Raw genomic sequence first — 201,956 nt, 5'->3', positions numbered from 1 at the left:
TGTCTGTCCCAAAACATTTACCTTGGTTTAAGTTTTGATTAATTGTCATTACTTTTCAAAATTGAAGATAGCAACTTGATATTTGGCATTCATTTGTATCTCATGGAGCTGCACAGTTTTAGTTGTGAAAGGTCAAGGTCATCCTTCAAGGTCAAAGGTCAAATATATGGACTTTTGCAATAGTGAAGATAGCAACCTGATATTTAGCATGCCTGTGTATCTCATGGAGCTGCACGTTTTGAGTGGTGAAAGGTCAAGGTCATTCTTCAAGGTCAAAGATCAAATACCTACTGGGGGCATAGTGTTTCACAAACACACCTTGTTCTAGTTAGAGTTGATGTAGTCCCCACTATGATGGAACTCTTTCTCTCACTCTCCAGTTAGTGGGGACATCTATGTAGTGGTGACAAGTTGTCAATGTCTTTCGGCTCAAGCAAACACTAGTTTGATTAAATGTAGATTTTTTGTAGATTTGTATGAACATCAAAAAATGGAATTTCAGTTAATGGGCAAAATCATGCACTACTTATCGGTTGGGCCTGTTTGTATTGAGCTTGGCATAGTCACTACAAAGGCAGTTTGCTGTGTGTGAGTGTGTCTGTTTTTATACTACTCCTCTTGACCATTACTCTGGCATATGTCGGGGATTTTATAAAAAAAATTGGCACAAATGTTCATATAATGAGACAGTACGTCTCATACAAGAATCATCATGTAAACTAATGTTCACAAAGATGACACTGTGTGTTGTGTGTACTATCTATTTGTTGGGATCAAAGATCAAGGTCACAGATGTCAAATGTTAGAATTGTGTCTATATCAGCTCAACTTTCTGGACCCTCTGTCACAGGTAAGGGTATTTTGAATATTCACCATGATAAGATGTAATGTCATCAACAAGTAACATGTGATCAGTTAACAGGTTAAGGTCACACTTATATCAGATATATAATTGGTATAAATATCTTGTCCGGACCATGACTCTATATAGTTTAATAGGAACAAATGCATATAAGAACTGAATGCAAAGCTCAATGGTCACACAAAATATTCACAATGGTGAGACAATTTGTTGCCTACAGGTCAGTGACACACATTGGAGTTACAGCTTTGACATGTTGCCCGTTGGCATCCAATAATAACTACATTATTGCAGTTGGTTAATCACATGTCGCTCCAGTATAGTTTATATATTTTTCTAGTGTGCAATTTTGTTGACCTGTAACTCATTAATCTTCAGTATTGTTCAACTGTTCTAGTGTTATCAGTTTAGAAAAGTTACAATTTTCGTATTTATATAACAAATTATCTGCGTCATGAGGTTTCGGAACAGTTGCTCAGGATTTTTTTTTCACCATTCGTATGATCTATTTATTTGAACGACTTAGATGACCATTATATGTTAAATGGTTTTAAAAGAATAGATATTGGTATGCTAAAAGTATGTGTGTTGTTATATGCAGATGGCATTGTTATTATGGCAGAAACTGAGGAAGAACTAATAAAAGGTTTGTCTTTGTTAGAGGAATATTGCGATAGGTGGAAATTATGTGTTAACACTAATAAAACAAAGTTTATGTTTTTCAAAAAAGGGGGAAACTTATGCGGTTGTGTATTATGCGTGTGTGCGGATGCGCGTGTGTGTGTGTCTGCGGTTGAGTGCGCGCATATGTGTGTTCGTATGCGTGTTTGTGAGTGCATGTGTATATACATGCATGTGTTTCAAACTTCTCACTGTCTTATTATTTTACACTGGGTGTAACTGTATCTCGTAAGAAAACGTTGTAATAATTAATAAGCTTAGGTTACAATAACGACTATAATATGACTTTTGCAACGACAAAATAGTTATCATGATACACACATTGTTGTGCTATTATTTGTCAAGAGGTTCACGACAGTAAACAAAAACCTATGCAACTACTGTATTTGAAAATCATCTTTTGAATATATCTTTATATCTTCATTTATTTTTAAACACAATTGATGCAATCAGTACACGTTATAACTGTTATCTAGAAAACGTTTAGCACGAAATGTTTACACGAGTACATTTGTTTGTCCGTCGCATTGTCGATCTGAAATATACAAATCGAAATCTACTTAGATCGTCTGACGGATCTTCACACGTTTTCGTTTGATAAGGAAAAGTTTTTCAAGCATTTTGTACCTATGAAATGTAACACTAGTGTTTTCATTTTGACTGTATCTGGCCTGCTGTTAATCTAGTTCCGAAAAAGCGATGAACTAGAATTACCACCAGATGTGTTTATGCTCATATAACAAAATTATGAGCGTCTTACTCTCAATAAATATTTTAATTTGTATAAACAAAAAAGATTACCAAAATATGTCACCCCGTTTGGGAAGAAGTTAATTGACAACATAAGTGAAGTGGATTTGTAGAGTAAAAACAATATATTGATTACACATACTTAAATGTATAACACGTTTTCTGTATTTTCTGTAACACGAATATTTTAAGCACCGCACGCTACATCTATACATATAGATATAGATAAATATCTTCAAACCTATCACAGTTCATGAGAGACATAAAAGCGCACTTCAGTATAATGGAAATACACACAGTATATATATATACATATATATATATATATATATATATATATATATATATATATATATATATATATATATATATATACCACCGTAGATTGTATGGTAACTTATAATAATAACAATAATATGACAATAACAACTACAAAATTGTGTGGGGGGATAGTTCGGAGTGTGTGTGTTTGTGCATGCGGGTGTGTGTGCGCCTGTTGCGCGCGAGTGTAATGCGCGTGTGTTATGTTTGTATGTGTCAAGGAGTATGCGCGCGGATTCTAGTGTGTGTGTGTATGTGCGTGTGTGTGAATGTGTGTCCGTGTGCGTGTATTCGTGCGCGCGTGTGTGTATGTGTGCTTGTTTGTGTACAGTTTGTGTGTGTGCGAGCGCGCGTTCGTACGTGTGCGCGAGCTCGCTAGCGTGTGTGTGCGTGCTCGTATGTGTGTGTGCGCGCGTGTGTGTGTGTGCATGCGCGAGCGTATCTGTGCGTGTGCGTGTGCTGGTTGTGTACACGCATGTTTGCGTGTGTGTGCGTGCGAAATATTTTAATTTTTATTAACAAAAGGATTACACAAATATGTTGCCCTGTTTAGAAAGAAGTTAATTGACAACTAACTTGAAATGGAATTGTATAGCAAATACAATATACTGACTACACATACTTGTATGTATAGCACATATTTTCTGTATTTTGTAACACATACGTTCTAAGCACCGCACGCTTCATATATCAATATACATAAATTTTCTTACGTGCGCAATTGTTACAATGCAGGTGTTAAATGTCTAGGATAACAAATAAGTACACCTAAATGTACAAAAAAATAATCCTCAACACAGGATAAAAATACGTAAATATGTACAGCTAAATTGACAAAATAATTATCCTCACTACATAATGGTTGGTTTACTCTTAATTTGATTGACTTGAACGTTGAAGTTATGCAATTTAACATGAGTAGGTGTCTGGAAAGTTGGTTATGAGCTATATAAACAAATGTAATCAAAGAAGTGCAGAAAATTACCGGGGATATATGCACACAAATTACAGTAAACCCATTTACTGTTATTTGTGCATTTGTAAATTAATAAGAACGCAGTTCTTTTGATCAAAAATTCAGATTCTGAAAAAAACAAGCTATGAGAAACACAGTGAAAAGGGTTGCTAGATATAATTACATAGTTTATATTTGCTATATAGTTTCAAATATTTCATCGGATAAGGAAGGTATCTCGGATACACGGTTTACTTAACCAAGGTTTTTTTGGCCCGATTTTATAGCCAAAATTCGGCTATGTTCCAAATCCCAAAAAGTATATTTTTTCCCAAAATGTGGCAAAAAATTCCCAATTTCAAAAAAAATAAATATATTTTTTTTTTAGAAAGAAGTGTCTAAATGCATATTTTATCTCAATTGTAATTCAGTTACATCTAGCAAAGTGTTATATGATTTGAATGATTATAAAGAGTTATATCAAATTTAGTATTTTCCTAATCTGTGGAATTTTCGTTTGGAATAAAAAGACTAATGAATTTATTTTCCCAATTTTATGAAAATGCCGATAAAATTCCCAATTCCAATGCCATGGGCTATCTTCGCAAAAAGTGGAAAAAACCTGCTTAACACTTTTTTTCTGTTTTGTATGAACAAACACTTATCACCATCTCAAAAAAAAACTCATATAGACAAGCTGGACACTACAGTTGTCAAAAAAATATATATATTATGATTATTTACGAAATAAAATATTTTGTTCAGTTGCGTTCTATACAAATACAATATACAACTTTACTTGACGTTTTGGTCCGGAAGCATGTTACCAAGGCATATTTGTATTTATTATATACCTGTTTAATGCTTTTAACAAAATACAGGTTGTATCAATCGTTGAAATAAAAAATCCCGTATTACGCTACTCGCTGTTCCCAATTCCGTATAACCATACTAGCCGGACTTCTTCGACCCATTTAATGACGTCACATTACACGCACCGAAAACAGAAATATTTTATATTACGAAATATATTACGTAGTACATCGTGTGACGTCATTTCTGTGACAAATCACAATAGTTTTATCTAAACTCTGTAAGGACATGTCGGACGTGGTGTTTTTTAACAGTAAACTATGTGTTAAAAACGAATTTTGGAGCGTGTGTTTATCGTGCATAAATGTATATTTCGATAGGAATACAATAAAATAGTGTGGTTTAAACTAAGTTTCGATAAAGACATGGAATATAGAAGTGGAAGTGCATATCGTTTAAACGTTTGTGTTATAAGCATCGGATTAAAGTTGTCAACTTAATTGTTATAAAAATTGGATAAACGATGGCATTAAGGTAAGCGTGTCGGAAACCTGTGTTTTCCCGGTTCGAATGTTTACACGTTAATTTACATAAACTGTATTCATACGCGTCTTTAATAAACTATTGCGTACCGTTTTAGTCATTGTTTTGTCAGTTTTGTTAAAGTAAAAAATACATTTGTTTACTGTTTTCGTTAGTTGTTGTATAAAAGGAATATTACGCTAGTCAATTGTTCCAAGAGTTTGTATCACTCTCGTGGCTTGTGCTATTTTGCATCACACTCGAGGCTCCGCCTCTCGTGTGATACGTCATCACACAAGCCACTCGAGTGATACAAACTCTTCGAACAATTGACTAGCGTAATATTCCGTATATATTTTTGAATTAATATTGTTTGTTGATTAATGTTACTATTTTGTGTCTTTTACCTAATTATAGTATAATAAGTTATGTATAAAGTTTTGTGTTCTTTTACCTAAGTTTGCTACGATAGGTTATGTTTACAATTGTGTGTTTTTATACCTAAGTTTATTACAATAGGTTATGTATATTATTGCGTTTTCTCATACCTACGTTTATTACAAAAGGTTATGTATAAATAAACACATATGTATTTGTGTCTTTTTTAATAAGATGTAGATGGATATCTCAGTCTTATTTGAGCACCATCGATGTTACTTATGCGTAGAAGAAGGGAGGTTTCTGTCGCTTGATGACACTTTCTCGGCGTACGAGGTGTTGTCCTTTCCTGGCCATGGCTTGCTAAGCCAAGTCTGATATTGGTTAAATGTTTCTCGACCGTAAGGTTCCAGGTCGTTAAGACTGGCCTCATGCGCTTTTTCTGAGGATTGTTCTTTTTGTTTTAACAAGTCGATTTCCAGTTTTTTGCCTCGATTTGTTGTTTTAGCGACTCGCCCACTTTTGCTTGTTCGAACATATTCCCTTCGATTATTTCGATTCGTTTTATCACTGAGCCCAGAAGTTTCTCTTTAAGTTCTTCGAGCGTTTCCCGTATGCTATTTTTTATGATTAAGCTGTCATCTTTTGTAAGTACATTTGAAAAGTTTGAGCGGATCTCTTTCTTTTAAGCGCTTTACGATCGATGGTTGCGATTGATCTGCTGGCATTTCCGTTTCTTTACTTGTCATGAAATCTGTCAGGATTTTCTGGTTCGATAAAGCTTTGTCGGTCTTTTTCTTTTTATAATGTCTCTTAGTTTGCTTTGATGTTACGGGTGTTTCAAAAACTGGTGGTTCTAAACGGCTATCGTCTGTTAAAGCACTTTCACTTGTTTTTGATGAATGCCATTGTTTGTAGTCATAACTGCGTGATTTTACTTTTACTTTTATCACAACAATCACGATCAAAGAAAACAACGCTCTGACTCGGTCACCCTCGACTGATCTTCTGTCGTATTGTACCTATTGTCTGGATTTCAATAGCTTGTCACACTGTTGTTTAGTAGGTAATTCGACAATTAAACTGTTAAGTCATGCGTGACGAACTAACAGAAAACTGTTAGGTAGGTACTAAACCAGTTTTCCAATCTATTTTTTTCCAATAAATTCAATATCCCACCTGCCGCATGATGCCGGTAGAGGAAACAATTTCAAACAAACTGCTAATGTCTTTATGATGTAGTTTTCTAAATTGTCATACTTGCGTTTTGCTCTTTATCCTACACATTTATCCATTCAATTTCACCATAAAATATCACTCAGATCACAAAAATAACATTTTTACTTCATCTTATTTTGTGTTAAGATACCCCGGAAGCGGAAGTCAGGTCAGTGAAATGAGTGAAATTGAAAATCAGCTGTGTAAATGGAACAAGGAAATACAATGTATCAACAAGAGTTACCTCGAAATGAATGACAGGGTTACTTAAATTAAAAGACTTCTCGAAGAGCAAAGGCTGAACTCCAAAAGTGCCCACATACAAATCAATAGATGCAGAGTCTAGAAGCATGAGGAACAACATAGTGATATACGAACTCACTGAGATACTGAAAGGTAACTGTACGCAACTTGTTTTGAATCTTTTTAGCGAAGAGCTAGATATTGACACAAGTGATATGCATATTGAAAGAGCACATAGAATGGGCCGTTTCGACCGTAAGTGTAGAGATGCTAAAAGACACATGGTAGTGCGTTTTAGGGATAACGTTGATACCGAGACAATCATGGAAAATGCTTACAAACTAAAAAGGAGCCCATTTGGACTTGATAGGCAGTACCCTAAAGAGATATCTAAAGCACGATCAAGCCTGTTTAAATCTCAAGAAGCAAGAAATGCTGCAATGAAAAGGCACAAGGTGCAAATTAAATACCCAGCAAGACTCTGTATAAATGGCAGAACAATGATAGACATGTTTCCTGAATGGTTTCAAGTTCTAGGTCATGACAGATTAGTAGCATGAAACACGGACAAAAATAAATATAAAATACCTCAATACACAGGCAAAGAAAAAAGAGTGTACTCGGCAGATACAGTGATAGATGATGCGGTAAGCACGGCTATCAGCGAAAGTGAAAGTGAGAGCGAAATGTTTGAAGACAAAGTTTGTCCGGGAACAACATCCGAATAACAATACACCGATAATGTAAACAAAATAATAACACATGACATTGAACAAACTGAGCTGAAAAAAAACGTGAAAACATTCCTCGGTTGTACACGAACGTAAACTCTAACAGGAACAGTCGAACGCAGAAGCTGTCACTATCAATCACACCGATAAAATCACCAAACAAAACATGATTTCAAACTCCAGAAATGTAAACACGACAAGCGATGTAAATCCCCCAATCAAAAGTTCCGTAGCAGCCAATCCTAAAAATAGATCTACTGTAAAAGCAATCGTGTGATCCCATAAAATTGACAGCTCAAAGGCAACGAGGCAGAACACGGCTCGAAAGTAGGACAGCGATGAGGCGTTACGAGAGGTCAAGTTTTGTGTTTTTAACATTCAAGGACTGTTATGGAAATCCTACAATAAATTAGATACATCTGAAATTCAACAGTTATTTAGTACACACGATAATTTGTTATTTACTGAAACTTGGGGAAATGACAGTTTGTTAAATGATGTCGCCAGTTTTAATTATTTTGTGTTAAACAGTAGAAACAAAACATTAAACGCAAGGAGGGACAGCGGTGGGGTAATAGCATATGTACATGAATGTTTATTTAATTATGTTGAATGTGTAAAATGAACTGATGATGGTATAACGTGGCTTAAATTGAAGGGTAACTTATTTGGTTTGCAGAATGAAGTTTTTCTCTGTTTGATATACAATGTGCCTCAAGGTAGTAGTCGAGAAATCCTAAATGATGATACTATCTTTGATATATTATCAAATGATATGATTTATTTTGAACAAGAGTATATTAATGATTGTAACTTTATACTGTGTGGGGATTTAAATGCACGGGTGGAGATTAAGCCAGATTATGCAGTATATGAAAATAAACATATTTTAGACATGTGGCCACATGATTATGTAATGGATGATGCAATCGAAAGAAACAGTCAACATAAAACAGTAAATGATTATGGCAAATTGCCATAATTACTAGATTTTTGTATATCGGCAGGTTTAAGGATAGTAAACGGCCACTGTGGTACAGATAAAGGCATTGGTAAATTCACATGCGTAAACTAACAAGGGTGTAGCGCTGTCGATATATGTTTTGTCCAAAATATTCTTAAACTGTTTTAAACATTTGACATTTACGATTCTTAAATTGTGTCCGATCACTGTGTTATTTCGTTTAGTTTAAATATGTACACATCGGCTTATTCTGATGATGTCAAAAATAAAGAGGATCCTGTTAAATTGCTATACACATATAAATGGGATAATAGTAAAAAAAGATTTGTATATGAATGTATTAAGCTCGTTAGAAAATACTATACATTTTGAATCTCTTTGTGGAAACATTCTTTTGTCAAACTCACATGAGGATTTATATTTAAATGTTCCAGCTTTTATCGATATATTAGATGGGGTATGTAAGCCTATATTTAAACAAAATTTACATAGGAATTTGTGTAACCAAAACCACAATAAGGATGGTGTATACTTTGACCATGTGCGTACAAATTTAAAGAATTATTATTATACTTCTCTTAATTATAACAGAAATAATCCTTGCGATGAAACAAGAAGGGACCTGGTGGCAGCTAGATCAAATTTGAAAAAATGTGTTAGAAATATAAAAAAATGATTATGATAAACTGCAAACACATAAATCGGAATTAGCTAGAAAAATAATTCAAAGTTATATTGGAACATGTTAAAAGGAAAGGTTGTTGGCAATTCTAGTTCTTTGTCATCAGATGATTTTTTAAATTATTTTAAATCGGTAAATGATCCCGATTCTGTGTTTTTTCAATCAGATTAAGACATTTTATATTTTAACGACAGGTATATAGGGGGAGAATTAAACATAATGTTCGAAGAATTGAATAATATCATTACCACGCATGAAATAAAAAAAATGTTGTAAAAAACTAAGAAAAAAGGTAAATCGGGTGGTCCAGATAATTTCCTTAACGAATTTTTTAAGTTTAGTTGTGAAATAGACATGTTCGCGACAGTTCTTTGCACATTTTTTTTTATTCGGGTTACTTTCCAGAAACATGGTCAGAGGGTCCCACTGCATAAGAAAGGTGGTGTTAATAATTCCAATAACTACAGTGGTATTACTTTACTCAGTGCACTAGGAAAATTATTTACGAAAGTTTTAAATGGCCGGCTAACAATTTGGGCGGAAAAGTATAATGTTAACATTGAGGCTCAGGCAGGATTTAGACAAAACATGGACTCAATAGATAATAGTTTTGTATTGCATAATGTAATACAGCATTTATTTAAAAAGAAAAAGGAACTATTTGTAGCATTTATAGATTTTACAAAAGCATTTGATTACGTTGTAAGAGATATTCTGTGGTATAAACTGATAAAGCTAGGTATGAGAGGGAAAATATTAAACATTATCTGTTCAATGTATAGTATTGTTAAGTCAAGGGTAAAATATGACAATGAGGTTAGCGAAAGTTTGACATGCCTGTTAGGGGTACGTCAGGGTGTATCATTGTCTCCATTTTTATTTGCGATTTATTTGAATAACATTGAGGAATATTTGCTGACAAATAGTTATGATGAAATAAATTTAGACACCTTAAAATTATTCATAATGTTATATGCCGGCGATAGTGTTTTGATTTCAGAAAATGAAACTGGTTTACAGAAAGGATTAGATTTGTTAAAACAATACTGTGATCGATGGAAGTTAACGGTTAATGCACAAAAAACTTAAGTCATGGTCTTTAAAAAAGGAGGAAGACTTAAACAAAATATGAGATTTATATATAATAACAACGTATTAGAAATTGTTGATAACTTTACATATTTGGGTTTGGTCTTTTTCTCAGGGGGCACTTTTTTAAAACGTTTGAAAGTCTGTGTGGATAATCTTTGAAAGCTATTTTTAAATTCAGACAATATATGTCGAAATTTTATAACATTACACTACAACACAGATTAGAAATATTTGATAAAATAATGTATCCGGTTTTAAGTTATGGGTCCGAAAAATGGGGTTTACAGAGCAATATAAGAAAGAATGAATACATTTTAATTATTGAAAATTATTATAAGGAGTCCGAAGGCAAACACAGAATAACTTTATATATGGAGAACTATGAAGAACGTCTTTATCCGTCAGAGCATTAATATAATAAGATATTGGTTAAAGATAGTAAACACACATGCTATTAAATATATATAACTTGTTTATGATATTATGTTCCGAGAATAAGAAACATTCCCCCAATAACAGATCTTGGGCCTACATGGTAAACAACTATTAGGTAATTGTGGTTTTAACGATGTATGGCTGAACCAAGGGGTACGGGATGTAGAAATATTTTTGAATTTTTTTAGAGTAAGAGTTACAGACATGTTTATACAAAATTCGAAAACCGAAATGAGTGAATAAACTTGAGCAAAAACATGCATATTAATACCCGATTTTAAATTTAAATCCTATTTACGTGATGTAAATATTTCAAAGTACAGAATGGCTCTCTCTAGATTAAGAGTCTCTGCATATAAGCTTAAAGTAGAAACGGGTAAATGGTAAAAACCAATAGCTATTCCTTATGAAGAAAGAAGATATACTTTATGCAATGTCTGAGAGGATGAACACCACTTTGTTGTGGAGTTTACATTATACACTTATAAACCATGTTATTACGTAAGACCAAATATGTAAAAGTTTGTATATTTATTGACCTCTCAAAATAGCAATATTGTTAAAAATGTTTATTTTTAAAGCATGGGAAATAAGAAATACTTATAATACATATTATGATTACGGTAGGACTTTTGTATATATTTATGCACAGCCTCTCGCTGTATATTGTCTTATAAAATATCCAATACTTTGCTTTACAATGTACCGATATATTTTTGATGTCTATGATTCGAATGACCTGTGACTTTGTTTTTTTTAAATATTGTTTGTGACAGTTCATGTATACTCATGGGCATATTGCCTACTGTATTATCAAATAAACTATGGCAATATTTCTATATTTCTGCTTGACGATCATGTTACTTGATAAAAAGGCATTTCACAATAGGTAACTGGACACGATTACCGTTCCTTTATTTGATTATTTTTCCAATAATATGGCTTCTTTGCATGACTTGTTTGACTGAAAACATATTATGAAAGCAATTCAAAGGGGTTTCATTTATATCGCCTGACACGACAATTAAACAAAGAGTTCTACATGACCGTTATTGGAAAATATATTATATTGATCATTCCTCTATAATGCCAGTTAGAAAAGGTATGCTCGTAAAACAACTGTTCTAAAATATGCTATCAATATATGTTAAGTAAAGTGTAGATATTGACCAAAGTTTAATACCAAAATCATTAGAATATTTGGTAGGGACGGTTTGACGAAAATGAATTGATGGGGAGGGAAAATATTTTTACTAAAGTACGCGTATTTGTGGGTTTTGTTTTTCGCTAACAAATACTTGAAAATTGACAGGCAGTCAAAAAGACAGTATTTTATTAACTTATGTTTAAACTGTGAAGCTGGAACGGGAAAAAACATTTTGCATTTTATAACAAATCAATATATTTTAGGAGCATTCCATTAGGCAATTGCGGCAGTCTTTCGGGCTAAATAACTATTGTGTGACATTAGGAATGAGGCCAAAAATTTAACCGAAAAAAGGTGTTCCAGTTTTCAAGTCAACCAGCGAATCGTTCGTATTTTTTGTTCAGTCGATGCGTTAAAATATAGATACCGATAATCATAATACAATAATAATAATTATTATTATGGTAGTTTAGATAATAACAATGACAAAACTAAAGTATCGCAATTGTTGGTTTATTACATTTAATAATAAAGTACAATCCACAATATAATTTAATTACTAATATACAAAAAAGGTAACACATACGCTAAATTGGGAATGGTATATATGAAAACGGATTGCTTTAATTCTGGCATCGCTAAAAAACACGAATTAGTAGTTTTTAACTCATCTATTTTTTGAAAAAAATTATGAGCTATTGTCATCACCTTGGCGTCGGCGTCTGCGTCGGCGTTGGCGTCCGGTTAAGTCTTGCGTTTAGGTCCACTTTTCTCAGAAAGTATCAATGCTATTGCATTCAAACTTGGTACGCTTACTTACTATCATGAGAGAACTGGGCAGGTAAAGTTAGATAACTCTGGCGTGCATTTTGACAGAATTTTGTGCCCTTTTTATACTTAGAAAATTGAAAATTTTGGTTAAGTTTTGCGTTTAGGTCCACTTTTCTCAGAAAGTATCAATGCTATTGCATTCAAACTTGGTACACTTACTTACTATCATGAGGGGACTGGGCAGGCAAAGTAATGTAACTCTGACTGGCATTTTGACAGAATTATGTGCCCTTTTTATACTTAGAAAATTGAAAATTTGGTAAAGTTTTGTGTTTAGGGCCACTTTTTTCCTAACGTATCAAAGCTATTGCTTTCATACTTGCAACACTTACAAACTATCGTAAGGGAACTGTGCCGGCAAAGTAATGTAACTCTGACTGGCATTTGGACGGAATTATGAGCCCTTTATACTTGAAAATTTGGTAAAGTTTTGTGTTTTGGTCCACTTTACCCCTAAAGTATCATATATATTGCTTTCATACTTGGAACACTCGCAAACTATCATACGGGGACAGTAAAGAACCAGTTGCATAACTATGGTTGTCATTTTTACGGAATTATGGCCTTTTTTTGACTTAGTAACTTCGAATATATGGTTACATTTTGCGTTTCGATCCACTTTACTTCTTAAGTATTAAGGATATTGCTTTCAAACTTCAAATACTTGCATGCCATCATGAGGGTACTGTTCCTTGCAAGTTGAATTTTACCTTGACCTTTGAATGACTTTGAGTCTCAAGGTCAAATTATTAAATTTTGCTAAAATTGCCACAACTTCTTTATTTATGATTAGATTTGATTGATACTTTGACAAAACAACTCTTACCTGTCATACCACAATAGACTCCACCCAAACCATCCCCCACGCCCCCCCCCCCCCCAGCCGAATCCCCCCTCAATCCCCCAATTTTATTTTTAAGATCATCTAATAAATGACCACCACACCCTCACACCTTACCCCCCCCCCCACCACCCACCCCCAAATATTTTTTTTATTACCCCGGTAGGGTGGCATGTAGCAGTTGAACTGTCCGTCAGTATGTCAGTGTGTCAGTACCTCAGTCAGTCTGTCCGTCCGTCAGAAAAAACTTTAACATTGGCCATAGTTTTTTCGCTATTGAAGATAGCAACTTAATATTTGGCATGCATGTGTATCTCATGGAGCTGCACATTTTGAGTGGTGAAAGGTCAAGGTCATCCTTCAAGGTCAAATGCCAAATTTATGGCGTCTGTCAGTCAAAAAACTTTAACATTGGCCATAACTTTTTCAATATTGAAGATAGCAACTTGATATTTGGCATGCATGTGCATCTCAGAAAGCTGCACATTTTGAGTGGTGGAAGCTCAAGTTCAATGTCATCCTTCAAGGTGAAAAAAAAATTATAAAAAAATTCAAAGCAGCATTCTCATAACGCTGCACATTTTTAGTGGTGGAAGTTCAAGATCAATGTCAGCCTTCAAGGTCAATGTCATCCTTCAAGGTCAAAGGTAAAAAAATGAAAAAAAAATCAAAGCGGCGTTCTCATGAAGCTGCACATTTTGAGTGGTGGAAGTTCAAGGTCAAGGTCATTCTTCAAAGTGATGGTCATCCGTCAAGGTCAAAGTTCAAAATAAATAATTTCAAAGCGGCGTTATCATGACGCTGCACTTTTGAGTGGTGGAAGGTCAAGGTCATCCTTCAAGGTAAAAAAAATCAGAGTGGCGTTTTCATGCAGCTGCACATTTTGAGTGGTGAAAGTTCAAGGTGAAGGTCATCCTTCAAGGTCAAGGTCATCCTTAAAGGTCGAAGGTAAAAAATATACAAAATTTCAAAGCGGCGTCCTCATGAAGCAGCACATTTTTAGTGGTGGAAGTTCAAGGTAAAGGTCATTCTTCAAGTTCATGGTCATCTATCAATTTAAAGGTAAAAAAATCCAAAGCGGCGTTATCATGAAGCTGCACATTTTGAGTGGTGGAAATTCAAGGTCAAGGTCATTCTTCAAGGTCTAGGTCATCCTTCATGGTCAAAGGTAAAAAAAAATTGAAAGCGGCGTTCTCATAAAGCTGCGCATTTTGAGTGGTGGAAGTTCAAGGTCAAGGTCATCCTTCAAGGTCAAAGGTAAAAAAAAATGTTCAAAGCGGCGCAATATGGGGCATTGTGTTTCTGACAAACACATCTCCTGTTTTTTTCATACATGATTAAAAACACAAATATTTATTTTTATTATTTTATTTTCGAAATACCGTCCAACCATCCCACCAAAGAATCCCCCCCCCCATTTATTTTTGCATTTTTTTGCATTTTTGGAAGATAATGTAATAAATGACCAGGCCCCCACACTTTACACCCCTCTCCACGCCACCCCTCCCTCCTTTGTGATTGAAATTGAGATAGGTCCTACACCTTTAAAAAGAAAAATAGATGAGCGGTCTGCACCCGCAAGGCGGTGCTCTTGTAACTGTTGATTTTCACGGTTTGAAACAGTGAAATTATCAGTTTTAATTCACAGATATATAAACCACCGGAAAGCATCAAATAAATATGTATTATCAAATGTCATTCAGAATATAAGAACATGGAAATTAGATACAGCCCAAAAAGTATGAGGACATTTTGGGTTGCACCGAGCGTCAGTAGACCCACCACACCCAACACAACCCATCTGCCAATAGAGACGGTTGCATGATGTATTTTATAACTTAGGATGTATTATGTGTTTATGTCTTTATGTAATGTAAAATCAATCTTATAAAAGTCCACACACTTTGATAAGAATTTTACTCCGTTAGAATATCGTTCACAATAGTTCGTACGCAAATAGCAGTACTTAATGTATAATTCACCTCAAACAATAATTTTACTACTGTTTATTTATTTACGAAACAATGTCAGCATAAATTAGTTTATATAAAATAAAGATAATATAAATGAGAGTTTATTCAAAAAGAAAACGACGAGACATTTCATTTCAGCAATGCTACCTTTGTCGAGTTCCTTTCAACACCACGAACATCGAACTTAAACGTTCTTATCGATTATCTACATGTTGATATTGTAGCCAAAGCAGTGTTTAAAAATCTACATCGAATGTAGGTTAGCAGTTTCAATAGATTTTAATGAAGAACGATTATGTGCCAGTCACAGGTATTCAAATATACATGTAAAGGCTGTCTTAAATTACTGAAATTATTAAACCGCTGAAGTATTTCTTTTGTTAAATGAAGGTAAAAATGGAAAACCATTTTTAAAAATGACAATTTTATAGATAAGTTTCGATATCTTCTTAATGTATACCTTGTGAAAATATTGAAGTTTATTCAAATGATAAAAATTAAACTTGATTGCATTCCTTTTAGGTAGCGAAGCACTGGTTAAGTAGACAACGCACCAAATAAACGTATTATGTAATTAATATGAGAACATCCGTTCTATATTATTCGTGAAGATAACATGTTGCTTGAATAGTCGAATTTACGAAATGTTGTATACATATCTGTTTGTCATTTTATCTTAATACGTCATTCTTACTCTGGAGAAACATACACCGAATAGTAAGCAAGTTTAATGTACATAAATTATAATTTTATGGTACGTGGCATTTCGTTTGGTAACGATTACTCTTAATACATAGTTTTGATTTGTCATTATTTGCATTATTTACTAATCACTTACCTTTTGTGCAATACCAGGATTTGTACAATTTGTGTCATAACCTTGTAAAATTTATTTAAATAAGCAGGGTCAAAATTTCTTAAAATATCAGTATTTGTACAATATATGCTGTAACCATGTCAAATATGTGTTAAATAACCGAGTCATAACGGTAATCAGCTCACACATTTCGGCACTTTAATTTGTTGAACTAGCGTATGCAAGTAAATGACGTATCATGAGTACGATTGTTGAAGACGTTTGTGGACATAGGCGGATCTCTAAAATCGCCATAGTAAAGTCAATTCATTTGATGTTTCACACGTAACTAGATCTAAATCACCTAGAAGTAGTTATCAAAGCATTCAACATCACTAAAATCGTGGAGCTTCCGGGGGGCCTCGTCCCTTGGACCCCCTAACAGGAACGTATGTTCATGTGTTCAACTAGCGAAATATGATCTATAAAGTTTAAGGTAAGTCATATAAATGGTTGGGTGAAAATGCTTTTAAAATTCGGTCCATAAAAAGGCTTAGTACAAACATATACGAATGTGGGATTTTGGTTTCAAACATACTTGTATTGACATAAAAAAATTATATACAAAAGCAAGGTCAATACAAGATTGTGATGTAAATGAGTCTGAATTAAAGCCCCTCCCCCTCCCATAAATTACAGCAGAACGTTTTGTCGCGACGTCAGAGAAGAAATTGAAAAAAAAAAAGATTATCGCAATGAGTAGTGGAGCCATTTGTTGAATAATAAGTTTACAGTAACATTTAAATAATATAGAAATATTGGATTGATTTCTATTAATATTGAAAGGAGACATGAAGGATGAAGGGAATAGATAGAGGAGATCGGTAAGTAGCATAACTATGTTTGTACTTAAGATGTGCCAGGTTTGCTAAATCTGTTAAGAGTTCAATGACATTATTAAAAAAAAACACTCCCTGGCATAACTAATATCTCACAAGATTAGTTTGCAGTAAAACATACTGCATCAGCTTAGATTTATGGCATTTTTTCCTAAGTTGATTAGACATTCTTAACATTTTTGTGTCTAATGTAAGGTTGAGTTGGAACGAGCCTTTAGAATAAACGTTAAATTACCAAAGTTGGAAGATTTATATAATGTCACCATGCTCGGCGATAGATCACATTTAAGTAAATTTATAAATTGCATACTAGTATCTTCACTTACTGAAAGCACTATGTTAAATGAATATAATTATATTGAATATTCATTTGTAAATTGTTTGCGTTTGACACAACGACTACTCTCAGATGTGTTTATTGGATGAAATCATTGTATCAGATAGTACATGTATATTAAGTTAACGAAATGTACTACCAGTCTTAACTTTGTCAATGTCGTGTTTTGTATTTTGTCATTCAACAGAATTGATTGATATAATCGCCACCATTATCACACATTTGTATGTACTGTGAATGGACGATTGCGTTTAAATATTTCAATCGAACACCTTGAAACTGAAATTATAAGTAAGTGCCTATTACTTGTGTTAATAAACGATAGCGTTTCAAACCTTGATCATGTAGCATTTTAATAGGCAATCCAAGGATAAACTGATTTCTAACAAAACTTGAAATGTGAAGATTTTCGTTTCGCTTGAAGTTTTAAACAACCAATTTAACGTATTTTGATTTTCTAACTTTCAAATGGATACATCATGACTTATAATATGTGGTTATTTCTTTTAAAAATATGATAACAAGAGAGCTTTGACAAAAGAAATCGTATGTTAACATTTGTTATAAGTAGTCGTTAGATGATTGCTTAGCGCAGTACTTTCATGTAAAAAACTGTGTTTGCTGTCGTTTGTTTACCTTATTACGTAATTTTAATTCAGGATGTTTAGTGCTTAAAACATAATATGTTCATGGGAAGTAACATGTAAACACAGTGGAAAGAAATGGAAAACGAATATAACAAGCCCAACATGCCTAAAGTGTATACAAGCATAGTAGAACGAATTGTTAAAGGGATCTTTTCACGCTTTGGTAAATTGACAAAATTGAAAAAAGTTGTTTCAGATTCGTAATTTTTCGTTTTAGTTATGATATTTGTGAGGAAACAGTAATACTGAACATTAACCATGCTCCAATATAGCCATTATATGCATCTTTTGACGATTTTAAAACCTAAAAATTATAAAGCGTTGCAACGCGAACCGATTGAATAATTTGGAGAGTTCTGTTTTTGTCGTTAAATTTTGTGAAACTACGAAGATTGCTTATATAAGGTATATAATACGTCTAGAATGTGTACTCGGCGGAATAGCTCAGTAGGCTAGAGCGTTTTTACTTCAGGACTTTGGCAGGACTCCAGGGATCACTGGTTCGAAACCTGCTCCGGGCAATGTTATTTTCCTTTTTTTAATTTTTTTCTTTATTTTTTACTGGAGCTTTTACGATCTAATGTTTACATTTATCAATATAAAGCATTTAATGAATAAGTTAAAAAAATGCCAAAATCTGTGAAAAGGCCCCTTTAATGGCATGGTCAGTTTTATAAGTGGTTTCATGTTACATACCAATTAAGCAGATCAAATATAAATGTTTGAAATGCGCGTCAGAAGAGTTGTTTTTTAATTAAAGACTAACTTCACAAACAATCTATAAACCATTAAAAGGTTATGGTTAATGCGTCTGCACTGCTGCAATAAATTATCGAATTATTCCGCAAACTAGCATATAGTGTTTAACTTGAATATCAATGTGTGACCTTTTGACCTTAGGGGTACGAAGACGAGGGCGACTCATTATCTTATAAAGGTGAAAATGTAAGCTTGCAACTTATTATTCTTTCCATGTTGTATATTATTCGCACAATATATGCATGACAATTAGTGTGCAAACAGTATTTGGGATATACAGTTTGTTAAGTAATACAGCAACCTACGGCATATTAGACAAACTGAGTTAACTAAACATTGAAAGAAGGGTAAACATACAAAACAATATTGATGATACATCCGAATCTTAATAAAACAATAAGGACAGCCAAATATGAATGTAAACATATTCAATGGAAATCATACACAGAAAATTGGAAAGTTATAGTGATTACATCCCATTTTAACGTCATTATAATATGTTCTCTGTTTTTGAAGGTAAGGTAATATGCATATGAACGAGGAATTTAAATAAAACAAGAGATGTTAGCCCACGACTTGCAGGAAATTCGTACCTTGACCTTGATCTGACCCTGATCTCTTGATTTAAAGATCATTACTGGTTCACCGTCGTTGAGACTAACCATTATATTAATATATATCATCCTAAAAATTATCTAGATATCGTGTGGACGCAGTTTGCAAGCACTTTCGACCTTGATATTTGACCTTATAACCTCAATATCAATATACATCTTTCTTTCATCCCAAGCAGCCAGAATAGTTTAGATGAGCATATTCTTATATATATATATATATATATATATATATATATATATATACATGTTCTTTTGATGTTGTGCGGGGACAAATTGCATGATACAAAAACATTTGATCTGATGATCTCAAGCTGATTACGTAGACACAATCTGTGTTTGTTATTATTAACCCTTGGCATGCTGGGAAATTTGTCGTCTGCTTAAATGTCGTCTGCTGAATTTCTAAAATAAGCATTTTCTTCGATTTTTTTCAAAGAATACTATCAGAATAGCAAACAGTTTGGATCCTGATGAGACGCCACGTTCTGTGGCGTCTCATCTGGATTCAAACTGTTTGCAAAGGCCTTTAAAATTCGGTTCCCGCACTGAAAGGGTTAAATGCAAAATAAACGCGTGAGTCTAATATTCCACTGCAAAAAAAGAAAATGATAAGAGTAGTGATATTGTTTCTGATATGTTTTATTTTCTACTAAACAATATATCCAGAAGGCAAATCCCAAGTGGACAAAGTAAGCAGACGGTGCTTAAAGTATAAAACAACTTAATAATACGTTCTATGGCAGCAATACATATGTGTGTTAATAAATATTGGACTAATACATTATTAATGATCGATAGTATGTACATGATATATCAAATTGTAATACAGCTAGTTAAATACAGCAATCTATCAAAAATACTGTATTTGACATATATTAGGTTTTCTAATATCAATTTGATAATAATAATACGTTGTACTAACCCGAAGTAACACATTTCGTTTCACGAGGCGCATGCTTATGATTCTAATATGTATACAGCATTTTGTACATGCTTGAGAGTACCAGAACAATACATGATAGTAATAGAATTTTTTCGGATAATATGCTAATTAAGAGTTAGCTCAAATAAAATGCATGTCAATTACGACTCATGCATGTAACAATAGCATTAGCATAAGTATTTGCTTGATTTCTATACGAAACTAAATATAGGCAGCCCAAAGGCTCTTGTAACATTACAATATTTACTTTAAATGATTTTATTAAACGGTTCCTGTATCTTTACAAACGTACACACTAAAATGTATTTAATCACGACGTTTGATATTTATAAACAAGCATTTCATAAACCTTATACAAACCACCTACGAAATCAAAATATAGATGATCCAAAGTACATGTTATATGCTATATATATGTATAGTTGTTTTGAGGACTTTGGTTCAACATGGCATAATAGCTGTATTACAATGCATGCCAATTTATTATTACAGCCCTGTTGTCGTAAAAGATCTTTAGGAACCTGCACGATGACTGCATTGAAATGATAATATTGGCAATTGATAAAAGTAGTCAAATACAGTATTTGCAGTACCGTTTAAACGACCATTTAACACATGCATGTGTCATCTCGGTACAAATGTATTACTATCCCTTACTTAAAATGAATTATACACGTAAAAGCATACTTTGTTGAGCAATGTATTATTTTCAGTTGTTGATAATTTGATTATTTGATATAAACATAGCTTTTTAAAGTCCAGTGCTTCATAGATACAATTAAGGTTGAAACCAGATGTATGCGGTACAAAACACATAAGAATACATTTAATGGATGCGTCAAAAGGTATATTGCAAATATACCTGACAGAAGAGATCAATATAACATCTCAACATTTCAATTAATAGTTAATTATTTTATGTTATCAACTCGATGCAGTTGGAATGTCTTTTTCTGTAAATTAATGAAATATATGTTAATCTTTGTTTTATATATAATGTCATATTTTATAATATTCCTTTCGGTTGAATATATTATTATCCAAGTGAAAATATCGATTTCATCGAAATATACACTTTTGTATTTGTTGAACCTGGTAAAATATCGAAAAACGTGTTAAGCGTTTATTTTCACTAATGACAACGCAATAATGAACATTAACTTCTTCTCAAACAATAAATGAAATGAAATAATATAACATACTACAGAAACCACAATTATAGTATATTTATTCTTAAAAAACAACACCAAAGTAATTTTTTAATCGTGCTCCTAATATCCTACCAGGCTGATGAATTAGAGAACATACCCCATAACACAAAAGAAGGATGTCAAAGATAAAACCTCAAAAAAGTTGCAATACACAAATATTACTTAGAAGTTTGGTACTAGTTCACACTTAATCACACTCACTATATGTCTTAAACGTTAACGTTAATATGCAAATATACATACAATTTAAGTTATCTGTTAATGAGACAATTACAAAATTACAGTTCAAAAGCTATATTTTAGACATGTATACGTAATGCATGGAATAAAAACATGCTATAGCGTACTGTGTATTTCGATGTTTTTGCTATAACTTGCTGTACATGAATATAAGACCTGATGGAATAGGCTTCAGCCCCACACAATACCGTGGTTGCAAGTCACATAAGTTGTAGCATATCAGCATTGATAAATGTCAAAGACCATTTAAAGTGTTCAAGTATAATATATTTTTTCTCCAAAAATACAATCTTTTACTTTGGCTGATTTATTGATTTGAAGTAACTTGATATCAAATATATAAATACTCCCATTTTAAATACTACACAAATCACTCATATTCAAATCTGGTCAGGAGTTTTGCCCTTTGGACATTTGACTCCTTAACAATGTATGTGTCAGTTCGTGGTTATCGACTGCAAAGCCCACACTAATTTTGACAGCGAAGACAGGTTACGAATTTTCAACATATCATTTGTACATCTGTAAAAGAAATCTGGCGACTCTGTCATCATCTTCAGCAGCAATGCTATGTCATCTCTGTTGATATTGGATGGTAGTACACTGAGAGGGAAATAATCAATATCTGTTTTTGCAAGACAACATGAAAACAGCAAATTATTAATTTGAATTAATTACAATAATTGTTCCTGCATTGTGTTTATTCTATGTGCAAAAGCAAAATAACAAAAATACACTCACACAGCTAAAATTGTTAACGTATGTTTATACATATTAAACAGCCATTTAATACCTTTTCAAACCATTCGTATCGATCCATGTTTTAAGTGCAGAGTCTGTCCATTTCCTCACAGAGCCAATGATTTCCATGGAAACTAATACTCTGTTCGAGGAACTCGGCGCGGATGCAGAATCTGCGTGGTCAAATGCTACAACAGGCTGTGTATGAATCTGAATAAGATCAATAAAGCTTATCACATTTATTATTTAGACGTTACAGAGTGCGTCGTTATATCCTATAAAAGGAGGCGCATACATCTGAATTTATAACATAAACATATAAGTTTTTCATTTTTAATTTAGATGGCTTTTTGTTGCACATACATACTGTATTTGAAGTATAAACAATGTTAAAGCGAGATTATAAGATTTTCATATGTGTTAAATTGTAATATATTGATAAAAATATGTTACAATAACACAATAAATATATAATGAAGACGAATTTCATAAAATGCAGCAAAGACAAATTAGCGTCCCGAGCCAATTGTGACGAAGATATTTCGTGCATATTTTCCTACAATAACCGAAGCATTCGTCTTCTTAGTTAGTGTGTATGTCTTATGAATAGATATCGTTGCAGGAATTTAAAATGAACCGTTAAACTAAATTTAGATTCACATCGTACATGCATGATTTACATGCTGGCGAATTCGACTGTACAAACAATTTCTGTTTAAGAATTAAATATCAGGCTAATTTTGCAATTTTCGACACATTTTCTTCTTAACTTTTATTTTAATTTATATTAAAATATATGTATAATGATTGTTTTACACATTTTACATAAATTCATAAATATTTGACAAAATCGTATAATCTCGCTTTAACGATATCACTTTGAAATAATGCTTTTCAACATAAAAAAGTATGTAAAGTGAAGTTCATAATTTCAGTCTCCCTACAATATTCAAGTGTATGCAGATTGAAAAGTTATCATACGCATCAATTCACAGATGACAGAAACGTGGTACAATAGTTCAACCCAAATAAACATTAACTGCAAACTTACGACAGAGCATGATGTACGAGATTGAGATTTTGATATATACCATAAACATACCTTTGTAACAACTTCTGGTTGTATGCTTAGTTCTGACTGTAGACCTTTACTAGTCCAGTGCTTTGCTAATTCCCGTATGAGGGCATTCAATTTATCATCAAAAGAATATTTTCCGCTGAAATCGTAGAACAACTTAGCCCCACATATGAAACCTAGCCATCCATCCGGGTCGTAACCCCTGTCCATCTTCAAAGGTATTATATTCTTCTTCTTTTGGAATGCATACTCGGCCTCTAACATAAATAATTATTTGTGTCATGTGTGATTGTTTATCTTTTTACTCTACACACATATCAATTGCGATTTGTAAATGATTATTTCGTATAACTTGAATATAAACAATTAACTCACTTTTAATCAACATATGTCGAATACGAAGAATCATATAAAAAATCAAACGATTGTTTAAATAATAATTATACGTTTACTACTAGTGCTACAACAAGAACAGCTAATACCACTACTACTTATACTTCTACTATTACTACTACTTCTACTACTACTACTACTACTACTACTACTACAACTACTATTTTTTATTCTACTATTACTACTTCTACTACTACTACTACTACTTCTACTACTACTACTACTACTACTACTACTACGACGACGACGACGACGACGACTACTACTACTACTACTTCTACTACTACTACTACTTCTACTACTACTACTACTATTACTACTACTACTACTACTACTACTACTACTACTACTACTTCTACTACTACTACTAATACTACTTCTACTACTACTACTACTTCTACTACTTCTACTACTACTTCTACTACTACAACTGCTACTGCTACTGCTACTACTTCTACCTCTACTTCTACTATTACTAGTAGTAGTACTACTAATACTTCTTCTACTACTACTACTACTACTACTACGACTACTACTACTACTACTTCTACTACTACTACTACTACTACCTCTACTACTACTACTGCTACTACTACTACTACTTCTTCTACTACTACTACTACTACTACTACTACTACTACTACTACTACTACTACTACTACTACTACTACTACTACTACTACTTCTACTACTACTACTACTACTACTACTTCTACTACTGGACTGCTACCGCTTCTACTACTTCTTCTACTGCTACTGCTGCTGCTGCTGCTGTTACTACTACTACTACTACTACTTCTACTACTACTACTACTACTACTACTACTACCACTACTACTACTACTACTATTACTACTACTACTACTACTACTACTACTACTACTACTACTACTACTACTACTACTACTACTACTACTACTACTACTACAATTACTACTGCTACTACTACTACTACTACTACTACTACTTTTACTACTACTATTACTACTTCTACTTATACTTCTACTACTACTACAATAATAATAATAATAAAAATAGTGATATTAACGTTTATCTGAATTGTTACTAGTCAAATATTATTAAACGCCAACCTGCTCTGCAGTTAGGGCTGTTCTTGTATTTCTGTGACACGCACATCAGTACTAGTTCTGCATTCTCCACTGCACTGGCCATTGCTTGAACTGTTGACCCTCCCATCTCGTCAATATCCATCCAAACCTGGTAAAATTCAGCTGGTAGAATTTAGCTAACATTCAAACATTCACATAAAAGTTTAAACCTATTTATTTTAGCTCGATTGCCTCGAAAGCCTTATACTCTCGAGTACGTTGCCAGGGACTAACAACCCTTACATGGTGTCTTTGAGGGAGATCAAAAGAACGCTCCAACATTGAGGATCGAACCAAAGACCTCCCGGTCGCCAGGCGGACACCATATCCACTACACCACGGCGACAACACATATCAGCATTCTCAACGGCTTTGGGTAAGAACAATTATTTCTGCAAATTATGAATGTAGTATATTTTAAACACAATATTATATATTGTTAAAAAAGGAATCATCAATACATAACTAAATATTCAATGTAAAACTGATATAAGGTATAAACAATGTATACCTTAAACTTGTTTTCTTTCAGTTTGTCTCTGATGGCTTTCAGTAATTGTTGATTATCCCACTGGTACGAAATCATTATGTGACCTCGGGGAGCGTCTGTTTCTGTTAACAAAATCAATAAACATTGGACGTTTACAGATAATCAAAGAAACACAATAATTTGAAAATAGGATACGGCAAGTAGACAACCCTGATTACATTAGCATCATTTTTTCCGAGAGTATCAATATAAATGAATCATATACAACGCTAATATTTATTTTAATTTTAAAATTAACATAAATGTTACAAATCAATTGATGATAGGATCATACAAAGTAAACAATCATTTCAATAAAAAAAGCTCGTCAAAACCAATGACCACAACATAGAGAACAAAATAACAGTCAACTCAAGAAATTACACATTTTACCTAAAATTGAATGTTTTTAACGGAAAAACGTGATTAAAATAGACACGTGTTCTATCTATGTACGCTATAGTTTTGTTTAGGGAAAATCACATCTGAAATAAATTTATATATATCGATGCGTGACTGCAATATAAATATATTGTGCGAGCCTTAGTTTTAGAACAACAGAACATCTGAAACCTATAACCACCTTTAGTTTCTGCTCCTTTGTTTTCTTCGCGCTCTACTTTTTGAGAAATGTCCGCGTCCAGTCTTAGTGCTATACAAAATATATTTATATATTGCTGTATGTGTACTTTAAATACACAAAACAAGACATGTAAAGGTAACAGGAGAATGACATTTTGAAAAAGTATTTGCAAAATTTCATTTACGTAAACAAAAGTACGATTCAACGCGACTAATGTTGCAAGACATTCACATATTTTTCTATACACCAAGATAACGATATAATTGCTAAAACCACTCTAAAACCAATGCAATCTTAGTCGAGATTTCGACTTTTGTAGGCTTTAAATGATCAATCTGACGTGAACATGTTTTTGTCTATCAGAAGTAAAAGCAAGCGCCCAATATCGAGGCCCAGAACGGTTTTAATGTTGAAAGTTTAGCGGAGCATTTAATGTAGTTATATTTAAAAATGTAAAAATATATTTGAGATCAGGCTATCATTAAAATAATCCAAGACTATCGTTTAAAATCACTCGTGAAAAGTTTAGAATAATGGTTGTTAATGACTACGCAAGGGAATCGTGTTTATTTACAGATAAACAATGATAAAACAGCATATATTTATTAAGCGTAAATAATAACTTAAAATTAATAAAGTTTAGTTTAAGAGGCGTTTGTCTTTACAACATATATAAGATTAAAGATATAAGATTTTTCGATTTAAGACCTTATTGTGAAATTTTATGGCATTACCTCCCCTACCCCCACATATTAATTAAAGTTGCCTAGAACGCGGGGTTGTATACAGACCACATTTTTTATATTGACCGCGTAAGTATAGTCTAAAAACTACCAAGACCGCGTAACTGGCACTATGTATTAGTATATATATATATATATATATATATATATATATATATCGAACGAAACCAATACCAAATATCCTAAACTTCTGGATTTCCGACGATGCCAACACATCTCTGAGCGTCCACAAGGCACCGTTGCATGCCTTCCGTATCCGGGCATCTTCAGACGTTTTTAGTTCAAATAACAACTCCACCAACCCTAGATTTTCGTTCTTTGCCACCTTCTGTTGGTTGGTCTTGTCAAAACACAGTGCCCACAGGGCGCTTACACTCTCTGAAATATACATTCGCATCATGTATAAAGTGGTAGAGGTTAAAACATTAATTTTCTTACTTTAAACTGTAACCCGCGTTTTATAAAGAGAGGTAGGGCATTTTATTGAACTTTCGTCCGTCCCTTCTCTATTTCGCCCAACGGGCATTTTTGTTGACACTTTCACATTGTTTGTTTTCAAAAACAACTAGTTATGATGAGAAGAGACATATTACCACACCGTTCCTCCTCGTCGTTTCCTGTGAGGCCCATTTTCACGAGCAATTCCAGAGCCCCGATTTGAACTAGCAATTGCTTGTTTGCGTCATTCTGTGCCAGCATTCTTACAACTGTCGAAAGAACAAGACCTTAACGTGAATTTTGCAAAGCATTTTAGTTCAAAAGAGTGCTCAAAGAAAAACACATAAATCACTAAAGCAAAGTCAACGTGACCTTGTTTGTTTACCTAACCATACGACAATAATTATAATAGAACGCTAATATTACGTTTATAACTGATCCTGAATAAGACATGCGTCATACTCATACAAAAGCGTTAAGTGTTCATACTATAGGCGCATTCTTTGCACGACCATCCATCGGAGGAACGTCGCTGTTTTGAATTAAGACCATTCTCAAGCACTTTCAAGAGATATTGGACCTTATCATGGGCTGCATTAATGATATCGCATTCAGCCTCGTTGATGATCGCTGAAAAGTAGGCAAACTTTATACAGCGTTATCATCTTTACAATAACATCTTAAAACCATTGTCGACAAATTGGATGGAAAATATATTTCACATGATTATTTAAAAGATTACATAACAGGCTCTTAGACAAGGTTGTGAAAAATATTTGGACGAGTACATAGCTGGCAAACTATTTCAGATAAGCTTAAAGGTGAGTCCAATATGAGCATGCCCTGTATGTACAGGTAAATACGCAATGTATGTACAGGTACATACAATTCAATGTTTTGTACATTTGACTTTTAAAGACTATTTTTATTTTATAAATAATACTTTCTTTTAATTAAATTGAACTATTCACACTAAATATACATAACAATGTCAAGTCCGAGGAGGACAAGAAGACCAGCACTTACGTCATTTCATTTTAATTATTAAATACAAGTAAACGTATCCAAAATATATGCAGTAAACACATACGATCGCACACTACGTTCTTGTTACTCATCATTGGAATTTATATTACTTGTTTTAAATTGTGTTTGACTTTTAAATAATGTTTAATTTTATAAATAATATTTCTTTAAGCTTATTGAGCTATCCACGCAAAATATCCATTATAATTTCAAGTCCGCAAAAGAGTGCCGGCGCTTACGTCATGTCATTTAAATTATTTTATACAAGTAAAGATGTAATGTCGCTGTGGGGCGTGAGTTGTTCACATCGTTTTTCTTGGATAATAAACCCATGACGATTATTAAGAAGCTTTTTTAAGCATTTGCGACTTATTATTTAACCGCTTTTTGCGGATCTGCAATATTTGTTTACGTTCTCGCGGTATGAACGGTGACACCAGGGTGGATGGTATAAATGGAAATATTATATTATATGGTTATTCAACAGCGTTGTGTTCAATAAATGTGATATATGTGTACGAGTTGGCAGCGCACAACTACATGGGAGGAGCCGATAGACGAGTCAAATCTGATAAGGAAAGCCGTTAACGAGTGCAAATATATCACAGTAGTGTACACAAGGCTTTTATATACGGTTTTAATTATATGACTTTATCTATTATTTGATTTGTTTGCATTAGTCATGTCTATTATTTATAACAACGCCAATTCCGCAAAATAGCGCGAGCCTTTATGCAGTTTAATGACGCTCTATCCTGTAAGTTGTAAATGTATCGTTTTTCAAGAAAAGTTGCTGAACATTAAATAAGACATATTGTTTATCAGTTTTTCGTGACGGATTTTCTCGATCCGTCCTAATCGGAATATATTGGACGCACCCGTGTCGAATATGGTAGAATATTAGACGGCAACGTCTTACGAATGACGGCAGCAGATTGAATTGAAAATAATGCCGTAAATGGATAATAACATAACTACGAACCAGCTAGTACTGCTAGGGCAAGAAGGCTACATGTTTCATCCCAGGAGGTAAGGTACGGCTTTATAACGTCAGTGAAATTGAGGCTCCGGAGACGATGTATATTCGACCTCATCGCGATATTGTGTGCAACACCCAATAAAGTTGCAATAAGTTCCAAATCATATTGCTGCAAAGAAGACAAGTGAAGTCATATGTGTTTTTTATATTTGCTTATCATTAGTATTATTATTTCAACAATCTCCTTGCGGTATATCAATTAATATTTATTACGTTATAACGTGATCAGCCACCACTTGCTTGTAAAATTAGTTTGCTACAAATGCTAAACATAATATTCAGAATGCCAATGTTGTGAATATTGTACATAAATGTTGGATATATAGACATTGAGCTAATAAAGAGGTCGATTAAAAACCTTGAGTTCCATGATTATGTGGTTCATTTGGCAAGTATAGTATATTATCAGAACAGATTATATATTATCTGTCTGTTCTGTTCAGTATATTATCGAAATAAGCAACGAAAGTTTGGTCGTCTGACAAGCATGCAGGTGCAAATATTCCGAAGAGTCTATAAGCAATATTACGAAAAAAAAAATATAAATGCAAATACATTACCGATAACTTCGATTTATCATTTTTAAGATGCCTTTCAGTTCTTTCTTCTAGCATCTTTTTGATTGTTTCAAGGTATTTTTCATAGTTGATCAGTGAGGTTACAACGTCATCAGACTCATCGGAATAATTCAACGCAATTATTAATGCCAATTTTGTTATGGTATAACCGGGCATGTCAACAATCCCGTCCGAACTCACTAAACCACGAATATGCATCGACATTACGCACTCACATAAAATGTTTATAAATTTTGTTTGTAGCAAAATATTCGCTACTTCTTGTTGGAATTTTATAATGTGTTCTAATGACGCTAGTTTAAGCATAGTGCACGCTTCGTAAAATAATTCAAGTGTAGCTTTTATTTTCTCAACATAAAGTCCATCATCGTTCAACTTTTGCTTTATGGCCATTGCCTCTAAAGCACTTGTCCTTAACATCATGTGTGTTTTGGTTGTAAACTCGTTCAATTCATCTTCGGACATGTAAGTGACTATGCTCTTGCCAGCCTCATCCTCATCCGCCATTGAAGAATTATCGCCATTTGAATGTTCAGATAATGACAAACTAGTAGTATCTGAATCTGACATTTTAGATTTAGTTGAAATGATGTTTGAAACTTTAATAGAAAGGGTGCCCTGACTTATTGGAGCGCTGGGTGTTGGCGGTAGATGGATTTCTCTATTGGCCTCATTTGATGGAGCTGATCCCATTGTGTATATCTACTTGTGTCAAGTTTCCCTGTAGTACCTACAAAGCCATATACAGTTTGTTACAGAAGATACAAAAGAATAAACATGATATTATACTTTGTTATCATAAACAGGTACAAAAGAACCTCAAATGGTATGACATTTAACCAATTCAAAATAGGAAACAAAAAACAACCTACAAAACCTGATTATGCTACTGTAACTTTTTTTGTGTTATTTAAGTATAATGTCGATCTCAACTTCTTTCAATATTTATTAATAATTAATGAAAAAGTAATCAGTAACTGTTCAAGACAATGATTGTTCTAACTTGTTTTTTTTATTTTACGACTGCAACAATTAAATAACAACACATTGTTTAGTTAACTGGTTTAATAATACTATGTCAACATATTTTGCTTTCCAATACCGATTACGTGAATATAAAACAACATATTATAAAGTATACAACAACATATCTATTTAGTATAAAAAGTAATTAAAGTGTGGAATTGAATAGCCGCAGCGGTACAGAAAAAACAGCCAGTGGTAACCACGGTACCAAGGTTGGCTGTCATACGTGACCCGGATTGTCTTGAAAAATTATGTCTACCGGAGGTGGATGAGCACCCGTTAAATTACCAATGTGAAGTTACGCCATTAGCAGCAACACCGATTCCCAATTAAAAAATGTTTCAGGAGCGATGAACTAGGAAAACCATACACTTGACTGGGCTAAACCTAGTTCTACCAATCGCTCGACAGACACTATAACACACGATACCACTTATCGCTCCACCAGCGATTTTACACTTTTTTGGAGTCCGACATTTACACACTTCATAACTCGGACAGCGATTAGACACTTTAAATTCGGACAATTATACCACTAATCGCTTCACCAGCGATTTCACACTATTACACACTTTATATTCGGACAATTTAACCACTAATCGCTCCACCAGCGATTTCACACTTTTTAGGTCCGACATTTACACACTTTTAAACTCGGTCCATAATACTATTTATCGCTACACCAGCGATTTCACACTTTTACACACTATAACTCGGACCAACGGTTACACACTTTTAAAAACGGACCTTCAAACAAAGTTTTTGAACTACGGTATTGCTACTATGTTATAAACTTAAGGCTATAATTTCTTTGACATACCCGAAAGGACCCGCTGATGGTACACAGTAGCGCAGAGTCCATTCGTGCAACTGTGTTAAGTCATTGTCTTTAAGGTTAGCCTTAAGAGATATATTTTTTAGAATAAGTAGGCATTTACCCGAAAGAAAACGCTAATGTAACAAGTAACGCAGAATCCATCCGAGCAAATGTGTTAAGTCAATGTCGTTAAGGTTAGCTTTAAGAGATATATGTTTTAAAATAAGTCGGCATGCCCATCCGACCCCGGCAAACAGAATTTTCCGCCACAATAAATTTTACAAATTTATCCACCATAAATTCTGGATTAGCTCATTATGAATACTTCAAGATGACGTCGCGAATACAATCGAGGTATAGTTCCAGACCAACGTCCGATAGATGGACGCCATCACTGCGGAAGAAACCTGGCGTATCGGAATCGACCGGTACCGACACCAATTCAAATTTCGCAAATTTTGCCGCATGCAAACGGCCCCAACGATTGATGCTCTTTCTTTTCCGGTCAATCCACCGCTCTGACTCGCCGGCGCCGCTCAAATTCAATCGAGGGAGAATGTCAATCCAAACCAAGAGGGAATAGGGAAGAGCAACCCGAATGTAATTAAGTTCACGTTTAAATATGTTTCGTAATTTTGCGGAGGACATATTGCGAAGGTCATTGCTCCCTAAATTGATGAAAATAATGTCCGGTGTTTTATTCAAAAGCACGTTAGATTCTACTGAAGTCCGGAACTGGGCCCATGACATCCCGCGCATGCCCCACCAACCGATTTGTTTCGCTGCAGGGGTGCGAAGGGTACGTGTGCCTGTCTGAATGGCGCACATGCCGGCCCAGTACGGGATCGAATCCCCGATAACCCAAATATCTGAAAAAAATATATTAAAAAACTTGCTTTGGAATAATGCTCTTGAAATCTATCGAATATACGCGGTATACGCCCACGACGACCATTGCCCCATCAGCTTGATGGCGACTGGCGGGATACCCTCGGAGGCTAAGTCCGTGGCTCTACCTATCCTGAAACTGTGAGTTTTAATATGATGATTATTTAACTTGCCGGACAACAGACACTTTGATAAAACAGATACAAATTGGTTCCTAGTGACTGGGCGACCATCGAGGTGGCAAAAACACGGACCGATGCTTTTGGGTCGAACTGCGAGATAGTTAATGAGCGACCGGACGGGACACAATGCGGACTCGGGCTCCTGTGGAATTCCTGAGTGTAACCGGAGTACCGCGTTGATTTGTTTTATATTTTCCAATTGTGATAATTACGGCGTGTTTATCCCCCTGTCATACTTATATCGGCGAATTGTAACTGACAACTGCTTGTTGCGGTTGAGACCAGTTCACTGACCCGGAATAGACCGAAATATGCCAGCATAAACATGGCATTGAATAGAGCGTGTTCAAAGTCATTATAACACACCTTAGCTAACTGCGAGACAATAACCGCCAGCAGTTTTCGTGTGATAGGCGCCCGCGTATCGACCGTGGTTCGCGACCGAGTACAGCCTTCAAGCATTTTCTTTACTACAAAAATGTTACTGATATCGTACCATCCCTTATTTTTATGAATATAGGACAAGCCTGAAATGTAGCTCTTGATAGATTTAGCAGATAAACCCTTTTCGAAACAATATGCTACGAAGAGAACTACATGTTGTTGATCCGCGGGCCAGTTGCTGCTGAGACTATATGCAGATCGAAAATTGTTGAACACGCTACAAGCGGTATGATACGAACGCCACTAATTTACCGACATACTATTGAACATTAACGCCTTTGCTGTACGTTCAAGACGTTGCACAGATGGTCTGAAAACGGTGTCGGCATGGGATCTGCTTCCGGAGCCAGCTCTCGAAATTTGTTTACCTGAAACCGAGATAATGCATCGCACAGTACGTTCCGAGATCCTGGTACGTGGCTGGCTCGAACAATAACATTTATTTCCAAGGATCTTAAAGTGAGGGTTCGAACAAGATCCATGACCATATCGGTCTTGGACGTCAACTTGTTTAAGATATAAACCACCGCTTCATTGTCGCAATGAAACAATATCTTTTTATTTATTAAATCCTCGCCCCAGACAAACAGTGCAACTACAATTGGGAATAATGCGAGAACAGTTATGTCATTAGTTACGCCCTTTTTTCGCCATAAATCCGGCCAGCTAGCGTTACACCAGTGACCTTTAAAATAAATCCAAAAACCAAAACCAGACCCACCAGCGCTATCTGTAAACAATTCAGTGTCAACATTGGATATCCAGTATCGGTCGTGGAAAACCGAAACGCCGTTGTAATTGCGCAAAAATGTCAGCCACATTTCGAGGTCTTGCCTAACAGCACGTGTTATACGTATGCGGTGGTATGCTTTTGATATGCCACAGGTGGTGTTAATTAATCTCCTACAAAACGGGCGGCCGACTGGGATCGCCCTGAACACGAAGTTAAGGGACCCTATTAACGATTGCATTTGCTTCAGATTATTTTTTTGTTTCTGCACAATGGATGAAATTTTTTCTTGTAACTCAACAATTTTTAATTTAGGAATGCGGACCACTAATTCCGCCGAATCTAATTCTAAGCCTAAAAACACTATTATTTCCGTGGGCCCCTCTGTTTTCTCTGTGGCTAACGGCACGTTTAGCTCGTGCATGCAATTGATAAACGAATCCATCAATTTGCGGCAACCTAGATCAGATTTATCGCCTCCGAGAAAATCGCCTAAATAGTGTATAAGCCTGCCCGATGACATTTTACTCTTAACACAGAATTCAAGGAATGATGAAAACTGTTCAAATGTTTTGCAATTGACTGAAGCTCCGAATGGTAATGCTTTTTCTACATAATACATGCCATTAAACTGTATGCCAAGAATTTCGAAATCTTCTCGCCGAACTGGAAGAAGGCGAAATGAATTCTTAAGACCCATTTTGATAAGTTTACAGTGTCGCTCTAAATCTTGAACCATGTGAACCGCCTCATCGAAATTTGTGTACTGAGCTGAGGAGTATTTGTTATCAATGAAGTCATTAACCGAGTAACCCTCTGGAAAAGAGAGGTGGTGAATCATCCTAAAATCGCCTGGTGTCTTTTTTGGCACCAAGCCAATCGGGGAAACCATGAAATTAGGAAAAGGTTGATCGCTGAAAGGCTCAGCCATCCTTCCCGCCCAAGCCATCCTTCCCGCCCAAATCTCCTTATTTAGCTTATCTTGAATTATGTCTGCATTCGCGATTGCAGACTTTAAGTTTTTACTAAATCTATCGACTCTGGGGCGGTTATAATGTATTGAAAACCCATTGGTTAAACCATTTAAAAGGTCATTTCGATCTTTAGAATTGTACGATGCTAAATATTCACGTAGTATTTTGATATTCACCGGCGATGTTGCAAGATTAAGTAGGTCATGGTTACAAGGAAAAATAGCGTCGGGTTTTGAATCTATTTGGGGTGCCACGATTGCTATTGGGGCCGTGACCGAAATCAATGCAATCCCCGTCACCTTTGAAAACGGGGCGCCCCCGTGACGCTCATAGGGCGGGGTCGCAAAGGACAGTTAATGACCGGATGTTGAGATCCGCATTCTGAACATGCGTGTGTAAACCGACAGTAGGGCCACGTGCAGTGTCCCTCGTTATAAAAGTGACACGAGTAATTAGCTTTTGGCGTCCCCTGTCGCTCAGGGGCCCTTGTTTGCACGCATCGCCACCAAAGATCATTATTGATCGACGCCCAAGACGTAGGTTGCAAGGACTGGCGCAGACGAAACTGCTCGTCATACTCTCGCCATGCAACCCTCTCCCTGACGTGACGCACACTCGCGAATAGTCCACATGTAATGCAAAATCTCTTGCACTTTCTCGGGTCGCGTGATAAGGTAGATAGACGCACAAATCAAGAAGGCGTCTGACCAACGTTCGATGTTTTGGATTTTATCCTTGCATTCCTTTGGGCGCTGTTCAAGTGTGCCCTGGGCCGAATGTTGCAAAACACTGCCGTTGCAAAAAGCGGATAATTCGAAGGCACCTTTTAACAGGCCAAATTGACAAATTCGCCTCTCGCTATTTGTTGCTTTAATGAGGATGGCACGTGCGCAGCCAAGTTATCCGTTGATAAGTGGGTTAACTCCTGACAACTGTACGTGGTTTGACCCTGATTGATAGACGAAGCAAGAGATTGAACTTGCGCATTTTCGATTACCGGGCAACTTAAAATTGACGCGGATTCCCCGCTAACACCGCCCCCCTCAACGTTACGCGCATTGTTATTAGGAACCTTTTGAGATGCCCGTATTAACCTTTCAAAATCTATAAAGCTTCTACCTGGGTCCGGTTGCAAGAACCGGGAATCGTCCTCTTGAGGCTCCTCCACAGTTTCCGTGTATGTCCTTTTTCTTCCACGACCACGAGGCTTTTTTAAGATGATTTGTGATTTAACTTAAACTTTGTTTTTTGTCGATGTGAACGTTCACACTGATAGTTTGCAAAAGTAGATGACGTGTAATCACGTGATACGGCAATTGCGTAAGCTTATATTTATAGCTAATTCATTCGATCCGTACATAACGAAAACGACTGAAGTATTCCGTTATCGTATCCATAGGAACTATAAACAACAACAACAACGCTCGTTTCCGCGAAAATAAATATTAATAATTCATAGTCATAAATTAATAAGTCTTATTATACATTCAATTCAAAACTGACAATTTAACGAATGTATTTGGGGTTTTTTCTACGCACATACCAATCCAACCGTTCTTTTTTCACGATTCACTGCATGTTTATATTGTTACCCAAGAAGTTTTTACAAATTAACAGCCAATTAAGAATAAGTTTCAATGACTGTTTATGAAGAATGCTAATTTGCTAATCACAGGTATGCAAATATAAAGGTTCTTTATTTACACTGAAATTATCAAGCAAATTAAGTACTTCTTATGTTACATGAAGACGATATGTGCGGATCGACTTTACACACGACATATTATAGATTCATCTCGTTTTCTTCATTAACTTATATCTTGTTTTATTATTCAAGTTTATTCAAAGTAAATACAAAAAAATCTTAATCAAGACTCTGTTGCTAAACAATAACTCAGAACGTGTTTATTCTGTACAAATTTACCTTTAACTTCACTTAACAAAATGTCAATGATCACGAAAGTCAACACATATATCCTTTAATAAATAATGGTCCCGTTTTATGAGAAATCGTTTTAAAACGTAACCTGAAAAGAATGCTGAGACGTATGCGTTGAGTAATTAACTCTTTAAGTACAGTAAAATTGTGCGATATCCGGAGTAGGTTTTCCTGCAGTCACGATTCTGTTCATAAGGAAATGGTAGGTCAATGTAAATTGTTCTATCAAATGGTGTTTTTGCATTTGTATTTGTTGTATTATCGTATGGGAGCCCATGAAGTATCATATGCACACTTGAATGTGCATATGTACACCAATATTAGGCTATTATGGGAACATTCCGCAGACCTTGAAACTGCAATATTAAGCCAGTGCTTATTATCTGTAAATGAAAGATTTCGTTTCAAAGCCTGATTGCTAAGCAATAAACGGATATGATTTCTAAACAAGCTTTGGAACGTGACAATTAGCGTCAAAAATAGATTTCAGCCACAATATTAAAGTGTTTTGCATCTACTGTATTTCAAATGAATAAATAATTACTAAATATTTATGTTTATCAGTATGAAATACATGACAGAAAATTAAGCATCAACGAAAGACATCGATTTTTCCGTTTTATATAATATGATTATATAAGTATATATGCCCTAAAATAAATATGTTCACTGCAACAATCGTTATGCTTTATTATTAAATTCTACATTTGTAATTTTACTTTAGGAAGACTTCTCGCTTGAAACCCGAAATTGACGAGTTGTCAGATGATGCCTCCTTGCGACACATGCACCTTTAAAACTACAAATTCGATTTGAAATATTTATTACGTGCAACCAACACATCGATACCATCACGATGACTTTGACAACATTTTAACTTATATGAGCTCTATCTCCTGGTTAATTTTATGATACAAAAATATATAATATATAAATATATTGAATAATTGTCACATTACATGCTTATTTTACATTTTGAAAAACACATCGTTTAAGAACGTTGTTCTGGTATTATTCAAAATTACATATTTTAACAGTTTACATAAGCGAATTGTAAGGTAACAGCTTTAGAAAAACTATTGCGATAAACTAAAATGTATTCGAAACCGTCTAAATCAATGTCAAATCCATACCTCTTTTCAGATTTTGATAATTAAATTTACACACTGTCAATCGAGTTTACTATCCGCAAATGTCTATACTTCAAATATAATCGGATTTAAAGCTACCGATTAAGACAGGTACTTTAAGATTGAGAATTATAATATATATCACCGGTAAATTACAGACTGATTATTGAACAGTATTGAGGACATACTGACTGGCAGACCGAATGAGGACACTCTATCCTATAAAGTAAACCAATTAGAGTGCATACAAATATTAAGGAAGTGCAATACTACATGTCGTATATGAAATCGTGGTGCATTACTTAATCACACACGGTAAATAAGTGAATATGAATCCATGCTGGCTTTTTAAAATAGAGGTTTGTTATTTTTCATGAGCAAGATCATAACTTTTTCTATTCTGTGACGACTTAATGATGTATCACTTCGTCATGGAAACACTGACGTGTGTTTTGGCATTAATATCTGTTTGATATCTAAAGACCGAACAGAACATACAAGAATATAAGTGAAATTTACATTTAAAGCAGAGTTAACATTAAAAAATCTTTAATGATGATATAGAAGACTGCTATTAAAAGAGCAATGTCAGCAAACAAACATGTTGTTTTTTTAAATCGATTATCAATAATCAAAGAACACGGGAACCGAGTATATACGATATTAACGTCAACATGTTATTTCCGCTATTGTGTAAGCAATGACATGGGCATTTAATTGGCATTTAAGTAAAACAAGTCGAGATGTTTGTGAAGTATTTATTCCCCAAACTAGCAACAAAGTCGGCTCGTGCCCTTGGCCTTTTATCTCTTGGTTTGAACATATTTAAGGGGACTTTTACTGCGTGACGAATAAACATCATTTACATTTGTATGATCATAAGAATGTAATATATATTGTGCGAAAGCAATTTTCAAGCACATTTGACCTTGGGATTTTACATGTTTACCTCAACATCAATATGATTCGTTTTATCCTCAAAAGATACAGGATTAGAAATAAAGATTATCATATCTCAAAGTCCTTTGATATTGTGCGGAAACAAATTTCATGAAACAAGCATATAACTAACATCTTTTACGTAATGTTATCAATATGCGTCTTTCCTTCTTCCCAAGAAGTCAATATCCAATTTGCATGATCGTGTGTAAATGTGTTCTTACGACTTTTGGCGGAAATAAAATGTCATATAAAAAGTCCATATTACCTTAACATTTGACCTGTTGACCTAAATACCTATTAATAACATACTTGTTACACGAGCATAACCCTTGGTATTGCATGTTTCTGTACCGGCTTTGATATATAAAAAAATGGCCACAGGCCATTGCTTGTGGGCATAGTTACATTGATTATTATATATGTTTTTCAGCAATTTTACATTGTATTCCCGTCAAAATTATGAACATTTCCAAGTATTATATTTTGAAAAATGTATCCGATCTACTGTAACTTTATATTTTAAACAATAACAACGATGGTTCGTATTTGCTTTGTCCCATTTGACATGAAAACCAATACCGCATTATAATTGTTAAGGCTTTATACGCTTATTTTAGACCAAATATTGGTCCAATATACAATTCGTTTAAACGAATGGTAAGCGTGTGTCGAATGTAAAGCAGCAACCATCCTACTAGATTCCATAATGGTACAAGCTAAAACGTTTGTTCTTGTTGACTCGTTGAAAACTTTGAGTCATGTTTAATTTATGTTTACATATTTTTCTCGCCACGAAGAAGAGAGCAGTGTTGGTTGTTATTTTATGCGAATCAATGTGTTTTCCTTTTGTATCAAAGCACAAAGGCTTAAGATACAAATATTGATACTTTTTCAGGTATACATATACCAATTGTGTAGTGTTTGGTTTTCCTCAAGTACACAACTTTTACTTATACTCCGTAGTGTAACTATTAGGTTGTTGTTTTCTGATTTTATGTATGCAAACTGCCACGAAAAGTAAAGTCATGCGAATAAACTATAATACTCGATTGAAGTAGTATTATTCAGTCTCAAATGTATCAAACGTTATTTCTTGTATTATAAATACTCATTTTTGTAATATAGCTATCTGTTGTTTTTTTTATAATCGAGAACTAGATTTAAACTGAAAGCCAGATAGGCCATCCAAGTATAAAATATTACGTTATTTGAAATGTTGTTAATTAGTTAGTTTTACACATAGAAATAATAAACCGCCACTCATTGTTACCTAAAAGATATGTTTATATGTGCTCATAAATATATAGTTTTTATCTAGAACTGATTTTTCGGCGTATGCTGTATTAAGCCAGCTTTTCACCCTGACTTGACCTTTGTAAGTGTCCAATAATACTCAAATAAAATTTCCCGCGGCTAGGTACGAATGAATACACTTCATTTATTCCATTGGCTGATTTGAGTATAACACCAGAACATTGGAAACATATCCGCGTCTTTGTAACACTGTTTTACTGCATGAAACAATTTTATCTCTAATGAAAAGGCTCAATAGATAGAACAGTTTTACAATCAATTTTCCAAATAAATACAGTTTGTGCGTTCACCTTTTATTTTCAGAGAATTACCAGCGCAAAAGCGGCCATTTGTGAAAGTCAGAGTTTATATACAGTTCATCACCGGAGTTCGCAGAAGGGGTTGCGATCATTGTGTTACACCGGTCTTACTGACAATAACGTAGTGACTGTAATGCATTGCATTCAATCCGCAAGGTATCAAGGTCAGTTTGCGGTCAGTTGCAGAAATCTTTATATAAACGCCGTCTCGTAAACTTTGTGCACTTGAAGTCTGTTTTGATCAGAAAGATACTAAATAAAGATATTCGGCGATATTATTGGTGTATGTCAATCATCGATTTTTAATATGGTTTCAACATTTGCATGATAAGGACCAATTTTGATAAAATTAATTAGAATTTTTTATCCATTTAGACCAGTTTATTAAGCATGAGCACAATAATTCACTATACTATAATTATTCAATTAAATAAGATTCGAGTATTGCCGGCTGACCTATATGCACTCGTTTATTTTCATGTTGTGTTTTTCTATTCTGTAAATATAGATATCTGAGCAATAATATCACATAAAGCAAAATAAGCCACGAAATCTGGCGCAACACCCCGTAATTGATTTGCTTATGATGTAGCTAAGAACTGGGCAGAAAAAAGGCATCCGCTACTTTTTATCTCATGGAGATAACTTTTGATCGTTCATAAACATCGACCACAATCAACGCCGTATATCTTTTTTAAAGAAATTTCTTGTTTACTATTATATATAAGTCTGTATGCATTAAACTAAATAAGTTCACTGCAACAATTGGTATACGTTAGTATTAAATTCCTGCATCTGCAATCTTACTTAATGAAAGCAAGGCATTTACGAAATTACGGTTGCTGCCTCCATGCGAAACATGCACCTGGGTTAACATCTTATTTGTGTAAGCATTTAAAACTCCGTTAAAATTCATTTGGATATATGTATTACGTGAAACACAATCAGCGATTCTATTGCAATTACTATGACAGCCATTTGACTTAAATGAGTTGTGTTTACTAGTTAAGTACGTGATAAAAAATATCATATATATTAATCTATTTAACAATTGTCACATGTTTCATTTATATTTTGGCAGACATATCCCTGTAGTACGTCGTTCTGATATCTTTCAAAAGTACATATTTTAACAGTTTATATAAGCAAATTATATGGTAACGGACGGTATATAACAACCTCTGTGATTCGCTTAAAATGTATTTAGAAGCGCTTAAATCAATGTCAATTACATACCTTTTCTCAAAGTCCGACAATTAGATTTATGCACAGTCAACTGTGTACACTATCCGCAAATGTCTATACTTTTAATATTATCGGATTTAAAGCTACTCATTTAGACAGGTACTTTAAAGTTGAGAAATATGATATAAAGCACTGGTAGATCGCAGACTGGTTATTGAACATTGACAACTTAAACAATACAGATTTACCGGTGATTCATTGTCGATCAAACGGACGATACGGCTCTGTTTAACTTTTGACTGCGGCACACACAAATACTTATATTTGATTCGGGACTACCTGCTACAAACTATTTTATCAACTGTTTCACTATCTGCTATAACTTTATCTCGAATAAAGTGGTTCATAATTGTTAAAATAATTAGTGATAATATATTAGTTTTTGCGCGCATTTTTAAGACTTTTACTTACTTTTAATAAGACTGAATATTTTTGTATACGTTTAATAAACAATATTTTAGGAATGAGATTATTTGATTCAAGTGAGTACCCAATGATGTATGATATATGCAATATAATGAACAATGCTCCTCATACAAAATATTTAAGTTTAAATATTGATGATTGAAGTACATTTTCTATCAAATCCAATTGAGTTGGTTTTGATTCCACTAACTATAACCAACATGTAAATTTAGCACCGTCTCAAACAATTTGTTTGATCGGATATTCCAATCACACTGCGATTCCAATCATATCCCAGTGATATTCACATGATTTATCAAACGGGTATATAAATACAATTAACGAGTGATAAACAATGAAATTAGGATGGGTATAAGACATGAAAAGAATTCACTTTATGGCATCACGTGCACCTATGTGTTTACCCCAGAAACACGGCAAACGCTTGTGTATTTGAAAATCTTTAAAACATAAATGTTAAATATAATTTTCACAAACGTTTTGATTTTGTCTGAAGTATTAAAGGAATAGGCATTTGTATAAAAAAGATAAAACAAACGTCAAATCGGGCCAGGGGTTACCCACCGATAATGGGTAAATTAACTTCGCGTTGCTGACTGCTCGTATTCTTTTATTAAGACCGATCGAAAGCTGAAATTACATTTAGATTGTATGAAACAAGTCTTCTTTTGAAAGTTGTGACCACAGAAAATATTTTTTTAAAGAAAAAACTGAAATTCGTTATGTATTTATATCGTCTAGAGAACATGTCACTTCACTGTTTCTTTTCATGATTTTAACATGCTGCTGAATACCAAATATCTAAGCCCGCACCACAGGTGTAGGTTCATTTTTCAATAATATTATTATATAATAATAATAATTATAATATAATAATAAGACTACGCCCGTGTTAAAATGTGTGGTTTTGTGATCAAACATCGACTGGACGGCAGCCGTTTTTTCAATACATAATAATTATTTCCTAATATATTCAAAACAAAATTAGAAATATTAGTACTCGTTTTCTTATAACGTTTCACGTTGATCGGGCAATTAAATTAGTGTGCTGAACATTTTCACATTAGCAATATAATTAAGAAGAACTGCCATGACAGCCACGTTTTTTACGCACCGGAACAATTTTTGAAGTCACCTGAGAAATAAATTCTGAATGCAAGTTTTATTTCGATTTGCAAAATGGCTTTAAGGGTATTCAACATAATTAACTCATTTTGTAAATCGACATATACAATGACGTCAGCATGATCAACATGGCGACGTCATATAGATGATGCGTGTGTGTGCGTGCATTTGTGTGCTTGCATTATCCCAAACAGATGAAATAATGATTTGGAGTCAATGTTACAAATGCGTATTTAGTAATAAATCGCACGAAGAGATAATGAATACGCTAGATTCTATAAATAAACCAACAATTTATTCTATAATATCAAATGGTATTAGCATAGGAAATTAATAAATAAGAAAATAAGTGACAAAATTAAATGTAAACAAGAGCACCGCATAGAGGTTGTCAACGCTCGGCTGTGGGTGCAGTTTTGAATAAATGAAAGCTTGTCAGAAGAAAAGGAAGAAAGGTAAGTGTATATATTTTTTTACAGGTCACAGTAACCTTGACCTTTGACCTAGTGACCAAAAAATGGGTGTGGCGTGTAGAACTCATCAAGGTGCAACTACATACAAGTTGTAGGTGGAAGCACTTATATTTTAGAGCCAATGTTAAGGTTTTAGCACGACGCAGACGCCGGACGGCAGACGCCGGTCGGCGGACGACGAACTTGCTATGACAAAACCTCGGATTTTCTCCGAAAACAGACGAGCTAAAAATCATTTCAACGGTTTTTAGATAGAAAAATGTTAAAAGCTAAAATATATGTATATTTATGTTTTAACAAAATAAATTAATAACAAACATCCTGAGAAAATTGCTAACCACAAACAATTCAATATTCCACTTGACCAATCATGTATTACATTCAAAATGTTAATAACTACACTTGCATCTTTTTGTTAAATTATAATTCATCTTCAAAATTTTACACAATACATTATCACATGTTGCTCACAAATTATGTGTTCATACACTGGTTAATGTTTCTCGATATCTTGCAAGGCCCAAACAAGTTTTGACATCGACAAAAGATCCGAAAGCTTCATCATCTCATGTAGACATTTGTAGAAGAAATCTGGAGACTTCTTCATCTGAAGAAGTAGTGCAACTTCACCGGCAGTGATTCGTCCCGGCAAAACACTTAGGTCAAGACAAAGAGACGATATGTTATATTTACATCTATGCATTTCTTAGAGTATAGCACTAACATGTTCAAGCAGCAATGAAGCAATGTCTGATATTGTCCGTTATGTCTATATTCACAAAACGACACATTCTTAATAGTATAAGTGGACATATCAAGACGTAGCTTAAATACGCTCAAGCGATTTTGGCAACAAACAAATTTTACTTTTGTTGTACTTGTTTCAGTTCAGAGACATAAAGTACAATAACAATTTATTTCTTGCATCGCGTAAACAGGCAAAAAGAATAGTTGTCAGCTCTAAAAGTGTATTGACCATTACAAATAAGCAAGAGGGCAGTAATGGATCTTGAGCACTCATCTGTGAGCTGTTCTTGAGAGCAGAGATGTTTTATGCTTATAAAGTCGATTAACCGTTGGATTCCCGGTTCGTAGCCATTATAATCTCAGTGACATAATTAGAACAAAAACTTCGTAAAATACCACTGTACGATATTACGTACCAAACATTACACAGTTTTATTTGTGGTTTAAGCTTCTAAATTTTTAACGTCTAAAGTAACAATAATACCCCTGGGGCGACGCAAGTTTTAACCCCAGGACGATACAAATTTCGACCCCGGGGAAATGATATTAATCCTCAAGGATAGAGAAGATTTTATAGATATTGTGTAATATAAGTCCATATAAAGCAATCAACACACTAACTGTGGCCAGTTTTGTCCCCATGGCATGATTTTTAAAAACTCTGTAGAAAAGTACGATACAATGTTACATACCGAATATTACACCCCTGTTTTTTACTAACAGAGAAGCAAATGCGGTAATTTGCTAATCAGGTATGTATTAACCAAGTGACCCACTGAGTGCGAAAAGTTTTTACCTTAGGGACTTGATTTGATCAAACTATTGAATACCAAATATCTAAGCCCATAGCGCTTTAGTCAAAAGGTGGGACCATTTTTTATCCCAATGGCATGCTGCTTGCCACAATAAGCCTATGACGTTTCAAACCACACATAAGAGCTATGTGTTTAGTTGTTTTGCGTCTACGTAAACTATGTGAATCCTGGAGTTTTATTAATATGTACCCACGGGACATAATTTTAACAAACTTTGTACATAACCGCTTCATGATTCTAAATACCAAATAATCAGGCTGTCAGCTCTATCAATTGTCGTTTCAGAGATTTTTTTAATAATTTTAGTTTACATGTATATCTTTAAAGATCTTGTGGATCCCTGTCCGTCTCAGATTTGACCAAATGGGCAATATTAAAAACATTGTAGGGGACGACTGCACAATGTCATATACAATTTAAGTGTAGACTATCTATTAAGTTGTCATGTTTAAAGTGATAGTATGCGCATTTTTCACTGTTGAATTGGGCTGAAAAGAATACACATGTCAAAAGAGTTAGCTAAAATGTGGTAACTGACCAATTATCTGCAACTCATCTTGCTACCAGTGATTATGAAAAATATAGAGAATACTAGGTTAGCGTTGAATACAGAGAAGTTTATGTTGCGAGGCTTAGAACGCCGGAAGCGCGAGCCTTGGCGAGCGCTTTCGGTGTTCGAGCCGAGCAACATAAACTTCTCTGTATTCAACGCTAATCCTAGTATTCTATTTATCCCATTTGATTTTTTTTCAACGTGACATTTAACATAAATAGATCTAATAACCTTAACAATAATTTTAATTTAGTCATAAAAGCGCTTAAAATCTAACAAATGTAACCATGCGTAGTGATATACATGTATTTGTTCTGGTACGCAAAATAGTCTTTAAAAAATTCACACACAAACTGTAAAACAAGTTAAAATATCACCATATGCCTACATTCAATTTTACGCAGTATGCGAATTTTAACACATTACGACCGCGAAAAGAAGATTTTACTTTACTATAATTCATTTTATTTTCGAAAGAAAATGAACAAAATCCAATATGGCGGCGATTGCTCCTGACAAAATGCTGTCGATGTCAACATACATGTACACCATCGACGACCTAGTTCTGGCTACCATAACTTTAAATGTCGCTTTTTATGATTTTTGACTGGCGCGACTTTGTACAGGTCTGTCAATACTAAATAAACTGTACGCTGAAGTTTCTTTAGCTATCGAAGACCTTGACAATTTTGACGAGTAAACAATCAATTGCAGCGACTGACACTTTATTTGACGAAATATACAGGGCAATACGTTTTCCGACTTTGAACGACGAATTTAAGGACGCGCAGAACGTGTTTTTATAGAATGTTGTGGGTATGCCGTGTGTGATCCGATGCATCAATGGCGCCCATGTTAAAATCATTTCCCCGAGAACAGAAAACGACAAAAGTACAAACAAAAATCAAAACACGTAAGAACTAGTATCTTACCTTTAATTATCCTTTAAAATCCATCTAATAATTCATTTAACTCAATAATTGACGATTTTGCATCTAGGGTCTTTAATAATTATTTAAGCATAGTTAAATAAAGACCCTTATGCCATTCTACCACTTTATTCAAATGAGTTTATGAACGCGATAAACTTTCTTCTTCGTCACACGCTACGTCATGTACTCTACATTTCTGCTGTTCCAATGAACCGGAGCAGTTTATCTAATAATAGCCGTTGGTAAACTCGGTTGCATTTGCAGATTTCTGCATACAAACATAATTATGTTTAAACTTGCACAATGTTTTATATATCTATGGTAAATGCCCTTATATTGTACGAGAAAATAATTTAATATATAAATACACAAAGAATGGAAAACATTCCAGTACACAACAGATAAATGAGTACAAAATACCCGTGTACAAAATGGGACGTTCCCAATTCCAGTGTGGTGCTATTTTTACCATCTTATACTTTACACAGCTCTATGCCTAACGTGAATTAAATAGGAAAGCAAACATAGCAGATTATTCATGAACTGTGCGATATGTGTATGGCTTGTTGTACATTCTTAATATTTAAGTTAAATGTCAAAAGTATATGCTTTGGTTATAAACAATGCACATTACACGAAATAAGGAAAATGTGATCAATTGACAATTCAGATATGTCGACATACAGTACATGTAGAAAACATGTGAAATAAGTCGCGTTTATAATAAATCGTCAAAAAAATGGGGAAAATGACGCAATAAGTATGTCATTTTATGACGCCATCAATCAGCTGATTCATTATACGGATGGCGAAAAATTATGTCATATGACTAGATTAAAAGGTTGAAAGTCGTATAATTTTGAAGCTTAAGTTTTGTCGACTGTGTTTCTTATGAAAAATCATTCAGTGGTAAAGTAAATATAAATTAAAAAAATACAAAACAAAAATCGTGTAATTTAATATTTTATTTCAACATTTCTTTTGGTGAATATGTCATATATATTTTTCTGCAAAATATGCACATTTTCTTCTAATGGGTGACCTTACAATTCGATCAATGAACCAAACAATATCGACCTAATTTTAGCGCATATCGCATGACGTCATTTAAAAAGTAGTCCGTGCACGCGACAGGTATATTCCACAGTGTTGAATACAAGCAAGTATATTCCACAACGTGTTATACCGTCAATGTCGCGATGAAAATGGGATAAATATATTATTTTCGATATTTTACATGCATCAACAGTCCTCTAAGCCGAGCGGAACTGTATTTGTATTAGGATCGGAGTTAGTGTTCGTGTGTCGTATGAACGAATCTGCACTAAAACTAAATTTAGAATCACATCGTACATGCATGATCAGTTGTCAAACGATAGTACGGTTGATATTCAAATGCATTATTTATTGTTCTCTTTGCGGGATATTGTTTTAGAATGTTGATGCTGCATTAGCAAATATAAGTGTATATGAAGTGAAAACACCAAACACAAAAAACGGTTGCGATAGACACCTATAATCATAGCATATACTATTAGATGCGCATAATATCACTTTAAATCAATGTTTAGCTTCGTTGCCTTAGTATGGACATACAATGATTTAAATAACATTGAAAGTCGGTAACCAATGGATCATTCATGTCAAGTGTCTTGAAAATTATCCACGCAATATAAGACGAAGCACAAAGAAAAAAAGGCGATACCAAATGCTCATATTGTGCACACTGTAAACAGGTGACCTAGCCATTAACACAAACAAACATATTTCTAAAACTTTAAATGTGTATTACCTGTTCAGTTCGTTTTTGTCTTTCCATCTTTTAAGATCAGAATCTGTCCATTTTCTCACAGATTCGACGGTTCTGTTGAAAACCGATACCCTAGCCACTGTACTACCGGAGTCTACATGGTCCACTGTTCGGACAGGTTCTGAGTTGACCTGCATGTAACAAAATGAACATACCAACATATCAATTTTGATAGTTATTTAGACCCAGTAAAACGAGCATTAAATTATGTCATTTTATTAGATTCGCAAGGTAATTAATTTCAATTGTATTTTATGAAATACAATAAACGAAATGAGTCCGTTATTAGTATATCTAATATATTCAATGGAACTGTATTGAAAAAATGATTTTTTCTATACACAACACTTCTAAATCATATTATATATACGCTTAGAATACACTTAGAGTAACTGATATTTCTAGCACAGGTTTTACACATTTTTCAGAATGATTACATGCATAACGTTACACATAAACAAAGAATGGTACCACACATGCAACACGACGTTCCAAAAAATAGCCTATCCCTGTGAGACACGTACCGGTTTTGCAATTTCAGGTTTAATGACAGGCTCCTTTTGCTCCTGGTCTCGGTTCCATTGTTTTCCTATCTCCTTCAACAGGCCGGCCATTTTATCCTCAAGGGTATACTTCCCGCTAAACTCGTAGAACAATTTAGCGCCACAGATGAATCCCAGCCAACCGTCTGGCACGTAGCCGCGTTCCATTTTCAGCGGAATAATCTTCTTACTCTTCTGGAACGCATACTCAGCCTCTGAAGTACAAGGGAAACGATAACGTTATAAAACATTAGGGCAAACTATTTTTGCAATACAGTTGGTCATAGTATTTGTTAAACACAGTGGGACATGTCTTGCAAGACAGTGGGGCATGGGTTTTTTGCAAGACAGTGTGACATAGTATTTTTGTAAGACAGTAGGGCATAGTTTTTTGCATTTGTTTTTCTACCGAAAATGAGACATTAGAACAGAACAGAACAGAACAGAACAGAACAGAACAGAACAGAACAGAACTTTATTCGTTTTCACAGGTTACAAAACAATGACATTTTGTAATAACATGTGAGCATATGTATAAGATAATTACACAGATATCAAACAAACAGTATTATATACGATAAATCATAGTAGATCAATTGGGAAACTGGTTGTTATGTGAAAATTCTCCAGTAGAGGGTCAGTAACATAATGGTTATTTAAACAATATATTGTCTACTATCAAAAGAAAATATGGGTTTCGAACCCGTAGGTGTTGGATAATTAATAATTAAGTACGTATGTGAATTAGTTCTAATTATAAAATAATGATCTCCAACAACCACATTTGTTATAATAGTACTTCTAGCAAAAGTAACACCAACAACAACATTAAATAGTTAACAGTTAGTGGTGAAATATTTATGTGGATACACTCAATATTAAAAAGTAGGATTAATGATTTACAACAACAGCGTTAGTTATAATAATACTTCTAATAATAGTAACAACAACAACAACGATGCTAATAATGATAGTAATACTGATGATGATGAAACTAGTAATCATGATGATGATCGAGATGATGACAATGGTGATGATCATAATGATCATGATAGTGGTGATTATAAAGCTAGGCAGAGCAAATATTACGATTACACTTAACATAAGACAGGGTACATAGTTCTATCATTTTTTTTTCTTTTTTTTTTACGTGTCATTTCCTATGTTTAATACATACAAAAACATGCATTCGAGTAGTGAGTTTTAACTTTTGCAATATCCATTTCCTAAAGTGATTTTATGGTTGAACGAAGGTAGGTCTTCCTAGTATAAATAGAGTACTCTCCCGCCTAATAAAATGAGGGAGGGTAACCGTAGGGGAACTATTAAGCGATTAAATAGTTCGGTTAAACGTTTATCAGGAATTTCAGTTCATAAAATGTAAACGGTAATAAGAGTACAACCCTTTAAGGTGCCCATGTGTTGTGTGGATTGTCGTTAAAAGCGATAACTGGCATTTCCTTGACGGGAGTGTTATATATACGTGATGAGGCAGTGTAGCGTAAAATTTCATTGATGGATGAGTTGGACTGTTTGTAAACGTAATAGAGTGGACCTTTTAACAATGGCAATTGGATTATTTCGTGCGCCATAGCGAGGTAGGTTATTATGTGGGTCATTAATTCTAGAGTGTTAGAGGTATACTTCTCAAAAGGAAATACTGTGTCTTTAGGTACATGTATGCAACTATTATATTACGAGCGCCGAAAGGCATTGATTAAGTGTTTCATAAATAAAGCTGTGTTTTTAAGTGTGACAGGATTGTTAGTGCACATTAAAGCATGGAATTTAATGACGTTTTGACGGAGCGTATAATTAGAAGGGATTAATTTTGTTCTTTTTTCTTTGAAGTGAGGACATAATAAAAGGTAATGCATTTCGTCCCCAATATCGTTTGTATTACAGAGGTTACACTTTCGATTCTCATGGGGTATGAAGTTTTGAGAAAAGCGGCCAGATTCGACTGGGAATAGATGGTTGCCGGTGCGGAAATGCAGCATACTTAATCGTAGTGATTGAGGTAAGGCTGTAAGATAATGTTCAAAGTTGGTATTATTTTTAAATAATCCATACATTTTGCCTTTAGATGAACATTGTATCTGCGCATTCCAACACTGGATAAACTGATCAGTTAAAGTTGTCTTGACTTGCTTATGTATGTTATTCGTCGAAATGTTCTCTTGCTGTAGCCATAAAAATGAAAGGCCAGTAGAGTTTAAGATGCTGGAAATAAAGTTAGTCCATTAATTGTTTATATGTGAGTTTATCATAAATTTATACATCAAAAAGGAAAATTTAGTGTGTTTACTTGTTATTATCTTGTTCCAAAACCTTATCATTCTTGTTTTTATAATTATATCGAGCGGGTATCTTCCAAGTTCTGCATATAAGCAATATCGTGGCGTAGATTTTTAAAATTTAGTGATCCTTCGTAGGAAAGAACAATGGACATTCTCGATTATGTCTAGATTCTCATATCCCCAGACTTCACAACCATATGTAAAAATAGGGACTATAGTTTGGTCAAATAGTTTGATTTGCAGGTCAATTGGTAAATTAAGATTATTTAATTTTGTGAACACGTGGAACAGTGCCTTGTTGGCTTGTTCTACGAGATATTTTCTACAATTTAGAAAACTTCCAGATGAAGAGAAAAAGACACCTAGATATTTGTATTCTTTGACTGTTTCGAGCAATTGGTTATTTATGTAGAATTTATATTTGGAGGTTTCAGTTGTCCCAAAAACCATAACTTTAGTTTTGGAATAATTGGCATTTAATTTCCAAGTCGTACAGTAGTTATAGAAGCAATTCAGTTTATTTTGGAATTCTTCTTCATTTTCACCGAGGATTATGATGTCATCTGCATATAGTAATATAAGTAATTTTAGGAAGTGGATGGCATCATTTATATTGACTTCAAGACTTATTCCATTACACGTTTGTTGTAAGAAAGCATCAACATCATTCATGTACATAGAGAAAAGTATAGGAGATAGGTTTTCTCCTTGTCTCACTCCTAAAGTACTTAAAAACATTTGGGATAGTTCACTATTGAGAGAAACACAGGATTTAATATTAGAATACAAATTTGTGATAATGGTGAATATTTTACCTTGAATTCCAAGTTTAAGTATTTTATGCCACAGACCTGTTCTCCAGATAGAATCGAATGCAGCCTAAAAATCTATGAATGAACAGAATAATTTTCTTTTAGCGGCCCTTAATTTTTGAATAAGCATATTTAATGTAAATATATGGTCGCATGTCGAATAACCTGAGCGAAATCCAGCTTGGTTCTCATGAAGTAAGTTATTGTCTTCTAGAAAAGTGTTTATTCGTTTGTTAATTACAGCTGTAAATAGCTTGCCTAAACAACTTAAAATTGTAATCGGTCTGTAATTGTTAGGATCAAGCTTAGATCCTTTATTTTTAAATATGGGTTTTATTGCACCGATTAACCACGCTTCAGGTAAGATTCCGGTGTCTAAAATTGTGTTGAAAAGATTGCAATATATTGGGAGCATTTTGAAAGAAGTGTTCTTAATGAATTCATTTAAAACATTGTCAATTTGTGATGGCGCTTTGCCATTCTTCAATTTTATAATCACTTTATTTATTTCGTTGCAGGTGATAGGTGTATTCAAGGCTTCGACATTGTATTATCCGGTGTACCATGTTCATCCGGGTCTGGTGGCAATATATCTGGGTGTATAGTTGTGTTAGTATCTTTAAAGAATTAAAAAAAATGTTCGATATTAGGGCTTTCACTTTCCTTTTTACATTTATTTATATTGTTTAAAAGTTTCCAATATTCTTTGGGGTTTGAGGCGTTCATTGACCGTAACTTATTTTCTACAGTATATTTATGTTAGTTTATATACGTATTGAGCACGTGTTTATAGTGGCGGCTAGGTTACGTTTATTTAGTGTGGATTTGTGTAATTGGTAAGCTTTACGAGCGTGATTGTATTTTTCGTGCTTTGTGACATTGAGGCCCAAACCATGGTTTTGGTGTAGCTTTTAAATGAGAAGTTTTACTTCTTTGTTTGTAAATTTGGTGAGGGAACGATTTTCGCGCAGACTGTAGGAAGACATTTGAGATTTTATTGGTTATTTTATTTAAGAATGTTTGTATGTCATTATTTGGACGATTATTCAGCAATTCCTGTATTTCATTTATTTATGTATTGTCTATATTAGAAACAAAGTCGTTTTGTTTATTAGGATTCCATTTAGGGAGGCGGGGTGTGTTTTTAGTGTTTATTTCTTGGATCGGGGTTAGGGTTACATCAAAGGGTAAATTAACTGTGATGGATAACAGGCTATGACCATCTGATAAAAGTCCGTCAACGTCAGTTATCTCGAACTCGTTTAATTTATAAAGTACATTGATGGACGATAGTGCATAATCAATCACTGAGGTATTTCTAAAAGTATGTTTCCCAATATTTGAGTCCTTACCAAAGCGACCATTCATAAGAATTAAGTTATTAAACTTGCATATTTTTAGTAGTTTATGTCCCGTTTTATTGGTTTTATTACATTGTGAATTACGTTGGAGTGGGATTCCTAGTTGGGTCAATATTTGTGATGGGCTACACGCGTTCATCGTACCTCCATCAATTTGAAAGTGTTGAGATAAGACGTTATCGAGGTCGGTGTAGTCTGGTAAATTTGATGTGTAGCCATTAAAGTCGCCAGTTAAAAGAATATTATCGAATTGAGTGCACGTACATTAATATAACTCATTATTCTGTTATTATACACAGTTGGCGGGTAAGTATTTTCTATAATCTAATGATGTTGAAATATTAACTTTTAAATATTGATCAGCTTCTCCTCTTTACCAAGTATTGTTCGAATCATCTACTAATTTTAAAAGGCTTTGCAAAATTATTTCGTGTTAAGGTGTTTTTGTTTCAAAATGTCCTTTAACATTATTGAACATTTTGTTGTATGAAATACACACCTGCTCAGCACTTTGGAACAAAATACGCAAAACAACAAATTGTATTCTTTGTTTTTCTTTGTATTGAATCAAATTGCTAAAACAAACTTCATTTCAAGCAGCCATCAAAGCTTTATATTTGTTAATTAAGCTGCATGTAAACCTGATAGCTCAGTATAATATTTTACAAACCGGCTCTGCAGTTTGGGCTGTTCTTGTACTTCTGCGACATGCACATCAGTACTAGTTCTGCATTTTCCACCGCGCTGGCCATGGCTTGTAGAGTAGATCCACCCATTTCATCAATATCCATCCACACCTGGCAATTAAAAGACGGTCAAAGTACTGATTGAAAATGTATATCAATGTGGAACACAAAATGAAGTTTAATGCATCAGTTTATCAAAATATGTTAAACAAAGTCTGCGCAAAAATTGATTCTGATAAGTCATATAAGCAATAAAGATACAAACAAACAAATTCGAATACCTACTTTGAGTATTTATTTACAATTGCAATTAACTGAAGTTCAAAGACTTAAAAGATTTCAAAAGAATAACACAAGTTATCATTTACAATTAAATGGACATCTTACATTCATCAACAGGGAAAAAACTATGGTATGCTTTATTATGTTAAAATAAAGCGCATTAGATATTTTATTATCTCAATTTATGCAAAAGTAACACTTAAAGCATCTTCTTAATTAATTGGTTAGGACAATTAGTTCGCACTCTAAAACCATTAAATTTGAGTTGATCTCTGATTCGCTTCATCATCTCTTGATCGGCCCACTGATAGGAGATCATCACGTGCCCTCGGGCGTCCTTTTCGTCGTCTGAAAAACATAGTTAAGATTATTCATTTAAGGAACTATACACTAGATTACTTCACGGCATTAAAAGCATATTTATGCATACATCTTCATCTGGCAAAGTTGTTAACATGCTTTGAAGGTCTCAAATTTTAAGAAATAATATCGACACGTTTATTTTCTGGAAAGAATACATGATTTTTTAAGCCCTTATGCTCCAGGCTGTTTTAAGAACATTGTCAACAATAAAAAACTGTGAATAAATAATGTATTGGAAAAATACAGGTAACACCAAATGTAAGTTTCTTATAATATGATATTTGTAAGCAAAAAAGTGTGTTTTTTCTTGGTAATGTCTTCAAGTTTTAAAATTATTGCAATTATGATTATTAAAAGGTATGCTATTACATGAATGGAATGACCCTTCTATATTACTTGATGACAATACATTGTCTGTAACTGTATAATCGAACACATCCTAGCATTTAATCTCATAATTGAAAACTGACAGACTTCCTGCTTTTCTTTCAGAAGAATTAATTCGATCAAAGCAATATTTACAATAAATATATAGCTGATAAGCAAAACTAAAATGTTCAATCAACAAAAATTTCTTTAGCACTTTGTTTTTCACTGGAACGTTTATTAACTTCCTCTGACTTTGCTCTGACTGCTGTATCTTCTTCCAGTTTCAAAGCTAAAAATACCATGTAACGATACATTGTTAACACCAATATAATTTGATAAGTATACTTGAGAGCAGACTGGTCAAATATAAGATAATACAATTCAACTGTATTTTTATACTTTATATAATTATATACATATACCATAATATATTGAAAATAAATATTCAATATAAAATGTAAACATTTGTTTACTGTGTATATGCTAAAATATAATCATATATAAAACAAAATTAATTAATTAATAACATAATCATACCAAAATCTCTGTATTTTTGGAGCTCACAGTTTTTTAGCATGTTTCGATGATTCCACAATGCACCATTGCAAGCTTTCTTGATGTTGACATTTTGCGATTTCTTTAGTTCGAACAACAGCTCCAGTACGCCTAGGCCCTCAGTACTTACCACCTTCTGCTGATTATCTTTGTCAAAGCTCAGAGCCCATATTGCATGCACACTTTCGAAAAAAATAGAACCAATCAATAATACTGCATTAAAGCTAAAGGCATTAACAAATATTAATTTGTTGTTTTTTCTCTTATACTCCAATCACCGACTTGAAAATATAAATCATTAGTTAGTGTACAAAGCAGTGTGTTTAATTGATAACATGGAACAAATTATAAGATTTGCATCGGTTGGCCACTAAGTATTTGCAAGAGAATGCAAAGATCCAAAGTTGGATTTAAGAAAGTATGTGAATCTTCTTGGTAGACAACAAGTAAAAAATAATGCCACAGAAAATGTATATTTAACATAAACATTCAACATTTTCTGTACATCCTTTAAAACTCGTAACAATTTGAAATGGCGAATTTTCTCTACATGCACCTGAAGTTATTAATGCACCATATGACAATACTTGACTTTCTATATTCATACAACGTGCAGCTTCAAAAATAGCAGCTTTGACGATCTGAGTTAAACATACATGTGTTGATGTTAACAATTGTGGAAAATATTAGAGAAAAATCTGACGTATGTACTTTTATTGAACATGTCTTTCAGCACTTTTTAGCACGCGGTGCAATATAACTTTTGCCTTATGTGCAATAAACGGAACTATGTAAATCGACACTAAAATGTGCCGTACAATGTAGTTTTAATTTATAAGAACATCAATGGATGTCGAAAAATACATTTTTACCCAATTGCTCTTCTTCATTGCCGGTTTGACCCAATTTCACAAGTAACTCCAGGGCACCAAGCTCAACCAGCAATTTCTTGTTGGCATCATTTTGAGCAATCATTCGGATAGCTGAATAAGTTGAAAGCGATGTAAATAAATCGATTGCTTTTAATAATACATTCGTTATCTGCATTAGTAAACGAAAAGCTTTAAAATTACAACGAAAAACACAAGTACCCTTACAGGTTTTGACAAAATGCTGACAATAAGGCAAGCCGATCGAAATTCTGACTTCACTAAATTAACAATTACTTATAAAAAAAGGACTTTGCTTTTCGAGACAATTGGACAATTTCTGTATAACTTATGTAATAACACGTTAACGCAAGGAAAAGTTAAGGTGACTTACCTTTTTTTTTAAAGCGGGTATATACGATTTTTTATATGTGTTTAATTGTAATATATTGATAAAATATGTTACAATTAAACAAAATAGACAAGAAAATTTATACATTTAAGCCGAATTTCATAAAATGCAGCAAAGACAAATTAGCGGCCCGAGCCGATTGTGACGAACATATTTTCCTACAATAACCGAAGCATTCGTCTTTGTATTGGGATTGGAGTTAGTGTTCGTGTGTCGTATGAATAGATATCGTTGCAGGAATTCAAATAAACCGTTAAACTAAGTTTAGATTCACATCGTACAGACAGACAGACAGAAAGTTTATTTGAGTCTCACTTTTATACATTCATGGTATATAAAACATGTAGCAAATTAAACAAGTTCATGTATAAAACCACTCTAAAAGAGTTACGAGAGACTATAGAATGTATGAACCTATGTCATATAAGATGATATTGCTAAACAATACAACGATAGGTAAAATAATAAATAAAATATTTATCTACGTTTGTATGTACAACATATACACAAATATATCTATGAATATATAATATTTACAATATCATAATAACAAAATTCAATATTAATTATTTATACATGTAATTACGTCTTAATCTTAGTATTTCATGACAGGTTTTTGGCACTATATTTTACCATATTTTCATCGGATAGTAGGAATGAAATCTTATCAGGCACTGAAAATGAACTGAAATCATTATTGATGGATGTCGCTTTTAAAACAATTTCATTTCTCAAGGTATTGTACAATGGACATTGGAGTAAAACATGGGTTTCGTCTTCCACCATAGTTTTACAGTAAAAACAAGTTCGTTGTTCTAAAACAATTCCCTGGTAACGGCCAGTTTCAATTTTTAAGGGTGCTACACCGCACCTGAACTTGGCTAAAGCACTTCTTTCATTTCTTGTTATAATTCTATTCTTAACATAAGGTTCCGCTTTAAATGTACTTTTAAAAGTCTTATAAAGGCGTAATTTATTTCCACCTTTACTGTGACCGTTACCAGTAACTGAATTAATTTGATTTAGCCATGTCAGATTTAACTCATTTGAAATATTTGATTGGAACAGATCAATTATTCGTGTTAATTGCGATTTACTGACATAGGTATTTATGTTTAAATCATGTTCAGTAAACGATTTAACGGTCTTTTTAACAAAATGTGGTCAGCATTTATTGTGATAAGAAATAGCTCTAAACATTAAATTGTTGAGTCTATTTGTGTCCATATTTGAGAGTCTAATCCAATGAGTGATAAAGGCTTTCCACTGTTTTACTATTGGTGGCGTCCATCCAATGTCCCCGTTCACAGCGGCATTTGGCGTGTACTTCCCGACTCCCAGGAAGAAACGGGCAGCTCTATGTTGGACTGCATTAATGCAAGAGAACTCTCTGGTCCCCCATATTGCGGCTCCGTAGCTAATGGTAGGCCAGACACATGCCTCGTAGAGTTTTGAGAATACTTCGTATGGCATCCCGCCCAATGCTTTAAACTTTGCGATGATGAGACCAAGGGCTCGTGTAGCTGACTGCGCTACATGTTTTGCCGTCACGTTATAGTCCAAAGTGTCAGTTAGCATTAAGCCAAGATAACGGTAGCTTTCCACGCATTCCATAACGTCATCATTGCACTTGAAATTAAAGTTCGTTTTTTGTTTGGATGGGGGTCGAAAATGCATTATCTTCGATTTATCAGTATTAATTTTCATATTATTTATATCGCACCACTTTGATAATAAAGTTAATAGGTGTTGGAGATCTTCCTCGTTCTCTGCGATTAAAACTAAATCGTCGGCGTAAAACAGGTGACTTATGATTTTACCGTTTATTTTCACGCCCATGTTTGATTGCTCGAATAGCTCGCTTATGTCGTTGAGAAAGAGGTTAAACAAAGTCGTTGAGACCAAACAGCCTTGTTTTAATCCCGATTTTACGTCAAACCATTCCGAAGTGTAATCATTTACCCGTACAGCACATTTAACGGATACGTAAAGGGAACTCAGAGCATTTAAGAATTTACCGGTTAAACCGTAATTATTTTCTAGCTTGGACCATAATTTATGTCGATTGATTCGGTCATAGGCTTTAGAAAAGTCCACGTATGCCACAAAAGTATCTTTCTTGCTTTTCTTTCGTGCATCAACAATATTTGTAAGAGTGGATAGCTGATCGATGGTACTTCTTTGTGGGCGAAATCCGTTTTGAGTGTCGGATAGAATATTGTTAGTTTCTACCCATTTTGTAAGTCTATTGTTAAGCACAGAACAATACGCTTTGTATATAGCTGATGTTACCGTTATTCCTCTGTAATTACTTGGATCTCTTTTGTCGAAATTACTACATTTAAGAATTGGGGTAATAAGTCCGTATTGCCATGTTGAAGGTACACTGCCGGTGTCGAAACAAACATTGAACAGGCTGTGTAAAAAGTATATCGTGAGCTTATTATTTAAAGTCTCCGCTGGTATTCCATCATATCCGGGGGCTTTGTTTTTATTTAGTGATTTAACTGCTTTTTCGATCTCTAATATGTATATACCGTTATTTAGTGTATGTTGTCCAACATACAGTGGTGATCTAGCTTCGAATGTGCTATACGTTTCCGTCGTCGGTATGTTATAAAGTGTTTCAAACGACTTTTTCCATTTATCAAGCACCTGTTGTGGTAAGGTTTATATTGTACCGTCCTCAAGAATAACTTCCATTGGAATTAATTTGTTTCGCTCTTTTCCTATGCCGATATTTCCTATTTCTTTCCAGTAAAGTATGATAAATCCAACATTTTTATCAACGTTTCGGCTTACGCCTTCATCAGGATAATACAAATAATAACAGAAAGCGGATGTTACGTCATTGACTTAACGTACATTAAAATGCGGGAAAATGTACGTCAATAAAATGAACGTTAATTAAATTAAGCTTAACTTTCGGATTCAAGAATACACAATTTCCTATAAAATTATATATAAAAATACTAATAGGAAAAAAACAAAAGTAAGCTTAATTAAATTGAAGAGCTAGTCTTTTATGTTAAAAAGAACTTTGTTATTCATACCATTAGGGTGTAATGTTTTAAGTCTATGTATATAGTAAGTTTCTTTACATAGACGATCTATGTTGTTATTAACAAATTGGCATAAAGGAAAAGTCATTTGCGCTGTGGTGATCTTCATTAAAATGTGATGCGACCAAAGTTGAAAATTCAGGGTTAGAAAAGTTTCTTATGTCAATCGATGACTGTTCATTCTTTTTGACACCGGTTGCATGGTTTTTCCAACGTACTGTTTCTTAAACTGTTTACATGTAATGAGGTATATTACATCTTTAGATGCACAATTCATATTCTTCTGTAAATTAAATTGCTCGCCTGTTACTGTACTTTTAAATTTTTCTCCAACGTGTATGGATTTACAATGGGAGCAACGTGTTCTTCCACAGGCACTGGACGCACGTGAACTGTTCAAACTGTTCGTAAACTGAGCACGTGTAATGAAGTTTCCTATATTATTAGGCCTTTTAAACGCCAGTATGGGCTTATAAGTTTCATGCACACTTTTCACTTCTTCTTTCTGTGACAGGTTAATTAAGTCCCAATACTTGTTTATTGCGGCTCCTATGTTTGGCAATGACGGATTATATTCCATTGTAAATGGGATAACTTTTGTTTTTGCTTTATTGCAGGACTGTAATGCGTCTTTTTGAGATAGGGCAGAAACTTTTTCAAATGCACAATCGATAATTTTTTCCGGATAATCTCGCTCTTTGAAATGATGCTTGAGGTCTTGAAGTGACGATTTAAAACTGTTGTCATCCGATATAATACGTCTATATCGCTTCGCCTGACTGTATGGTATTCCGTCCTTACACTGTTTAGGGTGGCATGACGTATAGTCAAGATATTGGTGGTTATTGGTCTCCTTTATGTGTATATCGGTTTGAAGTGTTAAGTCGTCATTAATAGAAACAGCCACATCGAGAAAAGACACGATTTTCTTAGAAGCAGAATACGTAAACTTCATGTTGGGGTGAAAACGGTTTAATGCTTCAATAAACAATTCAAGCTTCTCTAAAGAGTGGTCCCAAATCATAAATATATCATCTAAAAAGCGAAACCACAGTGTCGGTTTATGTTCACATATTTCAAGGAAGTCTTTTTCAAGTTTTCCCATAAATATAGAGGCATATGCTGGCGCCATTGGACTACCCATAGCCGTACCCATTTTTTGTAAATAGAAATCATCATCAAATTGAAAATAGTTATTTTCAAGTACAAGTCGTAATAATTTAGAAACTATGTTGCTATTAATGTTGCCATTATGTAAAAATTCTTCACAAGCCTTGATTCCATCGTCGTGTGGGATGTTCGTGTAAAGCGATGACACGTCTAGAGTGACGAGATAGGTTTCTTTACTATTAACTGTCTTATTTTTGAGCTTTTTTATGAAGTCTGTTGTATCTTTGATGAAAGACGGCAATTCAAACATGTATGGTTTGAGAATGGAGTCTATATATTTCGAAATATTCTCCGTAGGTGAATTACATGCTGACACAATTGGACGACCGGGGTATTTAAGCGGAAGATTTTCATTTGTTTCTTTGTGAATCTTTGGTAAAATGTAGAAAAATGGAGACCTTATATCCAGTGGTAACGCATCAAATTCGTTTTCAATGCTGGCATGTGATTTTTGTATATCTGCAATGCAATTGATGATACATTTTTTTACATTTTCTGATGGGTCGCTGGGTAGTTTTTCATAATGAATTACATTGTTTAGTTGACGTAAAACTTCATTTTTGTAATCTATTTTGTTCATAATCACAATAGTGTTAGATTTGTCGGCTTTCTTGATAACAATGCTATCATCTTCGGACAGTTTTCGAAGTGAAGCTAGTTCCTCCTTAGTAATATTACTATAGTGTCGTTTTTTACTAACGGACTGTAATATTTCTTCTGTGATAGCTGTGATATAAAATTCAAGGTACATGTCTATACCGGCGAATGGAGTAAACGTAGATTCGCGTTTATTGAAGAATGGCCGTTGAAAGTCTTCATCATTATTAATAATATTAGACTGGGTATCAGGGTTATTTAAGTCATTGAAAAATTCTTTAAGTCTTAAACGCCTACTGTATTTAAATGTTTCTTCGGCTAACTTAATTTTATCATGAGCACGTATCTTGGGACAAAATTTCAAACCTTTGCCGAGCAGGATATAATCATCATCAGTGAGACGCTTGGATGAAAGGTTTAAAACTGTTTTCTTTCCTTTCTGAATTTTGCGAAGCCGTTTTTTTGTTTTCCACCATGTTTTCCGGTCTGAAACACGGACAAAACGTCTCTGTCTTTTCCCCTTTGAGCCGCTTCTGCTACTAGTTGCGCAACGGTTTTTGTTAGGCTGTCCAACGATGTTTGAAGACTTGAAATACGCAGTTGTAGATTTACATTTGCCCCGTTGCTCAAGGCCTCTGCGTAGGTTTTCTTTGGACCCGGGGCTGCCTCGTTTTTTGACGGTGTTGCTCTATCGTCAGGTATTGAACTGTCGCCTTTTTGTTCCGATGACTGTGTGTGATGTAATACTGCGTTGTCCGTATTCTTGGAATCAGCAACGCGCTGCGCCGTATTTGTCGAAATCTTGATGCGTTTATCCTCTTTGCGATTCACTGCACCCTTTGACTTCCATCCGTTGTTTCGGCGATTGCGTGGCGATGAATCTTGCTTTGGTCGATCATCGTTTTTTGTTTTAAGCACGGTTGCATCTGTATTTTCTTTCACTTTATTTGATTTATTCTCTTCTCGTTTTTTATTAACAATGTGGCGAATTTTTTGTTCGTGCATAGCAGCAAGTTTTTCGCGCTTCGTTTCCGTTTGTTTATTGATTTCACAATCCAAGTCAAACATGTCGGCGTTTGACATTTTGTTTTTAAGTTCGTTTCTAACTTCCTCCAGTAAACACCCATATTCTGTCGATCTACGAAGATGGTCATCACGTATACGTTCGCAAATTTCCATGCTCACTTTACGTAAAAGAAGATCTACAGAATTTTGTAGCTCGCTAGAATTGTTGCCGACGTTCACTTTTAAACGGAGTTGAAGACCCTTTGGAATTATGTTTTCTGCTCTGCAATTTTCGAGAAATTGTGCATGAAGTGCACTTTTCATCTGTTTCTCCGCTATCCGCTGTAGATTTTGTATATGTGGATCTTGAGATGCCATATTGTTGTTCTTCATACCAATAGTTTCGTTTTCGTCTCTGTACCGATTTGTCAAAATGTTTACGTTTCTAAACGTATTCTGCTTTAAGTCTTTGTCTTTGAGCTTTGTGTTTGCATTTTATCCACATTTTTTCACTTATGCGTAAATCGGACCACTCCGACGTCAATTCATTGTTCCACCAAGGTTTACTAACTCGTCCTCTTTTCCCGTTTGCATTACTAGGGGTAACCACCCTTGGGTTTAAATAAGTATTCATTTACGTAACCAAAATACTCAAAAACTCATTGTAAGACATGTCAATCGATTCTTGTCTATTTTGGTTGGCTTCTAATTCAGTGATTTTTTGTCTCAATTGTTCATATATAACGGCGTTATTCATAAATTCCTCTGGTATATTTCGTCGGTCGTATTTAAGGTTTGGGGCATTGGGTTGTATGTTTCTTTTCGATATTTCACTTGGTATGTTTTCCTCCGCGCTTGTAAAAGTTATTGACCACTGTAGGACAGAATGGTCTGGTATAGTTATACGTTCTAGTGTGCTTATGTCGAGACTTTCCTGTATTAACTCTGTCGCTCTTATAACTTTAAAGTCCCTGAATCGGTATAAATGCTCGTATGTACCAAGCAGTAGTCAACAACTGAACAACCTCTAGTCGAGATGCTTGTGTAGTCATTATGTATATAGTTTCTACCGTTCAGGATGCACAGATTTGCACTAAGGAGAAAGTCAATCAATGCTTCACAATAGGGTGATGTTTGATAGTCAATGATCTGTCTTTCTGGAAGGTTGTCTACACCAGCGATAAAGTCCTCACTCGTGCCAACACGTATATTGAAATCATCGATAATCTTGATAATTGAGTTATGTTGATAATCTTATATATTTCCTAGTAACGAATCGAGAAACTCGTTTATATCCAAACATCGCGTAGAGTTTGAAGGTGGCAGGTAACAAACACATTACTTAAGCTGTTCGTTTGTGGTTTTATGAGTGTATGATATACATGCTGGCGAATTCGGCTGTACAGCCGTTTTCAATTTCATAATTAAATATCTGGCTTATTTCGCATTTTTCGACACATTTTCTTCTTAACTTTTATTTTAATTTTTATTGAAATATATATATATAATAAGTTTTTTACACATTTTATATAAATTCATAAACATTTGACAAAATCGTATATACCCGCTTTAAAGGTAAAGGTAATGGACAAGGAATGAATTTATAGTCTGATTATGATACTAGACTCGTCTTAAACACATTAGTGAAACAAACAAAAACAAGAGATGTGTTCGTCAGAAACACAATGCCCCCTACTGCGCCGCTTTGAAATACAATTTCTATTTATCATTTGGCAGGTATAGAAATCATCTCCCTTTAAAGCTTATTACTTCCCTTGGATTTTGTTTTTTTTAACCTTTAACATTGAAGGATGACCTTGACCTTTCATCACTCAAAATGTGCAGCTTTATGAGATACACATGCATGCCAAATATCAAGTTGCTCTCTTCAATATTGCAAAAGTTATGGCCAATGTTAAAGTTTTCGGACCGACGATTGACAGACAGAAAGACGGACTGACAGTCCAACTGCTATATGCCACCCTACTGCGGAGGGAAGGGGGGGGGGTCTGTAGACAGTCAAAAATGACCAAGTCAGACATCGCTGACTACCAAGGCCTGTGGTTTATCAAAGAGATCATCGCCACAATTCATCATGGATCTATGTGCATAAGTCCACAGGTAAGTAATGACACCAACCATTCACAAATTAGTACAGGAAAGAAATGAGACTTATATAATTAAAAAAAAACTTTGACAAATCAATCATTTAAGTTATAAAAAAACTAAATACAAAATCTGTACAGTAACTGTGAAAAGAACTTAAATTCTTAGTAAGGAAATATATAATCCGAGATTTATAATTATTTAAATTACTTCCCTTGAAAATAATTGTCTCTAACAAATCTCTATTTTTAGTAGCAAATAATTATAAGCCACTACCGTGACTGTAGATTCACAGGTAACCTTTAAGTACCTAAGATACTTGTATGCCCAAAAGTGTCATTGTGTGCTTGGCTTGACCATACAATGTTATTTTGATTATGATTCAGTTGAATGATTTCATATTATTATATATAATAATTATCTCCCTTTAAAGCTTATTACTTCCATTGGATTTGTATGTTCGACCTTAGACCTTGAAGGATGACCTTGACCTTTTACCACGATGTGTTTGTCAGAAAAACAATGCCCCCTACTGCGCCGCTTTTATTTATTTTAAAAAAATATATAATTTGGCAGGTCAGACAATTATCTCCATTAAAGCTTTTTACTTCCCTTGGATTTGTATTTTCGACCCTACACCTTGAAGGATTATCCTGACCTTAAAATTTTACCACTCAAAATGTGCAGCTCCATGAGATACACATGCATGCCAAATATCAAGTTGCTATCTTCAATATTGCAAAAGTTATGGCCAATGTTAAAGTTTTTTTTCGGACGGACGGACAGACTGACATACTGACTGACGGACAGTTCAACTGCTTTATGCCACCCTTTCAGGGGCATAAAAATTAACGAAGGAGATCAAAAACAAACAAAACAAGATGTGTTTGTGAAACACTATGTCCCAGTATATGACGTTTGACCTTGAAGGAGGACCTTGACCCTTCACCACTCAAAATGTGCAGCTCCATGAGATACACATGCATGTCAAATATAAAATTGCTAGCTTCAATATAGCAGAATTGACATTACATGAGCAATTTTGACCCATTTATTTGACCTTGAAGGATGACCTTGACCTTTCACCACTCAAAATGTGCAGCTCCATGAGATACACATGCATGCCAAATATCAAGTTGCTATCTTCAATATTGCAAAAGTACTCATAAAATGAGCGATTTTGGCCACATATATTTGTACTCTGACCTTGAAGGATGACCTTGACCTTTCACCACTCAAGATGTGCAGCTCCATGAGATACATATGCATGCCAAATATCAAGTTGCTATCTTGAATATTGAAATATTGCAAAAGTGTACATTAAATGAGCGATTTTGACCCATATATTTGACCTTTGACCTTGAAGGATGACCTTGACCTTTCACCACTCAAAATGTGCAGCTCTATGAGATACATATGCATGCCAAATATCAAGTTGCTATCTTCAATATTGCAAAAGTTATTGCAAATGTTAAAGTTGGCGCAAACCAACAGACCAACAGACCAACCAACCAACAGACAGGGCAAAAACAATATGTCCCCCACTACTATAAGGGGGACACAAACATGTTAACTAAGGAGATCAATGTACATACTGTAACCACACTCTTTGCATGACCATCCATTACAGCGGCGTAGTTTGGTTGCCAGACCTTTCTGAAGAACTTTTAGGAGATACTTAACCCGATCATGCGCTGCATTGATTATTTCACACTCTGCCTCGTTTACTATACCTGTAAATTATTCAATTAATAGTTTGTCATGGTGTCAGCGCCTAGACAATTTCTAAACATGACAGACATCGATGAATACCCAGTGAAAATCTATTTTAATTGTAACATATTCACATTAGAGCGATGCCATTCATGAAAACATTATCGCAAAGGCAATGTTTATACACATGTATAATATGAATATTTAATGCCTATTTGCCATTTTATTAATTTTATTATAAACAATATCAAAATCTGCACATGAGTGAACATATCAGGGTTTTTTTGTAACCCAATTATTTGCTTTATTGGTAAGAAAGACATACTCGCTAATGTTGCCAGAGTGGTCAAACTAAACAACTCGTCAGTAGAGGTCAGGTAGGGCTGCATGACGCTCGTAAAGTCGAGAGTCCGGAGACGTTGGTTGTTATTAGGTCTCATTGAAACGTTGTGGGCGACTGACAGACAAAACTTCATCAGCTTGGCTTCTTCTTTCTAAACAATTACATGCCACGAGACTACAATAAGAAGCATCAGCAAAATACGTCAAACCGAAGCCGGCAGACACATGGACGAATGTTTGGAAATACTTTCAAAATACTTAACTCATTTGTTTACGAATGTTTATCATACACATTTTAGATTTTTCGACCATTGATAACAGCACAATATATTATAAGCATAGAAGCTTTAAGGTTTCAAACGCAAAAAAAGTTGAGTGATAATTAATCAAAAGTAATAGTATATAAAGATCAATATACCCAATGAAGTAAAGTCTTACCGACAACTTTGGTTCCTGACTTAGAAGATGTCTTGGAGCATATTTGAGTAGAATATCTTTGATAGTTTCCAAATATTTCTTATGATTTGCCAGCTTTATCGAAATAGCATCTGATGAAACAGAGAAATTCACGGCCGTCAAGACAGCATTTATCATTGGGTTGTAGGCTTTCTTGTTCGTTTTTCCATCATCTCCCATCCAACCGTGCTTGTACATCCGGATCAAACAATCACACACCAGGCCCATGAACTTCGTCTCAAACAGAATATTGGCAATGCCCAATCGAAACTGGAGTCTCTGCTGCAAAGATCCGCGTTTGAGGGTAAAGTACGAATTGTAAAGTTGCGTTCCTGATGTTCATATTATAAACTCCTTCTTCGTTTATTTTGTCTTCTACAGCAAGTGCTTCTGATGCAGTTGTTTTCAATTTACTGTATGTTTTTGTCTTCAATTCGTTTAATTCTTCTTCTATCAATGGCTTCTTTTCCTTCTTTTCATCATCGTCATCATTAACGTCTTCGTCTTCTTCCTCCTCAAAAACGTTTTTGTCGTCTGGTGCATGCCCATGTTTCGTATCAATAATTATCTCCTTAGGTACAAGATGCTCTTGGTATGCACTATTACATAATATGGGTTGTTCAATGTCTTTTCTCTGCAAAACAACGTTTGATTCGTGGTGTGTAGTGTCCTTAGCTTCTGATACATCATTCACGTCTTCAATAGCTTAAGGTTTCACTTTACGGGTGTTTATGGACATCATCTTTGAGCCTGAACCACTACCAACTCCTTTTTCAGAATTCAATTTCGTACTTGAATTATTATTTGAATGATCTTCGGGTTCGTCAGGTAAACTTACAATTGGTTTCAAAACATGTTCTGAACTACCAATCGCTTTATCTGTGTAAACCAATGTTTGTTCAGAATTGCCTAAAATCTCTTTGGATTTGTTTTTATTTGTTGGAACGGATGAGTTACAAATTCTTTCATCAGACGTTTGATTCTGTTTAAATGGAGCAGTTTCCGGACTTAAAACTTCTTCTGTTTGATCTGTGCATTAAATTTGAGCAGATTGAGTACCACGGAATTTTGATCCACGCTGCTCTGAGTTTAAAATGTCCTAAATTGAAATGGAGTCAACGACAGCAGCTGGTTTTGATCCACATAACGGTGCAGACCCCATCAGTTCGAACTGTCAAAACCTTTCCAGTGGGAAAACACACAAGAATTAGCATTAGCAGTCATAAAGATTTTTTTTCAAATGAAACATATTTTATAAGGAGATTCTTGCTTTAAGTTACTGATAAAGTTAATGCGTAAATTATTGAAATCTTTTGGATATGTCAGTATTTGTGCACATGAAATTTGAAGTATAAATGAAGTGGACACACTTTTTCTTTCAAACATGTTATTTTATGAAGTCAAGTTTTATGCATAAATTCTTTATTGGGCTTCATTATAACAATTTTCCCTATGTTTGATTTAGAAGTGAACTAAATTAATTATTACTTCTCACTTGGTATGAAAAAATATATTTTACACATTTTCTATAATAACAAAATAACATGTTACCATTGAGTGACACACATTGTGTCTTGTCTTACTTACTGTTTGTGTTTATTTATGTTGAAGGATTGTGCAAGTTGAGTGTATTGAGCTGCTTATCATTTGAATCAAATTCAATAATTTAACTCGAACCTTTAATAATTTAGTAATAATTTTTAATTTCACACTACTATCCTCACATTAACTTACTTGTTTTTCATCTGTTAAGAATAATTTCACTACCTTAAGAAAGCCACAAGTTACACAACAATCATTACCTATAGCAAAAGTATGATTTATTCATATGAATTGTAAAAACTGTAAACAGAAAAATCCTAGTATGTATAATGTATGCCAGTTCTGTTTCTGATAATTTAATGCTTTCAAACAAGTAAACTGTTACACCTATTCCACCTACTTTTACCCACACAAAATAGGTTCCACTGTATCCTTGTGACACCATGTAGGAATGATAATGTACCTTCAACTTAACAAGCTTAAAAAGTGCCTTTCCAATGAATTAAAAAAAAATATTCGCAAAATTGGTTAAATTGGGAAAAATTATCGCATGTAAATAGTGTTTCTTTTATTTCAAAGAAGCCGTTAACTGGTAAATGACGACTATTTTGATAACTTATTATTAAAATTTTACAAAGTATTATGAACATGTGAGATAAGTGCAGGTTTTTTAATCTGAATTTTGGGAAAAGGCCTGGCCTTTTTTGAGGTGAAAAAAAATCGTGCGAAGCGCCGGATTTTAAGGAAAATAAGAAAAATCTTAAATAAACATATTGTACAGTTTTTAAAACAAATTCAAGGCAACAGATAATATAATTATGCAACACTTTCTATTTTCTACACCGGATCAGGTTAACTTAAATATTTTAAGGTAAAAAAAAAATAATTTTTTTTTTGAAATTGGGAATATTTTTTTTCAATTGGGAAAAAAAACACCAGATTTGCATTGGGAATGGGGCCGAATTTTGGACCCGTGGCATAGGGCGGAAAAAGCCTGCAATATGATTTATATCATTAAAATATCTTATTCATAATCAACGTCATATATCAATGTAAGATGTGTTCATTTTGACAACGTAAACATATTTATCTCCAATGATAACTATAAATTTCATCCAAAAAAGATACATTCCGAAATATGCATACACATATAGCTAACCGAATAAAAAAAAGACTTCTGTATGCAACAAAACCAAACTGTTTCGAAACATAAATATATATTCATTCATAGCGTTGCTGAATAACTTCGTGTGCTGAAACGCAAACATACCTGTTATTTCCAATATAATCTAATTTACTTATCGATATTCTCATTCTTTACTTATCGATAATCTCATTCGTGCCTGGTAACAGGTAAACAATCAAAGGGCAAGCACTCTATTGTCTTCTCTGAACTGGTCCCCCGTTGAATATAACCGTTGTAAAGATTGGAAATATCGGAAAGAAATGACCGACAAAAGATGTGGCGGCGTCATGGTCATGGTGAAACCAGGGTTGAACTGTGAAGAGTGTCCCGATCTTGATACTAACTGTGAAATAAAATGGGTGAAATTATCTACATCGAAAAACAACAATATTCTAGCTGGAGCTTTTTACCGACCACCAGGATTTCCAATTGAAACTTTGAATGAACTAGACCTGTCACTTAGTAAAATAGGAAATAGTGAAAAATATAGAAATTGTAAAATATTCCTTGGTGGCGACTTTAACTTGAGGGATATAAACTGGGAGCACGGATACCACATAACAGGTGCCAGAGACAAAGCACATTGTGAAAAACTGTGCTCAGTTTTCGATACCCACTATCTAGAACAGATCAACACCTTACCAACAAGAGAAGATCAAACATTGGACTCATTTGTAACATCTCATCCTACCCTGATAAACGGCTGCTCAACCGGTCCACCTCTGGGCTTGAGTGATCACGACTGTTTGTTTGTGTCAACAAAACTCCGCGCGGTGGTAAATAAGAAACAGGGCCGAATAGTTTATGACTATAGAAAGGCAGACTGGATTAAGCTGAAGAAACTAACAAGTGACTTTAAAGATACTTATATAGACCAAAAACCTCTGGAAAATTTTACAAACGATAATTGGCAAAAATTTTAAGAAACCAACTTTGAAAACATGAACAAATCCATACCTACTAAGAAACTCAAAAACAAACAGGAAATACCATGGCTGGGGAAAGACACCAAAAGAATGCTCCACAAAAAGAAACGCCTATACAAAAAAGCTCGGAAAAGTAAGAAAAATGAGGACTATGAAGAATTTAAAGCATTTCGTATTAAGGCCAGGAATAAATTACACAGAGATTATCATCAATACCTGAACAACATGCTGGACCCAGAAGAAGATAAATCATCTAAGAAATTTTGAAAGTACATAAAAGCAAGGAAACAGGACTCGGTTAGTGTAGGAACTCTTAAAGAAGATGGAACCATAGCAGATAATGCTGAAAGCAAAGCCAATCTATTGAATAAACAATTTAGCTCAGTATTCACCAAAGAAAACCTTACAAATATCCCAAACAAAGGAAGTTCGCCATTTAAACCAATGAAGCACATAAACATAACTGAAAATGGAGTAAAAAAATGCATTGAACGTTTGAACGAAAAGAAAGCTAGTGGCCCGGACAAAATACCGATAAAGGTACTGAAGCAGTGTGCAAATGAACTGACACCAATTTTGACAAGTATCTTCCAACAATCTTTATCAACTGGAGAAATCCCCTTGGAATGGAAACATGCTAATGTAGTGCCAATTTTCAAAAAAGGAAATAGAACAAAACCAGAAAATTATCGACCAGTCTCTTTAACAGTGGTCATCTCAAAAATGCTAGAACATATAGTAGTATCTCAAGTAATGAACCATCTAGACTCACAAAATATTCTTCACGAAAATCAACATGGCTTCCGCTCAAAGAGATCATGCGAATCCCAACTTATAATGACAACCGATGATATAGCTTAATCTTTAAACTCTGGAAAACCAATGGACATGGCAATTTTAGACTTCTCGAAGGCGTTCGATAAAGTTTCTCACCGTCGTCTATCACACAAACTAGAATATTATGGTATAATAGGAAATACTCAAAACTGGATCAACTCGTTCTTAAAAGATAGGAAACAACAAGTAGAAGTGGACAATGCAACATCAGACATAGCCCCAGTCACATCCGGCGTACCTCAGGGAACTGTCCTTGGACCGACGTTATTTTTAATCTACATCAATGACATTGCCGATGATATAACATCTACTATTAGACTTTTCGCAGATGATTGCGTACTCTATCAAACAATCCATAATACATCAGACCAACTGGCACTACAAGACGACCTTCGTAAACTAGAACTCTGGGGCGATATTTGGCAAATGGACTTCAATGTTAAAAAATGTGCTATTATGCAATTTGCATCCACTGGACAAACAAAATGAAAATATGACTACAAAATGAAAGGCGACACTTTGGAAATTGTAAACCACCATCCGTACTTGGGAGTCGAATTAAGTGACACTTTAAAATTTAACCACCATATAGACAGCAATTTTTTTAACGATAACTAGTGCGCGTAAACAGACTAGTATTTACAAAAACAACGATAGGCGGTCGGCCATCAATTAAGTTAACTAGGTCTAGTACATAGTATCGAAAACGAAACGCGAGAGGACCATTACAATTATATTCATTTAATTCTGAAGGATAATATATACAATTTGGATACCCATTATTTGCTACTTATTATTTGAGCCCTGTGCGTGATGAGTGTTTCGCAGTAGGCTTGGGACCATCTTTCTATGTCTGTCTCTTGCTCTGGTGACAATATAACGCGGTCCTTTAGCGATGAATGGGAACAGTCAAGAATAATCTGAATTAGCATATCAAAATATTGTGTGATGGTAGTAAATTTGTTGTCATCGGATAGGATTGCTTTCAATCGTGTGAAGTTTTCTTCTCTGAGTTGGCTAAGTGCCGAGCATCTCCCCAGTAGGTGTTCCCTTGATTCATCATCTACTCTACACAATTTGCAGGTTGCAGACACTTCGCTATTGTTGTACTTCATAGCATTACTTTGAAGGTACCCGTGATTAGCCGAGCTTTAATTTCAGCACGTTGTACTTCATGTTGCTTTGGGCGAGTGGATTTCCACAAGTTGTGTGGGTTGTCAACCACTGGGTGTTGAACCTGTAAGTACTTCATAGTGGATTGGATGGCCAGTTCTTGTCGCCAAGTGTTTTCCCAGTATTCATTCGAAGCCTTTTTGAACATTTTCTTCCATTTATCTTTTGTTGGCACCTCCTCTAAAACCTCTTCGGGAGTTGGTAAGTTGTCTTTTTCCAATATTTTTCTGACGCTTGATGTGAGTGTTTTGCTATCTGGATCTGCAGCTGTCGTCTGAGGATTTTATATTCAACAGATTCTTGTAGACGTGCAATATTCATAAACAGTGCCAAATAATTCCTGTCTAATAGGAGTTCAATTGGTTTTCCACCGATGAGTGTGTATAAAGCTAATGCTGATGTTCGTTCTGGTAGACCTTGTATTTGTTTTAAGACTTTCCTCTGATAACGCTCTAACTTAAGGAGGTTTGTGTGAGTAAGGTTTTAGACTTCAATTCCATATAAGAATCGTGGAGTTACATAAGTATTCCACATCTTGTGTGCAAAAATATGTGAGAACCCCCATCTTGCATGCAAACCCGGACCTAATAAGGAATAAATAGTCATCTGTGCAGTTCTTAACCTTGCTTCTATGTTGACAATATTTTTTCCATTTCTATCAATACCAAGATGTTTCACATTTGACACATTAGAGATTTCTTGGCCATTTTAAGTTGCTTCTACAGTATTTTTATATTTGACAGTAAGAATTTCTTATTTATCCGGGTTGATTTTGACTAAGTCTCGGGATGTATTGAATTCAACGAGGTCCAACATTGCTTGCAGTTTATGTGGCGAGTTTGCGAGTAGCGCAGTATCATCTGCACACGTTGGGATTGAGACGTTAATATTTCCAATGGAGGCTCGAAGACCACTTTCACTAACAGACTTCAAAAGATCGCTGTGATAGATTTTGTATAACGTCGTAGACAGTTGCGCTCCTTGTTTTGTGCCTTGTTTCAGTTCGAATTCATTGGATAGATGAAACTCCCAATCGACTTTCACTGTAGATTTTCGGTATAAGTTTCGAAGAAGTAACCAGAATGGTCCCTGTACACCAATGTGGTAGAGTTTGTTAAAAAGTATTTCATGATTTACATGATCAAACGCTTTCTGAGTGTCCAGCGTTGCTAGGAATAGAGGCTTGTTTAATTCCCTATGGTGCTCCATGGCTTCGGAGATAACGAAGGCTGCATTCATAGACGAGATCTTTTCTGTAAACCCCCTCTGTAACGGGTGTTGAATAATGTTAAATATCTTGTCTAGTATGTTTTTGAGGATTATTTCTAGAATCTTAGCGAATGTATCTGATATGACGATTCCTCGGTAGTTATCTGTAAGAAATTTGTCCTTTCCTTTTTTATGTATTGGGTTTAGAATACCACATTTCATAGAGTTTGGTACATCAGGATTTTTGAAAATGTCGTTCACAATGTCGACAAGTTAGGAGTTAATTAACCTTTGGCGTATCTAAAGTGTTCACTGGAGATTCCATTCTCATCTGCTGCCTTTCCAATAGTCAATGATTCGATTGCTTTCTGTACCTCAGAGTTATCGGTGTGTTCTAAAGTTTCTCGACCATTCTTGATTCGATTCTCAATAATATTGTTCTGTTCGAGAGCTAGTTTTACTTTGTCATTTTCCTGATTTTCTCTATCTTCTGGGGTTGCTAGTATCTGTAAGTGATCTTTCCAAGCTTCTTATAATTTGTCTGTTCCATTCACTTCTTTTCCATTTACTTTTAAGGTTTGGATGTTCTCATTTACAGTTTGTCTCTGTTTCTTAATTAGAGTATTAAACAGTTTGTCATTTGAGTCAGCTGATTCCATTATATCATTAACATGCTTATGTTTTTGTCTAGCATATGTCTGTCTTTGGTATTGGCGCAAGAGCTTCTTTTTCTGTTTTAATTCTAGTTTATTAGCACTACATGTTCTATTCGAGTTTTTCCATTTATTTAAAGTGATATTTGCTTCTTTGGAGGATTTCCCTATTTGCGGATTCCGTATTCCCCGCCCTATCCTTTTCAGTCTTTTAAGTTTTATATAATTTGGTATTGAATTTTTCGCAGCTGTGTGTAGAGCGCCTATGGCATATTTCACTTTGTCTCTGACCGTAGACTTTTTTCCTTAGTTGTAGAAGTCATTTGTTCTACGATTGATCTCCTTCCTGTACATACTAACATCACATTTCTCCCATTTTGTTTTTGCAGTATAATGGCTCTTCTTAATTGTCATATGTTTTCTTGTAATATTTGTTTTCAACTTCATAGTAATTAACGTATGATCAGAACAGTTCAAACAATTCATATCATGTATATAGATGTTTTCAATATTTAAGTCATTTGTGTTTTGAACAAAGAAATAATCAATTTTTGAGGTGAATTTCCCATTGTGATGAAGTAACGTATTGGCTTCACCCTGTTTTTCTGTCACTATTAGTTGTGTTTCCTTGATAAAGTTCTGTAATAACTGGTCTCTCTCCGTAGCTCGTTGCATTGAGGCATTCATATCTCCACAGAGAATCACTTCATGAGAGTCTTTGTAAATTTCAAGAATCTCTTCAAGCTCGATCAACATCTCTTTGTATTCTTCGTCCGAATTTTTTTAGGTTGAAGGCATGTACACATTTATCAAGCATATTGATGTATTGTCCGTTGAGATTTCTGCTATGATTGTCCTGTCATTACCTTGACTGCTTATCTTTACAATAGAGTTAATACTTTTCCTCCAGAATATACAGACTCCACCATAAGTACGAATCAATATTTAATCTAATCTAGGATTTTAGTTTTAACACATTTTGCTAAAACTTCAAAGTCTGGATCAATGTCATTCAATGATTCTTATTCATAGTTCATTAACCAATGCTCTTGACAGCATAGAATATCATGATTTTATAAGACTTCTTTAAGATACACCTGATTACTTTTTACATTTTGAATGTTAATAGAGCCCAATTTTAATGCTGTGTCCGTTCCATGCGAGTGTAGGCGCGGCCTCTCTCTAAAAAAAGAAAATATGACGTCTTGATTGTCGAGATTTCTTTCTTGATCAATTAAGTTATTTACAGATTGATTCTGTTGAGTTCTGAGACTGTAATCTTCTCGAGGTGTTGGTGTAATTTCAATAAAACTGGGATCATCCATCGGAGCCAGTGTGTTTCTCCAATTGCATCGTGACTGTCTGGATCTGAATGTCTATTAAGTACTAAGTACAAACAACGGCTAAGTAGCAAGTAGTGTGGGTAGAGCCAAAAGTGACCTAGTTAAAATTATATATACTAGTATATTTACTGTGTTTTGACACTGAGTTATAATTTATACAACTTTTTTATATAGCAGTGTTATTTCGTATGGTTCGCGAACACGGCCTGCAGATAAAAAAACAAGTATATAAACAATATAATGCCAGTTTGCTCATAATCGTTTATGTCACAGGATTGACAGTACACCGGTAGGCGTTCTATTATCTCAACTTGTTTCTGTAGAGGGATGTACACATACTATCATGCAGCATTTATATAGAATTTTTCTTCAAGACGTTAAAAGCCTTTAAAACAATTGCTTAAAAAATAAGAGATACAAGGTTTACTGTTCAAGGTTCAGACCACTGTATTGTTCTAAGAACTGCTCACTTCCACCGTCCTTCAATGCCACGTCACCGGAATACGGCCACTCATGCACACGATATCAGTGCTTATAAAATACGATAAAAACGGGATAAAACATGTTAAAACGTTCTTGGTCCTCTTAGAACTATGTCTATTTAACGAAAAAACAAGATGGCCGACATGGAGAGCGCGTGTTGTTCAACACTCGAACCATGAAAAGTCAGACTTTTTAGCTTTCCGACGCTTCAAACTGGACAGCAACGCGAATATTTACAGTTCCTCAACCACTATACGTTAGTTAAAAGTAATTCAAACAAAGATACAACTCTAAAACTTGTTAAAAATGTTTGCATAAAATTGTGCGTCCGCTCTCTTCCAATCCCCGTCTCATCTTTATGCACTGCGAACTAAACATTTTTTTTATATTTAAAGTCTTCCTTAGGCGAACTAAACATTTTTTTGTATTTTAAGGCTTCCTTTTACCATCATAAACCTTCCGGTATAACCGCAGTCTAGTCAGCCAGATGATCAAATACATGATTTAGATTAACTTGCACTGTACTTACACTCTCACGTTGATTTGCTGATCTGTCATCGATTATTTGGTCTCTTTTTTTGAATAAACAACTTGTTATGCTAAAATCTTACATTCGTTTACAATATTACAAACAATTGTTCACCCTGGGGGCCATAGACGAAAGAAGCTCACCGGAGATGTTATTATGACATTGAACATAATATTGATTTGTTTATAAATTAATAATTCTTCTTTATGAAATAATTATGTTTAATATGATACAACAGTCATATGTGATGGAACGTTATGTTTTAATTAAAGGGACCTTTTCACAAATTTTGGCATATATTGGAGTTTGTGATTAAATGCTTTATATTGATAAATGTAAACATTTGATCTAAAAAGCACCAGTAAAAAACAAGAATAAAAATTAAAGCAAGAAAAAAGTTACCCTCAACTGGGCTCGAACTGCTGACCCCTGGGGTAAAAGTCTAAGGCTTAGACCACTCGGCCATCCGTGCTCATACAATGAGCAGTGCTCCAGCTAGGATTTGAAAATGGCAGGGGGCTATTTTTTCAAAAGGGCACTTTCGACGTGCAGTTTTTCACCAAAACGGTTCTTTCGATCGCGTGGGCGTATCTGCAATGCTCCCTGTTCCATATTATTGTTAGAATATATTATTCCCGTTATTAATAAACCATGCAAATAAAATGTATACAATGAGGAGTACATAAACTACAAGGTAATAAGAGATTTAGAAATAATCATAATATTAAAATGTAAAAAACAACATTTTTTTAATTAAAGGGCAGGGCGAGGCATCGGAAGGGCAGGGGCGGGGAAGGGAAAGGCGGGGAAGGGAAAGGCGGGGCACCATTCCATTAAGGCCTAGCTGGAGCACTAAATGCGTGACATATTTTATTCTTAATATAAGCAATCCTCGTAATTTCACAAAATAAAACGACAACAATAGAACTCTCAAAATTATTCAATCGTTTCGCGTTGCAACGCTTTATAATTTTCAGGTTTTTAAATCGTCTAAAATGTTCAGTATTACTGTTTCCTTACAAATATCCTAACTGCAACATAATTTGCGAATCAGAAACATTTTTATTTTATTTTGTTAATTACCAAAACGTGAAAAGGTCTTGCTACTGCCTCCTTGGCACTTTTTGCTCCTCCTGCCTCCTACTATATCCACCTCTGTCCTATCAAAACAATTCCCGTATCACTTGTTCTCGTTTACTGTCTGTGAACGTATGGCAGTTTTGTACAGCTCCTTAAAATTCAATGCACGTTCATAAAGACATTCACACCTTTGAAAGTTTTAAACAGTCACCAGAACACTGTCATACAAAATCACCAATGTAGCATGGGTACAGAAATTATTGAAACCTCAAGACGCTTTTAAGTTAAAGTTAATAAAGGTCAATTATTCACTGAATTCACTTGACGTAGCATATATGTTGGTTTCTTTAATGACTTAAAAGGCTTGAGATAAGTGTTCAATATCAAAATGTACCTATTTTCCCAAAAGTAAATTTCCTCTACCAGCTGTCTAAATTGAACCTTGGTAATAAAGTATTGACAGAACTTTTATTCTCAATTTTAAAGTATTTGTCCGAAACAAACACGAATTCCAAATTTTAGTAATAACGACACAATTTTTTCCAATCAAAAGGCCCAACCAAATTTCCCGTATTGGGGAAAACACACTGTATGTGGTGCTTATTGATAAACAGTCATAGTATTATCTGCACCCAGAGGTTGAGCCAGATTTAAACAGTTCAAGCAAGCTAATAAGTTGAATTCAATTCAAACGAGTTATATAACTTTGTAGGTTGTAGGACTTGTAAGGGTATTTCTAGTATTGGTTACAATAAATAAAGTTATACCTGAACTATGGCCTTCTATACGAAGCTATAACTTAGCATCAGCGACGATTTTAAAGCTTTCATATCTTTAAATACTAGAGCCAATAAAGTGCTTTAAGGTTCCGTATGAAACCTATGCACGCTTTTAGCAGTCTTGAAATATTATGTGATGCAAACCATAATGAACAAGTGATGTGTTTGTCAGAAACACAATGCCCCCTTCTGCGCCGCTTTGAAGCAATATATTTGACCTTTGACCTTGAAGGATGACCTTGACCTTGACCTTTCACCACTCAAAATGTGCAACTCCATGAGATACACACGCAAGCCAAATATCAAGTTGCTATCTGAAGCGACATAGAAGTTATGAGCATTTTTCGAAACCTAAATGCAAAACCTCAAAGCAAAGAGTGACGGAAGGACAGACGGACAGACAGACGGACGGACGGTCCGATCACTATACGCCCTGTTTCAGGGCATAAAATATGTATATCAATCAAAAGCACAAAGATCGTATGAATAATATTCATGCTATGTCTCCTATACTATATACTATTTTAATATGTAATTGTACTCCAGAACTTGAACTGTTTGCAAACATCAAGAGGGAACATACACATGATTTGTATTCAGGCTACAACAAATATGTATTCATATTATTGCTATATATCATATGTTAAAAAGCAGGACAGATGTCAAATAAACTGCCATTGCTTAATCATAAATAAAATGATGGCTTTTAAAGTAGACATACCATATATCGTCATTGTCTCCACAAAAGTTTTTCCAATTATCTTTAATTTTAAGTCTTCCCAGCTGTAATAACAAACAAGTTCGAGCATGCAATACGTCTAAACAAATTGAAATATTTCTTTTTATTGCAGACAAGTTGATTGTTACTGTTTACATTGGTATTTTTCACGCATGTGCGCTGACTGGTTGTGGATTGCACTGGTTACAGCAACGTAAAACATATGCATACAGGCAAGGTTTTAGTCAATAAATAAATAAGAAATTCTTAAATGAATATGTCAACGCCTAAATAATAATTCAAAGATATAATATTTAATACCTAAATTGTATGTTCATACATTTCATTCCGTCTTTATAAAATACAACTTGTCATTAGCATCAGAGTAAAGGTATTCTGGAGACTTAACACCGACACTAACAAAATGAAGCTATGCATCAGCCATAACATTTCTCTTATATAAAAAAAACATATTCATACGTGATTATAATCATGAACGGTATGGTTTGTTTAGTGTTTGCTAATTAATTCAATTACTATCATCATGAACAATATATATTCATCATATTATGACACATCCATAAATACATTAATAAAGTTACATTTTAAGAGTACACAAATATTTATTAAAATTATACCATTATGAAATGAACAAAATGAAGCTATGCATCAGCCATAACATTTCTCTTATATAAAAAAAACATATTCATACGTGATTATAATCATGAACGGTATGGTTTGTCTAGTGTTTGCTAATTTCATGAACGATCGAAAGTGTAAGATGTACGTTGCATTAACCATAAAACAAAAACCTTTAAAAAGGCGAAGTTCATCACAACATTTAAATTTTATCTTATTTTCGTTATTTCATTGAATTAGTTTTCTTTTACTTTGAATAACACAATTTGTAAATGTTATTATACAACTGAAAATAATATATTTTTGACACATGTCTTATTGTTTACAATTTGTGTTACTTATGTATTTACAGCGATATTTTCCTCCTTCATAAAGAACATGTAAACTGCAATTTGCAAATCCGGTAAAATGAGAAAATTTCCTTTTGACGTCCGGAAATATCACAATTAAATGATAAGATTTGTCAATTTTGTTTCATAATCGCGTTATCTGCACGTGAGCAAATAAAATCGATCAGTTGTGAGTAACCGCTAGTATATTTCTATGTAAATTAAGCTTAAATTAAACAGTGTGATCGATCAATCTTCCGTGTCCGTTTTAATTTGCTATAAATTTCTCAGGAAAATTTTTAATTTCCTTAACTTGAAAGGAATGCTTTTCTGTAGATGATATAAGTAAGAAACTTAAGAACAAAACCAAATTTAGTAAACGAAGACGACATATTTATGGATGCATGCGGCTGTCAATGGCTTACAGAATACTATAACTGCTGATCACGGCCAACTTGAGACAGTGTCAGCCCTTAAATTACATCATTGAAGATCTCAGTGTATTGACAAATAACACATGTCCGATGACGAGTGTCTATCCCAAATGAAAAATTGAGCTGAAAATTTCGACAAAAGGCACGTGAAAGAATATTCAATTAAAGTAAGTACCAAAATTCCCAATTTGATTATTTCACGAGCCGATTTCATGATTTTCGCGCTTAGGTTTTCAAGTAATTCAATAATTGGGGAAAAATAACTGAAGACAAGCAATTTTTAAGTATTTTTGCTTTACAAGTTTTAATTACTTCACGAATAGACTGCTCAATACCTCCACCAAGAGCAGACATAGAAGTATCATTAATTGTGTTTAATGGCCATGCATTCGTCTGCCACCTGAGGTTTATGACCACCTGTTCTTAGTTTGTAATTGTCTTGACAATTTCTGATAATAACGAGATAATCGTTTTCTGCCGAAAACATAAGTAATTTAACACTAGACTAAAATGCTCAAATGAAGAGTATCAATATCGGTGCAGATAGTTAGAGTAGTCAAGCAACATATTTTAATATGTAAAAAAGGTTGTTGTTATTTTTTTCAGACAAAAACAGATTACAGCTAGTTATTATATGGTGTGTGCATTGAATCGGTATTTCTATAGTTTTTTTTCGTCGTTGTTTTTTTAAGTAAATTAACTTTCATATACTCTTTGAACAATTTCGATTTGAGTGTATGTTTTCCTTTCAAAACTTTGCCGCGATGTTGCGTCAACTATGTACAGAGATCTTCATGGTAGAAACATAAATACCAAACACGCACATTACCACGTTCATTATCGCTCGATTGGTCATTGTCGGCTCGGGTACTACTTACATGTACCCCGGGTACTCTTAAGTATACTTACATGTACCCCGGTTACTGTAAATATACTAAAACGTACCCGGAATTTATAACGCTAAATCGGCCGTTGTCGTCTATTTATTTTTTTAAATTAATTATGTTCACATTTATGTCAAATTTCTGTTAAATGGCCTCAATATTATCGAAACTCATACTCAAAAAGCATGTTTATCCGCTTTTTGTAAAGCGTAGTTTGTTTAAGAGTTATCGGTAACGCGTTTAACGACATCGGATTTTGGGCGGGAATACAACTCGGGTACAGTCATATCGACCAGGTACGGTTAAGTATATTTACCGTACCCGGGGTTCATGTAGGTATACTGTAGAGTACCTGGGGTATATGTAAGTAGAACCCGAGCTGATAATGACCAATCAAGCTTCATTATCAATTAAAACAATAACTAACAAAAATATAATCGTTTAAAACACACAAAAAAATGTTATCGAATAATTGTGAATGTAAACTTTATTAATATGTCAAGTTGTTCGAATTTCTTTTGCCAGCGAGAGGGCGAAGTCTTAATTTTGCAAAAGCACGAGACATAACTCGTAACAGTGAAAGATTCGTTCCAATCAAACTAAAATGCATACATTGTCTCTCGTAACTCTTTTAGAGTGGTTTTGTACATATATATATATATATATATATATATATATATATATATATATATATATATATATATATATATATATATATATATATATATATATATAATGATTTTGTACTGCTTTACTGTGTTTTATGTACAAAAGTGAGACATTAATAAACTATTATGTCTGTCTGTCTGTCTGTGTACAAACACATGTTGCATGTACGTTGAGATAATTAGAGAATGTAAAATTGGTATCTTTTGTAATGGAATTTATCCGACAAGTTGAAGAAAGGTGTACACGGCTAAGCCGCCATTTCGGTATATTTGCTTAGGTAAAACAATTATTAATGTTTGAACAAAACCTTCTGTGTTCTGCTTTAGAGTGTAGCATTTTCAAATATGATTACGTTGGAATAGAGGAATATAGAGGTATTTTGTCTTGTTACTCTGCTTTTGAATGAAATCCTCTAGGACTATTTCGCGCTAACGGGAAAGATCACAAACAATCATTTGTTAGCGTTTCAAAACGAGAAAATTCTTTCTTTTATAAAAGATTTGTTCATAACTAACCACAAAAAGGTCGAGGCCGGATAATGCTAAGTATTTGATGCCGAATACGCCTTTGTTGACCACGGCAAAATGTGCTCAAAGCATAATAAATCCTCATCCCTATCATAATCAGTATTGTTAAAATTAGATTATAATTATATCTTTTTTTTGCAATAATTTAAGACTGAACTTATGATTCATAACACACTTAACTTACAATTCTACAAGATATTCTCAGTTCTAACTTTATTTTTGTAGTTTTTAGTACTTTTTACAAATACTACCTACAGCGTACCTTTACCCACATAAAATTAAATGTAGGGTACGTTATAAAATATATTATAAACCATATGTACATATTAATATGTCCTCATGCCTTTTTCATCTATTATAATAATGTACACATTCTACTTAGTCTATACACACTAGATGATTTTTTTCCCTTCTTTAAGTGTTTTGTATATGTATTTTCCAACACTAAACTGCTACATGTCATTGTAATGTTTATACGATTCTTCACTAACCCATACGCTTAGTCATCGATGAATACTATTACGAATTACTTAGGATATGTGTTGGATGCATTACATGTATTGACATATGTCTGATTGCAAAACAAAAGTGTTATTATTCATATTGTATATAGATGCAATCACGAAATAAAATGTGTTGGAAAAATAGTTTTGTTTGCTTCCATGGTGAGTTAAAATTTTGCACACGACTTTAAAGATACATTTGTTCATGGCCGTCCTCATTTCCACTTTATAATAGTAGTTTAAGCAAGCAATTATGTGTGCAGAGACAAAATTGTCTACATTTCATCACATCAGCACGTAGCTTTTACGTGTTGATCTGAACATTAATGATTTACTTTCATCACAAGTATTCATCATACTAATTTGCAAAATATTAGATCAAATCGATCTCTTGATAATTTGCGAAAACAAAATGGTTTACTGACCGACCATCTGATTGACCAACCAAACAACGGACATTAGCGATGGAATATACACCCAATTCTTCAAAGAGAGGCACATTAAATCCCAACCAACATAATGTTTATGACCAGCTTACCTGAAATAAACATATTAGTTCGCCTTAAGAGGTATTAAGTTTAATACGACAATGCATAACTTATAAGTTCAACAGGATATGTACATTGATCCAGGTATTAATATCCGATAATGACTAAACCGTTAAACATAAATTTCCTCCATGCTAACAAATAACAACATCAGCTGAAAACTTTTCAAATTCCCTTCATAATTGTTTATTGTCCATGAACATAACATAAGCGTTAAAACAAACTAATATCAATTAATAGTGTACTTTCTTGGGAAAGGGCACTGAATAACATACCAAGAAAACGGCTGATATTTTATATGTTATAAACCTTTGCAGTTTATCAATTGCCAGTCAATATTCATTGTTCTACTATATTTATAGACTAAATAACATTAATTCAATTACTATCATCATGAACAATATATATTCAACATATTATGACACATCCATAAATACATTAATAAAGTTACATTTTAAGAGTACACAAATATTTATTAAAATTATACCATTATTCACAGTTTAATTAGGTAAATCAATTTAATCTACCGCTGCTTATTACTGTAATGAAGGGACACAACAATAGAACTTGATAGCTTCAATAGTACTTTAAATTGAACTTAAAATCAGAAAGTTTTAAAAAATGATACAAACTAACATTAACAAAAGTTTTCCATTTCAAGTGACAACACATTCTCAACCGGTCATCATTTAAGTCCCAGCCACATTAGCCAGCTTTTATCTCAAGAGAGAAATCTCAATTAGTCATTTTTGAATAAACAGCGTTATGAAACAGCTTCGATTGAAAAAGAGACAATTATCAGCATGTCATGATATAATACAGAACCCCATGAAAACAGCTTTGATTTCAAAAGATAAAATCCAAAAATGTCAACATTTAATACATAGCTTTGAGTTATAGTCACGAAAACACTCACAGTAAGTAATCACCATTTTATAAAAAAGCTTTTGTTTCAAATGTAGGCGGCCAACTTTGGATTATGTTCATCTTTAATCTGGTAGTCAGTGTCTTGCTCTGTTATTGGAATGGAAAGCAGGTGCCCCCAATAAGAGCCCAATAATCACCTGATCCTTATAGACCCTATACGACAGTGTCTCACCTAAGGTTTCAAATCTTTCTGGGTCTTAACCCATAAAATTGCCAATAGCCTTCTATGTTTTCTGGCTGTTTTGTTCACTGCCATAACATTCATTCATCTTACTTTCTTTTAAATCTTCAAAGTATGCTTTCTTCTCGTTTTTTGCGTGATCAGCATGTTCCCGATGAATTGGCTTTGAATAGTCGCTGGCAGATTTTATGATGGATTTTTCTGGTACTCGAGAAGGAAGTCCGAAACGTTTTGTTTCATCAGCATCAGGTTTCTCATGATGTAAATAATGTTCACTTTCTCTGATAACCAACCTAAGAGACTCTTCGTTGTTTTCAACGTACAATTCATTTTCGTCGTGTGAATTACAGTCATACATCTGATCTTTCCGCTTCTTAAAGCAGAATATCCATGTAAGCATGGCTGTTAAAGAGTACAGCCCTGCTAAACAGCCAGTTGTCAGGGCAGCCAGTTTGGACAGAGTCTGTAGATAGCTTAACAAAAATGGGTAACAACCATCAGTATTTAAAGCAGGGTTTATGTAGGGGAAAGCTTTGGAATACGGCCATCGTGGCGGTCCCAGATGTTTATTGTCACTACCCTGACATATTTGAGTGTTTGAATTTTTTCGGCAACAGCTTTCTGGTACGAAAATAAGGCCCCTATCAGGGTTTTTTTGCAGCCAGGCTGTCTTGCTGTACAGAGCCCACGAATCTGTGTCATTTTCATGGCCTTCCGCGCCGCAACATTGAAATTCAGTTTGCATTGCATCCCAAGCATCTGTCAGTATTTTGGTTTCAATATCAGTTGTCAGTCCATAGCTGGTCAACAGTTTGTCTTTGAAATTGAATCTGTATTCTATGCCACTAAGCTTATCAGCAAAAACAGCTGTAAGAATGCAAGATGTCCCGAATGCGATCGTTGCCAACACAAGTGCACTGGCATAGAAACCAAGACCATTTGTGTTTTCGCGGACGCTACAACACAAGCAGAACGATACAAGAAATCCAACTCCCGCTGCAGATAGTGTAATATACACAATCACCTGCAATAAGTTGTCTCCCAGCATACTTGTAACATCATTAACATTACATCCTGTCAATATCAGCCAAAGACATATTCCGATTATTGCCATGCTTGCAAAAAGCAGGATCATATTCAGTAAATTTAGCAATACATTTATACAGCTGCGTGTCTTCTTTTCAGATGAGGATTCATATGGACGCCCATAGAAACTGTTAAATCGATCAAACATTTCTTCCGGTTTGGAGGACTGTCTGTCCTCCTTTTGTGCTTTAGAATTTTTGTCACTTCTTGGGGACTCTAAAACATTGCTTCGGATAGAATTTACATCAGAATGTTGCCTCAGATTTTCTTTTGGCTGTTGTTTGATGCCATCCGGAAGGTCATTTTGATAAAATTTCGGCTCAATATTTATTTCCATAATTTGATCAAAGGAAGGGCTATGTGCGTTGCGATATACCTCATGAGATGATGACAGGACACCAGTATAATTTGGATTATGCTTAATCTTTTTACAAATATCTGCAACTCTTTCTCTCACATGTTTGGGACTGTCTAGGATCTTCATGACTTCTAGCTGTGAAACAGACACATCGCTATCCGACGTATTGAAATTGTCCTCTGATTCACTGCCACTGACACAATGTATAATTTCCAGTTGTGTAGGTTTTGTTACCAATGCATTTGGTTCGTCTGAATCACTGTCCAATAGAGAACCTTTCACCCCAGTGTCATTTTCTGAGTATCTTTCGGCAATGTCAGGGTTACTTGGGAGTGAGCACACATACTGTGAAACTTTTAAACGGTCATCCTCCTGGTGTGATAATCTGTGAAGGCTTGTTGCATAGCCACTTTCGGAACTTTCATATGATGCATGTTTGTATACGCGTTCATTTTCATTCTGAATAGTTCTGCTCAAAATAGGATCATGTATGTCGATTTCAGCAGTTTGGGTTGCAGACACTGGAAAGCTATCTCTTGGAATGTTAAAAGGCGTTGATTTCGGGTTTTCAACCTTTTTTGAGTTTACAGTTTCATTTGTTGTGTTTTTATTGGGATAAACTTCCAAATAATTTCCATACGGCTTGTGCGTTGATTCATTTGCAAAGTCTATGTCAGGCTGGTAAATTGAACGGCTGTTTTGACACATTTTTCTCGGTGGTGTATAACAGGTTGAGGTGGTGTCTTCCCCATCAGTACTGATACTGGTATCACAACCAGTTTCCTCTTTGCTTCTCGGGAGGCTTTCAATTGGGGCAGATTGCTTGAGTCTGCCATTTTTTGGCGAATTATGTTGACTGGTGCAGTCATAGTATATTGTGTCAGTGGATTGATCTGAATCGTTTGGGTCTGGGTTGAGATTACGATTGTTCATCAGTGGCGCACCATCTCTTGGGCGTTTTGGGCTTTGAGGTATCTCTGTTAATGCTATTGCTTGTGGCAGGGAATGAGATCGCCGTTTTTTATTGTTATCTATTGGAGTCTGCCTAACCGGGCTTGTGGGATTTATATTTTTGTTTAGGTTTGGTGACCTCATTTGATCTGACCGCTCGCTTGGTGCTGATATATGTTCATACTTTTGTGGTGATATGTATGAGTAACTTTGGCTTGTGTCCTCGAAATAGTCAAAGACTTTATCTTTAAGGTCAGTGTTCATTAGGCTCACTATTAACTGCTCATGTGCCTTTTCATCATACATTTTATTATCAAAACTCTTACTGGAAATATTTGGTTGCAGTATTGAGGAGTCCGTATATTCGTGTGTATTTCCTCTGGATCTTGGTGGCAACTGTACACTGGATGTGTCAGAATGTTCACCAAAGCCTGAATTTGTGTCGGATTTTGTTTTTGAAGACCTGCCATCCTTTCCGAAACTGAAGGGAAATGATTTCCTTTGCACCCTTTTCCGCTTGGCTTTTTCAGCATCGTAAAGTCTTTGTCGTCTCAATATAGGTAAAGCAATATCCATATTGGCTGGTTGTGTATGTTCTTCGTTAATGGACATGGATCTTGATATCCTTACGTTTCCTAGACATTGATTGGGCATAGACGAAGTATCGATTGTTTTCCTACGCATGCTTAATGGGTCAGATGCAAAACTTGGCGCCCCTGTCCTTTTCTTTAGAAATGTCATTGCTTCATCCTCTCTATCATCATCTTGAGTTTGAGGTACCATTGACATCCGTTTTTGCAGTTTAGGTCTCTGCCTTTCCTCTTGTTTCTCGTAACTAAGCCCCAGTACACTGACGTCTTTTCGACCATACGGATAACTAAAACTGGACCTCGCCCAATGATTCTTTCTGCGTTCTGACTTCGTCTTTGTCAACTCGGCCAGCAAAGAGCTCTTAGGCATAAGATAGGAATCATGGAAACCATAATTCCCAGCGAGATGCCGATGGTTTTGCCCCAGAAGACCGCTATTTAAATTGGTGCAATAATGGCTGGAATTACCGAAACTTGGTCCACCGAAAGCGAAACCAAATTTCTTGCCATGGCTATTGCCGAAACCTCCGGCTGATTCACTAGCATGGGCAGCAAGCTCCAAGTGGTGCCCAAACATACTGTTACCCAAATATGCCATTGTTTATCGTTTCTCACACAGTACCGTAGATGTGAAATTTCAAAATTACTGAAGTTTGAAGATGTAAACGATTGATTATTTAATAACTGATACATTCGAAAATCAAACTATGATAAACTCGGAAAATTAACATTCATCCTCAATATATTTATTAACGCATATCACATTTTGGGAAGTATTTATGCCAGCAAAGCCAACACTGTAGCATTACTTTTTAACAACCACTTTAAAGAACCGGGTCTGCTTCATCCTCAAAAGACTTGACTTGCTATTAGATTGCAATACTGGATTATCTCTTATCCCACATGTACACCACAACACTGCTTTTAGATGGCAATACTGGATTATCTCTTATCCCACATGTACACCACAACACTGCTTTTAGATGGCAATACTGGATTATATCTTATCCCACATGTACACCACAAAACTGCTTTTAGATTGCAATACTGGATTATATCTTATACCACATGTACACCACAACACTGCTTTTAGATAGCAATACTGGATTATCTCTTATCCCACATGTACACCACAACACTAACTTTGCATGTATAAGAACAGCGGTTCATATAAAGGCATTCCTCTGCAACATTCAAACTGTTGTTCGGCATGTGCCTCTTCAGTTAAATCCACAGTAACAGTGTCAACACTCGATTAAAATCACCATCTCTTCAATAATTTCAAAGCTCAAAAATAAATAAAATCCACATATTTATTTTCTTTATTTTAATATGCTTCTATGATTGATCAAAAGTTAGTAGAATTTGTTATTTTCTTGTTCATTCCATGGAAGTTGCAAATAATTTAAATTTACTTTATGACACAGTTTCCCCACTTCAGTTTTGCATAAGTAAGAAAACATTTCAATCATTTACTCGTCCATGATAATCAGCTTGTTAAAATGATATTTTACATTTGGGATAAAGCTTTTTTTCCAACCTTCTTATCATAGTTTTTCGTTTTCTCTTAAGTGACATTTAACCACGTAAATACTAAAGAATACGCATCTTCAATTAGTCAATGCGCTTTTAGTGTTATATAACAAACCGTTCCTCTATTCTGAAATATGTAGTTTGTATCACGGAGTTTCTTCGCGGTCATTAATAAACACTTTCTGGCCATCAGTTAAATCCCGTTTAAACAATATAGCTTTTATTCACTTAAACTAAGCTTTTGACTTAATTATGTACTTAAATGAATGCTTAGTATCCACTGTCGTGTAAAATAAATTGAAAAATTCATTGGCTCTTGTCAATTATCCTTCAGCTGGTATATAACTCCTCTGTACTTGTTTTGCATAAGATTAATTAGTTTTAACCATTAGCTAGCAAAGTTGTTTATGAAAGCATACTCTAAAAAGAGCAATTAAATGGTAATACCAAGTTTGAACTTGTAACATGTTTATCACTTTCGCATTCGTTTAATCCCCTAGTATTAGTATAAAATCTTTTAATCTTTAAGCTGGAGAAAAGCATGATAAGCACTGTGCAATGTTCTTAAGGTATTTTTTGTTCACCATCTAACTTTTTATGTTGTAGGAATAAATTTGCCTTTCGTCATAAATGACAATGAAATACTTTAAACAATTATGTTGATTCATAAGTTTATTGCATTACACATGAAAACATGTATGCAAGTAAATATCTACTTCAACGTGAGGAAAGGTGAACACCCTTACCAACTTGTTGAACTTCGTATCATTTTTTTAGTAATTGAGCATATGGTTTTTTTTCTTTATTTACTACACATGACCTTAATCTAGGTCTGGATACCAGGTATTAACATGTGAAGTTTCATAATAATATCTCAATCTGTTATCAAGTAATTCAGTTGAAGACCTGTAACCTGTCTCCAGACGTTGATTTATATTATCAAAGTGTTAAATGGATCTTAATTTTAGACATTTCACATTAAAGTTACCAACTTAAGCATATGAGCTCATTATTATATAACGAATAAATGTTATGAGTTAAAGTAATATCCCTTATGCCATGACATAGAAACTAGATAACTAAATAAACTGCCTATTTTGTATGCATCTGCAAATCTCTAAGCGACAAATTTCAAACAAGAGTACATGTAACTAGGTTAATCCAATCTGATGTATAAATATTTTAAGTGAATGAAATCCTGAAGCTTGTTTACCAAAAAAACAACACTTTAATCTACCTATATATTGCATATCTAAATTTATGACTTTAAAATGGCTCCTAATTTTGACAAATTTCAAACCAGAGTTACCAAACTTGGCCAATGGAGTCATTTTAATGTGGGGAATAAATGTTTCAAGTTTATACTGAAATCCTCAAAGCCATTCTTAAGACACTATCCTACTAAAAACTTCAACCTGCATTTAAAGTTCATATCTAAATTTTTAAGATTTAAATGAACTTAAATTTTGACAAATTAAAAACTACCGGAAGTGTTACTAAACTTTGCCTAATGGGTAATTTTGATATGAGAAATGTACGTTTAAGTTTGAAATCCCTTAAGCCATTCCTGAGAAACCAGCCTACCAAAAAAACTTCAACAAATCCCAGATGCTGACATCAACCCCAGCGCCAGTTGAATAGCTTAACTTTCTTTTTTTGAAAAGTTGCACTTAAAAACAGTCGTTAATTATTAACCCAGATTTTAATGTATTGCCTTGAAGTTGAGATTAACAAACACATTATTAGTTGTATGACAATTTATGTGCACAATACAACTGCAACAAATAACAACAGAAATGATAAAACATGATGGACTTAATTGCAAACACTGTAGTAAATAAGCTTTAATGAAATAATAAAGAAGGTACATACATTTATACAGATTAGTATCATGAAACATTAACTTGGCATTGTATACATGTGTAACTGTGTATTACACATTATTTGTCATGATTTCGTCAATGATAGGTGAAACTAGGCATTAACAATTTTCTAAGAACAACTATAAGAAAGTCCCTTCTTTGAGGTAGTCACATGCATTTACTAAAGAAATGCCTTTAAGTGACCTTTCAACAACAACAACAAAATTATCTGATTGTCAAAATTTTCCATATTAGAAAAATCATTTCACTATGAATTGACACAGTATTTAAAAGTCTAAATAGTAGCATTCAAACTACATGTGTTCAGAGGGTCTCGGAAAATTGTCAATACTATTTTATAACATTCTGACAAGAAATAAACTCTCTTTTTTGTGTTATGGTATAATAACAACTTACAAATATTTGATTGCTACTACACATTATTAAAGCCCTGAAAACATGCATTTGCAGTACATTGGAAACCTTGATTATTCTAAACAAACATTTCGCAAAAAAATCTCTTAAGTATGTCATATTTTATTCAAACTTATCCGTTTGTGTCACGCACTAGTATTAAGTACATAACCACTATCTTCTAGTTGTTTAGGTTACATCCTCTGAGGATGTATTACACTATTTAACGTTACACTCTATTTTCAACGTGTACAAGTATTTAAGTAGTGTGCTTTTCAGTGTATGAATTTATAATTAAAAAACATCTCCATTATTGTTAACGATTCTCATACATACAAGTCGATAAAATCATCTTCTAACCAAAAAGGCAGCACTTTGAATTATAATGACACGATTACAATGTGTTAATTTCTTTTAGCACAGAAACACACAACAGACTTTTAAAACAACTGTCTAATATACTTATCACACACTGTCAATATATAAAAAAAGTACTTGGTCCGAAGCCTTAAACGAATGGCATAACAAACACATAAAGAACAAAACATTAACAAGGTTATAATTTTGAGGTTTTCAGATAATTTAACAACTTACACTTAGAGACAACATTTCAACAAAAGTTCGATTAATTGAATAAAACAAGATCGTCATAATTGTTGTACAAACGAACAATACCAATATACTTCATTGAAATAATGCTCTTAAAACTTTACTCGGGCTTAAAGTAACATAAATACTCAAGATAAACAAATATTTCGCAAAATATTTTGTAAAATAAAGTAAATCCATAGCCAAAATTTCAAAGCTTGTGGTGGTCTAGTAACATAGAGTTAACGAGATACAAAATGCTTGTTTTTATTTTTTGTGCGACAATATATTCCATGTTAATTTCCCTGCACAATATCCGAACATTTACAAGCAAACACGACATATTCATGAGAACTACGTCATTCTTGCTTAGCCAATCTTGCGTTCACTCATAAATGTTCGAATATCGTAGCCGTTAATTAATATATTGTGACACAAAAAAATAAAAACCAGCATTTTGTATCGCGTTAAATCAATGTTACAAGACCCTATTTAACGTTAAAATGTTTGCTATTGTTATAAGGAACATTGATTTGTTATGTGTTAACTTGTTTTTTCAAAATCTTGTACAAAATATTCATTGATTTTGAGTGTTTATGGACTTTTAACAGTTCATTTCAGAATGATGCCAACAAATCTACATGAAAGACACATCTGTCTAACTTTGAGGCCCACATCAAACCAAAGTTGCGTAGCCAAATCGAACAAGCACCTCGTCAATACAAATGTCAAACTTTTCACTTGAGGTATCGATTAGACGCAAATCAGCGATTCCAGAGGCAGAGTCTAAACCCCGTACTAACGCTACAAGGTCATGTCCCTGCGCTAGCTCAATAAACTTGTACTTGGCAGCTTCAAGCCAGTTGTGGGTGGAAGACTGTATGCCTGAGATACATTTATCACATGTTCTGATTAATACAGTATCAGTATAATATTGCTGATAGATTACAACTGAGGTTACATAAAACACAGAACTTTACAGGAATTCATGTCAGTTTTTTTCTAACTGCTTAGTAACACAAGACAACTGTATATAATAGCCTACTTATTTTTATCAAAATGTATTTGTTAAGTTGCAAAATAAATCAACCCTTTCGTCACAGAAAAAAGAAATATATGCAAATTTAAAAAATACCAGGATTTAAAATGAGTAGCTATATAAAAAAACCTATGAACACAAATGTAAAGATCAGTGATGCCAAGCAACTGTACATACTGCCAAGGCGGGCATTCAGGGCCATCATGGGTAGAGCCGTATACTGGGGCAACAGTGGCTTGAGGCTAGATACTGAGATGGCTGCATGCTCACCAATGTCCACTTTGTACACGGACACCTGGAATTTCAATTGAAGACTGGACTTGTATGCATATGCGTAAAATGTTGTCCCAGATTAGCCTGTGCTGTCAGGATTTTTGCTTAGAAAAGACTTCCTTTAAATAAAATGACAAATTCCATAAGAGCAGAAAGTGCCATCCCTGATCAACATGTAGGGACTCCATATGCTTATTAGGGACAACTCTTGATGCATTAAGCCCTGTTTTGTCTGAATGAGACTTAAAGTAAATACCCAGATACATTCACAAGAGAACGCAAGACTGGCTTAGAGCAGAGTCAGAAGAACGATATATTCATGAGAACTTGTGCTTCTGAAGTTGCCCAAAGCCAATCTCTCGTTCCATGGTAAATGTTTGCATATCGTAGCTGGAAATTAGCATGGAATATATTGGGACACAAAAACATAGAAACAAACATTTTGTTAAATCTATGTTGCCATATCTAGCATTAAAATTTTGGCTATTGTGATACGGGACATTGATGTTTATGGGTTAATTATATTTTTTGAAATATCGTACAAAATATTCGTTGATTTTGAGTGTTTATTTGCTTTTATTTAATTGAAAGCAAACATGAACACATTCCTGTATTTGGAATTGTCAAAATAACCACCTTCATCAGAGTAAATTAAACAGAAAAAAATGCTGAGAAACTAAATTTACCCTCTAATTATTCATTTTACAGAAGGTTGTTCTTAACCCAGCAGGTTGTTCTTAACCTTAAATCCCTAAGAAATACATGCATGTCATTAAATTTCAAACATAAAATAACAATCTATGTAAATGAAAAAAATAATTATTGCTGTTGACAACATATTTCTCTATGGCTAAAGCTCTATAAATACAAATAACTAATTTGACAGACCTCCTATATTCAGATTGAAAACTTTTTATCAGACTCAAAGTAGAACATTTTAGCAATCAAATACTTAACTGATATTTATGCCATAACTAAAAAAAAGAACAAAAAAGTATTTTTTTTTATTTTTTTTTTTAAATCTTAGCAACCCTTCAAAAACTTACTAGATCTTCCCCTAGAATTCTTGCAGCTCTCACACGGTACCATATCTTGTCAATCACACCAGCATACACCTTACCAACTTGGATTTCATCTCTACTGAGCTATGAATATGAACGAGAACATTTTGCAATCTATCAAACACTTTTAAGATGTATTGTATTTATATCTCTCAGTTTAAGTTTACACAAAAATAGTCAAATTAACTCAAGGATACAAGTTGAATGCCTTAACATGAAATAATCTTGAGTGGAATGTATATACATTATAAGTGGTATGTCAAAACCATGTATAAGAATACCTAAGTCAAGGTCAGGTTAAGGTCATATCTATGCATATCTATTTAGCCAAGGTCATGTCAATGAATACCTAAGTCTAAGTAATTTCAAAGTCGTGTCACTGAATATCACTGTCATTTTAAGGTCATGTAAATGAATATCTAAGTCAAGACCACGGCTAAGATATTAATCAATGATACAGGAATCAGATATCATGGTCATTTTTGAAAGTTTACAAAAGAGGACATCAATCTTTTCGATTTTACTGGGCCTTTAAATATTAATCCATAAATTTTAATGAGCATTTAAATATTAATCCTTAGTCAAACAAACTTTTTCTGCTAAACACATGAAAACTGCTGTATTTTTTCTGCAGAAGAACCATATCAGTAACAGTAATGGAATATTAAAATATTCAGACAACATTCTGGATTTTAATATGAATCCAATCTTAATAGAGTCCCAATTCTGACTTACCTGGGCAGCATTATACTCTGGATAAAACTTCAGCATATCTACCAGCAACTTATTGAGTCTGCCCATTTCATTGTATGGTATACACTGAAATATATGTTAAATAAACACTTTAAGGTAATGAAAAATTAGGTAATAAATTATGTGAAAGTCAAAAAATAAAACTTTATGGAAACAAGAGGGCCAAGATGGCCCTAGTTCGCTCACCTGAGAGAAGTCGGTTCATTCAATCTTTACCAAACATCAAATTTGACCTAGATATTATCCAGACAAACATCCTGGTCAAGTTTCATCATTATTGAACCAAAACTCTGGCATATGGAGTGATTTTGTTTTTGTAAGATTTGACCTGGTGGCCTATATTTTGAGTTGACCCCCATTACCAAACATCAAACTTTGCTTACAAAAATCAATATTATGACCAAGATTCATAAAATCTGAAACAAAATTGTGACCTCTAGAGTGTTTACAAGGATTTTGTATAATATAATGAAAATTTGGACAATCTAAGGGCAATAATTATGGCAGTAATTATGTGATATATATAAAAACCAATCTTTTCCCCAAATTTCATGATGATTGGGCAAAAAATGTGACTTCTAGAGTGTTCACAAGCTTTTAAATAAATATAAGAAAACTGCCCCACCCCCCGGCCGGCCATGTTATTCAACTGACCGGAACCATTTTCAAACTCAACTCTCATATCAAAGAAACAAATTTTCTGACCAAATTTCATGAAAATTGGGCCAAAATGTGACTTCTAGAGTATTCACATGTTTTCACTATATACATATAAAGAAAAATGCCCCGCCCACTGGCAGCCATGTTTTTTCACCGATCTAAACCATTTTCGAACTCGTCCGAGATATCAATAAAACCAATGTTTTGACCAACTTTCATGATGATTGGGCAAAAAATTTTGACTTCTAGAGTGTTTACAAGGTTTCTTTCTCTATAGCCAAATAAGGAAAACTACCCCCCCCCGGCAGCCATGTTATTCAACTGACCGGAACCATTTCGGAACTCAACTCTCATATCAAGGAAACATATGTTCTGACCAAATTTCATGAAAATTGGTCCAAAAATGTGACTTCTAGAGTGTTCACATGTTTTCACTATATACATATAGAGAAAAATGCCCCGCCCACTGGCGGCCATGTTTTTTCACCGATCTGGACCATTTTCAAACTCGTCCGAGATATCAATAAAACCAATGTTTTGACCAACTTTTATGATGATTGGGCAAAAATTATGACTTCTAGAGTGTTTATAAGGTTTCTCTATAGCCAAATAGGGAAAACTGCCCCCTCCCCCCCCCCCGGCAGCCATGATATTGAACTAACCGGAACCATTTTCGAACTCAACTCTCATATCAAGGAAACAAACGTTCTGACCAAATTTCATGAAATTTGGGCCAAAAGGCATAAGCGTTCTTGAGTTATCATCCGGAAACCATTTTTCTAAGTTGAGTCACCGTGACCTTGACCTTTGACCTAGTGACCTGAAAATCAATAGGGGTCATCTGCAAGACATGATCAATGTACCTATGAAGTTTCATGATACTAAGCATAAGCTTTCTTGAGTTATCATCCAGAAACCATTTTACTATTTCGGGTCACCTTGACCCTTGACCTAGTGACCTGAAAATCAATAGGGGTCATCTGCAAGTCATGATATATGTACCTATGAACTTTCATGATCTTAGGCATAAGCTTTCTTAAGCTTTCATCTGGAAACCGTTTTACTGTTTCGGGTCACCCTGACCTTGACCTTTGATCTAGTGACCTGAAAATCAATAGGGGTCATCTGTGAGTCACGATCAATGTACCTATGAAGTTTCATGACCCTAGGCATAAGCGTTCTTGAGTTATCATCGAGAAACCATTATACTATTTCGGGTCACCGTGACCTTGACCTTTGACCTAATGACCTCAAAATCAATAGGGGTCATCTGCAAGTCATGATCAATGTACCTATGAAGTTTCATGATCCTATGCGTAAGCGTTCTTGAGTTATCATCCGGAAACCATTTTACTATTTTGGGTCACCGTGACCTTGACCTTTGACCTAGTGACCTCAAAATCAATAGGGGTCATCTGCAAGTCATGATCAATGTACCTATGAAGTTTCATGATCCTAGGCCTAAGCGTTCTTGACTTATCATTCGGAAACCATCTGGTGGACAGACATACGGACCGACATGAGCAAAACAATATACCCCCTCTTCTTCGAAGGGGAGCATAAAAATGTGACTTCCATAGTGTTCGATCACAAGGTTTGACCGAAACCATTTTTAAACTCAACTCTCGTATCAAAGAAACAAATGTTCTGACCAAATTTCATGAAAATTGGGCCAAAAATGTGACTTCTAGAGTGTTCAGATGTTTTCACTATATACATATAGAGAAAAATGCCCCACCCACTGGCGGCCATGTTTTTCACCGATCCTAACCATTGTCAAACTCATCCAAGATATCAATTAAACCAATGTTTTGACCAACTTTCATGATGATTGGGCAAAAATTGTGACTTCTAGAGTGTTTACAAGGTTTCTCTATAGCCAAATAGCCTTTAGGGAAAACTGCCACTATATACATATAAAAAAAAATGCCCCGCCCACTGGCGGCCATGTTTTTTCACCGATCTGGACTATTTTCGAACTCGTCCGAGATATCAATAAAACCAATGTTTTGACCAACTTTCATGATGATTGGACAAAAATTGTGACTTCTAGAGTGTTTACAAGGTTTCTCAATAGCCAAATAGGGAAAACTGCCACTATTATACATATAGAGAAAAATGCCCCGCCCACTGGCGGCCATGTTTTTTCACCGATCTGGACCATTTTCAAACTCGTCCGAGATATCAATTAAATCAATGTTTTGACCACCTTTCATGATGATTGGGCAAAAATTGTGACTTCTACAGTGTTTACAAGGTTTCTCTATAGCCAACTGCCCCGCCCACTGGCGGCCATGTTTTTCAACAGACCGGAACCACTTTTGAACTCAATCAAGATATCATTAAGACAAACATTTTGACAAAGTTACACGAAGATTGAACATAAAATGTGAGTTCTACAGTGTTTACAAGGTTTTTCTTTTTTTTTACCTAGTGACCTAGTTTTTGACCCGGCACAACTCAGTTTTGAACTCGGCCGAAATTTTATTGGGGCAAAGCTTCTGACCAAGTTTCATGAAGATGGGACAACAAATGTGGCCTCTAGAGTGTTTACGAGCAAATGTTAACGGACGGACGGACGGACAAAGACCGGTCAGAAAAGCTCACCTAAGCAATCAGGTAAGCAAAACAAAATCAATTAATTATTTAACTTTATTTTCTTCGTAAAGACAACAAACGCATCCTTCTTATTACAGAATCCAGTGTTTCTATATGGCAATTTCGGGGCCGATATTCGGCCCCATTCCCCTCCAAAAATAGTATATATTTTCCCCCATTTTTTTTTAATCGCCTCAAAAATAAAAATTAAATTTTTTTATTTTTTTATTTTTTTTTTTTAAACAACTGCCTCATGATAGACATATCTCAAATTCATTTTATAAACATCTAACAAGGTATTTAACTATAATTAATATGATTTTTTATTATTATAAAGAGTTAAATTAAATTAGGTTTTCCCAAATCAGTGGACTTCATGAATTAATTTTTTTTCCAAAATGGCCAAGAAAAGGCCTTATGTATCTATATTGTGTCAATATTTGTTGATAAAAACATTCCTATTTGGCCCATTTTATTGATAAAAAATGCTCAAAATTGCCATTTTATTGAGTTAAAAAATCCCAATTAGACTCTAATTGGCTTGGAAAACTGATACTGTGCATGACAGCTGAACTGACTGAAACTAATGTTGAACAAATCATTGATATATATTTAAGAAAAAGAACAGAGACATTCAGCTGTGAATATTACACTCATACATACATGTGTATTCATATAATAAATATCATTACATATAAAAGAATGACTTCTTAATTTTCCCCTTTTCCTAAAAAACGACGCTTTTTTCCCCTTTGGACGGGCCCCGCCACCATTCCTTTATAGGTGAAAAAAAACACTGGAATCTTTGGTTTAAAATTAACCTTGTGATCTTCATTAAATTACCACAATCAAATTTTTGTTTTCATTATTAATATAAGTTAGCTCAGATACTTAGGTGTATGCATATGAGTAATGCAAATATAATCATGTCTCAAAAAATAGACATAACAATTACATGTATAATGGAACAAGAGCTGTCTCCATAGGATGACTTATGCCCCCGGTAAACGCTTTGATATTAGTTATAAGCATTTTTCAAAACCTAAACGCATATTTTGAAACCTAAACGCGGACCCTAAGTTCAAGGTAAAGGTCGAAGGGGTCAAAATTTGTGTGCGTATGGAAAGGTCTTGTCCATATACACATGCATACCAAATATGAATGTTACATCTGAAGCGACATAGAAGTTATGAGCATTTTTCGAAACCTAAACGCATAGTTTGACAGACGGACAGTGCGATCACTATATGCCCTCTTTAGGGGGCATAAAAAGCATCTTTAACTCCAAACATTAATACCTTATAAACAAAAAGACATTGATCAAAACAAGGCTTTACTTACTACAAAATTGTGAGGGTCATTCACAAAGTTGATGTGAACATCAAAATATTCCCCAACATCTGGCATTTTAAACTGTTTAAGTTCACTTTGATCCATCTTGGCTGGATTTTTTGTAATAGCCCTCTTCAAATTTTCACTGGGCTGCTGTAAATTGTTATTTTCTTGATCCATGCTCCCATTTGCTAATCTCAAACTTTTTATATCACTGTCCAAGGATTTTATATCTTGAGCATTCACAGTCAATTTCTGAACAGACTTTGCACTTGCAACATCATTTATGGCAGGGTTACGGTTCTTGGATTCATCAATTTTTGTGTCTATATTTGGAACAGGAGAGAGCACGCTAGTGGGTGTAGCAGTTGCAGAGTTCTTTGGACTTGGAGAAACTGTCCTTGGAGTATCGATACCGCCTCCTTCAGATTCGATAGTGCGCAAAATGGTTTCATTGATGTTTATATCAACATCCCCTGAGGTATCATACAGGACTACAGAGGGAATTTCGTCTCTAAAATGGAGAAAATATTTTCTACACACTGAGTACTAAAACATTTAATGGATTACATTTGTCAAAAGCTCAAATCAAATGCCAATTAAAATCAAAGCTTGCAGTTAATCCAATTACAATTGAAATTAAAGCTCTCATTTAAATCCAATCTTAATGAAAATCAAACCTTGCATTTAAATGCAATGTCAATGAAAGTCAAAGCCAACATTTAACTAGATACAACTTGTGACCAAGTTTGGTGAAGATCAGATGAAATTTCGGGACAGACCGACCGATGGACCGACAGACAAAGTGACTCCTATATAGCCCCCATTACCAGTAATGGAGGTATAAACAGAATGTCAATAAAAATCAAAGCTCAAATCTAAACGAAAATCATAGCTCATATGTGTATAGAATATTTATGAATATCAAAGCTAAAATGTAAATTTTATGTCAATGAAAATCAAGCTCACATGTTAATCCAATAGAAATCAAAATCAAAGTTCACAGATTAATAAAAATTCCATGAAAATCCAATATCACATGATAATGGAATGTCTATGAAAATCAAAGCTTGACTATAAATCCAATGTGAATAAAAATCAAAGCTCATTAATAAATTAGTCAATGAAAATCAAATCTCGCCTGTTCATTTATTGTCCATTAAAATAACACGTCCAAATCAAAATGTTTAAGCCTTTTTTTGTTAAATGTTACATGTTAAAGAATACATCCTTCACAAAGATTCTAGTACACTGAAAGACAAAGGTAAATAGGATCAATACAGTTTAAGATAGATAACTAATACAGACAAAATAGGCTACTTTTCCATACCGTTCAATGACTTCAGCTACAAGGGTCTTCCCTATGGCCAATTCCACCAGACTATCGAGGGTAGTAATGTTGGTGCACACGTCATCTAGGCCGTACAGACGTACTTCTACTGCCTGGAAGAGGGGATTAGAGACATATGAGCCTCATTCTGGGAAAACTGAACTTAATGCATGTGGGTAAAGTGTCGCCCCAGATTAGGCTGTCCAGTCTGCACAAGCTTAAATGTGGGATGACACTTTCTGCCATAACGGAGAAAAAAAATTCCGTTGAAAAAAACTACCATTAAAGAGGAGAGTGTCGTCCCTGATTAGCCTGTGCGGACTGCACAGTGCACAAGCCTGTGTGGGACAGTACGTTAGGCACATTCATTCAGCCAAGTTTTCCCAAAGCGCTGCTAAAATATATTGAGGATTAAGTAATAGTATATATCAAGGAGTTACGTATACCTTAATGTGGGAAATAGTGCATATCTAGACCCTAACATATATTGAGATTTGTGCATATCTCGGAGTTACCTACATACTGAGGATTGTGAAATAGTGTATATCTAGGAGTTACACATAAATACGGGTTGTGAAATAGTGCATAACTTGGAGTTTCACATATGCTGAGGTTTGTTAAAAAAGTGCATATCTAGGAGTTACACATAACTGAGGGTTGTGAAAAAGTGCATATCTAGGAGTAATACATTACTGAGGGTGGTAAAATAGTGTATATCTAAGAGTTACACATATACGGAGGGATGTGAAATGGTGTATATCTAGGAGTTACACATAACTGAGGGTGGTAAAATAGTGTATATCTAAGAGTTACACATATATTTTGAAAATTCAAGTTTTCTAGGATTTAGAATTAAAACAATTTTTTTAAATAAAATTCATTTTAATTATTAAATACTTACCTGTTATCGTATGCTTATACTTTCCAAGGGGAAATAACTCATCCGGAATTTTAACTGGGAATCCGCCACCACAATACCGTAATACAGGCCAGGTTAAACATAGTGCAATGCAACCTAGCCAAAAATCGGTAACCAACCCTCAATATTCTTTCAATATATATACAAAAATATTAATCGAATAGCGGGGTGGGAGGTGGGACTTACCGATAACAGGTAAGTATTTAATAATTAAAATGAATTTTATTTAAAAAATTTGTTTTAATGTCATAAATACTGACCTGTTATCGTATGCTGATTTTGCAGCTGCGGTGGGAAGGTTCGTATATATTTTCCCAACACAGTAGAACCCATAAACAGGGTTATCAGCTAATGATATCAAGTAATCTTCGTTAAAACGGTATTAATTATGACTTCTCGGACAGAGTAATATGTCTATGTCGTAAAGAAGACACTACCGTTAGTGAAACCACAACAAGCCCAAACGTATACAAATTGTATTGTTGGCACTTCAGAAAATGAAGATAAAAAGATGACAAGGTGGTCGGATTCCTCCAGTAAACAGCTTAGAGCACGTCAAAAAGTGGGGTGTGATTAATATATGCCCACAAAACAGACAGAGCTCTTAATTCATGCGGTCAGATCCTAAAAAGGAATGAATCCTTAGATAGGATAAGATTAACTTTCCTTAGTCGAGGTCTAACCCCGAGAAATAGAAGCCGCAGACACATCTCCCCCCCCCCCTTTTTTGGGGGAAATGAAGAGTGTCTTTGAGAACCTCGAATGGACTTCTGACTAACACTGCTGAGATAGAACTTCAAAGCCCTGATTTCCCAAAGAAGTTTATCCTCATCTTCATGACTACCAGTTTAAGAAAACTTGGAAACTTGAAGGTAGAAGCCATATAGAGGACTTGATATTAAGCAAGGAATCCTGGCTGACACAACAAAGTGAAAATGACAATAGATCCAACTGAAATTGGTCGTATTCAACAGAAAAAAGCATGAATTTCACTTCTCCGTATGGTAAAAGCCATAATAAGAAGGAAAACCGTCTTAAAATTATATTGGAACTGTTTATAAGCCTGATGAAAAAGGTTCATAGGGAGCTCATTAAGCATCCCAACATGTTACACAAGTCAAAACCGCTTAAGAAGGTAAAGGAACGAAAAACATAGTGTTGACATTCCATAGTTTGGATCAGTTCCAAAATAGGTAAGACAGCACAGAGTTGCGATGACTTACACAAAACAAGGTATACGAAAGCATAATCTCTATCCTTTGATGAAGAAAAGAACAAATTTCTTATCATCAAGAAAAAGATGAGAAAAACCTCTATGTATCTAGCAGAGTGATTAAGGTAATAACTATGCTCTCAATTACCCAGTAAAAAATGAATTTCCATAGAACCTTTATACAGTTCTGATGGAATTATCCTTGCACAAGTAACAAGGATTGAAACTCTAACAGAAAAACGTTCTTCTGTAGAGATAACTTAAAGTTATTAATGGCCAGACATGAAGTGGCACATGTTTGGATCAGTAAAAATATGTCTCAGTGAGATATGATATTTGACCTGTGAAGAAGTTTCCTGAAAATAATTGTACAGGAGACTTTAAAGGTCGTAGAACCATAATCCCATGGTTCATTAAGTATATTTCATGAAATTATGGCAAAAACTCAGTTATTGCAAAAACTCACCAAGAAGGCAAGATATTCCAGTTTATGTCAATGGACGAATGTATAACAATCGCACACCCTGCTGGATCGATTTCTGTGAACTGCATTGTTGACGTTGTTCAGCATACCGGTATACACTGCGATATACGATCGCATAACGCTAATAACTAGCGTTTGATGATAAACAACATTCTTTGATATACTATGTACACCATGCAACTCGTCTGCAACTTCACTGCCGCGCATGCGCAATTACATTATTCAACCCAACGGAAAAATAATTCGAAAGAAAGAACTGCAGGACAAAACGTCCAACAGGGCGTTGAGACGAACTGGTATGAGAAAGACGATAGAGAAAATGTGTTGTTCTTGCAAAGAACGAATAAGTTCCTGATTTCCAGTTACAAGGAGTGATAATATGATCACCTCCGTGTCTGTAAGTAAACCACGACCGATGTGTGATAGTTGAAACCATCACAAAGGAATCGTGAAAATGTGTTGTAAATGAAAAACAGCTAAAAAGAATTTTCGCTTTTCAAGATGTAGATTTGCAGGTGATATTCATTAGGATACCACATAATTGAGAAAATCAAGATACGTTGTTCTATGTGATCGTCCATAACCTTATCTGCTCACATCTGTATACGATGTAAGTAAGGTTGTGGTAGAATAAACTATATTTTTGCCAAGATAATCTTCTAGTCTAGACACCACTGAATAGTGGTAAATAATGACAAAAAGATGGAAATCTGTGTCATTAAATAATCCCGAGATGAATACAATTATCTTAAAAATAAAGCTGAAACGAACGTAAGAAAAGACGTCTCAGCAGAAGGACCGGTGACCGGACCGGTAAATACCGACCGGTGACCGGAACCATTTGTCAAGGATGGGTGGGCAAAGAAACCACGGCAAGCCGAACTTTCCCACTCCAAACACACTTGAAAATTGGTAGAATAGGACAGTGTTTAACACTTATAAGTTTATGACCTATCTACAGAATATAGCCTCTTCTTGAACCAATAACAGGCGCCTTTAAAATCCTGGATAATACAGGTCGCGAAGTCATCGATTTGCGAAGTACGGAAATATGATTGATAGTGGTACCTCCGGAATCGGAGGTGTGATGGCAGAAAAAGGTGAAAACCCTAGGGGTAACCTTAAGCGGGTCCACGCTTGCCGGTAGAATGCATGGAAGTCTTAAATTCTGACTTGATTAATCCATTTACTTCAAGACTTCTAACCGGGACGAATACCGAAAGGAATACGACCAGTTATAGGAAGACGGCCTGTTATGGCCAGAAGTGTAATAGAAGAATAACTTTAAGATGAGGTCCCTCCAGATCCTAGGATCTAAGATCTGAGTTCAATAGGTCCTAAGCCATCTACAAGACTGCAGCCGCTATGCGGTCAATCTGATGGGCAATCCTATGTATCGGAACTCTTGTTGATTCCAGTAGCTTGAAAATATGCACCGCCGTAGGAGCAATAGAAAAGCAGAAGTCGATACAAATGTCGTCTTGCTAATCCTGCTAGCGTCATTAATGTGTCCCAACTGTTCCGTGACACTGACTGCAAAGTCTGTAGCCGACAGGTACAGGCGGTTAAAACAATTCATCCTTCGGGTCTCGAACATAAAATTAATAGAGGTCAAATAGTAATGTTCGACCTCAATGCTAGTCTCCGAGCCCACTTCAGCCGATCTATCTGCAAGACCAGTAGTCTGCATGTAGCCGGTTGAGATAGAAGTACAAATAACAGATATAGCATGATTTGGTAACCGTCGCCAGTAGAACATCAGTATTGAAAAACACAAAAAGTCATGTAGATTGTTGAATCCATAAAATATAGTATTCAAAACAGTCATAGCCAGGGGTATACAACTATGTAATGTAGATGATACCCGTGATACTAAAAATTGACCGATGAAAACACAGTGGAATACCGGTAATTGGTAAGTGGTGACCGAACCGGACCGGTCAATGACCGGTAACTGTAGCCCGGTGAACGGACCAGTCATAATATGACCGGTGACGTTACCAGTTAAAGACCGAAAAATGGTGGAATCCATATGGTCTGTTATCAATGTCAAGCTCTGCTCGGAAAAGAAGATCATGCCAAAAAAATCCAATCCGATGGCAATAAGACATCACTTATTCTGACCGGTGATCAGTGATTGGTGATATGACCGATGAATGGTGACCGATGTCCGGTGATCGGGACCGGTATAATATAACTGCGTCAGAATGGAAATATCTGGTGCAGAAGAATGACCATCCACGAAGTCATCTGATAATGTTAACCGGAAAACAACGGTAGATTATCAGTATTAATAGGCATACATTGTAAGTGTCCTTGTAGTCGTAGTGGAGAAAAGAACAGCTTATCCCGAAGCCTGAATGTTAAACGAACTAGTGTTCGTATACAACTACGGCTCGGTGACTGCAACATGTGTGGATGCCATATGAAGAATCATCACACGTGGAATGGAGACATGATATTCCTAAAGGAATAAAATGGAGAACGTCGATATGACCAGTAGGTTCATTAACGCCTACGTGAGAAGTGGCGACATCCATATAACTTCGATGCCGAAATATTGTTCGGCTACGCTGGAAATATTGTCTTCTACAATATTGTCTCCGTGAGCATTGACATGATCGCTTACGAGCGTATCAACGCCGAGAACTGCTCAATGAAGGAGAGGTATGTTCGATAACTATCCAGTGATGCTCAATGCAGTCCGCTGATGTCTACGTGAAGGTTGACGACGTCCTCGTTTCCTGTGATGTCGAGATCTGGATCGGCCGAGATGTGGATCGGCTGCGATGAGACCGAGATCTTCTAGAATAACATCTCCGTGAGTGACGACGTGATCGCTTACGAGAGCCGCGACGATGAGAACTGCTCGACGAAGAAGAGCGTGTCCGATGTCTAATCCTTGATGAAGACGATGTATTCAACGAAGAATAGGAGAATAATTCAATGAAGAAGACCGAGTTCTTCTTCTTGACCGGTGACTGGTGTTATCGGTGGCAGGCCTAACTGATGACTGTTGACCGGTGACCGGAGCGGTGATCAATGACCGGACCGGACCGTTGACATGACCGGACCAGTGACATGACCGGACCGGTGACATGACCGGTGACCGGACCGGTGACATGACCGGTGACATGACCGGTGACCGGACCGGACTGGTGACCGGACCGGTGACCGGACCGGACTGGTGACCGGACCGGTGACATGACCGGTGACATGACCGGTGATCAATGACCGGACCGGTGACCGGACCGGTGACATGACCGGTGACCGGACCGGTGACATGACCGGTGACCGGACCGGTGATCAATGACCGGACCGGTGACATGACCGGTGACCGGACCGGCCGGTCAGACATCGATCAATGGTCCGTGATCAACGTCCCCGGTGACGTACCGGTCATATCATGACCAGTGATGTCACCGGATAATGACCGTATGGCGGATGCCAAATGGTCCGGCAATGGTCGATGTCCTTGACCAATGCCATCGGGCAAAGACCGGCTGACGGGTGTCGCCATATGGTCTGATGTTGACCGACTGTCTAAGAGACTTAGCATAGTACGGTCGCGATCGTGCCCGATACCCGGTGACTGATACTGCAACTATCATCCATGATCTGCGAAGTCACCGGGTATTTATCCACTCTTGTTTCTGCGACCATCATGTAGTCGAATATATGAAAAACAAGAGCAAAGCATATTCAACCATAAACTGGTCACAGACCAGATTATCATACGGCACATTAAATCATTATTTGACCATAATGAAAATTATAATAATACTGCCGTAGATCATAAATTAAACAAAAGTTTAATTCAAAACAGATGAAAAATAAAATGACGATCAATTAGATTGTCATGCGGAACGTTAAAATCATTATTGCACACAATGGCAAATGATAAACAATCTGTCAATAGAAGAACACGCTTTGCACGATCTCGTAACACATTAGAAGAACATGCTTTGCACGTTCTAGCAATGTATTAGAAGAGCACGTTTTGCACGTGGTCGTTCGCGCCTGAAAACACCCAGCATGGTAGAAATAAACCATTGTTCGATAAAAACAAGCATGGCTTACCTTTTACAAATGAAACAAAATCCATTAAATCCACACAAATTAATCCGAATGAGAAATAAAAAAAAAAAAAAAAATTTATCTATTCAAAACCCCAATCAACCAAGTGAAAAACAATATTTTAATTCAGAGCCGTAAAAGACACGCATACACCTGGTTGATCCGGAAAGAATATTGAGGGTTGGTTACCGATATTGGCTAGGTTGCATTGCACTATGTTTAACCTGGCCTGTATTACGGTATTGAGGTGGCGGATTCCCAGTTAAAATTCCGGATGAGTTATTTCCCCTTGGAAAGAATAAGCATACGATAACAGGTCAGTATTTATGACATTAAAATAATGGGTTGAAAAAATATACAGTATTATTGAGATACAAATATTTTTTAATGAAGTATACACATAAATGAGGTAAACAATTAATTAAGTAAATAACCGCTTCTCTTTAAGTGTTGGCACACTATCTATTCATTTTTTGTAAAGAAAATTAAACTTTACCTGATATGGCAACATTTTGTTGATTTTTGGATCCAGTACATGCAGTTGTTCAGGTAGGAAATCATCTGTATCACCATTGTCCAGGAAATAACAGGAGACCTGAAATAACAGGAACATGTATACTACATATCCCTTTGGAGGATGCATTCTCTTAAAACAGTAATCTCTGAAACCCATGCTCTGTTATTAAAGACTTAAGACTGAATCACAGGGAACTTTTCTCTTCTTGTCCTCTGGTTGCCAATGTACTGGAGGTACAACTCCAAGTGTTGTATGTAGTTGATACCCAATTAACAATGACTTGATTTTGTCACGTTTTAAAGTCATGATTTTGTATATGAGAGAGACAGTAAAAAACAAAGCCATTCAATACAGTAAAAAGTAGGGTATTCAATATTCACAGAATTTTACTTTCCCTCTTTGTCCAGATATACCATATAAATAATAAACAGAACATCAAACAGTCAAGAAAATTCCTTAAACTACAAAACAATTACCGTAATTACTCAAGTTTTCGAAAACCCTCTTTTTTATCAACAATAATTATTTTTCGTGACTCTTAATTTTAGGACATACAGGTTTTTGTCCGTAATTAATGTCTCTTAATTTTCGGACAGTATATTTTACCATGCTGTTCTACAGACTTCAGCCCTGGCTGTTTTGGCCTTTCTTGTGACACTTGAAGCATGGATTTTTACAACAGTATTAAGGGACTACAACCTGGCAGATGCATGCCTGAGGGCAATCAACCATTACACTAGCGTAATTGGGTTAATAACTATATATACCAGTAGAAAAAAATGGATTCAACCAACAGCATTTGAAACAGTGTCGTCCTATTAAGGAGGCAGAATGTTTTCTGTTTTTAGTTGTTTGTTCGATATCATTTCAGGCAAGAGTTATATTTTTTAAGCAGAAAAAGAAGAGTTAATCACAAGAAAATTATTGTACATTGATTTATTGCATTTATTCTATTATAATTATAATTTTCTGACATCTTGATTTTTTCTCTAAATTTTCGGACACCTGTAATTTTTGAATATTTTTCGTATCTACATTTTCAGACACGAAAAAAAAAATCATTTTAAAGTGTCAAAAAACTTTAGAGTTATTACGGTATCCTCACCTCTTTCTCTCCCTTGGAGATGACCCTGATCAACTTGTAAGTCATCATTACAAAATTCCTTACTATTCCTGAACTTACAAGTAAAATTGATCATCGTTTCAAATTATCCTCACCTTCTGCTCTCCCTTAGAGATGACCCTGACCCTATGGTAAAGGTCGTCGTCAAGGGCGACATAGGTAACGTTCTCCTGCAATGGTGTTTCCTCACAGCTGTCTTTGAATGCCTCCTGCAGCACAGACTGGAAGGCGACCAGTTTGTCGCTGTAGTTATCACCGACCAGTCGAAGCATGACAGAGTCAGTTGATGAGCTGAGGAAGGTCACGTGAACATCCCATTCATTCTCGTCTGGCAGCGTGATGTCATCTGGTGATGTATAAACATAGAAAGTTAAAGGGAAAACATAGACAGTGATGGGAAAACACAAAGGGCAGTCAAAGAAACAAATTTATCCAATAATTAACATGATGTGCCTTGCTACAGGAAATCTATGAATGCTACAATAAATATGGATTAATCTACATTCTTGTCTGGCTGCAAGATGTTGTCTAGGGATAGGAAAACATACAGCATGATGGGAAAACATAGCAGGTGATGGAAAAACATATTATTGATGCAGGGTGTTACACCATTTTAAAGCATCAACTAAGATTATTACATATGAATAGGCTACTTTCTTTATCCACTCAAAAGAAAACAAAGTCGAGTCCCATTTGTTCTTGTCTGGTTGCTAGATGTCATCTGGCGATGTGAAAACATAGAACATTATGGGAAAACATAGACGGTATAAGAAAAGAATGATGCAAACTGCTTCTTCTGATATCACTATGTCATCTGGTAATGAGAAACAATAGAATTGATTCAAGCTGCTACATCATGTAGCATGACGATGACGTTGTCTGGGAATGGGAAAACACTGAAGATGATGGGAATACAAAGAGGGTAGTCAAAGGATACAAATTCATCACAATACATGTATAACAAGACTATTGCCAAGAAATATAAGTCCCCTACCAGTGTAACTCCACCATTTACAGATTGATTGATTTTTATTTGTTTCCATAGTAACCAGGGTTCTTGACGTAGGAACAAAATAAAATGACCTGCATATGTCCATATTGCCATCTATCCATGTTTCAAGTTTCATGAAAAAATATGAAGAACTTTTAAAGTTATTGCAGGATCCTCAAAAGTTTGACGGACAGACTGACACACAGAGCGCAAACCAGAAGTCCCCTCCGGTTTCACCTATAGGGGACAATTAGTTGTTCTTTGATACAGGAAATCTTAAAAAGCTATTTGTAATATTGTATTGGACCAATGTACATTTTTGTCTAGTAACAAATGTCGTATGGTGAAGGGAAAACAAAATGTGAAACAATACAATTGATGCAATAAGTTACAACTGGAAGTATGATGTATTTGGGCAATTGGAAGAAATAAAAGAAGACATACCGGTAGAAGTTTGCGGAATAGAATTGATGCAAACTGGCAATGGGATAATATACATGGAGATGGGAAAATATATAAGGTGATAAGAAAACATATGTGTTGGGAAAACATGGAAGATGATGGCAAGACAAAGAAACTGATGGGAAAACAAAGAAGGTGATAGAATAAGCATAGCATTTGATGGGAAAACATAGTGGAAGATGGAATAAACATATATGGTGATAGGAAAACATAGAGGGTGAAACAATGTAATTGATGCAAGCTGTTACATTTGGTAGCAATTTGTAGTCTGGTGGAGGGAAAACATAGAAGTAGAAACAAAAGTATTGACAAAAGCTGGTTATATAGCACAACGTCATCTGGCATTGGGAAGACATATAAGAGGATGCAAAAGAATTGATGCCAGCTGTCACATTATTGTAAGCCTCAACTGAAAAGCCATGTGAGAATAGGCTATTAGCTGTCTCCACTTGAAAGTAAATAAAGTCAAGGGAGTCAAATTTATAAAGACAAGAGCTTGTCACAGTAGTGCCAAATCCCCGCCGAAATGTGTTTGCTTGTATGACAACATTTGTTTTAGAGTAGAATAATATTTGTAAAAACAAATAAAGGGAGATAATTCATTATGCTCCATACAAACATTTACTTTGAAATTAAATAAAGGGATATAATTCAAACACTAAGGTAGATAGAATTATGGTTCTTAGTCACTGCACTTCTCATACTTGCCATCTGTTTAAGTTTCAAGTTTCAAGTAAATCTCTTCAGTAGATTTAGAGTTATGCTCCGGACAAAAATTTACTTTAAAACTATACAAAAGGGAAGATAATTCAAAAACTAAGGTAGATAGAGTTATGGTTCTTGGTCACTGCACTTCTCCTAGTTGCCATATGTTTATATTTCAAGTTTTAAGTAAATCCCTTTAGTAAATTTTGGAGTTATGCTCCGGACAAATTTTACTTTAAAGTTATATAAAAGGGGAGATAATTCAAATACTAAGGTACATAGAGCTATGGTTCTTAGTCACTGCACTTTTCATACTTGCCATCCGTTTATATTTCAAGTTTCAGGTAAATCCCTTCAGTAGATTTAGAGTTATGCTCCGGACAAAAATTTACTTTAAAATTATATAAAAGGGGAGATAATTCAAAAACTAAGGTAGATAGAGTTATGGTTCTTGGTCACTGCACTTCTCCTAGTTGCCATCTGTTTATATTCTAAGTTTAAAGTAAAACCATTGAATAGATTTGGAGTTATGCTCCGGACAAAGTTTCAGCCGGACGGACAGACGGACGGACAGGACCAATTACTATATCCCCTCTGATTTTTTTTTCGGCGGGGATAAAAATGCATGTCCCTTGCTACAAGAAGTCTTAAAACAAATTTAAAAATAAAATTCATTTTAATTATTAAATATTTACCTGTTATTGTATGCTTATAATTTCCAAGGGGAAATAACTCATCCGGAATTTTAACTGGGAATCCGCCACCTCAATACCGTAATACAGACCAGGTTAAACATAGTGCAATGCAACCTAGCCAAAAATCGGTAACAAACCCTCAATATTCTTTCAAAATATATATACAAAAATATTAATCAAATAGCGGGGTGGGAGGTGGGACTTACCGATAACAGGTAAGTATTTAATAATTAAAATGAATTTTATTTAAAAAAAAATTTTAATGTCATAAATACTGACCTGTTATCGTATGCTGATTTTGCAGCTGCGGTGGGAAGGTTCGTATATATTTTCCCAACACAGTAGAACCCATAAACAGGGTTATCAGCTAATTATAGCAAAACCCTAAACAAGGGTTATCAAGTAATCTTCGTTAAAACGGTATTAATTATGACTTCTCGGACAGAGTAATATGTCTAAGTCGTAAAGAAGACACTACCGTTAGTGAAACCACAACAAGCCCAAACATATACAAATTGTATTGTTGGCACTTCAGAAAACTAAGATAAAAAGATGACAAAGGTGGTCGGATTCCTCCAGAAAACAGCTTAGAGCACGTCAAAAAGTGGGGTGTGATTAATATATGCCCACAAAACAGACAGAGCTCTTAATTCATGCGGTCAGATCCTAAAAAGGAATGAATCCTTAGATAGGATAAGAGTAACTTTCCTTAGTCGAGGTCTAACCCCGAGAAATAGAAGCCGCAGACACATCTCCCCCCCCCCTTTTTTGGGGAAATGAAGAGCGTCTTTTGAGAACCTCGAATGGACTTCCGACTTACACTGCTGAGATAGAACTTCAAAGCCCTGATTGCCGATAGAAGTTTATCCTCATCTTCATGACTACCAGTTTAAGAAAAACTTGGAAACTTGAAGGTAGAAGCCATATAGAGGACTTGATATTAAGCAAGGAATCTTGGCTGACACAACAAAGTGAAAACGACATTAGATCCAACTGGAATTGGTCGTATTCAACAGAAAAAGCACGAATTTCACTTCTCGGTATGGTAAAAGCCATAATAAGAAGGAAAACCGTCATAAAATTATATTGGAACTGTTAATAAGCCTGATGAAAAAGGTTCATAGGAAGCTCATTAAGCATCCCAACATTTAAATAAGTCAAAACTGCTTAAGAAGGTAAAGGAACGAAAAACATAGTGTTGACGTTCCATAGTTTGGATCAGTTCCAAAATATGTAAGACAGCACAGAGTTGCGATGACTTACACAAAACAAGGTATAGGAAAGCATAATTTCTATCCTTTGATGAAGAAAAGAACAAATTTCTTACCATCAAGAAAAATATGAGAAAAACCTCTATGTATCAAGCAGAGTGATTAAGGTAATAACTATGCTCTGGAATACCCAGTCAAAAATGAATTTCCATAGAACCTTTATACAGTTCTGATGGAATTATCCTTGCACAAGTAACAAGGATTGAAACTCTATCAGAAAAACATTTTTCTGTAGAGGTAACTAAAAGTAAATAATGGCCAGACATGTAGTGGCACATGTTTGGATCAGTAAAAATATGTCTCTCTGAGATATGATATTTGACCTGTGAAGAAGTTTCCTGGAAATAAGTGTACAGGAGACTTAAAAGGTCGTAGAACCATAATCCCATGGTTCATTAAGTATATTGCATGAAATTATGGCAAAAACTCAGTTATTGCAAAAACTCACCAAGAAGGCAAGATATTCCAGTCAATGGACGAATGTATAACAATCGCACACCCTGCTGGATCAATCACTGTGAACTGCATTATTGACATTGTTCAGCATACCGGTATATACTGCGATCTAAGATCGCATAACGCTAATTACTAGCGTTTGATGATAAACAACATTCTTCAATATGCTATGCAAACTCACTGCCGCGCATGCGCAATTACATTATTTGAACCCAACAGAAAAATAATTCGAAAGAAAGAACTACAGGACAAAACGTCCAACAGGGCGTTGAGACGACCTGGTATGAGTAAGACGATAGAGAAAATTTGTAGTTCTTGCAAAGAACGAATAAGTTCCTGATTTCCAGTTACAAGGAGTGATAATATGATCACCTCCGTGTCTGTAAGTAAACCACGACCGATGTGTGATAGTTGAAACCATCACAAAGGAATCGTGAAAATGTGTTGTAAATGAAAAACAGCTAAAAAGAATTTTCGCTTTTCAAGATGTAGATTTGCAGGTGATATTCATTAGGATACCACATCATTGAGAAAATCAAGATACGTTGTTCTATGTGATCGTCCATAACCTTCTCTGCTCACATCTGTATAAGATGTAAGGAAGGTTGTGGTAGAATAAACTATATTCTTGCCAAGATAATCTTCTAGTCTAGACACCACTGAATAGTGGTAAATAATGACAAAAAGATGGAAATCTGTGTCATTGAATAATCCCGAGATTAATACAATTAACTTAAAAATAAAGCTGAAACGGACGTAAGAAAAGACCTCTCAGCAGAAAGACCGGTGACCGGACCGGTAAAAACCGACCGGTGACCGGAACCATTTGTCAAGGATGGGTGGGCAAAGAAACCACGGCAAGCCGAACTTTCCCACTCCAAACACACTTGAAAATTGGTAGAATAGGACAGTGTTTAACACTTATAAGTTTATGACCTATCTACAGAATATAGCCTCTTCTTGAACCAATAACAGGCGCCTTTAAAATGCTGGATAATACAGGTCATGGAGTCATCGATTTGCGAAGTACGGAAATATGATTGTCAGTGGTACCTCCGGAATCGGAGGTGTGATGGCAGAAAAAGGTGAAAACCCTAGGAGTAACCTTAAGGGGATCCACGCTTGCCGGTAGAATGCATGGAAGTCTTAAATTCTGACTTGATTAATCCATTTACTTGAAGACTCCTAACCGGGACGAATTCCGAAAGGAATACGACCAGTTATAGGAAGACGGCCTGTTATGGCCAGAAGTGTAATAGAAGAATAACTTTAAGATGAGGTCCCTCCAGATCCTAGGATCTAAGATCTGAGTTCAATAGGTCCTAAGCCATCTACAAGACTGTAGCCGCTATGCGGTCAATCTGATAGGCAATCCTATGTATCGGAACTCTTGTTGATTCCAGTAGCTTGAAAATATGCACCGCCGTAGGAGCAATAGAAAAGCAGAAGTCGATACAAATGTCGTCTTGCTAATCCTGCTAGCGTCATTAATGTGTCCCAACTGTTCCGTGACACTGACTGCAAAGTCTGTAGCCGACAGGTAAAGGCGGTTAAATCAATTCATCCTTCGGATCTCGAACATAATAGAGGTCAAATAGTAATGTTCGACCTCAATGCTAGTCTCCGAGCCCACTTCAGCCGATCTATCTGCAAGACCAGTAGTCTGCATGTAGCCGGTTGAGATAGAAGTACAAATAACAGATATAGCATGATTTGGTAACCGTCGCCAGTAGAATATCAGTATTGAAAAACACAAAAAGTCATGTAGATTGTTGAATCCATCAATGACCGGTAACTGTAGCCAGGTGAACGGACCAGTCATAATATGACCGGTGACGTTACCAGTTAAAAGACCGAAAAATGGTGGAATCCATATGGTCTGATATCAATGTCAAGCACAGCTCGGAAAAGAAGATCGTGCCAAAAATCCAATCCGATGGCGATGAGACATCACTTATTCTGACCGGTGATCAGTGATCGGTGATATGACCGATGAATGGTGACCGATGTCCGGTGTTCGGGACCGGTATAATATAACTGTGTCAGAATGGAAATATCTGGTGCAGAAGAATGACCATCCACGGAGTCATCTGATTATGTTAACCGGAAAACAACGGTGGATTATCAGTATTAATAGGCATAAGTGTCCTTGTAGTCATAGTGGAGAAAAGAACAGCTTATCCCGAAGCCTGAAAGTTAAACGAACTAGTGTTCGTATACAACTACAGCTCGGTGACTGCAACATGTGTGGATGCCATAAGAAAAAACATCACACGTGGACTGGAGATATGATATTCCTAAAGAAATAAAATGGAGAACGTCGATATGACCACTAGGGTCATTAACGCCTACGTGAGAAGTGGCGACATCCATATAACTGCGATGTCGAAATATTGTTCGGCTTCACTGGAAATATTGTCTTCTACAATATTGTCTCCGTGAGCATTGACATGATCGCTTATGAGCGTATCAACACCGATAGGTATGTTCGATAACTATTCTGTTGTGCTCAATGAAGACCGATGATATCTACGTGAAGGTTGACGACGTCCTCGTCTCCTGCGATGTTGAGATCTGGATCGGCTGCGCTGTCGAGATGTGGATCGGCTGCGATGAGACCGAGATCTTCTAGAATACCGTCTCCGTGAGTGACGACGTGATGGCTTACGAGGGCCGCGACAATGAGAACTGCTCGACGAAGAAGAGTATGTCCGATGTCTACTCCTTGATGAAGACGATGTATTCGACGACGAATAGGAGAATAATTCAATGATGAAGACCGAGTTCTTCTTCTTGACCAGTGACTGGTGTTATCGGTGGGAGGCCTAACTGATGACTGTTGACCGGTGACCAGACCGGTGATCAATGACCGGACCGGACCGGTGACATGACCGGACCAGTGATCAATGACCGGACCGGTGACATGACCGGTGACCGGACCGGTGACATGACAGGTGACCGGACTGGACCGGTGACCGGACCTGTGATCAATGACCGGACCGGTGACATGACCGGTGACCGGACCGGTGATCAATGACCGGATCCGGTGACCGGACCGGTGACATGACCAGTGATCAATGACCGGACCGGACCGGTGACATGACCAGTGACCGGACCGGCCGGTCAGACGTCGATCAAAGGTCCGTGATCAACGTCCCCGGTGACGTACCGGTCATATCATGACCAGTGATGTCACCGGATAATGACCGTATGGCGGATGCCAAAAGGTCCGGCATTGGTCGATGTCATTGACCAATGCCATCGGGCAAAGACCGGCTGACGGGTGTCGCCATATGGTCTGATGTTGACCGACTGTCTAAGAGACTTAGCATAGTACGGTCGCGATTGTGCCCGATACCCGGTGACTGATACTGGAACTATCATCCATGATCTGCGAAGTCACCGGGTATTTATCCACTCTTGTTTCTGCTACCATCATGTAGTCGAATATATGAAAAACAAGAGCAAAGCATATTCAACCATAAACTGGTCACAGACCAGATTATCATACGGCACATAAAATCATTATTTGACCATAATGAAAATTATAATAATACTGCCGTAGATCATAAATTAAACAAAAGTTTAATTCAAAACAGATGAAAAATAAAATGACGATCAATTAGATTGTCATACGGAACGTTAAAATCATTATTGCACACAATGGCAAATGATAAACAATCTGTCAATAGAAGAACACGCTTTGCACGATCTCGTAACACATTAGAAAAACATGCTTTGCACGTTCTAGCAATGTATTAGAAGAGCACGCTTTGCACGTGGTCGTTCGCGCCTGAAAACACCCAGCATGGTAGAAATAAACCATTGTTCCATAAAAACAAGCATGGCTTACATTTTACAAATGAAACAAGGGACAAAATTGTCACAAAACCAGGTTTTCATTGTGAAAAAAAATCTGATAAAGGGAGAAAACTCAAACTGAACTTTTGCAATGAACAAACAAAATTAACCCCCTTTGTAAGTTTGTTTAAAAAAAAAAAATCTATTATTAGTCGTGGCGACCTTGACATTGGAGATATTGACGTGATTCTTTCGTGCGACACACCGTACCATGATGGTGAACAAATGTGCCAAATGATTTTAAAATCTCACAATGAATGACATAGTTATGGCCAGGACAAGCTCATTTATGGCCATTTTTGACCTTTGAACTCAAAGTGTGACCTTGACCTTGGAGATATCGACGTAATTATTTCGCACGACACACCGTCCAATGATGGTGAACAAATGTGCCAAATGATTTTAAAATCTGACAATGAACGACATAGTTCTGGCCCGGACAAGCTTGTTCCGCCAGCCTGCCAGCCAGCCAGCCCGCCCGCATTCGCCAATCTAATAACCAGTTTTTTCCTTTGGAAAACCTGGTTAACAAAATCCATTAAATCCACACAAATTCATCTGAATGAGAAACAAGAGCACCGCCTTGCGGGTGCAGACCGCTCATCTATTTTCTTTTTAAAGGTGAAGGGACTCTCATTTTCAATCACAAAGGAGGGAGGAGTGGAGTGAAGAGGGGTGTATAGTGTGGGGTTGTGGACATTTATTACATTATCTTCCAAAAAAGCGAAAAAAAAAAAAAAAAAAAAAAAAATCGGGGGGGGGGGGGGTATAGTGTGAGGGTGTGGTGATAATTTGTGAGATGATCTTAAAAAAAAAAAAAAAAAAAAAAAAAAAAAATCAAAAAAAAAAATTTGGGGGGGGGGGGTGGGGGGGGTGGGGTGGGGGTATAGTGTGAGGGTGTGGTGGTCATTTGTGAGATGATCTTATAAAAAAAAAAAAAAAAAAAAAAAAAAATTAGGGGGGGGGGGGAGGGGGGGGAGGGGGGGGAGGGCACGGGGGATGGTTTGGGTGAAGTCTATTGTGGTATGTCAGGTAAGAGTAGTTTCATCAAAGTATCAATCAAATCTAATCATAAATAAAGAAGTTATGGCAATTTTAGCAAAATTTAATAATTTGACCTTGAGAGTCAAGGTCATTCAAAGGTCAAAGTAAAATTCAAGTTGCCAGGTACAGTAACCTCATGATAGCATGTAAGTATTTGAAGTTTGAAAGCAATAGCCTTGATACTTCGAGTGGATCGAAACACAAAATTTAACCATATATTAAAAGTTACTAAGTCAAAAAAGGGCCATAATTCCGTAACAATGACAACCAGAGTTATGCAACTTGTCCTTTTACTGTACCCTTATGATAGTTTGTGAGTGTTCCAAGTATGAAAGCAATATCTATGATACTTTAGGGGTAAAGTGACCAAAACATAAATCTTAACCAAATTTTCAATTTTCTAAGTATAAAGGGCCCATAATTCCGTCCAAATGCCAGTCAGAGTTACATAACTTTGCCTGCACCGTCCCCTTATGATAGTTCATAAATCTTGCAAGTATGAAAGCAATAGCTTTGATACTGTAGGAATAAAGTGGACCTAAACACAAAACTTAATCAAATTTTCAATTTTCTAAGTATAAAAAGGGCACATAATTCTGTCAAAATGCCAGTCAGAGTTACATTACTTTGCCTGCACAGTCCCCTTATGATAGTTAGTAAGTGTTGCAAGTATGAAAGCAATAGCTTTGATGCTTAAGGAATAAAATGGACCTAAACACAAAACTTAACCAAAATTGTCAATTTTCTAAGTATAAAAAGGGCACATAATTCTGTCAAAATGCATGCCAGAGTTATCTAACTTTGCCTGCCCAGTCCCCTCATGATAGTAAGTAAGTGTACCAAGTTTGAATGCAATAGCATTGATACTTACTGAGAAAAGTGGAACTAAACGCAAAACTTAACCAAAATTTGCAATTTTTTAAGTACAAAAAGGGCACATAATTCTGTCAAAATGCACGCCAGAGTTATCTAACTTTGCCTGCCTAGTCCCCTCATGATAGTAAGTAAGTGTACCAAGTTTGAATGCAATAGCATTGATACTTTCTGAGAAAAGTGGACCTAAACGCAAAACTTAACCGGACGCCGACGCCAACGCCAACGCCAACGCCAACGCCAACGCCAACGCCGACGCCAAGGTGATGACAATAGCTCATAATTTTTTTTCAAAAAATAGATGAGCTAATAAAAAGATAAATAACACAATTTATCTATTCAAAACCCCAATCAACCAAGTGAAATAAATCGAAAAACAATATTTTAATTCAGAGCCGTAAAAGACACGTATACACCTGGTTGATCCGGAAAGAATATTGAAGGTTGGTTACCGATTTTTGGCTAGGTTGCATTGCACTATGTTTAACCTGGCCTGTAATACGGTATTGAGGTGGCGGATTCCCAGTTAAAATTCCGGATGAGTTATTTCCCCTTGGAAAGTATAAGCATACAATAACAGGTCAGTATTTATGACATTAAAATGCATTTTAGGCTGCAGTTAATTTATACCAATCTAAAGCTTGACTCTCACCTGATGCATAACACAAGACCAGTAGGTAACCTACTACATGTATAGCGAAACTTAATGGAGATATCTGTACATTACAATCACTGATTCATTGTTACAACCTTATTACGGTAAAGGTTGTTGTAATTGAACATAAAAAAAAAATGTATCGCACATGAGCACCAAACGGTGACTAAATTGGAAGTTCCAATCTAATCACCCCAAAAGATCGCTCTACAAACTTTTCATTTAAAGTGGGCTGATCATCCTCAAGACAAAATGACTAACAGAGGGACACAACAATGCATAACTCCCTCTCAAAATTCAGTTTGCAAGGTTATTCAATGACTGTTGCGTTGTTCTAATATTACCAGGGTGAAAATCGTCTTCGTTGGCAACTGTTTGTAGGTCAGGGCAGCACATGTAGGCCACTTCGGCTTGCACCAGTTTGTTGTTGATACTCTGCGACATGTCAGATTTCAGGAATAACTCAAACTCAACCAATAAGTCCTCCTCTGAAATATACACAAGACTCATGGATCTGAATGTGAAACTATTGTAAGTAATTAATTAAACTTTCTCAGATACACTAACTTAACATTTGGTATTTGCTTCCTTTTTTTTATGTATACAAACATTGAAAAACAACAACATCCAAGTCAAACATTCTTGGAAAATGGGTCAACAGAATTATTACTTTGCAACTTGAAAGTGAAGAAAAATGTCTACAAAGCTCCCATGAAAACTTTGATAAAGTCATTGAAATCATCAATTTCCTCAAGTCTATTGGTGGTTCATATAAAGTAGTTGATTTTATGCCTATGTTTGTTATAAGAATCACATGTTTCTTTGTATATCTATTTTCTTTGCATTCATTCTATCTGAAAAAACATGAAAATAATTGAATTTTTCACTAACATATTATTTAAAAGTAAACATTTGGGAAAAAGAGAATAATAGGTTAGTGTTGATTATAGATCAGGTTTATCATGTGAGCTTAGAAAACAAAAAGCAGGTGCCTTGGCAAGAGCTTTTTTGTTTTCGTGCCAAGCATGATAAACCTGATCTATAATCAACACTAACCTATTATTCTATTTATCCCACTTTTTATTCAGTAAACCTTTTTATTTAAACAAAATTAATTTAACTGGGTAATTTCGCGTTTTCATGAGTGTTTGTCGTACTTTGATAATGACTGTAGTGTAACCAAGGTCAGTGTATTACTCGGCGTTCCAAAAATAACCGCTGATCAAATAATCAGTTTTTAAAATCAGAATATCATTCTGTGACAAAGAGTCGTGCATTATTAATTACAATTTTATTCATATTGAATTGCAAATCTAAAAGTTTTATATCATCAATATAACATTCAGTTGGTATATACAAGGAACTACATTTGTTTACAATGTAGCCTAACAAGCAAATTCGTGAATTGATATCCCCCGCAAAAATACTTCTAGACACAAATATTTCTGGACTGATGGACAACGCCAACATCATCCTCTTATCATTTTATATACTTATACCAAGTTTCAATTAAATCTGTCATCGCACTTCCAAGATATGGCTCCAGACACACAAAAAGAGCATTTTTTTCAAGATACAAAGGGCCATAACTCCGTTATTATCCAATGGTGTACAATGCCATTTGGCGTGCATCATCCTCTTATCAATATATATACTCATACCAAGTTTCAATGAAATCCGCAAAAGCACTTCCAAGATATGGCTCCGGACACAAAAGTGCCGGACGGACGGAAGGACGGAAAGATGGACAACGCGAAAACAATATCCCTCTGCCTATGGCGAGGGATAACAATCCCTCTGCCTATGGGGAGGGATAACAACGTAGCACGTTCTGTTGATTATACCAGAAATTTAATCAACACGGCTTTAATCAACCGAATTCGCTGTAAAAGTGGGATAAAATAACTTTTTATCAAGCCCTTTTCCTGTTATTACCATAAATAGTTTTAGTGAATCCCACAAGTGCTTCTTCTCCCACTAACTCCTCAAACAATTCAGTCGCCTTAGAACTCCATGCAGTTTCTCCCTGAAACAAAGATGTGTTAAATTTCTGACTTGGTTCTATCTCAACAAACATTCATGATTTATTAATGTTTGATTCTGATTCTAATCACCTATCCATAACAAAAAAACGTAACAAAAAATATAATTATCGGTATAACCTTGAACTTTTTAAAAAACATGCACAATATCTGGGGATAAGAATTCATCATATATCAAAATAAACATTTTGAGGCTCAAATATTGTGATGTGTGAGGACTTTTGATTAGTCAACAATAGCCCCCTGTCTAACAAACTCGTTGTATGGCTATAACACCCAGGACCCGTGTTGACCAACTCATTCTTAAACATTAAAATAGACTTACGACTCAATAACACATACTTCAGGGCTTGAAATATAATGGCTTAAAATGGTGCTCATGTAATAAACAAACAGTTTTAAATACTTGTTATATCTCCTGCAAGACCTAACTGGATTTAAAACTTTAAAATTTTAAGAATGAGTTTCATTTTTAGAGACCAAATTCAAATATTTATTGGTGTATACATTACAGGTGCAGTTCTTTCCTGTAAGCGCTCAATGCCATAGTAATGAGTTAGGGGGGTAGAAAAGCTTGTGACAAAAAAAAGTCAGATGCATTGGGAGTTTTTATAAGTATCCAATAGTCCCCAGCCTTACCTTATGGTAATTGGGGTATATAACATCCATTTTCTCACCTGTAAAGGTTCAATGCCGTAGAGGCAGCAGTTAATGGCCTGCGGGGGAAACTGGGCTGTTTCCGGGGACAACCATCGGATGTCCTCAACCTTGACATCATCTGTGTTGCCATAGTCAACAAACAGCAGCTCTAACATACCCTGAAGTGAGGAAATATTTGCAAAGGTGACTGCAGTTGCCAAAAAACAGGATAAAAATACACATTTCATGTTTCAGAATGTAATTTTTGTCTAGAATTCCGACAGAATTTAACTTTCAGTGACACGTTAAGTAAAAGGTTATAATGACAATTTACTTTATTTAGGCACATGTTAAGTTATTAAATTCATATTAAAACATGGACAACTTTTGACCTACAGAATCTGTGCATCATACTCACATTATCTTTGACCTCCAGAATCTCGGCCCGTGTCCACATTCCGTCCCCACTAAACAACCCCGCACAGAACTGCCCCTTCTTCAAAGACTTTGCGTCTACAGCTCCTGCCACCTATGATACAATAAAAAAGCAATTGATGGTCATGAACCATTATTATATAACTACATATGAATCACTCATACAACTAATTATATAAGTTTTAGCATTATCACATTCGTATTTTTAACACAGATCTATACTATCAAACAAGAGATGTGTTTGTCAGAAACTCAATGCCCCCTACTGCGCCGCTTTGATTTATTAACATTTTTTATTATATCCCTTTAAAAAATATTACTTCCCTTGTAAAAACCTGTCAAATGATAAATCAAAATTATCTCCCTTTAGAGCTTGTTACTTCCCTTGGATTTGTTTTTTATACCTTTGACCTTGAAGGATGACCTTGACCTTTCACCACTCAAAATGTGCAGTTCCATGAGATACACATGCATGCAAATATCAAGTTGCTATCTTCAATATTGCAAAAGTTATGGCCAAGTTTTCAGACGGACAGAAGGACAGACAGTTCAAATGCTATATGCCACCCAACTGGGGGCATAAAAAAATACAAAGCACTCCTAAAAAGGAGCCGGGAGGAAAGACTGACCAGTATTTCAACTTTTTAACATTTTAATAAAACTAAGATATATCACGGTACAATATTTCAAATGAAAGGTTTAAGCATTGTTTTTTCAATTGCAATAAGATATTTTCAATAATATATTAAATATCAAAAGATTTTCACACTTTTTGTGCTGACCAGTAAACAGGGGCAGCTAGGTGAATGCAAAAATGGACAAAGAAACAGCACCAAGCTATTGTTCTCTTGATCTTTACCTTCCTCCTTGCACTGGAAAAATCCAGCTTAATGCATGGGTGTAAAGTGTCCCCCCCCCCCATATTAGCCTATGAAGTCTGCACAGGCTAATCAGGGAGGACACTTTCTACTTTGATGGATTTTTTTGTTTAAAGTAAATCTCCTCTTTAATGATTACTCTGTGTGGATGACACTTAACACACGAGATTTAAGCCCAGTTTTTCCAGAACTTGGCTCATCTTGTATAGCCACCTACCTTACAGTGGGCTTGCAGGGCCTTACTAATGGTGTCTATGATAGCCACCTACCTTACAGTGGACTAGCAGAGCCTGACTAATGGTGTCTATGATAGCCACCTACCTTACAGTGGACTAGCAGAGCCTGACTAATGGTGTCTATGATAGCCACCTACCTTACAGTGGACTAGCAGAGCCTGACTTATGGTGTCTATGATAGCCACCTACCTTACAGTAGGCTTGCAGGGCCTGACTAATGGTGTCTATGATAGCCACCTACCTTACAGTGGACTAGAAGAGCCTGACTAACGGTGTCTATGATAGCCACCTACCTTACAGTGGACTAGCAGAGCCTGACTAATGGTGTCTATGATAGCCACCTACCTTACAGTGGACTTGCAGGGCCTGACTAATGGTGTCTATGATAGCCACCTACCTTACAGTGGACTTGCAGGGCCTGACTAATGGTGTCTATGATAGCCACCTACCTTACAGTGGGCTTGCAGGGCCTGACTAATGGTGTCTATGATAGCCACCTACCTTACAGTGGGCTTGCAGGGCCTGACTAATGGTGTCTATGATAGCCACCTACCTTACAGTGGGCTTGCAGGGCCTGACTAATGGTGTCTATGATACTGTCCTCACGTTGGCAGTAGAAGCAGCCGGGGTGGTCAACAAATGTGGTGTACAGGGTGACCTGGGTTGTGTCCGCATCAATCAGCAACACACGGGGGATGGTTAGTGACTAGAAGAGAAGAGATGTGTGAATGACAATAGCAGGTTGAGTTGAGTTCATGACGCTTGTTCTTGGAAAACTGGGCTTAATGCAAAAGCCTTAAAAATTGTGCCAGATTTGCCTGTTCAGTCTGCACAGGCTAATCAGGGACAACACTTTTAGCTTACATGTATTCCTTTAAAGTTAGTCTCTTCTAAGGGAATAAACCAGTTTAAGCAGAAAGTGTAGTCCCATATTAGCATGTGTGTACTGCACATGCACTGAGCCAAAGTTTCTCAGACAAGGATCCAAAAAATTATGGTTAGTGATGCATGTTCTTAAAGTGCCCATGACAAGGTCATAGAAAATGTCATTAATTAAAATGCTAAATAATTGCATTTATTGCTGACAGTTGCAATAGAAATAGGTGCCACTTAATAAATAATGCTGATGGTTGCAATAGAAATAGGTGCCACTAAATACACAATCCTGATAGTTGCAATAGAAATAGGTGCCACTTAATACACAACACCAATATAGCATGCAATTCTTTTACATGTTCTATTCCATTTAACCACATCCATGTACATCTTATTCCATATAACATGCCATAACTAACACCAAGAATTTACTGTATGTCCTTTATGCTAAAATAACCTCAGTGAAAACTTTACTTATAAGCTATTTGCAAGGCAAGATTGAATATTCACTTCCTTATTGTTAACAAAAATATAAGTAAAATGTACAAAACTTCAAAAAAAAAATTATCAAAACGTTTAACTTTCAAACAACTCACGTTTTCTCTGTAAACATTGTTTTTTACCTTAGTGTTTATTTAATTTAATTGCAACATTGAACTACAAACAGGAATGTTTAAAACAAAATTTATTAAAAATACATTTTTTATGGGTGCAAATACGTTTATTTTGTCACCCACTGAACCAAAGTCCTTAAACATGGTTCAAACAGAAATCGCAAACCTAATTTCAAGCACTTTTCAAGGACTTTTTAAGGCCAAATTTTCATTTTCAAGGCCAAGAACAGTACGTTAGTTTCCTTTTAAAAAAATGCATTTTCAAACCAGATTAACACAGTAAATGTCATTTAATTGCTCAACCTCATTAAACTTATTGCATATAAACTCATACATGTTATTTAATTACATACAAATACATGTTTTAATATCCATCCTTAACTCAATGAGTCTCACATATGTATTTACTTTTTAAAGTTATTACAAACAAATAAATTGATTCTCAATTTCATGTTTTCTGTGTGGGTTTCCCCTTTCTTGTGGGTTTTCAAAGCGCTTTCCCCAATCCCCCGACATCAATGGTCTTCATACATTCTCGACAATGTGCTTTTCAAATGTCATTTGTTTTCTGTACCCAGGAATATTCAGTTAACCACCCTGGTTTGAAACGACACTTCCCCATCGCTGCGTTTTCACTCGCGAAAATTGATCACAACGAAGAACCTCTGACGTAGTACACATAATCTGTGACGTGTACACATAACATTTCGTACTCAATAGTGTAGGAAGCTTATATTTCGTACTCAACTTTTTGCGCGAAGGAATTTATGATAAATTTTCATAATATTTCCCTTAAGAACGATTTAAGTTAATAATTAAAGCGATGATAAACGTAATTTTGAGCAGAAGTAAACATTTTCAAGGCTTTTTTACATGAAATAAGCACTTTTCAAGCACTTTTTCAAGGCCAACCTTTGTTCAAGGGCTTTTCAAGCCTAGGACTCATTTTCAAGCACTTTTCAAGCCCTGTGCGAACCCTGTTAAACAAATTTGGCATGTTGACACAATGCACTTTCACCTTCAAAGAAAGCTACACTATAAATTGTATTATTCCAAATACAAATGCCTGCTCAATTAACAATGAGCTTTTGTAACAAAGACTTATAGCGCTTTTTTAACCCTGATCATCAGTTCAATTTCTTGTCAGGTCAAACGGCAACGGAACATTTTACATTATTTGCTGCACCATTTGTATTTACTTCAACAAAGAAGAAATCGAGACAGTGTTTTTTCCTTCAACTTTGGGTCTGGTAGGAGAACCAATTCCCAATAGAAACAAGTGATATGTTTGTGAAACACTATGTCCCCATATACTTAACCTTTGACCTTGAAGGATGACCTTGACCTTTCACCACTCAAAATGTGCAGCTTCATGAGATACACATGCATGCCAAATATCAAGTTGCTATCTTCAATATTGCAAAAGTGCACATGAAATGAGCAATTTTGCCCATATATTTGACCTTTGACCTTAAAAGATGACCTTGACCTTTCACCAGTCAAAATGTGCAGCTCCATAAGATACACATGCATGCCAAATATGAAGTTGCTATCTTCAATATTGCAAAAGTTATTGCAAATATTAAAAATTGCACAAACCAACAAACAAACCAACAGACAGAGCAAAAACAACACGTCCCCCACTATAGTGGTGGGGGACATAAAAAGTATATATTTTCCCAAATGGGGCCTAACAATTCCCAATTGAAAGTTTCCCAAAAAGTTTTATTTTGTAAATAAGTCTAAACATGTAAATAATCTCCAAATCCAGCTCTATAAGTTAAACCTTAAAAAATATACTATTGAAATCACTTTTATTATTTATGTTTAAGTATTTGGAACCAGCCCCAATCCCAAAATGGTGAAAAAAAAACACTGGGAGAAGGATTCTGCCATTGCATATCTTATTGACATGCAGAAAATACCCATGCAAATAAGAGGAAAACGATTGGACTGATAATGGCTGCGAGCAAAATATGTTAGCTGTCAAGATCTTTTAAACCTGGATAAAATGTATACATATTGTATCATAACTATAACCATTAGCAACATTAAAGGTAACTAAGAACAGAAGATTAACAGAACAAAAGCACAAAATAAGATTCAACATAAGCAGTACAACACAAACAGTATTATTGCAAATATAAACTATTGCTAAAGAACTAAAATGGGTAAATTTCAACTTGTTCACCTTTTCAATTTTGATAACAACAGATTTCATTTTAGACTTTTCCTCGGATTTATAGGGGTCCTGAAATAATTTTTTTTTTTTTGTTCATGCTTCCACGTGAAATAAGTTATCCAAACAGAACAAAGGGTACAATTAATCAATTTTTTAATTGAAAGAGTTTTGCAACTTGACGAAAGAAAACAACAACAAAAAACATCAATGGTATAAAAAGGTTCTTTAAAGCTCAAAACTAATACCTAAAGATAAAGTCATGTCAATTTGATAATGGTCAGGACAGACATTCTTGACACTTTGCTCTTCTTTCAATTGATGAATATTTGTTTAAGTAATGCAAGTATTTTGTTTAAAAAAACATGTTACTAATGCATATAATTGTTATATATTTTAATAAAAAAACATGCTCTTATTTACTATTTTGGTATAAAAACGTTCTCATTATATCAATTGTAAAAAGAAAAGTATTTTTAGATAATATAGTTCACCTTCTCTACTTTGATCACTACTGACTTGAGCTTAGGTCGCTCAGCATTCTGAAAGTGTATTTATGATTTAAAGGGGCATATCAACAGTACAGTCAACCACATGCCAGAGTATTTAAGGATTTAAGGCACTATTAAGACTCACTAAGGCTAACAAAAAAAAACAAACATGAATGCCCCCACATTTCAATTTTGTCTGAAAACTTCACATTATAAATGAAACTGTTAATGACCAAATTTGACCTGTAAGTGTGACCTTGACCTTGAGGTATTAAGACAGGCGGTAGATTTAATACACGGTCACCTGATGGTGGTCATTTTCAGTAACTTGGCACAATGAATGACAAAATAAGTCTGTTCAAGCTGTTGCACGGCAAAATTTGAACTAATAAAGCTAATAATGACCTTGACCTTTGACGTAGGGAGATTCAAAGTTACACATCACATATCATCTAATGATGGATTAGTTTAGTGCAAAGTTATTTGAAAATCCATGGATTTATGGCAATGTTATGGCTGAAACAGACTATTTCAATCGTTTAATGGCAAAATTTGACTTTCGACCTTGAAGTTTGACCTTAACCTTTGAGGTAAGGTGACAGGCCTTGCACATTACAAATTGTCTTATGATTGTTTACAGTTCTGCCATGTTATTTAAAATCCAAAAAAATATGGCAAAGTTATGGCTGAGACAGTTATGTTCTATCTATTCAAATGCATGGTCAGATTTGACTTTTGACCTTTCAGTGTGCATGACCTTGACCGGCGAGATCAGAAGACAGCTTCTAAAAACAACACTTTGTCATATAATGATAACATTTCTGCCAAGTTATTTTTAATTCTTTACAGCTAAGACAGGAATTTTTGGAAGGATATCCAACAATCACAGACGCCAGTGTAACTGCTATATACCTCCTTCATGGGGACGCATAAAAAATAACAAGATAAATTAGAAATTGTATAAACAACAAGAGCTGTGTTTGTCAGAAACACTATGCCCCCTATAGCAGCGCTTTGAAGTAAAATTTCAATATATCATTTGGAAGGTTTAGAAATTATCTCCCTTTTAAAGCTTATTACTTCCCTTGGATTGTATTTTTTTACTTTTGATCTTGAAGAATGACCTTGAACTTGACATTTCAACACTCAAAATGTGCAGCTCCATGAGATACACATGCATGCTAAATATCAAGTTGCTATCTTCAATATTGCAAAAGTTATGGCCAATGTTAAAGTTTTAGGACGGACAGACAGTTCAAATGCTATATGCCACTCTACCGGGGGCATAAAAAAAACAGACAAATAATTTACATAGATAATTTTCAAAACGGAATGATAAACAAAAACGATAGTAAACTTCACAGTAGAATAGCAGTGTTCTATTGTTTGTAGTAACAATCACATACAAAAGTAAGTAACTAGCCACAACAATAGGAGGCAATTTAAATGCAAAGTAAATCTCACCATGTTTTCGTCAACAAGAATTGGATACACAATCTCCCGATCTGTGTTTTGCAACCTGGAAGATTTACATGAAATCAATGTCACTGCAAATAGCTTAACAATTACAATAAACAATACACAAGAAATTACTATTAAATGTTGATAACGACTGATATTCATAAAATATCTTAGGTACATATGTTCATGCTTTGCAAATATTATCATTATTTTCTCTATTTTATTACCAGGGAAGAACCAGTACATGACGTCTAAAAAACTATCGTGAAAATGCTCCCTTAGTAAGGACTGACCCCATGATCTCATAGTCAAAAGCAGGACAGCGTATCAATGACACCATTGTTATGTTACTATTGGTAACTGTTGGTAACTTCTCACATTTCTACATAAGCGATGTCAGTCCATGATTTCAGCCTTACTTTACTTTGGGTTACTACTCACATTTCTACATAGGCACCGTCAGTCCATAACAAGCCTTAAATTCTATCGGTAACTATGGGTTACTACTCACATTTCTACATAGGCGATGTCAGTCCATAACAAGCCTTAAGTTCTATCTGTAACTATGGGTTTCTACTCACATTTCTACATAGGCAATGTCAGTCCATAACGTCAGCCTTTGGTTCTATCTGTAACTATGGGTTTCTTCTCACATTTCTACATAGGCAATGTCAGTCCATGACTTCAGCCTTAAGTTTTATCTGTAACTATGGGTTTCTTCTCACATTTCTACATAGGCAATGTCAGTCCATAACTTCAGCCTTAAGTTCTATCTGTTACTATGGGTTACTACTTACATTTCTACATAGGCAATGTCAGTCCATAACTTCAGCCTTAAGTTCTATCTGTTACTATGGGTTACTACTCACATTTCTACATAGGCAATGTCAGTCCATAACTTCAGCCTTAAGTTCAATCTGTTACTATGGGCTACTACTTACATTTCTACATAGGCAATGTCAGTCCATAACTTGAGCCTTAAGTTCTATCTGTTACTATGGGTTACTACTCACATTTCTACATAGGCAATGTCAGTCCATAACTTCAGCCTTAGGTCCTATCTGTTAAAATGGGTTACTACTCACATTTCTACATAGGCAATGTCAGTCCATAACTTAAGCCTTAGGTCCTATCTGTTACTATGGGTTACTACTTACATTTCTACATAGGCAATGTCAGTCCATAACTCCAGCCTTAAGTTCTATCTGTTACTATGGGTTACTACTCACATTTCTACATAGGCAATGTCAGTCCATAACTTCAGCCTTAAGTTCTATCTGTTACTATGGGCTACTACTTACATTTCTACATAGGCAATGTCAGTCCATAACTTGAGCCTTAAGTTTTATCTGTAACTATGGGTTTCTACTCACATTTCTACATAGGCAATGTCAGTCCATAACTTCAGCCTTAAGTTCTATCGGTAACTATGGGTTTCTACTCACATTTCTACATAGGCAATGTCAGTCCATAACTTCAGCCTTAAGTTCTATCTGTTACTATGGGTTACTACTCACATTTCTACATAGGCAATGTCAGTCCATAACTTCAGCCTTAGGGCCTATCTGTTACTATGGGTTACTACTCACATTTCTACATAGGCAATGTCAGTCCATGACTTCAGCCTTAAGTTTTATCTGTTACAATGGGTTTCTACTCACATTTCTACATAGGCAATGTCAGTCCATAACTTCAGCCTTAGGTCCTATCTGTTACTATGGGTTACTACTCACATTTCTACATAGGCAATGTCAGTCCATGACTTCAGCCTTAAGTTTTATCTGTTACAATGGGTTTCTACTCACATTTCTACATAGGCAATGTCAGTCCATAACTTGAGCCTTAGGTCCTATCTGTTACAATGGGTTACTACTCACATTTCTACATAAGCAATGTCAGTCCATAACTTCAGCCTTAGGTCCTATCTGTTACAATGGGTTTCTACTCACATTTCTACATAGGCAATGTCAGTCCATAACTTCAGCCTTAGGGCCTATCTGTTACTATGGGTTACTACTCACATTTCTACATAGGCAATGTCAGTCCATGACTTCAGCCTTAAGTTTTATCTGTTACAATGGGTTTCTACTCACATTTCTACATAGGCAATGTCAGTCCATAACTTCAGCCTTAGGTCCTATCTGTTACTATGGGTTACTACTCACATTTCTACATAAGCAATGTCAGTCCATGACTTCAGCCTTAAGTTTTATCTGTTACAATGGGTTTCTACTCACATTTCTACATAGGCAATGTCAGTCCATAACTTGAGCCTTAGGTCCTATCTGTTACAATGGGTTACTACTCACATTTCTACATAGGCAATGTCAGTCCATAACTTCAGCCTTAGGTCATATCTGTTACTATGGGTTTCTACTCACATTTCTACATAGGCAATGTCAGTTCATAACTTTAGCCTTAAGTTCTATTAGTAACTATGGGTTTCTTCTCACATTTCTACATAGGCAATGTCAGTCCATAACTTCAGCCTTAGGTTCTATCTGTTACTATGGGTTACTACTCACATTTCTACATAGGCAATGTCAGTCCATAACTTCAGCCTTAGGTTCTATCTGTTACTATGGGTAACTACTCACATTTCTACATAGGCAATGTCAGTCCATAACTTGAGCCTTAGGTTCTATCTGTAACTATGGGTTACTACTTACTTTTCTACATAGGCAATGTCAGTCCATAACTTCAGCCTTAAGTTCTATCGGTAACTATGGGTTACTACTCACATTTCTACATAGGCAATGTCAGTCCATGACTTCAGCAGGGTACCCAGGTCCTTGGGGGCCTCTTCTTTATATGTTTCCATGTAGAAATGTGGTATCACAGTGGCCCATAGGCCGTTCTTCTTATTCTTCAATATCTGCAAAATAGTTAAACCAGCCTTACAGACGTTTCATAGCTAAATAATTCACTTATGTCCATAACAGTGGCATAAACATATGTTAGACTTATATAGCTCACAATTGTCAATACCTTTAACCCTTTTATGCCTTGTGGACTCTTCCATCCTTCTAAATTGGATCAATTTATTTCCAAAATTAGGGATGTCTAGTATTTTTATTGCTATATTTAGAATATTTCTTACAGAAATTCCTTTAAGCAAACAGCCAGGGCTAGCGCTGGCCCAAAATATCTTTGAGCCACCCAGATCTATGGGGGTCCGGGGGCATGCCCCCCCCCCCCCACCCCCCGAAAAAAATTTGGATCCTAGATTATCTGTGGTGCGTTTTGGGCCTATTGCCAACCAGTTTTCGTTTGTTTAAAATAACAATATATACAAGCACATGTCACATATCATAATATACATCACAATTTTCACAGTTATAGAGATATTTTCATACAGCACGTTTTTAACAACATGATGAATGGCATGTAAAATACAAGCATACATTTCATTCACAAAATACATTGCAAACAAATCCTGCTATGCACAGAGAACAAATTCATGACATGTATCATTATTATTTCATTATTATTCTGCGCTGTTTTTTTACAAGCCCACAGTTTGAAGATCACTTTAAAGTCAACATCTTTGCAGTATTTTCCTTCAATTGAGATTTTCATGAGATGTTCCAAATTTTATAGACGATATGAATTACTGTTCCTATGTGTTACAAATTCGTAACTTTAATTAAACTTGAATTGTAATTAAACCGCGCGTGTTTTTCACATTTTCCTTTGATTAAAATATGCCGCTGTTAGTTAGCATAGTGTGTGAGTAAAACGATCAAATTAATTAATAATCACCTTTTCATCGGCAGAAAGTTGTTACATCAACGACATAGAACTAATTATTTAATTATCACTCTTTAATTTAGATCGATAGTCAGCTTGGAAATAATTAATTTATGGTCAGGCTTATTTTCATTTTTAATCTTATCATACGACATTTGCGACCGACCGCTATTTTGTTTGCAGACGACAATATTAACTGTGTATTCAAAGCTCCACCCATTTTTACGTTTCATTCAACAACGTCATTTCATGTGTAAGCGAACTCAGTTTTGATTGGCCAGCTACCATGTGCACTTCAATAACAATAAGGTCAAGCGATGTCTCGATACAGGTGCAGACCGGTTTTCGTTCACTGTTCAAATTGCGAATACTTTCATTGAAACAAAGAGAAAAATATAGAAAACCAGTTTCGGGTTAAAATGGCGGCGGTTTTCAATGAAATTTTACGATATTTTAGCATTTTTGCAAATCGGATTTTTCTTGAGCCAAATTCTCAATATTTTCGCAAATGGCTCAAGTGGCGAACGACAGCGCGAGCTCTGAAACAGCATCTGCGGCGTCTCATCTTGGTCTACGCTGTTTGCAAAGGCCTTTTTTCTAGACGCTAGACATAAATGGGTTAATAACAAGAAACATGGCAACACAACAAGAGCTGTGTTAAACCTAATGCCCCATATTGCACTTTGAGCCCAACAGCACCAATATCCCAATTGAAAACATCCTTAACATATTAAATAACGATAATGATAAATAAAGCACAAGTCATGGTGTTACTTTTTAACCAAGATTAAAATTAAGAATACTCATATTTAAGCTAACAATTAAAGTTATAAAAAATTTAAAAGCGTAAATTCTTAGAATGATTTAGATACCATCCATTGTTCATTGTATTATTTCATAATGGAAGAAAGCAATTTTTCTACCAAGCAAATGCAATTTTGGCTATTGCTATAAGGAACACTGATTTTTGTATGGTTTTACTTTATTTTAAGAAGTATTTGTTGATTTGGAGTGTTTATGGATCTTTAAATATTCTTTAAATATTCAACATAATTTTACAATTGCATTTTTTCAGTCAATACGATATTGATCAATGTATACAACATGAACTCAATGCAATACATGTATCTTTTTTACTGAAGTTTTATCCATTCCATATATTTTTGAATTTATTACATAATTTTGTTAACAATTGAGTACATTTATAAATTTCTATCACTAAGATGTTGTTGTTTTTTGTTAAAAACACCCACTAGAGCTACTTTAGCCAAAATAGCTACACATTATATTGTGTACATTCCAATAATTTGGAAAATATTCATTTTTTAACAGTATACTTGTGTAAATTAAGAAGATGTGTTAAATCATTTTTATCAAAATTATTATAAACATTTAATGTTTTTTTATGAAAAAAAATATGTCTCAACAAATCAATCAGAAAGATATTAATAAATAAGAGTTGTTAGGTGGCCTTCCTAGAATAGGCCTAACACTTAGCAAATATCTGATATGTAGTTTATTTCATCATTTAATATTTTGATGTAAAGAATAAAATGTTAAGTTAAATGTCTCACTTGTGTTGAAATGATATTCATTCAATATAATGTATACACTATTAATGCAGTCATTGGAAACCTTGGCTGAATATACATTAAAGAAGGCTATATCATACATTTTTATCAAATATAGGAACTTACAATGTCTATTACAATTCTCAACTTGATTGTATTTACCTCTTTGACTCTTAGCTTTATCATTTGAATTTGTTCCGGGGGTAATACAGTCAAGCTATCCTCTTTACCTGCAAATACAAAATACACATTGTCAGTCATTTCATGCCTTATTGGTTTAAAGAAAGTGAATTTTTGTATAAAAACACATTCAATGTCTGTTATTAGTCTGGGATTTCTTAGATAATAACAAATATATGGATTTCTCAAAACAATTTAAAATGCACATCCTAGAAAGAAGCTGGCATAATATGAAAACATACGTGCAAAATCGTAATCTTTTGAATTTTTTATGTACAATGAAGATACACAATTAGGTTTAAAGGTAGGAGGATTTAAAAATAACAGATTCCAACAAACACCTCGCATATCTAATAATATGCAAAAACAATTGTCCATAAAGTATTAAATATTACCACAATAACTATAATATGTAAAATTCAGTGAAGTAAGTATAAGTTACTGTGGGCAGGCTACAGTCTGTTTTTCCCCTTGGGTTTTTCTGTTGACCTGATGACAGTTTTTAAATGCTAGCACCCCAGATTCAAACTCAGCCTAGATATCGTCAATTACACATGATGACTAAGTTTCATCAAGATCGAGTCCCAAATATGGTCTCTAGAGAGGTTACATGGGTTGTCTAAGTTTGACCTTGAAACCTTGTTTTTGGACGCACATGTCCGAGATTGAAACAAGGCCTAAACATTGTCAATATGAACATTCTGAGTAAGTTTTATCAACAAACATTCTGAGTAAGTTTTATCAACAAACATTCTGAGTAAGTTTTATCAACAAACATTCTGAGTAAGTTTTATCAACAAACATTCTGACCAAGTTTTATCAACAAACATTCTGAGTAAGTTTTATCAACAAACATTCTGACAAAGTTGTATCAAGATTCAGTCATAAATGTAGCCTCTTGTGGGTAACAAGCTTTTTCTAAGATTTCACCTGGTGACAAAGTTTAATGGCTCATACTACCCAGATTCGAACTCAACCTACACTTTGTCAACATAGACATTCTGTCCAAGATTGAGTCATCTAGAGTTGAAACAAACTTGTTCTAAGATTTCACCTGATGACTTAGTTTTTGAACTTACACTTATACAAACTTCCAAACTTGGCCCACATGTTGTCCAGATCAACATTCTGACCAAGTTTGAATAAGATTGAGTCATAAATGTGGCCTCTAGAGTGGAAACAAACTTTTTCTAAGATTTGACTTAGTGACTTAGTTTGTGAACTCACACTACCAAGTTCCAAACTTGGCCCACATGTTGTCTAGATCAACATTCCAACAAAGTTTCATTAAGGCAGGATAAAAATGAAGCCTCTTGAGTGATAATGAGCTAAACATTGACAATGCACACAACACGTCTTCAGACAGAGGTGATCACAATAGTCACATTGAGCACCCTTGAGCACAAAGTGCCCTTGAGCACTTTCCTTGAGCACAAAGTGCCCTTGAGCACTTTCCTTGCGCACAAAGTGCCCTTAAGCATTTTCCTTTAGCACAAAGTGCCCTTGAGCACTTTCCTTGAGCACAAATTGCCCTTGAACACTTTCCTTGAGCACAAAGTGCCCTTGAGCACTTTTCTTGAGCACAAAGTGCCCTTGTGCTCAGGTGTGCTACAAACAGAACTACTTTCTAAAGAAGAAATTTATCAAATGTATTGCATTTTATAATTATTTATAAACATAGCTAGAAGCAATGTTGAAATAGCAGAAACAAGGTTTGTATTTGGAGTAAAGATTCCAGTAGAGGGTCATCCAAGGATCACAATAAAGTTAAAACAAAAATCTTCAACCATATTCTCTCAATAAGAACCTTGTTCAAAGCAAGTGTTGATACAGAAAAGCTTGTTAAAGAGATAATAGTTCAACATCCATTTTACCTGCCAAGCTCTAATAAAAAAGCATCAACAAAATGTAACCTACATTGTTCTAAAGATAACCATCTCTTATTTAATCAAGTACACACAAGCTTTAATTTGAAAACAAAATGCTACATTAAATAAATAGAGGATAATACACGGCTGAGCCGGGCCGGGCAGTGATAATCAGCCCGCAGGAAGCATAACAGCCCGAGGGCTGTTTGCGACCTGGGGCAGATTATCACTGCCCGGCCTGGCTCAGACGTGTATTAACGTCTATAATATATATCTTACTTTTATACTAAATTATAGATGGGCACAGGTTTTGAGTCATAAAATCATACTATTTTGGTCGCTGACTTAAATTTATGAAGAACCAGCTTTCCGTACTTATATTTTCATTGAATTGATTACGCAATTTATGACATATCTCATGTGACGTAATTTAAATGACGAAACTATAGTTAGACGCTTTGGATTTAAGGACAACAACAAATCGGACTTGGAGTGTTTTTATTTTACAGTTAAATAGTTTAAGCATTGAACAATTAGTGTGTGAATTTACGACGGATTATTATAATATTATGAATGTGAATAACAGTGTTGAAATATAAAACTGGAATGAAACTGGTGAGACTGCATTTTCGATTTCGTTAAAATGACGAATAACGCGATGTTTTGTTGAACAATTGATGGATTAAATTTAAGAAAAGTGTCAGTGAATTGTTCTTTAACTGTTCGAAGGAAATCGATGTTGAATTAAAAGGGTAATTTCTTTGATGAATAAGTCGTTCCTTTGTCAGTCGATCAAAGAATGTCTATCCACAAAAAATTGCCTGCTTACATCCAGTGCTTTAAAATTAAAAAAATGGATGACGATGAAGAAATGTGTCCAGAATTTTAACTCGTCATGGAAGCAAATTAAACTTACGAAAATAAACATGGTTACCGGTATTACACAACTTCGGTTAGTAGAACAATAACAAGTAGATGTTTTACTTTTTATGGCTAAGACTGAATGTGGACGCCATTTTTTCCAGTTGAACATCACGCGCACACATTCTGAGGGCCGAATATAAATAATCGGCCCTAGGGCCGAATATTTATAATGACCCCGCAATGGTGATAATGGCATGAACAACTGTACAAATCTGTTACTATATATAGTAAGGTATGTATTATAGGCATATTACCACATTGGAAGTATTGTCAGTATTAAATTTTAGTACCAAAGCTTTTTAAGGTAGTAGCAAGTATGTTAAGCTATGGGTCAATTTGGATTGACAAAGTATTTTAATGCACTGAATAACATCCACGAAATTGTTATTTTGGATATGGGCTTGTTGATAAATTTCAAAGCCATCATGTATGCAAATTTCCAAGCTTAGCACTAAATGGAATTGATGTAAGAAGAAATACTTCATTTTGAGATAACCAAGACTCTTTGAATTAGTCTAAGTCCAAAAGTAGTCCAATGTCAAGACCAAAATGATGAAAGGTGAGGTGGTTATGGTGACAGTGTTCAAAGATATCATCTATCAAGTAAAAAAGCTTTAAAGCAAGAATTATAGTTGTTGCTAGATGAAATGTTTTATTTTAGGTAAATCGCGTACTGAAAGACAAACAGATGGACCGCCTATTGCTATTTGAACACAATTTTTTTAATGTATGTGAAAGTAAGTTTTGTGTAACACAAATGGAGACAGAAGAAGATTATAGTGCATATGATATTTGCTATAAGCAAGCCGAGTTAAACAAGGAATATAACAGACATATAATGATAAAGCACATAATAAGCATGTATTAATATTTTTATACATTAAAAATACTACAGGAACTGTGTTTTTTAATTTGAAAATGAAAGGTTGAATATAAGAAATTAAACTACTAAAAGAAGGTCCAGGTAACTCCTCACTGTAATTTTCATGCTTGACTTTGACCTTTTAAAATCAAAACAAAACTTAAGTAAATTTGTTTTAGACCCAACTGTAGTGAATTTGTTATATCATCATTATTTGCCTCATTAAAAAATTCTTAACTTCCCAAAAATTTCATTTATCCGTCTTTTTTTCTTTTATCTGTCTACAAATCGCCTACTGAATGTAATAAGTCATGTAACTGGCATTTTTATACATTTTTACTTTTTTCCATTTTTGTGTTTATTTAGGTGACATACATCAACTGTTAAAATATTTAGTCGACCTTATTGGTAGAAATAATGTTTTTATCAAATTTTCGAATTTGACTTAACAAACACATGTCATTTTCTGAATGTAAAAAGTAGCGTAACTGACATTTTGTTCAATTTTCAGGAGAAGCAAAAAAATGTTTTATTAAAATAATAAACATTTTTCTGTATTTAAATTTTCTGATTAGTATTATAATAACACTTGAAAAACGAAACAAAACTCCAAATTGATGTCTTTTTTAAAACAAAAAAAAAAATAAGAAAGGAGCAGTTACCATAATTTCAACACTGAAATATTTTGAGCGCAAAAAATAATGTAAGTGCTCTTACCGTATTTTGGAAAATGTCGGAAAATATGCTGTCCTGAACAATTCACAAAATGTCAGTTACCCTAGTTATTACATTCAGTAGACGAAATGTATATATATTCAATCTTTAAAATTCTCTAATTTCCATATCACACAAAACATGAGTGACAAAGCAGTGAAGCCCACACAACTAACAGACTAACACACAGCAGACAACAAGCAGGCACTGTGTGGAGACTTACTGACTTCCTGTGCCCAGCTTCCAATGTGTTTGTTACCTAGGTTACACAGCAATAATATGATGACACATAAGAAGAAAATACAACAACATCTTTTCTCTACAGTGATGTCTCTAGACCTTCCTCTTAATGTTTTATTAATTTTCAGTAATGAGCTCCCCATTGAAGCTTAATTAGATAATTGTTTATGTACTTCGAAAAAAAGTTAAAGCCAATCTTTACAGGTCATGTTAAGGCATAAATGTTCAGAATACTTCACCAATTTCTATGGCTTAATATGTAGGTTAGTTAAAAAAAATAATTACTGCACTCATTTTTTATTTGAAATTAATAACCATAGTTATGAAAAGTACATAAAAAATAATCTTTAAACAAATATAAACACCAAATGTTCTATGTACATGTAACAACTAATTTAATGAAAATATATCAGTATGTCTGTTATTGATTTAAGGTTGAACCATTAATAATTTCTGTTTGCTTTTTCTGAAAAAATATCATGGCTAAGAATAAGCATTGTTGACTGAAGAACATAAATCGTGTAAAAGATTGCATCTAATACAGGCTAATTTGGGATGCTGTTTGCTGCTCATCAGTATCAAAGGGTTGGAAATGAAGCCTTTAAAACTTGAATCTAGTAAGAAAGATCTTTAATTTAATTTCACTTTCTAAGGGACAAAAAAGCCTCAAAATAGATATCTAAGTGGTAAAGGGTTAACCCTTTCAGTGCGGGAACCGAATTTTAAAGGCCTTTGCAAACAGTTTGGATCCAGATGAGACGCCACAGAATGTGGCGTCTCATCTGGATCCAAACTGTTTGCTATTCTCATAGTATTCTTTGGAAAAAATGAAGAAAATGCTAATTTTAGAAATTCAGCAGACGACATTTTAGCAGACGACAAATTTCCTAGCATGCAAAGGGTTTATGCTCAAATCATGGCTCATCCAATGAGCCACTCAAAAGGGATAACAACTATTTCCGTAACCCTTTATCACTTAGATACATATTTTGAAGCATTTGTAGCCCCTAATAAAGTTACATTCAATTTAAGACCTTTCTTACTATATTCAAGTTTGAAAGGCTTCATTTTCAACCCTTAGATACTGATGAGCAGCAAACAGCATAGAACCTGAACAGACTGCCAGTTACTCACAGGCTGTTCTGGTTTTATGCTGTTTGCACATAACCATTTTCACTTTGTTTCTGAGTGGGAAAGAGTTAATTGATGAAGAAGTCTTGGACTCCAAAGGCTGTAACCCTCACGTCAAAAACCCAATTTCATAAACATACGTATATAGAAAAATTAAACAAACATCACTTGTGTTATATTTTAGATTTAGTAATTGATACCATATATATATATATATATATATATATATATATATATATATATATATATATATATGTATATAAATATATATATATATATATAATATATATATATATATATATATATATATATATATATACACAGAAATATATGTAAATTTAGATCATATAAAGACTATAATAACAGTTATAATAATTGTGTAACAGTTATAATACATGTGTAACAGTTATAATATCCATCAACGGTGAAACTGTCTTTGATAAATATAAAATATACACACTGTTATCAACAAATCTATAAAACAAACATTATCAAGAATTTATGTACCAAGACTATTTCATAACTATACTGCAAATATCCCTCCAAATGAAGAGTATTCCGGAGCAACTTACCTCCCCTTATGCTGGGGGCATTCCAGTCGATCTCTCCCTTCCAGTCTAGCAAGCATGCATGAAAAACATCAACATTATTGCAAAGAACCACAAACAAGCTAATACTGTGAAACCATTCATTTTCGACAGCACGAAAAAAAAAATCATTTAAAAAAAATACTATTTCAACAGCATTTAAATTGCTGAATTCTAGTTTTGAAAAATAAATAAATAAATTGCATCCATCAATTTCCGATTAGTTTGTAAACTTGTTCGCCATAAATCACAGTCAGGAGAGGCGGTTGCTTGGTGGTCACTTGCAGGAGGTGGGCCATCTTTATCACATGCTAATTATCTTTTCTTTTGTTATTAGGTGATAGTAACTGGCCCTTATAAGAGGATTTCATAAGCTTGATGAAAAATTGTAATATCAAGCAATCATTATAAGTGCTACAGACTTGTATAAGTTCATCACTTGTATAAGACAGCTATCATAAATGATTAAAGTCATCACAGGGCATTTTATTCTACATATAAAAATATCTGCTAAAATTGTATTGATGTAACATACATTTATTGGCAATTTGCTTTTAACCTTCACAATATCATTTGATCATCTATTCTGCAAAACAAAACATGCCCAACCATGGTTGTTTGATGAAGGTAGTATTGTTTGTAACAGGTAACTTTTACGCTAATATTAGCACAAACTAGATGTAAAATTTCATTACTGACAACATGAAAGCTCAAGCATTTAAATATATAGAGAGCCATGAGTTTTAACTTGCTAGTATACTTCAGATTTGACAAAATACACGTCTGTAGCCATCAATGATTTTCATATTTCAGATGACATGTTGATCATCATAGAGCCAAACTGATGTTGACAAAGCTTTCAGTACAAGGTTTGAAAAGCATGTAACGAACAATTGCCTTCATGGTTTGATGCAAGGCATGATTCAGAATTAATTGTGACAACAAATGTTTACAACAAAACTAGTCATATATTTTTGGGAAAAAAAAATCGGCCGTTCTCTGACATCTACGCAATTTCAGTCGCCACTTTACTAGTGATGAAACAAAATCTAACAAGAGCTGTCAGAGGACAGCGCGCTTGACTATTCGAGTGCTTGACAGTATAACGTAAGCCATCATGGGGAAATTGTTCATATTCAATAATTTATTAGACAATCTTTTAAAAATAAAAAAGACCAAAAAAATTTTTTTTTTTTGGGGGGGGGGTGGGGGGTGAGAGGGGGGTATAATGTGGGGTGGGGTAATTTATTAGATGTTTAAAAAAAATAAAAATTTGGGGGGGGGGGTGGGGGGTAGGGGGGGGTAGGGGGGTGTGAGGGGGATATAATGTGGGGTGTGGTAATTTATTAGCGGTTTTAAAAAAAAAAAAAAAATTGGGGGGGGGGTGGGGGGATGGGGGATGAGAGGGGGGTTTATAATGTGGGGCATGTGGTAATTTATTAGAGGTTAAAAAAAAAAAAAAATTGGAGGGGGAGGGTGGGGGATGGGGGATGAGAGGGGGGTATAATGTGGGTAGTGGCGGTAATTATTAGATGTTTCAAAAATAATTTCTTTTTGGTGGGGGGGGGTCAGGGGGGGGTGGAGGGGTTGAGCGGGGGGTATAATGTGGGTGGTGTGAATGTGGAAAATTGATTAGATGTTTTAAAAAAAAATTGGGTGGTAGGGGTGGGTGGGGGAGGGGGGAGTGAGAGGGGGTTTTAATGTGGGGTGGTCGGTTACTTTATACATGTTTAAAAAAAAAGTGCGGGGTGGGGGAGGTAGTAGGGGGGTGGGTGTGGTGAGAGGGGGGTATAATGTGGGGTGGGGTAATTTATTAGATGATGTTTAAAAAAAAAATTGGGGGGGGGGTCTCTGGTTGAGGTCTTGGGGGGGGAATATAGGTTTGGGTGATGTTGGTAAACAAGTATGCAAAATATTAAAAGCAATATGTCAAGGGACAATGAAAAAAATAACAAATGATCTCACACTGACATGAACAAATAAACTCTATTTATTAAACATGAAATTTAAACTTATTGCATTTGTTTCCCCTGTATATAAGAAAGATATAATAGTGTATTACCTCCCCTGTCCTGCTTATATTTATATTAATCAACAAAATTAAACATTAACACAATATTTAATATACAAAATATACAAAAAAATCTCATATTCTGATAGTATTTTTACTGATCCACTTTATTTTACTCAAATGATGATGTTTCATTGGACTGATAATTATAGATTTAGGATTACAGACCAGTTGCTTCAGTTATATTGCTACGAGTTCGCCCTGTTGGCCGCGTATGCGTTCTTAAGTTAACATCCAAAAACCATTTTACTATTTCGGGTCACCGTGACCTTGACCTTTGACCTAGTGACCTTTAAATCAATAGGGGTCATCTGTGAGTCATGATCAATGTACCTATGAAGTTTCATGATCCTAGGCCCAAGTGTTCTTGAGTTATCATCTGGAAACCACCTGGTGGACGGACCAACCGACAGACCGACCGACATGTGCAAAGCAATATACCCCCTCTTCTTCGAAGGGGGGCATAATTAATGATTTTATGGGCAATAGTAATTTGTAAGCAAAAATAACACATTTAATTTCCCATTTCAATCAAAAGAATGCCATTTTATTACATAAAAGGGTCTAGACCCGTTCCCAAAATGATAAAAACATGTTTTAGAATGCTCAATGATCAAGATAGGAACCCCACATAAAAGTTTAAATATTTGTTTAATATGCTTACAAATATCAAGCATTTGGTGCCATAACAAACTTTAACAAGAGCACCGCCTTGCGGGTGCAGACCGCTCATCTATTTTCTTTTTAAAGGTGAAGGGACTCTCATTTTCAATCACAAAGTAGGGAGGAGTGGAGTGAAGAGGGGTGTATAGTGTGGGGTTGTGGACATTTATTACATTATCTTCCAAAAAAGTGAAAAAAAAAAAAAAAATCGGGGGGGGGGGGGGGGGGGGGGGCGATGGAGGGGGGGGGGGGGGGTGCGTGGGTGCGATGGTTGGACGGTATTTCAAACATAACAGTTTTAAAAAATGGGAGGGGGGGGGGGGGTATAGTGTGAGGGTTGTGATGGTAATTTGTGAGATGATCTTAAAACAAAAAAAAAAAAAAAAAAAAAAAAAAAAATTGGGGGTGGGGGGGGGTGGGGGGGCTATAGTGTGAGGGTGGGGGGGTCATTTGTGAGATGATCTTAAAAAAAAAAAAAAAAAAAAAAAATAGGGGGGGAGGGGGGAGGGGGAAGGGGGGGGAGGGGGGGGAGGGCACGGGGGATGGTTTGGGTGGAGTCTATTGTGGTATGTCAGGTAAGAGTAGTTTCATCAAAGTATCAATCAAATCTAATCATAAATAAAGAAGTTATGGCAATTTAGCAAAATTTAATAATTTGACCTTGAGAGTCAAGGTCATTCAAAGGTCAAAGTAAAATTCAAGTTGCCAGGTACAGTAACCTCATGATAGCATGTAAGTATTTGAAGTTTGAAAGCAATAGCCTTGATACTTAAGAAGTAAAGTGGATCGAAACACAAAATTTAACCATATATTAAAAGTTACTAAGTCAAAGAAGGGCCATAATTCCGTAACAATGACAACCAGAGTTATGCAACTTGTCCTTTTACTGTACCCTTATGATAGTTTGTGAGTGTTCCAAGTATGAAAGCAATATCTATGATACTTTAGGGGTAAAGTGGACCAAAACATAAATCTTAACCAAATTTTCAATTTTCTAAGTATAAAGGGCCCATAATTCCGTCCAAATGCCAGTCAGAGTTACATAACTTTGCCTGCAGGGTCCCCTTATGATAGTTCATAAATCTTGCAAGTATGAAAGCAATAGCTTTGATACTGTAGGAATAAAGTGGACCTAAACACAAAACTTAATCAAATTTTCAATTTTCTAAGTATAAAAGGGCACATAATTCTGTCAAAATGCCAGTCAGAGTTACATTACTTTGCCTGCACAGTCCCCTTATGATAGTTAGTAAGTGTTGCAAGTATGAAAGCAATAGCTTTGATGCTTAAGGAATAAAATGGACCTAAACACAAAACTTAACCAAAATTGTCAATTTTCTAAGTATAAAAAGGGCAAATAATTCTGTCAAAATGCATGCCAGAGTTATCTAACTTTGCCTGCCCAGTCCCCTCATGATAGTAAGTAAGTGTACCAAGTTTGAATGCAATAGCATTGATACTTACTGAGAAAAGTGGAACTAAACGCAAAACTTAACCAAAATTTTCAATTTTTTAAGTATAAAAAGGGCACATAATTCTGTCAAAATGCACGCCAGAGTTATCTTACTTTGCCTGCCCAGTCCCCTCATGAATGTAAGTAAGTGTACCAAGTTTGAATGCAATAGCATTGATACTTTCTGAGAAAAGTGGACCTAAACGCAAAACTTAACCGGACGCCGACGCCAACGCCGACGCCAAGGTGATGACAATAGCTCATATTTTTTTTTCAAAAAATAGATGAGCTAAAAACAATCTTCAATCAAGTACCAGGATTCGGGTTTACATGCCATTCAATTTTACAACATTTCAAATCCTGCTTGTTGAATCATGCGTAAACAAAACTGAAAAAGGCAATAACGTTAAAGAAATAGAGTCATGTTCTGTGAATACTGGGCTTAATGCATGTGCGTAAAGTGTCATCCCAGATAAGCCTGTGCAGTCCACACAGGCTAATCAGGCACGACACTTTCAGCTTTTATGTTTTTTTTAGTTTCAAGGAAATCCCTCCTTACCGAAAATCTAGTTTAGGCGTAAAGTGTCTTCCCTGATTAGCCTGTGTGGACTGCACAGGCTAATATGGGGTGACACTTTACGCACATGCATTAAGCCCAGTTTTCACAGAACAAGGCTCAATTGAATACTTCATTTTACCTGTTGGGCTTTTTACTTCAAGGACAATCAGTGCCCTTTTAGCGGCTGCACCCTCTGCCTCCAGAGCTGTCTGGAAAATGTCTGCAATAGACACATTTACCCATTTATGCCCATTGGACTCTCCCATCCTTCTAAATTGGATAAAGTTATTTCCAAAATTAGGGATGTCTAGTATAGTTATTTCTATATTTAGAATATTTCTTACAGAAATTCCTTTAAGCAAACAGTGCAGACCATGATGAGACGCGGCATGATTCTCATCTGGGTCTACGCTGTTTGCCAAGGCCTTTTTTCTAGATGCTAGGCATAAATGGGTTAAGCATGTGCCAGACCAAAAGGACAATGCTGGATATATCTAAAATCATTGAGAACTTCATTACTAGAAATTTCTGCTACCACATAATTGCGTAAGAGTAAAGCTGTTGCATCTGCCTAACTATTCTAAATGAGATACAATAGTTTTACTCTTATTTATTATTATGTTTTCCAGAAACAGAAAACGTTGACAATTTTAAGCATCAATATTTTATCTTTAAAATTTAAAAGTCTGGCTCATTTTTACATTATACATGTACATTTATGATATGTTTGGCTCTAATATGGGCCCTGTTCTGGGAAAACTGGGCTTAATGAATAAAGTGTCATCCCAGATTAGCCTCAGCAATTTGCACAGGCTTATCTCGGACAACACTTAACACTAAATAAGACCCTGTTTCCAGGATTTTTTTTGGCCTGATTTTATAGCCGAAATTCGGCTATGTTCCCAATCCCAAAAAGTATACTTTTTTCCCAAAATGTGTTAAACAAAATCCCAATTTAAAAAAAAAAATTTTTTTTTTTTTTTTAGAAAGAAGTGTATTTTATCTCAATTTTAATTCAATTACATCTAACAAAGTATTATATGATTTTGTGCTTTTAATTTGAATGATTATAAAGAGTTATATCAAATTTAGTATTTCCTTAATCAGTCGACTTCTTTTCGTGTGGAAAAAAAGGCTAATGAATTTATTTTCCCAATTTCATAAAAGTGCTGATAAAATTCCTAATTTCAAAGCCATGGGCTATCTTCCCAAAAAGTGGAAAAAAAAACCTGGTTTTCCAGAATAAGGCTTAAATATACCTTCACTGCCGAATGTGCGTCTGTTAATCTCAAGGCTGCACACGTAACCGTTGCCTGATTTGAGTGTGGTGTGTTTCATTGTCTGACATGTGTCTTCAAGGTACTTCTTCAGAGCATCAACATATCCTTGGGCGTTGTCCACTAAACAATAGAAAGTAAGTAATCCATGACTCATATATGGGATTTGAAACCATTCTGCTTTGATAAAAGTATGTCTGACACCAGGGATTGTTTCAACATTTTATTTTTTTATACCACATTTATATAGCGCCCTTTTCATACTCGAGATGTGCGTTCAAAGGTGCTTAACATTTTGTCCCTGATCACTGGGTCAAAAGTCGTACGTTAACAGCTTGGCGCAGTATGCAGCCATGGCACATTGGCTTATTTCCCTCACAGGTACCCATTTATACACCTGGGTGGAGAGGAGCAGATGCGGGGTAAATTTCTTGCTCAAGGAAATTCCAGTGGTCAGGGCGAGATTCGAACCCTGGAGCCAGCGTCCTACCATTAGACCACTGCTCCCACATTTTGAACAAAAGCTACATTCAAATACAAATCCTTTTAGCCTTGTACTATCACCAAACATACACATTGTGTTAAATGTACGACAGACAAAAAGTCATCACAAAAGCTCACCTTATGCATATTGTGCACAGATGAGCTAAAAAGGAAAAAAAGAATAGGGCAATGCTCAACTGTGTATAGCAACAATTCAAACATGCAAAGTAAGCATTATTTAAACTGTGATTACTAATAATAGCTACCACTATGGATGAAATGTTTATTGTGATTATGCACAAGGTAAAGACTGAAAATTTTTAACCAAATAACTTCAAAAGCTTACATACATTTTGCAAATTCTGGACCTCTAGGTGGCGAGCGTCTAAAAGGCGTAGTCTGACTGTGACCTTGACCTTGACCTGCCAGATCCAACTGCTTACGGAATCTAGGTGGCAGATTTGACCTCCCGCCTCCAACACCAGGTCTCTGAAAAAATCAAGTTGTGTCAATCATCATCGGTCCTTTGAGAACCAGAAAAAGAAAAGAAAGCTGATTGCCCATTCATGCCAGAAAGTTCAGATACAAATGCACATAACCATGCATAATACCTGTAATAATAATAAAAAGTTGTACTTTAGTGAACATTGTAACTTGTTCATATTTAATGCTGAGTTTATTTGTTTACATAAAACATGACACGGACGATAAACAAAACTTATGTTACAGATACATTTGAAAACTCTAATTATTGACTTGATAAGCACTACCAGTTGCAAAAGATGTAGCCATTGGTAGCAAGGCCCTCTAACTGGCAATTAAAGTTTCTGGAAACAACAAATGTTCCATTTAGTACTCAATATTCACTGTTTTCATTAACAATTCATGGTCGGTCTCACCTTGCACAATTACTTCTAAATAAACAGATTTCCTTTACTAGTCTACTTACCAACCTAGCTACACTGACTGAAGAATTTTGCCCAAGGATCCCAAAGTTCATAGAAGTCATCTGCTTTGTATGACCAATGCTTACATATTGTGTGAGATTCATTTTTATTGATTTTCTGGGTATACCGTTCCATTAATTTAAAATCCTGTTAAAAAATTATTCCCAATGTTTAATTTTTAAGGCCTAATAAATTAAGGCATGAAAGCCAATTATATTTAAAGAAAATTAAACCCACACATCAGGTGTTTATATCGGCATCTACAGACATGGCGAAAGACTGACATTAACTTAAAGGCCAGACTGTCCTGCAAGGAAAGATGTTTTTTAAAGACCAGTTGTAAATAACAGCGGCCTCATTTTTGCATGTGCTTAATTTGGTTGTTTTACAATTTAATAGAAATATGTATACATACTTTTCTCAAGCAGGGCTCGACACTAACGGTGGTTCGTTGACCCGGGGTCAGGAAAAAATAGGGAGGACCAGTGAAACTAGAAATTTGATTGATCCGTCGGACCAGTTAACAAGAGGGCCATGGTGGCCCTGGTTCGCTCACCTGAGTGGTACTAACGTTATGCAAGGGTTAATTAATTATTTTTTTTATCTTAAATTTTTAATTGTTAACAATTGTTTTGTGAAAAGAAAAGGTTTGCTGTTTCGGCAGATATACACATATATGCTTTATAAGTAGTTTTGTGTGTGCGTGTTTAAGTTTTTAAAAATAGACATTTGTTACCTGTTGTGACAAAGCTAATTTTGGATAAAAGTAATATGAGGACAGTAATTCAATAATGAGCATCAGCAAAAGAAAATGGAAGTACATTTTTCCACAAATTGTTGTCCAGCTTTGAGATCATGAGATAAGCATCTCAGCATCTTATAGGGGATGACTGTTTACAACCTGTTTAGCAAGAACACTTTTAGATACCAAAAAAAACTGTATTTGTTCAAGAGATTGTGTGTTTATAAAATAGTTTATCATATATCAAAATCAGTTATAAAGAAGTAAATGAGTATGAGAATATGCACAGATACTAGAAATTCAATATTGATCTTCTTTTATAGTACAAAACATCACTTGATCTTTCTTAAATAGTTATACATGTGTGCAAATATAGAAGTAAACACACACAAGACATTGGAAAATGTATCATATCAAAACAACAATCAAACTATTTGCAATTTAAATGCAAAAAAATCTGTATTTACAATATAATAATATAATACATTATTTTTGCAAAAACCAACTGCAAATCAACTTTTCTTTTTAACCAAACAGTTGTTTGTGCTTCTGAAAAGATGATAAGTTGTTGTTTTTTACTACCAAATTGTTCACATTTTTGACAAAGTGTTTTTAAACAACAAACAATTTTAGGACTAACCTTGCATTGATATTTCCAATTGAAACAACAATAAAACCTGCTAAAATCACAAATATTTCATAATCACACACAAACTACTGACTAACTGAAAATTGTAGGGGTAAAACATTTCAAGTTGTAATGACTAATCTACCTTATGAATGGTTTCCATCTGACATCAAGAAAAAGGACTTTGATGAAAGCGCCCGGTTAATTGGGGTCAATTTCCAGGAAAGTTACACATTCACCACCTGGCAACAATGCAAGCACAGGTATAAATGAGTTTTATAGAGAGTAGCCTAAGATAAGTGAATGAAAAGTCAAATAAGATTCATATGTAACACTTCTTGTTGTTTTATTGGTTTTACCACTATGTTGAATTTCTGCAAAGATATAGATAACAATCTGAAGTAATGGCAGTAATTAATTTGAGTAATGCAATAATTATAATTAGATATTTGGGTTGGTTAATGTTTCTGAATCCACTACCAGTATCATCATCATCATCATCATCATCATCATCATCATCATCATCATCATCATCATCATCATCATCATCATCAACATCATCATCATTGTGCACCAACATCCGCATTAAAACTAGAGTGTTAACATGGTTTTAATATGGTCATATTATGAAAACTGCCGCTACCCTGGCGGCCATGTTTTTCAACGAACTGTAACCATTTTCAAACTCAGCCAAGCTATCATTAAAACATATCTTCGGACCAAGTTCCATGAAGATTGGACTATAAATGTTACTTCTAGAGTGTTAACAATCTTAGGTTTCACTTTAGCCATATAAGCAAAGCTGCCCCGCCCCCTGGCAGCCATATTTTTCAACATACCGAAACCATTTTCAAACTCAGCCTAGCTATCATAAGAACAAATGTTCTGACCAAGTTTCATAAAGATTGGAATATAAATGTGACTCCTAGAGTGTTAACAAGGTTTAACTATAGCCAAATAAGCAAAACTGCCCCGCCCCCTGGCGGATATGTTTTATTACCGATCCACACCATTTTTGAACTCGACCAAAAGTTCTGACCAAATTTCATGAAGATTGGACCAAAAATGTGACTTCAAGAGTGTTCACATGTTTTCACTGTATACATATAGAGAAAACTGCCCCGCCCCCTAGCGGCCATGTTTTTTCACCAATCTGGTCCATTTTCGAACTTGTCCGAGATATTAATAAAACCAACATTTTGACCAAGTTTCATGATGATTGGGCAAATATTGAGACTTCTAGAGTGTTCACAAGGTTTCTCTATAGCCATATAAGGAATACTGCCCCGCCCCCTGGCGGCCATGTTTTTCAACAAACATGAACCATTTTTGAACTCAACCAACATATCATTAAGACAAACATTTTGACAAAGTTACATGAAGATTGGGCATCAAATGTTACTTCTACAGTGTTCACAAGGTTTTTCTTTTTTATGACCTAGTGACCTAGTTTTTGACCCAGCATGACCCAGTTTCGAACTCAGTCGAGGTATCATTGGGACAAACGTTCTGACCAAGTTTCATGAAGAACAGACAAGAAATGTGGCCTCTAGATTACAAATTTTCGCGCTGTGGAATTTCATTCCAGAGGACATGGTTTCTTTTTATAAATGCACAATACATTGTGGATAGTCTGGAAACTAAATTGAAATTTAGGTAAAATAACACTAATACCACTAATTTCTGAAAGCTGGTGGTCCTTTGGGTCAGTAGGTAAAAAAGTTAGTGTCAAGCCCTGCTTAAGTGACATCTTAACTTACAATAACTCCTGATGAATTCACAAAAATAAAAAAATAACATAGAAGATTTTATTATCATACTTTTCTTATTCATATTCTTTAAACATTACTTGCTTGAGCAAAGACATTTATTTCAATCATTTGTTAGGTCAAACCCAGTAGATCTATTAAGTATTGCATGCATGCTATAAAGCAAATCAATCTTAGTTTGGGCTGTAACAATACATTTGAATATTCGAATTACTCGAATACGGCTGTGGACGAATCGTATTCGTTATTCGCCACCTCCCGAACCGAATATTTGACAAATACAAACAATGTGGTTTCAAGTTTGAAATTTTAATCATCTTATCTTACAAATGAAGGTTCATACAATAAACCCCTATATTTAAATGTTCTTCTCCTTATTCTGGCGTTTTTCATCATGTTTACACCACCCACTATGTTACACAGTGAGATTATCAACAACAAGAGCTGTCAGAGGACAGTGCCCTCGACTATTCGAGTGCTTGACAGTATAACGTAAGCCATCATGGGGAAGTTGTTCATATTCAATAATTTATTAGGGGGGGGGTTGAGAGGGGGTATAATGTGGGGTGTGGTCATTTATTAGACGATCTTTCCAAAATAAAAAAAGGAAAAAAAAAAATTTTTTTTGGGGGGGGGTAGGGGGTATAATGTGGGGTGTGGTAATTTATTAGATGATGTTTAAAAAAAAAAAAAATTGGAGGAGGTAGGGGGGGGGGTAGGGGGTGGGGGTCGAGAGGGGGTATAATAATGTGGGGTGGGGTAATTTATTAGATGATGTTACAAAACAAAAAAAAAAATTGGGGGAGGGGGGAGGTTGGGGGGGGGGGAATTCTGGGTAGGGGCGTTGGGTATTGTTTGGGTGGAATCCATTGTGGTATTCAGGTAAGTGTTGTTTTGTCAAAGTAATAATAAAATGTGATCATAAATAAAGAAGTTATGGTAATTTAAGCAAAATGTTATCTAAGTGTAAAAGGGGCCATAATTATGTCAAAATGCTTGATACAGTGGTCTGCTCTTGTTTATAGGTTGGGGTCATGTTGGTAAACAAGTATGCAACATATAAAAGCAATATGTCAAAGGATATAGGAAATATTTGGGGTAGTACGCAAACTTTAACATAGATTTATCAATAATATGCATATTCTAAGTAGAAAAGGGGCAATAATTATGACAAAATGCTTGATAGAGTTGTCTGCTCTTGTTTATAGGTTGGGGTGATGTTGGTAAACAATTATGCAAAATATGAAAGCAATATGTCAAGGGACAATGAAAATAAATGGGGTAGTACGAAAACCTTAACATTTGCTGCATATTCTAATTTGAAAAGTGGCCATAATTATGACAAAATGCTTGATAGAGTTGTCTGCTCTTGTTTATAGGTTGGGGTCATGTTGGTAAACAAGTATGCAAAAAGCAATATGTCAAGGGACAATGAAAATAATTGGGGTAGTACGAAAACTTTAACATTTGCACGTTAACGCTAACGGAAACGCCGACGCCGGGGTGAGTAGGATAGCTCCACTATATATATTTCATATATAATAGTCGAGCTAAAAATGGCGGGCAAAGGTTAAATATTTACGACATTGAATTGAAAAATCTTTCGATGGGTTTTTAATGTTTATTTAGGTAAATACGAGTGATTTGATGCTCAAACATAAACACAAAGGATTAGCAGATGGAATTTCTTTTTTGTTTATCTTTACGACAATGATTGTGCAACTTATCAACAAACATGGAACCTAGCATGTCAAGTTCCTTAATTGTTCTACTCAAGGATTTAATTGGTACTAGTAATGTTTTTTATTAAACTGTGTTAAAAGTTTAAGCAGTTCTAGTCAGTGTTCTGTTATTTCAAAGTGTTATATTTCATATTTTCAGTATGCAATGATACTCCAGGGATTTTCACCCTTATATAACAGGGGCCGAAATTTGGCCCCTTCCCAATTGAAAATAAGGTCATTTTTTCCCAAAATTGATAGAGGAATTTCCCAAATTGCAATTTTTTTTTTTACTTAGACATATTGGGCATCTCCCATATTGAAAGCAATGAGCTCTAATATGATTAAGAATGCACCGCAATGTGTCTTTTAATACTTCTGCACAATGAAAAAGACCTACTTTTAAAAACACAGTCTTCCCAAAATGAGCAGTTATCGCGCATGAAATTCCCAATTTGAAAGGCTAGGGCCTCTTCCCAATTTCCTGCTGAAAAGCCCTGTACTCAATTAATCAAATTGACAAATACTCATAGTTTCATACTATATAATGTCATTTCAAGTTGTCATTATTACTTTTGTTCATTGAAATTCATATTCGTGAATAAATATTCGTATTAGCCACCCTGTATTCGTGATACGTACCGTATTCGTCACCTAGTGTATTCGTTACAGCCCTAATCTTAATGTGATGTTTCTCTAAAAAACACAACTTGAACGTGGATCGGATCGACAGTACCTGTTGACGCAACAAGACAGTTAAAGATCATTATCAACTCTTCCATACACTTTCCAATTTAGCTAAGTATAAGTGCTGACCTTTAAAATCACTCTCAGAATTAAAGGGGCCTTTTCATGTATTGGTAAATTGACAAAATAAAAAAAAGTTGTTTCAGATTCGCAAATTTTTGTTTTAGTTATGATATTTGTGAGGAGACAGTATTACCAGTCGGGGATCTTGCCAGATTGGGAAAGTTGGGGAATCCCCTTTTTACTTGCCTGATCGGGAAATATTGATTGAAAAACTGCCCGATCAGGCAAGAAAACAACCATTTTTCATATACCTTGGCAAAACGCATCCGGGCATCACACAGTTCATCCAAGGAAAAACTTAAATATCTGAATCCAATCTTAAAACAATTATCTTTAATTTGACCGTAGCGATTTTTTTTAAATGTTGTTATTCGTCAGATATTCAAGCCCAAAGTTGAGCAACTTTTAGCATCTATCAACATTTTCCGCACTTGCCTGTTTTGAACACAAACTTGCCAGAAGGAGCAACTCGTCTAGGTTACATTATTTAATCACTTGCCCGTTTTGAATATGAATTTTCTGAACGAGCAATAAAATGCACTCTGTTTTCCATGTGGTTTGGTGTGTAGTGTTCAGGCATGACGGGAAACATCAAAGAATCACATTGAACAAATTAATTCAATCTTAACATAATTATCTTACATTTCACAGTCGCAATTTTCTTAAAGCGCTGTTGTTTCTCTGATTTTCAATCTCACAGTTGAACAATTTAAATATTTATTATTACATTTTGTGCACTTGCCCGTTTTGTAATCACATTATTATTAAGATAATTACAATATACAGTATTTATTACCATTGCTTTCAGAAGCTTGGATTTTATGATCAGTGATCCGAGTTTTATAAAATATGTCTATCTAAGCGACGACTTGAATAGAACAGATGTTATCAAGTTAAGTGTAGACTGGACACCAACCCTCCTGACCACATAGCAGACTTTCAGTTTTGTGTGTGGGGCGTTGATAATATGGGGTGATTGTTTATGATGTCAGTTTATTTATTTTAAAAATGTTATTTCATATTTGTCCCCTTTATAGCCGTTTTTTATATATTCTGTTACATTACAGTTAACTGTTATTTAAATAATTTGATTGCCTATTCGGTTTCCTTCAGAATAGAGTCGAAACCAAAGTGTGTTCTAGACATAATACTTGGTAAGTGCAAAGACAACACCACTTTTCGTTGTGCTAGCCATGAAGACAATTGAATATCCTCAGTTATAAAATCAATATGTAGGCAAAAGCTGCTCTCAAGGTACGTGCATGGTGTTTTATATGATTTATCATGTTTGAGAATGAAAATAATGTTTACATTGACATTGTGTTCTTAAAAACAAACACGTTATTGTCAAACATATGAGCATATAAAATGTTGTCATTATGAGTATTTTAACTTTATCGGAAACAGCGATAACGAGAAATCACATCCATCATAATTGTTGTCGTGTGATAATTGAACATATTATACAATGTACTTTGCCACAACATGAGCAAATGCGCATACACTGTCTTCATATCGATATCACTGTAACAGTTCTAATCTGGGTAATTTCAAATTTTCAAAATAATAAATAGTGAACCAAATAATTCCAGCAATACAGTGCCAGGATGCTCCGTGTTTAAACAATGGAACTTGCGTTCCCTTGAATGGATCATTCATTTGCACATGTTACAGAGGTAAAGTCATTTGGGTGTTATAAGAGCACTATTATTTCAAACTTTTGTGTAAAAACAAAGTAAGAATGCTTTGCCACTTGTATTTTTCCAACATACATATAAGTATATGTCTTTTCTGTTGGTGTGATATGGTGTTTTGTAATCGATGTGAAACTGTTGGCCATTAACAGTAAAACCGGAAATTTCATAAATAAGTTTTATCAATATTGCGAGATTGAATGCCAGTAATGAAAAATACGTATTGGATTTATACATTTATAATTTATGTACACACGTTGGTTGTAATATTATTATTTAATTTTCACAAACACGAAATTTATGCTTTAATTATGAAACACTGACAAGATTTTTTAACGAGGTATAAAATCATCAAATATAAAATATAGAATATCCAATAAAAACTAAGTCATTATCTTACTCTCGTCTCGTTCATGTAAGAAATCAAACAGTATGAACTATTCAAGATATGGCCTAAAAAAACAATAAATAACACTTTAAAGAGTTAAGTAATTTAAGTTAATAAAGTTTTCAATGAAGGTTCATAGATGGAATCATTCTAAGCGAAACGCGTTTTTGTTATTTAAAAACAGTTTGTGTTGTGAATTATTGTCTTAAACTGACTTTTCGATTGTATTATTATAATTCCTGTTGGTATAACATGCCTTGGAGATCAAATGTCTGTATCAATTTCGATTCATGACTGATTTTCTTCCAAGATGGAACAATAAGACAAACCATACTCATTTTGACATAATACATATTCACGTAATTATATTTGGCAACCAAAGCTGCATGCGTGTAATTTTTGCAATTGGGTAAATAAAGTGTTAAACTACTTTGTTATTTAACCTTCTATATTTAACCATGTTGTTCATTTAAACATTGTAATAGTATTTCGAGAATAACTTTCCCAATCGTTCATTGTCATGAACATTGTCATGCAGATTCTTTGGTCAATATAAAGTACATATATATAAGCGAATCGTATAAACTAACAAGACCCTGCTTACCTGAGTCCATAGACACGAATTGTATAAGGCTTGACCAGTTGATCTAGTTTTATAAACCTCTTGACCCTGATTCTTAAAAGTATATTTGAACTTTTTAAATACTGGATTTGAGCTAAATTTGATTCAACAAGAGATGTGTTCGTCAGAAACACAATGCCCCCTACTGCGCCGCTTTGAAATATTAATTTTTTACCTTTGACCTTGAAGGATGACCTTTACCTTGAACTTCCACACTCAAAATGTGCAGCTTCATGAGATACATATGCATGCCAAATATCAAGTTGCTATCTTCAATATTGCAAAAGTTATGGCCAACGTTAATTTTTTGTTCGGACGGACGGACAGGCTGACATACTGACTGACGGACAGTTCAACTGCTATATGCCACCCTACCGGGGGCATAAAAACACATAAATAACTGAATATATTACCTGTAGAATATTGATTTGATTAAACTAGAGTGTTCACCTGCTTTTTTTTTACTATACAAATATAAGGAAAAATGCGCCCTCCGCTAGCAGCCATGTTTTTCAACGGACTGAAACCATTTTCGAACTCAACTCTTCAATCTAGAAAACAAATGTTCTGACCAAATTTCATGAAAATTGGGTAAAAAATGTGACTTCTAGAGCGTTCACATGTTTTCACTATATACATATAGAGAAAAAGCCCCGCACCCTGGTGGCCAGGTTTTTATCACCGATCTGGACCATTTTCGAAATCGTCCAAGATATCAATAAAACCAATGTTTTGACCACGTTTCATAATGATTGGGCAAAAATTATCCTAAGGAAAAGTACCCTGGAGCCCACTGGTGTTTACAAGGTTTTTCTTTTTTTTTACCTAGTGACCTAGTTTTTTATCCAGCATGACCCAGTTTCGAACTCGATCGAGGTATCATTGGGTCAAATCTTCTGACAAAGTTTCATGAAGATCAGACAAGAAATGCGGTCTCTAGAGTGTGAACAAACCAAATGTGGACGGGCGGACGGACGGACAACGGACAAAGACCGATCCCAAAAGCTCACCTGAGCAATCAGATGAGCTAATAATTGAGCACTAAAGCATTTACTTCTGAAACCATAAAGTAAAATAAAAGACATTCCAGTGATTTTAACTATAATTATAATTCGAACCTTTGAGTTGCAACGAGTTTAACCATATCTCCATCTCGTTCTACTTTTCATACAATTTCGATTAATATTTTTGTATTCTGTGGCTGTGCGTATAAAAAGGTTAATATAATTATGCCAAAAAATTTGTTTCAGATCTATCATTTTTTGCATTGCTTTTTGTGAAATGTAGTTAACAAAATGTTTATTCCAAACAATCAGTTCAAATAATCGAAATGATTGCAGAACCGTTGACAATGTATACACATTTTATTCCTTATATTATTTAATATCAATACCTGTTCTTTTTTAGAGTAGTTTTGAAATGTATCAAAGTTATTTGCGTCTGCAGTTTTGTCGTGTTTTTAAACAAAAGCAGTACAGAGCAAACATGCAAAACATGTCTTCGTTTTTTATTGCAATCAAGCAACAAAACAACGCCACTGGCCTCAATTTTACATGAGCATCAAAATACGCTTATGAATGCATACAATAAATGCATTTAATTACACATTTCCTAAATATATCCTCAAAATGAACTCAATAATGCCCAAACTAATATAGCATTGAACTCGGTCAGTAATACAGAAAGCGTTGATGAAATGAAAAGAAAATGTTTTATGTATATGCTCTCAATGCTGAAGCAATTTATATGTGATAAAAACGTGCTCCTCAAATGCCCTTACAATAAATGTTTTTGCACTACTGCTATTTGTAAAGAGAACATCAAATACTTGAAAAACCTCCATGGCCTTAACCAACTGCGCTAGTATGACACGTTTATTTAATTAAATGCATAAAGACTTTAAGATAACAACCATTTCAAACATAACTTACTTTTTTTTATATAATTAGTGTCTTATCGTGAGAGAAAAGCTGTGTAACGGAATATCTTCATATTTTTTATTTTATCACTATGTCAATATTTTGCCAATTTCACCACAATAAACGGACGCGGAATTGTTAAACACAGCAAAGCTATTATGCTAATAAATGAGAAATACATTACACATTTAACGTCTTTTAACCATATGCATTTTAAACGAACGTTTTCTTTTAATTTCTGGAACTTAGTTCAGAACATCACCTCATGGTTTATTGTAAAGTGAACCACACTTATTTTCCTGTTTTATATAAAGGATACAAGTCGTGGGCAAGTGATTAAATAATGTAACCTTGACTACTTGCTCCTTCTGGCAAGTTTGTGTTCAAAACAGGCAAGTTCGGAAAATGTTGATAGATGCTTAAGGTTGCTCAACTTTGGGCTTGAATATCTGACGAACAACAAAATTTAAACAAAATTGCTACGGTCAAATTTAAGAGAATTGTTTTAAGATTGGATTCAGTTATTTAAGTTGTTCCATGGATGAGCTGTGTGATGCCCAGACACGTTTTGCCAAGGTATATGAAAAATGGTTGTTTTCTTGCCTGATCGGGCAATATTTCAATCAATATTTCCCTGATCAGGCAAGTAAAAAGGGGATTCTCCAACTTTCCCAATAGGGCAAGATCCCCGACTGCATGATTACTGAACATTTACCATGCTTTAAAATATCCATTACATGTATCTTTTGACGATTTGAAAACATGAAAATTATAAAGCGTTGCAACGCGAAACGATTGAATAATTTGGAAAGTTCTGTTGTTGTTGTTATATATTGTGAAACTACGAAGATTGCTCATATAAAGTAAAAAACAAATTCACTCACAGCATGAGCACAGATGGCCGAGTGGTCTAAACGGAAGACTTTTACAAACAGGACTCCATGGGTCAGTGGTTCGAGCCCAGTTCAGGGTTACTTTTTTTTCTTTTTTTAATTGTATTATTGTTTTTTTACTTGAGATTTTTATGTCCAATGTTTAAATTTATCAAAATAAAGCATTTAATGACAAACTTCAATACATGGCAAAATCTGTGAAAAGGCCACTTTATATTTTGGTTAGGAATTTCGACGTCAATGAACTGATAAAGTTTGGAAATCATAATAACCAGTTACAAAAAAATCATTTTGTTTGAAACAACAAGAAGTGCAGTAATTACTTACAGTTATTGTTGGACAGCCAGAGGCATGCGTGAAAACACTACAATCTATATTTTCCTCACCATATATCACGGAATCAATCAAATCTAAAAGTTCACTCACTGATAAATTTGAGTCATTATATATGTAACCTCCAGACAGGCCTCTTTGTATGTGCACTTTTCTGCTGTGTGTTTCATTTTCGCTGCTGTTTCTATCTTTTCTATTTATATCTCTTGATATAGTAATTGCTACATTATCAGATATTGTGACCCAAGACATTCACACATTAAATACAGATATTTATTTCTTATGGGAAATATTAAATTCATAAACATTCAGATGTTTTTGAAACATTGTTAAAAATTCAAATGTTTTCGCCAAGATCACGTGACATGAAAAATTTCAAAACTTCTTCTGCAAGCTACCTAAACTTTAGTCTTGATTAATTAATAAAACAAACAAAGAAGTCTAAATTTCCACCATATTACAAAGAATTTAAATCAATATGTCAAGTATATTTAGCATTATTTTCACTTGCTTTATTCAATCCAAATTATACCATTACACAGTTTCTGATCTGTAACTTAAAAGTTGAATAGCTAAATGATGTGTATAGATATAATCAGTATTTGAATGCACAGGAATGCACAATCTTTAAATTTTAGGGCTTGTATAGAAATGGTGTCGAATTTCAACGACTTAAATGCCATAAAATTTCACTTGTCCTGACTAGAACTTCACAATGAGTGTCGACTGATAACAAGTTATACAAGAGCTGTGTTTGTGAAACACAATGCCCCTACTGCGCCAATTTGAAGCCATATATTTGACCTTTGACCTTGAAGAATGACCTTGACCTTTCATCACTCAAAATGTGCAGCTCATTGAGATACACATGCATGCCAAATATCAAGTTGCTATCATCAATATTGCAAAAGTTACGACCAAGGTTTAAGTTTTGGGACAGACACACACATACAATGACAGACACATACAATGACAGACAGACAGACAGAAAGACAGACAGGCCAAAAACAATAAACCCCCGATCATTCGATCCGGGGGCATAAAAATATCTGACTTAAATAAACCGAAAGAAAGAATTACATTAAATATATATAAGGGAACAAACCGCAATTATAAGTGCTGTGGACTGAACTATGCGATTATACTGCCATGTTAACAGCACAGTAAAGTGTGTATCGGAAAACTTTGTGCCTTATCATATTAATTTCATCATGAAGTTGTATTAGTTAATACCATCAGCATTCCTTGCTTTTTTTTTGCTAGTTTATTAGAGAGAAAAAGACCTTGAAATTGTTCTCATGTACCATGGGACTAGCAGTCTTTTTTTACTTGTCAGCACTTATATTTTGATTGTACTCGACAATCAGACTACCGTTAATGTTGAGACCAGAATTGTGTTACTTCAATGATTTATGAAATTAGACTTCAAATATAAAACACAAAAATGTAGTAATCAATGTGTTCAGTTAAAACTTATGGAAAAAAAAGAAAAAACTAGTGCTAATGTTACAAATATTAAATATGTTCTGTATGGTAAACTATCTAACCATTACCGTAATTTATTAATTTTTTTACCAATCAGAATTATTGTTTCTGGCCATCTAAAATCTGAAAATGTGAGATAACTTTTACATGCATTTCCTGTATTTTATCTGTCGATGGAATTATCCCTGTATGACATTTTCACATCGATCAGGTAAGTTTGGCAATTAGAGGAACTAGTGACCTGAAAATTATTAGGGGTCATCTGGCAGTCATCATCAATGTACCTATGAAGTTTCATGATCCTAGGTTTAAGCATTCTAGAGTTATCATCCGGAAACCATTTTACTGCTTTGAGTCACTGTGACCTTGACCTTTGACCTAGTGACCTGAAAATCAATAGGGGTCATTTGCCAGTCTTGATTTATCATCCGGAAACCATTTAACCATTTCGAGTCACTGTGACCTTGACCTTTGACCTAGTGACCTGAAAATCATTAGGGGTCATCTGCCATTCATGATCAATGTTCCTATGAAGTTTTATGATCCTAGGCGTAAGCATTCTAGAGTTATCATCCGGAAACCATTTTACTGCTTTGAGTCACTGTGACCTTGACCTTTGACCTAGTGACCTGAAAATCAATAGGGGTCATTTGCCAGTCATGATCAATGTTCCTATGAAGTGTCATGATCCTAGGCGTAAGCATTCTCGAGTTATCATCCAGAAACCATTTTACTATTTCGAGTCACTGTGACCTTGACCTTTGACCTAGTGACCTGAAAATCAATAGGGGTCATCTGCCAGTCATGATCAATGAACCTATGAAGTTTCATGATCCTAGGCCTAAGCCAGGCCGTCAACTGACTTAAGGTGAAAATATAGGACAAAATATAGGAATTTTTGCATCAAAATAAAGAGGTTTGGGCTTGTTTAGGGTTAAAATATAGGAATTTTATGGTAAAAAGTAATGTTATAGAGATATGTAGAGAACTTCTTGCTTCCTTGTTTTCTGTCTATAATCATTAAATTCATGTTTTACTTAACAAAAAAGTCCCTCATCTTCACCACCAAGGCAGATATGCTGATGCAGCAACACACTGTGGTCATCAATGTGGACACCTGAATTGTTTTTATTAAAATAGTTAACAATCAACAAAACACAAAACATTATTAAACATTGTATTATAAACTGACATAAGAGTGCAACATAACATTGATAATGAAATTATTGAAACCTAAAACATGAATCACATTCATGTAGTATCATATCATGGTATATGATATAAATTCTGTATTTTATGCACGTTAAAATTTTGGTACACTCTTCAATCAAACATTTTTAGGACATGAAAAGAACACCAAAACATCCTATATGATAAAATGTACATACAGAATATAAGATTTTTTTGGCAGCTTCTGCATATAAATATATTTGAAATTGAACATCAAAATAATTAATTGAACAAAATTGCACAGTGTTATTAATACCAATTGAAAAACAATCTAACCTCATGGGTATCAGACACACAATGGAAGATGCATATCCTAAATTATTCTACAAGACCAATGCCCTAAAATATTTAAATAATTTCCAATATTCAAAAGAATTGGAAGCCTGTATATACACTCAATTCCATCTAAGATCAGGAAGAGCATTAAATATCCCCTCAGAAGAGCATCCCTGGGGAAAGACCTGTTACAACTATCTGCTAGGATTTGTTCTCACCTTTGAAATGGTTGTATTTTTCTTCATCAAAGGTGTCCATATAGATATCACAATGGTGTACAACAGCACTCCTGCAAGCTGGTGATGATTTGGAAGAGGAGGGACAGCTTTTTACACTGTAAATTAATATATCTTAAGGCAGTATTACTTCTTATAACTATTTTTTTTAAAGGAGGACATTTTCAGAACAAAATATAGGAAACAAGTCAAAAATATAGAAAAATATAGGAAATATAGGTTTTGAAAAATATGGGAAAATTCTCCAAAATATAGGAATATAGGAATCAGTTGACGGCCTGCTAAGCATTCTTGAGTTATCATCCGGAAACCATTTTACTATTTCAAGTCACTGTGACCTTGACCTTTGACCTAGTGACCTGAAAATCAATAGGGATCATCTGACAGTCATGATCAATGTACCTATGAAGTTTCATGATCCTAGGCCTAAGCGTTCTTGAGTTATCATCCGGAAACCATCTGGTGGATGGACAGACGGACCGACATGAGCAAAACAATATACCCCCTCTTCTTCGAAGGGGGGCATAATAAATTTGGTAAGATAAAAAAAATTCCTGCGTTACATTTCATTCATTGGAAAACAGCCTAAATTTCTTTGGAAATTTTGAGCAAAAACTACTGGTCTGTCACTATGAATGGGAAATATAAAAATGTGCTGGAAGTAAATTTGTATCCTGTAAAATGTTGTATTATGAAATTGGGTTAAACATGTTTTGAATAAAAAATGATTAGGTATACAGTCAATCTTGTATTAAGAGACCACTCAAGGGAGTAATCAAAAGTGGTCTCTTAATAAAACGGTCTTTGAATACAAAAGGCCATTCTGGAAGAATGCTTACCCTCAATTTTAATCTATATGAAGGATTATCTCTTTTATCCACAATGATTTTAACTTTTATAATAAAATGAATATAAACACAATACATAAACAATATTTTACTTATAATGTGTTTTATTTTTCACTTATTATAAATTATCATTTATTATAAATCAATTGTGTGTACATATTTATTTGCAAAAACAACATAGACAAGGAAATATTTTTCCTAAGAACAAAGAATTTTGCTAAAAATGTGTAACAGTCTACATATACATGTGTACAGCTAAAACTAGAAATAAATGTCAGAAGCCAAAAGCTATGATATATTATCACATGTATTTCTCTTTCCGTTTCTATATTGCGCGTTTTTTTTCACCTGACACATTATTTTCCACGTCTTCAAGCACCTCGGATTTACGCTTAAGAATGTTCTAAATTTGGGTTTTTCCGACTCCAATCTTGTCTGCGATTTTACGTGCACTTATACTCTTTGACAATTCCAAAACCCGAATTTTCTCGTTCAACGTTAACACTTTTTGTTTTGACATTTTAATTTCTGCATGTACGCTTAAGGAAATCTAACTCGATTATGATACATAATGAGCTGAAAAAATTAAAACACGTCAATTGAAAACAAACAATCAGACCTGGTTGGAAAATTTATTAAGTAAATAACAATGTGATTGGCTTACAAATATCTACTAATTAGCATTATTACAAATTGGTAATGTACGGATTTCGACAGATGTTGCCGATTAATAGTTTATTTTCCGCACTCCTCAGGAAATGTTTGTCGCGTACAGTGCATTGTTTCTGCACCTGTTATCTATACTCGAGAAAAATCGGCATTGTCTCTTAACGATCCACATAGTAAACTATTTAAGCTGTAGACTGTGCGCAATACGTTCCCCTATTATTCAACTCAATAAATTAATACGCAGTCTACAACAATACCGGTCAGAACCGGTCAACGAGACAAAGCATAATCATAATGGTTGTGAAAACAAAGCATAGGTGTAACAGTACATCTTATCGGCTTAGATAAACAATTAACACGGATTTGTCCCTGAAAGATCGATAGATTAACCACTTTTACCTCCTAGTGGTCGCTGAATACAAGATTCGGACATCAAAATACACACAAATCAGCGGTCGCTGGTCGCGTAAGACAAAAGTCGCTTAATACAATATCATTATATAGCGAAAAAGCTCCGTGGGATTTTAATATGGTCGCATAAGACAAAGGTCGCTTAATACAAGTGGTCGCATCCACATGATTGACTGTACTTATAACAAGAGCTGTCAGAGGACAGCGCGCTCGACTATTCGAGTGCTTGACAGTATAACCTAAGCCATCATGGGGAAATTGTTCATATTCAATAATTTATAAGACGATCTTTCAAAAATAAAAAAAATAAAAAATAAAAATTTGGGGGGGGGGGGGGGGGGGGTTGAGAGGGGGTATAATGTGGGGTGTGGTCATTTATTAGACGATCTTTCAAAAATAAAAAACACATTTTTTATTGGGGGGGGGGGGTAGGGGGTGGTGAGAGGGGGGTATAATGTGGGGTGGGGTAATTTATTAGATGTTGTTTTAAAAAAAAATGCGGGGGGGTGGGGTAGGGGTGGGGGGGGGGGTGAGAGGGGGGTATAATGTGGGGTGGGGTAATTTATTAGATGATGTTACAAAAAAAAAAAAAAACATTGGGGGGGGAGGTTGGGGGGGGGGGGGAAGGGATTCTGTTTTGTCAAAGTAATAATAAAATGTGATCATAAATAAAGAAGTTATGTCAATTTAAGCAAAATGTTCAATTATCTAAGTGCAAAAGGGGCCATAATTATGTCAAAATGCTTGATACAGTGGTCTGCTTTTGTTTAGGCCAACATTTTTATATTTTCTGTTTTACGGGACCGCCGACCCTAATTTTTGCCAAAATGAAATAAAAATAAAAGACAATAGCCTTAATTTTATTTTCATTTTCATCGCCGACCATGCAATTTCATAATGTTGAAAAATAAAATTCGTCAACGATTTTTACCTATTCCCTGAAATGCCCTGATAAAAAATGGACTTAACCCGACGCTTGCTTAGTATCGGCTTTTTCATTGGTCGTTTTTATTGACAACAATTGCCATTAGCCAAGAACGAGGGCCGATCGAGCTTGTCGAGTCGCCGCCGAATGACAACTGACTTACGTATTGTTCGTGGATGTAGCCGAATACGATTTTACATTGCTATCCACGCATCTCTCTCAATATTGCGGAGGATACCAAAGATAGTCGATGTATCCCAATGTTTTTACGCACGTCCAAGACGGTGGCAAGCAGACGAGAAATTTGCAAATGAACGGCGGAAAATGATAAATTAACATTCAAATTAACCACGAATATCTTATGATTATTAGGGAATAATTTAATGCCTGTGTCATTTGATGCAAAATACTATGTTTGAGATAAAAAACAACAATTATTTATTAGAAATATGCAAAGTGAATGTGCTTCAGGGAAACCATTGACTTGTTGGAAAATTGGAGCTCAGTCTACTCACAAAGCTAAAGCATTTAATATGAGTATCGTTCAAAAATGGAAAGAGACAAACATGATTTGATTTATATGTTAGTGGATCTGTGTATAATCAGATTCATATGCATATTATGCTTTATTATGTTTGCCACGCTATACAGTTTACTGAAATAGCATTGAACTGAGGATCACTTGTGCAAGATATTAAAAGGTAAACAAATTAAATATATTATTTTAACTCCATTTAATACATCATTAACACAGCAAGAACACTAAAGCGTGTTTGTTGATATTTGTTAATATTTTCACAATATGATATTAAATTTAAAACAAGAGCACCGCCTTGCGGGTGCAGACCACTCATCTATTTGTCTTTTTAAAGGTGTAGGGACCTATCTCAATTTCAATCATAAAGGAGGGAGGGGTGGAGTGAAGAGGGGTGAATAGTGTGGGGGTGTGGTCATTTATTACATTATCTTCCAAAAATGCAAAAAAAATGCAAAAAAATTTTTTATTTTTCGGGGGGGGGGGGGGGGGATTCTTGGGTGGGATGGTTGGACGGTATTTCAAAAATAAAATAATAAAAATAAATATTTGTGTTTTTTTAACCATGTTTGAAAAAAACAAGAGATGTGTTTGTCAGAACACAATGCCCCCTATTGCGCCGCTTTGAATTTTTTTTTTTTTTTTAGCTGTGACCTTGAAGGATGACCTTGACCTTGAACTTCCACCACTCAAAATGTGCAGCTTTATAAGAACGCCGCTTTGAATATTTTTTTTGACCTTTGACCTTGAAGGATGACCTTGACCTTGAAGAATTACCTTGACCTTGAACTTCCGCCACTCAAAATGTGCAGCTTCATGAGAACACCACTTTGAAATTAAAAAAATAAAATTACCTTTGACCTTGAAGGATGACCTTGACCTTGAAGGATGACCTTGACCTTCACCACTCAAAATGTGCATCTCCATGAGAACCCCGCTTTGAAATTATTTATTTTTTTTTACCTTGAAGGATGACCTTGACCTTGAACTTCCACCACTCAAAATGTGCAGCTTCATGATAACGCCGCTTTGAATTTGTTTATATATTTTTTTTACCTTTGACCTTGAAAGATGACCTTGACCTTGAAGGATGACTTTGACCTTGAACTTCCACCATTAAAAATGTGCAGTTTCATGAGAACGCCGCTTTGAAATTTTTTATCTTTTTTTATTTACCTTTGACCTTGAAGGATGACCTTGACCTTGAAGGATGACCTTGACCTTGAACTTCCACCACTCAAAATGTGCAGCTTCATGTGAACACGGCTTTGAAATTTTTTATATATTTTTTAGACCTTGAAGGATAACCTTGACCTTGAACTTCCACCACTCAAAATGTGCAGCTTCATGATAATGCCGCTTTGAATTTTATTTTATTTTTACCTTTGACCTTGAAGGATGACCTTGACCTTGAAGGATGACTTTGACCTTGAAAGTCCATCACTCAAAATGTGCAGCTTCATGACAATGCAGCTTTGAAATTATTATAATTTTTACCTTTGACCTTGAAGGATGACCTTGACCTTGAAGAATGACCTTGACCTTGAACTTCCACCACTCAAAATGTGCAGCTTCATGAGAACGCCGCTTTGATTTTTTTTTACCTTTGACCTTGAAGGATGACCTTGACCTTGAAGGATGACCTTGACCTTGAACTTCCACCACTCAAAATGTGCAGCTTCATGAGAATGCCGCTTTGATTTTTAATTTATTTTTTTTTACCTTGAAGGATGACCTTGACCTTGAACTTCCCACCACTCAAAATGTGCAGCTTCATGAGATACACATGCATGCCAAATATCAAGTTGCTATCTTCAATATTAAAAAAGTTATTGCCAATGTTAAAGTTTTCAGACGGACAGACGCCATATATTTGACATTTGACCTTGAAGGATGACCTTGACCTTCACCTTTCACCACTCAAAATGTTCAGCTCCATGAGATACACATGCATGCCAAATATCAAGTTGCTATCTTCAATATTGAAAAAGTTATGGCCAATGTTAAAGTTTTCGGACAGACAGACACCATAAATTTGACATTTGACCTTGAAGGATGACCTTGACCTTTCACCACTCAAAATGTGCAGCTCCATGAGATACACATGCATGCCAAATATCAAGTTGCTATCTTCAAAAGTGAAAAAGTTATGGCAAATGTTTAAGTTTTTTCTGACGGACGGACAGTCTGACTGACATACTGATGGACAGTTCAACTGCTATATGCAACCCTACCAGGGGCATAAAAAATATTTTTTTGGGGTGGGGGGGTGGGGGGGTATAGTGTGAGGGTGTGGTGGTCATTTATTAGATGATCTTCAAAAAACAAAAAAACAAAATTGGGGGGGGGGGGGGGGGATTGGGGGGGGGGCATGGGGGATGGTTTGGATGGAGTCTATTGTGGAATGTCAGGTAAGAGTTGTTTTGTCAAAGTATCACACAAAAACAATCATAAATAAAAAAAGTTATGGCAATTTTAGCAAAATTTAATAATTTGACCTTGAGAGTCAAGGTCATTCAAAGGTCAAGGTAAAATTCAACTTGCCAGGTACAGTACCCTTGTGATAGCATGAAAGTATTTGAAGTTTAAAAGCAATAGCCTTGATACTTTAGAAGTAAAGTGGATCTAAACACAAAATGTAACCATATATTCAAAGTTACTAAGTCAAAAAGGGGCCATAATTCTGTAAAAATGACAACCAGAGTTATGCAACTTGTCCTTTACTGTTCCCTTATGATAGTTTGCGAGTGTTCCAAGTATGAAAGCAATATCTATGATACTTTAGGCGTAAAGTGGACCAAAACACAAAACTTAACCAAATTTTCAAGTATAAAGGGCCCATAATTCCGTCAAAATGCCAGTCAGAGTTACATAACTTTGCCTGCACAGTCCCCTTATGATAGTTAGTAAGTGTTGCAAGTATGAAAGCAATAGCTTTGATACTTAAGGAATAAAATGGACCTAAACACAAAACTTAACCAAAATGTTCAATTTTCTAAGTATAAAAAGGGCACATAATTCTGTCAAAATGCAAGCCAGAGTTATCTAACTTTGCCTGCCCAGTCCCCTCATGATAGTAAGTAAGTGTACCAAGTTTGAATGCAATAGCATTGATACTTTACGAGAAAAGTGGACCTAAACACAAAACTTAACCGGACGCCGACGCCGATGCCAAGGTGATGACAATAGCTTATAATTTATTTCAAAAAATAGATAGTCGGCGTCTTCCCCTACCAGAATTTTTTCCCCTCAAAATACAATTTCCGCTCCAAGAATATCATTTTTCACCAAAACATATCTTTTTTAGCATTAATTTAAGCTTTAAATAGAAAATTGTTAATTTTGATTGCTTAGTTATCCATCGCAATACTAGCTCATTTGCGGTGGTTGCGAAATCACATTAAAATAGAAATAAGCGTCTATGGAGTTGGATTAGAATGTGTAGTTTGCGGTTCCTATTAATTTTTGCAAAGTCATGCAGAACATTTCGCACTTTATCGCTGTAAATTTTGGTAGAAGAATCCTCAAACTAAACGTGCTTACATCTTAGTCGTTAAGCGCATGCTTTATAATGTAATGGATAAAGGGAAGTCACTCTAAATGTCATTAGTGTTTGTAAACGTTTTTTTATGATTTTGACAGAAAACTTCTTTATTGTAAATTAATTGGGAAAATGTCATCTAGATTTTATTGGGAATGGGGCCGTTGTTTTTTTTTTGCTTTGGGAATGCCTCCATTTTCCGGAGGCGCAGACAGTGGTGAAAAAACCCTGAAATCAGAGAAGATGAGTTATAGACATTGATTAAAACAGTTTTTATTTTTTCCCCAAATATGACTCTTTCGCACTCTATTTTCCCCTTTCACACAGCGTCCAGTGTCTTCCCCTTTTTCTAAAAAAAAACACCTGAATTAATACTCTTAAAATGGTTGTGATTAAATGGTGTATTTAAAAATCTATAGATTATTGCAAGTTTATTATGCATGTGGAAGGATATTAACTAAATGTTGTCTTTATTGTAAGAAGACATTAAAGCAGCACTTTATAATATAAAAATGCTGTCAAACATGCACTTCACCATTTTAATTCTGTTCTTATAATCATATTTATAATGTTTATTGCGCTAATTTTCCCAATCCAAATTTAATGGCACAGGCTGTAACAAAAAAAAGAAAAAAAAATCATTGAGTTTTGTTGAGTATATATATCAAACAACATTGGATAGAAATCCCTCACACTTGCTCATCCTTAACATAATGCTTGTTTGCTTGCTATCACACTGATTGATAGTTAAAACTGCATATTAAAATTTAATTGTTAAACAATGAACATCATACAAAGTAAAAAACACAAATAATAGATTAGATGTATGCCACAGCAAACCAGGCCACGTGTTCACAAAACAGTTTTTGCAATCGAAAATCGATTTTGCTCGTCATTGAAAATGGATTCCCATTGTAGATGATAGGCAAACATGAAAATCGATGTCAGTTAAAATCGATTTTCGATTGCAAAAACATTTTGTGAACACGAGGCCAGCATTTTTAAAGATGACATTGCAGGCTTGGGACTGTCGAGGTGCTACATGTAGGAAATCTAGTGTTAGAAGTACAACAACATCACCACTACTACACTTTACTAAACTACACACCTGGCGTGTTTTTAATAGTCTCTATTAAAGTAATAGACATGCAAAAGGTGCTTTTACCTATAAATATAGATAAAAGTATGTCTACTATTATTATAAAAAGCTTCTACAACAGTGTAATGAGATATATAAAACACTTAAAGGTAAATGCAAGTATACATAAGGTTAAATTGGCTGAGATTTTAAATTTTAAAAAATAAAAAAAAATATCGGTTTAGACAGTTTTATTTTTATTTTTTGGTTGACTGCTCACTTTTCATGTTTTTATTTTTATTTATCCCCCCCCCCCTGACTCATTTTTTTTGTAAATATCATGTAAAACAGAAAATAAAAAAATGTTGGCCTTATAGGTTGGGGTCACGTTGGTAAACAAGTATGCAACATATAAAAGCAATATGTCAAAGGATATAGGAAATATTTGGGGAAGTACGCAAACTTTAACATAGATTTATCAATAATATGCATATTCTAAGTATAAAATGGGCAATTATGACAAAATGCTTGATAGAGTTGACTGCTCTTGTTTATAGGTTTGGGGGATGTTGGTAAACAAGTATGCAAAATATGAAAGCAATATGTCAAGGGACAATGAAAATAAATGGGGTAGTACGAAAACTTTAACATTTGCTGCATATTCTAAGTGGAAAAGGGGCCATAATTATGACAAAATGCTTGATAGAGTTGTCTGCTCTTGTTTATAGGTTGGGGTCATGTTGGTAAACAAGTATGCAAAATATGAAAGCAATATGTCAAGGGACCATGAAAATAATTGGGGTATAAAAAGTACGAAAACTTAAACATTTGCAAGCTTACGCTAGCGGAAACAGAAACGCCAACGCTGGGGTGAGTAGGATAGCTCCACTATATATATTTCATATATAATAGTCGAGCTAAAAATGAAATTTGCATTCATATAATAATTTTAAAACAAGTTTCATCCTACAATACAATCCTTCACTGTGTATCACATAAACAGACAAAAAAGTTTGTTGCCTAAAAATTTGATTTTAAACTGGCTACACTGTTATACATTGGTTCTCAAGATAAAAATGTGTTTGTATAAAATTATTCAAATAAATTACCTTGGATACTGTCATAAACATTAAGAGTGAATATATAAAATTTATGTTTATATTCTAATGTCATTCATACAACTTGATGCACTTATAATGTAACTTGTTAATGTAAGTGTGATTGCTGGTCCAATTGTTTATTCATTTTATCATTTGATAACCAAGGTTGAATGAACTTTTCAATTGGCTTGAATTGATTTTACCATGTAACGAAACTCCCCCTAAAAAACAGAGCAACAAAGTCATTGATTGCGGCTTAGGTCTAACAGTAAATTTGTGAATTTCAGCAATCAATTGCTTACTACATGACGTGTTTTTTTATTTTGAAAGTTAAAGACCTAATAGTATGTCAAGTACAAGCTTCAAGCTCATTATTGTCACTCAGCTGCAGTCATAAATGCAGCTTATTTGATAATATACACCTGTTATTGGCAGTGTTTCAAAGAGCAATAAAATCATAATCCCGGGCCCTGATGACTGAAACAGTTTTATCCTTTTTCAAAATCAGAAAATTATTATTTCCTGTGTTAAGGCACTTGTTATTTCACGCAAAAAAAATATTCATGCAGTCAAACATAAATCATTTTGCAGTAGTTACATTGCCAAATGCTGAACAAGGCTACATGTGGGTATTGTATACCTAAATTATGGAGAAAAAAATTCTACTGTCACTGCTGTTAATGGCTGTAACTGATGACTCACTGAGAATGAGGCAGTATCCCTGGCTGCCTGTGTCATGGCAGTGTTGAGCAGTCTGTTCACTGCAACTGTCCTGGTACCAACACTGGAGTTACCCACATGGATTCTCAAATCAGTATGGAGACTGTAAAACATAGGTATTGCATAGGTATAACATAGGTATTGCATAGGTATAACACATGTATAGCATAGGTATAACATAGATATTGCATAGGTATAACACAGGTATTGCATAGGTACGACATGTTTATCGCATAGGTACATGTATATAGGGGCTCTCATTGTCGGCACGAGTTCTACTTAAATGTACCCCGAGTACTCTAAAGATAACTATAATGTACCCCAAGTACAGAAAATATACTGAAATGTACCCAGAAATTGTAACACTAAATTGGTTGTTGTTGGCTATTTTTAACCAATTAATTATGTTCATGTTTATGTCAATATTATGTAAAATAGTCTAAATATTATCGAAACTCCTACTAAACAAGATGCGTTTGTGAAACACAATGTCCCCCTATATGACGTTTGACTTTGAAGGATGACCTTGTGAAGGATGACCTTGACCTTTCACCACTCAAAATGTGCAGCTCCATGAGATACACATGCATGCCAAATATCAAGTTGCTATATTCAATATTGCAAAAGTATTCATAAAATAAGCGATTTGGGCCAAATATATTTGACCTCTGACCTTGAAGGATGACCTTGACCATGACCTTTCACCACTCAAAATGTGCAGCTCCATGAGATGCACATGCATGCCAAATATCAAGTTGCTATCTTCAATATTGCAAAAGTATTTATAAAATAAGCGATTTGGACCACATATAATTGACCTCTGACCTTGAAGGATGACCTTGACCTTTCACCACTCAAAATGTGCAGCTCCATGAGATACACATGCATGCCAAATATCAAGTTGCTATCTTCAATATTGCAAAAGTATTCATAAAATGAGCGATTTTGGCCATATATATTTGACCTCTGACCTTGAAGGATGACCTTTACCTTGACCTTTCACCACTCAAAATGTGCAGCTTCATGAGATACACATGCATGCCAAATATGAAGTTGCTATCTTCAATATAGCAAAAGTTATTGCAAAATGTTTAAGTTGGCGCAAACAGACAGACCAACAGACAGACCAACAGACAGACCAACAGACAGGGCAAAAACAATATGTCCCCCACTACGATAGTGGGGGACATAAAAAGCATGTTGAGGAAGGTTTTGTTCGTATTCCGTAGCGCTATTTACGACATCTGATTTTGGGCGGGAATAAAACTCAAGTACCGTCTTAACTGGCCAGGTATGTTTTAGTATATTTTCCATACCCGGGGTGCATTTTAGTATACTTAGGGAGAACCCACGGTACATTTAAGTAGTACCTGAGCCGACAAAGACCAATTGTGTCTTGTTCTGTGAAAGCTGGTCATAATGCATGTACGTAAAGTGTCGTCCCAGATTAGCCTGTACAGTTCGCACAGGCTAATCAGGGACAACACTTTCCGCTTAAACTAGATTTTCGGTAAAAAGGGACTTCCTTTAAACTGAAAATACCATTTAAGCGGGAAGTGTCGTCCCTAATTAGCCTGTGCGGACTGCACAGGTTAATCTGGGATGACACTTTACGCACATGCATTAAGCCCAATTTTCTCAGAACAAGACACAATTGAGCTTTACTCAAAGCTGACCCAAACTTGTTGCAATATTTTGCCTCTTGGGCAAGTTAATTTTTATAGCAACATTTCTGAAGTATATTTCTTTTGCAATTAAATACATCCAGACAGTGAGGAAATATCCATTAAAACCAGATAATGTTGGCTATTTGCATTTTAGAAGCAAATCAAACTACATTCTGTTTGGTATTGTGTCATACATGGCAGAAGTTATTTAACAATCAAATTAAAATAACTTGGCAAAAAAATAAAATAATTACACACACAACTTTGAAAACATCATTATCACATAACTGGAAGAAGACTCAAATAAAAAAAATACATTAAAAAAAAACACAAGTTGTGCATTAAGCAATTAATCTTTGTGTAAAACAGTTGTAATTCAAGAAAAGCAGATAAATGGCTTGTGTTAATTCTAGAAAAAATAAACAGGCAGTTTAAACTATTTGTGTTCAATGTTAAATGTTGAAATAAACATGCATTTAAAAAGTCTGTGTTAAAGGTCAAGTGTTAAAATAAACATACATTTTAAACTTCTAGTGTATAATGTCAAATGTTGAAATAAACATGCAATTAAACAGCAAGTGTTAAATGTCAAATGTTGAGAAGAGAATTATGTTGAAATATATCTACTGTGTAAAAATTGTATGTTCCCATTACATATTTTTTATCAAAGCAAATTGACAAAATTAAGTCTTGTTAAGGATCATATAATTTAAACAAGAGCACCGCCTTGCGGGTGCAGACCGCTCATCTTTTTTTATTTTTAAAGGTGAAGGGACCTATCTCAATTTCAATCACAAATGAGGGAGGGGTGGAGTGGAGAGGGTGTATAGTGTGGGGGGTGGTCATTAATTACATTATCTTCCAAAAATGAAAAAACAAAAATAACAAACAAAAAAAAATTGGGGGGGGGATTCTTGACAGAATTTCAAAAATAAAATAATAAAAATAAATATTTGTGTATTTTAACCGTTTCAAAAAAAAAATAAAAAATTTTTTTACTTTTTTTTATCAAATCAAATTGACAAAATTAAGTCTTGTTAAGGATCATATAATTTAAACAAGAGCATCGCCTTGCGGGTGCAGACCGCTCATCTATTTTTATTAACACAAAACTTAACCAAATTTTCAATTTTCTAAGTATAAAGGGCCCATAATTCCGTCAAAATGCCAGTCAGAGTTACATAACTTTGCCTGCACAGTCCCCTTATGATAGTTAGTAAGTGTTGCAAGTATGAAAGCAATAGCTTTGATACTTAAGGAAAAGTCTACATAAACACACAACTTAACCAAATTTTCAATTTTCTAAGTATAACAAAATGTGTTTGAGAAACACAATGTCCCCCTATATGACGTTTGACCTTGTAGGATGACCTTGACCTTGACCCTTCACCACTCAAAATGTGCAGCTCCTTGAGATACACACGCATTTAAAATATAAAATTGCTAGCTTCAATATTGCAGAAGTGACAATACATGCGCAATTTTGACCCATATACTTGACCTTGAAGGATGACCTTGACCTTGACCTTTCACCACTCAAAATGTGCAGCTCCATGAGATACACATGCATGCCAAATATCAAGTTGCTATCTTCAATATTGCAAAAGTATTCATAAAATAAGCGATTTGGGCCACATATATTTGACCTCTGACCTTGAAGGATGACCTTGACCTTCCACCACTCAAAATGTGCAGCTCCATGAGATACACATGCATGCCATATATCAAGTTGCTATCTTCAATATTGCAAAAGTATTCATAAAATGAGCGATTTTGGCCACCTATATTTGACCTCTGACCTTGAAGGATGACCTTGACCTTTCACCACTCAAAATGTGCAGCTTCATGAGATACACATGCATGCCAAATATGAAGTTGCTATCTTCAATAAAGCAAAAGTTATTGCAAAATGTTAAAGTTGGCGCAAACCAACCAACCAACAGACAAACCAACAGACAGGGCAAAAACAATATGTCCCCCACTACTATAGTGGGGGACATAAAAAGGGCACATAATTCTGTCAAAATGCCAGTCAGAGTTACATAACTTTGCCTGCACAGTACCCTTATGATAGTTAGTAAGTGTTACAAGTATGAAAGCAATAGCTTTGATACTTAAGGAAAAAAGTGGACCTAAACACAAAACTTAACCAAAATTTTCAATTTTCTAAGTACAACAAGATTTGTTTGTGAAACACAATGTCCCCCTATATGACGTTTGACCTTGTAGGATGACCTTGACCTTGTGAAGGATGACCTTGACCTTGACCTTTCACCACTCAAAATGTGCAATCTATGAGATACACATGCATGCCAAATATCAAGTTGCTATCTTCAATATTGCAAAAGTATTCATAAAATAAGCAATTTGGGCCACATATATTTGACCTCTGACCTTGAATGATGACCTTGACCTTGACCTTTCACCACTCAAAATGTGCAGCTCCATGAGATGCACATGCATGCCAAATATCAAGTTGCTATCTTCAATATTGCAAAAGTATTTTATACAAGGGACAAAATTGTCACAAAACCAGGTTTTCATTGTGAAAAAAAAATCTGATAAAGGGAGAAAACTCAAACTGAACTTTTGAAATGACCAAAAAAATTAACCCCCTTTGTAAGTTTTTTTGTTTTTTTAAATCTATTTTTAGTCGTGGCGACCTTGACATTGGAGATATTGACGTGATTCTTTCGTGGGACACACCGTCGCATGATGGTGAACAAATGTGCCAAATGATTTTAAAATCTCACAATGAATGACATAGTTATGGCCAGGACAAGCTCATTTATGGCCATTTTTGACCTTTGAACTCAAAGTGTGACCTTGACCTTGGAGATATCGACGTAATTATTTCGCGCGACACACCGTCCAATGATGGTGAACAAATGTGCCAAATGATTTTAAAATCTGACGATGAACCACATAGTTATGGGTCGGACAAGCTCATTTATGGCCATTTTTGACCTTTGAACTCAAAGTGTGACCTTGACCTTGGAGATATCGACGTAATTATTTCGCGTGACACACCGTCCAATGATGGTGAACAAATGTGCCAAATGATTTTAAAATCTGACAATGAACGACATAGTTATGGCCCGGACAAGCTTATTCCGCCAGCCCGCCAGCCAGCCAGCCCGCCAGCCAGCCAGCCCGCCCGCATTCGCCAATCTAATAACCAGTTTTTTCCTTCGGAAAACCTGGTTAAAAAAAGCAATTTGGGCCACATATATTTGACCTCTTTCCTTGAAGGATGACCTTGACCTTGACCTTTCACCACTCAAAATGTGCAGCTCCATGAGATACACATGCATGCGAAATATCAAGTTGCTATCTTTAATATTGCAAAAGTATTCATAAAATGAGCGATTTTGGCCACATATATTTGACCTTTGACCTTGAAGGATGACCTTGACCTTGACCTTTCACCACTCAAAATGTGCAGCTTTATGAGATTCACATGCATGCCAAATATGAAGTTGCTATCTTCAATATAGCAAAAGTTATTGCAAAATGTTAAAGTTGGCGCAAACAGACCAACAGACAGACCAACAGACAGGGCAAAAACAATATATCCCCCACTACTATAGTGGGGGACATAAAAGGGCACATAATTCTGTCAAAATGCACGCCAGAGTTATCTAACTTTTCCTGCCCAGTCCCCTCATGATAGTTAGTAAGTGTACCAAGTTTGAATGCAATAGCATTGATACTTTCTGAGAAAAGATGACCTAAACGCAAAACTTAACCGGACGCCGACGCCAAGGTGATGACAATAGCTCATTATTTTTTTAAAAAAATAGATGAGCTAAAAAAACAATATATACAATACATTTTCTTCATAAAACAGAATTTTGAGTTGTATCGTAAATCCTTTGTTTTTTATAAATGTCCTTGATTGTAATTATGTGCTAAATTTATATTTCTTGACGTGCAAAATCCATGACAAAACTTGTAGCCATGAATATTATTATTTCTTGTTTTTACAAAATATGAATAATTTTTTTATGAAATCATTTTTAATAATAATCAGGGTTAACCAAACATGTGAAAAAGCATCTGTGAAAATAAACAAGCAATGTGTTTATGAAACACTATGTTCCCATATATATGACCTTTGACCTTGAAGGATGACCTTGACCTTTCACCACTCAAAATGTGCAGCTCCATGAGATACACATGCATGCCAAATATCAAGTTGCTTTCTTCAATATTGCAAAAGTTATGGCACATGTTAAAGTTGGGGCAAACAAACAAACCAACAGACAGGGCAAAAACAATATGTCCCCCACTATAGTGGTGGGGGACATAAAAATCGGCCTGGTCCCAATGCCATTCATTTTAGACATTTTCTACGGCATTTGTGATATTTTTATAAAACTATTTTTGTTCCCCAACAAACAGCAGTCTCCATGTGAACAAAACAAGCAGAAATCAGGTAAATTGCTGCATTGTAACATTCTGCAATTCTTGTACAAAGCAAAACAGGTCTTACCGTAAAAATGCAGTCATAAGTCTACCCGCTCATAAGTCGGGGGGAAAAATATGATACGAAAATCGGAGATTTTGACTATGTCCAATCATCAGTCGAGTCAGAAATTGTCCTTGCAAGAATTTCAAATGTACTGGAAGTTTTTATTCTATACATAGACCATGACATCAATATAGCACTGTGCGACGTAGACATAGTGGACACGTGTATTATGTACTTTGTTTAATATTATCAATACGATATATATTTAGGAAATCGAAAATAATATATGAAAATATAGACAAGCAAATCATAATGAACCACATAAAAACAAAGACAACATAGGAAACCAGAACTATATACATGTACATCGTAATTTACACATCAACGACATACGAAACACCAAACTTGCGTTCAGCAGCACTATTATTAATTGATTGCTCTGCAAATTCTATCACGCGTATTTTAAACGTATTGTCATACGCATGGCCCTGGCGTTTTCGAGGCATTTTCACAAATCAAATGTGTTAGTTAAATTAATAAAATTAATAAATTATTATTATAAAGTTTGCACTAAATTGTCCACGCTAGTAATAATCCACAAACTTATAATTCGATGACACACTGTGATCACTGTAATCAAATCTTTGTACTTTTAATCTGACTATCAAAACAATTGATTAGTTCCTCGGTAAACACGTTTTTATGACAATGATTGACATAACCAATAGACCGCTAACTCCACATTTGTTCTACATAACAGTTTCAAAGGCGGAGCTATGCACGTGCTCAAACATAATTGGACGATTACCAGTGAATAACAAATTCGCGATTGGTTAAACATGTCCCTTCACAAATTAAAGTAATTTTATTTTATCGGCGAGAAGGGCGATGCTTTATGGCTTCTTGACAGGAAGCGGCTTTCCTTTGATGACGTCAAACTGTCAATTCACACAGGCCACTTTAAAAATACCTCGATCTTTTGTTTACACGTTCAGTTGTAAAAAAAACACCTGCTTACATGAAAACTTTGAATTAAATTAGGAAAATAAAAACAAGGGAAATGTTGCGGCAAACTGTGGTTAATTTTGTGTGTCGTATTTCATCAAGTTTTCTATACAACAACAACAACAACTTTAACCATTTCCGCGGGGATAGATCCTAGTAGAATGTCATCATTATTTTTCATGGACGACCTCATAAGTCGAGACTGTAAATTTAATCAAATTTTTTAGGAAAAAAATCTCGACTTATGACTGCATTTTTACGGTATTCAAGCCTGTGTGAACATTTTGCTAATTGCCAAGATTGAAAAAAGTACATTGCATGTGGAAGGATGTGACATTAACCCCTGTACTATGATAAACCAAATATGCAATAGATATATCAAACTGATGACAAAAACAAATTGAATCTGCAGTTAGGAGGTGGATGCATGTTTGTACAGGGTTTTTCACCCTTTTATAACAGGGAAAATAAGGTCATTTTTTTCCCCCAAACTGATAGAGGAATTTCTCAAATAAAAAAAAAATTGTTTTTTTTTTACTTAGACATATTGGGCATCTCCCAAATTGAAAACAATGAGCTCTAATATAATTAAGAATGCACCACAATGTGTCTATTAATACGTCTGCACAATGAAAAAGACACTGTTTCAAAAACTTTAAAAAACACGGCCTTCCCAAAATGGGCAGTTATCGGGCATGAAATTCCCAATTTGAAAGGCTAGGGCCAATTTCCTGGTGAAAAGCCCTGTTGTATCATTTTCTTTTGTTTTGATGTATTGTGTTCAATTATTTCTTAACAAAATGCAATATCCTTATATTGTGTCCTTCTATTTTATATTAAGTTGTAATACAACACCAATATTGTTATTACATGTAGATGGAAAGTTAAACAATAGTGTTAATTCATTGCTTATGTAAGTCAAATTTGTTAAAATATTATCTAACACAATTATTGCACAGTCACAAAACCAAATTTCCAATTAATTAAGATATTCATTTCTCACACAATTTGAGCTTTATAATAATTAAGTTTGCAATTTATCTTATGCTTATTTTGGCTTGATCCATAAATAAACACACCAAGCCAAAAATAATGACTTTAACACACACAACCATATGGTATCGATTTATAATACTCTGTTGAATGAATTTTGAACAATATTCTTCAAAGCTGTTCAATAATATGAAAAAATTCAAATAATAACAAGCCATTTTTGGCAAATTGTGAACTTCTCATAGTAATTTTATTAATTTATTCTCTTAAAAAACATGGGTCAATAGCAAATCACTTAAAACATCATACTGTCAGATATATTTTATAAGTTTGTATGATGATTATGTATATATGCTCACCAAAATCAAAGAAAACTATACAAATGCTCATAATTCACCTACCTCCTAAATGCAGATTCCATTTTTGTCTTAAGTTTGGTATACCTGCTGCAAGATTGGTTTATCAACATACAGTGGGTTGATATATGCCCTCAAAGTATGTTCTAGTCAGGGCGGGGATGATTTAGAAACAATTAAAGGCATCCAAAAGTGTAACGGATGCCAACGCTCTGCTGCTGGTGCATTTTTTTTTTTTTAGAGGTCACAGTGACCTTGACCTTTGACCTAGTGACCCCAAAATGGGTGTGGTGTGTAGAACACATCAAGGTGCATCTACATATGAAGTTTCAAAGTTGTAGGTGGAAGCACTTTGATTTTAGAGGCAATGTTAAGGTTTTCGCACGGCGGACGGCAGAAGACACAACACGGACACGACGAGCTGGCTATGACAATACCTCGGGTTTTCTCCGAAAACAGCCAAGCTAATAAAGTTAATATTTTAAAGATTAAAAAAAATCATGACATCTGCAAATTAGTTACAACCTTGACCTTTCACCTAGGAGCATATGAATTGTGAATGACACAACTGGTCATAGTAATATTGTATGGCAAATAATAATCCTAAAAGGGAATTGTATGTGACAGTGTCTGGTTATGAGAAATAAATTTATGGAAATATATTAAAATCCTTTCAGTAATGTTAAAATTACAGATTAGATTAGACAATTTTATGAAGTCTGACCTTGCAATGTGGCATTGACCTTTGACAAAGAAGCATGGGAGCTGTATGACTGCTGATTAACTTATCATGGGGAATAATAAGCAGAAGTACGTGTAGAATTAACAAGAGCTGTCACCATAGAATGGCATATGCCCCCTATAAACGCTTGATAGAAGTTATGAGCTTTTTTCGAAACCTTAACGGGACCCTCAGTTCGTGGTCAACCTAAACGCAAAGTGTGATGGACAGACGGATGGACAGATGAACCGTCCGATCACTATATGCCCTCCTTTGGGGGCATAAAAACCTTTCAGGCAGGTCAAAGTTACAGCACGGCAATAAAATTGTATGACCTGTATGTCAACTATAACCTAGACCTTTCACTTACTGCATGGGAGTTCTTTTTGACACATTTTCTGGTCATGGGAATTAATAATCCAAAGCAATATTAAAATCCTCCTATAAAAGTTTCAGAGCAGACATGAAATCCAGACTGCTAAACCCGCCCCAACCCAATAACCCCTCCTACTTCCAGGACATGAAAATGAAAAGCTCGCAGAAAAAAACAACTTACATTGGCATCCTGAAGAACCTTAAGAAAGGAAATAACTACTTTATATGTTTGTTTGAAAAAAATTACCTGAAAAGATGAGTTTGTATCTCTTTTCAAGTATCAAAACTTGCACACACAAATGTTGTTACACCTCTAAACAGCGAATAACAACTATGGCTTGTTCAATGCAAGACATAGAAAAAATCAAAATTTCTGAGCTTATTTCTTAAATAAATTTATTGTGGTGCATGCTCAATAGAATTCCAAAGACACAAAGTATTGGTTTTTCCCAGGAAACATACTCTGTATAGGAGCCGGATCTTTTTCACTGCAATACATAGACATACTTTCAATTTCTTGGTTCAATTTCCTAAATAAATGTGTCCCCCAGCATGCACTGAGTATCATTCTTAAGACAAAAAGCACTGGTTCATCCCAAGAAACATACTCCAGACTATAAAAAGAGTTTGACCTTTTCATGTAATTAAACAAAAATAAATAGGTTGAAACCAAAGGCTTTTTTATGCACTCTAAAGCTAAAATATATTGGTTGCAGCCGATCATAATCAGCTTCTTAGCCAAATGACAGAATCAACCTAGCATGTTTGTGGCCAATCTAACGAAAAGAAATGAGCCTCAATATGAGAAAATGGGGTTTAATGCATGCGAGTTAAGCGTCCTTCCAGATTAACTTGTGCAGTCCACATAGGCTAATCAGGGACAGCTCTTTCAACTTAAACAATAAAATTGACGTTGCTTCAAAGATGTAACTTTTGAATGAACATCCAGTCTAGGTGAAAAGTGTCATCCCTTGTTAACCGGTGCGGACTCCACCGGTTAATCTGAGACAACACATGCATTAAGCCCGTTTCCCTGAAGCCGAATCAAATGTTACCTTGGAGGAAATTAAATCTGTGATAGAAAGCTAAAAAAAATTGGTAGAATCCAAATTGATCATAATTGGCTCAAGTGCCAAATGAAAGAATCAACCTAGCTCGACTGTGGCCAATAAAAACAAAGAAAGTCTTACTTTTGAGGCGATGGTGTCTGTGGGAGGAAGCTGGGCATGCCGTGTCTGTGTATGGGTGTGGTTGGGTAGACATACGGCCTTCCCCTGGGAGGGGCTCGACCCCCACCCCTAGAACAGAACAGAAATTAAATAATACACATATCAAAAGGTCATGGTCAAGTGAGGAGAAAGTGATCATACAGTGATAAGAAGTGCAAATACAACAAAGTTAATGTAATACATGGCAGTATTTTGAAGTTAAAAAACGCATTTTTACAAAATATTTATTTGATAGAGTGGTAATATGTGTATTAATTGTGTATATTTATGGAAATAACAAATAATGGAAAATTGATGATCTTGCGCATACCTAGAGAGGTACTGCCCCGCCCCTCCACCTCTAGGTCTCCTTGCTGGCTTCTGAAACAACAGGCCCATAATTCTGAATTGTTCAAAAGTACACTACGAAAAGACTTATAGAATTATTGAAAGATTGGGTAAAAGAATTTAGATTAAGATAAAGAACCCTTGTTTTATTCCATAATGAAACATTGGTTTCATGTAATAAGTTATCTCTCATCTTTAGAAAACAAAACGAAACAAAATTCATGTCCTGTTCAATGTTCTTCCTATTTTTCTCATGTTAATTAATATTTGAATATCAGATTATCCGAATATCCAGACCCTCTGCCAGTATTGGTTAAATCCACACAGGCTATATATTTGCTGAAGTTGCCACCTTGTTAAGACAAAGACATTGTTAAGTTCCTGAGACACAATATAACAAGAGCACCGCCTTGCGGGTGCAGACCGCTCATCTATTTTCTTTTCAAAGGTGAAGGGACTCTCATTTTCAATCACAAAGGAGGGAGGAGTGGAGTGAAGAGGGGTGTATAGTGTGGGGTTGTGGACATTTATTACATTATCTTCCAAAAAAGCGAAAAAAAAAAAAATAATAAAAAAATCGGGGGGGGGGGGGGTATAGTGTGAGGGTGTGGTGATAATTTGTGAGATGATCTTAAAAAAAAAAAAAAAAAAAAAAAAAACATCAAAAAAAAAATTACGGGGGGGGTGGGGTGGGGGGGTGGGGTGGGGGTATAGTGTGAGGGTGTGGTGGTCATTTGTGAGATGATCTTATAAAAAAAAAAAAAAAAAAAAAAAAAAAAATAGGGGGGGGGGAGGGGGGGGAGGGGGGGGAGGGCACGGGGGATGGTTTGGGTGAAGTCTATTGTGGTATGTCAGGTAAGAGTAGTTTCATCAAAGTATCAATCAAATCTAATCATAAATAAAGAAGTTATGGCAATTTTAGCAAAATTTAATAATTTGACCTTGAGAGTCAAGGTCATTCAAAGGTCAAAGTAAAATTCAAGTTGCCAGGTACAGTAACCTCATGATAGCATGTAAGTATTTGAAGCTTGAAAGCAATAGCCTTGATACTTCGAGTGGATCGAAACACAAAATTTAACCATATATTAAAAGTTACTAAGTCAAAAAAGGGCCATAATTCCGTAACAATGACAACCAGAGTTATGCAACTTGTCCTTTTACTGTACCCTTATGATAGTTTGTGAGTGTTCCAAGTATGAAAGCAATATCTATGATACTTTAGGGGTAAACACAAAACTTAATCAAATTTTCAATTTTCTAAGTATAAAAAGGGCACATAATTCTGTCAAAATGCCAGTCAGAGTTACATTACTTTGCCTGCACAGTCCCCTTATGATAGTTAGTAAGTGTTGCAAGTATGAAAGCAATAGCTTTGATGCTTAAGGAATAAAATGGACCTAAACACAAAACTTAACCAAAATTGTCAATTTTCTAAGTATAAAAAGGGCACATAATTCTGTCAAAATGCATGCCAGAGTTATCTAACTTTGCCTGCCCAGTCCCCTCATGATAGTAAGTAAGTGTACCAAGTTTGAATGCAATAGCATTGATACTTACTGAGAAAAGTGGTACTAAACGCAAAACTTAACCAAAATTTTCAATTTTTTAAGTATAAAAAGGGCACATAATTCTGTCAAAATGCACGCCAGAGTTATCTAACTTTGCCTGCCTAGTCCCCTCATGATAGTAAGTAAGTGTACCAAGTTTGAATGCAATAGCATTGATACTTTCTGAGAAAAGTGGACCTAAACGCAAAACTTAACCGGACGCCGACGCCAACGCCAACGCCAACGCCAACGCCAACGCCGACGCCAAGGTGATGACAATAGCTCATAATTTTTTTTCAAAAAATAGATGAGCTAAAAACAGCTTTATTCACATGAAACTAAGCAAGACTACAAAGCATGTTAAAGATCGCCAGATTTTGTGACCTAGTATCCCAGCAAGATGTACACCCCTGCATGTATGAAATTATTGCAAATGATGTGTTTCATGTTATCAACTGAATCATACATTTTTCTCACATAAAAAATGAACCACGCTCCCGGAAATGAGGCTTAATGCATGTGGGTGGAGAAATGTCCCAGACTAGACTGTGCAGTCCATAGGTTAATCAAGGACAACACTTTCCGCTTTTATTGTATTTTCAATTAAAAGCAAGTCTCTTCTTAGCAAAAATCTAGTAAAGGCGAAAAGTGTTGTCCCTGATAAGCCTGTGAAGAATGCACAGGCAAATCTGGGAGGACACTTTTCGAAACCATGTTTTCCCAGAGCTTAGCTCAAATATTTTCTTAAAGCTTTGCCAATGTTAAAAAACCTTGAGTTTCTTTCCCCGCTGTTTTGAGATCAGTTTCTGCACATGGGAAGTGGCCTCGTCTGCTCTTGCCTTCAGGATTACCTCCCCTCCCCGTCTAAAAAATGAAAACACAAACGTGAAAACTAGTTATAAAGTTCATACCCATGGGCTTGAATTGTTAAGGGATTAAATGAATTGTTCAGGGGTGAAAATGCTTTAGTCATGAGTTACTTCATTCCTGCATACTTGTTAAATGCCCACCTTAATCTTGTTTTGTAAAAACTTATACGCATACTATGTAACCAACTCAACTTGCATTATATTAAATACCTTTGAGAGTATAAAAATGATGCAAAATGAAGGGCAGATCCTTTGAAGGTGTCCAAAGTGGGAAAATTGCACAATGTTACATAAAAAAAGCAGGATTCTGATTTTATTCAAATAACAGAGTTCAATTTCTAAAAATTGCTTTGCTTGTATTTGCAGAATAAAGGATAGCCTTTTTTAGCTGTTGATTAAAACAAGAGCTGTTTTTGTAAAACACAATGCCCCCTACTGCGCTCCTTTGAATCCATATATTTTACCTTTGACCTTGAAGGATGACCTCCTTGACCTTTCACCACTCAAAATAAGCAGCTCCATGAGATACACATGCATGCCAAATATCAAGTTGCTATCTGCAATATTGCAAAAGTTATGACCAAGGTTAAAGGTTTGAGACAGACACACAGACACACACATACAATGACAGACAGGCCAAAAACAATATACCCCCCGATCATTCGATCCGGGGGGCATAAAAAAAGGATATTATTTCATAAATGTGAAAACATTACAGCCAGTGATTGCCACAAAGTTACTTAAGTATCTTTGCATTATTACATGGATTAAAACATTTTCTGCTATAAAGAAGACTTATTTAGTGATATTAAAAAGAATCATCAAAGAAAACTCAACAGCCTGTAATGATCACAATTACCTGTCTATTATCACAACATCTGGAATCGATACAATGAAATTTTCAAATGATGAATGTCCAAATTTTTTGAAGGGAATAAATTCTCCAACAATTTCCTTGTAATCTCCTGAAATATAGAATTCATCCATAATTTTCATGTGTACACAAATATAACAGATTTTAATGGACGGGAATTCCATCAAGATATTTATATTTCAAAACTTATGTTAATGGGACCTGTTCACACATTGACAATCTTACAATTTTCACTTCTTTGTATTGCATTCCCAAAATAAAATAATAAATAAGCATGAAAAGGAGAAAAATAAAGCTACAGACATAGTTATAATACAGTATGTTTTTTGTGACCATCATTAGAAATTTATAATAATATAGTCTTGAATTCAATAGAGGAACAAGTAAAATACCCACAATCTATATTTAAATTGTAACAGAATTTGATATCTTCAAACAAAAATGAGCCTCCCTTAGAAAAAACAGGACTTAACCCTTTGCATGCTGGGAAATTTGTCGTTTGCTAAAATGTCGTCTGCTGAATTTCTAAAATTAGCATTTTCTTCAATTTTTTCAAAGAACACTATCAGAATAGCAAACAGTTTGGATCCTGATGAGACGCCACGTTCTGTGGCGTCTCATCTGGATCCAAACTGTTTGCAAAGGCCTTCAAAATTCGGTTCCCGCACTGAAAGGGTTAATGCATGTGCATTAAAGGGACCTTTTCACAGATTTTGGCATGTATTGAAAATTGTCATTTAATGCTTTAAATTGATAAAAGTAAAAATTGGTACTACCGTAATTACTCTATGTTTTCGGACATTCTTAAGTTTTCAGACACCCCTTTCTTTTAGCAAAAATAATTATTTTTCGTGACTCTTAATTTTCGGAACACACGAGTTTTTGTCTATAATTAATGTCTCAAAGTTTTCGGACAGTATATTTTACATCGCTATTTTACCAAATTTCGGTCCTGTTTTCGATATCTAATGACACTTCGATCATGGGGTTTGACAACCAGATTAACATCATAAAACATGGCAGGTGCATGCCTGAGGGCAACAGACCATTACATTTGCATTATTGGGTAAACAATGGTTTCGCCTGATAGCATAAGCGTTATGACTATTACCAGGGGTAGTGCCAATTAACAGTTCAATTATCTACCGCAATGGTACTACCCCTTCTCAGTAAAATAACTGTGACAAATACTAAACGCTTCAAAGTGTGATGCACCCTATTGCAAGTTTTACCAACAATGGAAGGTGTTAGACAACAACTATCGGAAATGAACAAAGAATTCATAGGTTGCTTTTTTATTATGTTAATTACAGGTTCATACTATCGAGTCTGGGTTTTTTTTGGCCCGATTTTATAGCCGAAATTTGGCTATGTTCCCAATCCCAAAAAGTATACTTTTTTCCCAAAATGTGGCAAAATAATCCCAATTTCCAAAAACAAAAGATTTTTTTTTTTTTTTTTTTTTTTAGAAAGTGTCGAATGCGTATTTTAACTCAATTTTAATTCAATTACATCTAACAAAGTATTACATGATTTTGTTCTTTTAATTCAAATGATTATAAAGAGTTATAGCAAATTATTTAGTATTTCCCTAATCAGTGGACTTATCATTTGGAATAAAAAGGCTAATGAATTTATTTTCCCAATTTCATGAAAATGCCGATAAAATTCCCAATTCCAAAGCCATGGGCTATCTTCCCAAAAAGTGGAGAAAAAAAACCTGCGAGTATCGGTACATCACATGCTCATCTTTGAACTCGTTGGTCAAAGTACAACCTTGTAGTAACTTTCTGTTAAATAAATTAAGCATTTAAAATTATTTAAAATGCTGTGCAAACATATATAACAGTGTTTTTTTCACCTATAGGGGAATGGTGGCGGGCCCGTTTTTTAAGAAAAGGGTAAATAAAAAATTCACTCTTTTATATGTAATGATATTTATTATATGAATACATATGTATGTATGAATGTAATATTCACAGCTGAATGTATTTGTCCTTTTTCTTAAATATATATCAATGATTTTTTCAACATTAGTTTCAGACAGTTCAGCCTTCATGCACAGTCTCAGTTTTCCTAGCCATTTCGAGTCTAATTATGAAAAATGGCAAATTTGAGAATTTTTTATCAATAAAATGGACCAAATTGGAATGTTTTTATTAACAAATATTGACACAATATAGATACATCAGGCCTTTTCCTGGCCATTTGGAAAAAAAATGCAATTCATGTGCAAAGTCCACAACTAATTTAATATAACTCTTTTTAATAATTCAAAATCCTATAAATTTAATTATAGTAATATACTTTGTTAGTTGTTTATGAAATAAATTTGAGATATATATATTTGTCATTAGACCGTTCTTTCTAAAAAAAAACAACAATTTTTGTTTTGTTTTTTACTTCTGGAGGGGATTTTTTCTACAAAATGGGGGAAAAATATATACTCATTTTTGAGGGAATGGGGCCGAATATTGGCCCCGAAATTGCCATAAAAAAACACTGTATAACTGTAATTTATACTATATGGCATGGTATTTTACAAGCGCCTGCTATAACCGGTAGTCGTTGATACATTTGATGCTATTTTCGGACACTTCAATTTTCGACTCTAAGTTTTCGGACACCTGTATTTTGTGAATATTTTTTCGTATCTAAGTTTTCGGACACGAAAAAAATTCTTTTTGAGTGTCCGAAAACCTAGAGTAATTACTGAAAATTGCTCCAGAAAAAAAGAATAAAATTAATGAAAGAAAAAAAACAATCCTAAACTGGTCTCGAACCACTGACCCTTGAAGTAAAAATCTAGCACTTAAACCAATCGGCCATCATGCTCATAAATAGTCAATGGTGTATTTTATATTTTATATGTGCAATCCAAATAATGTCACAAAATATGACAATAACAACAGAACTATCCAAATTGTTCAATGGTTTTTGTTTCCAACGCGTTATAATTTTCTTTTCTTTATAATATTCAAAAGATGCATATAATCAATATCTTACAGCATAGTAAATGTTCTGTATTACTGTTTCCGCACAAATCTCATAACTACAATGCAAATCTGAAACATTCTTTCAATTTTGTCAATTTACCAAAATGTGAAAAGGTTCCATGGATTACAATAGATTTTGAAAACCAGGAATCAAATGACCATATGCTTGAAATGATTAGGGGTCAAATGAAATTTTCACGGGCCAAATGAAGTTGTCAGGAGTCAAAATACTGAATAAAATTGTTATTTTGTTTCTGTATATTTCTAAGATAGTCTGCAAATGTTGTTTTGAACCAACTAAAGTGAAATAAAATGCAAAAACAGAAATTGTGTGATTTAAACTATATTTTGGAGTTAGCTTCTTGTTAGCATTTGCCTCAAAATGATGCAGTGGAGATTATTTTCAGGAGTCAAAAGTTAGAAAAATTCAAAATGATTGCATTAAAAAGCAGGATTCAGCTTCCATTGAAATCCCTGGATGTTTCTTTGTGCAGTCCACAAAGAAAAAGACCATTAAAGCAGAAAGTGTCCATACTTAACACCCATGTATCAACCCAGTGTTCCCAGGAAGCTGCTCTATTATATTGGTTACTTACTCTGCACCTGATAGGCAGGCACTCCATCCTTGCTATTGGTTACTTACTCTGCACCTGATAGGCAGGCACTCCATCCTCGCTATTGGTTACTTACTCTGCGCCTGATAGGCAGGCACTCCATCCTCGCTATTGGTTACTTACTCTGCACCTGAATGGCAGGCACTCCATCCTTGCTATTGGTTACTTACTCTGCACCTGATAGGCAGGCACTCCATCCTTGCTATTGGTTACTTACTCTGCACCTGATAGGCAGGCACTCCATCCTCGCTATTGGTTACTTACTCTGCGCCTGATAGGCAGGCACCCCATCCTTGCTATTGGTTACTTACTCTGCACCTGATTGGCAGGCACTCCATCCTCGCTATTGGTTACTTACTCTGCGCCTGATAGGCAGGCACCCCATCCTTGCTATTGGTTACTTACTCTGCACCTGATAGGCAGGCACTCCATCCTTGCTATTGGTTACTTACTCTGCGCCTGATAGGCAGGCACTCCATCCTCGCTATTGGTTACTTACTCTGCACCTGATAGGCAGGCACTCCAGCCTTGCTATTGGTTAATTACTCTGCACCTGATAGGCAGGCACTCCAGCCTTGCTATTGGTTACTTACTCTGCACCTGATAGGCAGGCACCCCATCCTTGCTATTGGTTACTTACTCTGCACCTGATAGGCAGGCACTTTAGCCTTGCTATTGGTTACTTACTCTGCACCTGATAGGCAGGCACCCCATCCTTGCTATTGGTTACTTACTCTGTACCTGATAGGTAGGCACTCCATCCTTGCTATTGGTTACTTACTCTGCACCTGATAGGCAGGCACTTGCTATTGGTTACTTAATCTGCACCTGATAGGCAGGCACCCCGTCCTTGCTATTGGTTACTTACTCTGCACCTGATAGGCAGGCGCTCCAGCCTTGCTATTGGTTACTTACTCTGCACCTGATAGGCAGGCACCCCATCCTTGCTATTGGTTACTTACTCTGTACCTGATAGGTAGGCACTCCATCCTTGCTATTGGTTACTTACTCTGCACCTGATAGGCAGGCACCCCATCCTTGCTATTGGTTACTTACTCTGTACCTGATAGGTAGGCACTCCATCCTAGCTACTGGTTACTTACTCTGTACCTGATAGGCAGGCACTCCATCCTTGCTATTGGTTACTTACTCTGCACCTGATAGGCAGGCACTTGCTATTGGTTACTTACTCTGCACCTGATAGGCAGGCACTCCAGCCTTGCTATTGGTTACTTACTCTGCACCTGATAGGCAGGCACTCCATCATTGCTATTGGTTACTTACTCTGCACCTGATAGGCAGGCACTCCATCCTTGCTATTGGTTACTTACTCTGCACCTGAATGGCAGGCACTCCATCCTCGCTATTGGTTACTTACTCTGCACCTGATAGGCAGGCACTCCATCCTTGCTATTGGTTACTTACTCTGCACCTGAATGGCAGGCACTCCATCCTTGCTATTGGTTACTTACTCTGCACCTGATAGGCAGGCACTCCATCCTTGCTATTGGTTACTTACTCTGTACCTGATAGGCAGGCACTCCATCCTTGCTATTGGTTACTTACTCTGTACCTGATAGGCAGGCACTCCATCCTTGCTATTGGTTACTTACTCTGTACCTGATAGGTAGGCACTCCATCCTTGCTATTGGTTACTTACTATGCACCTGATAGGCAGGCACTTGCTATTGGTTACTTACTCTGCACCTGATAGGCAGGCACTCCAGCATTGCTATTGGTTACTTACTCTGTACCTGATAGGCAGGCACTCCATCCTTGCTATTGGTTACTTACTCTGCACCTGATAGGCAGGCACTTGTTATTGGTTACTTACTCTGCACCTGATAGGCAGGCACTCCAGCATTGCTATTGGTTACTTACTCTGCACCTGATAGGCAGGCACTCCATCATTGCTATTGGTTACTTACTCTGCACCTGATAGGCAGGCACTCCATCCTTGCTATTGGTTACTTACTCTGCACCTGAATGGCAGGCACTCCATCCTTGCTATTGGTTACTTACTCTGCACCTGATAGGCAGGCACTCCATCCTTGCTATTGGTTACTTACTCTGCACCTGATAGGCAGGCACTCCATCCTCGCTATTGGTTACTTACTCTGCACCTGATAGGCAGGCACTCCAGCCTTGCTATTGGTTAATTACTCTGCACCTGATAGGCAGGCACTCCAGCCTTGCTATTGGTTACTTACTCTGCACCTGATAGGCAGGCACTCCATCCTTGCTATTGGTTACTTACTCTGCACCTGATAGGCAGGCACTCCATCCTTGCTATTGGTTACTTACTCTGCACCTGATTGGCAGGCACTCCATCCTTGCTATTGGTTACTTACTCTGCACCTGATAGGCAGGCACTCCATCCTTGCTGCTCATCAACACTGACCTCAGCATGGACTTGACATTTTTCAGCTCTTTGTCCTCTTCCATTTTGTTTTGTTTCCAGATTCCACAATGTCAGTGCAAATTCTGATGAAAAACATACAGATAAAACACTCAAATGAGATTTTGTATGCAGCATCAGTACAGTACATCAATATTATGGTAGTTTAAATTTAATAGTTGTTTGTGCTTTATAAACTAAATTATTATGATGGGTATAAGTAAAACATTTCCTTTTTTAATTTCCCTGAAATGAAAAATAGTTTCTGTATGTTTTATTGCATCAAGTATGATACTTTCTAAAATGGGCTCTTTGCAGTAGAAAGTACTAGGGTTCCTTTTGTTTAAAAAGATTATAAAACAGGGTTTTTTTTGGCCCGATTTTATAGCCGAAGTTATATCAAATTTAGTATTTCCCTAATCAGTGGACTTTTCATGAGGAAAAAAAGGCTAATGAATTTATTTTCCCAATTTCATGAAAATGCCGATAAAATTCCCAATTCCAAAGCCATGGGCTATCTTCCCAAAAAGTGGTGAAAAAAAACTGTAAAAAATTGTAAAAAAGTGACAGTTGTGCCTTCAAAGTGGTTTATTCATTAAAGTGGACCAAAAGGCTGTAATTAATTGGTGATTGTTGAAGCAGTTAAACTTGTAGCATCTTTTATTTTTCATTTCCACTTTTGTACTCAAAACATCAGTATGCTGATTCCAATCTCAAATAACTTCCATTTTCTGCAATATATATTTTATTTTTATTCTGTGTCGATCATATAAGCGTTCATTATCTATCTATCTTCTAATACTGTTGAACTCCCCTTTCAGGTATTATTAACAGAGCGCACTGTCAGTGCAAGAAAAAGATTTATACAATATTGTACAATAAAAGTATTGACAGTGAGATGTCAAAGAAAGTATGACTGAAACAAGTTTGAAAGTGTTAGTATATGTATAGACAAGAGTTAAAATCAGGTTAAAAACACACTTCGCATCAACTTTTTCTACTCTTCTCACCAATGTTTATTTGTGTGTTGCCCTTATTTGTCGTAGATGATCACTTATTTACAGAAATCACCAATGCATGAATTGGAAATTTTCAAAATTGTATTCTTACTAAATATTTTTCTTTTAAACAATCACATTTTTTTATTTTTGATAATACTAACTTCTATAAACATGCATGTTGAATATGAAAATGTCTGTGTTTGTATTCAAAAATTGCTGCTCTATGACAATAGACCAGTTGAATGTTATTGTTTACATTCGAGATTTTCTGCGCATGCGCACTCACTGGTTGGCAAAAACACTGGTTACAGTAACTTAAAACATGACAAAGGGCTCTTGTTTAGTCAATTAATTGGTAATAAGACCGAAATAAACATTAAAACTCTTAAAATATAGTGCAAATATATCATATTTAGTACCAAATAGATGTCTATACAGAAATCAAATTTCCTAGTCATAAAAATACGAAGTAGTAATAAGCATAGAGTAAACGTGATCGGAAGACTAAATACTGACTATTCCACAAAACAAAAAATAAATCAGCCGTATTCTTTTTGATAGTAAGAATTAAATAAATTACATTTCAACAATAATAAAAATGTTTTAATTTCATTATAATTGTAAGTGGTGTGGATAGTGTTATTTTTCATCAGCGATCAATAGTGTCAGAGGTGCATTTAATATAAAACAAAGCCCTAAAAAGTGTAATACATTACAATTTTTAAATATTGAGGTGATTTTCTTTTACATTAAATGACAATATTAATACAATTTAGCATGCAAACAGAAAAACCCTGCATATTATGCAAATTGAACTGTCTTTGCATGTATATTGAAATCTCTTTACTAGTAATAGGGAGTGATAAAAATATAGCATTTTATGATAAATACATATATTTAATTTATTTAACGCAATTATGTTTTACCCTATAGTGATTAATTTTGTTCATGATGGTGTTTTTTACACTGCAGTAATGTACAAGCTTTACACGTAATAGTTGAGTTTTCTTTTGCTGGAACCCATTAAATACCTTACCCGCATAGCAGTAAAATTGCACAATATTTTAAATGCATAGTTGTTAAACAATGTTTTATTATGATTAAAATGCCTAATATATATATATATAGTTCCTATTAATCCATTTCCGACAAATGTCTTCATTTTTTAAATGTTAAAATATTTCATTGAAGCAACTGTTAAGTATTTTAGCTTTAAAATTTGGCTTAAATGACTGCTCAATATGCCAAGAGATGACATGGAGGTATCGTAACTTGTGTTTAATGACCAGACTCGTCTGCCACATGTGGTTTATTCAGAGACCCAAGTTTAGGTCCCTGGGTTTTACTTTATGACACCATGTTTTCTTTGTAATTGTCTGGACAGTATCCGATCATAACGAGATAATCGGTTTGTGATGAACAGTCGGTTTGTGATGAACAGAGGTTCAATTTAACACCGCCCGGGATATAAAAGCTGCAACTAAGAGTGTCAAAATTTGTGTGAACAATTAAATAAAACAATTACATCAGTCAAGGGAATTTATTAAATGTGTAACAAGGTAAGTTTTTTCAGACATAAAGGTTCAAATCAGTTACCCTATGTTGTACAGAAAATAGACCTATTGGCAGGGCTCGAAATTAAAGGTAGTCCAACTGTCCGGGACAACCAAATTGTTAGTCCGGACAAGTAAATAAAGAATTTGCTAGCCCGACGGGACAAGTGGTCATTATAATTGTATAACTTAGAAAAAATGCCTTTAAAGCAATTATTTCTGTGGAGATATCACTCAACTTTTCCGAGTATATTTTGTATACGTTTAATCGTCGAAGCCCGAGATATTCCGATAGTTCCATGTGATACATGTACTACACTGTACTGTTCACAAGGGAAGCAACCCTTAACATTTTTTTCTTTGCCAAGATAACAAGAATATTCTCCCTCGTAGAGAATATGCATTTTACGACACCGGTACACACCGATCTTACAGACAATTAACGTAGTGACGTCCTCTCTATGTATAGAATGATTTTTTTTAAACATCAGTTAAGTACTGTACAATACATCACTTTTAACATTTTCTGTTTGATGTTGGCAACACACAAGTTTTTGTCAGGTATTACTGCTTTGTATATTGTTTAAAAATCAATAATCTTGAGTTTTCCTGTTATTTTAGTCAGTTCTTTTTGTATTGAAATTGCCTACAATTATGTTTACATGTATTTTGAACGATTCAAGTCTTTATGATTTGAGCATTTTGTATTATTTCATTATTTTGCCAAGTACTGAGCAGAATAAGATATAATGGACAGGACAAGTTGCTTTTTGGTCAGGACAAGTGAAATTATGGTCTTCTTGTCCGACTGGACAAGTGGCTTCAAAAGTTAATGTCGAGCCCTGCCTATTGGTTGTTTGTTTTCATCCTTATTTGTTTTCGTTCATTAAATTTAATTTATTCTGAAAGAATTTCAATTTCTGAGATTTTTTTTAACTGAAAATGGTCGTGAAGAAGTGCCAAGTAGAGATTTTTGTGGTAACCACATATCAAGCTCTTAGATAGTGTTCCACTCCCAAGTTCGTTGTGAGTAAAAACGAATAATAACAAAAATATAGCCGTTCCAAAGATGCATTCCCTTGCATGCTAATGTTTTATATAGACATAATTAGTAAAATTATATTTGATATGTGCATGATTATCATTAAAAACGATGATTTTGTCAACCTTCTCTGTATGCGCTTATATGAATTCCACCACTTTTTGCCAACCAGTGGGCAGAGTCTAAAGTTTGCAGGTGCGCGTGACGTTACTCGTCAACTGGTCTATAGCTAGGAAATCCATTTTGCCTATGGAATTGGCATGATTGGTAAACTAAAAAAGTGAAGCAAAATTTAAATCAATGGTGTTAAAACACTCGAAAGCTGGCAGGCTCAAAAATGAACTACCGTGTAACAACAAGTAAAACTGACAACCAGCTGCCATGCAGCAGTAACATTACTTGATAATACCTTTATAAGTTTAAAAAACAAATAAAACATAAGTTCGTTTCTTGGAAATTCATTAAATTTGAAGAACACGTGCAATGGGAGATAATTCTGTTTTAAATTGATTACCGTTTTCTTAATTTTTGCTGATGTAATAAAACGGTAAAATGTCAACTGAACTTAAACGTTGTACAGTGTACTTCGAATATGGTTTTATATAAAGTGCCTATAATAAATATCAAAGATTAAGAATCAAAGCTAAAGAAATTATTATTCTAAATTACGACGCTGTCCACACAGGGTTGAGTGTAGCCTGCAACGAACATATCCGAAAATTACAAAATGGCAATCGGGACTCCTCGGACAATTCCGCCATAACGGCGATCGTCTCTCGGTTGTATTTGGTGGAAGGATATGTCTAACGCCTCTAGGCGGAAGATATTACACCGAAAATATAGTTCGGGTTACACACCAATAAATTTGCACTAAATCAACCGGTAATACAGATATATAAGGACCAATATCTTTAAGGAGTAATATAATAGAATATTCATTAATGTTAATGTTTAAAATTAGATATTATTGCATGCAAAATTTTCAAATTTTAATAAAATGTTAAGAAAGCCAATTAGTTGTTTATTGAAGTGAAAACAACAACATTATTCAAACTTAAAAGAATCAGTATTTCTTAAATTATATTCATTGCAAAATTGCTGATGTTCGGCTGCCGGCAACAATCTTTGAGATTTAATCAATATGTTTATGTTCTATACCATAAACAATCGTACAACACTGTACAATGGTACAGAGAAAACTCTTCCGTGTAATATAAGAAATAGTAAACTCCACGTTGGTCCCAATGGCATTATAGTGACCAGCCAGGCAGTCACAAACTGTATATGGACCATAGCCATAAGGCCCTCAGTGGGGCTATTATCAGTATTGAGACACCTGAAAGGTTTCATGGAATGGAATGAGTGGGGCTTGATTGAATTTCAAAAACGATTCTTTCTGTACATTTGATGATGGCAACCATACAGTACTTCTGGCAGATATTGTTTATATTTTATCCTAGGCATTTATCCAGATGTTGTTATCCCGACCAGGCAACTATCTTTTCAAAGCCTTAAACAATCAAGTGCCATTAAAATTAGGGACAGTGTAACAATGTTCAGTTTGGTAATATTAATATATTAAGGCATAACTTTGCCCTTGGAAATGAACTCAATTCAGAATGGCCTCTCAAAAAAAGACATACTGTACTGGAAATGTTAAAACTGAGCAGTGGTGTTGTTAAAATTTATATTATTTATCTTTTAAGAAACTTTAAGATACATATCACAGGCATGCCCATGGTTTTGGGTCTTTACTCTTTAGATGAGAAACAAAAGCACTAAATATGGTCGACAGTGCAGGCAACAATTGTAAAAAGATATTTTCCATCCCTGACTGCCATTACTGACATGAAGTAATTTAACTGTAATATGTCTGGAAACAGTGTCAGTCAAACTTTTCTAAATATTGATTGATTCATGCATATGTATATATATGTCATACAAGTACAGATCATACAATACAGTCAATTTAGAACATTTAGCAATTGGAAAACAATTATCACAGGTTTTGGATCACAATGCATTGATATATCACATTTTGAATATCACAGTCAAAGTTAATCATTTACATTCAGTTACAAGTAAATAGTCAGTGTATTTGGAAGAAATCTGAAATAACAAGTAGTTACAAGATGTTGAAATCAAGACATAATATATATACCACAGGATGTCCCATGAAAGGTTTGCAACTTATTTCCAATGGGGCCCTATAGATGGGTGGAAAATGTACAAAAATGGTGGCATTAATACGCATAAAAATATCGTTAATTTAAACTTGAGACTATAGTCTTGAGATCAAATAGTAATTAGCATATATTATTAAAGACTCTTTAATAAAGAGCATTAGTTACACAATGTTTACTACTATCTTGTCATCACA

At 35.1% G+C, this 201,956-nt stretch overlaps 4 protein-coding genes across 11 annotated transcripts; all 4 read right to left on the bottom strand.

The window, feature by feature from the left end:
- Window positions 1-20,238: 20,238 nt before the first annotated feature.
- On the bottom strand, window positions 20,239-33,851 carry LOC127871977 (uncharacterized). The gene is made up of 12 exons (XM_052415302.1): window positions 33,763-33,851; window positions 30,128-30,875; window positions 29,511-29,676; window positions 27,992-28,132; window positions 27,658-27,771; window positions 27,239-27,442; window positions 26,322-26,390; window positions 25,721-25,821; window positions 25,192-25,318; window positions 23,732-23,964; window positions 22,682-22,839; window positions 20,239-22,491 (listed from the first exon to the last, which is right to left on the bottom strand). Exons 2-12 carry the CDS (start codon window positions 30,836-30,838, stop codon window positions 22,326-22,328), a joined length of 2,190 nt encoding a protein of 729 aa, XP_052271262.1. The 5' UTR covers window positions 30,839-30,875; window positions 33,763-33,851; the 3' UTR covers window positions 20,239-22,325.
- A 10,057-nt stretch (window positions 33,852-43,908) lies between these two features.
- Window positions 43,909-56,525, bottom strand: LOC127872687 (uncharacterized). The gene is made up of 8 exons (XM_052416017.1): window positions 56,509-56,525; window positions 56,209-56,408; window positions 55,879-55,960; window positions 55,184-55,289; window positions 54,642-54,768; window positions 49,481-49,713; window positions 48,939-49,087; window positions 43,909-44,755 (listed from the first exon to the last, which is right to left on the bottom strand). Exons 1-8 carry the CDS (start codon window positions 56,523-56,525, stop codon window positions 44,593-44,595), a joined length of 1,077 nt encoding a protein of 358 aa, XP_052271977.1. The 3' UTR covers window positions 43,909-44,592.
- Window positions 56,443-70,842, bottom strand: LOC127872000 (uncharacterized). Its single transcript, XM_052415363.1, has 5 exons — window positions 70,771-70,842; window positions 67,941-69,139; window positions 67,486-67,654; window positions 67,043-67,180; window positions 56,443-57,209 (listed from the first exon to the last, which is right to left on the bottom strand). The coding sequence occupies exons 2-5, from the start codon at window positions 68,184-68,186 to the stop codon at window positions 57,070-57,072; spliced, it is 693 nt and encodes a 230-aa protein (XP_052271323.1). The 5' UTR covers window positions 68,187-69,139; window positions 70,771-70,842; the 3' UTR covers window positions 56,443-57,069.
- A 21,562-nt stretch (window positions 70,843-92,404) lies between these two features.
- On the bottom strand, window positions 92,405-200,268 carry LOC127871970 (tudor domain-containing protein 7-like). Of its 8 annotated transcripts, none has more exons than XM_052415272.1 (31): window positions 200,091-200,268; window positions 195,934-196,066; window positions 189,958-190,063; window positions 189,000-189,093; window positions 186,666-186,715; window positions 186,317-186,424; window positions 185,308-185,325; window positions 175,518-175,638; window positions 150,366-150,504; window positions 149,515-149,655; window positions 148,395-148,475; window positions 143,495-143,539; window positions 141,775-141,810; window positions 137,166-137,233; window positions 134,424-134,557; window positions 131,686-131,740; window positions 130,225-130,272; window positions 129,743-129,802; window positions 126,615-126,767; window positions 124,931-125,041; window positions 124,551-124,691; window positions 123,767-123,857; window positions 122,176-122,319; window positions 110,914-111,164; window positions 109,675-109,773; window positions 102,486-102,598; window positions 101,165-101,669; window positions 96,548-96,631; window positions 95,798-95,896; window positions 94,656-94,773; window positions 92,405-94,324 (listed from the first exon to the last, which is right to left on the bottom strand). In XM_052415272.1, exons 2-31 carry the CDS (start codon window positions 196,025-196,027, stop codon window positions 94,116-94,118), a joined length of 3,516 nt encoding a protein of 1,171 aa, XP_052271232.1. In that variant the 5' UTR covers window positions 196,028-196,066; window positions 200,091-200,268; the 3' UTR covers window positions 92,405-94,115. The 8 variants fall into 8 exon arrangements, with proteins under 8 accessions (XP_052271232.1, XP_052271231.1, XP_052271233.1 ...); XM_052415271.1 differs by lacking the exon at window positions 200,091-200,268 and adding an exon at window positions 199,986-200,083; XM_052415273.1 differs by lacking the exon at window positions 200,091-200,268 and adding an exon at window positions 196,991-197,036.
- Window positions 200,269-201,956: the final 1,688 nt, after the last annotated feature.

This window comes from Dreissena polymorpha, chromosome 3 (genome assembly GCF_020536995.1).
Source record: "Dreissena polymorpha isolate Duluth1 chromosome 3, UMN_Dpol_1.0, whole genome shotgun sequence".
Classification (NCBI taxonomy): domain Eukaryota; kingdom Metazoa; phylum Mollusca; class Bivalvia; order Myida; family Dreissenidae; genus Dreissena; species Dreissena polymorpha.
The sequence above is the reverse complement of the archived record's forward strand: the minus strand, read 5'-3'. Positions and strand labels throughout refer to the sequence as shown.

Excerpts from the sequence above, each read along its gene's own strand:
- LOC127871977 (XM_052415302.1), bottom strand. The coding sequence starts at position 30,838 with ATGGGATCAGCTCCATCAAATGAGGCCAATAGAGAAATCCATCTACCG. Across the intron at positions 25,822-26,321 it reads CAAAGGAGCAGAAACTAAAG|AAACAGACGCTCCCCGAGGT; the intron begins GTGGTTATAGGT and ends TTTTGTTAACAG. Across the intron at positions 22,840-23,731 it reads AACCAGAAGTTGTTACAAAG|ATTCATACACAGCCTGTTGT; the intron begins GTATGTTTATGG and ends GATCTTATTCAG.
- LOC127872687 (XM_052416017.1), bottom strand. Across the intron at positions 49,088-49,480 it reads AACCTGAAATTGCAAAACCG|GTCAACTCAGAACCTGTCCG; the intron begins GTACGTGTCTCA and ends TGTTACATGCAG. Across the intron at positions 44,756-48,938 it reads GACAAAAACGAACTGAACAG|TGTTTTGCCGGGACGAATCA; the intron begins GTAATACACATT and ends TCTTGACCTAAG.
- LOC127872000 (XM_052415363.1), bottom strand. The coding sequence starts at position 68,186 with ATGGGCCTGGTGTGTGATTGTTTGATCCGGATGTACAAGCACGGTTGG. Across the intron at positions 67,655-67,940 it reads GTCAGGAACCAAAGTTGTCG|AAAGAAGAAGCCAAGCTGAT; the intron begins GTAAGACTTTAC and ends GTAATTGTTTAG. Across the intron at positions 67,181-67,485 it reads CACTCTGGCAACATTAGCGA|GTATAGTAAACGAGGCAGAG; the intron begins GTATGTCTTTCT and ends AATAATTTACAG.
- LOC127871970 (XM_052415272.1), bottom strand. The coding sequence starts at position 196,027 with ATGGAAGAGGACAAAGAGCTGAAAAATGTCAAGTCCATGCTGAGGTCA. Across the intron at positions 190,064-195,933 it reads GCCTGCCTATCAGGTGCAGA|GAGATTACAAGGAAATTGTT; the intron begins GTAAGTAACCAA and ends TCTATATTTCAG. Across the intron at positions 131,741-134,423 it reads GACATTGCCTATGTAGAAAT|GTTGCAAAACACAGATCGGG; the intron begins GTGAGTAGTAAC and ends TAAATCTTCCAG.